Source organism: Acomys minous, assembly GCF_964271855.1.
Source record: "Acomys minous genome assembly, chromosome: 15".
NCBI lineage: Eukaryota > Metazoa > Chordata > Mammalia > Rodentia > Muridae > Acomys > Acomys minous.
The window spans coordinates 7,349,533-7,551,510 of record NC_140497.1 but is presented as its reverse complement, the minus strand read 5'-3'; the positions used below and the strand labels follow the sequence as shown (position 1 = coordinate 7,551,510).

General features: G+C 49.0%; 8 protein-coding genes and 1 long non-coding RNA gene across 17 annotated transcripts in view; 4 read left to right on the top strand and 5 right to left on the bottom strand.

Moving 5' to 3' along the window:
• The window catches only part of ADPRHL1 (ADP-ribosylhydrolase like 1), a 37,358-nt gene extending 17,759 nt beyond the window's left edge, over window positions 1-19,599 (top strand). The window contains exon 8 of the mRNA XM_084758841.1: window positions 11,484-19,599. Coding sequence (XP_084614967.1) covers window positions 11,484-15,675 — 4,192 coding nt within the window. The 3' untranslated portion in view covers window positions 15,676-19,599. The remainder of the gene's footprint in view (window positions 1-11,483) is intronic.
• Window positions 19,600-36,898: 17,299 nt separating this feature from the next.
• Window positions 36,899-65,085, top strand: GRTP1 (growth hormone regulated TBC protein 1). Of its 3 annotated transcripts, none has more exons than XM_084759901.1 (8): window positions 36,900-37,062; window positions 37,351-37,502; window positions 44,227-44,385; window positions 47,930-48,054; window positions 50,650-50,746; window positions 57,870-58,042; window positions 58,117-58,302; window positions 64,949-65,085. In XM_084759901.1, exons 1-8 carry the CDS (start codon window positions 37,016-37,018, stop codon window positions 65,018-65,020), a joined length of 1,011 nt encoding a protein of 336 aa, XP_084616027.1. In that variant the 5' UTR covers window positions 36,900-37,015; the 3' UTR covers window positions 65,021-65,085. The 3 variants fall into 3 exon arrangements, with proteins under 3 accessions (XP_084616028.1, XP_084616027.1, XP_084616026.1); XM_084759900.1 differs by lacking the exon at window positions 64,949-65,085 and adding an exon at window positions 60,914-61,131 and having other exon boundaries at window positions 36,901-37,062; XM_084759902.1 differs by lacking the exons at window positions 44,227-44,385; window positions 64,949-65,085 and adding an exon at window positions 60,914-61,131 and having other exon boundaries at window positions 36,899-37,062.
• LAMP1 (lysosomal associated membrane protein 1) lies at window positions 62,297-81,785 on the bottom strand. Of its 2 annotated transcripts, none has more exons than XM_084759898.1 (9): window positions 81,526-81,785; window positions 73,691-73,809; window positions 72,158-72,377; window positions 71,555-71,713; window positions 67,527-67,705; window positions 65,092-65,211; window positions 63,962-64,028; window positions 63,709-63,879; window positions 62,297-63,212 (listed from the first exon to the last, which is right to left on the bottom strand). In XM_084759898.1, exons 1-9 carry the CDS (start codon window positions 81,563-81,565, stop codon window positions 63,073-63,075), a joined length of 1,215 nt encoding a protein of 404 aa, XP_084616024.1. In that variant the 5' UTR covers window positions 81,566-81,785; the 3' UTR covers window positions 62,297-63,072. The 2 variants fall into 2 exon arrangements, with proteins under 2 accessions (XP_084616024.1, XP_084616025.1); XM_084759899.1 differs by having other exon boundaries at window positions 73,691-73,812; window positions 81,526-81,784.
• A 6,936-nt stretch (window positions 81,786-88,721) lies between these two features.
• On the top strand, window positions 88,722-94,404 carry LOC311584846. Its single transcript, XR_014775017.1, has 2 exons — window positions 88,722-91,478; window positions 93,693-94,404. It is a non-coding gene; the product is annotated as an uncharacterized lncRNA (long non-coding RNA).
• Window positions 93,911-136,594, bottom strand: CUL4A (cullin 4A). 2 transcript variants are annotated; one of them, XM_084759507.1, is made up of 21 exons: window positions 136,191-136,594; window positions 134,996-135,238; window positions 133,403-133,518; window positions 124,484-124,587; window positions 118,925-118,994; window positions 117,619-117,692; window positions 116,848-117,010; window positions 116,328-116,417; window positions 115,385-115,467; window positions 112,230-112,297; window positions 109,096-109,214; window positions 108,254-108,446; window positions 106,188-106,292; window positions 105,921-106,031; window positions 105,762-105,847; window positions 105,238-105,345; window positions 100,887-101,000; window positions 99,149-99,254; window positions 98,677-98,849; window positions 97,180-97,332; window positions 93,911-95,286 (listed from the first exon to the last, which is right to left on the bottom strand). In XM_084759507.1, the coding sequence occupies exons 1-21, from the start codon at window positions 136,231-136,233 to the stop codon at window positions 95,191-95,193; spliced, it is 2,418 nt and encodes an 805-aa protein (XP_084615633.1). In that variant the 5' UTR covers window positions 136,234-136,594; the 3' UTR covers window positions 93,911-95,190. The 2 variants fall into 2 exon arrangements, with proteins under 2 accessions (XP_084615633.1, XP_084615634.1); XM_084759508.1 differs by lacking the exons at window positions 134,996-135,238; window positions 136,191-136,594 and adding an exon at window positions 133,810-134,019.
• On the top strand, window positions 134,613-158,702 carry PCID2 (PCI domain containing 2). Of its 5 annotated transcripts, XM_084759513.1 has the most exons (14): window positions 134,613-134,899; window positions 139,338-139,427; window positions 140,208-140,281; window positions 141,104-141,171; window positions 141,990-142,029; window positions 143,319-143,373; window positions 146,806-146,909; window positions 152,051-152,126; window positions 153,200-153,341; window positions 154,959-155,059; window positions 156,339-156,412; window positions 156,540-156,665; window positions 157,606-157,729; window positions 157,995-158,702. In XM_084759513.1, the coding sequence occupies exons 1-14, from the start codon at window positions 134,864-134,866 to the stop codon at window positions 158,082-158,084; spliced, it is 1,200 nt and encodes a 399-aa protein (XP_084615639.1). In that variant the 5' UTR covers window positions 134,613-134,863; the 3' UTR covers window positions 158,085-158,702. The 5 variants fall into 5 exon arrangements, with proteins under 5 accessions (XP_084615639.1, XP_084615640.1, XP_084615641.1 ...); XM_084759514.1 differs by lacking the exons at window positions 143,319-143,373; window positions 146,806-146,909; XM_084759515.1 differs by lacking the exons at window positions 141,104-141,171; window positions 141,990-142,029; window positions 143,319-143,373; window positions 146,806-146,909 and having other exon boundaries at window positions 134,614-134,899.
• Window positions 158,394-171,844, bottom strand: PROZ (protein Z, vitamin K dependent plasma glycoprotein). The gene is made up of 9 exons (XM_084759512.1): window positions 170,284-171,844; window positions 169,663-169,826; window positions 168,441-168,465; window positions 167,714-167,827; window positions 166,068-166,199; window positions 165,620-165,705; window positions 163,002-163,119; window positions 161,508-162,195; window positions 158,394-161,460 (listed from the first exon to the last, which is right to left on the bottom strand). Exons 1-8 carry the CDS (start codon window positions 170,366-170,368, stop codon window positions 161,702-161,704), a joined length of 1,218 nt encoding a protein of 405 aa, XP_084615638.1. The 5' UTR covers window positions 170,369-171,844; the 3' UTR covers window positions 158,394-161,460; window positions 161,508-161,701.
• A 1,371-nt stretch (window positions 171,845-173,215) lies between these two features.
• On the bottom strand, window positions 173,216-189,654 carry F10 (coagulation factor X). The gene is made up of 8 exons (XM_084759510.1): window positions 189,509-189,654; window positions 187,594-187,754; window positions 184,445-184,469; window positions 183,227-183,340; window positions 181,442-181,573; window positions 178,263-178,498; window positions 175,905-176,022; window positions 173,216-174,429 (listed from the first exon to the last, which is right to left on the bottom strand). The coding sequence occupies exons 1-8, from the start codon at window positions 189,612-189,614 to the stop codon at window positions 173,804-173,806; spliced, it is 1,518 nt and encodes a 505-aa protein (XP_084615636.1). The 5' UTR covers window positions 189,615-189,654; the 3' UTR covers window positions 173,216-173,803.
• A 2,105-nt stretch (window positions 189,655-191,759) lies between these two features.
• F7 (coagulation factor VII) lies at window positions 191,760-201,040 on the bottom strand. Its single transcript, XM_084759511.1, has 8 exons — window positions 200,743-201,040; window positions 198,331-198,491; window positions 196,708-196,732; window positions 196,518-196,631; window positions 195,026-195,166; window positions 193,908-194,017; window positions 193,312-193,435; window positions 191,760-192,891 (listed from the first exon to the last, which is right to left on the bottom strand). The coding sequence occupies exons 1-8, from the start codon at window positions 200,906-200,908 to the stop codon at window positions 192,299-192,301; spliced, it is 1,434 nt and encodes a 477-aa protein (XP_084615637.1). The 5' UTR covers window positions 200,909-201,040; the 3' UTR covers window positions 191,760-192,298.
• Window positions 201,041-201,978: the final 938 nt, after the last annotated feature.

The following is a 201,978-nucleotide window of genomic DNA, read 5'->3' as shown; positions in this document are numbered from 1 at the left end:
TAGGGTTAGGACAGAGGCCAGCACAGGCTCCTGTGTACTGTGTACTGTACTCTGCTAGTGGTTTTGGGGAATTAAACTCCTCTGCGTGTAAGAATCAGTAATGTACAAAGTAATTATGAAATTAGAAAGCATAAGCTAAGGTGAAATTCACAGATGTTACACAAGTCCCCGCCCCTGTTTCATTTTCCTACGACAGAGAAGTACAACACTGAAAGGAAAAGGGAGGCCCTGGGAAACGAGAAAGGCCCAGGACCTTCCGCGTTAGATGCGTAGTGCTCGCTGGCTCTGTGGTGATTACGGCCGTAATGTGCACACACGGCTTCAGGATTCAGGTGCTGCTGGGTACAGGCATATAGGAAACCAGATCTCCCCAAATTCACCTGTGCTCACACACTAGGACCAACACACAGGACACAGTTGGCTTCTTATGCATCCTGCCAGAATTATTTTCAATATTTACTGTCAGTGTTGCCCATAGGCATGACATGCTTGCACATGTGTCCTGTGTACAAATGGTTTCTTTCATACATAGGATCATAGTTGCTGTACATGTATATGTTGCCTTTTGGTTTTTTCCACTAACATGGTGTACCAATCCATCATCCTGCATTATTCTGCATGTGTGTGTAAGAGTGTACATATACACACACTAACTAGTAGTCCATGGTACATGTGTGTGTGTAGTTCATATACCCAGACCCTTAACCGAATTTTAGATAGTGTGGGGGTTTGTTGTTGTTGTTGTTATGAATTTGATTTTTTGTTTGTTTTTGTAGGGTTTTTTTGTTTTGTTTTTGATAAGAAAGGGTCTCTAGTCCGGCATGGTCACTTTGTAGACCAGGCTGGTCCCGAACTCATAGAGCTCTGCCTGCTTCTGCCTCCCTGAGTGCTGGGATTACCGGTGTGCACCATCACACATGGCTGTATAACAAAGCGAGTCTAGGGCAGCCAAGGCTGTTACACAGAGAAACCCTGTCTCAAAAAACCAAAAAAAAAAGAAGAGCGGGGGAGAGTCTCCATATAGCCCTAGCCAAGAACTCATTATGTAGACCAGGCTGGCCTCATACTCACAGAGTGTGCCTGCCGCTACCTCCTAGGTCCTGGGACTAAAGGTATATACCACCAAGCTTAGTGAAATTGCTCATTTTCTTATTTTGTTCTGTGGGGATAGGATGTCACTCTGTAGCCTGGGGTGGCCTCAGACTCATGATCCTTTGCATGCACTCAGCCTTCCCAGTGCTGGTGATACAGGCTTGTTCTACCACACCAAGCTGACTTCCACATCTCCTGTGCAAACAAATCAGTCTCTACCAATAGCACAGCAAAGCTGTGTTTCATCCAAGGACATTTATTTTGCTTTTCTAGTTTTGAAGTTGTGATGCGGGCATCATTTTATTGCCCCCTATTTTAATCAGTGGAGTGAGAGGCAAGCTACAGCGTACAAACATTATACCTGGGACTAAGGGAAGGTCGTATGTCCTTCCTCAACACAAGGACACTACATCTGGGCATTCGATTTTAGAGGGATCAGTGCTTCTTATTCCTAGGTGACAAACTGGGGTGACTTACAGGAAAGTGTGGGTCATTGGTGTAACCTTCTGCACCCATTTTCTTCCCAAATCAACTGGTAGGCATCCTCTGTGGGTCTAGAGGCACAGACATATAAGTGGAATCTGGGGTGCAGACTGAGAAGCTGATAGCTTCTGGAGAAAGTGATCGCAGGAAAGATCTGGACTCCAGTGTGTTCTCAAGAATATGTGTGAGCTAGTGTCATGGTCCCCTGCAAGGAGCCATGTTCCCAGAAGAGGGGTATGTATTGTGTGGACAAGGCTGGCCAGGAGACACAGGGTTTGGGGAGAGAGAGACAGAGACAGAGACAGAGAGACAGAGCAGAGACAGAGACAGAGAGACAGAGACAGAGAGCAGAGACAGAGACAGAGAGGCAAAGAGCAGAGACATAGAGAGAGAACACAGTAAAGATGGATCCCCAAGCGAAGGCCTTACATCTGCCAGACAAGTGTTTCATTAAGCCCAGGGTCTTTCATTTCTATTTTAAATCATTTTTCCAAAGTGTTCACATCTGGAAGCCAGATGAGAGATGGGTGTTATAGATGCCATCCCCTTCTGATGGTTGGAGGGAGTAAGTCAGCTAGACAAGAGAGACTCTTCAGAGAGGTCGACAGAATTAGGTTCCTAAGCAGGTTGCAGTGATACACACTTAAAATGCCAGTACTGGAGAGGTAGAGGCAGGGGGATCACGAGTTTGAGGCCAGCCAGACCTACATGGCAAGACCCCACCTTGGAAGGAAAATAAAAATCACCACCAACAAACATTTGTGAGACAACTGACAAAGCTTATATAACACCAGGTACAAATGCTTCTGTGCTGCTCGCTGCCAGAGCTCAGCCAAACGCCGGTGAAGCTGCAGAGCTGTTTTGGCACCTGGTCCTTCACAGCCCTGTCCACCCTGTCCCTCTTTCTGAAGTGTATGCCAAGAGCACGGCCCCGTGGGGTCAGTGCATGTGTCTTGAATATGGATAGAAAACCAGCTCAAGGGCATGTGATAATACTGAAAACGTCCCAACTGATGTTCAGCTCAATTGTCTGATTAAAATCTCCATCAATTAAAATCTATCCCAAAGGTTCTGTTTAGTTGGAAATGTCTTTTAGGACACTGAGATTAGTATGGCCTCTCTATGTTAAAACTCCTGCTGAATAGATTAACTCTTCACTGTTAAATAGAGATAAGTTGAGAGCACGCTCAGGAGGTTGTGGTAAAGAACCTACACGGTACACGGTAAATAAGAGGCCAATACTGTAGAAAGCACAGCCACCATGCCCTGACGTCGGAACACTGGCTTTGTCCTGGGTTCTGTGCTAAGCTCACCGCAGACAAGTGGCCCCAAGACCACAACCCCTCACGTGGCCCTTTGAATAGCATCTTTGTGACCTTCTTGTCCTTCCGTGACTCCCATGGAGGTGTCACTCAGGGTCACTACCCCTCTCCCTTGGGCTTATGACCAGTAACCCTGGTGATGCCAACTTGGAGGGCATCCATCTCCACAAACCACCCCCAGTGCTCACCCCCAAACCCCAGGGAAGCTCTGAAGCCCTCTCCAGGGACCCATCTGTGACGTCAGCATCCCTGAATGCCACTTGTCACACCATTGGCTTATGTTTTTTCTTTCCTAGTTTGATTGTTTTTAAGTCTCTTTCTTGCTCCCTCTAGCCCTTCCTTCCTTCCTTCTTTCCTTCCTTCCTTCCTCTCTTCCTTCCTTCCTTCTTTCCTTCCTTCCTTCCTTCCTCTCTTCCTTCCTCCCTCCCTTCCTTCCTTCCTTCCTTCTTTCCTTCCTTCCTTCCTTCCTTCCTTCCTCTCTTCCTCCCTCCCTTCCTTCCTTCCTCTCTTCCTTCCTTCCTCTCTTCCTTCCTTCCTCTCTTCCTTCCTTCCTCTCTTCCTCCCTCCCTCCCTCCCTCCCTCCCTTCCTTCCTTCCTTCCTTTCTTCTTTTTGAGATAAGGTCTCAAAACCCAAACTGTCCTCAAAACTTCTAGTCTTCCTACCCCTACCTCCCGAGCATGAAGGTCGCAGATGTGCACTGTCACAGCTGGCCTCAGGTAATTTCTAATGTGTTTTTAAAAGCCAAGTGTGGTTGGGCAGTGATACCACACCTTTAATCCCAGCACTTGGGAGACAGAGGCAGGATGATCTCTGTGAGTGTTGAGTTTGAGGCCAGCCTGCTTTACAGAGTGAGTTGCAGGACAGCGCGCGCGCACGCACACACACACACACACACACACACACACACACACACACACACACACACCTGCATTGAAAACTTTTTTTAAAATCCAAGCGTGGTGGATCACACCTATGATTTCAGTACTCGGGAGGTGAAGCCAGGAGGGTCACCACAAATGTGAGGCCAGCCTGTGCAGCACAGTGAGTTTCCAGGCTAGCCTTGGCTACAAAGTCTGTCTCAAAAAAGAAAGACCAGCACACACCTCCTGTATTCTTTCCAGCCAGTTTTACAGCTGCTGCTGCTGCTGCTGGGCCACAGTTGGCATGTTATTTTATCTCTCTCTTACTATATGCATTTGCATGCACCACAGACACAGAGACAGTGTTGCAAAAACACACAGATACATAGAAACACAGAGATAGAGACACACACTTTTTTTCCCCTGAATCAGTAACAACAAAGCACAAAACTTGTGTCCTCAGGGTTTTTGTCATTAATGTTTCTAGGTGACTTATTTGCGATAGGTGTTTCCATGAATTCTTTGATGAACGTGCCCTTTTCTCACCACTGTAAACCAGAAGGGTTGGCCTGGCTAGAATCCTATAGTCCTGTGTAGTAGCACCCTACTGTGAAATACTGTTATGTTATGTTAGGCAACTTGCCAACTGCCTCACCATGGCTCCTTTTAGTGCCCTTTTCTATGCCACATCATCACACAGAGGCTGGAAACCTGCTCCTCTGTGTCCATCTACGCCCTCCACTTGCCACAGGTACTGAAGAACAGCACGAGGAAGTAGCTGTCACCAGAGTAATAGTCCAAGAACCCTTTAGTCTTTCTTATATTTTAAGACACTGAAAAGTGCCCAACTCTTAGGCCTGGGTCAGCCCAGGCGATGGCTGTTGTCTGCCACTCACTGCTCAGATGACCAAATACTTCTCAGTCACACCTATAGCTACACATGTTGAAACCAGGTGCTGTCAGGGGCATCGGCCAAGGCAAGCAGCCATCACTCTTGAGACAGACACCCTCACTGTGTCTGTAGCTGGGTCTTCTGGACCATTTGGAAAATACTTTTTCTCCTAGGAATAATTTTTCACCAGTCATCAGCCTAACATTGGATCTTGTGGTAACGTACTCAGAACCTCAACTTAAAAGACCCCATTATTTAAACCCAGTCTCAGTGGGCTAAGTGAAGCTAGTAGTAGGGTGCACACCTAGTATACATGAAGACCTGGGTAGGTTCCATCCCAAGAAAGCCCAGAAAGCAAAGGGCAATGTTACTTGTAAAAGTAAAAATGAACCTAGATTGCGTCTCTCCCTGTAACACTGACTTGGCAAGTGCATGCATAGAACCTCTGGGCAGGTCGCTGGCTGGGGAACCAGGTCCTTGAGACAGATGATTCTCGTTCTGTGGATGTCGGTCAGGCTGTGCACGTTGCCACAAGTCCCTATATCGGTGGCCCACTTGGACACTGAGCTGGCAATGCCACAAAGGGCTCCTGACCAAATTGTGAGGGTAGCCTGAGGGTTCCTGTCCTCAAGACCACCATGTCCTTGCAGGGTGGCAATGGGGACCTAGTGGAGGCCGATGAGGCAGCTGGGGTTCAGTCTGTGAGCTGAAGGAGGGGTTGAGGGATGGCAGGCAAAGGTCCCCTGAGATGAGAGGCCTGGTTCCCTGATTATCGTGGCTTTCAAGGAAAGGCCTCCAGAAAGAACAGCCATAAAAATAAAACACGGTGGTCAGTCAGCACATGTATGATTACCCACCACATGCTGAGCAAGGTGGGCAGGAAGATGCTGTGGCTCTTGGGCCTCAGTTTCAGGGTAAGGGATATGAGTATAATCATATTGTTTTAGTTTGCTTTTCTGTTGCTGTCATAAATACCATCACCAAAAATAAATTGAGGAGAAAAGGGTTAATTTTAGCTTACATTTTTGGGTCAGGAGGAACTCAAGGCAAGAGGCATGGAGGAAGCTGTTGACTGATGTACCTACCAGGTAGTGCTCAGCTAGCTTCCTAAACTACCCAAGACCACCTGCCCGAGGGTAGCACCTCCTCCCGTGGGCTGGACCCTCCTGCATCAATTATTAGTTAATAAAATGCTCCACAGTCATGCCCACAGTCCAGTCTGACTGAGGCAGTCCCCCAGTGGAGACTTCCTCAGATAACTCTGGGCTAAATCAACCTGATAGCTGAAGCTAACTAGTAGACAGATTAAAACAAACCCACAGAAGTTCTAGCCTGATGGAGACATGTCCTCTTGTTGGGCACACCGCTTCCTGGTATGGATGGTTCATGCTGAGGTACAAGAGGAGGCAAGGGGCAGGCAACTAGGTTGGTACAGTGACTGCAGGGCAGCTTCTGTCACTATAAAGGAAGTGAGTGCAAAGCCATCTGTAGGCAGGTGGAGACAGTGATTCCTCAGCTTGTTCTGCGGGTATGTACAAAATGGTAGCATCAGCCAGGTGATGGTGGTGCTTGCTTTTAATCCCAGCACTCAGAGAGGCAGAGGCAGAGGCAGGCGGATCTCTGTGAGTTCGAGGCCAGCTTGGTCTACAAAGTGAGTCCAGGACAGGCAAGGCTGCACAGAGAAACCCTGTCTTGAAAAACAAAAAAGAAAGAAAGAAAAAAAAAAGAAAGAAGGAAGGAAAGAAGGAAGAAGGAAAGAAAGAGATGGGAGCATCGTGGCCTGCCAATTGATAGGGACCACGACATGTTTTATAAATGACAATTTGCCATGGCCCCTGTGTGCCCTGCAGTAGCAAGTAGCAGTGTGCTTCAGGATGTGGCATGCTAACAGGCTAAGAGACGGATCTGTCTGGCAGATCTTTGCAGCCAAGCTGAGCCCTGTTTGGTTGAGACCCCACTTCTCCTCCTACAAGGAAACTGAGGCAGAGGATGTTCAGAGCAGGGGCCCAGCAACCCTGGCATAGCCCCTGACTGTGGAGCAGTTGAGCAAGGCCCTGCTGACTGACCGTAGCTGATGAGGAGCTGGACTAAGCCGAGGCTGCATGTGTTCAAGTGGGAGTAGGCAGGCCTCGAGGCTGGCTGTCTTCTTCCCTCTGCAGAAGTCACAGTGGTGACATTCCTTAGTGCTGAGCAGCTTGGGTGTGTCCTGAAATGATTGTCCTGTCTCCTGTCCTAAATGACCTTGTCTGCCTGCCACTGGTGCCTAAATTAGGAAGGTTTATGGGCCCCCTGTTTGTGTTGGCCATGGTGGGGAAGATTCTGTTCCATCCTGGGCCAGGCTCTATAGTTCACCCAAATGCCTGAGGGACATTGAATACAGCCTTATTCGTGTCTACACACTGCAGCTGGACTAAGTGTCCCACCCGGGCAGCATAAGGCCCCCCTCCCCCTCCAAGCCATCCTGGTGTGTTTGCACAGCAAGGACTCTGGAGTGTTCTGGCATAGATTAGGCAAGAAGTGCCAGCAACTTGGAAGAACTGACGTAGGTGGGAGGAGATGGCTTGGGCCTCAGGAAACACTCAGAGAACAGAGAGGTCTCTGTAGGGTTGTAGCGCAGGACTCACAGCTAGAAAAGGCACCTTAGAAGGCGCCCTGAAGTGGACCCTGGAGGGTGAGACGCGACATGCCAGTGAACAGAGTGGCTGCCCTGCCCAGGAGGAAGCAGATTTGTAAGGCTGGGGCCAGAGCAAGGAGAGCAGAGGGGTGGGAGGGGCGGGTCTGCATGCTGCTTGCAGTTGCCCCACAGAGACAAGTGAGCCAGGTGTCCACAGGGGCCTTACTACGCCATCCACAGGCATCTGCGGAGGCCTGGCCTTCATGCTGGGAACTCTGTGGGCACCGGAGTGAAGTGGCAAAGAAAACAGACAAACTTCCTACTCAAGCGAAGCCTCTGTTGTGTAGTAGGGGGCGTTGTGGGCAGAAGCAGAATGCGGAATGCCTCTTGAAATTTCAGGAGGAACTCAAAGTGGTCACCTGACAACTGGCTACCCCTGATGATGTGCTGAGGGGGCTGCCATGGGCTATGAGCTACCCCTCATGATGTGTTGGGGGGCTGCCATGGGCTATGAGTTACCCCTCATGATATGCTAGGGGGCTGCTGTGGGCTATGAGCTACCCCTCATGATGTGCTGGGGGCTGCCATGGGCTATGAGCTACCCCTCATGATGTTCTGGGGGCTGCCATGGGCTATGAGCTACCCCTCATGATGTGTTGGGGGGCTGCTGTGGGCTATGAGTTACCCCTCATGATATGCTAGGGGGCTGCCATGGGCTATGAGCTACCCCTCATGATGCTCTGGGGGGCTGCTGTGGGCTATGAGCTACCCCTCATGATGCGCTGGGGGGCTGCCATGGGCTATGAGCTACCTCTCATGATGTTCTGGGGGGCTGCTGTGGGCTATGAGCTACCCCTCATGATGCTCTGGGGGGCTACTGTGGGCTATGAGCTACCCCTCATGATGCGCTGGGGAGTGGCTGAGGGCTATGAGCCTGAGATTGCCCTGAAGCAGGAGCAATGAGGCTATATCCCAAGGGGCTGGCAGTTGCTGTTCTGAGGACCAAGTGTCTCAGGCAGATGAGCTAAAGCAAAGATCTCAAAGTGAGAGGAGGCCAGAATTCCATTTCCTGGGCTTTACTCCTTCATCTTGAAGTTTACCAGGAGTTAGAAGAACATGAAATCCTGGGGCTGGAGATCAGAGGCGGCATTCTACCAAAGGATGGATGCTCACTCAGAGCCACAGTGGGTGCTCTAACAGATGATAAGCGGAGATCCACATGAAGGAAGAGTAACTTCTCCTTAATAGCGATTGTTAAACACAACTGTGACTCATCGGAGTGGGCTGGGAAATACCTGTTTACTCATCAGTTACAGGGCCAATGCCCCTCCTATGGGCCATGACGCGACAGGGCCAGCTGTGGCTCACCAGAAAAGACCTTAAGTCCCCGCTCTAATCTGCTAATGCTAGCCCATAAATCTTAGGAATCTGCCCTGCCCGGACTGAAAACATCTGACATGATTATGGGGGCTTTGGAGAACTTTCTGAAACTCCATCTGGGGCTGTTAGATAAATCCCCCTTTCATGCGTGCCGAAGAAGTTAGAGTGAAGGCTCCAAGTGGCCTCAAGTGTTGGTCCCCAGTGATGGGCAGGTGGCAAGCTGCTGGACAACACCTTGGCAACATGCCAGCTTCTAACTGACTGTGATACCGTACGGCTTCGGCCCAAACAGCCAAGCTGCATTTACACACGCTAATGCTCCTGGTCTAAGCACACTCGGCAAGACTCCCTAAAAATGTCCTGCTTACCTACCACCACGGAGAAGCCGGCACTATGCAGAGCAGAAGGCAGCGTGGAGCCATGCCGAGGGGCATGAGGAGATGCTAGGTGGGCCCTTCTGTGGCAGGAGAAGCTGAACAGCTAATGCAGGCGGGTTTCTTATTTCAACCCCCTTTGGACCACGGGCTCAGAATCCCTCAGCATCATTGGGAATGGCACTCAGTGTTCTGCGTGGTTGGGTCTCGTGGCCTTTAGTCAGTCAGCCAGAATATCCTCGCTCCATGTCGTCAGTAGCGTTATTTCAGTCATCCCAGTGACTCACCTGAAAAGTCACTAAGACCATTGAAATAGCCTAACCGGCCTCACAAACGGTGTGACCACAAAGCTCCAAGACGTACACAGGCTCTTTGAGCCTCTTCAGAGCACCTAAGCCAGGTAAGTCCATCTGTACCCCAGGCCTGGGGAACAAGACCCGAAGGTTTCCGTGGCTCTGGGCCTCCTGGGAACTCACACAGAGGGGCTCTTGTGGCCCAGCGTGGGTACCTAGTTGAGAGCTGGTAACGGTTATTGTCCAGTTCCTCCTCACGGAGACTGAAGAGTGATGTGTGCACAGGCCAGTCCGGGCCCTGCTGCGGGATACGGGCTTTGTAACTACAGATGTGTGAATTCAGCCCGAGCTGGCTTCCAGTGTGCTGATATTCTTGATGGAACGGTGGGCACATCCTGAAACCAGACCCACAGAAGATGGTGGCAGGAAGGACAGCATAGGAAGGGTGTGACTGTTCCCAACCTAGGGTGGGTCAGAGATGGTGTTGTCCTCTGTGCAAAGAACAGCCAAGGAGAGCAAAGGCTGGGTGTGGCTGGCAGAGGAGGAGCCTCGTCATGTGGTCTGTGGCCATCGAGAGCATGGACACTGTCCCTGTCAGGTTCAGTTGTGTGCATGTGGGGCAGGCAAGCTTGGAGGAGGGGCCAGTGACAGTCTGACACATCTTAAAGCTGTAGGGCCCTGTGTACACCCTGTAGGGGATGGAGGCCAGGGAAGCTCCTGTGTGCCCAAGGGGCACAATTAAGAGGAGGAGGAATTTGGGGTGTAAGGACTTAGTTGCCTGGCATGTGAGACCTCAGATTTCCAGGCAGAAGCTTGCTTCTAGGCAGCTGCCAGAGGTCAGCCCCAAGACACAGAACTCAATGGCCACTGGTTACAAGATGACCTGGGAGAGGGAAAAATGCCACCCACCGCCAAAGCCAACCCACTTCCAAGACAGCGCCATCTTACCTCAGAGGCAGGAAATCTGGGACCACTTAAATCCATCCGACTGTGCCCAGACTCCCTCAGCCCAGCAGGGGGCACACAGCCAGCCCCACCCCCACCCCGTGCCTTCTGTCAGCATAGCTGTTCAGGCACACACAAAACTCCCAGAATCCTTCTGCTGATCCCTTGGGCGGAAGGAGATCCCTCTCCATACAGGGCGGTTTCCACGGGTGACTGGCTCAGTCTGGAGAGATGTGTCCACAGGCCTTCCGGATGAGAGACGGGTCAGGCAGCAACACTGTGACAACCAGGTGGCACGGGGGCAAGCCTGAGCTCTGAGTCTGCTGGCTGCTCAACTGTGAAACAGACCAACGGTGTGGCTTTCCACTCTGGGCCCAGGGGAGTATTGGGGCTGCCCCAGCATTGGTTTACTCCTGCAAGGACACAGAGCAGCCACTGGGGGACCCGCCTTCATGACCTGGGCAGCCAGGACAATGGCGCTCTTGGTGGTGGACAGCACAGCTGCTGGTTCAGGTTGGCTAATTCCTGCAGAGTGGTCATTGTTGTGCGCCGTGCTTACTCACACCCTGCCAAGCCTGGGGGTGGGGTGGGGGGCGCGGGCGCTCATGATGTGGCTCTTGTTTAATACTCTTGTTTATATGTCGGCTCTTTGAATGTCTCAAGCTCGGAGAGGCCCCTGTCCCTTGTAATGCTCAGGATCAGCACCAGCCTGAAGGTCAGAGATGTCCTGACTCCCGAGAGGAGTTGCAGAAGTCCTCCAGGAGCTCAGATGCTGTCCTAGCCAGGGTTACTATTGCTGTGACAATACACCATGGCCAGGCTTCCACTTCCACATTACAGTCTATCATCAAAGGAAGTCGGAGCAGGAACTCAAACAGGGCAGGAACCTGGAGGCAGGAGCTGATGCAGAGGCCACAGAGGGGTGCTGCTTATAGGCTTACTCCCCTGGCTTTCTCAGCCTGCTTTTTTTTCTTTTTTTAAATAGAACCCAGAACCACCATCCCAGGGATGGCACCACCCGCAGTGGGCTGGGCCCCTCCCCCATCAACTGCTAATTAAGAAGATGCCCTACAGGTTTGCCAGCCTGCAGCCCATCAACTGCGGCTCCCCCCTATCAGATGACGTTAGCTTGTGTCAAGTTGACATAAAACTAATGTCAAGGATAAGAATAATCTTACGAAAGCGACAATAAAGTGTGTGACCGTTGTGGGTTTCGTTTTCCCACAGCTCCAAGAGCAGCAAGGTTTGCTGTGAGAAGATGGCCATCGACGCTCAGACGCTGAAGAAGAAGATCAGCAGGACGTGCGACGAGGCAGCCCGCACCCTCCTCAGCAGCCTCCTGCTGTATGTCCTGGACCGTGCAGATGGACCCCAGAAGGCAGAAGACAGAGCACATAGGGCCGCCCGCCCATCCCAACACCAGGAGGTGGGCCGGAGACCCACACGGTTCCAGCTTCTACAGGCTAAGTTCATGGGCACTGGCCGGGAGCCCCACCTCAAGAAGACCCGGGAGGTAGGGAGGCTGATCTCCAAAGACAAGCAAGGACCTGGTAGGAGTTTTGTCAATGCTACTATCAACAAGCTTCTGGAAAAGACCAAGGAAGGATCCAGCAGTAGCAGCCAGAGGACCCTAGCCAGTGAGAAGTCGCGGTGGATTCCCTCCAGTGGGAAGAACACTGTGAAAAACATCCTAAAGAAATTCCTGGCTGCAGAAGAGAAGGAGGTTAAGGCAACACATGACAAAGCCCCTGCCCAGAGGCCTGGAGCTGCCAGGGGCCTCCTGCCAAGACTTGTGGGCCGGAGCTCCATCCTCTCCAAGCTGAGGGAAAGATTTGAACAGAGCAGCTGCCTGCACTCGGAGGCTGGGGTGCTGCCCCTGCACAGGGAAGGACGGAAGAGCAAGTGCCTACAGAAGAAGAAAGTGCACAGGCCACAAGTGCGGGTGCTCCACATGACCACCATGGCCACCAGCTGTACCAGAATCCCCCCCGCCCAGTTTCTGGCCTGCACAGCTGAGCCCCTGCCAGCCCTCAGTATTGCCACCATTGTCTGTGGCCCCCAGAGCTGGTTGTCCCACTGTGCAAAACTTAGTCACTCAGAGTCCAGACGCTGGCCCACTGGAGAAACGGTCATGTCCCCCAACACAGAAAACCTGGAACCTGGAGGAAACAACAGGCAAGGACTCGGGAATGAAGCACATGAGGAACGGCTGAAGTCCCCGATGCCCCAGGAAGTGGCTCATGTGGCCAGTCATGTGGCTGTGAACATGGCTTTCTCTGGCATGTCTGCCAAAGGCCAAGCCCTACCTGGCCATGTACCAGTGTTGTCCCCACTTGGACTGGACAGCCCCAGAGGTACTTGGTCGCTTGGAAAGGACAGAACAGTGGAGTCCAATACACAAGAGGTGGCAGCTGACACCCAGGGAGTGAAGGATAATTTAAAAGAAGGGCCTGAAATCACCATGGCTGTGTGCAGCTCAGAGGATGAAGCAGAAAGGACACCCTTAGGGGTAGAAAGAGAGCCCTTTTTTGCCATCCAGAGACACCTGCCAGAACAAGAGGCAGCGACACAGATCCCCCTCCTAGGCCCTTTAGCAGTGCAGGCTGAGCGGCGGGCACAACCCGCCATCAAGCCTCCGCGGATAACGGTGCAGCTTCCTGTCGTTCATGAAATGCCAGCCTCTCCTGGTGCTCCACAGGGCGCAGCAAGTCATGAGGACAGATGTTCTCAAGTTATGAGACGAGAGGATGTGGCCAAAAGCAAACAAGCAGCATGTCCCACTGCGAGTGAAGACAGGAGGGGTCCCCAAGCCCCGACAGTACACAGTACACCCTGTGGGGTGCCAGTGAGTCTTCATCCTGCAGTGGCGTGTGGACCCCAGGAAGACCTAAGAGATGGTGCCGATGGCGATGGTGGTGCCTCACAGAGGTACCTAATACCAATTCCTTCCGAAACTGTTCCTGGTGGAACAGAGAGCAAGCACGGCCCTGAGAACATGCATGACCCCGGGAGTTGCAGTGGCACCTCAGAACAGAGTGTCACTGACCCTGACTGGAAAAGGCATCTGTGTCCAGAGTCAAAGGAAGCACCTACAGTTAGCAATGGCATTGCTGGGAGAAGCCACGCAGGAGTGGCCCCCTGCTCTGCCACTGGCCTTCAGAAAGGGGTATCCACCACAGTGCTGGTGCCACCCCAGGACTGCAGAAAGCCTGACAGTTCCATAGCACCAGGCAAGGACATCAAGTTTGGACAGGAAGCATGCCAAGGGCCCCTGAGCGAGTCAGCTCTACCACCAAGCATCGCTCAGGAAAACATCAGCCATGATTTGGGCAACAACAGCCAGTCCACATTAGATAAACAGCCTATGATAAATATCAAAGCCTCTGGGGAGGTGACACCTATAGGGAATGTCACTGGTCTCCCAATACCACAGCCAGGTAGTACCCAAAACCCTGAATACAAAATAATAGCACAGGCAGCTGGTGCTCAGGACACTGAACTCCAGAGGATGCCACATACAGGTGATTCCAAGGATGCCGAATACAAGAAAACACCACAGACAAGTGGTGCCCAACACGTTAGACACAAACAAATGTCATGGGCAAGTGGTACCCAGAACAGTGCACACAAGATGATATCACAGCCATGTGTTTCCCAGGGTGTTGAGGCCAGCATCCCACCACATCTAGGTAGTTCCCAGGAGCCTAAACACAAGGCACCATTATGTCCAAGTGATGCCCAGGATGTTGACCACAAGACAACACCAAAGCAAGATGCTACCCAAGACACTAAACAGATGGGACTATGGGCAGTTGGTGCCCAGGACCCTGAATACAAGATGGTGTCACAGACAGGTGATACCCAAGATGCTGGACACAAAACAACCACATGGCCAGGTGGTACCCAAAACCCTAGACAGAAGGTGACATCATACCCAGGTGGTACCCAGGACACTAAATACAAGACAATACCACACGCTGATGGTACCCAACACACTGAGCCCAAGATGACAGCACAGGCTGGTAATGTCCAGGATGGTGAAAACAATACAACATTGCGGTCAGGTGGTGTCAGAGACTATAAAGACAAGATAACCCAGGAACCCAGCAGCCATCCTTCTTTGGTATCAGGCAGATCCTCAAAGCACGAGAGTAGAGCTGCTGAAGGAAGGATCTCAGAAGACACGGTGCAGAGCCATCCCCTAGGGTCAGCAGCCCCAGCCATTCAGCCCAGGAAAACTGCAGATTCTTGTCTGGTGTCTACTAAGTTTCCACCATGCCTTTCCAGTGGGCCAGTGGTGAGGGAAATCAGCTCAGGTACAGGGAACAAAACTACAGCTGTGGAAAGAGACCCTCTGTGCGAAAGCATAGCATCCCCAGGGCCACATGAGAACCCAGCAGAGCCTCTGGACCGGTCGCAGCTGCCCTCCGTGGGTCCACAGGCACTAGGAGGAAAGTGCCCTGAAAGAGAACAAGACCACTCTGGAGCAGCACGCTCCGCCACACATCCTCTAAGGCCAGCCGCAAAGGGAGAGGCCAGGCAGCTGGAGCTAGCCCATGGTCCAGAGCCCCCTGTCCCCACCCAGAAGGCAGAGCATAGGTCTATGCCCTGGGCAAAAAGTGTGAGGGGTGAAGCCAAAGAGAGTCTACCAACACAGGTGGGCATGGGCAGGCCACAGAGCCACCTTGGATCAGAGGAAACTGGTATAGGGCATGTAAGGTTACACCAGACTGGACAGTCAGGTGTTTCATGTGTGGCAGATCCTCAGAAATGGGCTTCTCAGGGCCTAGGAGCCAATGAAAAGATGCCATTGGAGGAGAATCCCTCCCAGCACAGGCCCAGGGGTCAGGAGCATCCTCCAAGGCCACTGGGGAGGCAGGAAAGGAGCCCAACTCAAGGAGAGAGCCTTCGGGACGATGACACCCCACAGAACCCTAGTAAGCCTTGTGGCCTGGCTATGCAGAAACAAACCCACAGTCAGAGACAGGCCAGCCACCCAGTACCTCAGGCCCGGGGGCAACCTGACAACACAACCGGAGTGCCCCCTGCTAGCACAAGTGGGGAACCTCCAAGACCGGGCCCCACATTAGGCAGTCAGCAAAGCCCAGGTGCCCAGCCCACTCTCCGAGAAAGCCAGCCCCTGGTTAGTAGCAGGACCACAGTCCGCTCCCTAGAGAACACAGACAACTCTCCATGGCTCACATCTAATGCTGGAGGCCACTCTGTCTTCCAACCTCCTGGCCAGGATGGGCCTCCAAGTGCCCCCAGGACAGAAAAGGACCAACCAGACCATAGGCATCGCAGGTCGGTGCACTTCGCAAAGTATTATGCCCAAAGCTTCAGTGACCAGAAAGCCTTCGATCTGTCCTTCAGGCCCACAGTCCTCAGGGCCAGTGACACCTTTGAGCCCCCAAAGTGAGAGCTTGCTTTGAGCCAGCATGCCAGCCTCCATGTGAACCTAACTTTGAGCATCCCCTACAGAGGAAATGTAGCCCTTAGCATCCCTCATTTCCTCTCACTGTACATGAACTAACCCTGGGGATGCATTCAAGAGGTGCTTGTTCATGTTCCAGGCAGCTGTGAGACCCGGAAGATGTTAGCTATCCAAGGCTGCTGGCTGTGATCCATTGCTTTCACACATCCTCTGACCAGCACTGTGACTTGGAGGACACAGAGCACTTGAAGAGAGATCAGTGTCATAGGCTAAGAGAAGTGTCCCCTAGCCCTCTGCTCCTCAGAGCTTCCCAACCATGTCCCTGTCTACTACCCAAAGTGGTGCCTGTGACCTGTGACCTATGACCTGAACCTCTCATATATGGGAAATGCAGTGTTTGCCTAAGCCATGTCTTACTCCTAAGCTGATACCAGAGTCTTGCTGATCACAGGAGACAGAACCTTGGGGTCAGGGACTGGATTGTCTCCTCAGCAGACATCAGGAAAAGACTGCAAGAGGCCTCAGGAGGCTTTCCCAGCACTCATCTGAGGCACACAATTCCAATCATGCTTTTGTTTAGAATTGGGTAGAGGTTAAAAACAAAAAACAAAAACCCAACACTGCTACTGTGACTGCCTGAATCCTACTCTCCAGCACCCACAGTGGGATTCGTAAAACAGCTCTTCTATCCTGCTGTTGGCCACGGTGCACAGGGTTTCCAGCTGCTGACTGCCCTTCTGCCTGGAGCATTTGCTCTTCTGAGGCACGTGAGGAAGGTGAGAGCCAGCCATTGCAATACTGCTCAGGACAGTTTTCATGAACAGCTTACAGTTTCCCAGCAGCCCCTTGGTGTGTCTGCTGTAACCTGGACCGCCCTGGACATGTTAGAGTTTTGGTTTCTCACAACTGAGAAAGTCCTCCAAAGGCTCCCCCTGCTCTGGAGACGGCTCTCTATTCTCTGGGATTTCCTTTGTTTTCTAGCTCTAAGATCCTTAACAAGATTGTCCCGTCCTATCCTTGAGGAGTCTGACTGCGTGTGGCCCCCAGCCCAGCTCAGGGAAGCCTGAGTGGACAAAAAGGCCATTGCACAGGAGCCCAAGCCCCTGGGCAAGCAGGAGGCACGAGGCCTTTGTGTGTTGAGCTCAGCCAGAGTAAGCTCCACAACTCCCTGCAGTCACTATGTGCTCCCTCTGTAGGAGGCGGTGCTCCTCACCTCTTTCAAGAGCCTTTGCTGAAATTACTGGGAGTATGTACGTTTCCTGAACACAGGGAACTGCCTCCTTGTGTCCTATGTTGCAACCCACGGCCATCCCCCATATCCTGGTACTGAGAACATAGACACCTGGGTGTTGTTTTCTAAGCTCAGCCAATATTGGGGGTACATGGAGTCCAGCAACAGGGTGCAGAGACTCCTTGCTGTATCTAGAGTCACTAGGAAGCCAGCTCCTAGGGACTATGAGACAGGCATGGTCCCAGCAGAGGCCACAGGTGCCCTATGGAACTTTGCAGAGTTATAAACATCTGCTCACACCCAGGGTGTCTGCTGAGTTGGAAAGTGGCTCCAACCCTTGAGATGCCCAGGTATGGCTATCTCCTACCAGACAAGTGCAAACCCACTTTACCTGTTTTCTTTCTTTATATACCAGTACTTTGTTCTATAAAGGACATAAGATGAAGTTGATAAAAAGCATGTTGACAGAGGAGATAGTAAAAAGTGCATGCTTATTGGGCATCCCTTTAAGAAGCATCAGTAATGGCTTAGTGGTTAAGAGCACCGCTTGCTCTTCCAGAGGTCCTGAGTTCAATTCCCAGAAACCACATGGTGGCTCACAGCCATCTATAATGTGACAATAAATAAAAATAAATAAATCTAATAAAAAGAGAAGCATCAGTAATAGGACTTGGCTGAAGGGCTTTATTATTTTTATTATTTTTTAAAGACTTATTTATTTATTATGTATACAGTGCTCTGCCTGCATATACACTCACAGGCCAGAAGAGAGCATCAGATTACACTGTGATGGTTGGGAGCCACCATGTGGTTGCTGGGAATTGAACTCAGGTCCTTTGGAAGAGCAGCCAGTGCTCTTAACCACTAAGCCATCTCTCCACCACCACCACCACCTTTTTAAGATGGTGTATTTTTACAAGGAATAACAAGCATTTTCCCCTCTTGCTGTTTTAAACAGGCCTGAAAGTTGTGATGCCTGAGCATGTAAGGTTGTGCAGCAAGGCCCTTGCAAGTAGCACAGGGTGACCAGCCTGTCCCTACACAGCCACCGTGAAGTCACCTGTGCCTTTAGGCTGAGGGAGGCACAGCTCTGCGCAGTGCTCAGGAAGGCTGTAAGCAACTTAATGCTGCTCTGATTGAAATTAGGGCAAGTCCCCACTGCCAGGTCTAAACTCAGCCAGCAGATGACAGCTCGCTGCAGTGCCGGTCAAGCAGACTGCTGTCCTGGAGGAGAGAGACAGGCAGCACTCCTGGGGTGAAACAACTAATGCTCAGATGGTGTGCAGACCATCCCCTATAAGATCCAAAAATTAAAAAGCATTTATTTCAGCTCCTAACACATCAGGTCAGTTAGGACTTGCAGCTACTCACTCCCTCCCTCACGCACTCATGCACGCACTCACTCACTCACTCACTCACGCATGCACTCAGTCACTCACGCTGCAGACTTTCAGGGCACTGTTCACAGTCCTCCTGCTACCCAGAGGGGACAGCTGGCAAGAGCGCCCCTCCTATGTGCTATGTGTCTGCCAGCAAACACTGTGCACTGTGTAAGATGCTCGCTTGGGACTGCCACTCTCAGAATTGTGCAGAGCCAATAGAACTTACTCGTTGTTGTTGTTGTTGTTGTTGTTGTTTATTCGAGACAGGGTTTCTCTGTGTAGCCTGGCTGTCCTGGAACTCAATCTGTAAACCAGGCTGGCCTTGAACTCACAGAGATCCGCTTGCCTCTGCCTTCTGAGTGCTAGGATCAAAGGTGGGTGCGACCACCGCTCGGCAGCACTTACTCTTTTAACCAAAGATGTCATTGCCATCTGAGTTACGTACCAGCCATGGCTGCCTCTAAGTTCTGCTTCCATCCTTCTTTGTATATTAAAACTTTAGACTGGATTAGTCAGAAAAATATTTTGTTATATTGTTTCCTTTGAATCTGTATCGGATAGCTAGAATTTTGTAAAAGGAAATAAAATTATATTTCCCATTATAAAGCTCTTACTTATGTCTGTGGGAAACAAGATCCTCACTCAGGCGGGGCGTACACTTGGGAGGCTGAGGCTGGCAGATCTCTGTGAGTTCGAGGCCAGCCTGGTGTACAAAGTGAGGCCAGGACAGCCAAGGCTACACAGAGAAACCCTGTCTCAAACAACAACAACAACAACAAAAAAAAAAAAAAAACCCAAGCAAACAAAAAGATCTTCACTCTGTAATAACAAATTTGAGTCTAAAGAAACTCAATGTTTAAAACTCTGTAGTAAGAGACACCAGCATACAGAAAAGGCAAAAAATAGCAGGCAGGGACTGGCACAAGACTGAATTTGTTTGTTGTTTGTTTGTTTGTTTTTTCAAGGCAGCATTTCTATTTTAGCCTTGGCTGTCCTGAAATCACTCTGTAGACCAGGCTGGCCTCAAACTGATTTTTTTGCTTGTTTGTTTTTGTTTTTCGAGATAGGGTTTTGTTCTTTTTAATTATCAATATGGATCTAGTTATGTCTATTATCAGGTCTATAATTATTATTACTTCAGCATAAAAACTACAGGGTTTCTCTGTGTTATCTTGACTGTCCTGCACTCGCTTTGTAGTCCAGGCTGGCCTCGAATTCACAGCAATCCTCCTGCCTCTGCCTCCTGAGGGCTGGAATTAAAGGCATGTGCCACCATACCTGGTGATCTTTTTTTAATTTTAAGTCTCTGATCGTGAGAATTTCCTGTCCTTTTTCCCCATAGCCTGGTACTCTAGAGAGTCACAGGCTTCAGGTCGTTCTAGCTTTCTTCTGTAGTTCCTCATCCTATTGGCTCAGGACAAAAAAAAAAAAAGTCCTATCTAATGAATATTCTGGGGTCTTGAGGTTTTCCCTTCCTGATGGTGGGCTCAGTCACCTAGTAGACTAGCTGCAACTTTCTAATTCTCAGGGTTCAGGGGTCTGAGACAAACAGACAGCAGCCATCAGCTAGGGAGAGAGGGGCCTCGTGTATCCTGTTTATCCATGACGCTTTGATGAACTCTACACACACCACATACTGAAGATGGACCATAGCAGTTGATGTCGTGTTTATCTTCGGGCGTGGCACACAGATGAAGTAGGCATCACATAGGAAGTGTTTGTGAAGGGAGGGGAGAGGTCAGTGGGGCAAAGCCTGGGCTGTGCAGGGTACAAAGGACTCCATGGTACATCAGCAGGGAGGGAGGCTCTGTCCAGAGGTGTGGCATGTGGGAAGAGAAACCCTCAGCCTATCTGAGGAAGAAGACAACAGCACCACCACACCAGGCGCTTCCCTCGGTCTGTTTAAAGAACTCACGCGCACCCCCCCCCCCGGGGGGGGGCCAGGCCTATCTCTGCCTGGGGCCTTTTTGTTCTACCTGCAAGGGAATTGTGGGCAGGCAAGAAACTCAGCACCCACAGCAACAGACAGGTAGGAGCAGCAGGCGACACCCTCTAGTGTTAGAGCTCTTGTGTGGGTGCCATGGCCCCTTGTCCCTAGGGTGAGAAATGTTAACAGCTCTTGTGCAAGCCTAAGCCCCTACAAGTGTCTCGGAGAGTCTAAAACGTCATGATCCCTCAGCCCTTGGCAGTGACTAACATCGAAGCTTCTGGGCCAGTGTATCAGGATCCTGGTGGTGGTGGTGGTGCTGATGCTGCTATTGGTGTCATAATTCTACTCTTTATATAATTGTCCAAGCAAATGTCACTGTTCCGAGCCTGTTGGTCACTACTCATTCTGCTGTGACAGCTGTCGTTGCTTTCTTCCTCCTGGTATTAGCTCAGCCAGCTCTACTAAAAGCAAACAGAAGAGATGGCTTGTGTAAGAGCCTTTCACTGAGCCTAACGTTGTATCATTGGGGAAGGCATCTTAGGCAGATATCTCCCAGCCTGCCCACCAAGTGAGCCATGTGCTTAGATCGCTAAAGAAAGCGCATTCGTAGCAAGTGCAGCAAACCTCTTATGGGATGTACAGTGTTTCCATCAGTTGTGGCCTCATCCCTCATGCAGATGAGAAGCTACGCTCAGACCTATTACAGCAGTACTCCCACGCAAACAAAAGACAGCTTGCCCTACTCCAGGTTTTCTACTGGACCACCAGAGGAAGGGTTCCTTCTCTGGTGTAGATAGAAAGGCTGTGGGGTTCTGTAGAGTTCAGTGAGGGTTGGGATGGCATAAAGTCCTTCACAGATAAAACCGCTGTAGCTGGGGGCTGCGGTTGCCTCTTCAGGAGCTTAAAATTGAACTTCAGCTGAAAGCATCTGTGATTGTCGTATGGCTTCCCCAACGCCTTCTTTGGAGTGCTCAGGGCAGCTGGAGCAGCATAAAGGAAGCCCAGCTGACATTGCGACCCACACTGCTTCCCTCAATATAGCCAGGGCACCAGGCAAAAGTCTAACAGCTGTCAGGACCTCTCAACGTCACAAGGGGCGCTTACAGTGAGAATGCACCATCAACAGCTGGTCAGCAACATTTGACGTCATCTACCAAGACTCTTGACAATGTTAACTCTTAGCCAGAGAGGGGCAGGGTCTTCTAATATATGTCAAGGCCACACTTCAGCGGGGACACAATGTGATAAGACATCTAAGTAGCCTAGGACTACTCAAGGATACAGAACAGAAAAGGAGTGAGGAGATGTACAGCCTGTCTGTACACGTCTGTCTGTCTGTCTCTGCCTGTGAAAAAGTAGAGAGCAGAGGGCCCTTCACTCTGAAGTGAGTGCCACCAAGATCCTGAGGGCAACTCGTCTAGTCCCAAGATGAAAGCCCCATCCCTGGACATTGATGCTTTCTGTGGAATATGTTTTAATTTTGAAAGTTCTTTTTTTAAATTGATATTGGTGTTCTGCCTGAATATATGTCTGTGTGAGTGTGTCAGATCCTCTGGAACTGGAATTACAGACAGCCAAGAATGTCATGTGTGTGCTGGGAATTGAACCCTGGTCCTTTGGAAGAGTAGCCCGTGCTCTTAATCCCTGAGCCACCTCTGGAGCCCTAATTTTGAAACCTCTTATTGGAAGTCTTCATTCTTCCCTAAAGATTATGAAGAAGTACTTACCATGCCAAGGAATGTTTTATTTGTTATTCTGCTGAGTTCTGGCCATTTGGTATGATTTCACTGACTCTATGATTACAATCGATTTCTGATAGGAACTTTTTTTTTTTTAGGTTGAGACAGGGTTTCTCTTTGTAGTCCTGGCTGTCCTTGAATTCACTCTGTAGACCAGGCTGGCCTCAAACTCAGAGATCTGCCTGCCTCTGCCTCCCGAGTGCTGGGATTACAGGCATGAGCACGTGACATGGATGCCTGCCAAGGAACTTTCTCAACATATCCAAAATCTCACCGTGAGTGGCCTCTCTAAATAAACCTGAAAGTGTGGTAAGCTACTAGGAAGTCCACATGAGGACTCTTGCCAAAATGTGTGGTGGCATGTCCCCTACAAGCACAAAGGACAGCAGGCGGCATCACACCTTTGTGTGGGGAGGTCTTTGGCACAGTTCTGCTGAGATCTATTTCCGTGGCTCAGTCCCAGTGGCACGAAGGGACTGGGAAACCCCCCTGCCTCTGCTTTTCCCCTCGACCCAGGGCTCCCTATATCTGGAGCCTTCTCTGAGCTGGAGACAGGGAGATGGACTCTCAGATGCCACCAGAGGGCACTGCTAGCCACCAAATGGCATCACTGGCCAGGCTCCAGGGCACAGCTGCAATTGTGCTAACCCAGCAAGAACACTCCCCTGCTACCAGTGTCCAGGTCCTGGAGTCTTTACCAGAATAAAACTGAGATGAATGGCATCATGGGGGAGGGGCATGGCACATGAACTCACAGCATGCCAGTGGCTGTTATTTTTCAGCAAATGGTCCCCCAAAGAAAGCAGACTCCTCCTCTGATGACAGTCTGGGTCTCTTGTCCCTTCCCTGTGGAAGGTCATTGGTTGCCTGGGTTTCCAGGGAGATGGTGGGAGACCTACAACTCTAAATGGGACATTGTGCATTCAGCGCTCAATACAGTCCTGGGCACGGTGCCTACTGGTGTAGCTGTGGCAGGTGTTGGGTCTCTGATGCTCTGGCCTGATGTTGTCTTCCAGAGCTGCTCTCCTCTCTGTGGAGGGACATGCATCCTGCCCCGCCCCCACCCCATCATGGTGGCAGATGTATTGAGGTTTTGCTCTCTGCCTTGAGGGGATAGAGAAATACTCTCTTTTATCCACTTCTTCCTGCTCTCTGTCAGGGCTCCTCAGTGCATCCGAGGGCTCATCAGGAGACCACAGGAAAAAGTGAAGCCACCACAGATGAGGCAGGCCACCATGGGCTGTCTGTGGACAGCAGCCACCGAGCACCACAGTGAGCAGGTACCACATGGCAGGTAGAGCAATAAGGAGAAGAACAGCCATGCTGAGTCATGGTAACCCCTTCCTGAAGTCCTGAAGGGCTAGAGGACTGACTCCTCTGTGTGTCCTGGGGAAGTAACAGCAAACGTCAGGCCCACCATGTGGCCCCCAAACAGAGCCTCTTACGAGACATCTCTGCCACCAGAGCTTCTGGCTGGGAGGAAACTCCTCTGGCACAGCAGAGTCTATACCCAGATTTACCTGAGTGGAAGGTCCTCAGTGGAGAACTCCTCAGGCTTCTGGTGGCAGTGCTGGGCTGCATCTCCTCACCAACACCGCCAGGGCCACAAGCCTTTGCTCTTTAGGTGACACTGTAGGCCTCATGGACTCTGGCTTGATGTTGTTTAAAGGAGGGACAGCCCCCCTAAAAAAACCCAAGCCCAGAAAAGCCTCATGGGACAAACATTGCTGTGTGTAAGGAAGGCATACGGATCCACTGGCAGCAATAGGGCTAGAAGAAATGTTACAGACCCACAAAGCACCGACAGTCAAAGAACTGCAAACCAGGGATAAGAGGATAAAGGAATGGAAAAGTAAACCAAGGTGGCCCAGACCAAGGAGGCTGCAAAATGGCCATGGGACTGCACTACCAAAGGGCCTGGGAGGAGTTTGCTCATCAGAGGAAGAATCAAGAGCTAGGGCAAAGCCATCATGAATGGAGGAAAGCAGTGGGGGCGGGGCGAGGAGCAAAAGTGCCAGCTTCCAGGTGTGCACAAAACCCTGGCCCGACACGCCCTGGTGACTGCAGAAACCACAGCACCCCGTGGACAGCACAGTCAGTGTTCTCAGCTGCCCTCAGAAGCCTCCATGAGATGGCCGTCCCCGAGGGCAGATGCTCTGGGCACCAGCAAGGTGCATCACTGCTCTGAGGCCCACACAGCAGAGCTGCTGCGGAAGCCCTGACAGCCGGCAACCCCAAGTGGTTGGATTTTATTGCATATTAATCGTATTTCTCTACTGCTAGAAGTGAAAATTTGCAGAGTTAAAAGGTAGGGTGCTTAAGAGATGGTTCCGTGGTTAAGAGCACTCGATGCTCTTGCAGACTACCTGGATTCAGTTCCCCGCATTGACACACAACTGTCTGTGTCTCCATTTCCAGGGGGTTCCGGTGCATTCTTCTGGCCTCCTTGGGGACCTGTGGTGCATCATGCCTGTGGTGCAGTAATATTCATCAAAACACTCATAAAATAAAACTAAAGTCTCAGACGCAGTAGGCAGCAATAAGTGACAAGATTTATTAGAAGTGGTGAATACACACATATGCATACATATAAGCACATATATACACATGTGCGCGCGCACAGGGACACATGCACATGCACACACATACACACATATGCACACACACACACAACACACACACACAAAGCAAAGCACAGAGAAAGACCCATGGGGTGGCCTTTGTTGTTGTTGTTGTTGTTTTTTAAGATTTATTTATTTATTAAGTATGCAGAAGAAACCATCATCACATTATAGATGGTTGTGAGCCACCATGTGGTTGCTGGGAATTGAACTCAGGACCTTTGTAAGAGCAGGCTATGCTCTTAAGCTCTGAGCCATCTCACTAGCCTGGCCTTTGTTGTTTTGGTAGCACAGGAAAAGTTCCCCTCCCCTGATGTTGGGCTGGTCTGCTTAGACAGAGAGAGGGAAGCTGATAGGCCACACCATTATGTAAACATGTTAAGAACAGGCCTTAGACATATCTGACCAGCCTGGACCGGTCAGCCAGTGGGTCCCTGGCCCTCCCCAAGGCCTTTGTCTCAGGTCAGGAGAGTGAGGGGGAAGCTGGAAGTTTGTCACCTTGGCTATCTCTCTGTGACCTTCCCCATCTCTCAGGGATATTTTTAGCTTCTGCTCCTTTATAAGGAGGGCAAGGACCCCTGAGAGTTGCTCCTTGACCGATCCACACAGTCTGTAGTGTGTCCCCTCAAAACAAATAAACAAACAAAGGAATATAGTACAAAATTTAAAGAGGAGAGTATGCTTGTCTTTTCAACGACCCTGAAGGAAGAAGATTGAAGGATTCTGTTTGCAGAGCTCTTCTGAGTGGCAGAGCCCCTTGGGGGACATTCCTTGAAGTGGCCTCTAATGCAGTTTTCTTCTGCAGACCGGGACCTACCAAGCAGGAGCTTGTCCAGTACCTCAGAAGAAGAGAAGGACCAGCCAGTATGTGTCTGGTGAACCTCCCTGAGACAAAAACAGCAACTGTGTTCACACCTTGCTGTGCAGAGTGGCCACACCGCACAGGAGTGGCAGCGCTGGCTGCAGAGGGCTGCAGAGTGTGGCAAGAGGCCAAGCTGCATTGTGGGAAGACTAGGACGGTGGTGAAGGATGCACAGCTGTGCATGTCCACACGCAGGAAGCTCCAAATGTTGTCTATGTGTTCTGCCTGTTTTAAAGAGGGTGTGGGCTAAAAGGATGGCCCTGGGGTTAAAGAGGATCGCTACTCAATCACGAGGACTGGAGTTCAAATCCCAACACCTGTAACTCCAGCTCCAAGGGATCTGATGCATTTTTCTGACCTCTTTAGAGACCTACACACACTATCTTACACACACACACACACACACACACACACACACACACACACACGCAAATGTTTTCTTAAATAAAAGAAAAAAAAGACAGTGTAGCCCTGATATTGGTGGATAGGGTTCAGTATGGCTGGGAGAGGCCGGGAGCAGACACTGTTGTCTCCCTATGCTTGGGGACAGCTGTAAGGCTTTGGCTTAAGGAGTGGCAGGGGTGGAACTGGCTGTTGATAAATGTCACCAGCTTCTAAAAATAAACAGCCTCAACCCTGGTGCTCAGAACCCAAGAGAAGTCAGTGCCACATCAGGAACAGAACCCATAAAACTCAGCCTCATCAGTGTTAGCCCCTGGATTCCCAGCACTAGCTCGAGGCTATGCCAAGAAAACTCCAGGCTGCTGTTGCCGATCCGAGACAAATGGCCACGCTGCCCACTGTGCTTGAAGTATGTTTTATGACACACCTGTCGACACGATTATGCACCAGACTCTAATGCATAGGACCTGGCTGGCTGTGGGTGCATGCTTGCAATCCTGCAAGAGTCTACAGCAGGAGAATGCCCAAAAGCTTGAGGCCAGCTAGGGCTATGCAGTGATCCTCCTTCAAAAACACCAAACAAAGCAAGGACAGGCGAGGTGGCTCATGGAGTGGAGACACTTGCAGGCAAGTCTGACTATCAGAGTTCGATACCTGAAGCCCACATTATGGAAGGAATGTTGGAAGAGAGAGCTGTCTCCAGGGAGCTGCCCTCTGAACACACACACACACACACACTAATACAAATAAATGTAAAGAAAAGAAATCAGAGAGATGGACAGGAGTAGGTGGGGAGGGGCTAGCCAACCAAAAATAAGTATGTTTGAAAATGCCTGTTACTTTTTTTATGGATGTCAAAAATACTAAACTTAAGCTAAATGGAGAAGGAAGGAAAAGTGTGCAGCTGGCCAGGAGGCCGCTGCTCTCCAGGCTGTCTGAGGAGTGGCAGGGAAAACTGCATTCTCCTTCAGGGAGGAGCCTCTTGACCCAGCACAGATGTTCACTGTGGGGAGGAGCAGGTGACTTCTTCAAGGAACAGGGTGAGGCTGATAATTCCTCATTTTCTGGAGGCCTGACACCACCCAGGATTCTGTTAAACTCACCAAGACACAGGCCCAACCCTGGGAGCTAGACTAAGCCTTTCTTGGTGCCGCATTTTCAAGGCCGATGAATACTGCATATGTTTGGTTTCATATTTAAGTGTCTCACAGATTTCATTTTCTTGCATTGGCCACCATCTCCAAATCTGCTTAGTCACTGTTCAGTGGCAGGGCAAGAGAGCCAGATGCAATGTAGTCACAGGTACTGGCCCTCGTTTTAAACACACATCGCCAAGGCAGGCTGCTCACACCCAGAAGATGGCAGCCAAACCCTTTGCTTACCTCTCAATGCTTTTTCTCTTCTTTGAGATATAGTTCATCACATGAGACCCAGGTTGGCCCGGAACTCCTATATAGCTCGGGCTGGCCTCAACATCGTAATCCTCCTGCCTCAGAATCCCTACTACAGGCATAAGCCACCACGGTCAACTATGCCCAATATATTTTAACCCTTTATTACTGTAGTGTATGCACACCTTGGTGCTCCTGAGATGTGGACATGTGTGTGAAGGCCAGAGGACAATTTCCAAGGTTCAGCTCTCATCTTCCACTTTGGTTTTCAGACAGTATGCCTCTTTCTACATTCTCTCTCTCTCCCTCCCTCCCTCCCTTCCTTCCTTTCTTTTTGTTTTTTTGAGACAGAGACTCTCTGTGTACCCTTGGCTGTCCTGGACTCCCTCTGTAGGCCAGGCTGGCCTTGAACTCACAGAGATCCACCTGCCTCTGCCTCCCGAGTACTGCAATTAAAGGTGTGCACCACCACCCCGGCTTCTTTGTCTTTCTTTCTTTCTTTTCTTTCTTTCTTTCCTTCTGTCTGTCTGTCTTTTTTTTTTTTTTTTTTTCGTTTTTTGAGACAGTGTTTCTCTGTGAAGCCCTGGCTTTGCTGGACTTTGTAGACCAGGCTGGCCTTGAACTCTGCCTGTCTCTGACTCCCAAGTGCTGAGATTACAGGTGTGTGCCACCACCACCCGGCTTTCTACGTGTTTCTGGCATGTAGTGTGTGTAGTGAACTCCAGGTAAGCTGGTCCAAGAACAGGTGCTATGTGTTCATCTTTCATTGTGACACAGATGTGCTGGGAGCACAGATTTGAGCCTTTGTATCTGCCTTTTTCATGTGGGATCTGGGGATGGGACTCAGGTCATGAGGCTTAAATACAAGCATTTCTACCTCCTGACCCTTCTCACCAGCCCTGTTTTGGTTTTTACTGTTTTTCATTTTATTTTGAGACAGGACCTCATGTCTCAAACCCAGGCTGACCTCAAACTCATGCCAAATCAAAAACATCCCCCCCCTCTCTCTCTCCCTCTCTCTCTCTCTCTCTCTCTCAAAGGACATAAGAGATGGTTTATTTTGGAGACAAATATGAGTGACTGTGGCCTGGGAACATGGATTTAGTTTACCCTAAATCCCATGTTACAATGTGGAAGCTGTTTTATAAAGTTTGTTTAATAGCAGGATAAAGTCGGGCTGGAGAGATGGCTCAGTGGTTAAGGGCACTGCCTGCTCTTCCAAAGGTCCTGAGTGCAATTCCCAGCACCCACATGGCAGCCACAACTGTCTGTAACTCCAAGATCTGACACTCTCATACTAAGGCACATAAAAATTAAAATTAAAATAAAATATTTTTTATAAATAACAGAATAAAGTCATAGGTAAATAAATAAAAGTCAAAACAAATAAATCAAGATTTTTTTCTTTTGGGGGTGGTTTGAGACAAGGTTTCTCTGTGTAGCCTTGACTGTCCTAGTCTTGCTTTGTAGACCAGGCTGGCCTTGAACTCACAGAGATCTGCCTGCCTCTGCCTCCCGAGTGCTGGGATTAAAGGTGTGAGCCACCACTGCCTAGCTAAATCAACATGTTTTTTTCAAATATGTTTGTGGAAGCATCAGAGAGGCAGGCTATAGCAAAATGGTGCACCGTGCTTCCGTTGTAGGCCTCACATACTAATGACGCTTTTAGCTTTCAGGTTGGTAGAAAACTACTGAATATGTTCCACAGGAAAAGTGGCTCTCCGCTGGCGCGTTCCAAGTAAGTGTTTCACCTCTGTCACTCACATAACTGCTAGGGATTAAAGACGGCCTGAGACCATTAGGCTCTGAACTTGCAGGGTTCCAACCTCTACACAGCTGCTGACTGTTCTAATCAGTTAATCAGCCCTGCAGATGGGTCGGTCTGAAACAGCAGCTTCTTTCTCGGAAACCACGTCCATAGTCACCATGTAGCTGAGGCTAGCCTGCAACCACGGATCCTCCTGCCTCCGCCTTCCACACGCAGCTTCTGTGTGGTCTTTGAAAGTGGAGAGAAATACATCCTAGGGTGTGTGGGGAGGGTGGTGAGCTAGCATTCACGTGCTGTTCCAGATACTTGAAGTGTCCCATAATGAATGCAACGGCTGGACCACCGAGTATTCAGGACCCGTTTCATAGGTAAACACATGTAGGGCTTCTGTGTTTTAAACATATACTCTATCAGGATGAACATATGAATACATATGAAAGGATCATCAAAACCCCACACTCATTAGAGTGCTTTTCAATATTAAGAAACATGCTATCTTCCAGTTGCCCCGAAGCCATGGGAGGGGGATGCAGGCTGTGTGGTGGGAGTTTTGGACCATAATCCCCCCTGGGCCACCAGGACAAATGCTTTTCCTCTGGTTTGGGTGAAAGCTGGCTACAGGGATGTGGTCTGTCTGGCCGTGATGTACAGAGGTGAGGAACCCCAGCGACCTGGGCTCTGAACCAGAAAGGTCTTTCTTCTCACAGGGAATTTTCTTTTTCTTTTTTTTTTTTTTTCTTTTTTGGTTTTTTGAGACAGGGTCTCTCTGTGTTAGCCTTGGCTGTCCTGGACTCACTTTGTAGACCAGGCTGGCCTCGAACTCACAACGATCCGCCCGCCTCTGCCTCTCAAGTGCTGGGATTAAAGGCTCACAGGGAATTTTCAAGAGGTCGTTTGCCCTGTTGCCAGGAAGAATGACTCTGCCTTTCTGCCTTTCTTTTTCTTTTTCTTCATGAGACGGTGTTGGGTTGGAGACGCAGTACAACAGCTGAGGTGCCTATGTAACGCATTAAAGCTGACCTGGCCTCCAGATTCTCCCAGTGTCTTTCAGTCCCTACCTGCTGCAGGGTGTGGCTGGCACACCCAGCCCTCTACACTGAACTTTCCAGCCCAGGGCCTGGCGTCCTCTTCCCCAGAGGCTCGTCACTATATAATCCAGACATTCTCCCTCCCTCCCTCTCTCTCTCCCTCTCTCTCTCTCTCTCTCCCTCCCTCCCTCTCCCTCCCCCCTCTTCCTCTCCTCCTTCCCTCCCTCCCTTCCCCCCTCTTCCCTCCCTCCCCCCTCTCTTCCTCTCCTCCTTCTCTAGCCTTATTCCTTGGGACCTGTGAACCCCTCTGAGAGTGGGGGGGGGCCCCAATAAACCCACCTTTATACTTTAATTTGGCTTGAATTGGCTCTTTCATGGTCGGCGGAGAATACTTATGGACAAGGTCCTGCCCAGACTGACCTCAGACTTGTGGTTCCCCTGCCTCTGCCTCCCAAGCTGCTGGATTAGTAGCTTTGGGGATTTCATCTCAAATCTCTCTCAGGGGCCTTTAAGACTCTGTCATAGCTGTTTCACCCAGGCATACAGTGAAAACAGAGTGGTGTCTTTAAAGGGGAATGATGTGTGTGTCCTGCCTCCTACCCTCTGCACCCTCAGGCTGCAGGCGGCTGATGGGAAGTAGGCTCTGTCTCCAGGGATTGGGATCAGCTCAGTGCACACCACACATGGGAATGTCAGAAACGAAGCCATTATTTTGTGTAAGTAACACACACAAATAAACTGGAGAAAGCTGGCCAAGATTGTTTTATAAGCTTCATTTGGAGCCAGTTCCCTGATTTACAACAACCCTTAGGAGTGGCAGGTCCAGCCCCACCCATTCACCACCCTAAACCTGTTTTTTTCTTCAAAGTAGTCCTGTATACAATCTCAGGAGAGGGCTGCCAGGCTCTGAGAGTGCCTTCTGGAGCAGGCCAGGTGAGGAAGCCCCCGAGATGGGACAGTTTAGGGTCTCTCACCAGCTACTCTCTGGTGACCTGGGGACCCAAGGCTGGCCACACTGTTACCTGATACTCTCACTCCTGTCAGCCAAGTGGCTAGGTGCAGCTTAGCTAGGCCAGTCCATGCAGCCCTGTGGCCAAGGTGAAACAGTCGCCTACATGGTCCCAAGGATTGTAGTCTTGGGTACTACTTAGGCCTCATGTAAAGTTCTAAGAGGGAGCTGGGGGGCTCTGAAGGAGAGGCCCCTCAACTTCTGCCAGAATCTGGAGATTTAGGGTTTTTTTTCTTTGTTTGGTTTTGGAGACAAGGTCTCACTTTGTAGCTCTGGCTGGAACTCAGTACGTAGAGCACTATGCCAAACTGGCCTGGAACTCGCAGACTTGCCTCTGGGCTTGTAAGTGCTGGGATTAGATATGCACAATTTGGGCATCACAGACATGCACAATTTGGGCGTTGTCCGAGGTCACTGGGGACCCCTCTATGACGATCCACTTATCCCTTATGCATGGCTCTGCACTGCCCTGCTGCACTGCACACAACAGCAGTGCATCTTCTGAACCTTTGCAGAGGCAAGTGTGTGTAGCACCCTACGTCCTTAGGACCCAGGCGTCTGGGCAGGTGGGCTCTGCCTCACCTCTACGTTAGGAAACTGTCCAGGGCATGGGGCTGGGGTGGAAACCGGTGATTTGTTTCAAGAGGATGCATGGGAATTTTCAAATACAGACAAAAATCTTCCCAGAGACTCATTATCCAGCCACAGGGGTGGAGGGGTGTTTAGGGGGTGGGGGGAGTGGTGGGGTGGAGGGGGTGTTATAATTCTTCCCCTTTTTATTTAGATGAAGAGTTTTGTGTTTGTTTTTCTTTGTTATCTGTCCTAGTGCTGGGGGTCATAGGCAAATGTTCTATCACAGATCTGCCCAGCTGCCCCACTGCTACCCTCAGCCCTTATCCGTTAGGCCATCTTTAAAGCCACTTGCAGACTTTACGTTCTTCTCTTTTGTCATTTTTTAAAAAAAGATTTATTTATTATGTATACAGTGTTCTGCCTGCATGTACACCTGCATGCCAGAGGAAGGCACCAGATCTCATTATAGGTGGTTGTGAGCCACCATGTGGTTGCTGGGAATTGAACTCAGGACCTTCGGAAGAGCAGCCAGTGTTCTTAACCTCTGAGCCATCTCTCCAGCCCTCTCTTTCGTCAAAATTTACACGAGCCTGCTCAACCCACAAACGCCAAGCACTGAGGGAGGTTGGTTGCTGGGACAGTAAGTGATAAACACACATTTAAGAGAACAGAAACGCATGGAAGCTCTGGCCCTTCTGGCTGTACGATCACAGGCTGGACAGAAGGAAGTGTTCTTCAGAAGAGCAGGGTGTGGCTTGGGTGAAGAGCTAGCCGGAGAAGTTGCCCCAGAGGGCTCTGCTCAGGGTAGGGTAAAGGTGATGGACAGATAGCCATGCAGATTAGCAAAGACACCTGTAGGCTTTCTGAGGCACACAGGGTGGGGCTGGAGGACCTATGTCAGTCTCATCCACAAGGCAAGAAGCTGTTTCCTATAGCACAAATCAAGGTGTTCTTTATGCCTCCAGTTTCCAAGCTAAAGATTTCTGTTAATATAATTAGCTGGACCCGGGCGTAGTGGTGCATGTCTTTTAATCCCAGCACTCGGGAGGCAGAGGCAGGTGGGTCTCTGTGAGTTCAAGGCCAGCCTGGTCGACAAAGAGAGTTCAGGACAGCCAGGGCTATTACACAGAGAAACCCTGTCGTAAACAAACAACAAGCAAACAAACAAACAACAATGCGCTGAGGAGGGAAGAGGGATTTTAGGTCTTCACCGGTAGTCAAGCAGCCAGCTGCTGGTTTCATGAGGAAGGAGAGTCAAAGGTCAATCTGGAAGGTCAGTCACACTCCACTGATGGTCCCGCACCACGGGCAGTACAAAATAGACTCAGGAGGTCATAGGGAAAGGGGGAGGGCAGGAGGGTGGAGCAGCTGTTGCTCTTGCAAAGGACTCTGGTTCAGTTCCCAGAGCCCACAAGGTGGCTTGCAACATCTGTAACTTCAGTTCTAGGGGATCCAGCCCTGTCTTCTGGCCTCTGGAAGTCCCTGCACAAACCCAACAGCCCCTCAAAGTTTCAGACCCCCTCCTCTGTAATTTCTACATGGAACATGTAGGAAACCCACCCTACCCGCCCCCCCCACTTACCTGTTCTGAAACCTCTGTAATGGGTGGTATATGAGAAAGGCTGGCTCTCTCCGGCTTCAGCCAGTCGTATGAGCTCCTCTGCATCGCCCACTCCTATCCACCAGTGAGAGTGTTAGTAGTTTGAACGAGAATGACGCCCCCAGAGGCTCATATATTTGAATGCTTGGTCCCCAGTTGGTGGAACTGTTTGGGAAGGATTAGGAGGTGTGGCCTTTTTTGGAGAAGGACAGTAACTACTGATGGGCTCTGAGGTTTCAAAAACCCCATGCATTTCTGGTTAGCTAGCTCCTTCCCACATGTGGGTGAGATGTAAAATTTCAACTATTGCTCCAGTGCTGTGCCTGTCTGTCTGTCTGCCTGTCTGCCTGCCTGTTTGCCTGCCTGCCTGCCTGCCTGTTTGCCTGCCTGCCTGTCTATCTGTCTACCTGCCTGCCTGCCTGCCTGCTGTGTTCTGACATGCTCCCCACCATGATAGTCATGGATTCTACCCATCTGGAATTGTAAGCACCGATAAACTCTTCCATAAGTTGGCCTTGTCCATAGTGTCTCTTTACAGCAATAGAACAGTAGCTAAGACTGGGAGGGGGTGGGGGCACCTCGGGGAGTTGCTGGTACCCGGCTGGTCACCGAGGTCGCTGGTATTGAAGACATGCCAGTGGACTCAGCTGCTGCCATCTCCACTCTTTCATACCAATGCCCCGCTCACTCTTCTACACCAATTCCCTGCCCAGTCTTCTTGGGTCTGTCTTGATTTCCTTTAGTCTGAGGGAGCAGCCTCAAGTCCTGAAGTAAGGCTAGGTTTCTCTCAGACCGTTCCGCTGAGTTTGCACTGTCCAGTGCTGCCTGCCCAAGGTTTTAGAGTGGCTGCATTGCCTCAGTGGGCGGCTTAGGACTGGGGAGGGTATGAACAACCACTGCGGGTCACGCTGTGTTAAGACACTTGTGGGGCGGTGTGTGTGTGTGTGTGTGTGTGTGTGTGTGTGTGTGTGTGTGTGAGAGAGAGAGAGAGAGAGAGAGAGAGAGAGAGAGAGAGAGAGAGAGAGATACAGTGGGGGAGAGGCTACTCAGGGGCTCGTGGCCTTTGGTTTCCTAGTCCCATGTGGGCACTTGGTAAGACGAGGGCCTTATATCTTTGCTCCCCACTCTTCCTACAGGGGCTCTTATCTACTTGACTCTTTATGCTTGTATCTGGCCACAAAGCTCTCACAGTGGAGACTATGACTTTATTCTCAAGCCCAAGCATAGGAGGCCCCTGGATGTCTCCCAGCCAGCATCAGAGCCACAGGCTGGCCTTTTCTCCAAGACCACCCAAGGGACTGAGGTGGGACGCGCAAGCTCCATCAACAGAAGAGCAGGAATCATATAGAGAGGGTCGTTGAAGATGCCATTTGGGTCTAGGGTGCTGGAGAGAGAGGTGGGAACAGGGCATGGAAGAGGTAGGTTGTCAGAATTGAGCTTGCAAATGTCTCTTTTATTTATTTATTTATTTATTGCAACAGCCCGTCTTAGGGAAGAAGGAACAGAAAACAGGCTTCAGAGGCAGAGGCAGGAGGATCTCTGTGAGTTCAAGGCCAACCTGGTTTACATAATGAGCTCCAGGACAGAGAACTACATAGAGAGACCCTGTCTCAAAAAGCCAATCACCCAAATAAATAAATAAGTGGAGGAAAGGAAGAAAAGGAGGAGGAGGAGGAGGAGGAGGAAGAGGAGGAGGAGCAGATGTGGAGGAGGCCCCCAGGTAGACAGCTAGAGAGCTATGTGTGACCAGACCAAGGAGAAAGTCATGTTTGTTTGTTTGGTTTGGTTTTTCGAGATGGAGTTTCTGTGTTTAACAGTCCTGACTGTCCTGGACTCACTATGCAGACCAGGCTGGCCTAGAACTCACAGTGATCCACCTGCCTCTGCCTCCCAAGTGCTGGGATTAAAGGCATGTGCCACTATGCCCTGCAGGAGAAAAGCCATGTATGAGAAAGAATTCTGTCCTGCCTGTGCTCTGAGTTCCCATTAGGGAAAGGTCAGGGCGGGGCACTAGCAGAGCTGTCCATCCTGAGAGAAAGGACTCTGGTGTTAAAAAGCCACTCACTGCTGCCCTGAGCTGATCTCTACAAGCTTTCCTCAGAGGCAGCGAGCAAACTGGGCAACTGTGGGAACCAGAATTTGGGGTCCTGCTCATGCCAACACTAAAATTATCCACTGTCAACAGAGAAGCTCAGGGCTATAGCCCTAACTGCATTCTCAGGTTCATTCTTTGCCATATTCTAAAAGAAAGATGGGTGGTGGTACACGCCTTTAATCCCAGCACTTTGGATATGTGTGCATAGAGGGAGACGCCGCAGACCTCTGTGAGTTCAATACCAGCTGTGGTCTACATAGTGAATTCCTGACCAACCAGAGTGACACAGTGAGACCCTACCTCAAAAATAAAATAAAATAAAAATGAAAAGAAAGCAAGAAAAAAAAATACAGTGAAGTAAACAAAAAATAAAAGAAAGATGAGGGTTCCAAAACTTAGTGAAGAAAACTTGTTCTTTACAGTTTGGCCAAATCAAGGAGGGGCGTCTCCTAGACCAAACCAATCTAGGGTCTCTAGATTGTCTCATAGCCGAGAGACAGTTGTCTCATAGCCGAGAGAAAATGAAACAAAGGCCACAGATACCTATGTAGCCTAGAGAGAGGGCACGGTCCCGCCTCTATTCTCAGCACTGAGGCCAGGTTCACTTACACTGGGGTTTGGGTGAAGAGCGCAGAACACAAGTGTCCCAATGGACCAGACTAACTTCTAATCGCCCTCCATCCCGGACCCCCTGCCTCCTGCTTCCAGTTAGGCTGGTTGAGGCTTCTAACTAGTCCAGGTTAGTTCCCAAAGTCCGGCTGAGAGTCATTTCTTCTCCAGACAGCAGAGCTCATGGACTTTTTCAGAAGAGACTTCCAGAAGATGGTCGGCTGTCAAGGGCTCAGACAAAACATCGCAGAAAAGAGCTTCTGCAACGTTGGATCCAGCCCACCGCTGACCCCAGGGACTAAGGCACCAAAAGCCCTATCTATGCTTTACCTCGCCAGCACGTTGACCGAAATCACAAGTCAAACATTTCTCCACAGGTTTCCGGTGGCACCCCGCTAAGAAAGGCGGTCAGCTGGTTTCCATGTCCAAAGTCTAAAATCTCAAGAAACTGACTGCGATAAGGACTACAAAAGAAGCCTGGCACTGTGTCACTGCAGTGGCGCACGGAGCTGGGGCTCCTACAAGCGAGAAGAGGCAACGAGGCTGCAAGGACTCGTTCCAAGGCTAGACCTCGGGTTCCAAGGTTTAAAAAGCGCGTGCCTTTAGGTGGCTCTCAAAGCCTTATGTTCTCAGCCTTGAAATGAGAGGGAGCAAAATGAAGGGGGGAAAAAAAAGACTCTTTTTTCTGCATAGGAGCTCGGAAGTCCGAAGTCCCATCGGCCAGGCTCTGAGGCTTGAAGGATACTTAGAAACACTGCAAAGTGGATCCAGGTCTTCTAACCTCGGCGAAGGTTTCTATCTCGATGAATTTTCAGATCCCTAGTGCCAGGCTGCCGCAGGTGCGCTCTGTCAGGTCCCAGAGTCCCTAGGCCCTCCCAAACCCAACACTAACCCCTACCCCATCCCCGCCCCATCCACCCACCCTTCCCCGCCCCCACCGGCTCCGCCCCTAGTCTCCACCCCGCCCCCGTCTCGGCCACGCCCCCGCCGGAAGCACTCGCGCGCCCCGGGGCCAGCGGCGCACCGGGGTCCAGCGCTCGGGGCTGCGCTGCTTTTGAGTCCCGCGATCCGTGGCCCTTTTCCGTATGGATCCCGCAGAGCGCGCGCAGGCGGCGCGAGCTCGGGTGCCCAGGTGGGTGAAGAGGCCGCGCTCGGGGTGCTGGGCGACTGCCCGGGACTGGGTCGGAGCCGGTCGCTGCTGCGCCGGGAGACGCGCGCGTGCTGGGCACAGGAGAGCGAGGGGGAATGAGGAGGTGGAGGAGTGGATGGGATGGGGGAGGGGAGGAAGAGAGGAAGGGAAGGTGGACCTAGGAGGGGGGGAACCGAGGAGTGTCGGATGGCGGAGCTCCTGAACCCCAGTCGCATCCCCGCGGGCGCGGAAACTTGGTTCGGGAGAAACAGGTTCTTTTTGTGTTTGTAGGATCGATCCATATGGATTTGAAAGGCCCGAAGACTTTGATTATGAGGCTTATGAAGAATTCTTTTCCGCGTACCTAGTGATACTCACCAAGAGGGCGATCAAATGGTCCAAACTTCTGAAGGGAAACGGCGGTGTCCGAAAAAGCATGACAGGTGAGAGGCCTGATGTTGGCTGGCATAGCAGCCATTCAATCAAATAGGACTTTACCCCCCCCCCCCAGCAGCCAGAGCCCCTGTGGCGCGACCTCTGGACTGAGGGACCTCCTATAGCGCTACCCTGCAGCAGGTTGAATCCCAGTGGCGTGACTCCCCAGCAGTAGAACCCCACATAGAGCAAGCGTGATTCCCCGGGCCCCCCCTCCCCGGATCCCTCAGCTACTTCCCAGCAGCAGGATCCCTCTATAATGATACTCCTCAGGAGCTGGGTCCCTAAAATCTGAAAGCCAGATCTACAAACGCCACCGCTACCCCTGTGCACGGGCTCGCGCATACCCTAGCAGCTCCATAGGAGCAGGACCCCTTTATAGTTAACCCCCACAACCCCCAAGGAGTTGCTACGAGACCCCTGCCCAAGCGTTGACTGAGTGTGTGTGTGTGTGTGTGTGCCAGAGAGCAGGCCGGGGAGCCCCACACCTGGATGCCTTTTCACCACACCCTCTTAACTGAAGACGGGCAAAGTCCATACTTCCTTGAAAGCCTCGAGTCCTGAGGGAAGTTTAGGACAGACAGCGCCTAGTCCCCAGAGATTGGCCAGGGTAAGCCACGCAGGGTGGGGTCCAGGTGTGTCCATTCCTAAGAGGAGCTGCAATTGGGGTCTGCCCACCAGCTCTCATGCTTCAAACGAGCAGGCTCCTGCTAGTCCAGTCCTGAGACAAACTTTCCCTCTTGCTCTGAACAGGAGCTACCGTGCCTCCTAAAGCATTTCCTCCCCCCTTTCCCCTACATCATATATATTAGATGTTTATTTCCTTGCTAGAATCAAAGGCCCCTCCCTTGCTTGTTTATTTTATTTCATGGTGGAATCCTGGGTACAGGGAATATTGCTTTGTTAAGATAGTCGAGACTTCGTATTTGTTAGAGGAGTGTGTGAAGGTGTTTGCCAGGTGGCCAGGCAGACAGACCTGCACTGTAACCACGAGGGAGTTGATTGCTCAGCGTTCATAACGGATGACCCAAGCCAGGGTAGGAGAGGCCACAGCAGTCTGCGTGCGGACCTGTTTCCAGCCGGCACCTGCAGTTTCTTCCCTTGTGTATTCATTCTTCTCTGTGTGCTAGCATGTTTCCAGCAAGTGCCCACTTTTTTGTCGTCTATGTTTTGTTTACACTTGATACATAATTCATGGGCATGGGAACCGTTTGGATTATATGGAAAGATACAAAATGAGGTTACTTCTCTCCCACCCCAGGCTCTAGTCCACCACAGACGTAATCACAATCACTGGGGATCGCCTTAATGCCTTCCCCCACCCCCCAGGAACACTTGGCCTTCCGTGCAGAAAGTGACTCTTGTTGCTAGGAGGATAGGTAAGGCCAGGCTGGTTGTCCCTGTGGAGATGTACCCACACCAGAATGCGTTCATCCTTCAGGGTCCCGACAGGCCTTGAACCTGCAATCCTCTGCAGCCTCCAGCCACTAGGTCTGCTTTGAAGCTGTCTAATACCTCCTTCAGTAGGTTTGCTTTGGTTTTGAACACTGTCTCCACACTCTGAAAGTAGAATTTGCCGGGCTGGAGAGAGAGCTCAGCGGCTAAGAGGCACAGTACTTCTGCTCTTCCAGAGGACCCGAGTTCAATTTCCAGCACCCATATGGGTGGGTCACAGCCTCCTGTAAGTCCAATGCCTCTGCCCTCTGTGGGCACACATCCTCATGTGTAAACACACACATACACACACACACACACACACACACACACACACACACAGAGTAAAAAATAAAGATAGCTGGCTTTGTGGCCCATGCTTTTTTTTAGGTATACTTATTTATTATTATGTATACAACATGTATACATGCTCTGCCTGCATGTACACCTGCACATCAGAAAAGGGCATCAGATCCCACTATAGATGGTTGTGAGCCACTGTGTAGTAGTTTCTGGGACTTGAACTCTGGACCTCCAGAAGAGCAGTTGGTGCTCCTAACCTCTGAGCCATCTCTCCAGATGCTGGCACATGCTTTTAATTCAAGCACTTGGGTGGATCTCCATGAAGACCAGGTAGGTCTATCTAATAAGGATAGCCAAGGCCACACACACAGAGCCTGTCTTTTTGCCTTTGCCTTTTTTTTTTTTTTAAGACAGTGTCTCACTGAGCAGCCAGAGCTGCAATAGAATAGAACTCTTTATGTAGACCAGATTGGTTTTGAACTCACAGACATCCACCTGCCTCCATCTTCTGAGTGCTGACTGAGATTGAGTATGCACAGCACCACACACACACACACAAAAGGTTAACCGGTTTTAACCATGGTTTTTGCTTTAATATTATTTTGGTTATGTAATATTCATTAGGCTGTAATTATGGTGACAGGTATAACTGGTGTAGACAGATGTGTCTGGCCACTGGCAGGGTGAGAGTTGTCCTGATGTCCTGTCAGGAAGCAAGCCTAATATCTGTAAGAGGTGTGTGAGGTTGCTAGGAGTCTACCTCGCTGGCAGTGTGTATTTCTAGGTAGAGAGCTTATAGTATTGGCCAAGTTCAAGCAAGCATAAAACAGGAGTAGACAAGTTATTCCAGAAATGGCATATTCTAGGTTGACGTAGTGTATTCAGCAGGGCAGTATCTCCAGGAGAGAGATCACATGATCTAAGAAGATGTGTGTCCATGTCGGGGTAGGAGCCAGGGGCTCCTTGATATCTGCTGATTTGTCTCTGTCTGTCTGTCTCTCTCTGTGTCTACCTGTGTCTCTTTTTTTTTTTTCTTAGACAGTGTCTTGGCTATGTAGTCCAGGCTAGCCTTGAACTTGAGACCCTTGTATTTCTGCCTCCTGAGTGCAGCATTATGTCTTCTTACCACCATACATAGCTTTCTGTTTTTGGAGATGTTCTGTCTGTCTTTCTGTCTGTCTGTCTGCCTGTCTGAGTCAGTAGGTGGCATGGTGCCCCTTTTGAAGTTCTTGATCTCACTGGCCAGTTTGTTGTTGTTGCTGTTGTTGAGGTATGAACTTTCCATTGCTGGCTGATGTAGAACTTGCTGTGTAGACCAGACTCGCAGACATCCACCTGCCCTGCCTCCTGAGTACTGAGCTTAGAGTCATGCATCACCGTGCCTTGGGGTTGGTAAAAGAATTGAAACAGGTTCAGAAGGAAACTTGGAGGCGTCTTACTGGCCTTCAAGAGAGGAAGCAGTAGGGCAGACAAGTTGCAGATTTCAGCAGCAGCCAGCAGGAGATTGAAGGCGGCGGAGAGTTTCTGGGTTAGAAGAGGAGACGCTGGGTCCAGGGCGAGGTACACATCCTATTAAGAGCTGTGGCTCCTTCCATTCTCTTTGTCACACTTATCCCATTCTTTTTGTCGTCAGGTGCCGGGTGCTTCCTTTCGTGCCCTGGCTTTAGGCTGGTCTTCTTGGCCTTGTCTGTGTAAGGCAGGCACCTTCTGTGGTAAAAGGGTGTTAGGAACCACTGGCCAAGTCCCCTATAATGGAGTCACTGACCACTGACTGTGCCAGGGAGTGTCACCATGTTGGTATTCTGTATGTCCCAAAGAGGTTTCTGATTCAGGATGCCCCCTCTGTCTACAAGAGAAAAGGTGCTTTAGGCCATGGTTTGTGCTGTTGGTTTGAGGCCTCAAAGGTCCCTCTCTGTCTCTGTCTCTGCCTCTCTTTCTCTCTGTCTCTGGGTGTGCTCACACATGGGCGCATGCACATGCATGTGCGTGTGTGTGTGTGTGTGTGTGTGTGTGTGTGTGTGTGTGTGTGTGTGTGTCTGCCTGTGCCTTTTTTTTTTTGAGACAGTGTCTTGGCTATGTAGTCCAGGCTAGCCTTGTACTTGAGATGCTTGTATCTCCGCCTCCTGAGTGCAGCCTGGGAAAAAGCTGGCCCCACAGGCTCTTCTCCTTGGGTTCTCCCTGCCCAGCATCTCCTGCAGTTACCTGCAAATCTTGTTATCTGAGACATCTCAGATGGCAGCTGTCAGTCATGCTGCTGATCAAGGACAGGTACAATGAATGCTGTTTTCCTGCCCTATGTGAAGATCCGCCAGGAGCCCCGAGAACAGAACGTGCTTTTTCTGCAGCAGGGGGAGTCTGAGCTCAGCCCTTCATCCCGTCCTTAGTCTCCCTTCTTGGTGCAGGGGGCAAGCAGTGGAGTCATGTGCTTCTTTGTCCTCCTAGCGCTCAGTCACACACACCTGCATCCATGTGAAACTGAAGAAGCAGGTTCAGAGCCAAACGCCCCACACCTGGCTTTCGCCTGACTTGGTTGGGCAGACAGGTGGAGGCCAGTTCTCCCTAGGGTTCTCTGCAGGGTTTTATTGGCCGGCTGTGGGTGAACTGCGCCCTCAGAAGGAGATCGGTCTGTGAGGGCAAGAAAGCTGTCTTCATTCCCTCTGAAGAGCAAAGTAAGTTTAGATAAGATAAAAGTTGTGCTGGAGACTGGCCTCTGGGCCAGCAGGATGTCCCGTCTCTGCCCCTCCAATGGCTGGGCTAAGTACGGAAATTGAGGCATGCTTGGGCTCAGGGCTCAGGTATCGGGTGCGGGAATTGGTGTGTGGGACTATTTTACCCTTTGCTTAAAAACAAACGACAAAAACCTTATATTACTAAGTTATTTTTAAAATTTACAATGACACTCATTCTTATGAGTGTACAGTTTTAGGATCTTAGGCAAACAGCAAGGCACTGTTAAAATTCAAATGAGAGCCTGAGTGACTTTAATCCCAATTTTTAGGAGGCAGAGGCAGGAGGATCGCCTTATTGAAGCCAGCCTGGTCCAGGCTGTTCTAGGCCAGGAGTTCTAGGCCAGCTAAGGCTACATAGTGAGGTACTGTCTCAAAAAACTGAAAAAAGTTGGGGAGGGGAGGTGGCTGTTCAGGTCTGTCCGTAGCTAAGAGTGCATCTGGCTTCCAGAGGCCCCGGGTTTGGTCCCCAGCATCTGTGTCAGGCTGTGCTCCAGGGGATCCAGTACTGTCATGGGTACTCCTCACCTCTAGACACATGAAAAGTTAAAACTTTCAGAATTTTATGTCATTTCTGAGTCAGCCTTCCCAGGATGCTTGGCCGGGCTGCAGCATTTGAGTCTGGTTTCCATATTGCACTAGAGGTTTAGCTATGGTCTTGTGAGCCACAGCGGCTCATTCCTTTTTGTCTCAGGTGTTTTTTCAGCCTATCTGCTCGACATTTTGGGTTTGAAAGGCCAACGGAAAAAGCACACACAGGCTTTTTGTGTGAACATAGGCTTCAGGTTTTATTTTCTTTGTTTTTGTTTTGTTTTTTTTTTCTGTTCCCCCGTGCCTTGGTTTTTTGAGACAGGGTTTCTCTGTGTAGCCTTGGCTGTCTTGGACTCACTTTGTAGACCAGGCTGGCCTCGAACTCCGCCTGCGTCTGCCTCCTGAGTGCTGGGATTAAAGGTGTGTACCACTGCACCCAGCTCTTTTGTTGTTGTTAATTGATTAATTTTTGGTTTCAGGTTTTCTTAGTAGGATCGATAGATTTTTATTAAAGGCTTAAAACTGGTAAGAAATTGCGTCATCTAGTGCGTATGAGGCCTAGAATCTGATTCTTAGAATCAAAAGGAGTAGGGTGAAGAGGGGAGGCAGAAAAGAAACTGCGGGCATCTTCCAAAGTTGGCTGTGCATTTTTGTATTCCTGCCCCGCCCGAGGGCTCCAGGGGCTGCACATTTTACACTATTAGTGTCGTTTTATTTTAACCATCCTTCATTTGGACAGACTACTGTTTTTTAATTGAATTTCCTTTGCCACTTTTGTCAGAAAGCAATTGGCTTTGTGTGACTTTTTCTGCATTGCTTTTTAAAAATTAAGTTTTTAAAAAAGTTATGTTTATGGGTATTTTGCCTGCATGTGTGCAGGTGCTTGTAATTGAACCCAGATCCTCTGGAATAGCAATTAATGTTCTTAACAGCTGAACTAACTCTGTTAGCCAGACTCGATTGTGTCCCATGAATCTGCTTACCTAACCCGTCACCAACACCATACTGTGTTTGTTCCTGTGAGTTTATAGGCAGCATGGTATGCTGGGGGTGGGGGTGGGGGGGTGGGGATGCAGACCTGTGCTGAAGCGGTGGTCCCTCTGGGCTCATGGGGTCCTCTGAGTGGGCATCTTTGGCCTCCCTCTGGTTTCTGCCCCTGCAGCCATACTCTGAGTGGCCGCCCGACCTGGCCGGTGTCTCCTTCTTCCCTTCCTCCACGTTAGGACCAGTACCTGGCTGGTGTCTAAAGTCCCTGAGTCTGCCTCCCTGAAGTCTCTTGGCCTTCGCCTCTCTATCTGAAGTGTGGAGGTCTGCCCACTTCCCAGCTGAGGCATTTTTAAATTGTTTTGTTTCTGTCTCTTTTGGTTCTAAGGGTCCAGGGCCTTGTATATGCCAAACACCTGCTATTCTGCCCGCCCCAGCTGGACCAGTGCTATTTGGTCCTGCACCATGGTGGGCAGAGCAGCCATCTAGGACCAAGAACAAGAGGCTGGCTAGAACCCGCAGCCCTAGCCTGACCCCGCACTGGCTAGTCAGTGCAATAGAAGGAAGTGGTCATTACTGTGTGTACCTGGCCGTGTTCCATTTCAGAAGCCTTGTGACTGTGTCTTCCTGGGCAGAGTCAGGAAGCTTTGGGTCATCTCTGCATTGGGTTAGGAAGACCAGAGCATCATCCTGTACCCCGCCCCCCTCTCCGCCCACTGGGCTCTGAGCTCACCTCAGTCTCTCTGGGTTTCAGTGAAGCGCTATGTCCGAAAGGGAATCCCATTGGAGCACCGGGCCCGTGTCTGGATGGCTGTGAGTGGAGCCCAGGCCCAGATGGATCAGAACCCTGGATATTACCACCGACTGCTCGAGGGGGAAAGTAGCCCCAGCTTGGAGGAAGCCATCAGGACAGGTGGGAGGCCTGCGCCCAGTGCCTGGTACCCGCGGAGCTTGGATGGGGAGGGTGGACTAGCATCCTTCCAGGAGCAGAGCTCCACTCTTGCTCAAGTCCTAGGCAATAAAGAAGTCTGCCTTGCCGGGTGACTGGTGGAGCACACCTTTAATCCCAGCAGGCAAAGGCAGCCTGGATCTCGGAGTTCGAGGCCAGCCAGGTCTACAAAGTGAGTTTCAGGACAGCCAGGGCTACACAGAGAAACCCTGTCTCTGGTGTGTGTGTGTGTGTGTGTGTGTGTGTGTGTGTGTGTGTGTGTGTGTAATTCTGCCTTAGTAAGGATGCAAGGTGCTAAATTTGGAGGGGAAATCAAGACTAAAGGGTTCACAAGGAGAATGGCAGACATTTGTGTGACCGCTAGCTCGTGAGGAAATGAGTACAAAGATCGAATTTCCTTTATGAGGGTTTTAGGAGCTTGAGAAGATGGTGTCACCATGGCACCAAGCAGGTGACCTTGGTTACGGTCACCTGATGTCACTATGGAGGCCCTGGTGTCAGGTGGCCACTGTGACTGCCCTGGGCCCTATCTATGGCATCTCCTTTCCTGTCCTTTAGGACCCCAGTGTCAGGGCGTTACTGTGCCGGACTTTTATAGTTACCTACCAGCACAGAGGCGGGGTGCGTCGGGGAGGCCGTCCATGCCATGGGTGGGGTGGGGCCATCCTGCAGCCCCTACTGCCCTCCTCACCCTCAGGTCACATGGCAGGGCCTGTGGGGATTGAAGCAGTCTGTGGGGGCTGTGGAACCCAGGGAGGTAGCCCTGAGAATATTAGATACAGTTGACTGTTACTGTTTGTTTGGAAAAATGATTTTTTTGTTTTTTGTTTTTTTTCGAGACAGGGTTTCTCTGTGTAGCCTTGGCTGTCTTGGACTTGCTTTGTAGACCAGGCTGGCCTCGAACTCACAGCGATCTGCCTGCCTCTGCCTCCCGAGTGCTGGGATTAAAGGCGTGCGCCACCACCACCCGGCTGGAAAAATAATTTTAAAGGTTCCGTTTAGTGCATTTTTAGGGGAAAAAATTATTGTGGGAATTTATGCACATCATAGTTCACCTTTTATTCCTCAAACCAAAATTGTCCTCATAGTTTCCAGCCCCGGCATGTGGCATTCTACTTTTTTTACATACACATATTTTATATTATAATTTATTCACATTACATCTTGGTTGTAATCCCCTCGCTCTTATCTTCCTGTTCCCACCCTCCCGCCTCTTCTGCCCTATTCCCCTCCCCTAGACCTCTGACCACCATCTGACCACAGCCTATCAGGCCTTATCTGGGTAGCCTCTATCTCCTTCCTCTGTGCTCCCACAGGGCCTCTCCACCAAGGGGCAGTGATCAAATCTCTCGGGTGCCAGAGTTCATGTCAGAAGCAGTCCCCCCTCTCCCCTCCCCTTCTCCATGTGGAGAGTGAGCTGTCCATCGGCTACATCTGAACAGGGCTCTAGGTTCTCTGCTTGCAATGCCCTTGGTTGGTGCATCAGTTTGTGCAGCCCTCCCCCCCCCCCTCCACATCCTGCAGCCTTGACAGTCTTCCTGTGGAGCTTCTAACACCCCTTGACCCCCGTCCTTCCATCCCCCATCTCTTCCATATGACTCGCAGCTCTTAACCAACAGTCTGGCTTTGAGTCTCAGTATCTGTCCCGATCCCCTACTGGGCGGAGTTTCCCAGAGGACTTCTACGTTGGGCTGTCAGTCTCCTCTTGTCTCTGTCAATCCCGTGGGACACGTGTAAGCTCCATCACGTAAGCCATTTAAAATCATGTGTTTATTTTTGAGACAGCGTCTCACTATGTAGTCCTGAGGCTGGCCTAGAACTTGCTATGTAGACCAGGCTGGCCTCAACTCACAGTCTGTCTGCCTCTACCTCCCAAGTGCTGGGACAACAGATGTACCTGGCTTGTGTTAGTTATTGTTGTTGTTGTTATTATTATTATTACTACTACTTTTATTTGGTTGTGTGTGTGTGTGTGTGTGTGTGTGTGTGTACGCTCACGTGCATATATAGAGGTTGGAAGACAGAGATTAAAGAGCAGCTTGTGGGAAGTGGTTCTCCTTCCACCATGTAGGTACCAGAAACAGAACTCAGGCCATCAGGCTTGGTGGCAAGGCCCTGTGTTTGTTAGAGAGGATGGCCTCCCAGCCTGACCTGGCGCTCCCTATGACATCACTAATGACCTGCCTCCACCTCCTGAGTGCTGGGGTTACATGCTCCCATATCTGGGTTCTGTGGTGCTGGCTTCAAACCCAAGGCTTTCTGCATGTAGGCAAGCTCTCTACCCACTGAGCCACAGTGCCAGTGCGTTGACTTTTGAGTGTCTGGATAAACAGCGTTAGTGAGCACATGGTAGGGTTTCCATGTCCACAGAACCACTTTGGTGCTGCATGAACAAGGTGCCTATGTCATAGTGAGACATGTGGGAAAATGTCTCGGTCAGGGGTCTCAGAGAGGGTAAGCACAGCCTTCGGCTCTAGTCTGAAGTAGCTCTAGTCTGAAGCGCTGCTGTTGCTGTGACCAGTCTGCGTCACTGAATGTGTTTACAGTCCCAGGGGAGATGTTTTGGGTCTGGGAGGTTATAGAGGGTGAAAGGGCAGGAAGGGCCGGGGCAGGAGAGCCTAGGCACAAAACCCGGCAGCGCGAGTTTACATAATTCCTGGCGTTGGTTTATCTCTGAAGGGACTCTTGCCTGTTCTCCCAATATTCTGGGCATTATTTTTTTTTGGTTTCAGTTCTTCTGAAACTGCAGTGTACTCCGTAGCCCAGGCTAACCCTGGTCTCAGCAGTCATCCTGCCTTAGCCTCCTGAGTGTTACAGTTACAGATGTGAGCCACCATGCCTGGCATTTTGGTATTGTTTAGTTGAGATGGAATATCATTATATAGCCCTAAGACCCTATATGTAGACCAGGCTGGCCTTGAACTCAAAGAAATCGGATTGTTTCTCTTTCCATAGTACTGGGATTAAAGGATCCGAGAGGAGTGTGCTCCAGGCCAGCCCTAGGTTTTTTTTTTTTTTTGGGGGGGCGTTGTTTAGAGACATAGGGGTTTCTCTATGTAGCCTTGGCTGTCCTGGACTCACTTTATAGACCAGGATCTCACAGAGATCCGCTTGCCTCTCCAGTGCCGGAACTAAAGGTGTGCACCACCATGCCTGGCTCAGTCTTAGTCTTATTATATTTGATCTTTGGAATCTAGAAGTTTTCTTCCATGCTGATAGGGCAATTGGAACTGTCCAGTGGAGACCATAGCTCCGGGAAGCCACCTGCCACTCCCAGTTCTGAAAGAACACTGGGCGCCATCAGTGCTGTCCTTCCTGGTGCAGTATGCCATCTCCTGTGCTCCACGCAGGCCCAGGTGTGTGCAGCACGTCTTACGTGGTGGCTAGGCTTCTCTGGGGTGATTCAGGTGCAGCCAGGTGGTGGCCATTCCTGAGATCCAAGACAGAATCTGGCCACTGTGGCAGACAGAGAGAGGCTTGACGGTGACGCTGGTGCATTTCTGTGCAGACCTGAACCGGACTTTCCCTGACAACGTGAGGTTCCGGAAGACAGCGGATCCTTGTCTTCAGAAGACGCTGTACAATGTGCTGCTGGCATATGGACTACACAACCGAGGTGTGGGGTACTGCCAGGTGAGTCCCCAGTGCCTTAAGAGCTGGCATGTGTTGGGGTGGGGTGTCATTTGGCACCCACAGGTCCATAGCAATGACATGTGGCACGTACAGCTTTCTTCCTGGCTCATGAGCTCTGGGTGCAGCGTCTTCTCTCACAGTAGGCCTAGCTTGCAGCGTGGCACCTGTTGGATGACTTTGTGCAATCTGTTGGCGAATAAGGTGAGTGGAACTTGGAAACTGTGGGAATGCCACTGAGTGGGCACAGAATGCAAAGAGCCTGAGGCCTGAGGTGCACTTTGCAGACTTTCTGTGGGTGTGGAGGACCGTGCACTGCAGTGCTGGCCTCGAGGGTATTTCTGGAAGCTTGAGATAATAGATCCTACCTCCAGATTTGAGTCTTGTTTGGATTGCCTGTTGAGAAATAGTTTCCTGATTGTGTTTGGGAGTTTTCTGGGGCCTAAGTGCTTGCCAACTGCATGGCTTAACCCACAAATGGTCCTGGAAATATGAGACCCAGGTGCAGGCTGGACCACAGTCAGGCCTACCTCCTCTGTAGCTGTCAAGGATGATCTGTTCTACTTCCTGCCCAGGCTCCACCCCAGAGTCTGACATTCCTGGGATTGCTTGTTGTCTGTGTCTAGGTCCCCCATGCCTTTAAAAAAAAAAAAAGATTTATTTATTATATATATAGTGTTCTGCCTGCATGTTATACCTGCAGGCCAGAAGAGGACACCAAATCTCATAGATGGTTGTGAGCCACCATGTGGTTGCTGGGAATTGAACTCTTGACCTTTGGAAGAGCAGCCACTGCTCTTAACCTCTGAGCCATCTCTCCAGCCCTGTCCTCTCTTTTTGTAAGGACACATACCACTTCTGAGGCAGACGACTTCTGGCTTTGGGGACACAGACCTGCCTGTAACATGGAAAGTCAAAGTTCTGGGCATTGAGCCAGGAGCCTTTTGCATCATTGAGACGTTCTCAGTCACTGAGCCTTTGTGTGCAAGACACATGTCTGTGCATGCATCTGCATGTAGGGACCAGAGGTTGACATCAAGTGTCCCACCCTATAGATAAGTCCCCACTTCATTTTCAAGAAATGGCCCTCTGAGCTCACGGAACCTGCTGCTTGCTAACTTAGGCAGACTGGCTGGCCAGTAGGCCCTAGAGTAATCCACCTGCCTCTGCGCCCCCAGCACATCAGGACATGCCTGCCTTCTCACATGGGTACTGGGGGTTCAAATTCAGTTGTAGGACAAACACTTTACTGGGCATCTTACTTGAGTCTCATTCTTGGAGGCACCGAGTGGAGATACAGAACAGGTATGGGGGCTCTGTTTCTGGCAGCGGGCGTTGGCTTGTGGTAAGTGAATATTTGTGCAGATCACACAAGCGGTGCCACTTGGTATTATTTGAGCCTATCCTATTGGCCGTGGCAAGCCGGATTTCTTCCCTCTTTTCCAGAGGAAATGCATGTTTATTTTAGAGAGTAGAGGTGAACAGAAGGGAGGGGGGGAGAAGTTGTACAAAGCTTCATTCTCTCAGGGGTGGCAGGAACACACATTCCCAGGTCCTCAGCATAAGCTCCAAGGACTATGGCCTCTGCCTGGCTTTGTGCCAGCACCTGCCCTCTGGGGACCGAGCCCTGCCACCGTCCCACCCCTCGAGTCAGGACCATGGTCCTCACTGATTTCTATTGTTTATCATTTTGGGCTACTAAGGACTGAACATTGAAGCAAGTGCCTCCCCTGGAACTGTTTTATGGTCCTCTTTTAATTTTTTTTTTTTTTTTAATTTGGAGGTAGAGACTCAGTAAGCTACCCAGGCTGGCCTTGAACTTGTGGTCCTCCTCCCTCAGCTTCCAAAAAAGCCCGGGGTTACAGGGCTATGTCGCCAGGCCTGGCTGATGTTTGCTGCTCTTAAAACCACAAGCACTAGCAGTTTCCCCTCTGCGCTGGTCAATTGTCTCAGGCTGATCACTCAGGTGTCAGTCACCACTGTCTGCGCTACAGGCCAGCATTGGGAGGCGAGCGCCTTTGGTTTTGTGTTCTGAGCGGTGGCAGTCAGTGTTCTTCAGGCTGAATCCTTCACGTTGACTAGCTGAACAACGTGGACAACTGCCCTTTGGTCTCCTCCATGCTGTGTAAAGACCTAGAGCAGCACTTTTCAACCCGTGGGTCATGACCTCTTGCAGCAGGGGGCGGGGGAAGGAGTAGAGGAGTGGGGAGGATGGGGGGTGCGGGGTGAGGAGTGGGGAGGATGGGGGGGGCGGGGTGAGGAGTGGGGAGGATGGGGGGGGCGGGGTGAGGAGTGGGGAGGATGGGGGGGGCGGGGTGAGGAGTGGGGAGGATGGGGGGGCGGGGTTATAGGGTGTCAAAGACTCTTTCACAGGGGTTGCATATCAGATACTTATGTTACGGTTTATAACAGTGGCAAAATTAGTTATAAAGTAACGGTGAAAGGATTTATGGTTGGGGGTCACCACCACAGGAGGAACTGGTTAATGGGTCACGTGTTAGGGAGCTCCACACATTTCCAGGAAGGGCAGAAGAGTGGAGCCTGCTGTGAGCTGACCTGCTGCTCTAGGTGACGTTTGTGTTTTCATTCTGATTGCAGGGAATGAATTTCATAGCAGGGTATCTGATCCTCATCACTAAGGATGAAGAGGAGTCCTTTTGGCTCTTGGATGCTCTTGTTGGAAGAATCCTGCCTGGTAGGTTGAAGGGTCTATTTATCTGCCCCACCTCGCCCCGCCCCACCTGGCCCCACCCCACCCTACCCTACTTCTGAAGTCTTTGAAAAGGTCTGGCTGTCCAGTCAGGATGGAGTGACATGGCTGGGGTGTGACTCAGGCATAGAACACTCTCTGGCTCTTTCTTATGAAGGAAGGTCTGGGGTTTGATCATAACACTGGAAAGACAGAGAAAAGGAGAGGGGAGAAATGTAGTGAAAACCGAGCTGACGTTAAGAAAGGTTGGGTTTCCGTGGTCTCTGCTCAGGGTGTGGTCTTGCCTTTGGCCATGTGTCCCCCTGGTCCCTTCCCTGTGCATGTGGCTTTTTCTGTAGTTGAGTTGATTATACATGAGAGCCACAGAGTCCAAACTCTTACTGAGTTTGTGAGAGCTCGGCACATTATTGCCAAGGGTTGCCACGTTGTAAACGGGAAGTCTTTGTCAAATCTGCTGGCCTGTTCGTTAGTGGAGAAGAGCAAACACCAGCTGTAGTAAAGCCGATGTGTGGACCCTGGGCTGCTGAGAGAGGTTCACTGAGAAGAGGCCGTGCCACCTGAGGGAGATGACTGACTTGGGAGAGATGATTTCCTGCCTGTCTAGCCCTACACCTGGCCCCGCAGAAGGGTGTCAGAACGTGAGAGAGTGTGTGGCCTTGAGCCTGGGCTGTTTTCTTGGATGCTGCTCACCTCCTCACTTCACCCTAAGTTGTATGTTCATATTGGTGGAGCCTGTGCCCCAGGGAAGGAGGCCTAGGGGATGTATCAGCTCAAGGCTGACCTCCTGCTGACTTTCCCCAGCCTGGGTTCTGGAGGACTGCAGGACTGTGGGGTACCTGAGCTTAGACACCTTGCTGACGCCTACAGTAGGGAGATGCTCATGGACTGGGACCCACCAGATGGAAGCAAGCCCACCTTGCTGCTGCTGCTGCTGTTAGTCTGAGGCCCAGAGGCAGGGGTGTGTTGTACTGGCTGGTTTGATGTCGACTTGACACAAGTGAGAACCATTTGGGGAACAGCAACTGAGACAATGCCCCCACGAGACTGGCCTATAGGCAAGTGTGTGGTACATTTTCTTGATTGATGATCGATGTGGGAGAGCCTAGGTCACTGTGGGTGGTGCCATCCCTGGGCTAGCGGCTCTGGGTGCTAGAAGAAAGCAGGCTGAGAAAGCCACATTAAGCAGCTCCCTCTGCGGCCTCTGCATCAGCTCCTGCCTCCAGGTTCCTGGCCTGCTTGAGTTCCGGTCCTGACTTCCCTTCATGATGGACTGTGATGTAGAACTATAAATCGAAATAAACCTTTTCCTCCCCAAATTGCTTTTAGTCATGGTGTTTTAGTGCAGTAATAGGAACCCTAACTAAGGCAGGATGCCAGAGACCAGCTGGACTTGTGGAAGGAAGGAGCCTGGGCATGGAGGCACACGCCTTTAGTGCCATCACTCAGGAGGCAAAGGCAAGCTCTGTGAGTTCGAATCTCACCTGGTTTATATAGCAAGTTTCAGTCCACTCACGGCAACACAGTGAGACCCTGCCGCAAAGACAAAAAAGCCCGTATCAGCAGTTTTTGTTAAAGATGCCATGAGTGAGGTAGCTCCTGGTTGGAGAAAGTGTGTGTTGTCCATGGGTAACAGGGGTAGTGTCTGGATTGTGTCAAGAGGCCCTATGGGTGTGAGGTACAGGGATGCAGCTTGGTGGGCAGAGCCTGGAAGGCTCTTGCAGTTAGGAGAGGGGGCACTCACAAAGTGGTGAATTATTAGGTATTCTTGACCCATGGGGCATGTGGTCATGGCCTGATGAAAACTGTTGGAAATGCCGAGGTCTCTTCAAGGAGGAGGAAGTGTAGGGTGTGAGAGCCTGAGTGTCTCACTGGCCACCTGATTAGCCCAGGGCTGCCCCAAACCCAACCCTAGACCTCTAATTGAGGCTGGGTCTCTCTAGCCCCACCCCTTCCTCTTCTGCCTCCCTGGAATTGTGCCTGTCATTAGGCAGCTGCCTGAAGCTGACTGAGGTCTTTTTGTCTTGAGATAGAGTTTCACTATGTGAACGCTGGCTGTCCTGGACCTTGCTATCTAGACCAGGCTGGCCTCGAACTCACAGAGCTCCTCAGGTGTGTACCGTCATGTCTGGCTTCAGATTTTGTCTGTTAGCTTTTCTCATCCTAGTGTCCCAGAGCATGAGAAGCTTGCAGGTGCCAAGTGTCAGCCTAGATCCCAGTTTAAGCCAAGGATGCTCACTTGGGAGTGTCATGTCATCATGTGAAAGGGCTCTGATGTCAAACTGATGGCCTCTGTGGGGTGGAGCATTCTGTGTCTGCCCAGAGGGCCTGCCCACCATTGGCTACAGACCTTTCCTTCACATTGGCACCCTCCCATTCCTTAGTGAATGGATTCCTGCATGTCCAGGAAGACGTTGGACCTGTTTTTCCACTGGAATGCTGGGAAATAGGTTACTAACTGCTGGTCACAGAAACACCTGCCAAAGCCAGACTCGAATGTGATATTCAGGGGCTCCTGGTCTCTGCTGCTCCAGGGTCTAGTTTTGATGCAGGAAGGAAGGATGGATGGAGTGGGACTCCCTTGTCCTGCTGGTCTTGGCAAGGTCTAAGCAGACTCTGCATCTTCCCGGTGGCTTCCTGGTGGCTGCCCTGCCCTGGCTGTGACCTGGTTTGTGGGACTTGTAGGTTGGCTCCTGGGGTCAGGTGTATCCTTTGGGAATTAGACTTTGTGAGTCTAGCTCTTCCTCGGAAAGCCGGGCAGCAAAAATAAGCTGAGCAGTATTATCCCAATCTTTCTCTTCCAGCCATGGCAGCTCAGAAAGAAGTGGGGATCCCAGTACTGTGCTGTGCCCACATATTGGGGCACCTTCATTCTGGAAGGAGGATTTGAGTTTTAATCTCCCCACCATAGCATATTTTTCATTTGCCAATTAATTTTCAGTACTTATTTTGCCTTTAAATATCTGCCATTATTAATTAATAGGTTTAGGAATTAGGAAAATGTAAGATTTTATTATTAAATTTGTTTTTTTTTTTCGAGACAGGGTTTCTCTGTGTAGCCTTGGCTATTCTGGACTCACTTTGTAGTCCAGGCTGGGACTCACAGCGATCCGCCTGCCTCTGCCTCCCGAGTGCTGGGATTAAAGGCGTGCACCACCACGCCCGGCTAAATTTGTATTTTAAAAGATTTTACGTGTATGGATGTTTTGCCTGCATGCATACCGGTGCATCACACGCATGGTGGGTGCCATCAGAGACCAGAAGAGGGTGTTGGGATCCCTTGAAACCAAAGTAACAGATAGTTATGAGCCACGATGTGGGCGCTGGGAATTGGACCCAGGTCCTCTGAAAAGCAGCCAGAGCCATCTCCTAGTTCTTATTTACTTTTTTGAGACAGGGTGTTATCATGTAGCCTTGGCTGGCCTGGAACTCTCTATGGAGACCAGGCTGGCTCAGACTCACAGAGATCATAGAAACCCACCGTGCCCGGCTTCCCAGTGCAGGGCTGCGTGTTCACCCTGCTTAGCTTCCCAGCTTGATTTCTTTTAAAGTCTGTTTAATGTTCATGATCACCACTTACTCTTCCAAGTTCTCTCACTGGAGAAAGAGAGAAACCCTGTCTTGAAAAGCCGGGAGAGGGAGAGCAGTGTATTCTGGGTATGATGGAACACACCTGTACTCCCAGCATTGGGAAACTAAGACAGGAATATCACGAGTTCAAGCACAGCCTGAGCTACATAGGGAGCTCCTGTTTCAGAAATCCAGGAGAGAGTGGGGGAGAAAGCAGTGCCACCTCAAACTGCAGGGTGCACCCCAAGCCCACAGGCTCCTGGACACCAAACCTCGTTGTGCCGTTTTCCTGGGTGCCTGTGATGATGGGTAGGAATAGCTGGTAAGAGAGTTCCAGCTGGGTACTGTGAGGCATGCTGGGGAAGAAAGCCTCTCCCAGAATGCTTTGTGTTTCTATCACCCTTGTGATCAAGGAGACCGGGGGCAGGCACTGTGACAGCCCAAGTAGGATTTGGACTAGAAGCGCACAGGTGGCACCTGTTGGTGACTCAATGGCCATTCCTCCTTTCCCATGTGCAGACACTTATGCTATGCCTGGGGTTTAGGACAAAATGAAGGAACACAGACCCTTTATCCCAAAGAGCAGGTAGGTCTGTTTCTGTCTTTCAGCCTCAGATCTGGGATTAACCCTCAGGATGCCCTTGAACCTGGGATGTGACTGTGTCCCGGTAGGTGGAGCTGGGGGTGAGGCGCTGTGGTCTGGGCACAGAGCTGTAGATCTAGCTGTAAGGCTGGGCATGCAGGGTGGCGCTCACACAGTGTGATAGCTCTGGGCCCAGGGCTCAGCATTCCTTCTCGTCCCAGGAGCTGATGTCTCCATACACAGCTTTCCCAGACTCTTCATCCTCTTCCCCCTCCTCATTTTTGTTCGTTCATTTTTGTTTCTTGAGACAGTTTTTTTTTTCCCGAGACAGGTTTTCTCTGTGTAGCCTTGGCTGTCCTGGACTCACTTTGTAGACCAGGCTGGCCTCGAACTCACAGCGATCCGCCTGCCTCTGCCTCCAGAGTGCTGGGATTAAAGGCCCGGCGAGACAGTTTTTTTCCCATGTAGCCTTGGCTGTCCTAGAACTCACCCTGTAAAACGGGCTGGCCTCAAATTCCCAGAGACTATAGATAGCCACCTGCCTCTGCCTCCTGAGTGCTGGGATTAAAGGAGTGCACCACCACCATCTGGCACTGACTTTTCATTTAGGCTGCTTGCGGGGAGGGCCAAGCTGGCCTCCATGGTGGTTTATAACAGGAAGTGGCGACTCCCTCATTCCCAGCACAGCCTCTCTGCCAGCAAGTGTGGGCTTCCTGCATACTGGCACTAATGACAGTGCTGTTGACACATCCTTTATCAGTAATCAAAAGCAAACAGGTCAAGTCTCAGCATGTGTGCCACAGCATGCATACATCTTCATTATGGAGGATGAAAGGTATAGGTGGGAGAGTCGCAGTCACCTGCAGACCACACCACTTTGTGGCTCTCCCTGGATTTGACTTGTCCTGGGGCAGGCAGGGTGCTGTGCTCGCACGTGAATAGGAGAGGCACTCCTGGAGCGAGGGCTGTGCTCTGACTGCACAAGGTGACTGTGCACACTGGGCATACCTAATGTCCGAGGGTGGTATTGCTGCACTGGTCTGTGCTTCCACAGGACAGTGGTAGGAAAGAGGTCAGGTGTACCGGGTTAATGTAATCCTCCCCTTGGAGACTGTCTCAGTGTCGTGGAGTTCACCAGGCCTGAGTTTAACATCTCTATTTTTGGAAGCTGGTCTAAGCCTCCAAGCAGGGCCAAGGTCATGAATGCTCCTCTGCAAATCTCCTCTGCTGCTCCCGCTCAGCTCCTTTCCCTCTTCTGAGCTGATGAGGAGGCTGGGGGCTGGCCCTGGCTCTCTCTGCACACGCCTCTCCAGCTAAACAGGATGTGCACAATTAGGAAGAAGAGCCGGGCATGTAATCCGAGAGTGTAATCCTGCATTTAGGAGGTTAAGACAAGACAGTCGCAACTTGTAGGTCATCCTGGGAGAGTGAAGCCTAGTTCAGAAACCTAGAATAAGCAAACAGCAAAAGCAAGGGGGAGAGGAAATGGCGGAGAGGCTCCCAGAGGGAGATTCAAAACAAAAAAAGCATGTAAAGGAGGCAGTTTTTCTTTCTTCCTTCCCCCACCTCCTTTTTTTTTTTTTGAGATAGGCTGCCTTGGAACTCCATGTTAGTATAATGATTTGGTTTCAACCTCGATTTTGTTGTTTTGTTTTGTTTTGTTTTTTTGGTTTTTTGAGACAGGGTTTCTCTGTGTAGCCTTAGCTGTCCTGGACTTGCTTTGTAGATCACGCTGGCCTAGAACTCCTAACGATCCACCTGCCCCTGCATCCCGAGTGCTGGGACTAAAGGCGTGCGCCACTACGTCGGGCTGTGGACTGCTCATCCTGTGCCTCTGTTGTGTATTCAGTTCATGGGCAAGACATGGTGTATGTAATTGGTGTACCGTGGTTTCTGTTTTTATCGCAGACCTATTGATTTCTTTTGTAGTGTAAACCAAGCATTAAAATTTATCACAAGTTAAAAGAACTCAGTAGGAAGGCCAGTGAGATGGCTAGGTGGGTGAAGTCACTGGTCCCCTAAGCTAACCTAACCCACTTGATCCCTAGGAAGGGCCTACGTTGTTGAATGGAGAGAACCAAGTCCGTAAAGTTGCACTCTGCTCTTCACACGCATGGCTATCACGGCCCAAATACACCCCCCCCACACACACACCACTGAACAAGAAATTGTAAAGAGAAACCCAGAAGCATGTTGGTAAGACACAAATGAAATGCTGTTGGAAGCACTTGTTAGTATGAATTTGGTTTTTATTATTGTAAAAAAATACACTTCCATCCCCATTCTTTCTGCTCTCCCCCAACCCCATCATGTGGCCCAAGCTAATCTCAAACACTGTGTAGCCAAGTGTTGCGCCTCCCAAGTCTTGAGACTTAGGGCATGTGCCACCATACCTAGTTCTATGCAGCACTGGATCACATTCAGGGCTTCTGGCGTGCTAGACAGCCCCACGCTATTCAGCTGAGCTGCGTCCAGCCCTGAAGCCCAACCCGAAACACTTGACCCATTAACCTGTGACTCCCTCCTCACTATTCAGCGGTGGCCAGAATCTGATGCCAAGGATTTAGCATGGAAGGAGAATATCACACAGAACCTGCATCTTCTGGTGGCTAAACTGGGTGTCCTCAAAGCTCCTGTGTCTGTCTCTCACTCGCTTGCGCTCTCTCTCCCTCTCCCTCTCTGTCTCCAGGATATAAAACCCAGGGACCTTGCGCATGCTATGCATATGCCCTGTCACTGAGCTAAAACTCTTAGCCCTCCTCTTCCATTTTGAAACGGGCTCATGGAGTTACCTGGGCTGTCCTTCAACTCACTCTGTAGCTCAAGTGGGCCCTGAACTTGACATCATTCTTTCTTAGCCTACCGAGGAGCTGAGGATATAGGCCTCTGCCCCTCCCCCTGCCCTTCAAGGCCCTGCCGATTTGACTCCCAGTTCCCCTTCTCCCCTCCATGCGACAGATTACTATAGCCCGGCAATGCTGGGGCTGAAGACGGATCAGGAGGTCCTGGCAGAGCTGGTAAGGATGAAGCTACCAGCCGTGGCAGCCCTGATGGATGGCCATGGTGTGCTGTGGACGCTGCTGGTGTCCCGCTGGTTCATCTGCCTGTTTGTGGACATCCTGCCTGTGGAGGTGAGCACCTTGACTAAGCCCGGGAGCCGTGTGCGCTGCTGTGGAATGACAGGGGCATGTCTGTGTCTCTACAGACTGTGCTACGAATCTGGGACTGTCTATTCAACGAAGGCTCCAAAATCATCTTCCGGGTTGCTCTGACCTTAATTAAGCAACACCAGGAATTTATATTGGAAGCCAGCAGTGTTCCAGACATCTGTGACAAGTTCAAGCAGATCACCAAAGGGGACTTTGTGAGGGAGTGTCACACGTTCATGCAGGTAAGCTCTGGGCTCCTTGGCCTGGGCAGGGGCTCTATAGTTCTCTGTCCTGGTCCCTCTTCCCATGAGGAGGCTCCCTCCCTTTCTGAGCTATGGCTGCTCCTCTGCCTGCCTTCCTCATTTGCAACCTGCTGACTGAGGTGGCTGAAAAGTCTCTCTTGACCTCCTGTGCGAGGCCACTGCTCTTTACCTGGAGCGCCTATTCCTTTACGTTGGTTGGGAGTATTCCCGTTTCCCAGGAGTCTGGGAGCCAGGGAGGCATGAAGTCTCCCTGTCCTTGCAGGTTCTGTTGACCACAGATGGCCATGGACTCCCTCCTGTCCTGGGACAGCATAGTTACCCTTTGCACTTGAGTCAGTCATGCGTGTAGATTGGCCACTGGGTTCTGACCTGGTGCAGGCAGTGTAGATTGCCTCAGAAACCTTTGAACATGAAGTGGGGATGAGGCTGGTTACAGCCTAGAGGATTGAGAGGCCCTCAGAGCCCAGAGCTGTGTAATCAGAGCAGGATCTGCTGCAAAACAAAACCCGAGGGTACCTTTCAAGAGTTTTTGTCTTAAATCAGAGATCTTCCTACACAGACCACACTGGACTCAAACTTAAGAGCTTGGGCTGCCTCTGCCTCCTGAGTATTGGGGTTAAAGGTGTGCACTATCATGTCAGCACTTGGAATGATTTTGTCTCAATATTGAAGTCTCAGATTGTACTTCATTCCACCAAGCTGTACCTTGAAGCCCCGTGCTGGCAAGAAGCACCACAGGAGGCTGGGCATAGTGGCTTGTACTTTTTTGTTTCGAGACACGGTTTCTCTGTGTAGCTTTGGCTGTCCTTGGACTGGCTTTGTAGTCCGGGCTGGCCTCGAACTCACAGCGACCTGCCCACTTCTGCCTCCCTGAGTGCTGCGTTTACGGGCATGCGCCACTGCACCCGGCTCTGGCTGCTCTCCATTTCTGACGGTTGTGCACTCACTACCTTTCCATCTCTGGTTTGCACTAAAGCCAACCACAGCCTACCTTTGTTTGGTTGCTCTTCTTTTAAAACTTATTTATTTTATGTTTGAGTGCTTCGGCTGCATGAATATATGTGCACCGTGTGTGTTGCAGATGGAGACTAGAAGAGGTTTTTTAAAAAGCCCCTGGAATTAGAATTAGTGAGGTTCTAAGTTACTATATGACGCTGGAAACTGAACTCAAGTCGGCTCCAGGAGCAGCCAGCACACTTGACCCATGGCCTCTCTCTCCACCTGCAGTTTGTTTTTGAGTCAGGGTCTTTTGCAGCCTAGGGTGGCCTTGAACTTCTGTTCTTGAACTCTACCTCCCTAATGCTGAGAATATGGGCATGAGCCTCCACACAGGCAGTTTCTGAGGTTCTGGGGCTGAGCCTACAGCTTAGTGCATGTTAGGCACATACTCCAACTGAGCCTCACCAGACCCCTAGCCTACAAGGTTCTAGTACATTTACTTATTGTGTGTACTCGAGTGTGCACATGTGCCACAGTGCCTGTGTGAAGTCGGTTCTTTCCTTCTACCACGTCCTGGAATAAACTCAGGTTATCAGGCTTGGTTACAGGCTGGAGAGATGGCTCGGAGGTTAAGGGCACCGACTGCTCTTCCAGAGGTCCTGAGTTCAATTCCCAGCAAACACATGGTGGCTCACAACCAGCTGTAATGTGATCTGATGCCCTCTTCTGGGCTGCAGGTGTACATGCAGGCAGAGCACTTTACATAATAAATAAATCAGGCTTGGTTACATTGCTTTTACCTGCTGAGCCATGCTCTGTCACCCACCCCACACACACCTGTCTTTGAAGACAGAGCCTCATGTGATCCAGGCTACCCTCAAACTCATTATGTAGCCAACTTATGACCTTCAAGCTTCCATCTCCCAAGTGCTTAAATTACAGGTATGCAACACCGTGTGTGTGTGTGTGTGTGTGTGTGTGTGTGTGTTGGGGTGCTGGGGACCAAACTCAGGATCCTGTTCATACTAAGCACGCACTCTGCCAGCTTAGCCACACCCCTACCACCACAGCCTGCTTTTCAGAATCATTTCAGGGTCACCTGCTTCCTTCAGTCTCAGGCAGTTGTAAAAATCAGTCAAGTGAGGACAACTGAGTGCACATAAGCAGCGTCTAAAGCGTCAACAATCTGCCAGTTCTAGAAGAAAAAAAAAGCTGTGCTGTGGCCTTTGTCTCTTTGACTGGGAACTCTTGATTCCTCCCGTGACCTCTGACCCCAAGCTGCTTCTGAGTCCTGGTAATGTTTCAGACCCATACACTTGCGCACTAGCACGTGCATGCTTGTGCACACCCTGTGGGAGAGTGAGTGGACCGAATGAGGCCAGGAGCACAATGGTGGATAGAGGGGAAGGGCAGGGCAGTGAGTGGTTCTTGGAGTAGACACACCTCGAGACCTGGGTGCTGGTCCTGGGAGAGGCCTGAACACAGACATCCAGAACAGCAGGAAGGACAGGGAGCCACCCTCTCCCCACTCAAAGATCTGCCTGCCCCTTCCTACGGAGTGCTAGGATTAAAGGCTTGTAATGCCATGCCCAGCCAAAGTGAAAATGTGTTACCAGGGGTTGTTTGGAAAAACCCATTGTTTCTCTTCCAGAAAATATTTTCTGAGCCAGGAAGCCTGTCCATGACGACCATCACTAGGCTCCGTGAGAGTTGCAGAGCTGCACTCAGGTAGCCCCACTGCTGCTGCAACTCTGCTTCCACAGCACACTTCACTAATTCCTACTTTGTTCTTCTTGTAAATACTTGATATTATGACACTCTTAATGTGAACTTTAAAACAAATGATTTACAATATAGCATTCTACATTATGCCCGTCGTTGGAGTCATCAATTGAGTGCCCTGGTCCAGGGAGCTGGCTCAGCATGTGCCCACCAAGCCTGACACACTTGGTTTGGTTCTGGACTCGAATGTTTGGAAGCAGAGAGCAGACTCTTTCAAATTGTTCTTTTGAAACACACATGTTCAAACATTTATTTTTACCTGCGAAGTCAGAACACGAGATGACATGTGCATTTTGTTGAGTGGAGTATGTCAACACAGAGAGTTTCCTAGTGTTGAAAGTTAATGGTGACATTGGTTTGTCTGGAGAGTAAGGTCCACCCTGCCCTTCCAGGAACATGACTTTTTCTCCAAGTGGACCTTACAAATGAGGCTGCTCAGGGCCCTGTCCTCTGGCTGTCCATCACTCAGTGCAGAAGCTCTTTAGCAGACTGGCCTTCCAAAACACCCATCTGTGTCTCCCACGTCCAGCACAGCCTACCAGGCCATCACTACCTATCCCTTGGGGACAGGCTGTTCATGAAGCTGGATCACATCTTGGTCAGTGGTAGCTGCCAGTTACAAATAAGCACTGAGCCCCTCATCTTGCAGCAGATGTGCCTGCTGTGGTTTATCAAAGCTGTGGCCCCAAATCCTGAAGCACAATGCACTACCCACCTGATAACTACTGTTCATATCCTTCACGGGACAGCTGGAGGCGGCTTCCCTCAGCACTGCTTGCTGTCAGAGGCCAAGGAGAGTGCTGGGCCCTGGGGAGCAGGTGGAGTCACGGGGTGAGAGCTCAGTGCTCAGTCCCTTCCAAAGGGCTGGTTCAGACTGGGAAGGCAGAACCTGCAACCCCAATAGAGCGGGCCTGGAGAGACACCTTCCCTCTCCCTAAAGGCCACCAGCAGACCTTGGCCTTGCCTATCAGACTGGACTCTGCACTGCTTTTGACTCCTGAAGTCAAAGGCACGTGATACTTCTTGTTCTGTCTCCTGGACTCAGAGGAGGTAGCTACAACCAGCCTGTGCCAGGCAGGCACATATCCTTAAACCCACCATTTTGTTTTTGCTCAGGCTGACCAGAAGGCTTGCTATCCCAACACAGTTCTGAACTAAGCACATGAGCAGCACCCACAATTTAACCCAGTGTAGATTCCCTAAATTGTTCCAGGGCCCTCTTAGTGGATCACAGAAGCAAAAGGTCCAGACAGACAAAGAAGGAGACTTTTTATTAGCATCGTTACAGGCAATGCATTACGTGAGCTGATCCTCAGTGTACAACCCACCTATGCCGCAGGACAGGTCAGCAGTGTGAATCTATTATTGTACACAGTGCAGAAACAGGGCCACCCTGAATGCCAACAAAAGACTGGAAATCACTTTACAAAAAGTAAATAAAAATAATGCCATTTTCTATTTAGAAAAGTGCCAACTCATTGGTGGCAGAGCACAGAAACACGGGTGGTTGTGCCCCAGCCAGATTCTGGCCCCCTAGGCCAGCAGCCCAAGCCACATGTGCAGAGGCTGACCCTGTGCAAGCCTATGTGGCAGGACCCCTGCTCCCCTGCTCTAGCCTCTGAAGTGTGCAGCCTAGGGATCAGCCACCCTTAGCAGGCCCAATGTTTGGACCAGAAATTCCCTTTGTAAGGCTTAAATCTGAGTAAAAGAATGAAGAAACCAAATACCAATCTTAAAAAGTCAAGTGAGGGAGCCCGTGCCAATTCTGAAAAGCCTTCTTGTCCTCCTTAGAGCTCTACTTTGGTAACATTAACATTTAACCAGTTAGCAAAACATTTAACCCAGTTAGCAAAATTAACACCGTCATTTCAATAGTTATTCCTTTGTGCATAGTAAATGTTGCAAGATGAACTTCACATTTGATTAAGCAGATTTGAAAACAGTTTGCCAGAAAGTGTGCCTCCCTTCCACACCTATCTAAGCTGGGGGACATGACAACAGGCCCCTGTGGCACACCTGCCCACCAGGCTAGATGGTCTGGTAGCCTGCGTGACTCCTCTTCCTGCCGATGAGGTAGGCGATGAGGACGATGAGGACCAGCCCTGCCAGGGCACCACCCACAGCAATGGGGATCAGCATGTTGTTACCATCCTGCATACACTCTTCCACTGCAAGAAAGACAGCCCAATGTACTCACTACAGGGCCTGCCCTCCCCACCCACTTGTTCCTCACCAGCATGAGGGGAAAGGATGAGGCCAGGGCAGAGTTGTCAAGCTCAGCGTCTTTGGGAAATCTACAGACCTGGGTGTTTTCTATGCAGCTGGGTTATCACAGGCCACACTCCACTCAGGTTAGAATGAACGGTGCTGGCTACTCTGGACCAATGGTCAGCTGTGCTGTACCTGGGCACAAATCCCTCAAGACATGCAACACCTTGGAGACCACTTTCAGAGACAGCCACTACTGTCCTTCCCCAGTCTTTTTCCTCAGCCAGGGCATCCTTGCCTCACATACTTATGTCTTCCTCACAAGGGGAAGTCTCAAGCCCAGAGAGGGAAAGGTCTTTGCAGAGGAAAAGAAAGGGAGTTTCTTGCCCTGACATCCTGGTCCCACAAGAAACTCTAAGATGCTCCTGCTGTCGCTGTTATATGGATGCTACTTACCAGACCCAAATCTGTTACTTTCAACCTTGAAAGCCTGGACCTGAACACTGAAGACGTTAAGGGAGAAGGCGTTGGTGACAAAGATGTGCTCCTCAGAGTTGCACTTGTAGGAGTTCCCAAGAGTAGCCTGAAGAGCTCTCAGCGAATGGTTCAAAGCTGTGAATGTGGGCTCTGCAAAGTGAGACAGAGTCTGCTCAAGCACAGGCCACAGTGGGCAAGCAGCACAACTGAAGGAAGGCAGAGGCTGTCTCACCTTTGGCATCAGGAATAGTCATGTTCAGTTGGACTCCTTGCAGGAAAAACTGGCTGTAATTGGCATTCTGAAAGAAAAACACAACTGTCAGCCACATGGGAGGCCCTGTCTAGGTGGCTGGGTGTCATTTGGTCAACAGGATGCTTCCATGTGTAGCACAAAAACAGCATACGCTTTTTGGTCAGCTCTAAAGCTTTATTTTATGTTCGTTAGTGTCTTGACCGCATGCATGTCTGTGTAAGACTGCTAACCCCTGGGAATGGAGCTATAGACAGCCCTGAGCTGCCATGTGGGTGCTGACCCAGGTTCTCTGAAGAGCAACCAGTGCTCCTAATCGTTGAGCTATGGCTCAGGCCTGAGACTGTCTTTTAAAATACAGGTTGTTACTATGTAGCTCAGTGAGGTCTTAAACTTGAGCTCCTGTTTGCACCTCTCAGTACTTAAGACTAAATTAACATGCACCAGTGTGTCCAACTCTTGACACCTTTGTTGGTAAGTTTATCCACTACAGTTGAGACAACAGGAACCATACTATTAAAAAAAATCTTTAGAATGGTACAAGAAAGTTTTAAATCTACTACAAGAAACTATTACTGAGTTCATTTGCATGCGCATTAAAATATTTATACTGGCAGGGGCACAGTGGGGAGATGCGTAGGAGGCGCTGGGCACATACACACTGCCCAGCACCACAAAAACAAAGATTCTTCCAAGTGCCATCTGCATTACTCTACTTTGCTAACTACACATGTGACTTTCCCCAGTATAAGCAGTAGAAAGGATGGCACCCAGAAGCAGGGGGCACAGCCTGGCTTCACACTCTGCTTTTTGCAGCCATCCCCAAATACTTAGTCCACAATAGGTCTTCTCCAAACATGAGCAGAATAAATAAGTCAGTGTGTATTTGTTGATGAGAAGTTAGGCAGGAAACTTAGGAGCCCTCTTCTATAGGGTGCGCAGAAAAAATGAGCCATCTTTTCCTTCCAGAGGAAGCAATGGAATTCTCCGTGGTCACTCCAACTCTCAAACAGTCCAAATTCCTGCCCATCACACCAATAATGTAAAAAAGGGGGCACAAGAGGAGCCTACTGAATACGCTCTAAATGAGGAAAAGGAACAGAGAGCCTCACCATCCCAAACTGCAGCTCCAGGACACTGTTCTTGCTCTCCACATTCAGGGTCACAATGTTAGCACTGCATCTTCCACTAAATCTGTCACCTGGGTTGATGTTGAACGCTCTGGTTACATTCTGACAAGAAAAGAAAAGGAGTCATCACTCCAGGCTCTGGTGACCTTCTCAAAACACAGATGACACCACTACCTAAACCACAAATAATGTTATCTACTATTCAGAATGTTGTGCCTTGCACAGACAGCTTGGACTTCAAGACGACTGTTCTTGGTGTCAACCTGACCACAATCTGGAATGAACTAAACCCAATGGCTGGGCACACTTGTAAGGATTTCTTTTTTTCTTAAATCATTTGAAGTGGGAAGACCCATTTTAACTCAGGGATCCTTTATGGTAGGAAGATCCATTTTTTTGGTGGACTACATATACAAGACATCCACCTTGATTTCAGGAGGACGAAGGGAAAGTGCCTATTGAGTGCTGTGAGTGGAGCTCAGGGAAGCCCAGAAGCTGCAACATGGATGCAGTGACCTATGAAGATGTGCGTGTGAAATTGACTCAGGAGCGGGTGTGGTGGTGCACGCCTTTAATCCCAGCACTTGGGAGGCAGAGGCAGCTGGATCACTGTGAGTTCAAGGCCAGCATGGTCTACACAGTAAGCCCAGGATAGCCAAGGCTACACAGAGAGATCCTGTCTTGAAAAAGAAAAAAGAAACTCACTCGGGAAGAGTGGGATTTGCTAGATTCTTCTCAGAAAAGCTTAAACAAAGATGTGATTCTAGAAACCTACAGGAACCTTACTGCTATAGATTTTCACAAATTCCCTTGAGATGTTGTTTGTTATCCAGCCTGCCTTGGATGTCAGTAATTAGTCAAGGCTACATTTGAACTCTTTTTTCTTTTTTGTTTTTTTCTTGAGACAAGGTTTCTCTGTGTAGCCTTGGCTGTCCTGGACTTACACTGTAGACCAGGCTGGCCTCGAACTCACAGTGATCCACCTGCTTCTGCCTCCTGGGTGCTAAGATTAAATCATGTGCCACCACACCTGGCTCTACATTTGAAGTCTTGATTCTCACATGTCAACCTCCTGAGTACAAGTCCAAGGGTAGAGATGTACCCCCAATGTGTCCTGTTTTGTCAACACATTTTAACAATGTTAATGTTAAAATGATTAATAGAAGAGAATAAGAAACATTAAATACCTCATATGTGTTAAAAAAAAAAAAAGACCCATTTTCAGTCTGTGCACACTTTGTGGCAACCTATGTAAAGGAAGAGGAAGAAGAAAGCTTACGATTTGCCTGCTTGCTCTTGCTAGCAAATCCATTTCTCTGCTGGCGTGAGAGCCCACTTATTTGGGATTCTGTAGCATCCAGGAGCCAAGCCAAGCCACGTAGCCTATGAGGTCAACAACTGCTATACTCTTTCTTGGTCCTTCTGTTGATAGACATTTTTTGACTAGCTGGACCATAGCTTATAAGCCACTCCAAAATTAATTTATATGTAAATAGATAGTGGTTTGAATGAAGATGGCTCCTATAGGCCCATAGGAAGTGGCACTTTTAGGATGTGTGGCATTGTTGGAGGAAGTGGTGACATGGACTGTGGGGTGGGCAGGCTTTGCGGTTTCAGAAGCTCAGGCCAGGCCTAGTGGCTCGCCGTCTCTTCTTGCTGCCTGCCAATCCAGATGTAGAACTCTCAGCTACCTCTCTAGCACCATGTCTGCCTGTGTGCTGTCATGGTTCCCACCATGGTGATTATAGACTAAACCTCTGAACTATAAGCCAGCCCCAATGAAAGGTTCTCCTTTGAGTACCTGGGGTCATGGTGTTTCTTCACAGTAACAGAAACCCGTGTATATATACATATGGGATTTCTTAGAATCGTTTATACATATATAAAGACTTATCTATCTCTCTTAAGTCCTGCTCCTCTAGAGAACCCTGCCCACCACAGCCCCTGATACTTTTCCTAGCTTTCTCCAGCCTCAACTGGTCCTTCTGCCTCAAGCATCCTTTCTGAGCAGCTAAGACCACAGGTGCATCCATGCTTGGCCTTGCTCAGTTATACACTGAAAAATTCAAACAATCTCTCACATCCCCACAGATACTGTTCCTATCAGGGGACAAACAACTTCAGAAGTGTGAAAATGACACAAAGTTTGAAAAATAAAAGGTGAAGGAAAATATAATGCTCCAACTAGGATAGAGACACTTTTGTGAGGTGCCTAGTTAGCATCATGGACTTTCGTGCACAGATGGTGTGCCATAGCCCCATCAGACAGATACAGACTAAGACTCAGAGCAGTGGACAGAAGTGCATGTGGGGCGCTTATCAGCACCAGCTGGCCTACACAAACAGATGGCATTCTAAGCAACAGCCTGCAGTACCACAGTCCTGTGATGAATAAAGCAACCCACACTCCTCCCTACCATGTTGTCCTCCTTCAGGTAGGTGATGTTCAGCTGCAGTGCCATAGAGGCCAGAAGGCAGGTTCCGTTGTCACCAGTTACATTGTACCTGGACACATTGGGGTTTGTGGGCACAAGTGGTGGCGAGGGGCTAGGTGGCACCGTGGTTGGGGAAGGTCCATCCTGTGTACAGTGTGTCTCTGCAGGGACAGTAAAGGCAGTTGAAAGGACAGTTCAAAGTCCAGCTTGCTTATTACTACCCCCAGATGCTGGTGTGTGTGTGTCAGAACTGGAATCACCCACTTCTGAACTCTGCAGGACACTGTCCCCAGCAGTGACTTCTAGGCACACGGACAGTGGGTTCTGAGAGAGGACCCAGAGCACCCTAGCCCACTTGTCGACCTCAACTCTTCCCATCTTAGTGTTTCTTCTCAGTGGATAAGCAGATGCACAAAATCTATATTATGAGGCCAAGAGAAAGCCTCACCATGCATGCCATGAGGGAGTGATGCCTAGGTCATAGCACAGACAGGAATCCAAGTGCTTCCACTGAGCTGCCAATGGGAGACACTGCTAGAAACAAGACATGGGCTCCTGACAGTCAGGCCCTGGCCAAGCCTGCTGTTTGTAAGAGCACACGAACTAACTACAGCCTAGCACTATCACAAGGACGTGCAAGAGCTTGCAGAGGGGAGGGAGACTCACGTTTAAGTTTCACATAACAAACCTTCAAGATTAAAACATGAATAATTCGATTGGAGAGACGGACTTGATGGTTAAGAGTGTATACTGCAGACCTGAGTCAAATTCCCAGCACCCACATTGGACAGCTCACCCATCTCCCATAGATCAACACTTCTGGCCTCCTCAGGTATGTGCACATACCCATACATAATTAAAAACAAAAACAAAACAAAGATGACAACAAAAGAGGCATGGATAAACAGGGGTAGAGAGAGCTGGCTTCACGATTAAGAACACACATATTATTTTTCCAGTACCCATGTGAGCAGCTCACAACTGCCTGGGACCACACCTCTGGAGGACACTGCCTCTGGCCTCAATGGGCCCTGTTCTTGTGTACACTCACACACATACTCAGTTAACCCCCAGCCCGCCAGAAGAACATAAGTCTGCTGGGGAACCGGGAAGCCCAGTACCTGGCAGATGTCCCTGCACCATGGACCTGGTGACACCCTGGTCTGGCTATCTGTGAGGCTGTAACAGCATGAGCTACAGCCCACTCCAGGCTGAGAACCACCTGCCAGACCCTTAACATTTTTAATAGAAAAAATACCCGTTCCTTCACAAAAAAGCTAGCTCCACCTGCCCTGGTTTGTACTTTACTTCTTTCTTTAAAAATCTTATTTTATGTGTTTAAGTGTTTTGCTGTAGCTGGGCAGTGGTGGCACATGGGTTTAATCATAGCACTCAGGAGGCAGAGGCAGGTAGATCTCTGAGTTTGAGTTTGAGGCCAGCCTGCTCTAACAGTTCCAAGACAGCCAGGAGTACATAAAGAAACCCTGACTTGAAAAACCAAAAAAAAAAAAAAAAAAAAAAAAAAAAAAAAAGTTGCCTACATGTATACTTCTGTATCTAATGTGTGCCCGGTACTTAGGAAGGCCAGAGAAGGGCACCCTAGAACTGGAGTTACAGACAGCTGGCAACCACTACCTGGGTGCTGGTGGGTCAGTTCTCTGGAAGGGCAACCAAAGTTCTTTAACTGCTGAGCCATTTCTCCAGCCTGTTAAGTAAGATTTATGAAGTGCCCACGTTTTCTTCGGCCTGACTCTTTACAGTTAACACAAAGAATGATGCATTAAGCTTCCTTCCTGGCCAAGGCCACCCCTATGCTACCTACAAACAACAGATGCATACATGCTCTCAGATATAATAAAAATAAATTAGTAAACTATGAGAGCAGGCCAGGAGCATAAAAATACATTACTCAGGCTCAGCAGACTGAGAGGCACTGCAGGCTTAGCAACTTGGGTGAGAGCTGTGGATGTGGATCCCATACAGAGACAGAACTGACTCCCAAGGGTTGAGTTCTGACCTCCCTGCTATGTGTAAGCAATGTATGCACACAAATACACAAAGTAGTTCTTTTATAAAAAGAAGAACTAACCCCACATTTGTATGCACACAACTGCACCTGCATAACCTGGAGCTTTGGCACTTCGAGTACTGGCTGCTCCCAATGTTTGTCATTCTACCTATTTCATTGCAACAAGCTGCCTGTAGAGGCACTTCAGAGGATGGCACCTCTTAGAAAGGCCACCTGCCTCTCTCTACCTCCCCAAATAGACTGAAGCTCCAGCTGGTTTGAAAATAGACTGCATGGTCACAGTCAAAGGCTGTGTTTGACTCTGGCCTTTACCCACTGACCATGTGATGGCAGTAGATGCATATACGGATCTATGGAAACGGGGCCACTACTGCTATAACACCCAATGTTTATTCAGAAGATCAGATGCAGCGAGGTCGGTAGGACATGATTCAAGTCAGCATGTTGCAGAACAACCTACTTCTAACCATGGCTGGCTCGTGTATGGGGGTTGTCTTTTACCCTTTGTTCTGTCAACAACACCTTTGTACAGAATCGGATTTCAGAGGTAGAAAAGCACATCTATGGGCTGAAGAGATGGTTCAGTAGGTAAAGAGCACTTGCTGCTGCTGAGCCGGGTGGTGGCGGCGGCGGCGCACGCCTTTAATCCCAGCACTTGGGAAGCAGAGGCAGGTGGATCTCTGTGAATACGAGGCCAGCCTGGTCTAACTCCCAGCACCTACTTGGTGGCTCACAAGTGTCTTTAACTCCAGCTCCAGATGATCTAATGATCTCTTTTTGGCCACTCTGAGCACCATGCAGGTACACGGTGTACAGATATGCATATAGCAAAACATACACACAAAACAAAATAACAAAAATTTTTAAAAGGGAACTTTCCCTCAAAAACCACACAACCAAAATTACCCAACTTTATTTGTATCATGACAGTGTATCAGTACATATTCCAGACTGTGACTCTATTGTAACAACTGGGCTTTGCTTAAGCCAGTGCAAGAGTGCCTGTAACTAATGCAGGTGGCTATGTCGCCAGGTATGGAAGTGAATGCCTTTAATCCCAGCACTTGGGGGATAGAGGCAGGATTTCTCTAAGTTTCGAGGCCAGCATGGTCTACAAAGTGAGTTCCAAGACAATCAGAGCTATAGAATAGAGACCCTGTCTCAACAGAATAAAGAAACATGGGTGACTTATGTCACAGCAAAGCTGCGTGTCTAGACACTGACCTTCAGAATTAGCTTCATATGTAATAAAATATTTTCTTCTTCTTTAACTTTGGGTGGCAGAACAGAAAATACACACTACATTCTCAGCCTGCAACTGACTTAGCACTAAGAGACAGTCCTTGAGTCACCTCTCTCCAGCAGTCACATCACAGTCTTCAGTAAGATTACTCAAGAGAGGCAGAGGCAGGCCAATTGCTCTGAGTTCAAGGCCAGCCTGGTCTACAAAGTAAGACCAGGACAGCCAAGGCTACACAGAGAAACACTGTCTTGAAAAAGGTGGTGGTGGTGGTGGTGGGGAATTACTGAAGAGGCCCGAGAAGGAAGGCCAATCAGGGTAGGTAGCCAGGTAAGTCGTAGACAAATCACATGCCCTCACCTTTCCAATGGACAATTTCAGAGCTGACTGATAGGATTTGGGCATCAGGGCCACCAGCGTACTCAATAGGCCCAGGCCAGGGGTCACACCTCCTCAGAAAGGTACAGTTCAGCTCCTGAGATTATCTGAGCTGGTCTGAGGAAACTGGTTTGTAGGTAGTGTTTTGTTCAACATCCACAGGACCACTCTACTATACTCCACACATGACTGAGACCAGCTGTGTTAAACAACTTTTTCTCCTCCTAATTCAGAATGTGCCTACTCTTGCCTTCTTCAAGGGCTACTACCTATTAAAAGTAGTAGGGCAGCCACAACAAGATGAAGACTCACTCCACTGTGAGCAGAGTGTGTCCTCTGCAGCCACCTTACCCAGCACCTTACCTTCCTTGCTGAAGTTACCATTCGATAGGTAGGCCTGGATAGTGGCATCATGGAGCGTGATGGTCACATTGCCCATGTAGACCTGGATGGCACTGAGACACCGGTATGTCTTATTGATGTCTGCCTTGATGTCAGTCGGGACGTCCACGGTGTGGGTTCCTGCATCCCAGTCAACCAACACAATACAATTTTCAACTGTTTGTAGTGCTTAGTTAAAACCAAATCATTTACTTGTGTTATTTTTTTTTCTTTTGATGCTTAAGAACAGTTTTATTGGGAATTTAAAAGAAAAACATCAGGGCAGGCAAACTGTAAATCTCAGAGACTAACTGAGGGAAGGAGGTGGGGAAGAGGAAGAGGGAAATCCACGCCATCAGCGTTAAACCAGCATGCAGTCAGCCATAGGGGCTAGTGAAAAAAGCTTCAAGTACTAGGGAAAGCATACTTAGGCTCTAGCAAGCATCTGAAAGGACAGGCAGGAAGAAGGAAGTCATAACTGAGAAAGGTAGGCAGCCCTAATAGCCCCTCACGTGGCTCATGGAAAGGGCAGCTCTCTCTCTCCCCCTTCTCTTTTGTTTTTGCACGTTCTCACAGAGGTCTTACCGTTGGAGCTGGCATTGGGAAATCGTTGTGTGTCTGCCAAGTTGTAAGTAAAATACATGTGCTGGACACGGTACCATGTTGCATTTCTTGTGAACTGGAGCATCAGTAAACACCCTCTTCCAAGAGCAATTGTGAGGCTGGCTTCAGAAGCATTTTTCCCACCACAAGAACTTCTATTTTCCAGTACTTTTGCAGAGGCTGGCAGGGTAAAGCTTGAGTTCTAGAACAGATACAATTCCGAGACACTATGAGAATGTACGCTAAGGAGAAAACGGCCAAAGAGGTCTCTATTTGCTGATAAAAACTGAACTTTCGGTCAGTGTTCTATAAAGTCTTCAGTTTAACATAAGCAAAAAGCAGCTCACTACACAGCCAGGCGGTGGTGGCGCACGCCTTTAATCCCAGCACTCGGGAGGCAGAGGCAGGTGGATCACTGTGAGTTCGAGGCCAGCCTGGGCTACAAAGCGAGTCCAGGACAGCCACGGCTACACAGAGAAACCCTGTCTCCAAAACAAAACAAAATAAAAAAACAAAACACAAAACAAAAGAAGCTCACTACAGTGTGACTACTAAGAGAAATAGGCTGGTGAGTGAATCAAGTGTGAGTAGGGAGCAAGCAGCTCTAAGGACAACAACACTGCAGGACCACTGCCTGCAGGACTGAGAGCTGCTCTAGGGCTGTGGGACACACATGACAGTTCCAACCAAGAACTGAAAACAAAATCTAATTCAGGGTTGAACTAAGACAAGGTTTCATATAAGCCATGCTGGGCCTGAACTCCTGGTCTCTTTAAGTAGTAGGATTACAGGTGAGGTGTATCTCATGATACAGATTTAAAAGGGTAATTACACATAATGAGTGTGTGAAATGTCTACTAACATGTAATTAAAAAGAAAATTAAAATACAGGCTACTCATCATTTGGCAATCTAAGAACTATAGAAACACAAGCTTGCTTTAATGTACCCACTGAGAACATATTTTTGTTTGTTTGCTGATTTGTTGAGCTAGGGTCTCATTGTGTGGTCCCGACTGACCCATAATTCTTGGCTTTGTAGACCAGGCTGGCCTTGAATTCAAAGGTATGCCTGCCTCTGCCTCCTTCTTAGTGCTGAGACTAAAAGTGTGTGCAACTAGTTCAGCCAACTAAGAATATCTTCCCTAAAGGAACAGTCTACAGCACTGCTCATCAAGCCACCACTTAAAATGCATTTCTTGGAATACAGTGACATTCTGAAGCAAATGAAGCAGATTTAAAAAAAAAAAATCTAGAGCTATCTATTGAACATGAAAACTGTAAGAGAATGCACCAGGGAAGATTTAGCAGCCTTGCTAACCATCATGAGGTCATGCAAGGTGGCTGTAAAACTGAAGAACTCTAGAAAATGTTACCATTTAACAGTGGTTTCCTGTGGCTGCAGCTACCAATAGACAACAGCAGAGATTCCCATGGGCCTAGAAGCTATGCACAGGTGAGAAGACTAGGCAAAGGCAAGGTACTGTTTTAGAGTCCCACCAATGTTGGTGTCCTACCTGAGAACCACGTGCAGTCTCGTAGACGGTGAAGAAGGAGGCAGAGAAGTTGGCCATTATACAAACTGTGCCATTGCTGTCCTTCACCTCAAATGCCGAGGCACCATGTGCAAGGCCTGCTGCTTCCAGTAAAAAGAAATAACCACACATTTACTTCAAAGTACAACCGGTATTTCTTGTTTTTGCAACTTTTATTAAGATTCACCATGGCAAGCCAGGCAGCGGTGGCGCACACCTTTCTTTAATCCCAGCAGCACTTAGGAGGCGGAGATGGGTGGGTCTTGGTGAACTCAAGGCCAGCCTGGTTTACAGAGTGAGTTCCAGGATGGTCAAGGCTACACAGAGAAACTTAAACAATTCACCATGTTTGGGAAACCCTGAATTAGACAAGGATTAAAGGCTGGTGTCCTACTTCTCATACCCCAACCCTAAGGTGCTCTGACCCTGGATTCCGTGGAAAGTCGCCACCTTCAAGCTCATCTACAGCCCTGAGCGCCACCACCAGAGTCCTTACCCTAGGCACATGTTCCTCAGAGACTCTCTCTGTTAGCTGTGATGGGCCTGGTAGGTACACCTCAAGCCAAGCACCAGCCTACTCAGAAACCTAAGGGCAGGCTGTGGTGGTCTTTCTCACTGTGGTCCTAAACTAGTAGTCAGCAGTCTGGCTCATCTTTACTTCTCAGAGCAGGAGTGTGGCCTTGAATCCTGTGCTCAGACGCAGTGCCTGGATTCCACTAGCACATGGCTGAGTGACACTGGGCACATCTTCAATGCATACAAATGAGGGTTGCCCTATTTGTGGAGGTTCAAGGACATATGGAAGCCCTAAAGATTTTCTAGTGAATAACAATCCTTCCAGGACATTTCTTTTCTGGTTTGTTAAAGAAAGCTAATAAATCTCACCTGTAACTCTAACACTGGGGAAGCTTAGGCAAGAGGATCATCAGTCTGACAACCTGCAGCACAGAGGAGACCTATCTACAAACTTAACAAACAATCCCATTATTGTAGTCAAGATGCCCAGCAGCAAGTTAGAAAAGCAGTACTTTTAGCTGGGCAAGACGATGCACACCTTTATTCACAGCACTCAGTAGGCAGGCAGATCTCTGAATGTGCGGCCAACCTGGTCTACATATAGTGAGTTCTAGGCCAGCTAGGACCGCATAGTGAGACCCTGTCTGCAGTATGAAAGTTAGCAGGGGCGGGGAGCAGCAGGCAGGCACAGTACTCTGACAACTATTAAGTTTCATTATAGTTTGCAGATGAACTAAACCAGGTACTTTTGCTCATTCCAAGGCCATACAACTACACAGGCTAATCAGCCTTCACTGTTCAGTGATGGGTTGTTGCAGGATATTCTATCCCATTTAATCCAAGAATTTACTGTTTATTGTAAACAGGTGATTGTGGTGTGCTTCAGCCAGCTCTAGCACACACCTTTAATCCAAGAGCTTTCTGTACACAGGATTTAATAAAGTTAACCCTAGGTCAAGAGGTGGAGCCAAGTAACCAGCTGACAGAGATTAAAGAGTAGGAGGGACTTTGAGTTGAAGGGTATTTAAGACAGTGTGGTTAGGAAGAGGCTTTTTGAGCTTTGAGCTAGCAAGCCTTTGGCCTTTTTTTTTTTTTTTTTTTTTTTTAAACCTTCTCCTGGGCTGTCAGTTGAGCTAGTAAGCTTTATGGGATTTTTCCTCTGAGACATGAGCTGAGTAGGAAGGTCAGCTGGGTACTTTCTCTGTCTCTCTGAACTAGCAGGTTTTCATGCCAGCCTCTGGCTCCTGAGTATTGGTAAAATTGAGTGGTTGGGATTTCATTTAAAACAACAGGTAGCATGCTGTCACCTGTCTCTACTGCTACAAGCTTGTATATACTCTTCCAAGGATGCTGACTGGCACATGAGTCTGAGGTGTCCACTTGGGAGTATGAGGCAGGAGGGTCACCACAAGTCCCAGGCCAGGATGTTCTACATAGTTAGTTCAAAGCCCATGAGGGAAACACAGCAAGACTATCTTAATTAGAAAATATTACTTCCCACCGGGCAGTGGTGGTGCATGCCTTTAATCCCAGCACTCGGGAGGCAGAAGCAGGTGGATCCCAGTGAGTTTGAGGCCAGCCTGGTCTACAATGCGAGTCCAGAACAGCCAAGGCTACACAGAGAAACCCTGTCTCGAAAAACAAAACAAAAAACCAAAAAACCAACAACAACAACAACAACAAAAATTTACTTCCCAAGAAAACAAATGGACTTCAATAAACCCAACTTATTTCACTCTGGCAACTATGGGGGTGAGGGGGGCAGATTTTAGAGCAACCACTATTCAAACTCAAGAAATCACACATCTCTTCCCTTGGGATATGTGTTCAAAGCAAACATTGAAACCCATGTTCAAAAAGCTGCCACCGAAGGAGGAAGTAAACCGCAGCACACTTCTAGAGAGGCCTGTGTACTTCATAACTGGGAAGCATTCTATTAAAAGCATTTCCAACGGATAAATATTAACACCCTGAAAACAGAGAAAGGCTGGCAGGATGGCTCAACAGAGGCACATGCCACCAGGCTGGATGACCTGAGTTCTATCCCTGGGACTCAGATGTTGGAGAGAACTGACACTGCTCTGGCCTCCACACACAAACCGTGGCACACATGTGCCCACGCATACACACACACAAATAATAGAACCTAGAAGATTCTACATAGCTTATTCTCAACAGTAGATGGAAATTTTTAGAAACAGCGGGGGCTGAAACAATAGCTCAGCTCTTAAAGAGGACATAGGTTCAGTTCCCAGCACAGACACTGCAGCCCACAACCTTTAACTCCACTTCCAGGGGATCCAATGCTCTCCTCCTCTGACCTTCAAGGGCAACTAATACATATAAACTCTCCCAAGCACATACACATAAAAATTAAAAAAAAAAAAAATTTAAAACAGAACATAAAAGGCCGAGCATGGTGGTGCATGCCTTTAATTCCAGCTCTTCGGAGGCAGATGCAGGCAGATCTCTGTGAATTCGAGGCCAGCCTGGTCTATAAAGCGAGTCCAGGACAGCCAAGGCTACACAGAGAAACCCCATCTTGAAAAACCAAAAGTAAATAAATAAGTAATAAATAAAAACAGAACATGGCTAGCCTTGTTAGGGTTACTACTGCTGTGATGAAACACCCTGACCAAGAGCAGCTTTACTCTCACAGCACTGTTCACTATTGAAAGAAGTCGAGGCAGGATCTGAATCAGAGGCCGTGGAGGGGTGCTGCTTTCTGGCTTGCTCCTCACGGTTTGCCCAGCCCCATCAATCACTAATTAAGAAAATGTCCTACACGCTTGCCTGCAGGCCCATCTAATGGAAGCATTTTCTCAGTTGAGGCTCTAAATATCCATTGAACACAAAACTAACCAGCATAACAGTGAAGTGTGGTGGTGTATACTTGTAATCCCAGAACTAGGTAGGTAAGGAGAGAAGGAACACACAAGTATTTGGCTTACCTGGTTTACCCACCAAGTTCTAGAACAGCTCATGGCTACATACCAAGTCCCTGTTCCAGAGAAACAACTGAAAGTAGGGGTCAGAGAGATGACTCAGTGGTCAAGAGTACTTGCTATTCTTCCATAAGGCCCAACTTTGGCCTGGCAGCGCCTTTAATCGCAGCACTTGGGGAGGCAGAGGCAGGTGGATCTCTGTGAGTTTGAGCCCAGCCTGGTCTACAAAGTGAGGCCAGGACAGCCACTGCTACACAGAGAAACCCTGTCTTGAAAAACAAAAATAACAATAACAACACACACACAAACAAAAAGACCCACGTTTGGGGCCCAGCACCAACATCAGGTAGCTCACACCCACCTGTAAGTCCATTTCCAGGGGGTCCAACATCCTCTTCTGGCCTCCATGGGCACCCCTCATACACATACAAAATAAAGCATCTTTTTTTGTTGCTGTTTTTTCATCTTTTGGAGACAGGGTTTCTCTGTGTAGACTTGGCTATCCTGAACTCACTTTGTAGACCAGGCTGGCCTTGAACCCATAGCCATCACCTGCCTCTGCCTCCCAAGTGCTAGGATTAAAAGCATGCACCACCACACTTGGCTCAAAATAAAGTATCTTTAAAAAAAAAAAAAAAAAAAAGGATTTGCATCCTGACAGAAGACAGGGCAAGTCACAATTGCAAGTCTAAGGCTTCCTTGGCCTGGGCTGTCCTTAGCAGAAGGATCTGAGGTCACACTCTACAACACAGCAGATGCTCCCATGGGAGCACACAGTCCAGCTCTGACTAAGCTGTCTTTTCATGTTTCTCTAGTAATGTGTTAATCATACCTTCCCCCAATCTAGTAAACATGCATATTGGAAGGAAAACAAAGTATTACTAAAACTGAAAAGAAAAGTTATGGCTTTTAAGAACATGACTTTTCCCCAGCTCACTAGTTGCTCCATTTTCTAGTGTATCTTTCTCACAACAAACCATCTTTAATTCTACTACCTTAAAAAAAATAAAATAGCAGTTAAGAACACTGGCTGCTCTTTCAGGGGACCCAGGTTCAGTTTCAGTTGGCAGCTCACAAGTATCTATAATCTAGTCCCTCAAGATCTGATGCCCTCTTCTGACCTCTGTGGGTACTGCATGCACATGGTGCACAGACAAAGGAGGCAAACACTCACGAACACACAAAATTAAGAGACAAAGCTAAAAAGTTTTAAATGAAACAGGAGACAAAGAGATGAAGCTGGGCGTGGGAAAAAAAAAACAACCAACCAACCAACCAACCAAAAAAGAGATGGCTTAGTGATTTAGAGCACTTGCCAAAGACGACTTGGGTTTGAGTCTCAGCATCCACATAGCGGCTTACAATCTTCTAAGTCATTTGTAACTCCAGTTCCAAGGGATCCAATTACCTCTGCTTACTTCCCAAACACTAGGCATATACATGCAGGCAAACCCTCATGGCACACAAGACACACGTTTTAAAAGATTGTCTAAAAGGCACACAAATTTTAAACATTCTAACAAAAAGAGCTGTTTTCCAATTAGTTAAAATGCCTACAGTAATGCCCGAACTGGACCAGGAGCAGCTGCCTGGAGTCCTGCCTGCTAATGACTTACTTGCTCATTTCTTCAGGGGTCAAAGGGCAGCACTGGCTAGTTCTTTCAAAACGCTACACTTGTGGAAATCCCCTTCCCTGCAACTAGTAAGGCTGAGGGAAGCATATATACTCAAGTCAGACGCTCTTCACCAGTTACTAGCTACGTACGTGACTCTGGACCAGCAGAAACCGCCTTACCATCTTGAGATTACACAACAGAGAACAGGAAGAGTGCACAACCTCAAGGCTGCTGTCAGAACATCTCAGCACTTCACCATTTAATCAAAAAAGCCTTGCTACTTAATCACTTTTGTTTTGGGGGGCTCTCTTGCTCCTTTGTTAGGATGTACTACAACTCTTGGACTCAAGTTATGAGGCCACCATGAAAATCTGCTTTGCCAAGTGCTTGTGACACATTTACTTTGTGACAAGCACTTCTCAAAACACTTTTCAATTAAATTCCCTCATGTTGAGGTAGAGAGGCCCAGAGATACTGACTTGCTTCAAGGGCACAGCAAGGGAATGGCCCAGTTTTTGTTTGCTTCAGTGTGTGGCCTATTGACTGTGCTGCACCTCTAGCATTTGGTGATGGAGTATTTTTGAAGCCAGCCTAGGTTACTTACAGAAGTGAGACCCTGTCACCAACCAACCACACCCTAAATTATCTTGGCTTGTTTCCTTTAAATCGTGTTTCTTATCTAGTGACACATAATCACCTTTGAACACTAAATAAAGGGCCAAAGTTCCACCCCACGCATGAACTACACCTCTGGAGGCATGACTGTTCCCCGTGGCTAGCTTCTATGAGGCTGGAACATGCTATGCAAACTGCTGTGGGAGAAAAGTTGACAAGTGTTCGTACATCTAGAAAGCTGCTTTTGCATAGATTCAATTCAGGACTGCTGCTATAAAGCTGGACATTTCTTCATGAAAAGCACTGTGCACACACATATGTCAGGACAAGAAGCTGGGGTTCTTAATTGAGCAAAGGAGACAGGCGCTACAGTCGAATATGCATAGTTCAAAGGCCAGGTCAAGATAACAGTGTCTGAGTTGGGTCATACAGACTACAGATCCAAAACTACAAGACCACGCGGAACAGTTCCAACAACAATCTAGGGAAGAGTTCAAGATCCCACAATCCAGGATAGCTTTAATTAGCAAAACCTTCTCATAATTCTAGAATGAAAGGGCTCATCCAGAAAGGGGAAGGTCATGGGGTTACCCCAACAACTCAACAGTCCCACACATACCAGTTTCAGTTCACACTAGTCTGCTTTCTACTAAGTCCTTAAACACAAGGACATTCTGGAGGAGCTAGCAATTAATGTAGAACAATTAAAAACTCTGAAGTTATGTTTTTTTAAAGATAAAATTATTCTGAAGTACACAATTAAAATATTTTAAGATTTAATCAAAGGTGTTAGTACTTTTGTGAACGCTGGGATGTAACTCAACTTACAGCATACAGTACTCAAGTGTCACAGATTTTCCCTCTCCACTTTGACTCTGTTTTGAGACAGTGTCTCACTCTGAAGCCGAGGCTGGCCTCCAATTCACAGAGATTCTACCGCATCAGCCTGAGTCCTGAATAAGCTACTATGCCCAGTTTAAAAGAAACAAAAACAAAAAACAAAAAACAAAACAAAACAAAACAAAAAAAACAAAAAAGGATGGGGTGTTCACTACCTAACTGCAGGCTGACCTCCAATCCGAAATTCCCCTCCTTTAGGCCCCCAAATCTAACGAGTGTGAGTCACCACGGGTTAATTTTATTCACTTATTTTTATTTTAGCAACAACGTCTCTAGTCCTAACTGTCCTAGAACCCATCGCACAGACCAGAATGGCCAGTTAAAGAGATCCTCCTGCCTCCTAGCGCTGAATTAAAGGTAAAAACCACCTGGACAGCCAGAGCTGAGTTTTAAAAAACATGAAATGAAGCCTGGCGTGGTGTCCCAAGGCTCGAATCCCAGCCAACATGTGGGAAGCAGAGGCAAGTGGATACCTGTGTGTTTCAGGACAGTATATTTTAAAGTATAAACATTCTAAAGGTTTTAAGTATTTTATTAGTTACCGTATTGCTGAACTACACCCCCAAGCCCTGTGAGCTCTTCTAATACAGCCACCCTGACATGACAGGACTTGTTTTCAGCCATTCCTATTCTGTGTTACAACTACGGAACCGTGAAGGGTCACAGGTCCCTTAGCGAGGCTTCTGGTTTGAGACGGCCGAGTAGGCGCACCTCTCGTCTCTCCTAAGTGAGAGCATTCATTTCACACAAGCAGCAAAAGAAAAACAAACCCCATAAAGTCACAGAGTTTGGGGGGTCGGATGGGTCTTGAAGAGGTGCTGGGGGACTCGTGAGCATGTGTGAGGCCCAGGTGACGGCTCGCCCGGCCACCTCTCCGGTCCCGCAGATGCTGGCACTGCTGCTAAACCCTCCGCGTCGCTGGGGTACGGCGGCGAGGAAGGGCACCCCCGGCAGGGGTCAGAGGCCGCAGCCATTGCTCTCACTCCGTCCCGGCTCCTTCCAGGGCGCCCCGGGACCTCAGGCTGGGCTCCCAAGCCGCACCTGCGTCCTCAGGCCCCACACGGGCTCCGCGGCCACAAGCGCCGCCGCGGAGCCGGCCGGCCTCGAGGCCTACCCGACGCCCGCGGCCCGGGCGCCCCGTTCCCGCCCGCCCGGCCTGGCGTCCCCACCCCCGCCCCGGTCGTTCCGAGACGCCGCCGACCCCGCCCGGCCCTCCCGGACTCACCCAGCAACAAGAGGAGCAGCGGCGCCCCGGGGGCCGCCATGGCGCGACGCAGCCGAGGCCGGAGGACGGCGGTTGCGCGGGCGGCGGGGCCGGCGGGAGGACGCGTCCACCGACTCGAGAGGCCCGGCTGCTGCGGCGCCGGCACCGAGGGGACCCTGCGGCCGGCAGCGCCTGTCACGTGAGCCGCGCCGCGCCCGCCGGTCACATGAACCCGGGAGGGGGGGGGTCTCGCGAGAGCGCGCCTGGCTGCGGCCGGCTCCTCACTTCGCCAGGGCTCTCCACTCGGCACGTGACGGAATCACGTGTCGGGCGCTGTCACGTGACCACTTGACCACGTGACTGCGCTCCTGTCGGGCCTTTCTCCGTGCGTCCCGAAATGGAAAGTAGGTTGTGGCTATGAGAGGAAGGAAAAAACGTCGCCAGAGAAAGTGAGCGTGGAAGCCGGAAGCCGTGACGGCTGGGCCGATCCCTGAAGGCCAGCTGCGTGCCATTGTTCAGGTCCAAGCCAGCTGAAGGCCTGCCGCAGTCGTAGGTTGACATCCAAGTCTAGGTCAACGCCAGTGTTTACATCCAAGGACAGTGTGCATATCCGTCTCTAGGTAGTAGTTCACATCTTGACCCATGGCCTAGTCCCAGGCTGGCCTCCATTTGCCACGTGTGTTCATGTCCCATTTCTGTGGTTCAGGCACCGTACAGTCCTTAAGGATATGTAGATGGTGCCAAGTGGTGAGAGTGTGGGAAAGACACTTTTTAAAAATACAGATTTTAATATATATATATATATATATATATATATATATATTTATATATATAACTGACCTCAAACTCAGAGATCAACCTGCCTCTGCCTTCAGAGTTCTGGGACTAAAGGCGTGCATCACCGTGTCCTGCTTGAAATCCCTGAGTTTAAGCTTGAGGATTCCTCCTGTCGCAGATTTTTTTTTAAATTTAAGCTGATTTCTTCCTCCATCTCAGAATTGTGGACCTAGTAACAAAATCTAAAGCTATATATGCAGTGGAGGAGTTTATTCTTTGACCAGAGAATAAGAAACTGGCAGAGGGGCTGGAGAGATGGCTCAGCGGTTAAGAGCACTTGTTTTTATGTAGGGTCTTGGTTCCATTCCCACCACCCAAATGGTTCACAACTATCTGTAACTCCAGTTCCAGGGGATCTGATGCTCTCTTCTGACCTCTGAGTGCCCCATACACGCTCCTGATACACAGGTATACATACATTCAAGCAAAACTCTCACCCACAAAATAAAAATGTAAAAAGAAACTGGGTGAGATGGAGCAGAGATTGTAAGGTCCTTTTTAAAAGCAAGATGTGTGTGGGGGTTACAGATACCGTGTCAAAAAAGAAAAAGAAAAAAAAGAAAAAGAATGTGTGGTGGGGCATAAGAAAAAAACTAGCATGAGGTATGGAGGCATGAGCTTGTGATCCCAGGACTTTTGTTACTTGTCTGTTGCTGTCATTAAAAAAAAAAACAAAAAAACAAAACAAAAAAAACCCGAAACACTGGTCTACAAAGTGAGTCCAGAACAGCCAGGGCTACACAGAGGAAACCCTGTCTCAAAAAACCAAACCAAACCAAACCAAACCAACTATGATCAAGGCAACTTAGAGAAGAGTTTACTTGGGGCCAGAGAGTTAAGAGTCCCTCATTGTCATTGTGGGAGCATGGTGGCAGGCAGGCAGGTATGGTGCTAGAGCAGCCTTGGAGAGCTCACAGTCTGATCCATAACAGGAAGCAAAGAGCATCCTGGGATGCCTTTCTTATGAAGAAGTCAGCAGTCATGTTAATGTCATCCAGTAAATGAAAGTGTTGTCTCCCTTTGGGTTCTCTGAAGTAGAGAAGTAACTTAAGGCACAATTTGGAGGACTTCTAAGATGTTCATTTTCTCTACATTCTGGCGTTGAAAGTCCACCAACTAATTTTGTAATGCCCAAGTTGTGAAACCCCCAAGCACCACCAGGGATCAGCCTGATGTGAATTACACAGGGTCTTGTTTATTAGACAAGCTCAGAGCTTGGACCATCAGCCCCCTTGTGAGGAGGAGGGAAGATGTTGGCCCCTAGTGCTAGGGGAACAAGGTTTTTAAAGGGAAAAACTGCAGGCGCGGTGATGGAAGGGGGTTTCCAAGCCTTGCTGCTACCTCATAGGTTAGAGGGGTAGAGGAAAGTTGCCCTTTGAGCTGATTGGCTGGGGAACCAAGGCTAAATGAGGAGACCAGGGCCAGACCACAGGAGGGAATTTTTGTTTGTTCTTGTCACTGTGACCTGCAGCTCTTGATTGGTTGGCCCCAGGTGTAAGCTCCTAGGAACTGTGGAAACTCGGGGTGGGGGGTGTCAAGTTCTCGGGCCCTGCACACAAAATGGCGTTGGTTTGGTCTCTACAATTTCTTAAAGCCTCCTACTGAGTTGTGCTTTCCACCTCTGAGGTCCTTTTTAATCTGTCAGTATTGGTGATGGACAGACCTGAGGCATCCCGTGTTCTCGGCAGCTAAAGTGTAGATACTGGCCAGAGTCCAGCTTGGGGTAGAATGTGGCCAAATGAACGCAGAGCTAGTGCACTGAACATCTGGTGTCAGTCAACGCTGAGTGGTGGCAGCAGGGGCTGGCCCTCACTGGTGCAGTCTGTGTGTTCGCAGCTATATTCCTGGCTGCATCGTGGGGCTTCTGCATCCTTCTTGGCGATTCTCTAAGTTGCTCTGAGTATATCATTCTGAGTATGTATACTCAGGATATACAGACTGAGTAGGTGGTTAGTTGGCATATTGCATTCTGTTTAGAGAATGTGTAGGCTGTCTAGTGTGGACAAGTAGAGTTCTCACCCAACACAAGGCTGACTTCAGTGAACACTAACAGAAGAACAGGGCATAGAAATGAGAGGCTTAGCAGGGCGTGATGGCACACTCCTTTAATCCCAATACTCAGGGAGGCACAAGCAGGCTTACCTCTGTGAGTTCAAGGTCAGCCTGGTCTGCAATGCACGTCCAGGGCAGAGAAACCTTGTCTCAAAAAACAAAAAACAAAACAAAACAAAACAAAAACAACAAAAAAGGCAAACCTAGTTTTATAGAGTAGAGAATGTTAAAGCAGTACAGTGGATTTATACTGATTTATTTTGAAGTTTAATGTTTTATATGTACGGGTGTCTTGCCTGCATGTGTGTACCACTTGCATGCAGGTTCTCACAGGGCAATTACAGGCGACTGTGAGCTATACAGTGTGGTACTAGGAACCAAACCCAAGTCCTCTGCAAAAGCAGTATTCCCTCTTAGGTACTGAGCCATGGCTCCAGCCCCTTCTCACGTGTCTCAATGTGTCTCTAAGTCTCTCTCCAGGAGCTGTTCATGAGATTGCTCCCCAGCTGGTTGCCTCTGAAATGGGCAGGCATTACTGATCTCCCTTATATTTATACCTCATTAGTTTGTTTCCTAGGATCTTCAGGCTGGAAGGATGGCTCAGCAGTTAAGAGCATTGGCTGATCTTCTTGAGGCTGGGCTCAATTCCCAGTACCAACATGGCAGCTCACAACTGTCTGTAACTCAAACTTCCAGTGTATCTAACTTCCTCAGACAGACAGACAGACAGGCTGAACACCAATGCACATTTTTAAAAAATTAGAAGGGACTCTTGTCAAAAGGAAGACCCAAAACTTCCCTTCTTAGAAAGCAAACAAAGAACACCACTTGAGGGCATTTGCGGCCTGAGAAATCACACAACATCACACCCTGTAGCCATTGTCTATATCCCTGGGTACACTGTCTCAGAGAGGCTCGCAGGTGGCACTTATTACAGTCAGTTCTGGGTGTGGTGGCACATGCCTTTAATACCAGCAGAGGCAGAGGCAAGAGGATCTCTCTGAGTTTGAGGCTAACCTGAGCTACATATTGAGCTCCAGGACAGCCAGAACTACATAGTGAGACCCTGTTTCAACTACAAACAAACAAATCAATCAGTAAACCGGCAAATAAACACTAGGGTCAGTTCTTGCTAGAGTGTTGTTTGAAGTCCATTCCTTATGATGGGAGACAGAGAGTGGGAACTGAAATTCGAAAGAAGCCACTTCTCCTTTTGTATTCAGGATTTTAACTGGAAGGAGCCAGGGTGGGGGTTGAAGGGGTGCTGGGTTTCCAGGCACTGAAGTGTTCTGTTGAGCTGTCAGGTCGGCGCCTGCTCAGATCAGGCCTTGAGAGGAAGCACAGGTGTGAGGAGGCAAGGCACTCTTCAGACAGACACTTGTAGCCTCTGGATTTGTTTTGAAGACTTCATGGTGGGGTCAGCCTGGCCTATCTGTTCCTGGTTTGTACAAAAAGGAAACCAACCCCACAGTGACCTGTGACTCTTTAAAGATCGGTGTCTTCCCGACTTAGGCAATTGGGGTGGAGTGTGGAAAATGCCTCCTTAATTTTTCTTTTAACTTATAAATCCACTGACTAGGGACAGGGACCTGGCTGAGCGGCACGCCAGTTGCCTGGAAGGCACAAGACCCTGTTCCTTGAATCTCAAGACACACCAAACACCAAAGGGCTCATCGGGTGAGAGTACTTGTGCAAGCATGAAGAACAGACACAAACCCCTAGTGCTCACACAGAAAGGCTGGTGTGGTGGCACAAGCACCCGTAACCCCAAGGAGGACAGAGACAGGAGGAGTGTTGGGGCTTGCTAGTGACCAACCAGCCTCGGTCTAAGTTCACTGAGAGATCCTGTCTCAAGGATTTAGGATACAGGATACCTGATGTCCTCTTCTGGCCTTATTCCTGGGAGTAGAAAGGGTTGTGCTCTATAAATTTATGGATATTAATTATAATTTTAGGGGCACATTAAAGTCTTATCAGAGAAACTAGACCCAAGAACTTACTAGACACAGACCAAGGAAAGGGTGTAACAGCTTCCTTATGGAGACCCCATAAAGTTGGAGGCCTGTATGTAGGCCACAGCTCCCACCAGTCTGTGCTATGACCACCCGGAGTGTACATCCAAGGCTGAGAGAAAACTCCCTGGTCCCTGCTGTTAACATGGCCTACTCATTTCCTGTCTACTCATCCTCCTGTTTCGTGGAGGTCTGCTGCCCATCACCTGCCTGTTCCTTTGTCTGGCCCTGTTCTGCCTTCTCTACAGTCAGATTCAACTTGGCAACCCCACGCTTAGCCTGTGAAGCTTGTAGCCATTGCTGCTGCTTCCTCTTCCTTGCAAAGTCCCAGTGGTTGCAGCTTGCAATACAGAAAAAACTAGTAAATTCCAACATTGTAGAGTGACACAAAACGTTACCTACAAGGGCACTCAAAACAGGGGGTTCATATGGATTGTTCCTTGTTCTATTTTGTGGATGTTGTGGAAGAGAAGGAGTATGTATGCAAATGTGCTTGCTCACGTGTGTGTACGAGGTTGGTGTCTGGTGTCTGCCTCTCCATGTTATTTTCAGACAGGTTTTCCTTCTGATTCTGGAGCTGGTGGTTCTCAGCTATGCCAGAGTCCAGGGGTCTGCCTGCTTCTGGCCTCTTTGGTGCTGGAGTTACAGGTTTCCTCATGGCAAGCCCAGCTTTTATGTGGGTGTTGGAATCCAACCTCAGGGCCTCAGGCTTTCATGACAAGCACATTACACCCTGAGCCGTCTCCCCAGTCCCCAGCTCCCTGTTCTTAGAGAACACAATTAGCATTAACTTTCTGTGAGCCAGCATTTGCTATCCTGGCCGGCAGCCCTCTGCATTCCTACAGATCCCATCCGGCTTGCTTTCATTTAGTAGTGAATTTTCTGTGGATAGAGTTCTATTGTGGCTTTCAGCGAAGGGTACGGATTTCTATGGTGACTTCCTCCACTGGTGTGTGGTATGTTCTGTAAGTAGGTTTTAAGATGATTATCTCCTCCTGGCAGATAAGAAAACCAAAGCTCTGAGAACTTAAACAGTTTGCCCAGGGACACCAGCCCAGCTAGGCCAGAACTGGCTTGTGTCTTTTGACTTCACAATCCAAGTGGTTGCCGTTGTAGAGAGTTGTCTTGACTGAGTCCTGAGCAAGTCTCCACACCAGTGCTGTCCTGATGGAGTCTGCAGTTAGCCTTCATTGCTGTGCACTGGCCGACACCTACAATCTCTCTTCTTCCCATTGCTGAACAGATCTGCCACTTGATGCACACATCACACCCTAATACCTACTGCACGTGCTCACCACAGCAGAGCACTCTTTCACCCCACTTTCCTCTAAGAACGAGGCTGCCTACTGGCCCTGGCCACCTTCCTTGCTGTCTTTGGATCAGGTTGTCTCCTTGCTCTGTTTCATACCCTGGTCTTACTCTCAGACCTCTGCTGTCACTCACTGAGCCTGCGCGTCTCTAGATAGCTAACCTTCACCAAGTTAGCGTCCAGGCTCTTCCCACGCTTCCCACTCCTTCCTTAAAACTTCCTTTGTGGGTTTCTGCTCCTCCATATTTTTCTGTATTCTCTCTCTACCCATGAATTGGCTCCACTGGCAGCACACATACACATTTGGGTAAGAATCTGCATAAAGGATGACTTTGGAAGAGTGGAGCCCCAGATGGTAGTGATGAAAACATGAATTAACTGCCCAGGCAGATTTTAGGAGCAAGGATCCTGAAAGCAAACAGTCCCATTCTAGTCCTAGGCCAGAAGGAATGTCTTCTTCTTCTTCTTCTTCTTCTTCCTCCTCCCTTCTCCTTCTTCCTCCTCCTCCTCCTTGCCCTCCTCTTCCTCCTCTTCTTGTTCTTTTCTCCAAACTACACAGTGAGGGCATGGCTGACTCCAGTGCGGACACTGATCCCTCTGGCTTTTCATGGTCCCTGGTTTCAGCCACTCCCACCCCACCCCACTCCCCCACCCCAAGCCATTTGAGGGTCTGGCTCTGGGAGGAAACCTGACAAGTTACTCAACACATCAGACATTATTGTCTCTTCCCTTAAGCATTAATTCAGCAGGCCTCTAGCTCACCAGATCAGGAGTCTAGCCTCCACTCCACACAGGAAAAGCTGATTCACTAGAAGGCATGCTCCAGAGGTGGGAGGAATAATTATCTCCTTAAGGTGATAATGTCCTTTCTTCTCAGATAAGCCTTGCTCAAGCTCCAGTAGCGGAACGTACATCTCAGCAACACTTGGTCCCACCGGCCTTTCTGAGACCTTAGAAAAGGGCGCTTTTCTGAGCCCAGTTTCCTCGTAACAATAAAACAGGTGGTGCAGGGCTACAAGCAGACACTCCAAATGCACAGAAGATATCTAAGCCAGAAGGGGTGGAGAGGTGTCTTTCAGATGACCTTGGACTTTAGTGTTCAAGAAAGAGCTAGAAGTGAGGCCCCCACTGGTTAGTGCTTGGGGAGAAGTCCTAGGCAAAGCCCCAGGCTCTGGAGCAGGCGTGGATGGGTTGTTACATAGCTGTCACATGGCTTATTATTACAGCTCTAGGGAGGAGCAGATAAGAGACCCTTGAAACTCGCTGGCCAGTCAGCCTCGAGGACTTGGCGAGCTCCAAGTCAATGAGATCCTGACTCTTCCCCACTCCCCTCTAAAGAAAGTGGGCACCTCCTGAAGCCTTATGCAGGCCCAGAGGGCACGCACCCAAAGCCAGGTGTCCCAGCAGCTGGCTGTTTGCCTCCTGCTCTAGAAGAGGCTTGGGTTTTGTTTTGTTTTTTTTTTTTTTTGCCAGATAAATGTCTGTGATTGTGTGAAGTTTGGAATTCTGAGGACTTTACAGAGGATGTATGTCGAGGCCTGCTCTTTGACATAGCTGCGGTTATTTCTGTATCCAGCTTCCATTTTCTTTATAAAATGAAATTAAGTTTAAAAATTTTAAACTTTTTACCTCTGCTTCTTAGAAGTAGTTATTCATAGCTGACACTAACATTCCCTGCCAGAGGGTCATGTTAACCTATACTAGATGACTCAACGATGTACTAATTCATCCTTTATTATCTGCACACTTCACTACCCTCTGGCTGTATTCTGGTTACACTTTTGTTATCTGTGCACCTGGCCACACATTGGATGTACTCAGAAAGACCCTAACCACCACCTCACTCACCTTACTTGGGACCTATCAGCTTAAAGGTTAGCTGATAATACTTTGACTAGTTAGCCAAAAAATGTAATATTGCTTTCAATAGTTGGCCAAAATGTTACTGCTCTCCTACCCCATCTTCTGTTGTTTTTCCTATAAAAGACTGCCCAAGTCTAGGACTACCAAGGCCACACAGAGAAACCCTGTCTTGAAAAACAAAAAACAAGCTGGGTATGGTGGCGCATGCCTTTAATCCCAGCACTCGGGAGGCAGAGGCAGGTGGATCACTGTGAGTTCGAGGCCAGCTTGGTCTACAAAGCGAGTCCAGGGCAGCCAAGGGTACACAGAAAGACTCAAAAACAACAACAACAACAACAAAAAACAAAACAAAACAAAAAAAAACCAAGCCGAGGTCACAGTTAGGCTCCCAAGTCCTTCCAGCGGATCCCTGATCGATCAGCTTGGAAAAGGCAATCGAATGAACCATCAATATCTCACTGAAATTGGAGCTTGAGTGGTCCATGTGAAATTCTTGTACTACATATAAATATATATATAATATGTATTTATAATATACATATATAAATGCTAGAGCTCTGATGTGGGGGTTGTTATTTGTCTGTGTGCTCGACGCCACTAATCTGCAGGAAGTTGTCTAACGTTGTCACTGACCCCTTCCCAGCCCCTGACTTTACTCAGGGGTCTCTTCCCGCTCTACCCTTTTTTCTATCTAGTGTTAAGGGGTTGAAAGGGAAGAAGAAAAGGCGTGGAGAAGGGTGGAAGAAAGAAGAACCCACAAAGTAGTAAACACTGGCAGCTACAGCTAAGGGATGGCAAAGCTGCCTTACCTGTTTTGTGTCCCACATGGCTAAATGGGAAAACTGATCTCATTATAAGTTGCCCACTAACTTCCAGATGCACACCACAGCATTTCCGTACCCTCCTCCAATTAGCAATGTGTTTTTCTTACAGAAAAGCAAGAAAGTGTCATCTGATTTGGAGGAACTGGAAACCAACAAGAACCCAGAAACATGGACAGGGCACCGTGTAGGTGACTTTCATCACAGAGTATGTGGCACATTTAAGGACAGTGGAAATAGAAGGGCAGCTGTGGGCAGATGTCAGAGGACGCTGGCCAGAGCATGTATTGTGAGAGTTTAGCACACCAAGCCTTTGCACTGGGCCTCTAGTGCCAGCCTCTCCCCTGCCCAGCTCTTCTCACTGACTCTCATGATGTCAGATGCTCCTGATAAATCACTTTCCTCTCACAGTTGAGCCTTTCCTGGCCTGTTCCACAGATTCTAGGGCCTCAGGTCTTGTTTCTTGCCAAGCACCCCACATGGAACCAGATCCTTCTCTCAGAGGTGAAGCAACATGAGACTGGGTTGGATGCCTGGACACAGCTCCTGACTTAGTGCTGCTCCACCCCACCATCTATAGCATAGGGAGACTGCCTGTCCCTCAAGTGATTGGGATCCCCTCCATCCTGATTCTGGAAATGGGATAGGGGCTTTCCCTTCAACCATTGCTGCCCTCGGCCCTTCCCACCCTCCTCTGAGCCCCTGCCTTGGTTCGCCATGTATCAATGGATGTGAGCTTTCTCTCCACACTGTGGCCGCCTCCGGACAGCTTGTTATTCAATGCCTTTCTCCCAGAAACTCCAACCCACATCACAGACACTTTGCTGTAACTACTCCTCCATCACGCGTGAGAGTGAGGCAGCCCTGGACGGCATGGCTGCCAGTGTCCTCCTACCCACCTCAGCCCGACTCCTCTCAGTGACGACCTGGGTCTTCCACCACTGGCCATCACCTTGCGACGAGCTTGAGTCAGCGTGATCTTTCTGCCTTCGTCTCTTGGGTGCAGAACTCATTCTCCTGGTGTGAGTGTACCTCTGGGCTGTTTTCCTAACAGGCAGGGATTTTACATCCTTTAAACAGGTATGTTAAAATTTTAAAAATTAATGTGTGTTTTGCCTGCATGTATGCATGTGTATCACTTGTGTCCCCAGACACCAGAAAAGACATAAGATCTTCTGCTTGTGAGCTGCTGGGAATGAATCGAGATCCTCTCCAAGTACAAGTGTCCTCAGCCACTGGGCTACCTCCCCAGAACCTATTATTCTTATTTTTTTAGATCTGTTTTTTAAGTCCATCAGTTAACTAAAAACCCCTACTGTGAAGCTGGGCTTGGTGGCGCATGCCTTTAATCCCAGCACTGGGGAGGAGGCAGAGGTAGGTGGATCACTGTGAGTTCCAGGACAGCCTGGTCTACAAAGTGAGTCCAGGACAGCCAAGAGAAACCCTGTCTTGAAAAACCAAAACCTAACCAAAACAACAACAACAACAACAAAACCCTAGTGTGCGCCCAGGTGCTTGGGATGTTCGTTAATTCCAGATGTAGCTGAGTTGACAGCCAAGGATAGCCATCACACAAGCACAACACCCATACACATTTTTAGTTTGAGACAGGTTTCTCTGTGTAACAAGAGCCCTGCCTTTTCTGGACTCACTTTGTAGACCAGGCTGGCTTCAAACTCACAGAGATCTGACTGCCTATCTATCTCTAGAGTGCTAGGATTAGAGCCTGGCCCTATTCACATTTAATTTAGAGAAATTAAAAAATTTTTTTAACATTTATTTTGTGCTTATGGAGGTCTGAGGCCAGCCTGCTGGAGCTGGTTCTCTTCTTCCATCATGCAGATATCTGGGATTGAACTCACATCATCAGAGTTGCTGGCAAGTGTTCTTAACCCACTGAGTCATCTTGTTAGCACCTTATCTGTACCTTTTTTTTTTCTTTCTGTTTTTTTCCAGACAGGGTTTCGCTGTGCCCCCTAGGCTGTCCTAGACTCACTTGGTAGACTAGGCTAGCCTTGAACTCACAGCGAGCTGCCTACCTCTGCCTCCTGAGTGCTGGGATTAAAGCATGTGCCGCCACGCCTGGCACCTTATCTGTACCTTAAAAGTTTGAGACAATTCACATCTTTTTTCTTTTTTGAGGGCTGGACATAACCAGCAAACAAAGCATGCTGGGCAAGAGCTTTACCAGTGAGCTACACCCCCAGCCTTTTCCCCCTTTAATATTTTTGTTTGAGATAAGGTCGTAGTCCTGGAACTCACTTTGTAGACTAGGTGGCCTCAAACTCAGAGATCTGCCTGCCTCTGCCTCCCGAGTGCTGGGGGAGGGGATTAAAGGTTTGCGGTACCACCACCTGGCTCCCCATTAAACCCTTTTTTTTTTTTTAAATAAATTGGACAGGGTTTCTCTGTGTAGCCTTGGTTGTCCTGGACTTCCTTTGTAGACCAGGCTGTCCTTGAACTCAGAGACATGCCTGCCTCTGCCTCCCCGAGTGCTGGGATTGGAGGCGTGCGCCACCATATCTAGCCCCCTTAAGTAAGACAGGCTTATTAAGTGCTCTAGCTGACCCTTGAACTCACTGCGGCCCAAGCAGTCCTTGAACTTGGGATCCTTCTGCCTCAGTCTTCTGACTAGCCGAGAGGGTGTGGCTGAAGAGTCCCATCTGAACCCTGCAGAGGATAGAGTGGTGCAACATCATTCATATATTCAGGAGTCTTCATAAGAATTGCTCATCGCTGGGTATAGTGGCGCACGCCTATAATCCCAGCACTCAGGAGGCAGAAGCAGGTGGATCAATGTGAGTTCAAGGCCAGCCTGGTCTACAAAGCGGGTCCGGGACAGCCAAGGCTACTCAGAGAAACCCTGTCTCGAAAAACCAAAAAAGAATTGCTCATCACCTCTGTTCAGATCTAGCCAATGGACAGTGCATTCTCCTCAGTTGTGTGGAGTGGGCACTGCCTCTGACATGAACTCTGGTTCCCCCTATTCGACCACTTCCCTTGGTGGGGAGGCCCTGGTGGCACTGAGAGGAAGGGGAAGCAGGCTATGCAGATGAGACCTGATAGGCTGTGGTCATATGGTGGGGAGGAGGTCCCCTTCTGTCACAGGCCTAGAAGAGGGGAGTAGGGTGAAAGAGGGAGGGAGGGGGAACAGGAAGATACAAGTGAAGGGATCACAATCGAGATGTAATCTGAATAAGTTATTTTGGGTCATAACTTTTCATATGTTTCTCTTAGGTTTTTTAGGGAAAAAGTTTTTTGAAATGCAATTTCTAACTTTTTTTTTTTGTCTAGGTGCCTTTTTGTTTGCCATTATTTTCTCTACGCTGTTCTTCCACATTAACTTTTCACACTGCCACGACACTGACCAGTGTGAGTTGGTATCCCTGCTCCTCCCTGTCCTGAGGGGACGGTGCTGTCGTGCTCGTCCTGCTTTGTCTGATTTGCTGTGAAAGCTGTTGAACAGCGAGGAGGGATGTATCATCTGCATACCGAATGTTTTATTAAAGTAATTTAAAGGCCAATTAAACTAGTTTTATTCAAAGTAAGTCTACATTAAATTACAATATTAACAATCTGTAGACACAATGAACTTAAAATATAAGAAGTAGAAATAGAAATCTATTTGGTCTTTCAGAGACCACATCATAGAACTCATAAATGAAAATTTACAAATATAGAAAGGATACTTAAAGAGTAAAGATTTAATATGGGGACACAAAAGATGTCATATTTTAAACATGCATGTTTCAAAAAGGGAGAATCCTTTAATAATTTAGCATAAAATTGAGTTATATAAACTTGGTATATTCCAGAAAATATTGCTTTAAACACTTATACATGATCAAAATTCCTTTGGTAGCTTTTAATCAAAATGAAACATGCTACTCTGTAAAATATAAAGTACTTTTAAATGTTGCAAAAATGTGTCATCATCACCATGCCAACACCACTATGGAGCCTTGCTGTCACTGCTCAACCTCACGTGTGAACACACAGTATATCACCAGGCACCAAAAAGTCCTTTGTCTTTTGACAAAAATAACTAAGCTCCATACAGCGCCAGGGCAGGGATCCAAGACGGTCCCTGTGCAAGACTATAAAAACCAGGCCCAATTTTATTATGGTAATCACACAAACTCCAACTTCAACAGTCAAACAGCAGTCGCCCCAAAGCCAGGACTTCCACCCTCACCCAGCATGGGAACGAACAAGACGCCCCTCATGCCCCTAAACAAATGATGAGTAGCCCTCTGGGCGGGCTCTGTATCTTGAATGACAGACATGGTATCCTCTTGGCACATCAGGGACCTCACTTAGAAACCTGATTTACAGAAGCCAAAGTTTCAAACTTTCTGAAAATACACAGAACCAGAGGCCAGTGCTCAGGGTGCAGAGCTGAGTGCCCACCAGCCCAGGGCTCTGTTTCTGAGTCTTCATCTGGGGAGGGCGCAGCATCTAGGGTATTTCCACTGTGTCCCACAATCACACACACAACAAACCAAGCCCGTGGCTTTCCGCAAGAGGAACAAGAGCTTGTGAAGGAACTTCTCAACTCAAAGTCAGGGAGTAACAGAAACAATGAAAGGAGTAGAGGAGGAAGGGGGGAGGAAAGGACATGTGTCATCTCAAAGTCCTTGTGCCCTGGAAGGGTGATCCAAGAACCATATCCTCTGCTTCAAATCCGAGTGTCCAGACTGGGGCAGCTGCAGGGACCTGGAGAAGCACAGCAGCCTCACTCGCGCAGGTGTGTTCTAGCGCGTCTCACGGGGACACGCAGTCCGCTGGCTCATCACGCTACGTAGTGGTACTGATTCGGACTGTCTTTGTCTCTCTCCATATAGTCTCTGTCTATAAGCGACTCAATCCTCTTTTTCAAATCTCCAGGCTAGAAAAGAGAAATCAAAACTTTTTAGGATAGGGCACTTAGAAATGCAGACCTAACATCCTACATGGCATGTGTAACAACAATATGCAACACTACAACAGACAGACTTACACACACATCACTGATGATTACAAAATGATCATGTTAGCATCATATTCTGAACAGTGACTATATTGGCTTTCTCCTCACATGAGCACATAGGCAGGACAGACCCTACTACATGCAGCATGTAAGCAGGATATACCCTACTACATGTAGCATGTAAGCAGGACAGACCCTACATGTAGCATATAGGCAGGACAGACCCTACATGTAGCATGCTCACACATGTTTAGAAGGAAAATCTGGTTATGTTCTGGTGGGGCATTACTCTGCTACTATTATTTACATTTTTCGTTTTACACTTTTTCTTTTGGGTGTAAGAGTGTGGGCACGTGCCATGGCGCCTGTGTGGAGGCCGAGGACAACCTGTAGGACTCGGCTCTTCCCTACCACCATCTGGGTCTCAGTGATCAATCTCAACTGTCAGACTGTGTGACTAGCACCTATCTGCTGAGCCTTCTTATTGGTCCTGCGGAGATTCTGAGGTAGGGTTTTGCTCTATTTCCCAGGCTGACCTGGGTGGCCCAGGTTGGATTCAAACTTGCAGCAATCCTCCTGTCTCAGCCTCCCCATGGTAAAGATTATAGGTATGCACCATCTCTAGCCATCTTCCTCCTATTCATCCCATACTTAGCAATATGCTACATCTACATGGCATTAACCACAAGTTCTGAGTGCTCTGTTAAGGAACTGTAAAAGCATGCCTGTCTTTGTCATTCTACAAACACCACTACAGAGCCTTGTTCTCACTGTTTTAACTTGTCATGTGTATATAATATAAAGCAGGGGACCAGACACAACTATCCAGCCCCATCTTTGCTGTTTTCTTTTGTGAGACAGGGTCGATCTGTGTAACCGCGGCTGTCCTAGAACTTGCTATGTAGACCAGGATGGACTCAAACTCGCAGAGATCTACCTGCCTCTATCCCCAAGTGCTGAGATTAAAGACATGTGCCACCATGTGCAGTCAAATAATTCAGTTTCCGTGGATGACTAAAACCAGGGCCAGGTGGACAGCCTTAGAATGCCTCTGTCCAAAAGGCAGGTGCCTCCCTTGTGTGGCAGCACGAAGTGAGCTATTCAGCACCTGGGAGCCTGGGCCTCTGCTGAGGGGCATCAGTACTCTTGTACTCAGTGGCAGGCCATGCCTTCTACAAGATATGGCTGAACATACAATTAGTATAAAAGCATGGGGCTAGAACTTTGCCCAATATACTCTACACTTCATTCCCAGGTCACTTCATTTGCAAAGGACAAATAGATGCTCTGACTTGAGGCAGAAAACAACCAAACAGGATTGCATGGGCTATGCACCTAGCATCCTAGAGGGCAGGGGCCAGGTACACCTGCCCTTGAGGTACTGACTAAACAGTCTGTCTCAGTGTGGTAAGTCCTCCTGATAAGGGAGGACAAGTCAGGTATGAAGCCAGGGGACTTCCAGTTGCTGAAGGTTGCAGGTCCTGAGAGTCTAATTTCTTTTGAGCTGACAATGCATTTTATGGCGTATTTGTGTAATGTGCCACCACCTCATCCTTTACTTCAGGCTCTGCAGAACCTTAGGGCTCAGTTCTAGAACAACAGAGGGACAAGCCTGCGGCAGACTTACATCTCCAAAGTATGGAACACTATGTAGTTTGTGAATGCTGAATCCAGCAGTTATCAGCACCACTGCCTCAGGTGCCTGGGAGTTACTACCACCATAAGGGCCCTCGCCGTCACATGTGCCGGCCTCTGCTCACACAGGCCATACTAGGACACCTAGACTCCAACACTAACACCCTGACTACTTACCTTTACTGGAAATTTCAGCTGATTGTACAATTCAGAAACTAGAAGATTATGGCCAAGAGTCTTTCTCATTTTCATTATTCTGACGATAGCAGCATCGATCTGGTACTGTCTATCCTGGAATACTCTCTCTGTGGTGCTGACTTGTTCTTCAACCTGGACACAAGGAAGAAACAGTGGACAGGTGCTTTGTGTCGCCTCCTACTGACACACTTGCTTTGAAGCCAACCGAGGCCGGCTTTGGATGAGTTCTGCTTTGTTCCATGTTAATTTGTTCCACAAAAGCTCATAACTCTTCACAAACGACCACCTCTAAAAGTAGTTTTCTTATAAGAATGCTTGTATCAACGGCTCCTGGCAGCAGAGGATGGTTGTGACCCGCCATGTGGACACTGGGAACCAAACCCAAGACCTCTGAAAGAGCAACATTCTGAACCATGGAGACCTCACTCTAGCTTCCTCATACTGTATTATTGAGTACTTGGAGGATATTTTCTGTCCAGCAAACTGAAAGCCTCAGGATGAGTGACACAATGAGGGGTAATCTATGACATCACTCAGGATAACTAAAGTTCTTCAGCCCCATCTACACTTTGTAAGAACACCCCCTGCCCCCCACCCCCCGCCAATACACCGCCATAGTCGAGGCATTTCTTTCTTTCTTTCTTTTTTAAAAAGATTTATTTATTATACAGTATTCTTCCTGCATGAGTGCCTGCAGGCCAGAAGAGAACATCAGATCTCACTATAGATGGTTGTGAGCCACCAAGTGGTTGCAAGGAATTGAACTCAGGCCCTTCGGAAGAACAGAAAGTGCTCTTTAGCCTCTGAGCCATCTCTCCAGCCCCCAGTCGAGGCATTTCTAAGAAGGAGGGGGCTATGAGAACCCACTGTGGGTGTCAGCTTCAGGCCACCAGGGCTGACACCTGTGGTCTTCAGTTTGTCTAGATTTGGGAAACTGAGCCTGCTCCCTGTGGAATTGCTTAGGTACCGTAGGCGACCTCCTCCTTCCATGTCCAAGTCTGGAACAGTTTTTTGGTTTTTTTTTTCCGAGACAAAGTTTCACAATGTGGTCTTTGTCTTCGACTCACTCTGTAGACCAGGCTGGCCTCGAACTCACAGCAATCCGCCTGCCTCTGCCTCCCGAGTGCTGGGATTAAAGGTGTGCACCATCAAGCCCAGCTGAGTTTGGAACAATTGAACTGGGCCAGGCAAATAAGAGGGGCAGGCACTAGTTGTGGAAATTCCACGTGCTTTTTTTGTGCTAGCATTCAATATAGGAAAGTATGATTTCACATATGGGCATGGCTGTTACACAGATTTCTTCATTTTACTTCTACTGATAACATAAAAGTAACAAAAGATACATAAAGGACACTACTCCAAGACTCTACATTTACACTAGATTCAGACATAAGCTCGACCTCTAATGGCATTACTGGAAATGCTAAGGACTCCTTGGTGAGATCACATGAATAAAAAGAGGAAGCTGGCACTTACGGTTTCCTTCATCTGAATTTGATTGATCTTTATTCTGAACAACTTGTGTCTGAAGTCTCCATTGAAAATGAACTTATCTCCATCTTCTACCTCCTTTCCTTTGGGACTTTTAATCAGAACCCGTGCTTTACCACAGGCGAGAGACTGCAGTGTTCTTCTCAATTCACTGTCCTCTGTGGGAGGCAAAGGAGGCAAGAATTGTCACAAAACACGAGAGACCCAGCAATGACAGAAACCATGGGTGTGACAGCAGAGTCTACACCTTCTGTTAATTTCTTTCCCCTAGTGCTGCAGATGGAACCCAGGGTCCTGTGCATGCCACTGAGCTACACCTTTAATCCAAGCAACTTGGAGGCAGAAGTAGGTGGATCTCTGTGAGTTCCAGGGTAGCCAATGTGACATGACTTCCAAAACAAACAAACAAACAAACAAACAAACAAACAAACCCCAAAGTCTTAAGGAGTCTTCTTACCTATGCCAGTGGCCATTTTTATTTCCTCAAAGCTGAATCCATCCCCCTCGTTGAACATGAGCAGCACCAGTGTCTGGAAGAGGGATACCTGGAACTCCTTCTTCCCCTTTAAGAAAATGGAGCCATCATAGAAGCTGAGCTTGGACACTTCGCAAGTCACAACATGCTGCTTTGTATGTACTGTTTTCTGGGGAATTCAGAACTGACTAACAGCCACCAAGTAAGAAGAAATTATGTTACTGATCATAAAAGAATGAAATAATTATTGGGTATTACACTTGTCTTGGTGCTGGACATGACAACATATGCTTATAAGCCAGCAGTGAGAGGCTGAGGCAGGGGATCCTGAGCATTACTTTCCAGGCATCAGGCCTATTTGTCTGTTGCTGTTACTGTTTTTAAGACAATGTCTTTCTATATAACCCCAGGGTGGCCTTGAGCTTTCTCTCATGTCTCTGCCTCTGGAGTGCTGGGCTCATGAACAACCACCATGACACATGGCTTCCTGAAGCTTTGGGTGGGTAGCAATGGGAATCCTAGAGGCTTAGGCGAAGCACGGGGAGGCCTCAGAATGCTCTCCAACACCTTGTTCAAAACAGGAGTAAAAGGTCAATATGTACCTCTGCTCAGCTGCTCTGTGGGGGCAGATTCTGCCTTAGGATATCCCACGTCTCTTTTTCTTTTTTTCTGGTTTTTCGAAACAGGGTTTCTCTGTGTAGCCATGGCTGTCCTGGACTTACTTTGTAGACCAGGTTGCCCTTGAACTCATAGCAATCCACCTGCCTCTGCCTCCCTGAGTGCTAGGATTACAGGTGTGTGCCACTGTGTCCTGCAGCATAGGTGATTTGTATACTAAAGTTAGATTTGAACATGAAAGCTTTTTCCCATGCATTGCCTGGTGACATGTATCTTTCATATATGTGTGTAGCGCACGCGCGCACACACACACACACACACACACACACACACACACACACCCTGGCACATTCACTTGCAGACACGGAAAGTGGTTACTTCCTAGAACTGGAACTAAGGCAGTAAAAGGTAGGTAACCTGGGTTTTGGTCTGCATGGTCAAACTTCCACATGCCACTATCCATGATACTGCACAGCTCAACTCTGCCTGCAGCTACACCTGCAGTCCCTCTCCAGGGTCCACCAGCATCTTAGCCTATAGCCATACTAACTATGTTTTCTTTTTCTTTCTTTCTTCCTTTTTTTAAAAGATTTATGAGATAGATATGAGGACATCCTATTAGGACTCTAGGCAAGAGAAATATGGGAGAATTGGGAAACAGAAGGATCCAGAGGGTCCTAGAAACCTATAAGAAGAACATTATGACAGGCAGATCTGAGCCCAGGTGTTCTGCTCAAACTATGGCACCAACCAAGAACAATATATGCAGTAAACATCAAACTCCTACCCAGATCTAGCCAATGGACAGGACATTCTCCACAGTTGAGTGGAGAGCGGGAACTGACTTTATTATTTATACAATATTCTGCCCATATGTATACCTGCAGGCCAGAAGAGGGCACCAGATCTTATAGATAGAACTAAAGGCGTGTGCCACCACGTCTGGCTAACCCTTGCTATTTTTATTGACCAAGAAAAGCTACTGCTGAATCATACTGAAAAATCTTGCCTTTCATTGTTATGGAAATTTAACACCAATCTGAAAATTCTCCTAACATCCTGCCAAAAAGGAAGAAACAGGAGCACAGGACAAAGAACTGACCTCTTTAAACTCTGCCTTCAACACTGCGTGCCCCAGTGTTGTCTGCCACTGCAGCTTCCGGCCACTGTGCTTGCCCAGGTAGAATGTCTTGAAAACTTCCTGAAGTCTCACCATCTGCCAAAACAAGAGACACATAGGAGACACTGAGCACATATATTCTGACGATAACAAAGCTCTGTTTTTTTCCTATATATCTATTTATTATGGCAAAGCCATTTATCTATTTATTTGGTTGGTGAGGGTTTTTGTGTGTGTGTGTGTGTGTTTTTGTTTTTGTTCTTTGTTTTTTTGAGACAGAGTTTCCATCTGTAGCCTTGGCTGTCCTGGAACACTGTAGACAAGCTGGCCTCAAACTCAAGAGAGATCCAGAGATTAAAGGTGTGCACCACTACCGACCGTCACCTGACAGAACTTACAGGCTGCAGAGCTCCGCTGAAAATGCAGCTCCAGGCCGACAGGTGTTCTCTACATTTTACATGCTACCTGTGGCGATGTTCACGGGCTCAGATCTCACAGTTCCCTATGATGACATCTTGCTTTTGTCTATTTTGGTGCTCAACACTCAGGCTCCACCCACTCCTACTACTCACTGCCATCAGCATATGTGGCCATCCTGGGTCAAATGGTGCCTGTACCCAGTGCATGTCCTTTCCCTCTGTCACACACTGTCATAGTTTGTACCGACATGGCTGGAGGGGCTCAGGTGCTCCAGGAGTGGCTGCCAGTGATGGGCTTTGTAAAGCAACTGAACCATGAGGCCCTGACATTATCATGAGTTGAGCTGTCAGAGGCAGGGCCTGTGTGGAGGAAGCAGGGCACAGGGGATATGCCTTTGAATGTATTGCCTGTCCCTGTCCTCTCTTGGGCCCATGAGATGAGCAGCTTTGATCCTAACAGCTTATGTTGCTGTGATGCTCTTGTCTCAAAGCAGTGGATCCAGGTGACCTTGGGCTGTAATCTCTGAAACTATGAACAAAGGAACCTTCACTCCTGTAAGTGCTTTCTCTCAAGTACTGTCACAGTGACAAAAAGCTGACCAGCAGGACAGTCAGGGATGCATGCAGAGAACGGACTAAAGGGCCTCACAGGCACCGAGGTTGTGAGCATGGCTTAGTGGGCTCTAGCAGCTTGGCTATCTTTCCTGAACCCCTTCTCTACTTGATGTCCTATCACAGGCAGCCTTCTGACCATGGCCTCCCAGCCTCTGTAATTAACTTACGCAGATTCAGGAATTCTGTTGCAGCAACAACAGAAAACAAACTAAGACAGATACTTTCAAGAAAGTATAAAGAGATCTCACAGAATATATTTGCATCTCACTTCTCTGCTAAGAGTCAAGCATCCAGAACATGTGAAGAACACAACACAAGACACCTCAAAAATGGACTTGAATAGACAGTGCCCCAAAGTTCCCAAGTGTCCGGCACACATGAAAAGATGCCTTGCATCATCATCAGGCAGACATCACCTCTCACCCACTGAGGCAGGGTAAGTTGCCCACACTGCTCAGCTCCATTAAAAGCAGAACCCATCTATCCAGAAGTGAGCACAGGCATTCACAACCATCTTCACGAACACATCGTTCATGACAGTCCAAATGCAGAAGGAGCCTGAAGGCCCATCCTTCAATGAGCCACTGAGCAGACTGTGACAGAGCTGTAAGAGGAGCAAAGCACCAGCATGCACTGTGCCATGAGGAGTCCTGGAGCAGCAGCAATGCCAGCACATATGTGCACATCACACAGGAGCCTGAAACCATGGGCCGGCAAGGGCAAAAACTCATACAGAAAGCAGAGTGGCTGCAGCCCAAGGGGACGAGATGAGGGAGGCCACCCGAGGGTATAGAGCTTTTCATCTCTTTACTGCACCACCATAACAAGGAAAATCCTACATGAAGGTGTATTTTGACACAGTTGAAAAATACAGCATCAGGAAAGGCTCCAAGATCATCTGCTGGGAAACAAAAATGTCTTCAAAGACAACGAAGATATGGTCCAAGGAGGCAGATGAAAGATCTGGGATGGTGTAGGCATCAAAGCAAGTAAATAAGAACCCAGGAGTTCAGTGAGAGACCTAAAAACAAGTATACATTAAATGGAGAATAGAGACTTTTTCCTTAGAGCAGAATGTCAGCTTCTAAACAGAGGGACTCGACAACCAACTCCACTCATCACAGTGAAGCCAGTTCAGATAAGGGTCATCATGCAGGGGGCAGATGAGCAGTCTACACCGCCCTGAACAGCTCTCTGCAAAGTTACTGTTTACAGAGAGAACACTCACAGCAGGGTAAAAAAAAAAAAAAAGGACCCAATATCACAAGACACCTCAACAACACCTGCAGAACACTGATCCAGAGGCTGAGATGTGGTTCTGCCTGTGCATCCTGGGATTAGTGGGGTACCATAATACTGTGAGTCAATGTTCGATGCTGTGACAAATACTTGAGAAAAACAACTAGAAAGGAAGCATTCATTTTGGGTCGGTTTCAGGCTGTAGTTTGGAGGCATTATCACTCTTAGGGCTGTGGCAAGGCAGAAAGGCCCTGGAGAAGGGGGTGGTGGAGCAGTGCTGCCTCCTTCCTAGTGTCCAGGAAGCAGCAAGCAGTGATCAAAGGCAGCAGTGCCAGGGTATATTTGCCTTCTCCAACTACATCCCACTCTCTTCCACAATTCCACGACCTTCTTATAGTCGTGACATATGAATCCATCAGCCAACTCAAACAGGTCTGAAACTCTTGATATACTCCTCTCTAGAAATGTCCTCACAGACACATGCAGAGACATGCTTTGCTAATCTATGTCAGTGCCCATCCAATCGTGCTGACCACCCAAGACTGACCATGGCAGCTACTACGGGTACACTTGAGGCAGCTGGCAAAGCTTGGATGAAGGACTCACATTAGTGAGCATTTCCTGATCAGAGGTGCTTGGGAGCAATTCTGGAAGGCCTGCGCTGAGGCAGTGAGCCCACTGAACAGGAAAGAGATGCCATCCACACAGCCAGTGCTAAGCAGGCGTTCCAGGAACCATCCTGCACACTTTCATAAGTTTGGACATTTCAGAACAAGTCAACACCTTGTAGTGTCCTGAGAGGCTACTGGACAGGAGAAATGAATCTCAGGACCAAGCACGGCTACCAGGGCAGAGGCAACACGGACGCTGTCTGGAAGAGGTACTGCTGAGGCACAAACATGCCTGAAAACAAAATGAACACAACTCCAGTAGTCAAGGCTATGTATGGCACATGGCAGGTGCAGGCAGATCTCAGGCAGTGGGAACACCTGGCCAGGTCTAGATTAGTTCTATGAGAAGGAATATGGAAGCATGGGGCACCACATCCAGCCAAGGGGAAAGCAAACATGCTAGCTGCATGCTGAGCTACACAGCTGTCTCTGTGGTGTGTGGACCCTTAGGGCAGAGATGGAGACAAACAGAGAACATCACAGAGGCCAGTGGGGTCCAAACAATGAAACTGAGAACACAGTCTTGGATCTAAAAAGTTTCAGGAGGGAGCAGACCAGGTCCCACCAGAGAACTGCAAGGGGCAACCTGACCCAGTTTCTGAGTCTCTGTCTGCTGGAAAGGCCCTCACCCTTGTGCTGAGGACAGAGTCACTGAGTCTCTGTCTGCTGGAAGGGTCCTCACCCCTGTGCTGAGGACAGTCACTGGGCCAGGTGGCCTGCCCTGCCCCTCCTCTTGGAACCACTGACTGTGTGGCCTGTGGGTTTTAGCCTCTCGACTCCACTGACTGTGTGGCCTGTGGGTTTTAGCCTCTCGGCTCCATTGACCGTGTGGCCTGTGGGTTTTAGCCTCTCGGCTCCATTGACCGTGTGGCCTGTGGAACCCACAGCTCCATGGCCCACTTCAGGTTCTCCACACACTTCAGATCATCGTCAGTGCAAAAGCCCTGACACCACCATGACCAAGGTGCTGACATCAATCTGTGATACAAATGAAGATCATCCAGGTAAGCTATCACAAGCGTCCTTGCTGATGGAGAGCAAAAGGACATGGCCTATGAGGAAGGTGTCTCTATGGCCGAAGAGGCCATTTTCTTGTTTTTGTTTTTTGTTTTGTTTTGTTTTTTCGAGACAGGGTTTCTCTGTGTAGCCTTGGCCATCCTGGACTCACTTTGTAGACCAGGCTGGCCTCGAACTCACAGTGATCCGGCTGCCTCTGCCTCCTGAGTGCTGGGATTAAAGGCGTGCGCCACCACGCCCGGCTGAAGAGGCCATTTTCAAACACTACCTTCAAGGGATGAGCAAACATGGAGAGAGTGACTTGAAAATCTCTCTCCCACACCACTAAGGTAACAAACAGGCCTGGCCTAAGTGGGCTTGCTGACCACTCACCTCTGGAGGGAGGTGCACTTCCATGGGCGTGTAGGTCGGCCAGTAGCCCATGGTCAGGATGTTCACTGTAAGGTCAATGGGGCCTGGTGCACTTTGGTTCTGCATATGCTAAAAACAAAGACATACAAGACAAAGTAAGTAGACAAATAATGCACCAAAGAAGAAACGGTATGTACATGTATATAATTTTATGTATAATACATGTAACTTTTTTTTTTTTTTTTTGGAAACAAGGGCTCTCTATGTATCCCTGGTCATCCTGGAACTTGCTTTGTAGAAACCAGGCTGGCTTTAAACTAAGAGATCTGCCTGCCTCTGCCTCCCAAACGCTGGGATTAAAGGTGTACACCTCTGAGCCCAGCTTGGAAACTGCGATTTTTAGAACAGTTTCACATGTGGACCTGTTTCAGTCTTTGGAACATTGTGTTCCAATGTCACTGGAATGGTTTTCTTTACTCAGTGTGTGCTACAAATGTAACAGATTGTTAGACCCACTGCACCAGTTTTACTGAAGAACAACTCACTTGCTTGAAGTGAACCATGATGTCTTTGGAAAGCTCCATGTCCTTGAACATGCCCTCCAGCTTGCTGGTAAACGCAGCTCCACACTCTGCGTACGTGAAGGAAGGGTGAGAAAGAGCCGGCATGGCGCCCGCCCGGGGAGCGGCCCGCCCTGAGCTCACCGTGCTTCAGCTTCGACAGCATGGACTTCTCTGCATCCACTGACGCACTCTTCCCCACCAGCAGCCTTTTTGCTAAGTCTTTCTTATAAAATGCTTCAAAGACATCTTTACCTGTGCAAACAGGAAAAGCAAGACCTGAGACAGCTGGTATACACGTGGCACTCCACTGCCCAGAAGCTCCTTGGCACTACTTCCAGGTCAGGGGAACATCTTTTCCTGGGTGCAGGTCTGCACGCTCATCTGGCCACTTTGCACCCCCTTTCTCACCATGGATGAAACGAAACAGAATCATGATCTTGTCCAGGATCCTCTCCAGCTCTTCATCTGTTGCTTCTTTGTTGCCTGCTCGTAACTTGGAATCCACGTGCTTAGCTGGAAGAGCAAGAATTCCAGTTAGAAAATGGTTGTGGGGTTAAAGCAGTAGAGATACTGCTGGAGGTCAGACCCCCAGCATTAGAGGTACAGATGGTTGTGATCTGCCACGTGGGTGCTGGGAATGGAACCCAGGTCTATTGGAAGAGCAGAGGTGCTCTTAACCACTGAGCCATCTCTCCAGACCCTGAATTTTTAAATGGCAGGCATGCATTTCTTTTCTAACCTTAGATTTCACACAAGGGTTTTAGGACACAGTGCCATAGCCACCACAATGCACCCTTTTCCAATCTGCTGTAAGAAAACTCAGCTGGCTTTCTGAGACTTCTCCTGAGGTCTCAGGTGCCAAGGCCATGGTGTGCACTCAGGGGTAAGGACATTCCAACTGGGATGTCCTGCTTCTGAGGAGCCAAAGTCTTCTTGGTGGTGGTGTACATGATGGACCGGACTGCCAGGCATACCCTCATGACAGAGCCCAGGACTTCTGGAAGCCCAATCCCTGGGTTGTTAGTTCTCCATGGAAACACAGAAGTCTGGTTAAACAGCCACTGGGTTGCTCTGGCTTTTTATTAGTTCTATTCTTTTTTTTAAAAATGATGTATGTAGTCAGGTGTGGTGGAGCACGCCTTTAATCCCAGCACTTGGGAGGCACAGGCAGGCAGATCTTTGTAAGTTCGAGGCCAGCCTGATCTACAAAGTGATGCCAGGACAGCCAAGGCTACACTGAGAAACCCGGTCTTGAAAAACAAAAACCAAACCAAAACACAAAAAGATGTGTGTGTACACACACACACACACACACACACACACACACACACACACACACAAGCATAGTGTGTGTGGTATATGCATGTACTTGCTTGTGCAGGTGTACAGAGGCCAGGGTGGGTCTTGGGGCATTTCCTCAACCACTTTTTTTTTTTTTTTGAGACATGGCCTGAACCTGAAGCTCAATGATTTGGGTAGTCCAGCGGGCTGCAAGCTTCTGAGATCTGTCTTTATGGCCCTAGCACTGGGGAACAGAGTCCACCCCACCATTGCCGGTTTTACATGAGTGCTGGGGATTTGAACTCAGGTCTTCATGCTTTTATAGCAAATATTTTACCCATGAGTCTTCTTCCCAGCCCCCTTTTATTTTATCTTCTTTTCTTATTGTGGAATATTATGGCCATGCACGCAAATGAGAGCTGCTCTGTGCTGTTACACCACACTCTCCTAGGGTCACTCTCTGCCCTTCTATGAAGTCAGTGAGACTTTACTAACTAGTGGGGTTAACGGGCTCCGCGGATCATCCTGGTGATATTTAATAACCACAGAGCATCAACAGAACAAAGTCCTCATGAACACAGCTGCTCGGGCTGCAGCTCAGGACAGGGACGGCCATGACCATCGAGGCAGGTCTAGAGCTCTGTCAACCCAGCTCCTCAAGCCTCCCACTCTGTGTCTGAGACCTGCGGCTTCAGGCGTACTCTAATAAGGCCTCAACCTGATCGGGAAAAATATGTGAAGTTTTTGGTTTTTTGAGAAAGAAATTCATTATGTAGGCTCTGCCTCCTAAGTGCTAGGATCAAAGTGGTGAGCAGCACCACATCCAGCCTTCATTTTACTTTTTTGAGACAAGGTCTTATCATATCTGGTCTGGAACCTGCCATGTAGACAAGACTAGCCTTCATCTGTGAAACTCACAGAGATCCACCAGTCCTCTGCCCACAGAGGGTTCAGGTCAGAGGCATGTGCCCACACCTGGCATTCTTTTCCTATATTTAAAAAGCATTTAAGAGGCCAGCATGGTGGCTAAATGGGAGAGGTGCCTGCTGCCAAGCTGAGTCAGTCCCCATGACCCACGTGGTGCAAGACTCATGAATGCCCTCCGGCTTGCACTTGCGTAGGAACACACATGGATAATGTAAGTACATTTGTCTAAATGTAAGTCAGGAAGAGCATCTGGGCTGTTTTGCTACCAATGAGCTCTGCAGGCTTGTTTGGTCTCTTGTTGATGAACGTCTCGAAGGACTCCTTCATCAGGTTGATGAAGCGTTCGTTCCGCTGGAAGCACACCTCCACCACATGGTCCACCTTGTCCTTAAAGTCCAGCAGGTCTTGGACCATGTCCTTATCTTTCTCAGGATTAATGACAATGGTTGTCCCAAAGGTCTATAGAAACAAGAAACCACCAAGTCAGCAACAGGTCTCAGAAGCTAAAGAATCTCTTCTGTCTCACAACATGGTGGCGGGCATGGTTTCCCCACTGGATACTGGCAGTGCCCTCTCTATAAGTGGCCATAACTGTGGATATCTTTAGTAATCCCTTGGGCAGGTGGCGCCTGGAGGATGCTGAGTGGTGCTGTACTGGAAAGTGAGGGGCACAATGCCTGGAACAGAGAGGTAGACTGAGGCAGTAAATTTTAACTTGGGCTTAGAAACACAGCAGTAGACAGACAAAACTGCTATACCAATAACGCGTGTAGCAGGTCGCAGTGAGCAGAGTCACGCATGATAAGCAGATAAACCAGTGGCTGCTGCTGGACCGAGGTGCGCATCGGTTCAGTGAGCAGAACCTGCCTGATAAGTAAACACACTACGGACTGCTGCCAAAAAGTATGGCTGTGGAACTGAGAAGGCATTCACACGAATGGGTGAGAAGCTGTTATCACTACACTGCAGGCGTCCGCCTGGACAGTGGCCATCACTGCTGGTGTCATCTTAGAAAACATCCATTAGGTGATCTGGAAAATGGGAGAGCAGATGACCCCTCACAAGGGTTCCCTTCCCTCTGTAGGGTGCATCGAGGTGCCGCCGGTACCTTGATGTACTCGCTCCAGTGCTGCAGCAGAGCGTGCTGCCCTCCTTTCACCCGGCTGAAGAGCTGGTACATTTGTGTGAGGTCAGGCACCCTGTTCTCATCCAGCAGGTGGTCGAGCCCTAGTAGCATGCAGCAGGAAGGCAGCACTCATGAGTGAGAATACACACTAAGTACGGGGCTTGCAGACTTGCCGCATACACCAGCTACAGTGGCACACTTGTCTGATTAAATGCCTGAGATGGCTCATATAGGTGAATTTCATTTTTCTGAGTATTAATTCTGGGAATGTATTATTTACTTTCTCATTTCACTAAAGCCCTTATATTTCACAAAAATAATGAATCAAAAATATTTAGACAAGTATTTGCCCTGAGAAATTAATAATGCAAATTATTTGAGGTTTTTGTTTGTTTGTTGTTGTTTTGGTTTTTTGGAGGCAGGGTTTCCCTGTGTAGCCCTGGCTATCCTGGAAATCTCTTTGTAGATCAGGCTTGTCCTTGAACTCACAGAGATCCACTTGCCTCTGCTTCCCAAGTGCTGGGATTAATGGTGTATGCCACCACACCCAGTGAGGTTTTTTTCCCCCCACTATTAGTCAGAAAAAATATTTGTTGAAAGACTGTTCCAGAGTGGTGGCACACGCCTATAACCCCAGCACCTGGAGAGAGAGAGAGGCAGGTGGATCTTTATGAGTTTGAGGCCAGCCTGGTCTACAAAGTGAGTCCAGGACAGCCAAGGGTAACACAGAGAAACCCTGTCTCGAAAACCAAAAACCAAACCAACCAACCAAACAAACAAAAACAAAAAATTCAAAAGAAAAAAATCACTTAACACAATTTTGGGTGCATCTGTTTTTAGGTAGATAAATAGAATAGAGCGTCGAGTGAAAGTATGCACTTCGGTGGGCTTTTGTGTGGTGTCACTGAGAAACCCTGTAGCCAGATTTTTTACTACTTTGTGGGTTTCTTTTTCTCTCTTTCACCCTTCTCCACTCTTTCAATCCCCCAGCACTAGATAGGACAGAAAAGAGGATAGAGGGGCGTCTGAGTTCACTGGAGCAAGTTTGATCTTCTCAGACAGGTTGTCTAATTTCTTCTTCTCATTTCTTTGCACATGACTACTTGACAAACCACAACCAGCCACCAAGCAGTCAGCCCATGGGCAATCTCCCCTCTCAGGGGCCTAGCATTTATATAGCCTCTGAAAATTTCCCAGAATGCCAAACGCAGAAACTATCTGCAGCTGGCAAAACCACACCCCTGCTAGAGCACAAGGTAAATCATAGTCAGCTGCTGCAAAGCAGCCGCATATCCCCGCACATGGAATTAAAACAAAAACATATTCCCATAATATTTCTGTGTTTTGAAGAAACCAAAACTCTCACTAAAAAACCCATCCATCTAGTGTGCAGCCACAGACTATGGTGCCTGGGCAGCAGCAGCCATGTGAGCCTTGGTCTTTCTGCATGCAAAGCAGAAGAACCTCACAGGGACTGCTCTACATGGACAGCCTGTGGCAGCAGAGGCCTGGCACACTCTTCCTCTGGTTTTACTTGGCTCCTGTATGGAAGTCCCACATGGGTCTCACAGAGAGCAGCATTACTCTCTGGGCAGAGGAGAATCTACCAGATGTTGGGAGGAATGGTGCTCCCTCAAAAGGAAACCTTCAGACACTCAAAGCTCAAGAGAAGAGCTACAGTTTCCTATCACAACTAAATGACTTTAAATGGTGACACAGAACAATAAAGTTATAACAAGTTACACTGGTATCCAAGTGTTTAAAAAAGTGGCCTGTGTTCATTGTAATTTCTAGAGATGTAACTCACAGCGAAGGGGTGAAAAACAAAACAAAACAATAAGAAAGAAAGCAATGAAGACTGTGCTAAACGTGTCAACATTAAAGCCAAAAAGTACAGACCATAAAAAGTACGGTGGGAGGGGCTGAGGAGATGCTCAGTGGTTAAGGTCACTGGCTGCTCTTCCAGAGGACCCAGGTTCAATTCCCAGCACTCACATGACAGCTCACACCTGCCTGTAACTACATTTCCAGGGATCTGATGCCCTTTCATCAATGCACATAAAAAAATAAAATTAAATAAATTTTTAAAAAGTGGGGTGAGAGATGAAAATACTATGCTTTATGGCTTTAATATTATGTGCAAAGAGGTATAATACCCTCTAAAGACAGCTTTTAAGAAAGATATATTTATAAGCCCTAAGTCGTAACTGAGTAACTGGTTCTATTTAGAGAGCCCCTCCTACAGCTATTCTGAAGATAACAGAGCTATCAATCTAAATCCTACCCCTCTCCAATTAAGTCACCGTCGGGGAGAGCGTAGGCCTCTGTGCATGCTCATGGTGACCTGTGTACAGTTCATGAAGAACTAGAAGAGCTGAAGCTAACTTATGAAGTAACAGCACGAGATGCAGATGCTGGTGGCTCTTACGCAATCGGCATGCACCCATGCGTGCACGGAGACGTTGCACACAACAGGTGTTCTACATTACAGCACTCCATAGTGGGGATGGCTCTCCCACAAACGAAAACCGCACGCCTTTAGTCCCCACACTCAGGAGGCCTTAAAGGTCGAGGCCAGAATGGAGTACAAAGAGAGTTCCAGGACAGCCAGATCTACTACACAGACAATTCCTGTCTTGAAAAACAAACAAACAAGAAAAACAAATGAAAACTTTCCAAGGTAGTTTAGCATGCCAAGCAGGGCTGAAACTACCAGCATACAGTCTTTTTTTTTTTTTCTTTTTAAACTAACACTAGAGAACTGCATGCTGGCTAGGCAGTAGTGGTGCACAACTGTAATCTCAAGCCCTGGGGAGGCTGGGCAGGTGATCTCTGCCAGCCTGGTCTACAGAGTGAGTCCAGGACAGCCAAGCCTACACAGAGAAACCCTGTCCCCACCCCCAAAGGTCCAAGTTATGCGCCAAGGGTGGTGGTGTATACCTGTGGTCCTAGTTCTATCACTTAGCCATGTACTCCTTTGAGGGCTAACACATTCATTAAACAGGTGTCACAATAGTTTGTCTTACAAAAACCACAATTTCTGAAGTTACATACAATATTTCCAAAGTTAAAGATTAGAATCCCATTTAAGATCACACATGACTGGGAAACCCTACCTTTCTGTAGAATTGCTGTCAAATGTTCTCCTAACAGCTGCTTCTCCACACAGGCAATCAGTGGTTTCCTGTAAAAGCAAGCAAAGTGTCCATAGCGGAGGCTGGCTAGCTACCAAGGTGAGGTAAGTCACCGCAGGCAGCCTACAGACAAGCAGGCAGAGGGATAAAGAACAAGCTTTTTGTCAAGCTGACTGTTAATTATGGCTTTTGCTGATGACTCCAAAGCCAGATTTCATTGCAGTTTATTTTTTCCATCAGACAGGATCTCAATACATAGCCAAGCTGCTGTTGAACACATGGGTTTTCTGCCTCCACTACTCAGTGCTGGGCTTATAGGCATTCATCACCATTCCTGGCTCTTGCAGCAACATTTCTAAACACAACCTGCAGACTAACACAGCAGGTCATAGGGAGGTCCAGACCGGTTGGCAGTGAGCACTGAGGAGTCTGCCTGGGTGCGGCGGTGCACATGTGCTGTACACTGGGTTCTGATTATGACCTCTGCCCTTCATGGTTTGGTCTTGATCGGTGTCACTTGCTAAAGCTTCCTCAACTGCAGACATAAACCCTAAGGCAGAGCCTAGAGTCCTGAGGAGGGAGCCTAGAGAAGCAGTCTGGAAGCCAGCAGACCACATCTAGCCATGCAGCCTAAGCCATGCTTATGCCTACTCAGAGTGCTCTGGTCTGTGTTCACTGTCATGCTGACCTGCTCCTGTGCTGAGGCACCACCAGGTCTAGCATCCACGGAGTTAAGTATTTTCTGTGGCAAACTAGCAACTCTCTCATAATTTAGACCGACTGCTCTCCTCTATCACCGGCCACAATCTTGCTGCATTTACTCTGCCTTCCACTGTCTTAGCATCGCTCCTTACCTCTGTAATACAGGAAGTACTGGCAGCGCAGGCTTCTAGAGGTTGGCCCTTTCTACTTTTTGTCTCATCGTCTGCTCTAGGTCTGAGAAACTCCTACAGCTCCACCTCAACCTCATGATTACTGGGCAGGATTCTGCTCATGGAAACAGCCTGCTATGAGTCTGGGCACATGAGCACCACACAGAATGGGGCGGTGGAAAATGCGGCCTGACCACTACACAGGTACAGAAATGGTCTTCCTGGTGCTCCCTTTCTGCTCCCAACGCTCTGTCTGGAACTCACTATGTAGAACAAGTCAGCTCTTAACTCAGAGACCCATTCCTTCTTGGCCTCCCATGTGCTGGCATTACAGGGGCCCCACCATACCCAGCATCTTGGCTTTCTCTTGTTACTCATAACTCATTTTCTCTTTTCAGAAAATCACAGAGAATCTGTTTTATTCTAGGAATGATTAACTGTAGACGTTTCTCAAGCCTTCGTTTTAGAATTTCTAAGGAACACTACTGGGGTTTGGTGGCAAGTATTAGTGTTTTTTATTAAAAAAAAAGATTTATTTATTAATTATTATGAATACAAGGCTCTCTCTGCATGTACACCTGCAGGCCAGAAGAGGGAATTAGATCACATTAAAGATGGTTGTGAGCCACCGTGTGGTTACTAGGAATTGAACTCATGACCTCTGGAGGAGCAGTCAGTGCCCTTAACCTCTGAGCCATCTCTCCAGCTCCCCAAGTACTAGTGTTTTATGTTGTACACTGTGGACACACCACAGCACGTGTGGACACCAGAGGAAACCCTGAGGTGTCAGTTCTCTCCTGCTATGTGGGTCCTGGTGACCAAACTTGGGTCACCAGGCTTGGCAGCAAATCATCATCTTTATTTTTTTTTCCCCCCCGGAGACAGAGTCTCACTAAGTAGCCCTGGCAGATCTGAAACTTCCTATGTAGACCAGTATGGCTTTGCACTCAGAGATTCACCTGCCTCTGCCTCTTGAGCATTAGAATTAAAGGCATGCACCACTATGATAAGGAACATTTCAACCTACTTAAATCTCACAGCACTTATGGTGAAAGGCAGGGTTATATCCCACCCTCCATGAAAATGGAGTCCAGAGATGGGAGTGGCCCAACACTACCACTTTTGAGGGGAGCCCAGTATGGCCACTGCTTCTCCCTGGTTACTTCTGCTCAGCCTTCTATAGCCTCCTTTTAACTCATTTCTTCTATCAAATGGGAATGTGATGAGCACGTCAATACCCCTGAGCCACCCAGTATCTCCAGCACAGCTCTGGACTAGGACCCATGGCATCCCTCACTGAAAAGAGAACACGCTCTCTTTTTTATTTTTTTTAATTTAATTTATTTTATTTTTTTAATTTATAAAGAACAAGACTTTATTTAGGGACAGTTCTGGAGGCCCAAGGTCAAGGGGCAGCATCTAAGGACCTTCCGGCTAATGGGGACATGATGAGAAGAGCAAGCCAGGAGGAGGGAGGTTGAGAACATGCTCTCTGAAAAGTGCTGTTTCTTGAATTCACATGCAACATCTCCTGAGATTCTGACCCCTTCCTTCCTCTTGTCCCCAAACCCCACAAGGACTGGGCTTTGCATGGGTCACCATGTCTCCTTTGTGCTGCCCCCCATATTTCCATGTCCTCCCAGCAGTATGCAACACATGACATGTACAAACACACATGCTCTCTCCTTTTTTATTTCCCTAGCTGCTCATCAACTTAGAGTCTAGAGGAAAAAGACAAATGAAAGCAGAGTGCACTGTATCCTAAGAATGGCCTCATAGGACATCTCAGAAATCTTCCTGTGGGGGGAGGGGGCAGAGGACTTAGCAGCTAAGAGTGCACACTGCTGTCATCGAGGCCCAGGGCCCAGTCTCCAGCACTCACCTCAGGTGGCTCGTAACCACCTAAGAGCCCAGCTCTAGGGGGGATCTCACAGCTGGACTCCTCAGGCACCTGCACATACGTACCCACACAGTGCACACACTTAAAAGTAATAAAAAGCGTCTAAGTGAAGAGTCTTGTATTCAGTGACATTCTGTCCAGGCAAGCAAAGCACCAGAGGCTAAGGGTGTCACTTTCCTTGACCAGTCCACTCGTGGCAACATGTGGTAAGGAGTACAGTTTGCAATGGCTGAGCACAGACATACTACAGGCAAAGCATGGCCCTGGAAACAAACAGCCTCAGAGTACTGGGTCAATAACCAGAGGTGCGAGCTATTCCGACGTGCAGCCTGTGGGAAGGAAATGCTCTTGGTGATGGTACTTACTGTGTGCTGTGGTCTAAGTAAGTGATCACTCGGTCTGCTTCCTCTTCCAGGCGCTTACTCACATGGTTAAGGTATTCTGGGACCTTCCAAAAAACAAAACAATAACAACAACAACAAAAACATTTAACACATCAATGACAAAAACATTTCTCACATTATATTCATAGTTTTCTCATAAAATTGAAAAAAAAAACAGCAAACACATTAAATTCAAATAATAATAACTGGGGGTGGGCAGGGTGGGAGGATGTGTGAGAGACAACTGGGTTGAGAATCACCTCTAAAATTAGGGCCCAGTTGCACTCACTGCCTACTACAAAGTGTTGGGGGACATGATATACCCTAGTGGGCTCATATGGGGGAGGCACTAGTAGTCCCTGGGAAGATAGCCCAACACTTACTGGCAACCTAGCACCCAAACATGGTGCTCTCAGAGGTCAGTTGTCCAGGGGTGAGTGGAGTCCTTAGGGCCACCTGACAGCACACTGCAGCTAAACTACAGCCTGACTGGCTGGGCCCAACTTGTAAGTGCTCAGGGCTCCTTCAGGACTGGACTCCAGTACTCAGGAAGCTGCTCAGCGGGCCTGGGGTGACACTGCTGCTGTCACATATGCTTCATCACATGTATTATTGGAGAGAATTCGCTACCAATGCCTTACACACATGAACCTGTAGATCTTTTTACATTCATCTTTCACAGTTAGGATTTACTCCTTATCCTCTTGCTTACACATGCGCTTCACTGCTACTTCATAAACCACTTAGAGGGAGGGGAAAGCAGGAAGGAAGCTCCTAAGGGAAAGAGTAACTTCTTTCTACAGCAAGCAGTTCACTCCTGAGGACTTGAGGAGACTTAGCAAATGTGTGCCTATGAAAGAGCGCAGTCCCAGGCCCCCAGGGCCCCGCAGGGTGGGCTAAAGCCAAGTGCAGTTGCACATCTCACCTCCCTGTCTTGCATCAGCCTCTGGCCTTCTGCGGCATATAGACAGTTCGTCTCTTCCAAGAACTTCAGTTCAAACGAGTCCTTGTATACCTAGAGAAAGAGTGGTTACGACGGGCGCCAGCCCAGGAACCTGCCTCCTCAAGCCCTTCCTAAGTCAGCAGGCTGCAGCTGGTGCTCACCATGTGCCACTGTGCTCTGCAGAACTTCTACAGGCCAGAGGCCCTGTTCGCTCTCAACACTGATATTTAGCCTTTGCACTTTGGTACTTGATTTTACCTTTGTTTATGGTGTATTTTCCATGGAAATTAGCATTTTTAAATAGCCATTCTTATCAGCATTCTTTTGTGGATCCTTGTGTAGTGTACCATTAGCCTCCATCAATCTCTCCTTAAGGACTAGATGATCACGTTTCCAACTCATCCTTTTGTGGTCCTATTCCCACATGTATCTCTGAAGCCCATGCTGACTCTGGGGCAGGCACCTGCAGGTGGCCGCTCCATGATCAAGACCAAGGCCTCACCTGGAGATCTGAGAGCATGCTTAACAGACTGCGAAGCAGGCTCCTGTCCACAGCCTCACCGCTTCGTTCACGCCCAATCAGCAGCAGGATCCCATCAATGGTCTTACTCTGCACCATCCTGTCGCTGATGATATGGTTCCTAAACAGCTCTAGGCCCATGTCCCTGACAGAGAAAGCAGAACTAGGTTCCGGTCCAGCCTTTGACGCTCTAGAACTTCACTTTGCTACATGTACCAGGCAAAAACTGCTGTTTACTAATTATACCCAGAGCTTGAAAAGTCCTCTTAGAAATGCTTGTTTGGCCACTCTAGGATGCCAATGTCTCTACCCTAAATGAGGCTGAATCCTAGATAGGTCATGCTGATCATCCTGAGGAGGTAATAAAGTATCTAGTGTTACCCAGGCACCCAATAATCAAATTGCTATTGTCGAATCTTCTGTCTTTGACCCATGGCTCACCATTCTTCGGTGAGCCACAAAGGTGTCACAATTCTGGGAACCACCACTACAGCTGCTCCCCTGGGTCCCCTTCCTTCTCCCTGTACTGTTCCCAGCAACCCCCTCTCTCTAGTATTTGGTTGTTTCCACAGAAAATAAATCTGAAATGACTTCAAGTTAACTGTACTGCCTCAGCTTAGAGCCCAGGAGTCCTGTGAAGTCTTTGTGCAGTGAAGGGCACCACTCTCCACTACAGAGGAGACAGCAGGTCTGCATCAGGCCCAGAACAGAGTGTGTGTGTGGAGGGGGGTCGGAGGACAATGACAGACTCACCAGATAGAAGGCAGCATAGAGTTCTGAAGGACATAGGTACGATCCAAAAACAAGAAGATGCTTCTGATCATGATCTGAAGACCAGAACGGAGTATCACTTACACATCTGTTCCCTCATTTACACAATTATCACATGAGATCAGAGTTTTTGGACCATCCTACATTAGCTGTCTTGAATGTAACAATCACTTCTTGATGGAAAACCCTCATTTTTATAAATTTAACCCTCTTCCTCTCTACCCCCCCCTCCCCCCTGCACCCCTCAACCCATCCTGGTATTTCTATTGAATACAACAGCCCAGACTGCAGGGATTTTTAAAGCACACAACCTCGAGGAACCTGACATTTGACTGTCTCCTGACTGCTGAAACAATGAAGCTTTGGGACAGCTGAACGCTAAGCTCTAGTCTTTCTTGGTTTTTGAGATGGGAGTCTCATGACCTTACACTCCTTATTTTCCTGTTTCTACTTCCTAAACGTGGTGATTATAGGCACATATAGAACCTCTATTCCTGGCTTAATTTTCTAACAATAGGTCTTGCTACACTGTCTTGATGTTCTTGGGCTCTACTGCAGGTAATGCGCTGCTGAAGCCATGTGCTTGCCAGCTGTCACCGACCCCCCCCTTCTGATGAGACTCACTAACACTTGAAAACACTTTCCCTAGTGGACCTTCTTGTTTTTTACATCCACATGGCTCAAAATGCTCTTCTTTAGAAAGCAAGCATTCAGTCTACTTGAAGAAGCCACATAGACTATCTTCTCTCATAGGCCACCAACAGCTGGTACACATAAAAACTCCTATGTGTGGGGCTGGAGAGATGGCTCAGGGGTTAAGAGCACCGACTGCTCTTCCAGAGGTCCTGAGTTCAATTCCCAGCACACACATGGTGGCTCACAACCATCTATAATGAGATCTAATGCCCTCTTCTGGCCTGCAGGTGTACGTGCAGGCAGAGCACTGTATACATAATAAAAAATACATAAATCTTAAAAAACAACTCACATGTGTGAAGTCAAATTAGACACATGTACAGAGTCCTCCTGAGACCTGGGGAAGCTCTCCTACAAGCACACAGTGGCTGCAGAGCTGGCCAGCGCCTTCTCCTACAGGAAGATGAGGAGCTCCCCTTCCCACGCCATGCTACTGCTCAGTGTAGTGAAGGGTCCCTGAGCTCAGGCCTTAAGCTGGTGGAAAAGCAGCTGCTCAGAACTCACCTTCATTCTGTCTAGAGCAGTGGCTTGCAAGGCCAAAGTACAAGTGAGCAGGCATGGGTGAACCAAGGCTGAAGGGCTGCAAACTTACCATTTGTCTGCAGTGATCTTGCCAGCATGTGTTAATCTTCTTTAGAAATAAAACGCTGTCTAGTGAGTCTGTGCAGACCTGCTAAGGAAACTTCAAACACACCGGTCCAGTCCATTTTGTAGCTCTCACTCTAAGCTCAGTATCCTTCCCTGCTCGATGCCCTTCTAGTAAGACTGAAAGGTTAGACTATCGTCTGTACTGTGTGCCCCTAAATGCACAGTGGAGTCCTAGCCCTAAGGCAATAGTACCAGGCGGTATACAAGACACCCCTACTGCAAACAGGAAGCTCTTACTAGATGAAGATGACTAGGTTGTCAGAGTAAACATCCATGGCTAATAAGCCAGTTTACAGACAGATCAACAGAGACCCGCAGCTCCCAGACCGCAGTGTGAATTCCTAGCCTGTGCCCACTGCGCCTCAGTTCCTGTTTGCAGTAACCTATGTGACTCAGCCAATGCCCTTGGATCTGTCTCTCACGGCCCCACCTTGGCTCCTGTTCTCTTTGTTCTCTGCAGGGTTACCTTCTGTTCCTGCCCGCTGACACTCATACCAGGCCTGCGTGCTTCATCTGGGTGGCAGGCCCTCACCTCACTGAGGGCCACAACTGAACATAACTCTACAATGGACCTTCTAGAGCTGGTGTCTGGTGGGGCCAGGGTGTTTCACAGTCAAAAAGTGTGTACTGAATAGTAACAGCAGGGAACTGGCAGCTCAAGAGTGGTAGAAGTTTGCCCAGTAAGAACTCAGAACACTAACATGAAGTTGCATCTATGACTAAATTATGCACTCAGCTGAATTCTTAAGTGTGCCTATATATGTTTGGGATTTTGTGTGTGCTTTTGGGACAGTCTCTCTCTAGGCAAGACTGGCCTCAAACACAGCTCTTTCTTACTCAGTCTTCCACATGTTGGGATTTTAGGTGTTAGTCACCATATTGTGCTCACATTTATTTTTGAGTTAGGATCTTGACATACTGCCTATGATGGCACAGAAAATGGAATCCTTTTGCCTTAGTGTCCCCAGAGATGAGATTACAGGCATGTGGCAATATACATGGCATATGATAGACTTAAAATTTTTTTGAGATAGGGTTTTACTATGTACTCTGGCTGGCCTGGAACTTGCTAGCAGTATATTCTATAATTTATTGTATGTATGTATGTATGTGTACATGCCTGTAGTGCCCAAGGAGAGCTGAAAGGGGCATCAGATCCCCCTAGAACTGGAGTTACAGATGGTTGTGAGCCACCATGTGGGTTCTGGGAACCAAATTTCTGTCCTCTGCAAGAGCAGCAAATGCTCTTAACTGCTGAGCCATCTCTCCAGCCCCATTTATTATTATTTTTTTTAATTTTTAGATACTTTGCAAATGACTTTTTATTTTGTTTTGTTTTCTGAGACAGGGTTTCTCTGTGTATAGCCTTGGGTGGCATGGACTTATTTTGTAGACCAGGCTGGCCTCGAACTCACAGAGATCCACTTGTCTCTGCTTCCCTGAGTGCTGGGATTGCAGGCACATGCCACTGCTCCAGGCAATGACTTAATTTTTTATTTGTATATATGGGTATGCTGGTGCCAGTACCCACGGAAGTCAGAGGTATTGCACTGCATCACGTGGAACTTAAGTAAACTCCCTGACATAGGTCCTGGAACTTGAACTTGGGTCCTTGGCAAGAGCAGCACAAGAAATGTGCAAAACACAGTTTTAAAATAAAGATATCAGAATGTGGGTTTCTAGAGAAAGGATTTTTCTTGCCTATTCTCATTTCATCTTCAAGCTTCCTAATACAGAAAAAGCAGTCCATGTAGGTGGAAGCACCAGATGTCCTGTCTGCCACATACTAGCACACGACACCATGTGTGTCAATGAGTTCAAGTGCAGCGGGCCACCCACACTCGACTCACATGAGGACAGCACACCAGCGCCAGGACATACTTGGTAAGTGTGCCACAGCCAGGCCAGAGATGCACCCCATCTTCAGTGAGTCAAGGGTAGCTGGCCCAGCCTCAGGGAGGACAGAGGAAGCTCAGGGAGACAGCAGAGGCACAGGCACATCTCTGCAGGTGGCCACAACCATAGTGGGTCAGACAGAGGTCTAGCGTCTCACCTCCTAAGTCTCAGGAAGCACAGCCACAAATTTAGGCAGTCAGAGCAAAGGCCTATCAGTTCACTGACGAGCACATTACTCTTGGAGAATGTGTCTATGATGGTAAAGTATGCCAGACCACTATCTGAGGGACCCACACAAAAAGTCTGGGGAAAGCAAGACAAAGGTTGGCCACAGGACATTAATTCAGCAGGCTGAGAGATGCCATGGGCCTGACAATAACCTGCAAAGTTCCTACTAAGCTCATGCTGACCAGGGTGTTGTGTGGCAATGGGCCTTTAAGCTTAAGATGGAATTAAACTGACACTAGCCCATCAGATGCTACCAGGCAGCTCAGGTGTCACCAATAACCAGGGTGAGTTGTACCTTACCCAGTATCTCTAAGATGCAAGGGTCCAATGTCAAAGCTCTCTAACAGAAGAGTTCTGTTAAGTAACGCAGAGCCCCAGATCAACCACTTTCTGATATTTTTCATGGAAAAGAGTACAGAAGAGGAACTGTTGCCATAGAGCACAGTGTTGACTTAGGTACTACTTAGCCTACTATAATTCAGTCAATTCTAGGACGAAAGGCTTAAGGCGTCACCTTGGTGCCAGACGTGAGAAATTCTGAGCAATGAAAAGCACAGGTCTCAAAGGAGTCTGTGTGGCTTCTGCTGAGGCAGCCTCCTGGTGGCCATTCTTGTCTCATTCCAGAGAAGGACCAACCCCTGCAAAGGACTCACACCATCCATCAAAGTGAGGGATACGCTTCATGGGACAATCAACACCCAAGAGCAAGGATGCTTATGATAGACCATGAAGAAACTGCCAATCACAAAGACCATTTAAAGAAAACAAAAATAAAGTATTTATTTATGTTGGGCTGGAAGAGTGAAAGGCCAGTGACCTAAGCCCCAGAGGGTGCCCACTGTTACCCATAGTGCACTCATTCTGAATCATTGGCTTCTCGGCTTCGGCATCTAAATACTTTTGCTATAGTGGCTCAGAAAATCATAACACTGTTCTGTTTAGGGCTATTAGCTACCATTCTCCTCATTAGTCAGCACATCCCAGTGGGCCAAAACTGGGCAGTACCTGACCCTCAGCACAGCATGGGGCCAGTCACCCAGGTCACAGGTGAACTTCCCTTCTTTGGCTTCCCCTTCTGGAAAGAAGCCTGCGACAGCAACTGCCAACCCTTGCCTAGCGGGCTCTTCTCACTCTGCTTGCCTTGGTTCTACACAGACTGTCCATTGCACCATCTCCTTGTTGGGCCTCCTGTCCCCTCAGTATTTCCCTCTGCAGGCAGATGGGTTATCCTTCCTTTACTTCGTGAGGTGCCCATGGCCTTCTGTTACACAAACACCCACTTTTGTTATCTCCATTAGAGGGAAGTTCCAAGGCTTAAGTCTGTGTTGCTCACAGTTCCTAGTATGATGGCCAGTGTCTCCTGACAGCTACTTTGGAAATGTGTTGGCTGGTGGAGGTTCTAGGCTATTCCACCATTCTGTGGTCTTCACACAACAATTTTCTTGAGCTCTAGCTTAGAAACTTGTAAGCAATCTCAGTGGCTTGGATAGCCTAATGAGCAACTCCTTGGTGGCATATACAGAATTAGCCTGGACTGCACCCCAGGCTGTGCACAGCTCTTAGGACACACTTCACATTCTGTCACTTTCGCTCTATCTAGTTACATCTGTTGCTCTTCAAGGCCCAGTTCAGTGGTATCCCTGCCAAGCCACAGCCCTGCAGGGGGCTCTGCCTGATTCTGTTCTGCTGCTGTTACCTCATATGTCTAGGCTCAAGACATACTATCAGCAAGGACATGTAATGTATTATTAGTGCCTTTTTCTCCTGTAAAACAAACTATAATTTTTATACTCCTGGTTTGTTATCAAGAAACAGTTAATTCCATGGCTCCACCTTAGGGCTGTGATTCTTTGGAGGCTGGAAATCAGGCACAGAGCAGTTTTTCTATAATCCATGATCAAGACACTAGGTAGGATTCAAAGGCTTGCTGGATGTGTGAACACTTTGGCCAAGCCCAGAGTGGGATTAATTGGCAGGAAATATAATTAAAGTATGAACTCAAAAAGTCATTTCCAGGAAAGGGGATTAGAGCAAAAACAATTATGAGTTGACTCTAATGGGTGCTAGCATCCTAGAGCATGGCTGATGACTACTGTGTCACTTTCAGCCTGTCAGGCTCCTCCAGTGCTCTGAATGGGGCAAAGGCTCCATATACCTCACCGGCATCTCCTGAGAGAAGAGTGCATACCAGCAGGTTCCTCAGGGGCCGTGGCCACCATGATGGTGTACAATCCTGCAGTCACTGGCTCATGACCACTTGCTGGAGAATAGAGAAGCATCCTGCTGAAAGCCACGTAGCAGAAATGGAGACAGCCTCACAAGCCTGCATTTCACCTGGACCACAGCCTCACTTGGTGTCCAGTAACACTGCTTGCTGCTCTGCAGTAACAGGGTCTGCACACCTGGCAGGACCAAGTTTCCTTTGATGAGAGCCATGGGGCGGGGGAGGATTTCCTGAATCAGGAGAAAAGTCTTGAGTAGGCAGCTTCTTAGACTTGTTTTAGAGATGAAAGCATGGAGCCAAGGAAGTCAGTGTGGATTTTATACCTAACAGTTTGTGTCCTAAAACTGGCAATGGGTTTGGCGGCCAGCCTGAGGCCAGGTCAAAGAGAGTCACAGATGACATGGCAGCAAACCCTAAGATGCCCTCTTCTCAGCCCTGTGTACAGTACATGCCTGAATAGTTCCCTTCTTATCTGAAGACACAGCCATCACTCTTTTGTCTGGTTTTGTACTGGGAGGTACAGTCTCAGACCATTCAGGCAGGCTCTCCTTTCTGCCCAGAACAGTGCACAGTCCACCAGGAGAAACTGGATGCAGCAGGGATCCGAGCATTGGCCTTGGGGTTATGCCAGCTCCACTATGGCCATATGGTAAATGGGGCCTTGTTCCTGAAGCTCCCCACCTGTAGGGAAGACCCATCCTCAGATGACATAGCCTTCCTGACACATGACTTGTGTGAGTGTGTGTCCTAACAGCGTCCTGACAGATACACCCTCCCCAAATAAGCTGGGTATGATAGCCCTGTTTGTGGGGATTTGTCACATATCATAGAAGATGAATACACATGCTTTTTATTAAAGGACAGAACTTAAATTTTAAGGCATTTTCAGAAATTTCCCCAAATATTCCAATTATATGCAGGAAGTGGAGGCTTTTTGCCCTCACTGGTATCATAACTTAAACGCTACAAATTTCACTAAAAAAACCATAATGAATTATGAAACAAGCAGGCCATTTGTTCTATAAAAAAGAGAACTTAAAACCTATTACTTTAATAGTAAGGATATTCATTAGTTCTGTATCCCATTTTAAAAAGATTTGTGTAATCAACAGGAACATTATGAGGCAAAACAAAAGCAAAGCAAAGAAAGGATATTCTCTGAATGGGAGTATCTGGGCTTGGACGTGGTCTTCACAGACCTGCCGCAGCTGTCTGTAGAGCGTCGGGGACACCTTGTGAGAACACAGATTTTCAACAGCCTACAACAAAGGGAGAAGGAGTGTTTAGTGTGAGTCAGAGTTCTCTGCGAGCCCTGCAGTGGCGATGCCACCTGGCATTCCAGCTACCTACAAGCAAGCCCGAAACCAAAGGTGCTTAGGGCACTTGTGCGGCACACAGTGACGGTGACGGCCAACAACAAGGGGCTGAGATTGACAGTATGCTACACCCACTATCCTGGGGGTCCTGCACCTCAAGTCTCAGCTTTGCCCTAGTTCAGCTGCCCAGTTCTATCAGGCTGCACAACAGTACCAGGACTCTAAAGCAGGTTTGGATCTTGTGGCCAATTTCTGATGTAAGAAAGGTCAAGTCCTCACAGCAGACTCTATATGAGCAACAGACCGTGCCAGGGCCCTTGCACCGAGTGCTGACAAGCATGGGCTGTGGTGTCCGAGGCTGCCCATTTGCTCTCTTACGCATCTCTGAGTGTATTGACTGCTACTGAAACAAAAGCTTCCTGTGGCCCAGTGCCGTTCCTCTCAGGTGAGTAACAACAAAATGGAACTATTGAGTGCAAGCAGCTGTAGGCCAGGACTCTGCTGGTGCTCACAAAGATCCTTGGGCTGGACCTGAAGTCACAGAAAACAGGAGCAAGAAGTCATGGACTGGATTCACTGACAAAGAGGACACAAAGAATCCCCAACCGCCTAGCAAGCGCTCGGGAAACAGCCTCACCAGGATGCAGCCACTACAAAGAGACTTATGTGTGGCCCAGGATGACCATGGACTCACAGCAGAAGACCAGAAAGCCACGCTGCCCAGAAGCCAGGAGTTCAGGATTAGAGGCACTTCATATAGCAAGGATGGCCTGGCTCATCATTTACACACAGACTTGCTGTCTCCCTCCTCCTCTTCCTCCTCTCCTCCTTCTGACCCTCTTACCCCTACCCAGAGTAGGGGCAGGATACTGGACCCCTCTAGATGCCCACCGGAGAGAAAGAAAATTATAATGCAAAACGAAATCATGACTCAAATACAGGCAGCAGGAAACTCAGAAGCCTCTCGGGAGACAGGCATCTGGCACTGCCTTCCGAAACCAATCTTGACTCTCAAGAAGATGGAGGCAAGAACTAAACACACAACTGCTGAGCAGAGGCGGCCAGCTGAGGGCGGCTGTTGGTAGACAGGCAAGTCAGAGAGGGTATAGTCTCTGCTTCTGTATTGAATTCACTCTCTACTAATGCGCCACTTCCTTAAAGTGGTGACAGGGAATACTGATCTGTCCACCACTTCCTGGGCTTTTTCCACACCAGTTTTAGACAACCTATCACTTAGTTCCATACCATCCCTACTATTTCCCCCTTCACTACCATGCATGGTTGGAATGAACCCTGCGGCCCTGTGTGAACTCCAGCCCAGACCTGGGCTCTCCCTGGAACCTAGGCCAGTCTGAGGAGTTTATTCTCAGGTGAAGCTCCACAGTGGGCCTTCCTCTGAAGTGCACTAGGGTGACCAAAGGCCACAATTCAACTACGTTAGTCATAGGAGTACGTCTTCTGAGTAGTTCAGACATAGGTCTTCAGAAGCGAAGAAAAGAGATCTGTTCCTTTAAAACAACTTGTTCAGAGGAAGATGATACAGGGGCGGGAAGCCAGGAGACCTCATCATAAGCTGAAAAAACCGGAATCTAAGTAGCAACCCAGTAAAGAAGGTGCTGAGCAGAGCCATAACCAACGGTCCTGAGTTTACACAAGACTTCAAAACAAAATCTCCAGACTCTGGGGAAACTGGAGCTTCCAGCTAAGACTCTATGGCAGGACGTGAAGCACAGCTGGAAACAGAGAGGGGCAGGTGAGCACCCCGCTTGCCTGAGGCCAGAGCCACCCCGCTTGCCTTGGCTTCAGCAGCACTGCTTTACGAGGCCAGGGGCCGAGTCCTCACAGCTGCTCAGCGGGCTGGAGTGTGGGAGGTCTCACCCTAGGACACATCACTGCACAAGTGGTATGGAAAAGTACTTTCACTGTTAGGACATCTGAAACTGGACAGTACAGTTGCTAGGCAACAGGATGGCTAAGCTTCAGTAGCAGTTTAGATCAAAACTTCTGAGTATTTAGGTGCTTAGTGCCATTTTTGCTCCTGGTCAAAATAATCAAAAAAGCAGACAAAGAACAGGGAGCACTTTTGCGAGCCCTGGGCACAGGGATCGCTGTGAAGGCCCAGATGTTCCAGCTTCCTACCCAGTTTCCAGGCTGAATACAGGCTCCTGAGTCAGAAACAACTTGCAGGAGAGACGACGTCTCTAGGAACCCCAATATGCAACAAAGGGTGTTAGGATTCTGCTCCAGTTTGCCTAACCACCTGTGATGTCATTGCCTAACTGCCACTGGGCGTGCCCCTGCCCAAGAGTATATAAAAAGACAAACCCACCTAGCTCTCTCTCTTACTTTCTCTTGTTGTCCCTCTCTCTTCTTGTTTTCTCTCCCTCTCTTCCTACTTCTCCCTCTTACTCTCTTGCTGTTTCTATCTCCCTATCCTCTGTTTCTCTCTGGGGTCTCCTTCTCACTTCCCTGCTCTTCCATGCTCATATAATAAACCTCTCTATATAATATCTGTTGCCTGGCATCTTATTTTTTAATCATTAAAAAAAGGCAACCATCCCAGGGTGAGGAAATGACAAATATCAAGGAAGGAAACATCTAGAAGGGCAGAGGTAACAACAGTGCCAGAGTTCACCAGGGGCCTGGACCAGTAGTTTTCCATATCTTGCTGAAAAACAATAGTCAAGGCACTAAGGAAGGTCTGCTTCAATGTAGGTCATTTAGCCCTGGATATAGCAATGCTCTGGCCTGACCTAAGAAATCCTAAAAGCAAGACTTAGGATTTGATCATGTCCCTGTGGTGGGGAGGCCTAGTGGTGGCACACAGAGGAAGGGGAAGCAGCCAGATAAGACATAAGCTGTGGTCATATGGTTGGGGAGGAGGCTCCCTTCTGTCAGAGGTCTAGGGGAGGGAAATAGGGCAGAAGAGGGAGAGAGGGGATAACAATTAGGATGTAATCTGAATAAATTATAATAAATTAAAAAAATTTAAAGATCACATGGTCTTCAAATAATTTAACTAGGGCCAGATTAAGGCCAGGAATTTATAGTAATCTAAAAATATCTGGCATTCCAGTTAGAATTTACAATGTTGAACTTCCAATCAACGATTATTAGATTCTCCTTAACGGGGGAGGGAGAATCAACCAGAACCAAGAACAGAGTTAGTGGGTCAGGATCAAACAACCACCATCATCAAGATCCCATGTGTCTGAAGATATTGAGCAGAACTGCAGAAGCCTTCAGAGTGACTAAACTGTCCCCTCCAGAGGAAGACAACGTGTGAGGCTCACACCAGTGGCAGCAGTAGCAGGTGAGGCACGGCTGATGGATGATAAAACGCTGCAGACAAGAGGGCTGGTGTTCTTGGGGGTGGGGGGGTGGGGGCTTGGGGGTGTCTCAGGACAATCATTATGCACTTAAAATCTTTCCGTGAAGAAAATCAAGATGAGGCTGGAGAGATGGCTCAGTGGTTAATAGCTGCTCTTTCTGAGGACCCAGCACCTACTTGGCAACTCACAACTGCCTTAACTCCAGTTCAGGGGATTCAATGCCTTTGGTCCTATGTGTACTAGGTTTGGATACAGTGCATAGATATGCATATAGGAAAAACATTCACACACATAAAATAACAACAACCACCACCAAAATGGTTCCACTAGAGAATCCCTTCAAATATTTAAGAAAGAAACCACCCCAATCCTATACAAAGAAGAGAGAATCATTTTAAATTCATAAGGCCAACATTGCTTTGACATACAAACTGACGAAAGACATGAGAAAATAATACATTATGACAACATTAACAAAATATTAATAACTCAACTCAACACATTAAAAAGGATAATAGAACGGGCACAGTGGCAGACACTTCAATTCCAGCAACACTCAGAGTCAAGCTCATCTCTATGAGTTTGAGGCTAGCCTCTTCTACGTAGTGAGTTCCAAGCTAGCCAAGACTACACAGTGACACTATGTCTCAAAAATTAACAAAACAAAACAAAACACTTAAGATGTAGCCCAAGCTGCAAGACTCTATACGTTCAAGAGAAAAAAATATTAATAAACATAATCAACAAACTAAGAAACAAACCCCACACAATCTCTTAATAGATGCAGAAATGTGCTTTCATTAAAGTAGGAGCAGAGGCCAGGTGGTGGTGGTGCACACCTTTAATCCCAGCACTCGGGAGACAGAGGCAGGTGGATGGCTGTGAGTTCGAGGCTGGCCTGGTCTACAAAGCAAGCCCAGGACAGCCAAGGCTACACAGAGAAACACTGTCTCAAGAACAAAACAAAACAAAACGAAATGAAAAAAAAAAAAGTGGGAGCAGAAAGGACCCTCCTACATGGTAGCATCACATCCAATAGTGGTGATATAAAAAGGCTCCAAGACCAAAAGCAATTCAAGTGGCCTGCTTGCTCACTTCTAACCACTGTCCCAGAGGCCCTGGCCAGTTTGGCAAGACAATAAGGCAAAGGAATTAGTGGCACAAAACTTAGAAAGGAAAAAACTTTCTAGTTACATATGATTGTCTGGGCAGAAGACCCATGGGATCTACAGAAAATCTGAAAATGGACAAGGCTGGCAAATTAGGAGGACAATTTCAGTATATTAAATCAACAGTATTTCTCTATAATAGTAAGCATCACAAATCAGAATTTAAGGTAAGGTGAATATTCCACAAAAGGTCTGTAACATCTGTACAACTGAAAAAAAGAAAACATTGCTGAAAAATATTAGAGAGACCCAACACAATGCAATCTACCTCTGAGACCCAGTAAGCTCTCTGTAGGTGATCTAAGAGTCACCAAATCTCAAATCCTAGCTGGTTTCTTGAGGAAGCCAGAAAACAGATGCTAAGATTCATAAAGAGACGTAAAAGATCAAGCAGAGCTGAGACAGCTGTGGAGAAGCATGAAGCTGGAGGCCAGCCCTTCCTGACTTAATGCCTTCCACCCTTCCTGGATGGACAGCTGGGCTTCTCTTTGAGAAAGGCAGGTGGGCAGCACTGTGCCCAACCCCCGGACATTCATAGGGAAAGCACTGATATCCTACAATGCACACAGATGTGCACATGATAAAGAGCTCAGATCTGAATGTAAAATTTCAACTCTAAATGTCTACAGGGAAATACAAGATCTTCGAATAGGACAAAGAACTGTTGCCTTGCTTCTTTGAGACAGGGTCTCACGTAGGCAGCCTTGAGCTTGTTAGAAGAGGCTGGCCTTGAATTTCTGACTTTGCTCTGCTTGCTGAGTGCTGGGATTATAGGAGTGTGCTACTATTCCCAGCCATGGCAAAATTTTTATTTTATTTTATTTTATTTTATTTTTTAGGTAGATACTAAAACTACAAACAGCATCTGACTTTAAAATGTAAATCACTGTTCTTCAAAGGATATAGATTAATTAAGGAATAAGTTACAGACTAGAAGGAAATATTTGCAACATCTATATAGACCTTGTATCTGGAAGAATATATACTAAATTCACAATGCAATAATGGGGAAATAATCTAAGAAAACGCAGCTGAGTATACTGGCCCATGCCTGTAACCCAGCACTTGGGAGGTTAAGGCAGGAGGATTATCAGTTTACAACCAGAGGGAGCTGCATGCAGAGGAAGACCAGAATGATGAGAGGAGGCAGGCAAGAAGGCAGAGAGCTCAGTGGTTAGCGTCAGCAGGAAGGGAACAGAATAGCAGCGAGCTCATGAAAAGACGCCTAGTATCAATAATGGCTGTAAATCAAACCACAGATGAAGCCACCAAATGCTGGTGAGAATGTGGAGCAAACAGGCCTTTATACTACCGGCAGAGTGGAAAATAGTACAACCACTTTGAAAAGCAGGCGGTTTCTTATGAATTTAAGCACATATTTCTATAAATCTCTGAGATACTTTCCTGAGGGGAATGAGAATATATATCCCCACAAAAATGTACTCAAGGTTCATAGCAGCTTTGCTGGCAATGTTTCCCACTGGACACCCAAACATCCATTACCTGATGAATAAGCCAATTGTACTAGATCCACACTACTCATTAATAAAAATAATCTGCACTTACAGGGCACATAGGAGGGGCTTGGAAGAGGGTAGCTGGGGTGGTGGGGGGAGGAAAGGGAAGAGAGAAAGTGATGTAATTCTATTTCAAGTAAAAACATATAAAAAACAACAACAAAAACCAAAAACAAAACAAAATTGGGCCGGAGAGATGGCTCAGAGGTTAAAAGCATCAGCCCTTCTTCCAAAGGTCCTGAGCTCAATTCCTAACAACCACATGGTGGCCCACAACCACCCATAATGAGATCTGGTGCCCTCTTCTGGCCTGCTGGCTCACATGCAGGCAGAATACTGTAAAATAACAAATAACTCTTTAAAACAAAACAAAAATTTTAAAAAGCCAAACTCTTAGCACCATGTGTGAACTGCAAAACACTATTCTAAGTAAAATCCAGATAACAAAAGATGACAAATGCGTGGTTCTTTTTAGATAGTAGTGGCAGGGTACGTAAAAGAAGAGCAGTGGCTGCCATGGGCAGAGATGGGGAGGAGTAACAGGCAGCAGCTACACTTCTTTGGGATTGATGGAAATAGTTTATATTTTAATGGAGGGGGTGATGTGTGTGGAAAAACAACTGGATATTAGGCCATTAAAATCTACTGGAACAGCAAGTATGTTAGTGTAAGTCTGGAGGCCCCACACAGGAGGATTACTTTGAATGTAAGGCAGCCTGGGCTATACAGTGAACTCTTAAAAAAAATAAAACCAACCAAATTCCCTTCCCCCAAAACAACAACAACAAACAACAACAACAACAACAACCCACTAGAGCTTATGTTATATGTACATTATACCTCAAAAAGCTGATTTTAAAAGCTTATCAGGGGTGGTGTTGCATATGTAAAATTCAACCATGTGGAAAGCGGAGGCAGGAGAATTGCTCTAAGCTACAGGCCAGGCTTAAATACATAGCAAGTCAGCCAGGGCTATGTGGCAAGATTCTCTCAGAAACAATGGTGTTGTCTTAGGTCCTGGAGAGACAGCTCAGTGGCTGAGAGTGTGTGAGGAACTGAGGCTGGTTCCCAGTCCCTATGTCAAGAGACTCACAACCACCTAAACTAAGGCTCCTGAGGGACCCAACACTTCTGGCCTCTGTGCCCTCCCCCATATTTATGTGCACATACCCACACATAGACATATACTTAAAATAAAAGTAAACTTTACGCAGGTACAGTGGTACATAACTTTAATCACAGCACCCAGGAGGCAGAGGCAGGAGGATCTCTGTGAGTCTGAGACAACTCAGTCTACACAGTGAGTTCCAGACCAGCAAGGGCTCCACAGTAAGCAATGTCTAAACAAGACAAAAACAAAACCTTAAAAAAAAAAAACACAACAACAAGGTCCTCGGGTGGGATGGGGAGTCCACGAAGGGGGGGGGGGCAACAATCGGGATGTAAAGTGAACAAATTAAAAATAAATTAAAATAATAAAAAAAGAATGCATGAAGTGAGAAAAAGAACAAAACTCACAAACTTAAGACAAAGAACAGACACATGTAACACCAATCCATCACTAAAGGCCAGTTGTCCCTTACCCAAAATGTTGGGACCACAGTGCTTTGGATTTCAGATTTTTTTCTTCTGGATTTAATAATATTTGCAATACATAATGATGTATTTGGGGAATGAGACTCAAGTCTAAACACAAGATTAATTCATACCATATACCGGGAACACAATTTGAAGGTTTACTTGCTTTATCACTGCATGCATGCATGATGTGTATGTGTGGGTGCCTGTGCCTCAGCAAGCATCTAGGGGTCAGAGGAAAAGTCTCGAGTCAGTTTTCTCCTTCCACCTTTGTGAGGGTTCTGAGGTTTGAATGCAGGTTGCCAGGCTTGTTCCCCAAGGGCTTTTCCTCCTCAGTCATCTGGCTCTAGCCTGAAGGTAATTTCTCTCAATAGTTTTAGCATACATTGTGTTCTGTCTGAGGCCAGTCAGGAGGAGGTGAGGTGTGGATCTTTGCTCATGTATCCACTAAAAGTTTTGGCTTAGGAATGATCAAGTTGTAATAATTTCCTTTGGGTACCATTACTTACTTTTTGTACTCTCAGTAACATAATTAACCAGGATAAAACAAACTGCTAAGTTTATAAATTTTAGTGTAAGTAATTATATGCTCTGCCGTGAACTAAAATATAGACTATTTAGCAAATATTATTATATAAAACCGTGACAGGGTAAAAAAAAAAAGTCTGCTTGAAACAGCAACATGTAAATTTGACAGACCACCTTTAATTACAAGTACCTGAATCTGCCTGCAATCTTATTTGCAACAATTAAACCATACAAAAAATGTGGGGGCGGGGGTTAGGGAGACAGGGCACCGGCCAGGACTGACAGGGACAGTGAAGCCCTACTGAGTTTTAACGTACAACAAACTGGCGTTCTGATAACCCTCAGGACGGCTGGAGCCCTGAGCCTCCCAAGCCCCAAACATCGCCCTCCTTTCTTCTGCTGATGGGAAAACTCACTCCTCCTAAGCAGCCTGGTCTAAGCCTCAACACACAGCGCTAATCCAGGGCGGCGATCCACAGAAACACCTGCTGACCGAGGGCTCCGCGGTTTCCGCTAGGGAAGGCGGCTCGGCCCGTAGCTATTCCCCCCGCTGGCGGGCCTCCCTAGCGTCGGCGCCCGAGACCGAGGGAGGAGGAACCCAGCCCGGTGCTCGCAGGCCTTCGCCGCCGCTCACCTGGTACAGCTCCTCCAGGTTGTACCTGATGGATGTGCTGCTCTGGATGGCCTTGACCGCGTCGTGAAGCTTCCGCCACGTGTCCTGAGTGTAGTTGTCAGGCAGCCGCGGCCTGTCTGTGGGGAGAGAGGGTCAACGGCCGCGCGGGGACAAGACAGGCCGGGGCACCGAGGCAGGGCCCCGGCAGGGCCAGCCGGGAGATGCGGGATCGGGGCCAGCTGGGGCGCTGGGACGCGGCGGAGCATGAGGTGCAGGGACAAGTCAGGCTGGGGTGCCGAGACGGGACAGTACGGGAACAAGGCGAGCCGGGGCGCGGGGACAGGGCCGGCTGGGCAGCCCCTGGAGGCCCTGTCCGAGCGCGCGACCTGCCGGGCCGCCCCGTTCGCTCCTCACCGGAGCGCACCCACCTCGGAAGTTCTTGATGACCAGCTTCCTGGAGCCGCCCGCGCCCCCCGGTTTGGCAGGGCCACTGGCTAACGTCGCGGGCTTGGTGAGGCCGTTCGTGCGGCCCATGAGAGCCGAGACGCTGCCCTTCCGAGGGCCCTCGTCCGCCATGGCTGGGCCGGACGCCGCCCCGCCCCGTGCCGCCCGGCTCCTCCTCCTGCCCTGCGCCCCGTCCCTGCGCGCCCGGCTCCTCCTCCTCCTGTCGGGCTCCGCCCGTGAGCGCCCGGCTCCTCCTCCTCCTCCTCGTGGCCGGCTCCGCGCGCCCCAGGGCCAACCGCCGCGGCGCGCACTGGAATGATCTGCGCCAGCGCGCTGACTCCGCCCAAGGAGGGCTCGGGACGTTCTACAACGAATGCTCGCGAGAGGGCGCCCGTGAGACCCCGCATCGAGTGCTTTCAAACGTCACATCGGGGGCTGGGGGCGCCTGGGCGAAGACTTGAGCGCATAGAAGCACCCCGCAATCTTGCCTCTGGGGCCACCCCACACCTAGCCTCAACAAGACACCAGGCGCCGAGGGTTGGGGGCCGGGATACTCCACACCTATTGATCTGGGATGCCCCAGTGAGGAATGTGGGAGGACTCAGGAACACCTCCACTGAGGACTAGGAGTGCGCGGGGATGCGTTCCCAAGTGGGATCGGGACTTTTGTTCTGTTTGCTTGAGCATGTAAAAGGCAGGAGCATCTCTGCACTGTTAGGATTGGAGAGCGGGTCATCGTCATCCAAGAAGGGGTGAAAGGTATGGGGGGAGGCGGGGGGAGTCACTAGCACACAGACACAGCGACACGTTCTCAAGTCGGTTGGGACACTTCCACGTCAGTCCTCTTTCCTTTCGCGCGCCCCGGCCAGTGACTGAATCCGAAGCACTGACAGCTTATCAAAAGGGAGTGCTCGCGCCTTCTCTGCTCGGCTTGCGCCACCCATCCCGGAACCAACTTGCTGTAGGTACAGTGTAGGGACAAGGAGTGGAAACGGACCTGCGCCGGAAGTGAGGCACTTAACGCCCGCTGCCGCTACTATGGCGCACATCACCATCAACCAGTACCTACAGCAGGTGGGTTTCGCTTGGGATCCTTGCCTAGTGGCTACGGGGCTAAGTCCTGGGGCCAGGTCGAACGGATCCTGGTGGGGGGGGGGCGCTGAGGCTGACCTTGAGTTGAGGAGGGCTGCAGGCCTTGCTCAAAAGTTGCAGGTGGTATCCGGTCGGTCAGAGAAGAATCCGAGGTGGAGGTGGTAGCGAGTCCGGAGCCACTTGTAAAGGGGGTTGTCCAGGGCGGCACATTGTGTCTCTTGGCAGCAGTGTCCATCAAAGCTTTGCTCAAAGCCTTCGAATGGGACAGGCAAACGGTGTTGCGTCTGAGTTGAGGGTTGAGTTTGCGTTTTCTCCACAAACCTACGACAGAGAGCATGTTAGGGTGTTGAAGGTATACATCTCACTAAAGTCTGATGAATGTTTTAACTGATTACGTTGCTGCTCATGACTGTGAATCTTGGTTTTACACTCATCTCTGTTATCAAGGCCCCTGTTTCCGTTCCCGAACATCCTATTAGCTAGAACTAGTACTTGAATGCTTAAGTAGCAGCCACTATTGTCAACGCTGTGTGCACATATGTATTTGATACCATCACACGGCCCTCCTTGAAGAGCACAGTAAATTCTCAGCTCAGAAACATCAGTTGAAACTCAGACTCAAGATTCTGGCTCTGGAGTGCACGTATTTAATAGGAAGATGCTCTTTCTGGAGATGACGCTTGAAACCCAGTGACCCTATTGTTGTCCAAGAGACCAGTCCCTATTTCAACCCCCCCCCCCCCGACAGCCTTGCGAGAGGCTGTCCACAAATTGTCTTCCTTTCCCCATGTTTCCTGTGCTAATTTAATTTTCAAGAAGCTGTTGTGATAGGGTTGGTTGGATTCTACCATCCTTGCAGGTTAATAAGGTAGCCCGTTATCTTTTGCGGTTCTTTGAGCCAGGAATCAAGGTGTCATTCTTTCTTATCATAGGAAATGGCATGGCATCAGCATGCTCGTTCCTGGGCACCGCAGTTCATAGGAGCAAAGCTATGGTCTGCAAGGAGTGCCTGTTCATGTTTCAGAGAGAAACATTGAGCTTGAGGAATCTACCCTTTACAACAAGGAGTGAGAAGGTCTACCTTTCTCCACAGTCAAACCAGAAGGAAACTACTCCATTTCCCAAGGTTAACAGCTATAAAATACCTCTAATTCAGGACCCACAGAACAATGACAGTGGAGCCCTAAGAACAAGGACATTTCCCTGTAACCACAATATAGTTATTAGCCCGAGAAACAACACTGATGCATGTTTTCTAAAATAGAACTCTTACCTAATTTCCCACTCTCCTGAAAATGGTTCTTTAGGCTTTGCATGTGTTCTTGTGCTGGATAATGTGGGGCTGTGGGGCTTAGCCTGTCCTCCAGACCCTTTTGTAGAGGTGGTTCTCTCTCACTGAGAGCCTTTTCCAAACTAGGGACTTGGCCAGGATATCATTTCATATTGGCATATTTTATAACGCATTTTTATTTTGGTTCCCTTAAATCTCTTTCTCCTGTCTTCACTCCAATGCCTTACAACACCCCAGCACCAGGTAAGGGAGAAAGAAGGTTATTGGGGAGATGGAACGTAGTTTTCCTTAGCTACTTCCGGCTGTTTATGGTCGTCAGGTTCCTTGGGGCAAGCCCAATCCTCGATTCAGGAGCGCTTGTCCAACTCCATTAATAGCAACCAGGAGCAGCAGGAGGAAGCACCAGCAGCCTTCTTTCTCGGGATCCCTAGTCTCTCCTGGACTGGCTTTTATCCCTTTGGCAAAGACCACGCCCCCTCACGAGGCCCTTCACAGCTGACAAGCATCATGTGACCTCTCTGAGGCAGTTCTCAGCTGTGGACAAACTGGAGCAGCCCCCATATCCCACACCTGGGATTAAAACCAAAACATGTTTACATACAAACCAAAACCTCCACAACGATTTCGTGTTTTCTTTTCTGTATTGATTTACTTTTTATGTGGTTCTGAAGCTAAGATCTCATGCACCTGCGCAAGTGCTCTATAACTGAGTCACAACCTGGCCCTCTTTCTATATATATCTCCTATTTGTTTTTTGTTTGGTTGGTTTTTTGTTTTGCTTCTTGTTTTTTCAAGACAGGGTTTCTCTGTGTAGCCCTGCCTGTCCTAGGCTCACTTTGTAGACCAGACTGGCCTCGAACTCACATGATTCACCTGCCTCTGCCTCCCGAGTTCTGGGATTAAAGGCGTGCGCCACCACACACAGGTCCTATTTGTTTTTTAAGTTAAATAATTATTTCTGGGCTAGAGAGATGGCTCAGTGATTAAGAATACTTGCTCAGTCAGGCGTGGTGGTGCATGCCTTTAATCCCAGCACTGGGGAGGCAGATCTCTGTGAGCTCAAGGCCAGTCTGGTCTCAATGAAAAGAAAAACAAAACAAAACAAAAAAATAGAAAGAAGGAAAGAAAGAAACACTTGCAGAACTTGCACAGGACCTGGGTTCTCAGCACCCACATGGCAGCTCATAAGATTAATCAAATTTTTTTTGTTTGTTTTTTGCTTTTCAAGACAGGGTTTCTTTGTGTAGCCCTGGCTCTCTTGGAACTCACTTGGTAAACAAGGCTAGCCTTGAACTCAGAGATCTGCCTGCCTCTGCCTCACTAGTGCTGTACTAAAGGCATGTGCCACCAACATCCAACTAAAAGAAATAATATTAAAAAATAATTCCCCTTATGTGCTTTCTTTAAAAAACCATTATGAATATGTATTTATGTATGTATGTATGCATTTGAGACAGGGTCTGTGTACATATCTCCAGCTGTCTTGGAACTTATCTCTGAACACACAGAGCTCTGCCTGCCTCTGCCTCCCAAGGACTGGGATTAAAGGTGTAGGCCACCACACCCAGCTCACATTATGGATTATTTTTTTAATACTCAGTTACACTCTATCACTTGTTTTTTTCTGTTTTGTTTTGTTTAAGATTTAAGTTTCTGAAAGTTACCTCAGTTGGTTTCTATGGCTTTTGAACCTGGCCCTGTACTTCCTTGAGCCTTTTCTGGGCGATGTGTTTTCTAAGCTCATCCAAGCCTCTCCTGGTCCAGCTCTGGAGCCAACGCTTACTTCAAAGGGCTTTGCTTCCTGCCAGTGAGGGATGGAACTTATAAAACAAGCCTGGCGCCAAGTGTGCTTGTTGCTCCGGGATTTCAGTGGACAGAAAGTGTGCACAGTTTTAAGAACTGTGTGGCCTGGTGTGGAGGACCTGAGGAGACCTGGTGCAGCTGGGAGCGATGTCTCCTGGGACGCCTGAAGCCGACTGTCCCCTGGTGTGCCAGCCCAGGTGCTGCTTGGGGTATACATTCATGGTCCACATGGTGTCTATCCTAAAAGGATGCAGCTTCTATGTTAGCACCTATGTCAGGTGGCTGTGTACCAGGGATGATGTATCCATGGAGTGGCCAGGCACTTAAAAAAAATAGTGCCGGGGCTAAACCCAGGGACTTGCACATGTTAGGCAAGTCTCACCATGGGGTTTCATCCCTAGCCCCCAGCTACTCTTTTAAGATTTGCTCATTAAGGCCTATTGATGCCCTTGTTTTCTCCCCACTCCTAAGTTCCTTATGTTGTTATGGAGGCAGGACTCCGATAGGACTCTCTTAGAGTCTGGGTCTGTGTGCAAGGTCCTGTGGAGTTGAGCCAGCTGCTGCTTAAGTCGTGCTTGAGGCTTTGGATATAATCAGGTGATTGTGGACAACAGACCTACTGGTGTTGGGGTTACTTCATCCTACCATCTCCAAGGTCACTGGCAAAGGATGTCACTGGCAGTGGACAGCCCTGGAGGGCTGCTCCCTGCCAGCCACCTACACCGCTTATTACATGGACCTAGCACCTCGACCTCAGTGACCAGTGTGCTCCTGGCATGGACCTAGCACCTCGACCTCAGTGATCAGTGTGCTCCTGGCATGGACCTAGCACCTCGATCTCAGTGAGCAGTGTGCCCCTGGCCCCTGCGGCCATCAGAAGTGTGCTTGCATTTCAGGACGTGTGCTCCAGGTCTGAAACTTCAGCCTCTTACAGGTTTCCTGTGGAAAGAACTCTGGGGAGCTTGGAGACGTCCAGAGAGTCACGTTTCAGGGTGGCAAGTGGCCAGAATGCTTGGTACTGTCTAGGACAAGGTTTCTCTTTACAAGGCTGTGCTGGGGTCAAGCAGGAAGAATGACAGAATGATGCCCTTGTAATCTTGGTGCCTCCTACAAGGCCAGTGTCCTTGAGACCTTTAGAGGGGCCTTGTGGGACTCTGGCTTACCTGCTTTCTTACCCTAGGAAGGTTCCATTTGAAACAAAGTTGTTTCCTGTGTAACTTTACATTGGGATTATTCTGGCCTCATTCACAGAAAGAAACTGCTTTTATGGTATGTAATGCATTGCTCAGGTCTTGTGAGAACAGATGCTTGTCTACCTGTTGACAGGTATATGAAGCCATTGATACCAGAGATGGAGCATCCTGTGCAGAGCTGGTGTCTTTCAAGCACCCTCATGTTGCCAACCCACGGCTCCAGGTAGGTGAAAGATCTGCCCACGGTGTCTGCAGAGAATGGGCAGGGCTGAGGGATGCTGGCTCTCAGTCTGCAGATAGGAGGGGCTGGGCACGGGCAGCGAGAGAAAACTGTGAGGCAGTCACTATTCTACAGAAGTTTAAAATTTGAATAAAAGGAAACTAATATTGCCATTCTCATTTGAAAACTTCAAAATTTCTTGAAGAGAGCCCAGCTCACTTGGTGACAGTGTCCCATGTGCAAGTAGTATGCTTGCTGCTGTTGGTGTGAGATGGCAGGGCCTTGTGTGTCAGACCAAGTAGGTCTGTCTGTTCGGACAGTATTCTACTGACCTTTCTTTTTTTCTTCTTTTGGTTTTTTCAGACAGGGTTTCCCTGTGTAGCCTTGACTGTCCTAGACTCACTTTGTAGACCAGGCTGGCCTCAAACTCACAGCAATCTGCCTGCCTCTGCCTCTCTTGAAAAAAACCCTCTCTTGAAAAAAAAAATAGTACACTTGTACATAACACATGTACACTGAGAGAGAGATTGATTTTTGTGGGAGGCTGGCTCGTGTGGTTATGGAGGCTGAGAAGGCCCTTGCATGACCTGCCATCTTCCGCTGGAGCCCCACGGAGGCCACTGCTGCCACTGAGCCCACACCTGTGGGTAGACCCAAGGTCGCCTGAGATGCTGTGGTTTCTTTGGGCTGTGCAGTCCTGAGAGTGCTCAGCTAAAGCTCTTTATGTACATCACTGTCTCTCTTGCTCACTGACTTTCCCTGCCCCTTTCTCTTTGTGGTTAGATGGCCTCTCCAGAAGAGAAATGCCAGCAAGTTCTGGAGCCCCCTTATGACGAAATGTTCGCAGCTCACCTCAGGTAACCCGTTGGCAGTAGGAAGACAAACACGTCTGCATGCATGTAACACATCACACCACTAGATTCACTAAGATCATGTACCATTGTTTGCTTACAGTGGTGAGTAATTAACTTGGAAAAGTGGACAAATGTGTCATGTGCTTCTGTGTCACACTTGGTATTTCTTTTTCTTTTTCCTTTCTTTCTTCTTTTTTTTAGTTTTTTGAGACAGAGTTTCTCTGTGTAGCCTTGGCTGTCCTGGACTTGCTTTATAGACCAGGCTGGCCTCAGACTTGGTATTTCTACTGACTGAACTGTTTTTATTAGTCAGTTGTAGTGCCTAATTGACATCTTGTTTTTCTTGTGGAAATAATGTGATTTTTAATACCTTTGCCTTGTAGGAAAAAAAGAAAAGAATCTGAGTTAAGCAAAACAGACAGAACTTATCTTTATTTACCTGTTTGTCTGCTGCTTTCACTCTGGCGTGTCAGGCAGTCCAGGCAGAACTTTCCATCCTAAGGCCATGTGCACAGGAGTGCCCCTGCCTGCAAGCCTGCTGTATTTCAGAATAAGCTGGGCCAGGCCTTTGGCCTTGCAGCAAGTGGCACCCCCCTTCCACACCTCCTAGACGTGTGCCGTCTGCAATGAGGGCCCAAATGCTGAGGCGGCTCTGTGTGAGATTTCCCCTCCCGTCAGCTGCTGTCAGTCAAAAGGTCAACTCAGGTTTTTCCGCTATGGGTTCCAGGAGCATGGGGAGTTGGAGGGGTGCAGTGGAACGCGCTCTGGGCTGATGTGCGTCTGGTCCATGTGTAGATGCTCTTCAGGCTCTGATGTCTTCCCCAGGTGTACCTTTGCTGTGGGGAACCATGACTTCATAGAGGCGTACAAGTGCCAGACGGTGATAGTCCAATATCCTTTGCCCTGTGTCTTACTGTTCAGCAGGTTACTGAGGCTTGTGGCCTTGAAGCATTGGATCAGTTATTCAAACCTTCAGTTAAAAGAGAACTGCATGCCAAGTGTGGTGGCACACGCCTTTAATCCCAGCACTTGGGAGGCAGAGGCAGGTGGGTTGCTGTGAGTTTGAGGCCGGCCTGGTCTACAAAGTGAGTTCAGAACAGCCAGGACTACACAGAGGAACCCTGTCTCAAAAAACCAAAACCAAACAAACAAACAAAAAAGAACTACACTAGCTTGGATCCCTGAGTTTAGCCTGGCTCTTACACCTCTCCCAGTTACTTATATGGTAAGGAAGCACACTGTTCAACCAACATACTGGATTACATAAAACCTCACTATGGGGCTGGCTTGGAGCTTTCCTCTGCCAGGGGCTAGGATTAAAGGAGTGCCACTGTGCACAATCTTATAATAAACTTTTGCTTCAGCCAGGCGCGGTGGTGCACACCTTTAGTCCAGCACCCAGAAGGCAGAAGCAGATGATCTCTCTGAGTTTGAGGCCAGCCTGCTCTACAGGGCAAGTCCAGGATATCTAGAGCTGCACAGAGAAACCCTGTCTGGGGCAGGGAAAGTCTGGTTTCAGAGACGGTCTGTATGAAGTGAACGCAGTAAGTCTAGGCTACTGACATGGATACTGTGAGCTTTCTGCACTCAAGATTTTATAGCTGTCATGACATACAGCCGTCTGAAGAGCATGCTCCGCCCCTTTGTCTCCATTTACCAAGTGTAGTATTACGTAAGTTTTGTATGTCATACGTTCCTTAACGTAGCACATCATTCCTTCGTGCATTCCAGGCTCACAAAGAAGAAAACTGGTAAGCATGAGCAGGGATGGCTGGAGGCCAGTGAGTGTGTTTACTAGCCTGGGCTGGGTTAGCCTGGGCTGGGTTAGCCTGAGATAGCCAAGTCTGGAGTAAATGCTACTTCAGTGCTCCATTATGGAAATACCTGTCAAGTACCTTCTTTCTCCTTTGTCAGTTTTTAACTTTTGGTTTTGGACATTGGGACATTTGTATTATAAGTTTGTTGAAAACTAATCTTAAGATTTATGATTTATTTACACTAGGGTAGCAAGAGACCTTTCACAGACAACAACTCAGCCCTTTTCCTTAAGCAGTTTTTGTTTCTTCAGTGCTGGTGCTTGGGTGCAGGTCCTTGTATGTGCTGCGCAGGCATTCTGCCTCTTAGTTATATTCCAAGACCTTTCAAAGCTTTTCTGAGGCAGGTTTCATATGCCCTAGGTTAGCCTCAAACTTACTATAGAGGAAGATGACCTTGAGCTTACGTTGCTTTAGTGCTGAAACGATAGGCATGTGCCACCAGACCCAGGTTAAGCCATGCTGGGCATTGAACCTGTGGCCTTGTGTGTGCTAGGCACATGCACTACTAACTTAGCTACATCCTTAGTCTCTAATTTTTGAGGGACAGTTATGGGAGAAGTTTGAGGTAGGACCTTACTTTGTAGTTTAGTCTGCCCTGGCAGTTTTCACTCTCCTGCCTCAACCTCCCAAATGTTGTGACTACAGAGGTGTGCTTTCCTCCCTGATACATTCTTTTTGAGACAGGGTTTCTCTGTGTAGCCCTGGCTGTCCTGTAACTTGCTCTGTAGGCCAGGTTGGCCTTAAACTCAGAGATCTACCGTCTTCTGCCTCCTAAGGCAGAAGGCATGTGCTACCACCAACCAGCTGCACTTTTTCTTTCCAAGTGAAGACTTAGCTTACCCATGTCTGAAGCCTAGTACTGGCTGCTAGATGTGCAGACCTGTTCAATGACTGTGTGTACTATACATTCTGGCTCCTGCTTGGAGGCTCAGTGGTTTTAAATGGAGCTGCTTGCTGGTGGTGGGGTTAGGGAAGGGCAGAGTTCTCGGAGCTCCCAGCCTAAACCAGGGTCCAGTTCCCTGAGCAGGTTAGGGAGGTGGTGTGGAGTAAGAATTGAGTATTTGACCAGGAAGTCTGGGATTGTGGTTTGTCTGTGTAACAGATGTAGAACAAAGAGCGGCGTTCTGAGCTGGGAGGGTGTGGCCCTGGGTCGTAGCCCTGTCTGTCAGTGGCAGGATGTTGGACCTGTTAGCTCTTCACACACATTTGCTTTCTGCTCTTAGGGCTCTGCCTGTCATGTATGCAGTAGCACTTGACCTTCGAATATTTGCCAATAACGTAAGTCCAATTTCCTATCTCTTGTTTTGAAGCTAAACATGTTGAGTGACAATCTACTGCTCAATTTCTATTTCTTGTTTCCTAAAAGTTCTGAGGGATGACTAGGAAGTGGGCTATATCTGGTGCAAGGCGGGAAGGAGCAGGAAGCAGCTTGGCTGGTTGTTCTTATGGTCCTTGCAGACAGACTCTCTGTGTAGAGAGAAATGGTGAGCCATTGTGATGCTGAGCACGGTGTACTGGAGCAGTTTTGCATCATCTTGTACTTTTAAGATGTGGCCTGTGCTAAAGACTTGTAGTGGCTAAGGGTACCGATCCCGATGTTACAGAGTCGGCCTTCCTCGAGGAGCAGCATGATCAGCTCTGCGGCCACAGAGGCATCTTTTGGGGCTTAGACCCCTTTTTAGTTGTAAAAACTGCTGGTGATTTCTGGTTCCAGACCAGCTGCTCTTTGTTCCTCTCACAAAGACGGTTGCATGCTGGGACTGTTAAAGTTCACATAGCTCTGCGACAAGGAGGGAAGGACGGCACTTCTGTGTGTTCTCATGAGGAGCCTGGCAAGAACAGGAAACGCTACAGGCAGCAAGGAAGCCTCGAGGAGCAGAGCAGTGGCTGCCTCAGGAGGCAGCTCATTCTGATAGAGTGTCTGCTCCATGGCTCCACAGGCAGGTCAGCAGCAGCAAACAGTGGGGCCTCGGCCCCAACCCACTTGCCAGCACCGAGGTGGTGTCTCTGCTTTCCCACTAACACACGGAGACACAGCACATATAGAAGGCCTATAGCTTTATGGCACAGTATGCCAGACGTCTGCGGTTGTGAGGAGACTTCCACCTGTTGTTGGGATGAGCTGATGAGGACTCTAAAGCAGCCGTCATCATAACAGTGCTTCAGTGAGCAAGTAGGAGCAAACAGATGAGAACACTGGATTCTCAGCAAAGAAGAACCAAGTGGAAGTCTCAGACTGGAAAGAGAGCAGCTGAGGAACAGTGAAAGCTGGAGAGATTGCTCAATGGTTAGGGCGCTTGCTTCCCTTACAGAGGACTGGGTTTGATTTCCAGCACTAAATGGCAGCTCACATATGTCTAACTCCAGCCCCAGGACATATAACACCGTCTTCTGGCCTCAGTGGGAATCAGAGACACACTTGGTACATAGATACACATGCAGGCAAAACACTCATCACATAAAACAGTAACAATAATAAATCTGTTGGTTAATTTAAATAAAGAAGAGGAGAGTGGCCTCACCTTGGGTCTCGGGCTCTTGGCTTTGTTCAGTTTAACAGAAGTCATCTGGGCCTTGCTGCTTCTGCACTCACTCCACTGTAGGCTGCTGCTTTGTTGAAGCATTTGGGAATGGGAGAAGGGAGGCATATTTTAACAGCCTTTTAGGTCACTGTAGACTGGTTTGTTTTCTTGACATAACCAAAGCCCCCCCCCCCCCAGAAACATGTGTATGTGTTTGCACTTCCAGGCCTGAGGAGGAAGAGCAGCCTTGGTGTCTTATCAGCCTGGACTTGCCTACTAGGCTGGGCTGGTTGGCTGGGACTATAAACATATGCCACCATGTTCTGTTTATGGTTGTTTGGTGGTGGTGGTTTTTAAATCCTTGTTCTGGGACTCTAATTCAGGACATTGTGCTTATAAGGCAACTACCTTGCTGACTACGCTGCCTTCCAGGCCCCAAAGTATCTCTTAAAGGTGCTACATCGTGGTCTCTGCGGTGCATCAGTGAGCATTGTTACCATGGCGTCAAACCCTCTGGGTCATCCTGCATTTGGCACTGATCTTTCACTCTGCATGATGATATGGTTTTGTCACAGCTCTCTTTCAGTCTATTCTGACTGTGGTAACAGTGTACCATGGCGGCTGGGGTATAAATTTATACCCCACATTTATATCTCATCAATAAGGGCGCTGACTGTCCAACACAAAGTTTGTGTGTCTAGTGAGATTGTTGTCTGCCTCTGTTCCACCAATGATGCCATGGTCAGGCTTCATGGTGGGTGGACAAGGAAGCTCCCTGTCCCGCTCTCCATTTAAAGACTTAGGTGTGTGTGTGTGTGCCTGAGAGTGTAGTTGCCTGTGGAGGGTGTTAGATTTCCTGCAGCTAGAGTTCCTGGAAGTTGTGAACTAATAGGGGTTCTGGGAGTCCAACTTGGGTCCTCTGTGAGAGCAGTGTGCATACCACTGAGGCATCTCTTTAGTCCAGCGGTTCTCAGCCTGTGGATCTAGACCCCTTTGGGGGCTGCATATCAGATATTTACCTTATGATTTATAACAGTAGTAAGATTACAGTTACAAAGTGGCAATGAAATAATTTTATATTGGGGCCAGCACAGCACGAGGACCTGTGTTAAAGGCTGAGGGCCGCGCTTTAGTCCTTCTGGGACCTCATCCATAAAGGCATCGGCCCCGCTCACCAGGCCCTCAAGACCTGACCACCATCCTAATGCTCTGTTTCCTAAAAGCGTCCAGCTGTGGATCGTCTTCAAAATGGGAGGAGGCAGGCTGCTGCTCTCCTAAACTCAGAGTAAGAGTGACACTCAGCTCCCCTAGCAGGTCTGGTTCAGGCCTGGACTGCTGTGCATAGGAGGGGAGGTCAGAGACTAAGATGAGAGGAAAGCTGCCCAGTTCTGCTTTACCGAGGCTGGTGTCCTGGTCTTCTGTTTGTTGCTGTGGTAACACCATCACCAGAAGCACCCTGTGTCACAGCCCAGCCCATCATCAGAGGAAGTGAGGGCAAGAGTGACCACGGAGGAGCACCCCCTGCTGGCTGCTCCACCTGCTTTCTCATGGAGCCCGAGAGCACCTGCGCAGGTGGGCACTGCCTACAGTGAGCTGGGCTCTCCCGCATCAATTGCTAATTAAGAAATACCTCACAGACTGGACTGTAGGCAGACCTTACAGAGACTTTTTCTTAGATAAGATTCCTCCTTCTCAGCTGTTTCTAGGTTTGTGTCAGGTTGACAAGCCTAACAAGCCCAACTGGGGGCGCTGGTGCCAGCCTGACTTGAGGACAGATAGGACATTCTCATTCTCATCTCTCTCTCTCTCTCTCTCTCTCTCTCTCTCTCTCTCTCTCTCTCTCCCTTTCCCTCTCCCTCCTCAACTCCCACCCCACCCCCGACAGGATTTCCCTGTGTAGTCTTGGCTGTTCTGGACTTACTTTGTAGACCAGGCTGGCCTCAAACTCACAGAGATCCTCCTGCCTCTGCCTCCTGAGTACTGAGATTAAAGGCACGTGTCACTATGCCTAGCGTATATATACACTTTCCAATTCTTAAAAATACAGTATATATGAGAGGGGCTGTAGAGATAGCTCAGTGGTTAGGAGCACTGACCACTCCTCAGATGATGTGTACGCTATTGGAGACTTGCATTTTTAATTTTGCCTCTGTTTGCTTTAAAAAACAAACCACTTTTCTATCGTTAGGCAGATCAGCAGTTGGTAAAGAAAGGGAAGAGCAAAGTTGGAGACATGCTGGAAAAAGCCGCTGAGCTTCTGATGAGCTGCTTCCGAGTCTGTGCTAGTGACACGTAAGTGAGGGTCTGAGGGCCGTGTTTTGAAGGGAATGAGGAAAGGCATCACAGGCTCACCACTTAACGTGCTGATCTGTCCCCTGAAGGGCTTGCCCTGCAGTCTGTCCTTGGTGCTGTCCTGATCAGAACTCCACAGCCTTCCTGAAACTTCATCTGCTTCCATTTTGGAGTCAGGTGGGCATGGCCTGGCTTTCTCTCCCTGTCAGTGGGTTAGAGGTTCTGACAGCCACGCCCCTCGCCCTTGCTCCTGGAGGGTACCCTGCCTTGTCACTGATGCGACATGCTCCTCTGTTATGAGGTTTATAGTCTCCTGTAGAGGAGAGGGTTCACTGAGTGACTGGATTTGTGAGTGTTTGGCTTTCATTATATTATTTTTGGTTTTGGTTTTTGTCTTTTTCAAGACAGGGTTTCTGTGTATAGCCCTAGCTGTCCAGGAACTCAGACCGGCCTCAAATTCAGAAATCGTCCTGCCTCTGCCTCCCAGCTGTTTGCATGGCTTATTAGATTTTTTATATTTATTGTTTATATCCTTTTGATCATTTCCCTTTACCTCTCTTTCATTTTGTGTAACCTGTCTTACCTGGTTTGTAAGGTAGCTGATTTAATTTCCTTCTTCACTTGAAACCTTCTGCCGGAAAAAAATTTTCGTCTTTTTCCTGAAACTCCATCTCCACCAATTATGTAATCACATTATTTCATTATAAGTTTACAGAAAGTGTGCATACATGCGTGTGTGTGTGTGTGTGTGTGTATGTGTATGTCTGTGTGTGTCTGTATGTATGTGTGTATGTGTGTCTGTGTGTGTGTCTATGTGTCTGTGTGTGTGTCTCTGTGTGTATGTGTCTGTGTGTGTGTGTGTCTGTGTGTGTGTGTGTCTGTGTGTGTCTGTATGTATGTGTGTATGTGTGTCTGTGTGTGTGTCTCTGTGTGTATGTGTCTGTGTGTGTGTGTCTATGTGTCTGTGTGTGTGTGTGTCTATGTGTCTGTGTGTGTGTCTCTGTGTGTATGTGTCTGTGTGTTGTATTGAGCCATGGTCTTGCTGCCTTGCCCTGGGTCCTCCCATGGTTGAAGGTCTCAGCTGTCTCAAGGCTTCTCTTTCCCTTATTCGTATGTGGCTGGTTTGCTGTTGCTGCTGTTGCTTTGCCTTTGTGACTGGAGACCTTGACCATCTTTAGGCCTCTCTGCCCTCACCCTTCTTCCTGCTCATCCTCGCTCTAACTGACTGTCCCTCTGCAGTAGATGTTCTCAGCCACCTTCAGGCCGCTCCCCTCCCAGCCTGGTGGGTGAAGCTTGTCCCCTAAGCTTCCACAGCACCTTCTTCCATGCATTGCACCGAGCACTGTCATGCTCTGGATGCTGACGGCAGAGATGGCGTAGGTTGCCAGGGCGGGTGGCGGGGGCTGCTAGACCCTCGCCATCCTGTTTCCTACCATAGTAGCTCCATTCCTGTTACTGAATGGACAGTTGGAGGCCTGTGTGGAGCTATGGTTCTGCATGGCATGACCTCACTGATCTTTGATTTGTCAGTAGTTTCTCAGATTAGATTTCAAAAATACAAGTAAAAATATCTGTTTCAAAGGACACTACTAGAAATCAAAACAGCCATATTTGAAATAACATGTGAAATAAGTTGCCTGATAAAGGTCTGGTATTGAAGGGACAATGAGCTGTTACAGCTAATCAGGAAAAGGCAAACCAGGTTAAATGAACTCTGTTTTTGCCTCTTTTTGCTTTTTTGTTTGTTTGTTTGTTTTTGTTTGTTTGTTTGGTTGGTTTTTTGAGACAGGGTTTCTCTGTGTAGCCTGGCTGTCCTGGACTTGCTTTGTAGACCAGGTTGGCCTCGAACTCACAGAGATCCGCCTGCCTCTGCCTCCTGAGTGCTGGGATTACAGACGTGCGCCACCATGCCCGGCATTGTTTTTGGTTTTCTGAGACTGGGTTTCTCTGTGTAGCATCCACTGTCCTGGAACTCATTCTATAGATCAGACTGACCTTGAACTCACAAAGATCCACCTGCCTCTGTCAGTGCTGAGACTAAAGGCATGCCTGTAATAGGCTATATATTTGAAAAATCTTTAAGAAAGAAAGACAAAGAAAAAGAAACAGCGATAGGTGGCTAGTGAGCGGGCACAGCACTGCCCTACATGACCACAGCGAGCGCCTCCTTGTGCCCATTACCATGGCTGTGGGCACATACTGCTGGTGGGCTGAGAAGGGCTAACTGCATGGCTGAGGGGCTGACCATTTCTCAGAACATTAGCCTGGACTGGCATGCGCCATGGTAGCCAGAGGTTGCCCAGAAGGCAGGCAGGCCTCTCTCCTGGGCTTTGCCTTTTCCTGTGCTTCCATGGCCCTGGCACAGGTCAGCAAGGTGTTGCCATTTGACATACCAGTGGATGCCTACTCATTTCCTGCTGCCTGAATTTGCTTTCTGTATTTGAATTTCTGCTGTGTCTCTTCAAGTAGCTGGAACATTTAAATTTTTCATCACAGTTCCGTGTGAGGGCAGTGAACTAGAGAGCAAGAGCAAGTGTCTTTTTGGGGTGCCAGTTGGTGATACAATTTATTTAGTATGCAGTGTTCTGTCTGCAGGTACACCTGCAGGCCAGAAGAGGGCCCCAGATCTCATTATAGATGGTTGTGAGCCACCATGTGGTTGCTGGGAATTGAACTCAGGACCTTTGGAAGAGCAGGCAGTGCTCTTATCCTCTGAGCCATCTCTCCAGCCCAGGTGATACAGTTTATACAAAGGCACTGTTACAGAAGCTAATCAGGCAGCTGCCATGAAGCAGGATTTGCTTTTAGGAAGTGGAGGGCATTTACACCAGAGTAATGGGGGGGGGGCATTCCAGACAGCTTGCTTCCCTGCCCTGAGTACCAGGTGGTTTCTGCTGTGTCCTGAGTTTGAGCTCTGAGTCTCACCTTCCAAGGAGCTGCCTTTGGGCCAGCACCCGCTGCACACAGGTTCTGTGCCAGAGCAACTACTTGGAGGGAAAGTACACAATTAATTCAACTCTGCGTTTTGTTTTTCCAATGTTCTATCACAAAAACCTACAGATATTCAGCAAAATGGGGAAAATTTTGTAGTGATGACCTCTAGCTACCACTTCTGTGTGAGTTTATTACACTTGTTCTTGTGTGGCCATGTCTTCTCCCTGACCATCTGTCAAATTATCACAGTATTGCTCTTTGTCTTTTTTTTTTAAAAGCACATTTCATGTACATTTCCCTCCAAGCTTCCTGTTTGCTTTTTGAGGCAAACCTAGGGCAAACCTCACAAACCACACTGCAGTTGTCCTTGCTAAGTCTTAACCTTGTTACCTTTGGCAGGGCCTGGTCAGCAATGTCTGGTGTTTCTAGTTAGTTGTTGTGACTTCACTGTTGTTACTTACTTGTTACTTCATTGTTGTGACTTAGTACTTGCTACTTCATTGTTGTTATTTCATTATTGTTACTTAGTAGTTGATACTTCATTGTTGTGACTTAGTAGTTGATACTTCATTGTTGTGACTTAGTAGTTGTTACTTCATTATTACTTAGTGATTGTTGTTGTTACTTCATTGCTGTTACTTAGCAGTTTTGTTACTTAGTTGTAGCCTCAGCTGCTGGGCATGACTGAAGTGTCATGCATTTGTCACTCTCCATGGCTCCCTCCTTTAGTTCCTTCTTAACCTGTTTAAAGAGGGTGTAGTTGTTGCTGTTGCTATGAGAGAAAATGTTCTTTTCTCTCAAACTGCTTTCTAACAATTCTCTTTTACACAGTTGGTCTAGTGCCTCAGCAGGAGCCTCCAGCTGCTTAACTGGGATTAGAATTCTCGGGTTGCTTCTTCTTTTCTTGGCAGCTGGAGTGAACTTCACTGATGGTGTTCAAGAGGACAGGGCTCCCTGAGGCCCTCCGTTCTCCTGGGGTCTGAGATAGAAACTGTGAGGGAAGACACTCAGTGTGGGAAATTGAGTCAGGACAAGAACCCTCAGCACCTGGGGTCTCTGCCTCTTGTGTTTCTGGGGTGGGTGATCCAGGGCTTCTTACTCCTTAAAGGCCATGCAGGCCATGAGGTCCACCTCCCTGTTGCTGAATCCAGTTTTTGTTGTCATAATAAGAAATGATCTTTACAAAGTTGTTATTGAGAGCAATGCCAGCCCCATCATCAAAGGTAGAAGAGTAGGTATCCCTGTCCCAGTCACAGGAGACCTCACTGTAGCCTAGGATGCCCTTTAGTGAGTTCTGATGCATGCTCCACCACTTTCTTGGTGTCATTTTACTTGGCAACTTTCTTCAGGTGGCACATGAGATCCACCACAGACACACTGGGGGTAGGAATGCAGAGGCCATGACAGTGAGCATCCTGTTCGGTTCTGGGGCGACCTTGCTCACAGTCTTGGCAGTACCAGTGAACCCAGGGATGATAGTCTGTGTAGCTCTATAGGCATTACACCACAGCTTCCCAGAGGGGCTGTCCACAGTCCTCTGAGTGATAGCATGGGCATGTCGTGGGTGACCTCAGCCATCCCTCAGGGGAACTAAGCAGTTGGTGGTGCAGGAGGCATCAGCAGAAGAGGTAGCTAGGACAACCCTTCCTTTAGCTCCGCTCTCAGGTGGGCCCTGGCCTTTTCCATTGTGATGAAGACACCAGTGAACTCCACAACACAGTGGGCACCAGCACCACCCCATTGCATATTGGTAGTTTCCTTCCTGGATGATGGAGATGGCCTTCCTATTGAGGACAGGCTTGAGTATGCCATGGACCTCGCTGTGGGTGGAGTCATAGGGAACATGTAGACCTTGTAGTTGAGGTCATTGACGGGGTTGTTGATGGCAGCAGTATCCACAACAATGGCTGACTTGAAGACATTGTCCCTGGTGACCAGGTGCCAGGTACAGCCAATTCCGTCCACTCTGATCTCCACCCTCTCATCTCAGGGAAGAGGCAGGCGCTGCAGAAGATGCAGCTAGCTGTCTCGGAATCAGGGAGGAGCAGAGAGCTGCTCTTCCTTCTTACATTTTACCTACTGGTGTGTTTTTTATGGTACTCTTTTATTTGGTGACTATGGCCTGAGCTTGGGGCTTTACCTCTCAATAGTGATTTATCCTGACGGTTTATTTTGTAATTGATCACGTTTATTTGCTCTTCCCGTAGTCGTGCTGGCATAGAGGACTCCAAGAAGTGGGGGATGCTGTTCCTAGTGAACCAGCTGTTTAAGATCTACTTTAAGGTTTGCTTTTGCACGATTTTTTGTGAAGTCTTTTCTCTATCTGCCCAGATAAATGATTGTTTCGTTTCCTTTCTGCCATGTATCAGGAAGTGATCCTAACCATATCCACGTTGATAATCACATAAGCTGCAGTCACTCGGTGCCTCTCAGGAGCAGAGCTCTGACTTAAATAACTAGAACTCAATGGAGAAAACCTGGCAGCATTCTTAAGAGCCAGGGCCCAGCCTGTGCCACAGAAACAAACAAGAGCTGAAGGTTCATGATGATCTGACTTAGGATAGCTCTTGGAAATGCAGCTACCCCAGACACAAGGTCCTCAGCACTGAGGGAACAACTCTGTGGAGTCTGAGGCCCCCGAGCATTACTAACTGATCTTTGTGACATAGCTGGCTTGTGTGTGTGTGTGTGTGTGTGTGTGTGTGTGTGTGTGACCCTCTCTGGATACTTTCATCCTGGGTTTTTAATGACTTACTTATTTTTATGTGCTTTGGTGGGTATTTGTTGTTTTGTTTTGTTTTGCATGTGTATCAATGTGAGGGTGTCAGATCCTCTGAAACTGTTACAGACAGTTGTGAGCTGCCATGTGGGTGCTGGGAATTGAACCTGGGTCTTCTGGAAGAGCTGCCGGTGCTCTTACCTGCTGAGCCATCTCGCCAGCCCCTCCTCCCATGTTTTATTATCAACTTTATGGAACTGGGAGGCTTTGCAGACAGATGGGTAGACAAAGGCATCAAGTTTGCTTTATGAAGACAAGTAGGCAGAAGGCAGCCTGGCATACTTGACTCAGAATCCATCTTTGACTTGATGGGACATTTGGCTTGTCACTGCCAGTGCACCTACGTGCAGGCTTTTCCTTGGCCATTGACTCTGACTCCCCTCAGACCTTCATCCCCTCAAGAGCGACGAGCTTCTAGATTGCATGCCGTCTGTAGCAGGTAACTTTCTCTTTCTTACAGAAGTTTTGATGACTTTGGAATTCATGTTGATGAGTAGAGCAGCAGTTCATGTCTTGTTCTCCCATCCACCTATTCTCTTGCTTATACATATTTTAAATGGTTTCTTCTTTATCATAGATCAACAAACTCCATTTGTGTAAGCCTCTTATCAGAGCCATTGACAGCTCGAATTTGAAGGATGACTACAGCACTGCCCAGAGAGTCACATACAAGTACTATGTCGGGCGTAAGGCCATGTTTGACAGTGACTTCAAGCAAGGTATGTTGGGAATTCTATTCTGGCGTTTTAGGTAAGACGTGCGCTCTGCCCAAGTGGAGAGACATCGGTACTGTCAGAGAGTATAGTGACTGCATTTGTTACGATGGAATATATAAGAGAGAAAGAGTATGTGTGCACACACATGCATGCATGCACACATGTGAATATGTGCCCTGGGTCCTTTGGAAGAGCAGGAAGCGCTTTGGACCACTGAGTTATCTGAGTTATCTTTCCAGATGCCTTTGCTTTTGTTGTTGTTGTTTTGTTTTTTTGAGACAGGGTCTCTGTAGCCCAGGCTGTCCTGGAATCCACTCTGTAACCTTGAAATTCATGGTGATCTTCCACCTCAGGCTCCTGAGTGTGCTGGGCTTACAGGCATGAGACACCACACCTCCCCTACCCATCCTTTGTTTGTTTTTAAAATAGTGTTCATTTCAGACCCTCCTCATTTTTCTCCTGTTTAGGTCCCTGGTCCTAAGAGCACAGTGTGCCTTCATGCCTGGCGTTCAGGCGCATCCACCCCCCCTCCTTCCATCATCTTTTTCTTTTCTTTTAAGATGTAATTTTATTTGATGTGTTTGAGCGTTTTGCCTGCATATATGTAATAAGTGCACCATGTGCATGCAGTGCCCATCAAAGCCAGAAGAGGGTGTCTGATTTTCTGGAGCAGAAGTTACAAATGGTTGTGAACCCCTATGTGGGTGCTGGAACCAAACCCGAGTCCTCTGAAAGAGCTCTTAACAGACCAGCACACACACACAAACATAACCAGTCCAGTTTGTGCTGCCCAGCCTTGGATATGGGCTTCCCACTACAGTTCAACCAAACAGGGCTGCAGTAGAGAAAACTGACCCTCCCTGACGACAGCAGGAAATCTCCCCATGTAGTGCCTTCAGCATGTGTTTCCTGTGTGCCCAAGGATTTGGGGACTTACTTGTCCAAAGTGGTTGAAAATGCACCCTTCTCAGGGCCAGATGGCAGAAGTTACACTTGCTGGCTGGGGTGATGTGTGGGCTGTGGGCTCAGTCTTTGTCAGTGGCTGTGCCTCAGCAGAGTTGCTAGTGAGACAGCTTAGGGTGGACAACACGGTCTTGCACCAGTGACAGTTGCCTCCAGATATGTAGTAGAAGTTCCCTTTGGCATAGCCACACTATTTGGAAGCAGAAGTGGCTCTCAGTTCAGATGTCCTCAGCCCCAGACTCCAGCCGAGGGCCTGTGTGAGGTGAGCCTGAGCTTCTGAGTGTACTTGTGTTTCCTAGTCGGTGGCCTAACTGTCCAGCAGAGACTTCCGTAACAGGTGGAATTCCTACTTCTTTCCCAAGTCTGCATCCAAGCTTGGCTCAGCAGGGCTTCACCTGTGCAGGGAAGTCTGCCTACCAACACTGCTCTGCACCATTGGCTTTGCCCCTGAGGAAAGGCTTGTCTTAGCAGGCCAGGGACACCCAGGCATATTCTTGTTGAAAAGCCACTGGTGTCAGAAGTGAGGCTGGGCTGATGTTACTGACGTGGAAAGGAAAGCAGTGTTGCCTTCTGTGCAAAGGTGGAGGTAGAATAGGCAGGAGGTGAGCGTGCTGGGCTGTGGCCTCGGCTCTGACGTGTGGGCCCTGCTCTCCACAGCCGAGGAGTACCTGTCGTTTGCCTTTGAGCACTGCCATCGCTCCAGCCAGAAGAACAAGAGGATGATTCTGATCTACTTGCTGCCAGTGAAGATGCTGCTGGTGAGTGAGCAGCAGCCGTCTCTGTCACGCGCTGTGCTGCGCTGTGCTGTGCTGTGCCCCATCGCCTTCCAGGGGAGCTCTGCTGTGTTTGCTTCTCTTGAAAGTGACTCGGAACTTTTTTATATAACAAGTGAAACAAGTGCATGTTATTTTTATTTCTCCTTAAAAGCTAAATTAATTTCAGTAATTAACTAAAAAGGAAAAATGCCATTCCAGCTTACATATGGGAGTCATAACGCAGGTTGGATCCAAACTTAATATAACCAAGACTGTTCTTGAACTCAGCTCCTCCTGCCTCCACCTCCCAATTGATGGGCTTGCAGGTGTATATCACCCCAAAGTTCATTTTTTATATTTGAACAGGAAAGACATATAGGTGGATAGCAACCGCCATAACATCAAAGTAAAGTGCTTCTTTTTTTACAGCCAGGACTAATAATTAGTGAGCGGGGAGGGGAGTGGTGCTGCGTGTGGCTGAAACAAGATAGAACAGCTTATAACAATGGAAACGCTGGGAAGTCCCCCCTCCCTGCTCCAGGCGCACTGGAGAGCAAGTTGACCATTTTCGCTAACTCCTGAGAGGGACAGTTCTCATTCCTTACCCTGGAATCTCTTCAGTTACGCAAGTGACAAGGCGCGTGAGGTCAAGATGAAGGTCGTATCCATTGAGTCACAAAACTGGTATCCAGGCTTCCTTATGTCTTGCTCAGAGTTGCTTTTCCCTAGTTTACCTTTGACTCTGTGTTACATTTGACTCTGTTTCTCTGTATGGGTGTGCACGCTGCAGCACTCGTGAAGGTCAGAGGTTAGTGCCGTCAGACTGTCAGGGGCTAATGCTCTCCTTTCCACTGTGTGGGGATTGAACTCGGGTCATCAGGCTTGGTGCCAAGTGCCTTGGCCTGCTGAGCCCGCTAAGTGGCACAGCTTGGGATGTTAAGTCCCTGCTCAACTTCTTGCATTGGGTTTCCTATATTCTTGTTTGTTTGTTTAAAATTACTTTGTTGATATGAATCTTATGGATCATAGCTCTGTTAAAAGTGAAAATGTTGGGACTGGAGAGATGGCGCAGTGGTTTAAGAATGTTTGCTGCTCTTGTAGAGGACTAGAGTTCGGTGCCCAGCATCCATGTCAGGTAGCTCATAACTGCCTGGAAAGCCAGCTCTGGGCCATCAGTGCCCTCTTCTGGCCACCTACACATGTGTGACATACACTGCAGACATTCTCATGTGCACAGTTTTTAAAAGTGAAAGTGCATCTGTTATGGAACTTTCTGTCTTAGGGTCACATGCCGACCATCGAGCTCCTGAGGAAATACCACCTCATGCAGTTTTCAGAAGTGACCAAAGCCGTCAGGTAGGCCCATCCTTTCCACTGTCTTAGGAGCAGGTTAATAGGGACTGCACACATGCTGTCCTGTGAACCATGCTGACCTCTTTCTGGAATTTACTCTATGGCCCACCTGGTGTTTCTCCTTGCCCAGTGAGGGCAATCTGCTGTTGCTCAACGAGGCGCTGGCGAAGCATGAGACTTTTTTCATTCGCTGTGGCATCTTCCTCATCCTGGAGAAGCTGAAAATCATCACTTACAGGAACCTCTTCAAGAAAGTGTAAGTGTGCTGAGGAGACGCTCAGTGGGCAGTGTGCTATCCTACAAGCATGTGGGCCAGAGTGTGCACCCCAGAACCATGTAAAAGCCGGAAGCTTGCAGACCAGCTAGCCTAGCACATGAGCAGTAGAACAGCAGGGACAAGGAGACCCTGTCTCAGCAAGGTGGGAGGCAAGGGCTGCTCTCTGAGCGCTACATGCCCGCATTCTCACACAGACACACACACCTGCACTCTCACACAGACACAGACACACACACACCTGCATTCCCACACACAGCCGTGCACCTATCAGACACATAGACATGCACACACACACAGAGACATATATCCATAGACACATACACACAAAGCAAAACCTGAAAGCAGCCTGTCTGGCAAATGGAACCCTGGAGCAGGTGATGCAGCACAGTGTGGCCTGTGGGGCAGCATCCGGCCCCTCATGGGACACAGGCTGACCCTGAAGGCCATGTAATGATAGAGCTAGTCAGCAGACTCGACATTAGCTTGCGGTGCCAGATACCTTCTGCCTGTCCTAGCTGTGGAACTGATGTCGTCTTTCTTTTCCTATTGTGACAGCTGGCGGCCTTTCCTCCAACACCACTGTGTGTGTCAGGGAGTTGTGTGATGCTGAACATGGGCTCTTGTCAGGCTTGTCCCAGCTGGCTCTGAGACATAGGGACCTGTAGGCCGCTGAAGGCAGTCTATGAGAGGTAGTAAGGAGGAGCTGACAGGACAGGCAGCTACCGTGCCTGTTTACAATACAGAGCTTCTATACTCTATGTTCAATAGCTGGTGTTTGTGGGCATGTCTAATCAGTAAGAACTTGAAATGTGTGTGAACATTTGGTCCATTAAATGATGCCATCACCTCAGGGCTCCTCTTCTTGGTCTTTGAAGTACTGAATCCTGTTGTTAATGATGATAATTTCTTTTCTTCATAGGTATTTGTTACTCAAAACACATCAGCTGTCTCTCGATGCCTTTCTGGTTGCCTTGAAATTCATGCACGTGGAAGACGTGGACATTGACGAAGTCCAGTGCATTCTGGCCAACCTGATATACATGGTATGTGCTGAGTCTTTGCCTGCTCTCAGCAGGGCGCTAAGCCGGTGCTGATGTCCCCAGAAGACCTTTTCTATTCATGAAGGCATTCTCTGAAAGAACTATTTTTTCCTGGGAAATACTATTCAAAGGGCCTCCTGTGGTCGGTGAGAGGAGTATACCTGTGCTACCGGTGTCTTCTCCGCTGTATCCCTGTTTTCATCATCATCCTATCTCCTGGCATGTTTGCGCCCTGGAAGTGTAAGCTGATCCCTTTTCTCTGTTCCAGGGTCACATTAAAGGCTATATCTCCCATCAACACCAGAAACTGGTTGTTAGCAAGCAAAACCCTTTCCCTCCACTGTCCACCGTGTGCTGACGCAGACCCTGCAGACGGAGTGCAGTCCTGCTGCAGCTGGCCTCTGCAGCCCAAGGTGCTTCCCAGGGCCACCGAGATGGTCGCCAACCCCTGAGTGACGAGCCGTGTTCTCCATTGTCCTGACTCATGCCAGCCTTGCCAAGACCTGGAATTCCCGCAGACAAACACCCTTGGCTGGCCAGTGGTGCTTGTGAGCTCCTGGGACGGAAGCAGCTGTGCTTGCTTAGGTTTTATGTGATTGTTTATGGAGGCTGTCTTTGTAACACTTTGTAGCTTTTCCTTTCCTTTTTTTTTTCTTTTTTAAGGTAATTCAAATTGATGCAAATGATGCATTCTTTATTATGTGTTACATGATGTGTCAAAATCTGAGCATTTTGTGAACTCAGAATTTTTGGTTTACTTGAGGCTTTTTTTTAAAGTAGAATTTAGAAGCTGGAGAGATGGTTGAGCAGTTAAGAACAGTTACTGCTCTGTCAGTGAGTGATTCCTAACCCACATGGCAGCTCAGAACTGTCTCTAACTCCAGTTCTAGGGGATCCAACGCCTCTGTGGGTTCCTGCACACATGTGTACATAGGCTCACTCGCACACATAATAAATGTTTTGTCTGTTTAAAGAAGCAGACTTTTTTAAAAAAGAGAAGAATTTAGTCTGATGTAACTTTTTCCGATCTCTGCTCATTTCCTGCTGTCCTAGGACATGATGCTCTTCTCGCCTCTGTCCCCAGCTGAAGTGCTTGTGATCACAGGTGTGTGCCACCATGCGAAGCTCACGTTCCCCTTGTCCACAGCTGAAGTGCTTGTGATCACAGGTGTGTGCCACCATGCGAAGCTCACGTTCCCCTTGTCCACAGCTGAAGTGCTTGTGATCACAGGTGTGTGCCACCATGCGAAGCTCACGTTCCCCTTGTCCACAGCTGAAGTGCTTGTGATCACAGGTGTGTGCCACCATGCGACGCTTACGTTCCCCTTGCTTATGAGAAACGCACTAAGGAAGAAAAGCTAGCTGTCTGTTAGTCTCTGCAAAGTTGTCGTGTTCAGAAGCTATCCCTTGTGCTGGCGAACTGTGGTGGGACTTAAGTGTTCTTCTCTACAGGCGACAGGGCTTATGTGGCTGCTTCATCGACGGCCTCTTCACCCTGTGAAGCCCCAGCATCCTGACTTTGCCCAAGTCTTTGCCTGGTCAGGACTGTGTGGGCTTTGGCACCTGTCATGTGATGGGGGTTTAGAAGGTGGCTTGCTCCTGTGATAGGTGTGATGTAGACATACTGGGCTGAGTGGTGTGTATGTAGACAGCTCGGCTTCTCCATGTGGCCCTCTCCAGCAGCTGAAGCTGGGTTCCAGGACAGCAGCCAAAGGAAGTGGTCCTTTGTATGGCCGGCCTGTGTTAGGAGTTGTACCACTTACCAGCTGGGAACATCTCCGTGCCCACACACTAGCTGGAGCAGTATATCCTAATCATGTCCCAACCAAAACCGGCTCTCCCAACAAATGTCCTGTGTGCCGAGACACTGTGTGGCAGTGAATATGGCCACTGGTCACCAGAGCTCATGAACTCCATCAAGACTAAGCCTGTCTTCCTGTCTGCTTTGTCTGTGGTGCTGCCCTCCTGAGCTGCCATACAAAGCTGGCCTGACCAAGTCAGGTAATTAAACAGTGGCATCCTAAGTTAAAACTGATGAACGTGCTAAGTAGTTGGACTTGGCAGTTACAGAAACAAGTGAGGTCCTCTCTGTGGTAAGTCCGTGTGCTGTGTCCATGTGCTGTCTCTGGTGCCCTGTGTGTGGAGTCCGAGTTTATGGGCACACAGGCCCATACCTCCTCATGCCAGTTTGCATCAGCGTCAAATACTCAAACTCACACTTGCCTAAGGGTGTACTGGCTTGACCCCTTTTAGTTGTTATTTTGAGACAAGATCTTATTCTGTACCCCAGTCTGTCTTCAAACTTGGGGCCTTTCCCCCTTAGCCTTTCACTTTATCTGGCCATTTCCAGCCCTTTAAAATGTTACCACAACCACACTACAACTTATTCCTCTTAGAGATGAGGGTACCGAGGCACAGAAGCTAAGACCTTGCTCAGGCATAGCCTCTCTGACCACAGGGCTGGCATGAGGCTCGAGCACTCCATGCAGTCTACTGTGGGGCTCTTCACCCAGAGCGTCCAGATACAGCCTTATCAGGAGGGCCACGGTCGTCTTCCAGTACTGACCTTGCTTCCCTCTCTCTAGCAGTCAGCCACGCAGAATCAGAATTGGGCTGTCCTTTTGTCTCACTGGTAATTCTGAGAAGCCCAGAGATGTCTGCTACAGGGTGTGACACACCAAGTATGGTACCGGCACACATGTTCACAGCTTCTACTCAGCTGGCTTACGACTGACGTTGATCTTTTTCCACACATCTTATGTTGTCCTTAAGGCCTCTGTTTAGATAAAAATTGCCAAGGAAATGCCCTCCTCCTTGCCAGCTAGCTTTCATAGTGCTAGCAGGTGTGCCAGCTGCAGGGGCAGCCAAGGCATCAATGGTCTCAGCCATTGCTGAACCCTGTATCCACAATACTGACATGCCTAGTGAGATACGCGCACTGGGGCAATCGTGGCATAACTGTTATGGGGTAAACAATTGCTTCCTGGTTGAATCTGAGGCCTGCTCCGTAGGAGGGATTTCATGATTAACACTATAATTTTGGTCAAAAGCTCATGACTAGGGAGGCTGCAGCCCTCAGGTAGCAGCTTCTGTCATTACTTTGCTAAATGGCTGGGTTAAAAATCATCTAGTGCTTGCTTTGGCAGCACATATACTACAATTGGAACAATACAGAGAAAATTAGCACAGCCTCTGCACAAGGATGACACATTTATTTCAAAAGCAAAAAAAAAAAAAAAAAAAAATCACCTAAATGTTTGTGTTCACAGCCATAGAGTTGGACTGCTCACAGCCTTGGCCCGAGAAGCTTCTTTTTATAATGAGCAGCAATTAATGCAAAGATGCATAATTCATCAGAGTGCTGAGAATAAGAGATTGATGTTCCATCCTAAATGGGACATCTTAGTCAACACGCCCAGCTCTCCCCATCCCCTCGCACGCTCACCTCCATCAGGGCTCCGCTGAGAGGTGGGAAGAGCTGCCTTCTGGACAGGACAGGCTTATTTCACTTCCAGACTCACAACAGCCGTGGTAACCCATTCAAGACTGCATGAGATGGAGTCAGACAAGACTGTGACACAGACGGGGGTGTGCTCTGCACCCTGCTCCTTACTGGGGAGCTACTGGCAGCTGATAGATGGTGGGGAAGGGCAAAATATAAAGTTCCGAGGGTGCTCTAGTGGGTGGCCCCATATTAAACACACAGGTAGCGCTAGTTGAACTCAATGGATTATCTCACACACACACACACACACACACACACACACACACACACACACACACACAACACACACACACACACACAAACACATGGGGGGGAGGGAAATGGGATGTGAGCGTGGCCATATTTCATTGTATGTGTGTATGACATTCTCAAGAATAAAGAAAATTTAAAGTTCCAAGGTAAGAGAGGCCATCTTCCATGGTAACTGTGGCACAGTTTGACTGCCTCGCCGCCATGTTGTTGGACTTGAGCTACTTCATGACCTGTGTGAACCACATTAAGTATCTCGGGACTGTGGTGAGGAGGAGCAAGTATGACTGTCCTGGTGGTGACTGCGAGCCAAGGATCCCTGTGAGGAACCAGCTACCCTTGTGCTCTCTGGTCACTGCGCTTCCCTCCACCCAAGGCCCTGTCACTACACGGCCTTTCTCACAGCTTGTCCTCGTCGTAACAGTTACATTCAGAGTCTGCGCGCATTCCTCTCCATCTGCACGTGCGACTGAGAGCACCGCCGGGGTGGCACCCAGCTCTGTGCCATTAAGCATCCAGCCGCTGAGGAGACCCTCGGTTCCAGGGATGAGGACGTGCTCTGCAAAGTCCCTCTCTGGGACACAGACAGGGAGCCCCAGGCTGGGACACTGCACTGGCTCCTCCAGCTCCAACAGTGAGATGTCGTTTTCCCCCGATTCCTCATCGTAGCGCATGTGCACGTGAGCCCTCCTGATCCAGGTCCTCTGGTCAGCATCTGAAATCACGAGCAATCAGCCAACTTAAAATGTTTTGTTTTCAAGGGCGAGGTAGCCACCAGGAACCCCGAGGGGGTGACAGCAGCGGTGTTCATCCAGGACTCGGCTGCAGATCACAATGTGGCCAACTCACTTCCTTGGCCTCTTCACGCTGTCCGCTAAAAGAGTCAAATGTTTGTTCTGGAAATCAGGACATCATGAGAAGTGGTTAGAACAGGAGGCACTGAAAAGAAATGTCTCCAGGCTGGGCTGAACATGGGCTGCTCAGGACTTGTCATCACGCGTTTACCTCCTCCAGGCTGCATCTCAGCTGCTTGCCTGTTCACACAAGCATCTAAGGATAGGGAGTGGGACATGCGCACTCCAAGGTTCACACTTGCTGTTGAGCATGTCCATAGCTGATTATAGGAACTCGCCAGTGGGGAGAAATGAATGTCCAGGTCTCAGAGATGGAAAATGAGGCTACAGATAAATCTTGAGATGAGACAGGGTTGCAGCCCAAGATGGTCAGGAGGAGGGATTTGAACCCAGCTTCTCCGTCCCTTAGCCCCCATGTTCAGGTGGCTGCTCTACTGCTGCCATTGGTCCTGTGCTGAGTGCTGCTTGGCACTCACCTGCTGTGTCCACGCTCTAACAAGAAACCTTGTTTTGTCTATGCTTGTGGCTTTGCAGCCATCTTAGTACTGTGGAAGCTCTTTCCTGCCTTGCCTTAGAAACAAGATGTCCAGAAAAAAGTTTTCATTTTATCCCTCCATTGGATTGCTTCATTTATAATGAGAGCTTATAAAATTCATGAAATACTTACTTGTTTTTACACTAATGTTGTTGTATAATAAGGAACACTTTGCTGTTGTCAGCACGAAGTCTTTCTGTATTAAAACACCAGCACAGAAGTCCTTTCCTTCGGAATTTGTTAACTTGACCTTTAAGAAGAAGAAGAAGAAGAAGAAGAAGAAGAAGAAGAAGAAGAAGAAGAAGAAGAAGAAGAAGAAGAAGAAGGAGAAGAAGAATGGGCTGTTAGTAGCCAGTGTGACATCAGGGGGCAATAAAGCTGAGTGGGTGTCCTGGGCACCAGGGACAGTCAGCCAGTGTCCACACCCATTGCTCCTTCCACAGCCACCAGCACTCTGACAATACCTCCAAGGTTCACAGGCCCTTCCTGGCAAAGGAGAGTAATGGCTGCCAGGTGCCCTCCCCTGCGACAAGGAAGGCAGACAGAATTGAAGGGCTGGTCACACGGGACCATAATCTTTCAGGGGCAGCGCTTCTGTGACTCCTGAGTTTGCACGGTGTGGAGCAAGATAGTAACTGAGGCAGAGTCCAGAGTGGCGAGGGAGTGGTGAGCCCCAGGGGACACAGTGGCTGCAGTGTAGGACGGACCCTAAAAGGGGGAACTCTGGGGAGCAGCAGGCTTGGGAGCCATAGTGAGCAGGTATGAAGAGGAACCACTTAAGGCCAGGGACAGTTACTCCAAAGGGTCAGCGGGGACAGTTCTGGGCTCATGAGTGCTGAGAGTAATGTGTTATAGCAGCTAGCTGAAAATGTGGCCGCGCTTTTGATCAAACACAGCAGGAGAAGCACCTGACGCTGAGCACTGCACTGGCCTTTCTTCCCCAGCAAAGACCAGAAGCAAGGTACACGCGCATCACACTGTTTCCAGGTATCTTAACCACGTCATACAGCATCGCTGAAGCTTATGTGTAGAGCACAACGCTTTCTGTAGCTGATGAGTTATAGTTCACAAGCTCTGCAACCCATTAAGTCACCAGGCAGGAAAGCAAACAAAAAACCCATGCTTCTGTTCCATAGGAGGAGAAAAGCTGACTGAGAACTGTTAGGTGCAGGCGGGACCACAGAGCAGCTGTCCCTGCTCCAGAAACACAAAGAACTAAGTAGAGACAAAGAAGAGAAAAAAAAAAAAAATCCAAGTTCAATGTAAATGATGGCTACAGTGTACGGATTGTGGGGTTAACATCAGATTAGACGCTGCAAAGGGAAGATGAGCGAGCTTGAAGACACAGGAGAAATGACTGGTTACAACAGAAAGGAGCCTTGGGCCCCACCCACCCACACTGTGTCCACACTCCCAGGGACACAGTCTGATCAATGTAGCGCTAGATCCCTTTTGCAGCAGATGGAGACTGTCACAATGTCCATAACTGGTCAAAATACAGAGAATTAATGATTATGGGGTCCCTAAACCTACCTGATACATCATCAATGCGACCCCTATACTTAAGGCTGAGACTGGGAGGGTCTCAGGAAAGGCAGTGTGGAAAAAAAATCATACAATCCAGAAGAGCAGGACACCTGCTTGAGGTATTATGTTCTAGATATGACGGGAAGCTACATCCATGAAACATCAACAGTGTAGTTGCCTAAACAGTACACATATAATGACACCACCAGTTGATGCTAACATGGGTGGAGAAATTTCATAAAGATCCACTCAATTGAGTATTGAGAGAGGGGGAATCCATTTTTTCCAGGGACAATCCCATTGCAAGTGGTCCACCCTAAACACATGTACGTATGAGCAACAGTAAATGGATTTAGTAGGTGTGTGTTTCCCCAACTCCCTCTCAAACTCATGACCTCTTCCACTTTAATCATTGCTACACACACACACACACACACACACACACACATAAAAATATGATTCATTTTATATATATTTAGTATCTGTTTAGATTGAATTAAAATCTTAAAATTAAAATGACTACTGGAAACTTGCTAGCTGTCGCATGGTGAGTGCTGTACCCCTACTGAACAAGCCACTCTCTGGGACACAATGAAATAGAGGATAAAGTCTGCCATAGAGAGGTGACAAAGTGGGAAACAGGAGAATCAAACCAAGACGGGCGGCATAAGTGAGTTACAAGCAGAGCAAGCACGGACTAAATTCCCGGCCAAGTAGCTGCAGCCCATGGTGAGGGGCGTGGAGCCGGGGAACAGAGAGAAGGCCTGAGCATCATTGCCAAGTTCCACACGATGCCTGTCAAGAGCAACTGCCAGGTGAGCAGGCCTAGAATGCTTCAACCCTAAGTAGGCCATGGAAAAGGACATCAAAGAGACGCAGGAGCGGAACACAGTAGCTTGGCATGCAGGCGGGTTGTGGATCAGGAGCTGTGCTCAGCTAACCATGTCCCCAGGCACTTGGATATGGCACAAGGCACAAACAGAAAGCAGCCATTGGTCAGACACACATGGTACAGCCAGGTGGGTGTAACCAACGCGCTCTTCCAATGTGGAGCAAATGCCACAGAGAGCTGGGTGTGTGCTCCCCAAGAGCCCATGGAGCCCAGGAAAGAGCCTGTTCCCACTTCACTTAGTTGTCACCTCCTTTTGGCAAGAAAATGGAAACAACAGAATGAAGTTTGAAAAAAACAAAACAAAACAAAACAGAAGCTGTTATCCAATTACCTGCCATGGGAAGCTGGGCAGACTCTGGCGGCCCTTTTCTGGCACTGTGAAGTTTTCAGAAGTCACGGCCCCGCACGCACACTTGTCTTCATTTGTGGTGGCAACACAGGAAGAAAATCAGTATCTTCTAAGGAGATGTGGGGTTTGCAGTGGGTGCTAGCCAAAAGTCTCATCTGAATGCTGGCAGACTCGAGGTCACTGGTGCCCATGGGGAGCAAGGTGAGGCTAACCTGCCTGCTCCCAGGATTATTTTATGGGGAGAGTGTGGGTGATATAGTAATGGGTCTCCTGACACAAAGCAATTCTGGCACCGCAGTTGCTCTAAGGTGGAGGCTAAGACCCCAAGTCAGCAATTATGCCCCAACTGACCACAGCACTCCAGCCGCTAAGCATGATGGTAGAAGGAAGGCGAGGTGTAGGTTGACCGCCTACCTCTGTGAGAACTCACCACTCGGACTGCATGATTTGTGGTCCTTGCCCAGCTTGTAGCCCTTGGCACAGCTGCATATGTAGGATGACTGGCCTGGGTGGCAGAAGTGCTGGCACCCATCGGTCCTCTCTAGGTGACATTCATTTTTAGCTGAAGAGAAAGAAAAAGCTAAAAGCAGCATGCAGACATGGAACAGTCAGTGTTGTCATTTACCTGTGCATGCTGCATGGGTCTGACTCGACAGCCCTAGTGTTGCTTGTATGTTACATGTACTAAGAAAACACAAACATGGTGATACATCTACAGCCCTCATTCTCTCCAGCTTGCCAGTCTTCATACAAGGCTTCCCACACTCTGGTACCCCAGGAGTGCTCATGAAGACTTAGTGAGTCCCGGATGGCTTCCACCGGTACGCATCTATGTCCCTAGCTGTTTCCTTTCCCACTGCAACAGCTGCTGTCTTTGGATTGTTCCTTCAAAGGACAGAAATGGGACCAGGATGGGGTCAGAGAGCAGCAGAGATGGCTGAGCAGCTGAGGTGGGGCAGGAGGGGGTCAGAGCCCAGCAGAGATGGCTGAGCAGCTGAGGTGGGGCAGGAGGGGGTCAGAGCCCAGCAGAGATGGCTGAGCAGCTGAGGCAGGGCTGAAGTCCCTTGCCACTGTTTAGGTGGGGACATACCCACAAGGCGTCACCAGGAAGGTGATGGAGTGGGAATCTGGAGTTGAGAGCCAAGAGCTGAGCTAAAGAACCCTTTTTCCCAGAGAGCTGGTTCTGAGCTGTCAGAGACCCAGGAAGAGTTAGGTGTATTTATTCCAATAGTCGACAATTATCAGGAATTCATTCCTTTAACCATGTAAGGTCATTTGCATGGGTATGTAAGGACTGTTCTTAGTCAAGCCTGGAGATACAGGTCTTGCCCATCATGATTACTCAGATGTCAGAGGGAGGAGGATTGTTAGTTCAAGGCCTGCCTGAACTACATAGCAAGTTAGTATTTATTTATTTATTTATTTATTTATTTTCTTATTTACTATCTAGGGCTATTTTGCCTATATTATCTGTGTACTATAAGAGTGCAGTGCCCACAGAGGCCAGAAGGGGGCGTTGGATCCCCTGGGACTGGAATTATAGAAAGTTGTAAGCTGCTGCGTGGGTGCTGGGAATCGAACCTGGAAGAGTGACCAGTCCTCTTCTGATCATCCCTCTAGCCCCATGTGTAGTATGTTCAAGACTAGCCCGGGGAATTTATGAGACCCTGATCAAAAATAAAAAGCGAAAACGCCTGGGGATATAGCTCAGTAGAAGAGTGTTTGCCTGCATGTATGGGACCGTAGGACTTAAACAAACAAACAAACAAAGACTATTTCCTTATGAAGCTTTGCTTTGCTTTCCATCTGGAGTGTCTCCAGCTGGCATGCCAGTCGGACACACCTGTGTGCAGCCCTTCCCACTTGTGTGCTGATTATGGTTTGCGGGGGGACAGTGGGAAAGAGAAGGAAAGGAGAGCCTATGCTGGAAATTTCGAGAGAGCTGGGGCCAGATGGTGGGTTACACGGTGGCGATGATTTTGGGGGAGGGGCAGAACAGGGAAACCAAGAAGTCCCCTGAGAAAGCTGCTGCCTTCTAGCAAGCCCCATCCGGACCTGGAATAGATAGGGCCTCACCCATTGCGCAGTTCGTGCCCTCGTAGCCAGGGGAGCACGTGCAGTTGTAACCTCGGATGTGGTCCTTGCATGTCCCGTTGTTGAGGCAGGGCTGGGAGACACATGGAAAGCCACCTGTGGGAGCAGAAGGGGCCTCTGAGCCTGCACTGTGGACTCCCTGAGGCAGGGCCTTCCTGAGCTTGCTCTACTGGGGCCGAGGCAGTCATGTTCCAGGTGGCTTCCTGTCCCACTGGTGCCATGTGACCCCTACTCACCCGTCACTATCACTAACATGATCTCCTGCTCATTTCAAAGTGTCCTTGGTTTCACCTACCCTATGTCCTCTGTTCATTTCTACGTCTCTCTCTGCTGATCCCCATCCCATGCTCCTCCTGAGGAGGGCCTGCAGAACAAACCCCAAGCCAAGCATCTGGGTTACAGCCACGGTTCTCCTGAATCTGATCCAGCATCTGGCCTACAGCTTCTTCCCACAATTAGGACGAGCTGTGAGGTAGGACAGGTCTCCTGTCTGTTGCCTGAACCCCAGATGCCTGGGAACCCGCAGGCATCAGCACAACAGAAGTCTTGTTGTTTTCTTGCTAGTGGGAACCTGGGGACCAGTGACCTTCCCAGAACAGACACCAGGTCCCAGGAGCCAGAGGCTTCGAAAGTGAACCCATGGTCCCCAATGGAGACCCATCTCAGAGCAGGAGAGGGACTGGGGCCAGGGCGCTGGGAAGGAACTCACCCCTGTACTGTCTCCAGAACTCACCCTGCCAAGGCAAAGGAAAGGACGTTACCACAGCGTCTGTTCCATATTCAGTCTACCATGGGTGGACGCGGGTGAGAATATGTGGGTTTTACTCACTCATCTGAGGAGAGGTGTGTGTGTGTGTGTGTGTGAGAGAGAGAGAGAGAGAGAGAGAGAGAGAGAGAGAGAGAGAGAGAGAGAGAGAGAAGAGGGAGGGAGGAGAGATTTAATAGCCTGTTTACACTAAACATGAGCAGAACATTCTATGCCAGGTTACTTACCATGGCTCATGTGGAGGGGGATGGTATGTGTGAGGACACAGAGCCACACAGCACCTCCTTGGCCACTTTCTACCTCATTCTACACAAATGCATGGTAACAGTTTGAAATCTCAACCTCTTTTAAAAAAAAGTCTGTTATAATCATCAAGGTTCACGAGAGAGGCTGGAGCAGGCTATCCAAGTGAGCTGTTCAGACTTGTGGTGTGTTCCCAAACCATACTGAGCATCCCCGTGATGTGTGGGTGATGTCACCACTGCTCTTCTTCTCACCAGGAAATCAGCAAATTGAAATTTAGGGTGGGCTACATTAAAAACTTTCATCGCTTTCTCTAAACAACAGATGGGCAGTTTCAGAAGGATGCTCTACACCCTATGGGTCTTTAGGAAACCATAATTTAAAAATATTTTTAAATACTGTAGACAAGAGGTCAATGTCTTATTCACAACCAACTCTAAATATTGACACATTTACATGAAAAACTACTCCGAAGCTGGGGATTGAACCAGGCCTGCGTGTTACACATGCAGCCCACCATTGTACTGCACCTCAGCCTGGGGCACTGTTGGTAATTAGTTTACAACCGTATCTGGAAGCAGGTATATGAAAATGATCATTCCTTACATTTGGGTTCCCTCTCTCTGCCTTGCAGTAAGCTTATGAGTAACTAAAAATGCCAAATTCTTACCTGATTGCTTAATTTGGCTGTGGTGTGATGGGCAGGTCTTCCCAGCTAGGTAGCCTGAGCAGCAGGGAGTCTAGAGTGGGGCCTCACCTGCTGCTAAGGCCAGTTTGCTATCATTTCTAAGTCTGGTTTCTCATCTGTGAAGCCAGGTTCACACCAACCCGACCATAAGAAAATAGGCTAATTAATTCTGTCCTCTAAGACAGCTGTGCCCGACCGTTCAGAGAGCCCACGGGTACCACAGGCCTCACGTACCGTGCTGGCATCATTTTCAAACACTTCTCTTGCCTCCTCGTACTTGCAGATTTCCTCATAGCACTCCTTTTCTAAGTTTCCCTCAAAGAGTTCTTCTATGAAGTAAGAACTGGCACGCCTCCATCTCACCAGAACGCTGTTCGCCTCCGAGGCTGGAAGAAACACTGCAGGGCGACAGAGGCAGTGAAAGCAGGAACCCTCCCGCACACAGTGCCTCAGGCAGTGGGTGCTGCCCCCCACTGTTCAACAGGCCCTGGTCTGTGCCCAGCCTGGCCTAGTGCACAGCTTAGGCTGTCCTTGCATCAATAGGTCCACATCCTGAGACCCACACTGATTTTCAGGAGGTAGAATATGAACATGGCTGGTCCTTTAAGGCCCCTAGAGACAGTATCACCTATAGAACCAGTGGAGTTGTACCAAAGATGAGATGGCTAGGTCTGGGGGTTCATTCCTCAGGTCCTAGCACTGAGGAGACTGAGGCAGGAGGATTGCCAAGAGCTGAAGATAGCCTGAACTACATAATAAGTTCCAGACCAGCTTGGGCTATAGAATAAGACCCGGCCGCAAGAAAATGTTTTGCTTTGTTTTGTTGTTTTAATGAATGAAACAGCAAACACCTACCTGAAAGCTCCACCTGGTGCAGGACATGGGTGAGGATGAGGAGGATGAGAATGAAGCCCCGGTGCAGCAAGACGCAGCCGGCCATGCTGACCCAGAGCCCGGCTGGCCCAGGGAGAGCAAAGTCTGCAAATGCCAAAGTCCAGGGCCCCGGGAGGCACTGTGGTCAACATGTGCCTTGAACACATAGAGGCTGGACGAGGTGACCCGTGCATGGACCTAGATATTAGTGGCTTGAACTGAGAGATGCACTCTCGTGTTTTCCATTACTGCATTTACTGTCAGACGGGGTGGGAGGAAGAGCTAGACGTGGAGGGGCCTCCCCTCCGTGCAGGTGGCCTTCTTTCCCTGCAAGGGGCCATCCTGGGTCTGGACACAACGGTGAGTAGGAAGGGCACAACCACAGGGAATGGGTGACCTACAAAGGAGGGCACATAGAACTGACAGAAGCTGACAGAAGGGAATGAATGAGACAGTGTCAAGTCATGTAGGCAGCGGAAGGTGTGGCCGAGGTTAGAAGTGGATCCTCCCATTACAAAAGGTCCAGATTAAAAGTGGGTCTTCTAGCCGGGCGTGGTGGCGCACGCCTTTAGTCCCAGCCACTTGGGAGGTAAAGGCAGGCGGATCGCTGTGAGTTCGAGGCCAGCCTGGTCTACAAAGTGAGTCCAGGACAGCCAAGGTTACACAGAGAAACCCTGTCTCAAAAAACCACGAAAAAAAAAAAAAAAAAAGAAAGAAAGAAAAAGAAAAGAAAAAGAAAAAAGTGAGTCTTCTTACTTCAAATGATTCAATAAAAAAAGTCCCCCACAAGTGTGCCCGTCCACTTAAGCTTTAGTTAATCCCAGATATAGTCATCGACACCAAGAGCAGCATCACAGGTCCTAACGTTTGAGACTCAGCATCTCTGGCTTTGGCTACTTCTGACCGTTAAGTGCTAATGTCATCTGAATGGTACCACATTTTTTTTTCTGAGTTTGTCTTTTGTTTTATCTCCTGCTACCTAGGACTGCTTTAAATGAATTCTTTGGATGAAACTGAGGTCCAGACAAGGGGAACAAATTCCCAGAGGGTGCTGTTCTACTCGCCTAGAGCAAAGGCATGGATGCTGAGCCCCAGCTCTCTTTCTGACCTCTTGGCTCACCTGTACTCCAGGCGTGGGCACCCGTCAGAGCGTTGGTACCTCAGAACCAGCTTCCACAATCCATCCAGGATATAAAACACACTGAAGCCATCCGGGGCTTGTGTCCATCAGCTCCGGGAGGGGTGTGGCCACGGCGAGAGTCTTTTCCCCTTCTGCCATTTGCTAGGTCTCATTTCCGGGTCTCATTTCAGGATCAGGAAGTGCTGTTCAGGAGCAGAGCCAAGTGAGACTCTGCTTTTTTTTTTTTTTCCTGCACTCAGTCTAGAAACCACCACCATCTGCCCTGAGGACCTGCACTCTCATCACCAGCACCAAGGGAACCTGGGTCCCCGTTGCCAGAAGCGCGGGGAAGCAGTGCCCATACTGGCAATACCACAGAGAGCCTGAATCCTGATAGCCAGAGCCACCAGGGGAGATGCTCCACTAAATCTAGGATTTGCCTTCCTGGCCCCTGACACTCAGGACCTGGGTGCTGGATTTTATGCTTGTTTTGAAATTGTTGGTGATTCATTAAATGTTTATTGTAAGAATATGTCTTATGTGAAAGTGTTCTTTATAGTCTTTTAAAAATAGTTTATTTTTAAAATTCTGTGTTTTGCCTGCGTGTGTGCCCGTGTGAAAGTTTTGGAGCCCCTGGAGCTGGAGTTGTGAGCTGCTGTGTGGGTGCTAGGAATTGAACCTAGGTCCTTGGGAAGAACAGTCAGTGCTCTTCACCACTGAGACATCTCTCCAGTGTGAAATTTTACTTTTCAGTGTCTGCTCAGGTTCCCCGTGTGCGGACCCTACACTCACCCAGAATAGTGTGCTTGTCTTTCCACTGGTTCAGGGACCTGTGTGGGCCCTGTCCTGGGGTCACTGGAGACCAGGGAGTTCTTGTTCTTAGGGACAGCCACAAAGGCCACCCATGCAGGCAGACCAAACTATGGTCTCCCCCCTGCTGACCTGCAGGCAGGGCCAGTGGACCTTGCTGTTGAGAAGGTGCTCCAGTGTCCACTTCACTGACCCAGCCTTGGCTGCAGAGGTCAGCTCTGCTCTCAGATCCCAGGCTCTCGGACACTATACAATTCTAGGAAATCAAGGGTTGTTTTTGTTGACTTTTCCCAACCTTGCAACATCTGTTTACAAAGGACTCTGTCCAGCTCTTGACTTGGGGCAAGTTTTGTACTGGAACCTTTGAACTTTGCTTAGGAAAGTTATGCAAAGCACAAGCTGTGGGGATCGCTGGAACGAAGCGACTCTGCTTACTGGAAGTAGGCTCGTTTCCACAAACATGTTAACTTGGGGCTTGAAGGCTAGAGGGCGAGACAGCCACAACCATGCCTCTCCAAGCCTGCTTTTGTTGCATGATAATGTCTGGAAGAGTTCTAGAAACTTCTGGGTCAGGCCCACTCTAGAGACTTAGAATTTAATGTCTGGGATGAGGCCAGGACTTAGGCTTTGCACAGATCCACATGTTGGAGGGTAGGGTCACCATACGCTAAAAGTATGCTCAGGAAGAAGGGCCTGTGACAGCCAACACTCAGGGGTGTTTGTTTGTTTGTTTGTTTGTTTGTTTTTAACCTCAGGGAAACTCATTTAGGCAGCCCATCTTGGGAGAGTCTTGTGCACCCTTATCACTCAGTCTCATTCAGAAAGACACAGTGCACACCTGCGACACGGCCCAGCCCGGGGTGAGTGCATGTGCTATCAGCTCAGCTCAGTACGTTCAGCAGCCAGCACAGTTCAAGAAGACCTCCTGCACACACTCAAAGGTAACCAGTCGAGCATAGGAGTGTGCCTGGCTTAGGTCTGGGTCAAAAGTCCCTTTATTTAGACAAAGATGGTAGCCTTTCTTCCTGGGGTGGGTTCTGTGCTTTCAGTGGATGTCATGGTACCAGCAATTCTTTTTTGTGGAGGAGAGTGAGGGTCCTCTGGTCAGGCAAATGAGTATCAGTTTGGGCCTCCCTACCTAAAGGGGCTGAGGGGCTGAAGTCTCTGTCCCACTGTGCGTGCGTGCGTGCGTGCGTGCGTGCGTGCGTGTGTGTGTGTGTGTGTGTGTGCGCGCGCGCATGCCTATGGCTGTGGACATTTATTTTCAAGGTCAGTTTGGCCACTCAGAATCAGAATCGTATGCTGTGACTACATGCAGCGATGGCTACATCTAAGTGTGAGCAGAGCCCTGACTTCCTAGAGCGCGGCCTTCCATCTGGCTCAGGAAGAGGAACCTTTGCCCACTTAGAACCTGTTTCTTATACCACGAAGGCAAGGGACGATCAGACCGAGACAAAAAAAAAAAAAAAAGCCCATCACTGCGGTGCGCAGCTGCTCCTGAGAATGTTTCTGCTCAGGCTGTGACGTTAAACAGTGCCAGGTGTGACTCAGCAGGTCTGGAGAGCGATTGCTTTAATGGGGAGGACTTGTTGAGCTTGGGGTCCCAGTTGTGGGTACCACTGTGGCTTTTGCCGTGGCTTTTGCCGTGGCTTTTGCTGTGGCTTTCATGGACCTGTCAATCCACTTGAGGAAGGCCGTGACCTTCGTGTAGACCCCATATTTCCCTTTCCTCGCACACCCTTCTCCCCAGCTGACAATGCCGGTCACAAAGAAGGTGTTTCTGAACCGGGTGACATGGGGGCCACCACTGTCCCCCTGGCAGGCATCCTCTAGCTTGGCATCGTAGCCCGCACAGAACATATTCTGTGTGATGGAGAAGCTGGTCGAGAGCTTACAGGTGTTGCGGTCCACGTAGGGCACCTCCAGCATCTTCAGGACTTTGGACTGGCGGCCCTTCTCATGCGTGCGTCCGAACCCGCTCACGATGCCTGTCTTTTGCGTCATCAGTGTGGCCTCGGCCCAGTCTTTCTCAGGCAGGCAGGCAGGGGCCACGTTTATGTGGAACGTGATGGGGCTCTTCAGCTTGAGCACCGCGATGTCGAAGTCATAGGTGTCCCTCACAAACTTGTTGTGCTTTATGACTATATCCACCTCGTGCACCATCTCATTGCCTTCCTCCTTCTCTGTGTTGAGGTCCCCTGCAGCGAGAGAAAGAGGGAGCAGGTGGCAGTTAGTTCCCTGAGGGCCTGGAGTTTGTATAGCAGCTACTTTTAGGCCTGTCATGAAGGAAACAGAGGCAGGTGGATCTACGGTGAGATTGAGGCCAGCATTGTCTTCAAGGTACATCTCAGGCCAGCCATATCACATAACCAGATCCTGTCTCAACAAGAAACACAGAAAAGAAAGAAAGAAGGGTAATGAAGGAAGGAAAGAAAAGAAAAGAAAAAAGAAAAGGAATGTGTTGCCTGGTCTTATGTCAATTGACACAAGCTAGAGTCATCTGAAAGTAGAGGACCTCAATTTGAAAATGCCCCTGTAAGATTGGGCTATATGCAAGCTTGCAGGCATTTTAAAAAATCAGTGATTGATGAGGGAGGGACCAGCCTATTGTGCACTGGCAGTCTTGGGTTCTGTAAGAAAGCAGGCTGAAAAAGCCATGGGGAGCAAGCCAGTAAGCAGCTCCCTCCATGGCCTCTGCATCAGCTCCTGCCTCCAGGTTCCTGCCCTGCTTGAGTTCCTGTCCTGACCTCCTTTGATGATGAACTGTGATGTTAAAGTGTAAGCCGAATAAACCCTTCCCTGTAAATAAGGTTTTTTTCAAAAACAAAACAAAACAACAACAACAGAGCCAAGCCAAGGAGTGTATGTTTGTATTCCTAGCCCTCAGAAGGATGAGGCAGGTACTTTGTAAATTCCAGAGTAGCCTGTTCTCTTAGAAAAACTCATCTCAAAAAATAAAAGGAAAGGTACCTAAAATGCCTCTGTCTTTCTTCCAGGGGTTCACCTTCTGACAGTGTTTTTAAAGAATCTTTTTTAAGGTTTATTTTATTATATGTATGACTATTTGCCTGCATATATATGTATGTGTACTTGTGTGCGTGCCTAGTGCCTGTAGAAGCCAGAAGAGGGCATCGCACCCCCCTTGAACTGGAGTTACAGACAGTTGTGAGCCAACCTTTGGGTTCTGGGAACTGAACCCAGGTCCTCTGCAAGAGCAGCAAGGACTGTTAACCACTACGCCATCTCTCCAGCTTCCTGATCACAGTTTCATGTGCAGGTTTAGGGCTCCGGTTCTTTCTAGTGTCTCATGGGTCTTGTAGAAACATCAAAATGAACTAAAGGACTCATAAATGAAAGAAAGAGCCCTGAGAGTGATGTAGAGAGCGGGAGGGAGGCTTTTGAGGAACGGACCCTGAGGGAGAAGTGTCCTGACAGGCATGTGAGAGACACTGAAGAGGGAAGGCCCTACGGGGAGTGGCCTGGCCTGGGGAGGTCTGTACGTGACACCCGCCCTCTTCCCCCAACTCCCCTGCTTCTGGACCCATCTTCCTGAGATGAGCTCTCAGTCTCCAAGCACGACTTCTATATTCGGGCAAGTGGTGCTGACAGATCCCATGTGTTCTAGAGATCCTGGAGAGAGCAATGGTGTCCCCGGGGCTGGAGTGTCACTTACCTACCCTCACCCTGAATCGCTTGGCTTGGTAGAGGCAGTGGGCCGCCGTGAGGATGTAGAACTCATTCAAGATGGTGCCCCCACAGAACCCCTCGTTGTCTTCATTGATGAGCAGGGCCTGTGACCAGAAAAGAACGTCTATAAGCCACCTACAGTCTGCAAGAGGGCCATGCCAAGCTGACTAGGCCATCTGAGCTCTCTGAGGAGTCTAGGGAGCTTTTTCTAAGAGTCTTATGCCTGATTCACTGTCCATGGCTTTCTCCACCTACTGGGCTACGCCAAGAGCCTGCCGTTCCTGTCTGCTGTCCAGAGAACGCATGGTACCTTCCTCCTAGTTCCTGGTCCCACGTACTGCACCCTGCAGCAAGGTGTGCCTTTACCCACACTAGTCAGTCCTGCAGCTCTTTCTGGCCCTGCATCTCTTACAGCATCCATGCAAGTGGCCCAGCCTTTTTGTCTGGCGCTGTCTATTCTCTGATGGCCATCTTGTGGGTCATTCCTGGAAGCATCCATCCTTGCCTCCTCAGGTTAGGTTTGCACTGCTCTAACAACTGACTGACTGGTGGTCCACAGATGTTTCCTGAGGCTCCAACCTGGGCCAAGAACTACCCTGGAGGACACCTTCGCCTGTCTCCTTCCCACCCAGGTGACGAGGTCACTGTAACAGAACCTCCTCTTTGATCTCTTCTCAATCAGTTCTAGCATTTTCCCCTACTATGCACAGAAAAACATTTCACTGCAGTAAGAACTTTTGGGTTTATGTGGCCAAAGTCACCTTTGGGTGATTCATGACCTAGAACAGCTAGGCTTTGCAGAAACACCTTCCTTCCCAGTGTCCAAATCACTCAGCCTGCAGACCTGCCTTCCTGCTCATGGAAGGCATGGCCTTCCATGCCATGGTCTGGGATGAGCTACTGAGGGGACATATGTCTGCTCTTGAACGTGATGTTCTGCTGACAAGTGCTACTGAGCAGTGGGCCAAGGGAAACAGGAGAGGGACCATGCCTGTCCCAGAGCACAGAGCCTGTGGGGCTGGACACCAGGTGTTGACTGGGTTGCCTTTCTCCAGGGAATTCCCTACTCTCTAGTGGGAGTTAGGGCTGCAATCAAAGATGTGCAGGCTACACATGTATCACCTTTAATCCCAAGACTAGGGAGACAGAGTCAGACAGATCTCTTGTGAGTTCCATACCAACCAGGCCCACACAGTGAGACCCTATCTCAAAAACAAAACAAAACAAAAACAAAACAAAAACCCCAAACAGAAAACTCCACTCTTTAAGTCCTGAAAGAATTCTTGATGGTTGTTCATAGCTAAAAAGACAGTGAGTTTGTTCCTTATTGATTTTATTTTCTCTTTTTTATTTGAAAGATGTATTTATTTTTATTTTTAAAATTATGTTTTTGCGTGTGGGTGTGTACAGGCAAATGGAGGTAGCTGTGGAGGCCAAAGGTTTCAGATCCTCTGGAGCTGAAGTCACAGAAGCTTGTGAGCTGCCTAACACAGGTGCCAGGGATTGAATTCTGGCCCTCGGGAACAGGGTTACACACTCTTACCACTGAGTCATCTTTCCAGCCCCTATTTGTCTTTGATAATTACAAAAACTCTAACCTTGCTTGAGTGACAAGGGAGAGGAAGCCAGTTTAGGATCTGACACCGCATGCTTTTCCCTAAGGAGGAGCCGACAAGAGGGTGAGTTTCTCTTATCTAGACTCTGTCAGGGCCCCTAGTGAGTGCACTCCAGCCTCCCTGGCAAAAAGAGACCTCAGCCTACTCATAGCAGCCACTCTGGGCCCAGCACCGTACCTGTGTCTGAAGAGGGTAGCACGTAGGCTGAAACTCAGGCCTCTGGTCAACAACATCCATGCGCTGACAGTGGAGGGTGTTTAGGTGATCTCTGGGGATAGCTGGTGGCTCAGCGGCTGTGGTTCTCCGCTTTCCTAACGCTGCAACCCTTTCACAGCTCCTCATGTTGTGGTGACCCCCCAACTGTAAAGTTTTCGTTACTACCTCATAGCTGTAATCTTGTTATTGTTATGAAACGTAATGTAACTATCTGCTATGTGACCCCCAAAGGGCTTGTGGCCCACAGGGTGAGATCTGCTGTTCTGGGGTGTTTGCTTCTAGGAAAGGTGTTTCAGCTTTGGGCATTGGAAACCTCAAGTGCCAGTGATTCCTTAAGGCATTTTACCCGTCCGAGCATTTAGATGTTTTTGTTTAAAATTTTTTTTCTCGAACTAGAAATGGAATGATGACCACTGGAAAGGACCTTTGCTGACCCTCAGAGGGTTGTCCCACTGGCCTGGGGAACAAGAGGATGGTTGTACTTGCAGCCAGTACTAGCTTATGCCAGTTACCTGCCAGGGACACTCTCCGATGGCACATTCCCGGCCGCCCACAATGCGAGTAAAGTTTCTATAGTCCATCTTGGGACGTGTCTCATTGAGGTTGAGCAGGTCATAAGGATTCTCCGTAGGGTGTAGGATATCCAAGTCCCATGTAGGGTCTTCAGAGACAGACTCGCTGCTGCTGGTGTTCTGGGCCACAGACCTCTTCCTGCGTTCTAAAGTGACTTTTCCACAGGGGAAGGGCACTGAAAGAAGAGGGACAACAGAGGCCTCAGAAAACTCAGAAGCTCCACAGGCCCAATGAGGCTCCCTGGAAAGCTAGGTGTGATGGTCAAGCCTGGCTGAGAATCAACAGAGAGATTAGTAAAAGGCAGCTCTTGGTATCTACAAGGACGTTTCTAGATTAACCAAGAAGTTAAGGGGAGACATGTCCTGAGTGCAGGCAGCAGTATCCTGGGTCTGGGAACCCCCCCTCAAAAAAAAGAACCCAAATAAAATTAATTTTAAAAAAAAGAGAGAGAAGGACAACCCAGTTGGCACAGACATTTCTCCATTACTGGTAGCCACTCACTGAGCCTCTTTGCTCAGCCATACCTCCCCTACTATGATGGGAAGAAACCTCTGAAATGCTAAAGCAAACCCTTCACCCTTTAAATTATGTCACCTATTTCATTACTAAAATTCTGGCTAACACAAAAACTTGGTACCAAGCGTGAGGTTGTTGCTATGGCTACTTAGTCATGTGGTTCAAAAGGCTCGGGGCTAGCTCGAGAGATGAAATTGAAAGCGTTTGGAGATGTGAGCTAGGAGAAAGCTAGAATTCTCTTGGCAGAGCTAAAATGGGTGGTTCTGATGGGCTCTCAGAAGACAAGAATCCTGAGAGAATTGTGGATAGCAAAGATTATGATCATGAAGGGTTTTTATTTTTATTTTTTATGTTTTGGTTTTTCAAGACAGGGTTTCTCTGTGTAGCCTTGGTTGTCCTGGCCTCACTTTGAAGACCAGGCTGGCCTCGAACTCACAGTGATCCACCTGCCTCGGCCTCCCGAGTGCTGGGATTAAAGGCGTGCGCCACCACCGCCCAGCTTGATCATGAAGTTTTAGAAGGGAACAGGAACTCGAACTCTTTGGGGAATTGGGTTGGAAGCTGTTGACTATGAAGACTTTGTTTACATTTTGCTTATGTTCCGAGACTGTGGGAGCCATATTTTAAAGACAACAGGCAGGTTAAGTAGGTAGAAGAAATTCTTGGCACCAGCACGGTTGTTGCTAGCTACTTTTAGCTAAGTTTACAGTGAGAGCCAGAAACAAGAGCCAGAAGACTTAAAAGCCTCCAAGTTTTGCAAGAAAAGAGCGGAAACCAATGGTAAGAAAGGCTAAGCACAGCGGCTCTTCTGTGCCAGTGATGGTTTAAGGTCAAGTGCTTGTCGTGTGGCCTTTACTTGTGCACCCATGATATATGACTGTGACCTTAGCCAGTGAGGACTGGGGACTCCGTTGCCTGGAGACACAGTGCCCTATTGTCTGGCAGTTTGTTACCTCTGGGCTGAAATATGTAGTTACAACCTTTTGAAGCATGATAGGCAAGCTCTCCACTGCTGAGCCACATCTTGGCCTTTTGTTATGTTTTCAGGGATTAAACTTTATTTTGAACTGATTTGTGATTATCCCTGGAGTTAAAATAATTTCCATACATGTCAAGAAATGGCTCCAGTTAAAATGTTCTGAACTACCATAAGCTTTAAAAAATGTCAGTGGAAAGCCAAGTGTGATGGCACATGTCTTTAATCCCAGCACTGGAGGCAGAGGCAGGTGGATCTCTGTGAGTTTGATCCCAGTCTGGTCCAGGATAGCCAAGGCTACATAGAGAAACCCTGACTCAAAAAAAAAAAGTCAGTGGAAAAAAACCCTCATTTTTTGGTTGTTGGGAGAGTTCATGTTACACAGTTGGACTCATCATTGAAGGATGTATTTGGAGCTACTCTTTTATAAATAATCTTCAATGAGCAGCAGATGAGAGGGGAAGAGGAAGGAATGGGTCAGCATGTTGAGTCCATCTCATCTGTATGTTTGGTTGCCTGGGATCTGTGTGGGCCTGAGGCTCTGCAGTTCTAACATACCTGGAAATGCTATGGAGGAGTCAGGGACCATCTGTAAGCCAACAGGCTGGCCTTTCAGAGCTGCTATCCATAGCTCATCATGTCTGTACGGCCCAGATGGGCCCTCCTCGTAGATCTTACAAGGGATTCATTCCCCTGGCCCTTCATGTTCCTCAGCCCATCTGGTACTCATTTCTCTCTAAGAGCCTTGTTCGTGGTTTTGTTGCTCATAAGACTCAGCACATCCAAGTAGGAACTTGATGACCCCTAACAGCAGTGGCACACAGCCTCCGTGGCCTGACCACCCCTACACAGCAGTGGCACACAGCCTCCGTGGCCTGACCACCCCTACACAGCAGTGGCACACAGCCTCCGTGGCCTGACCACCCCTACACAGTAGTGGCACACAGCCTCCGTGGCCTGACCACCCCTACACAGCAGTGGCACACAGCCTCCGTGGCCTGACCACCCCTACACAGTAGTGGCACACAGCCTCCGTGGCCTGACCACCCCTACACAGCAGTGGCACACAGCCTCCGTGGCCTGACCACCCCTACACAGCAGTGGCACACAGCCTCCGTGGCCTGACCACCCCTACACAGCAGTGGCACACAGCCTCCGTGGCCTGACCACCCCTATACAGCAGTGGCACACAGCCTCTGTGGCCTGACCACCCCTACACAGCAGTGGCACGCAGCCTCCGTGGCCTGACCACCCCTACACAGCAGTGGCACACAGCCTCCGTGGCCTATCACCCCTACACAGCAGTGGCATGCTGCCTCTGTGGCCTCACCACCCCTACACAGCAGTGGCACGCTGCCTCCATGGCCTGACCACCCCTACACAGCAGTTGCATACAGCCTCCGTGGCCTGACCACCCCTACACAGCAGTGGCACGCAGCCTCCGTGGCCTGACCACCCCTACACAGCAGTTGCATACAGCCTCCGTGGCCTGACCACCCCTACACAGCAGTGGCACGCAGCCTCCGTGGCCTCACCACCCCTATACAGCAGTGGCACGCTGCCTCCGTGGCCTGACCACCCCTACACAGCAGTGGCACGCTGCCTCTGTGGCCTGATGAACCCTACCTGAGGAGATGCAGGACTTGCCATCATTACCCAGGAAGTAGCCACTGGCACAGGAGCACACCACTGAGTTCTGCTCCTCTTTGCAGAACTGCTCACACTCTCCATTGTCTAGGCTGCAGAGTTTCCGAACAACTGCAAAGCAGAGGACAGATGAGCCTTCTTATAGACACATGATGAATTCAGACATGCCAGCTATGCCTGCTCATCTCAGTCCTGCCAGGCAGGGGTATGCAAAGGACCAGAGTCCCAAGGAAGACATACATGGATGTATTTGGTTTCTACGATAACAGAAGTGAGATGTCAGCCCCATGTAAGCCTTTTTCCCTGTTGCTGCTTCCCCAGATCATGGCTGGGACATCTGACACATGCACAGGCCATGGGAGGGACACCTAGCATCCTTACAGGTCTTCAGAAGACATTTACATCTGTACAAGCCATGGGAGGGACAGCCTGCCTCCCGTGGGCTCTCCACTGAAAAGCTTTGTGAGAGAGTGCAGCCATATGTTCTCTGTTGAGAACTGTGTACACCCTGTGAGTCCAGGGTGCTGCCCTTGGCACGGGGAAAGAGTTGCCTCCTAGCTGCGGTGGGTATTTGATCCCTGTCCTGGTCCCACTATTACACCAAGCACCTTGCCGTGGGCATGTTGTGTTTTTGGATCAGGGTTCCTGAGAGATCCGGAAGGAAGTCCCTGGGAAGTATATGGCAGGAAGCCAGGAATGAGGTCCAGAGTATACGGAAGCAGGGGCGAGGTTCTGGTGTCATTCCACTTACTATCAAGCCATGGAAGTGAAGGTACCTCAGGCTACATGAAATGGAGACACAGCACCCACTTAACTGCCTTGGTAACTCCTGGCCTGCCCATTGTATCTCAAAGCTGATTGAGCCCATAGGCCCTCCATCCACAGTATCACAGAGCAGAGGCAGTCATCTGCTTCCAGCACATGTTGATCCAAAGCTCATCCTAATGAGCATCTCAGTCACAGTTTGGTTTACAGCCCTCTACTTGGGCTTGGGTGAAAAAACAATTATGGAGTAAAATCTACCTTAAAGGAATTTTATCTCCAGAGTTGTGCCCCTCACTAGATTTGTTAGTCTATTGTGTGCAGATATGTGGGGTTCTGTGGATTGGTACATAATTATAGGCAGGAGCTCTGCTGGGGAGAGTCCTGAGGGCATCCAGATAGAGATCTCACTCTGTAAGGAAAGCCATTTAGCCCTGGACATGGTGAAATACACCTGTAGTCCCAGCGCTTGGGAGGCTGAGGCAGGAGTTGCTGGGAGCTAAAATCTGGAGTGGGCTATTTTAATAGTTCTAGGCTAGCTTTGGATAGAGAGTGAGACTACCCACCTCAAAAAACAATAAATAAGGAAATGCAGTTCTTCTTGTTAGTGAAAACTAGTCTGATGGTAACCTAAGTTTTCGTTAAAAAATGTAGTCACCTTTGTAAAAATAGCTTGGTGAATCTCCCTGTAGAATCAAGTGAGCGTGTCACATACCTAAAACTGGGTGATCTAGATCATTCTTTGAGGTTTGTGGTGACAAACGTAAATATAGGAGGCAACTCAGACCATTGCTCCAGAGCAGAGCAGACAGTCTAGCTAATTCTCACCTGTACTGCAATGTCACTTGCCTCATGGAGCCCTACACCAGCTGTGGCCCATGGAGAAGCACTGTCTCTCTCACATTGCACCCCACCAAGCAGCTAGAGGACACCTGCACTGGCTCAGTGTGTCAGAGAGTGACACACCGATGACCCAAAGGTCCGTGAAGCAAAGGCACTCACAGAATTCACAGTTCTTGCCTTCGTAGCCTTCTGAGCAGGAGCACGTGTACTCCTCGAGGCCATCTCGACACTTGCCTTGATTCTGGCAAGGATTGCTTTCACACTGGTCGCCATCTGCAATGACAGGGGTTGGAAGCCAAGGTTGAAGGCATTTCATCATGGAAACCTCTGACACCATGCACCCCTCGCCCCTGCACCCACTCTGCGATAGCTTGGGCTTGCCTGTCCCCCTGAGAATAAGTAATCATACCTCATACCTACATTTCATTTAGTTTCCATTTTGGTGGCTCTGTGTGTGTGTGTGTGTGTGTGTGTGTGTGTGTGTGAGAGAGAGAGAGAGAGAGAGAGAGAGAGAGAGAGAGAGAGAGAGAGAGAGAGAGAGAGACCCCTGTCCCTTGCATCATTGGCTGGGTCCCTGATTTCTGCTGGAACGTATTACAACGTGTCTGTGGTCAGGGCGAGGTGCTTTGACTCCCTAGAAAGGAGGCAGGCAAGGGGACAGTGTGACACTTGTTTCTGGACTGGGTGCTGATCAGGAAATGTGGGGAATCTTCCCGAGGCCTCTGGGTGTGGAACGAGAATCAGAGATTGATCCAGCCCTAGCTGAGGCTCACTTCTCTTGGTATGCCACCCACTCAGAGGCAGGGCTAAATGTTACTTTGAAATACTTCCGAGTAGTCATGACCAGTGTCACCTTTGATGGTACAAACAGTCGTCAGGGTGACCATCTTTTAGAGAGCCCAGTATTTCAAGCCCCACCTTTTGCTCTAACTTGTTATACTTATTTAAAATATGATGGAACTCTGCACAACAGAACAAGACCCATTTAAAAAAGATGTGGATTTTAGTGACTAGTAAAACTGGAATCAATATAAACTTACTATAAAATACTTAAAGCATTATAGAAATTCAAAAGGGAAAAGTGTAGATAAGTAAGGTTTGAACAGGAATTTTTGTTTTGTTTTGTTTTTTGTTTTGGTTTTTCGAGACAGGGTTTCTCTGTGTAGCCTTGGCTGTCCTAGACTCGCTCTGTAGACCAGGCTGGCCTTGAACTCACAGCGATCCGCCTGCCTCTGCCTCCCGAGTGCTGGGATTAAAGGTGTGTGCCACCACGCCCAGCTGAACAGGAATGTTAATTCAAAATGTTTTCAAAAGCCAATCTTTTCTGTTGGTTTAAATATGTTCTCTCACTTATGATTGAAGCAGGAAATATCTCACCTTTGTATTTGTTCCAGAATTCTTCCTAAAAGAAAAAATATTTTTGAACAAATTAGAGAAAACAGACATTTCACACTAACAATGACCATTGCCAGTAACCTGCCCTGAGCAATGTTCTAGAACCTCTCCATCTGAAAGGCAGCGATGCCAGGACACTTCACTCCTGAGAGGGCCTGCCTCCCATCTGCTTCAACACAAGGCTCTTGCTCAATGTTGAAACAACACTGCAAGGTAACCAACAGGAAGTGGGCTAGAAGAAACAGCTCATACACCAGCGGAGTATGAAGCTCAGTTAAAAGACCCTATGCTCAAAATGGAGAAAAAGACCGCAGGCTGCCAGTCATCACTGTATGAGCGGGGAAAGTGTAATTGCTCATTAGCTAAAAGTGGGTCAAGGCCTATGTTACATAACGGATGGACACATCCCCGGCCCATTCAGAGCTATCTGGGACCTCAGAACGAGGCCTTATCTAGACATGGAACTTTGTGGCTGAGTTAGGATGAAGACCTAGATGAAGTTTCCAGAATTATCAAATGTTTTTAACCAAAAAGAGTGTCCCTTTCAAAGTAAGGACACCTGGAGCTAACAGTAGGGGAAGGGCCATGGGCGACGACAGCGGAGACATTGGGGTAATCGGCAGTCACAGCTCACACAGTCTCTTCTGGCACCTTCCAATGGCCCCAGGCAGGCCTGGCTCCTGGCTTTGCACTCATTGCCTCCAGAACGTCAAGCGAATAAATCTCCAGTACTTTAAGCCGCTCAGTTGATAGAACTTAGCTTTGGTAGTCATGGCAGTGAGCATGATGGCTTTTAAAATAGTTCAGTTCAGCTGAAAAATGATCTTAGAGCATTAAAGATGAGAGCAAGCATGGACCCCAAAAAGTTTTACAAGAAAAATGGCAGAGATGGTTTCCCTAAATACTCCCAGGTCGGAACCATTGTTGCTAGTGCAGCGGGCTTCTACCATTCACAAGTTCCCAAGAAACAGAGGAAAAAGACTATTGTGGAAGAATGGCTGGCTGATTCTGAGTTCAGGAGATTTAATCGAAGCAAGTATTCAGAAATCATGGCTGAAAAAGTAGCAAATGCTGCAGGAAAGAAGTTCCAGAAAAAGAAGAAATTTCGCAATTAAAATCCACAAAGCATTTTATAGATTCCCCCTTAATTTGCTGAAGGTTATCACATAATTTATATAAATATATACAAATATTTTGTGATTTCTGTTTGGAAATAAAGCTGGCAAAATAAAAATAAATAAATAAAATAGTTCAGTTCAGACTGGAGGTGCAGCCCAAAGCAGAGCATGTGCCTAGTTTGTGGGAAGCTCTTGACTCATCCTCATGGGAGAAGGATAAAAAGACAGAGATCTACAGATATCTTCTTGGTGCAGAATATATTTTCAAAAGTCAAATAGAAATAGGCATGATGCCTGTAATCCACAAGGATTGAGGCTCAAGGCTATTCCTCAGCCGCATAGAGAGTTCGAGTCCAGCCTGGGTGGGCTACAAGAATTCTTGTCTCAAAAAAAAAAAAAAAAGCCAAATAGTTCCTCCTGGTTTAAATGTCACACAATAAAATTCATTTTGGGTATGCAATTCTTTAAACTTTAGCACATGTATAGTCTTGTGTGACCACCCATAGTATAGAAATATACATGGTCCCATCTTCACGTAACCCCTCAATTTCAGCCCCTTGCCAGTTGCCTGAGCCTGTCAGGTGCTGGTACCCACCACAAGCTGGCCGCCCTTGAATAAAGCAATAATGTTTAAAGAGTGTCTGATAAATGAGATCACACATGAAATGGCCGTGACGTGCCTGTCCTTCAGCATCCCGCCTCCAGAGCGTGTCCGGTAACTGTGCAGCTGATTTTGCTCTTCCTGTTGCTGCCTTGCAATGCGCTTACCTTCACCCAGCAGTGGATGATGCTCACTATTTCCTGCTTGGGATAATTATGATTGGAGCTGCTGTAAGCAGTTATGCTTTGTGTGAGAGAGTTTTTTAAAAATGAGAATACGTTTTCATCTTTCTAGGTAAGTGCCCAGGGATGGTTTCCCTGCAGTGTGGAGGGGGGGCAGGGGGGGTCACTTTACATGGCTTTCTAAAAAAGTCACACTATTTCAGAGTGCATATGAGGTACACCTTCACACAGGTGGCACATGAATTTGGACACCCTGCTGGGTTCCTCAGCCTCCCAGCCCCACCCTCTATCTGTATAGTCAGCCGCTGGCCGCAGGTATACTGATAGCCACTATCAGTGTAGAGGGTCTTGCTCTGCCTTTACATGGAATTCCTCTGATGGCTAGAGGTGTGGACTATCTTCTTGTGGGCTTGTCACCCTATTTAGTCTCTGGTGACATGGCTGTTCGAGTCTTTTGTTTATTGAACTTTCTTAGGTATTCATTATTTCTCTTAGGCTGTGAATTCCTTATGGATTCTGGACCCCTTGTTGGTTGTGTGAGCTTCAAACACTTTTTTTGGGTCAGTATCTTGTATATTTATTCTCTTAACTGCTTTTTCCCCCAGAGAAGAAATTCAATGTGATAAAGTCCAGTTGATTAATTTTCTCTTTTGAATTATTTTTTGGTGCCGTGTTTAAGGACCCTGGCTAACTCCGTGTCCTATATATCTACTAAATGTTTTTCTGGTCTAGTCCTTAGATCTCTGATTCAGTTTGTGTTAGGTTTTGTTTAGTGTGAGGGTTGTCTCTTTATGGTATAAATGCACAGGTGTTCGAATACCACTTCCACATGCTCTCCACTTGCAGGCTGAAACTCACTGTTGGTATTTATAAAGAATGGAATCTTCTGTGAGGACACACCCTTATCTCCTCTCTTAAGTGTTAATCTTATGTGGCAGTCAGGTACCTGACTAAGGTAGCACACCCAGGAAGATGAGTTCCCCTCAAGATGTGTTTTCCTTCCCGTAGTGCCTGCCTGCTTGCACACTCCCTAGGAAGCCATCATGATGGCCAGCTAGGTCTGTCCACCTTCATAGGTTTGTGGGTAAAGATCCAAATCTGGGCCAGCTTGGAACACTGCAATAGCCCAGGAGTTGGGATGGTACGGCCACAGCTAGTAAGCAACTGAGAGGACCCAGCCCCCAGCTGACAAGGATGGTGACACCCTCGCATAGACCCGGCCTGACTTACTGTCTTTTCTTTATTCTTGAAGATTTCAGAGGCCTCTTCTTTAGAACATATTTCTTCCATACACTCTCTTTCCATATTTGCTCTCCTAAGCTCTTCAAAAAAAAAGTTTGCCCTCCGAATCCTTGTCAGGACATTGTTGGCGTGTTCCCGGTTAATAAACACTAGAAGAAAGGGAAGGTGAAAGGCCCTCATCAGTTACCAGGTCTCTTATCACCCAGGTCTTTACGAATGCCTTTTTCCATTTTTGGAATATTCTTCCCCAATATTATAATTAATCCTCATTGTCAACCTAGGAGACTGAAACATAGCTCTGGGGATAGCCATGAGGGTGTCTGCAGAGAGAATTAACTGAGAGGAAGATGTGCACTGAGTGTGGACAGCATCAGTACCTCATGGCTCAGAGAGAGTAGAGACGAGAAAGAAAGGCCCAGCAGACCATACATTCTACCTCCCCTCTGCTCCCCGGCTGCCACGCTGGGAGCTGCTCCCCTCTGCTCCCCGGCTGCCACGCTGGGAGCTGCTCCCCTCTGCTCCCCGGCTGCCACGCTGGGAGCTGCTCCCCTCTGCTCCCCGGCTGCCACGCTGGGAGCTGCTCCCCTCTGCTCCCCGGCTGCCACGGTGGGAGCTGCTCCCCTCTGCTCCCCGGCTGCCACGGTGGGAGCTGCTCCCCTCTGCTCCCCGGCTGCCACGGTGGGAGCTGCTCCCCTCTGCTCCCCGGCTGCCACGCTGGGAGCTGCTCCCCTCTGCTCCCCGGCTGCCACGCTGGGAGCTGCTCCCCTCTGCTCCCCGGCTGCCACGCTGGGAGCTGCTCCCCTCTGCTCCCCGGCTGCCACGCTGGGAGCTGCTCCCCTCTGCTCCCCGGCTGCCACGCTGGGAGCTGCTCCCCTCTGCTCCCCGGCTGCCACGCTGGGAGCTGCTCCCCTCTGCTCCCCGGCTGCCACGCTGGGAGCTGCTCCCCTCTGTCATGTCCTTCCTGCCATGGTGGACTAAGTCTTCTGAGATTGTGAACTGCAGGCAGACATCACTGTTTTGTGGGTTCTTCTTTCTCTCACCCTTTATCCCCTCAGTTTCACCCTGAACACTAGATAGGAGAGAAAGAAGGATAGAGGGGAGAGAGGAATAGAAAAACCTCTGAATCTAATTTCTTTGCATGTTAAGATAGTGAGCACTTGTCTATGGAAACCAGCCAAGATTCCACAAGTCCTGACACACTGTTTCCTACCATGCACCACTGGCAGCCAGGGAGCAGAGGGGAGCAGCTCCTACTGTGGAAGTCAGGGGTTTCCCCAGTTCCTGCTTGTTACCGTCCTCACACATGGGGCTCTCTCTGCGGCACTGACCTTGTCAGGGATTTGCCGGCATCGAGCCATCGATTGGGTGTCAGCGGGTTTGCCAGCGATGTTTTCCTCCATAAGGACTAAATGTTTGGAAGGTACCCTGCGTTGCAGAGGTTGCTTCTCGTACTGGTGCAAGGTTGGCTCTGTGTGCACAAAGCCTGCTCTGGGTTAACTAAAATAAGCTCCTCCTTTTTTTTGAGCAGGCCTGGAATCTTCTTGTTGCCTGTTTGTACAGTGTTGCCTTGTGCAGTTCCTGGCCCAGCTGAGCTTCTCAAGCTTGGGGGTCCTGTCTCCTGTCTCCTCTGTGCTCGGGATGCCTTTATCTCTATGTCACTTTCTCTGCTCCTCTTTTTGTTCTTATCTCTGACCTCCCCTCTCTCCTTATCACTCTCTCTCTCTCCCTCCCCCTCTGTCTTGCTTTCCTTCTTCTCCAGATCCTTTCAATTATATCTCCTTGTACCCCACATGAGCAGTCGCAGCTGGCCCTAACTATACCTTTAGAAGCCAGGCTGTGGCTGGGCCCACCCGCATCCCTTCCTCCTGGGCCGCCCTGCAGTATGAAGGGCCGGAGCACTTACCTCCTCTCCCAGGTAGCAGGAGGCTGGCCAGGGCAACACAGAGCAGGCTGAGTCGCAGCAGGCTCTCCATGGTGTGATCAAGGACAGCAGCTGCTGTGACAGGCATGGGACAAGGTCCACTCACCCTGGGCCGCAGGTGGTCATGGTCCTTCAGCTTATCTCAGCCTCCTGATTGGAGCCTGGGCCAGCAATGAGGTCAGGGGACTGGGGACTGTGGTCACCAGCCCCAGGCTTCCCTGGGCAGGCTACCTTTATCCAAAGCTGTCTGGCAGGGCCTGCTTTGTGCTGAGAGCAGCAACAGCATCTTATGGGCCTTTCCTGGTTCTCTAACACTCATCCTAGGCCGTGCTAAAACTTATACATCAGGTAAAAGTGTCACTTTCTCGTCATAGTTTTCAGGAACAAAAGCCGAGACAGAGATGATGTAAAGTCTGGGTACCAGGACAGATGCGGGATTTGCACCCAAGCCTTCCGTCCCCTGGATGGCCTCAGCTGATTCTGGGCACAAGCACAGGTTGAGGCATGTGTGTCTCTTGGATAATGGTTCTCTGTTCTAGTCATGGAAATAGGCTGGGCTACTGGGGGACAGGCATCCTGATCCATTGATGTCTTGACACAAGTTCACTTCTCTGATACGTGACATCCAGGAGAGTTCACATGACCCCACAGCACACATCAGGGTTGGGGGCAGGCCTGGATGGTGGAGACTGTGTGAAGGGACGCTTGGTGTCTGCTGGTCTGCGGAGCATATGGTTCACACGTTGGGTTGGTTCTGCAGTGGGATGGCCATTTCCCCCTCAGTCCTGAAAGAGGAGGCCAGGGAAGGGCAAGTCATATGAGGGATGTAAATATGCAAACAGCTCCTCTCCCACTATGTGGCCAGATGACTCTGCTATGTGTGTACATACAATTGGGGCTGCAAGACAGGCAGTGGGGCTCCCCCTGAGCCCTGAAATCTTCTTTGTAATGTCAGACTCATAGGTTCTAAACTCATGGTGTCACGAGGAGGCGCCATCAAAAGCCAATGCTCCAAAGTCCCTGGAAAGCAGCAGCAGTACCAGCAGCAACAAAATACCATGGATTTGGCTTCTGAGGGGACAGTGCCCACGCTGTCCTCACTTTCTACACATGGAGGAGACTGCTGGAGCTCACAGTGATCCCATCCTTATTAAAAGCTTCAGCTGGAGCTAGTTTTGAGCCTGAGGGGCATGCATACTGTGCCTGCCCATTGGTGGGCAGACACGGGCTTCCTTATGCCCACTGTACTGGCTGCAGCCTGTGCTAAGTATGGCGGGGTTTTTTCTTTCTTTTCTTTCTTTCTTTCTTTCTTTCTTTTTTCTTTCTTTCTTTTTTTTTTTTTTTTTGGCAATGGCTCATGACTGTTGCTGCATGCACGTAGCCTGAGAGTACTGGAACAGTGTTCGGCACATCACTGTTGCCAGTGCCAAGAGGGCATGCCATGACAAACACGTCCGGTGATGTCAAGTGCTGAGGCTGGTCCTGATATCTCACCAGGAGGGAAGTCACTGCTGCTAGCCAGGCTGTGCTAGACCATATCAGAATGTGGAAAAAGTGTGTGGTGCTCTGGTCAATTGGTGTCTGCCTCTTGACCTCTGACCTCTGACCTCTGCCCTGCCTGGTGGTGCCCATGTGAAGGTCACTGTACTGGGTCTGTGGTGGCATCATGGGTGAGACACTCACAGCAGACCTGTGTTCTGGGGTTAGGGCCAAACACTAATGCTTGTTTGAGGGGGCTTGTCCTGTCCCTTTGTCCCTTACCCTATGGCCCCACTCCCAGAAACGATGTGCTGATTTGAAAATAAGCATATCTCATACTGAGCACATCAGTCTTCAGGGAGCTAGACCCTCAGTGAGGCCTCTCAAGGGCATGTGGTGCCATCTCAGGGCAGCTCTGTGACTGCATGCCTGCACACTACTGATGGCTGGGGAAACTGAGGTCATGCACATGCGTGGTTAAACCCTCCCATCTCCCTCTTATTTTGCTCTAGGTACACCCTGTTTCTTTTTTCCAGGAAGAGCAGCCCTGCCAACTGTGTCTGACTTGACATCAGAGGCTCCACTCAGGGAACCAGGGTCAACCCAGGGGAACGTCAGACATACCCAAGGGGTGCTGAGACCAGCCATCGCTGTCACAGGGAAGCGGTGACTGGCAGGGGCACACACCTGACTTCAGACATAATCCCTTGGGAAACCCGGAAGGATGACCCCCACACACTCAGATGATGTTTCTCATTTAATTGACTGTGAGCCTAACCTTTAACAGCTGAGCCATCTCTCCAGCCCTTCTCATTTAATTGAAATAAAGACAGGGAGCTCATACAAAAGTGAAAGTGATCAGTGAGTGGTGCAAGTGTCGTATGCACCCTGAGTGCACACACATGCACATACATACACATGTTCTATATGCATGTGTGCACACTTACTGTGGAGCACTGCAGGCAGGTCGCATGCAGACAGGAGGAGGCAGCTGCAGGGAGTTGCTGTAGCAAGGGCTGGGCCTCCCCTTTCTTAGGACCAAGCTGCCCCTTTGGGCCGCCTACCTGTGGCTCTACTGCTCAACCCCTCTGAGGGTCTGTTAGATTCTTCCCCTCTCCTTCCTGTTTCCCCTTTCTCAGCCCCTCTTCTGTACCCCCCCACATTCTTTATTCTCTCTTTATCTCTTTCTCCTTCCCCACTCCCAAAATAGCGGGAGAGTCAATAGGATTTGATGCAAAACAGCTCCACAGGGCAGCAGCTTCCTCTTCAGAAAGGGCCGGGCTGTCCAAGGTGCTAGAGTAGTGAGATTCGCTGAACCCCAACCTGGAGCTTGGAGTCCATGAGTTTGATCAGCCAGTCGGTGTACCGAGAGACCCTGGTGTACACCCCAATGTGGCCCACGGCTGCACAGCCCTCCCCCCAGCTGACCACACCTGTCAGGTACCACGTGCCTTGGTAGTGTGTGGCGTGTGGTCCACCGCTGTCCCCCTTGCAGGCATCCTTGCTGCCATCAATGTAGCCAGCACAGAACATGTTGGGTGTGATTTCAGGAGTGTTAGGACTGTGCTTGGCAAGGTCCAGGCAGTCCTGGGTCATCAGTCGGGGCACTTCGACGGCCATGAGTTCCAGGGCTGTGGCACCACGGTCCAGCAGCCGGCCCCAGCCACTGACCTTTGAGAAGCGGATTCTGGATAGGGTGTTCTCAGAGAAGGCCCTTTCAGGCAGGCACAGGGCTACCACATGGTCAGTGAAGGTCACAGGCCGGTGGAGGCGAATTAGGGCAATGTCATGGTCGGTCTTGCCTCGGATGTACTTGTCAGGGATAATGAGCTGTATCACGTGCCGCACTTGCTCCGTCCCATCCGTCTCACTGAGGTCATGCTCGCCTGGGAGGAAGCCATACCACTCATGGTACATATCCTACCTATGTGTGGCCATGTCCTCGTGTCTGGACCTTCCTGACTAGAGTACATGGACAGGGCTGGGGCCAGCTCAGCCTCTGGAAGAATCTGGAGGCTTTATATTCTCCCCAGGGTCCTGGCAAAGCCTACACCAGGGTCCACTGCAGTGGTGGTGGGAGGGTTGTGAATGGCCTGAACTCGGGGGAGTAGATGGGACCCTCGACACCCACTGAGTTGGGCAAGATGGACAGAGCCATCTCCAAATCTCCTATTCCTTGAGGGGAGGGGAGGGGAGGCCCAGAGGACAGTAGGCCAAGTCCAGTGTGGCCCTCTTGGAAATAGCATCTGGTCAGAGCCACTGATGGGCCACTGTCTGGTCAGAGGCCAGGGACAGGCCATACGTACCCATCACCACTGTTACGTTCTTCAAGCTCCAGATGTTATCAAAACAGTGGGCTGCTGTCACTACCCAGCTGGTGTCCAACAGGATGGCCCCACACATCAATAACCCATTGGTTTTCAGCACAGCCTGGGTGGGGGCACACAGATACAGAAAGTCACACTGTTCTTCTGGTCCCCTTGTCCCAGAGGAAGCAGCTATATTGACAAGATGCTTGCCCACAATCTGGGGCCTCTGGAGATTCCCCCAGTGGGGGCAACCCAGGCTCTGGTGGACAACAGGGGTGCTACAGATGGGGAGCATCTGTAGGTCTTCAAGTGACCCACCTGAGGCAGCTGCAGACATTCTTTAGTTTTCTGCATGGAATGTGCCTCAAACCTTGCTTCACCGCCTCCCCTTTCCTTGCACAAGAGTGTATGGGCTGGGCTGTGGAGGCTGGGCTGTGGAGGCTGGGCTGTGGAGGCTGGGCTGTGAAGGCTGGCCCATGTTCCTTGTGTATAAAGTTGACCTAATGCAAAACTCCCACACCCCAGGGTAGAGACCCTGAAGTCAGAGGAGCCAGAGCTGAGGAAGTGAGGTTTTCACAGGACAGAGACCTTACCTGCCATGGACACTCCCCTTTGGGGCACACATAGCCTCCTACAATTCGGCCTTGGGGGCTGCTGGAATTTCTCTTCTCCAGAACAGGGATTCGCCCACATGGGTACTCAACTGTATGGAATAGAAGTCAGGAAGGGGTGTGTGTGTGTGTGTGCAGAGGTGAAGGTGCCATGGTGCCCCTGCCATAGCTCCTTCTGGGGACAGTAGGAGGCCTCAGGGCAGAAAAAATGGTGCTTATGTTTAGGGTTGTCAGGGAGGCCTACTGCAGAGCTAGGAGAGGAGACAGACATTGGTTTGAGGGAAATTGAGGCCCTACTTTCTAGAGCTGGGGTCTGCTAGCTCTTCATAGGGAAGACACGTAGCTCCGGTTTGCTGCAAGGCAACTGATGATCTATGACATGTCCTTTTGACCTCTCTCATGCTTCTTCCTACACTACAAGTCCTCAGGCAAGAAGAACATTCAACTGTGGCCTGCTGCCCTTCCAGAGTCATGGGCCAGGCTGAGCCCATCCTCTTCTGAGGGAGCCTCGGCCTTTGGAAGCACCATCTCAACAGCCCGGTTGTGGAAAAAGCATGCTTTAAGAGCATGTACTGCCGCTGCAGAGGACAAGAGTCTGGTTCCCAGCACCCACACCAGGCAGCGCACAACTGCCTGTAAATCCAGGGGACCTGATGTCCTCTGACCTCTGCAGTCACTGCTCTCACGTGTAATACTCCCCCAATCAATGGACATTAATAATAATAATAATAATAATAAATAATAATAATAATAATAATAATAATAATAATAATAGTGTTGTTAACCACAGCAGTAGACATGGTGCCAGGTATGTCTACATGACTCCTAGAGACTCCAAAGTGGGCACTAGAGGAGATGCAGAGCCTCATTTACTTCTGGTTAGGGTACCGGTGACAGCGCAGGATGCTAGTCCAGGGTTCCATGCTAACAGCTCACAGGCCAGGTGTCTTCCATCTCACAGTGAGGCAACATCTATCAGATACTGGCTTCGCAGGAGCCTTGCCTTGTTACACATCTCTGGGCTGATAACTTGCCACAGGCCAGCGAAGGTGACTGGCTCTTCCGAGCATAAGACAGCACCAGCTTTCAGAGCCCGTTACCTTTTGGTTGGCAGGACACCCCATCTGGCTGTAGCACATAGTCCTTATGACAGCTGCAGGCGCGTCTCGCCCCCAGATGGTCACTGCAGTACTGGTCACAGCCACCATTTTCATTGGCACAGATCAGCTGGTCATTCTTGTCTGGGGACAGGAGAAGACACCCTGAGAGGTCTCTGTAAGGCAGGCGGGACAGCCACGACAGTGGTTGTCCCTGTCCTTGTGGAAGACAGCATGTAGCTGAGGACCACTGAGGCTGAATTTGGCGTCACCTGCCCTGTGAGGCATGAGACCTAGATCTTGGAGTCACACAGCTGGGAACTCCTGACAGCAGGCAGCCTCATGGCATTTGGAGGATGCTTGGCTGGTGTGTGATGGCGTCCCTTTCTGAGAATCTAATGAAGAGCTGGGGAGGGTTCTGGAGGTAGTAAGAAAACATTTCCCAAGGACAGGGAATGTTCTCAACAGAATGGAAAACTGGCCCATGGAAGGGTCAAAGGGAGAGGTTATTCTAGGGACAACCTTCATGGCCAGGCAAGCCATCCAGGCCCTTGGTTCCAGCATAGGCCCTTGGCCCAGACAGAAAAGGGGGTGGGCGCTTCAGTTTTGCATGAGCCAAAGCCCTCTAGTACGGAGGCCTGTCCTGTGAGTCACAATCAGTGCTTACCAACATTTAGAGGCCTCTCAGGGCCTGTGACCATTCGTGAGCCCCTTCTTTCCTACTCTGTTACACTCTCTGGCCTCATTCCGATGAGAACAGGAGACAGCTGATACCAAGAAGAATCCACTTGGGCTATTGCTTGCCTGGGGCCTTGGGCCATTCCAGATGGCTAGCTAAAGGGATGATTGATGGGTGGGGTAGGGTGGGGCTTGGGCTGGGGGAGGGGCTGGGGGGCTGGAGACAGGTCTTTATGGCATTACACACCTAGGCCTGGGTCAGAGGACTTCTAGGTTGGCGATGCTACACAGTACTTTCTATGCCATTCTACAAGAACACAGCGTCTACGTCAGTCCACAGAGGAGAGCAGTTGGAAGCCCGCTCCTGGCCCGTGTGTGTGGCTGCTGTCAGTGAATTCTTTGAGGCCCGCTAGTGAACTGTTGCTGCCAGAGCAGTCTTTGTGGCCTCCGAGCCTAGCAATAATTTGATAACTCAAAGCTGAAGTAATACGTCACACCTTTAAACCAGCAGGCAGAGAAAATGAAGTCTACCCAGCTGACTTGCCTGGTGGGGACGGAAGTGGGGCCCTCCCCCCAGCTCTCTCTAGACCACTAGATCTCCCCAGTCAGGGAGTCCAAGAGGACCCGGAGTCTGAGACCTAGATTCTTAGGCTCATAAGCCAAAGGCCCTCAGTTTGAAGCGACTACTCAGATCAATTTCCCACAGGGCCGGAGGCTGGCCTGGACACCCTCCCCTTCCTTCATGAAGCCAGACACCCAGGCCCTCCCCTCCCAACTGCACCCATCTGCACCCTGAAGCAGGAAGCTGGTCTCTTACTCTTCTCACAGTTCCGGCCCTCAAAGTCTAGGAGGCAGAAGCAGACGTAAGACTGGAGATGATCCTGGCAGGTACCCCCGTTCTGGCACGGATTCGAGGCACACTGGTCACCATCTGTGGATGAGCTGACATTAGCACCCTGCAAAGAAGGGCCGTGGGGGAGGGGCACAGATGGCTTTCCCCTACTCACCCATGTAAACAGTCCAGAACTGCTTCTGAGGGGGAAGAAAAGGCCACATGAGGCACGTTCATGATAAGTAGCAGTTAGTGTCCCCAGAGGGAGCACAGGAGCTATGGTTAGGGCTCCTGACCTGGGCCTCTGTGAGGGGACGGGGAAGACAGCTTTCCTCTGCAGAAGAGGACGGCTTATCTGAGGCTGAGGTTTCTCTACGCTCTTTCTAGGGACACCTAAAGTCACCATACAGTTGACTTTCCCAAGTGAGAGCTCCCAAGTTCTGGCCCTGATCCTGCTCTCTCCAGCTGTGGCCTGGAACTCTAAATGTGGGAGATGTCACTCCACAGGCGTCCTGGACTGACTGAGGAGAAAATGAGCTGAGTAGCAGCATTCATGGTGCCTGCACGAATGCACTGTAACTGGCTGCCTCACACTCCTGCTACCACACCCTCCCTGCCTGCTCGGAGGGACTTCTTCCTGAACTACAACCAAAATAAACCTGCCTTTCCTTCAGTACTTTCTTGTCAGGTATTTGGTGATACCACTGAGGGAAAGTTCCCTGTGTGAGCTGTTCTGAGTGTGAGAACTCTTGTGAGAGAGGTGTCCTGTGAGTGTGAGGCCTTCTGTGTGAGAACTCTTGTGAGAGAGGTGTCCTGTGAGTGTGAGGTGAGTCTCCTTTGAGAGTGACATGTGATATGAGTCAAAGCTAGTAAGAAAAAAAAAGCCCTTGGAGGATGAACAATAAAGCCCCTCCTCCCAGAAGCTAGGACTGACCATTTTTTCCAGAGATGATGACAAAAATCAACCACAATGAACTGGGTCTCAAAGCCTTATCCTAGCCTGAAACACCTTTCCTGGGAAAAATATCCAGAGGTAGATGTCTAACCAAAAAGGAAAATGCTCAATGATATATAAATATGCCTCTTTTACAGAATGACACCACAGGGCCAGGCAGGGTAGTACATACTTGTAATTCCAGCAGTTGGGAGGCAGAGGCAGGAAGATGAAGAGTTGGAAGTCTGCCCAGGGCTACAAAGCAAGACCATGTCCCAAAAAACTAAAAGAAACAAACAGATTAAAAAAAAAAAGTAACTCAGAAGTGAAGACAACTCTGTGCATATGGCCAAGTGTGGCCGAGGAAGCCAGCGCTCCTCACACAGGGCCAAGTGTGGCCGAGGAAGCCAGCGCTCCTCACACAGGGCCAAGTGTGGCCGAGGAAGCCAGTGTTCCTCACACATGGCCAAGTGTGGCCGAGGAAGCCAGTGTTCCTCACACATGGCCAAGTGTGGCTAAGGAAGCCACAGTGTTCCTCACACGTTTCCACTGAGGATTCCACTGAGCACCTGGCTGGGTGATCTTTCCTTCTCAGGTCAACTAAATGGGCAGCCCTGGATCCTTAAAAAATAAGGGATTTCCCTTCGGGAAAACAAGAGACACAGCAAGTGTGCTTTAGGAGTTGTACTTCCTGTTGTTAAAACTTTGCATATGGCATTGTTGAGAGCAGGAGCCTGTGTGTGCACCGGGGTTCCTGGGCACCTGTGAGTACTGAGTGACAACTTCCACAGTTGTGGGGTGACAGGTGTGACGCCCACAACCCCGGGCTCACTTCCTTCCGGTCCCAGAGTGAGGGGCACTCACGGTCCTTTCGGGGTCCTTGAAGATCTCCTGGGCCTCTTCAAAGGAGCACAGCTCCTCCCTGCACTCTCTCTCCAGGGAGCTCGGCCACAGCTCCTCAATGAACCAGTTGGCACGCCTCTGCCTGTGTAGGACGCTGTGTGCTTCCTCCTGGCTTACGAAAACTGAGAAACAGAAGGTCCCATGCAATGCTGGCCGCTTCCCTCGGGCTGCTCAGAGGCCACCCACTCTTGACACTCCCACCCATAATGGAAACACCCATGCAGGACCATCCCAGTGAGTGGAGGAAACCTCACTGGGTCAGCTCATGAAAGCCAGCCGCACTAGGTCTCTCAGCGATGGGAACACCCATGCCCATCTCCCTCAGTGATGGCAACAACCCACCTACATTAATCCTTTTCCATGCCAGGGTGGGCACCAGACAGCTCCTGTCCACCTCGAGGAACGGAAGGTGCATAGGTTGGCACCTTCAGTGGCTTACCCTCTTCTGTGGACTGTTGGTCACAGAGAACGACTCAGCCCTGGGCTCAGCTGAATTTAAAACGGGGTGTGTTTTTCATTGCTGGCTGGTGGCAGATAACACGGCACAGCCTTATGTAGGAGTATGTGGCGATTTATTTATTAGATGAAATGAAAATCTCCCACATCTGTGTGGTTTGACCTTCTTACTGTCTCTCTTAGGGATTTATAATGAGAAAAGACTTGGAGGGCTTACAGAAATGTCACAGGGTGATCCATTGGTAGTAATGGTCTGAGGCTGCCAAGAGGTGGTCTCTTATGGTGCCAAAGAACACAAGGCTTAAGATGTGACATCAAGCAAAAAGGAGGCAGTAAATCACACATTGTGCAATCCCTTTCTTGGGTGCTCTTTAGTGTATGCTCAAATATATATTTAAATCTTCATCTATTCCCCCATCTGGGTCCCCTGTCCTGTGTCCCGGGAGTCAATGATGGAATCTCGAGCCTCATAGCCCTGGGGCATCAGCTCTTATGGTAATGTCATCAGCCCTGATGTCCACACCTGCCTCACATGAGGCTCCTTGGCCTGTGATTTCCTACCCTGGAGATGGTCTAGATCCAGCCTCCACCACACGGGCCCTGCCTGTCAGTGGCCTTGACAGAAACCAAGTCACCAATGCCTCCCATTTGGCCTTGGAAAAGCAAAGGATTGGTGAAGGCCGCCATGATAGTTTGGACACGAATTTGAGGATTCTTTGGGACACCGCAATAGACATGGGGCCTGAATCCTAGATGTGGACATGGAGATGGGGGTGAGGATGTTTAAGACACCTAAAGTTAGTCAGGGGTGGGAACCAAGAATGAAGACAAGGCCCCCGAAAGTCCCCAGGAGACACCTATGCTACATGAACTGTGTGTCCAGGAGGTTGGTGATGGGTGTGTAACCGGGATGCGAAGAGGGAAGAATGGGAAGACAGGCAGGGAAGAGTCAAACGCAGCCAGTGAGTGCCACAAGAGGCTCAAAGGAGACAGGGGACAGGTTTTCCCCGTGCAGAGGAGGCGCAGTTACGGAAGGAGAACCCACATGGGCCTTGCAGGGAGAGACTGTGTCTAGGTGGGGCTGACATGGTGGCTCTGGTCACCAGGAGAATGCTGGTGTGCCCCAAAGGAGGGTCCTCCAGAAGGACAAGGATGGACGTCAGATGAATCATTTTGGGAAGGGACAGAGAGAGGGAAGAATGGCTGAAGGACACTATCTTTGTCTTTTAAGTTGGAGAGTCTTTCATAACTGGTGTTCCTAGAAGGAGAGGACAGGGACACTGTCAAACAGGACCAATCAGGGACCTTCACCAGACGGAGAAACATGTCACCAGCCACCGGGACACATACACCTCTCCAGCAGGTGATCAGGGCGGAGGGGTGGGCTCCTCTCTTTCTGTGTGTGAGACTCTGCAACGTTTAATGCATGTCCCCAAGCTTTCTCCCCTGAGACCTCAGAGCCGTGTGTGTGTGTGTGTGTGTGTGTGTGTGTGTGTGTGTGTGTGTGTGTAGGGGTGGTGAGGAGCTGTGGCTGTGAACATAGAGCAAAGACAGTGAGCAAGCCCTGTAGCTCAGTGCCCTATGCTATTCCCACATGAGTGGCCCTCCAGGGTCCATCTTCACAGGTAAATTTCCATAGCGGGCAGGAAAGCACCCTGCTTCTAAAGTCTTGGGAAAACAACAGCTAAAGCTACCCCCGCCCCCAATGCCGTGAAGAACTGCCTAGCTCTGAGTGGCAAACACCCAGACACTATTTGCTTTTGTCAGGGACACACAACAAATGGAGCCGCCTGCAATGGGGGGTGCCTATTGATATCCCAGGCATTGCTGGGAACAGCATGGCTTCTCAACTCACCCAGTCCACAGAGAAAAACCCTCCCTGGACAGACAGACTTATGGACTTACAGACTTACGTACCTACAGCCCCTAGGGGTCCCTGAAGCTGGAGCAGAAAGCAGAGAAGCCCCAGCCTGTGAGCCTGAGGAGCCATGATGAGACTGTTGCTTCTTGCTGGGGATTGTCCAGATGCTGCCAGGAGGGCAAAGGGCAGGAGGAGGGGAGAGGGTGGAGAAAACTGGACCATTGGCTGGAAGCAGTGAGTCTGGCTGGAGGCTGCCACTCACGCCTGTCTCCAGCAGCCATGTGTCCAGGCAAAGAGGAAAGGTACAGCAGGCAAAGTGGGCTCAGACTGGAGGTAGGAACAGATCTCACCCACAGATGGACGACCACACCCACAGTGATGACACTACAGAGGGCAGGATGCTGGGTATGGGTGCAAGACCTGGAAAAGACCTGCAGGGGAGACTTGGACTACACAGCCCTCACTGGTTCTCAGGGGCTGTTCTGGTCCCTTCTTCCTACACTGTGGAAGCAGCTGTCAGGGCAAGAGACCCATGACTTGTTCCTCCACATCCTCTGGCCCAGGCCCCAGGTGGGGCTTTCAGACACTGGGTTGCCTGAGACCAACAAGGTTTCTCAGGATGTGAGACTTTCTGTGTAAAAACTGGGCCCAGCCCAAGACCACTGCAGCCTCCTGGACCTCACTGTGGCTCTGAGTTGGATCCTCTGGGGGCCAGTATCCCTGTCAGGGATAGATGGGAGGCTTACCATTCTTTTGGGAGCCAGACCACATCTATGGGGCACTAACAATACCCATCCCTTCCTAGTCACTGACTTTCACCTTAAGCCACCACATTCTACCTCAGGGCCATCTGTGACTCTTGGGGTTCTTTCAGACTCAGGCAGTGTTACGTCTTCTGGGCCACAGGTCAGAGCTCACCCAGCAAAACCCAATCTCTTCACAGAGGGACTCCAGGGCCATGAGGGGAGGCAGTGGCAGTTCATCCCAGCTCTCTCACGTGAGCGCGAAGGCTGGCCTGGTCTCAGGGTACCCTTCCCTTTTGAGTTCCTCAGCTTTCTGGGACAGCCAGAGGATTTGGAGCAGCTTCAGAGGACACATGCTGAGCCTGCCTGGTCCTCAGGCTCTGGCTAAAGATCTTCAGCAGCTGGTGAGCTCCCTGCAGTGCGTACCATGGCTGACTCCTGGGTTTTAGGCGTAGGGGTCTCCAACTGGACCTGCAGGGGCCTTGTTTACTTAATCTTCCTTTTACACTTGTTCTGTGGTTACCATTAGTGTGTGCAGATCTAGTGCAG

Coding starts and splice junctions, on each gene's coding strand:
- LAMP1 (XM_084759899.1), bottom strand. CDS start 81,565: ATGGCGGCCCCCGGGGCGCCGCTGCTCCTCTTGTTGCTGG. Junction 73,813..81,525: donor GCTGCTCCTCTTGTTGCTGG/GTGAGTCCGGGA, acceptor TTTTACTGGAAG/CAGCAGGCCTTGCACATGGT. Junction 72,378..73,690: donor AGACTGCACGTGGTTCTCAG/GTAGGACACCAA, acceptor TATCTGTTCTAG/AACTCAAGCTTTACCCTGCC.
- F7 (XM_084759511.1), bottom strand. CDS start 200,908: ATGGTCCAGTTTTCTCCACCCTCTCCCCTCCTCCTGCCCTTTGCCCTC. Junction 194,018..195,025: donor GGTGTCCTGCCAACCAAAAG/GTAACGGGCTCT, acceptor TATTCCATACAG/TTGAGTACCCATGTGGGCGA. Junction 192,892..193,311: donor GAACGTAACAGTGGTGATGG/GTACGTATGGCC, acceptor GCTTCCTCCCAG/GCGAGCATGACCTCAGTGAG.
- F10 (XM_084759510.1), bottom strand. CDS start 189,614: ATGCCTGTCACAGCAGCTGCTGTCCTTGATCACACCATGGAGAGCCTG. Junction 184,470..187,593: donor TCAAGAATAAAGAAAAGACA/GTAAGTCAGGCC, acceptor TTTTTCTTTTAG/GAAGAATTCTGGAACAAATA. Junction 176,023..178,262: donor TCGGAGAGTGTCCCTGGCAG/GTAACTGGCATA, acceptor TTCTGGTCACAG/GCCCTGCTCATCAATGAAGA.
- CUL4A (XM_084759507.1), bottom strand. CDS start 136,233: ATGCAAAGCCTAAAGAACCATTTTCAGGAGAGTGGGAAATTAG. Junction 116,418..116,847: donor GCATGCTCTCAGATCTCCAG/GTGAGGCCTTGG, acceptor CTCTTTCTCTAG/GTATACAAGGACTCGTTTGA. Junction 115,468..116,327: donor GGCTGATGCAAGACAGGGAG/GTGAGATGTGCA, acceptor GTTTTTTGGAAG/GTCCCAGAATACCTTAACCA.
- PCID2 (XM_084759513.1), top strand. CDS start 134,864: ATGGCGCACATCACCATCAACCAGTACCTACAGCAG. Junction 146,910..152,050: donor CGAGTCTGTGCTAGTGACAC/GTAAGTGAGGGT, acceptor CTCTTCCCGTAG/TCGTGCTGGCATAGAGGACT. Junction 156,666..157,605: donor AGGAACCTCTTCAAGAAAGT/GTAAGTGTGCTG, acceptor TTTTCTTCATAG/GTATTTGTTACTCAAAACAC.
- PROZ (XM_084759512.1), bottom strand. CDS start 170,368: ATGGCCGGCTGCGTCTTGCTGCACCGGGGCTTCATTCTCATCCTCCTC. Junction 167,828..168,440: donor GTTCTGGAGACAGTACAGGG/GTGAGTTCCTTC, acceptor CTGCTCCCACAG/GTGGCTTTCCATGTGTCTCC. Junction 162,196..163,001: donor CAACATTAGTGTAAAAACAA/GTAAGTATTTCA, acceptor TCGTGATTTCAG/ATGCTGACCAGAGGACCTGG.
- GRTP1 (XM_084759900.1), top strand. CDS start 37,016: ATGGATCCCGCAGAGCGCGCGCAGGCGGCGCGAGCTCGGGTGCCCAG. Junction 37,063..37,350: donor GCGCGAGCTCGGGTGCCCAG/GTGGGTGAAGAG, acceptor TTGTGTTTGTAG/GATCGATCCATATGGATTTG. Junction 58,303..60,913: donor AGTGTCACACGTTCATGCAG/GTAAGCTCTGGG, acceptor TTTCTCTTCCAG/AAAATATTTTCTGAGCCAGG.